The sequence below is a fragment of the Pinus tabuliformis genome, chromosome 2_2, assembly GCF_031772625.1.
Source record: "Pinus tabuliformis cultivar Carrire ecotype Pingquan chromosome 2_2, CPIR1, whole genome shotgun sequence".
NCBI lineage: Eukaryota > Viridiplantae > Streptophyta > Pinopsida > Pinales > Pinaceae > Pinus > Pinus tabuliformis.
Window position 1 is genome coordinate 967,344,079 of NC_142300.1, and position 288,358 is coordinate 967,632,436.

At 39.6% G+C, this 288,358-nt stretch overlaps 1 protein-coding gene across 1 annotated transcript; it reads left to right on the forward strand.

The window, feature by feature from the left end:
* Nucleotides 1–4,295: 4,295 nt before the first annotated feature.
* LOC149196452 (phosphoglucan, water dikinase, chloroplastic-like) lies at nucleotides 4,296–220,315 on the forward strand. Its single transcript, XM_089405564.1, has 4 exons — nucleotides 4,296–4,780; nucleotides 81,211–81,283; nucleotides 118,429–118,583; nucleotides 219,471–220,315. The coding sequence occupies exons 1-4, from the start codon at nucleotides 4,586–4,588 to the stop codon at nucleotides 219,960–219,962; spliced, it is 915 nt and encodes a 304-aa protein (XP_089261690.1). The 5' UTR covers nucleotides 4,296–4,585; the 3' UTR covers nucleotides 219,963–220,315.
* The last annotated feature ends 68,043 nt before the right edge of the window (nucleotides 220,316–288,358 follow it).

Here is a 288,358-nt window from a genome sequence, read left to right on the forward strand (position 1 = left end):
CTCATAGGACGACAAACACTTAAAACAAGCATAATCTTCTGAGGAGGAATCCGAGGGAGGAGAGGACATATGGCTGAAAGAATACCAGAGTAGCTTGAGCCTATTGGATAGATTGACCAGAAACAACCACCCTAAATTCGTTGTAAGCAACAAATTACCAACATGAGCATAACAAGTAATCCAAAAGTATGCATCCAAATTACTCGTAGTAAAATATCTTGGCCAATGCCCAGTGCACAAATGTAATCCCAAATAAACTTTACACTTTTCCTTAATAGTCGACTTCCACAAATATACATAAGGAAAGTGTTTGAAAAAGAAACTCAAGCCCTCAAAATATAAACCAATTGACTCAAACTTTCCCTTGTGCTGACTGAAGCAAGTTTCCCACACAAAGAAATTAGAATTACCTTTGAGCCAAAGAGCAGAAGCTGGATTTAGACCAATGAGCTCGAGAATCCTTGGGTTAGCCAGGGAATCTTGCGAGCCTAAAAGCCCCTTACGCGAGACAACCCACAAACAAAAATGTCAAACCCACAACAATGAAAGAACCAGGGCCCTGAGAAGAATCTCCTCACAGTGCCTTTTAAAGATATCCTAATTAGGCGCCACAATTGGATTCTCAGACATAAACCAACATCAATTCTCCACCCATCAAAGAGGTAAGCGGATTCCCAAGGCTAATTCCTTGATGAATGATTCAAGAGGAGGGATTAACATCCATTTAAGCTCATTGCACCTATCATACTGCACGAATTACATCGTTTTCCCATTAATGTCGCCTGTGTGACCTCCAAGAGTATGCATCATACTTCTGCGTTGAAGGCGATTCCAAAGAGTTGGAAGAGGATCTATGTAGGTCCAATCATGCAAGGAGATATAATAACCACCTACATGGCGGAGAAATTCATTTGTTTCCACGTTCTTTAATTTTTCGAGGGAAGACCATGTTGAAGAATCTAGGGTAATGTGGATAATGAGATTCTTCTTCATTGATAACTATTTGTGATGTATCTAACTTTACTTCTTAGCATAATATTCACTTGTTATTATTATTAGAGTGTCTCTTCTTAGTTCATCAAATAACTACCAAAAACAAAGAGACAAGAACACATGATGTCGGCTTTCTGCTAGGGCAAAAACCTCTCACTCTTTGAGAGGAAAACCCACACAAAATTCTTCTTATAGAGATTCCAATTGACGAATACTAAGACCATGACCCTTGACCTATCAAGCCACTCCAAGAACAAGGCACCAATCCTCTTCTTTGTCACTTCTGAGATCATCTTCATTACTGCTGTTATACAGAGGTCAACTTTATGCATCACAGAGGTCATTAAAGTTGCATCATTGTTGTACCTTCATTTGCACTTCTTTATTGAGATCGTTACTGCACCTTGAGATCACCATTGTGCCTTTTCTGATATCACTGTCATAATAACAAGATCTATATTGAGATATGTATATATGGGAGCTGCACTGAGATAGTGATCTTGTAGTTATGCCTTCCTCATGACTGTGTTTATATGATTATGTTGAGACAAAGAGTATTCATGTAGGCTCACCGAGATCCTTATCCTTATCATTATACTGAGAGTGTATCTTCAGAACAAGTGTTCCGAGATTGTGTGCACTACTATGGGATCATTGTGATCCTTCTTCATCACAATTAGACCAAGAGAATATTACCTAGAGGTCACCGAGACAGTGACTGTGTTTTTGTCATGATTGTGTTCAGTATTTTGGGACTATGATCATGAGGAGTCCAAGACACAGAGATACAGACCACTGTAATTTCCTGCACTGAGACCTTGTAATCATCACCGATAATGTACCTTACTGTAACTCCGAAGTTACAGAGGAATCCGATGCGAAGTTCAACCAGGTATTTATAGTGGTTATGCCTCCATAAATAAGCCGACATGAGTGTGAACTGTTGTGTCACTTCATTTGAGCCGACATGACTATTCTTTATATCGTTTTGCTGGCCGACTTGACTGTTCTCTTCATCGTTTAGCTTGTTGCCTTCTTCAAGAAGATTGTGCTTGTCTTGGAGGGCTGATCTAGACTCTAGGTTGAGTCATATACATGAATGCTCAAGAAGAGCTCTTCATGACTTTGGCTCTTTAATAATAAATCCTAAGGCTCTCAATGGGAGCCATCTATAAAATAAACCTCTTGCTCATAAAACCATGCAACAAGGCATAATGATAAATTCATTTTCTTAAGAATCATAATTACAATGTCATGAAGACCAAACCTAGTTATACTTTCTTCAACAGACCAAAGCAACTACCTTTCATGAATTATGTGGGAAGAAAGGACAGTGACACAAAAAATGACATGAAGTCTAATGATGAGAGGGAGTTGGGAAAAGACAAATGAGAGGGGAGCTGAACGAGGAAGGAAAAGAAGGGTGAAGGAAGAAAGGGGGAAGGGAGAAGGGGGGGAGGGGAAGGGAAGCAGAGGAGGGGTAGCTTAAGGGAGAAGCGGTAAGGGTCGGAAAAGGAGGAAGACCAAGGGGGTGAAAAGGGGGAGGAGGAAAAAAGGAAAGAGGGAGGCAATACCCAAACTTCAAACTAGCACATCAAAATCAGGAGGGGAGAAAAACAGAGCCTAACCCAAGAATTCATAAAAACTTAGGGAATAGGATGAGATCTAACAATTTCATCAATGACCATCATACCTTCGTCCAATGTGCAAGTTTTGTTTACCTCCAAATTTGCTTCAACATTATTTATCCTAAGAATACGATACACTTCTTTTGAATGAAAAGACTTTGCCAAACCTCTGATTCTATGAAGGATTTGAGATAGAGAGTTTTCAATAGGGGAACCTTCTTTTAAAAGATACAGAACAATGACTAGAGAATCTCCAAGGATGATAATACCAATTATCCCTTTTTCCTTAATGATATATAAGCCTTGAAATAAACCATACATTTCTGCTTGATTGTTAGTCTTCTTTCCCAAGCCCCATGCAAACTTCATTGAGATTGATTAAAATCCCTCCCCCTCTTGCCACCCCTAAAATGTAAATATATTTTAATTTCATATCTATAAATATTTATACATCAAATCTAAATGTAAATAAATTTTTATTTATAAAAAATAAAATTTAAAATGCTTAATAGTTTTTTTTAAAAATACTTCTCAAAATATAATACGTAAGAATAACAATGTTAATATGTTACCTTACTTTCTTTTAAAATTGAATATATAATTAATAAAAAACCTATATTCTTAACTATTAAACTTACTCAAATTATATAAAATACTTATATTCTCTTATCAATCTTATAGTTTATTTTAAAAGCTATTTCTTTTAAATAATTGTAATTTAGTTTAAAACCTATTTATTTTAAATCATTATAATAAATTAACACTTCACATTCAGGCATGATAAGAAATAGTAAATCATTAAATTAAATTTTAATAAATTTCGCTAACATATCTTTTTTGTTTGTTTATCAAGTTGTTGAGATTATAGCTACAAGCTTGATCTTTGGCTTGAGAAACAACAACCTAGGGGCATCTAAGCTGTCAAAATCACTCGGGGATAACACCCACCCTAGGCCACATCAACCTTTAACACGACTAGATTTTTACCCACAAAATTTTAAACCAATGACCCTTACATCACAAAACCAATGACCCTTACATCACAAAGTAACTTAACAATACACCTATAACCACCCAATAAACATGTATCTCACTCTTCTAACCAATTAATAAAAGATCCTTTCACCCCAAACCCTTGAAAAATATTAACATTTCATTTATCAACATTAATGAATATATAAAAAAAGACATTTCATTTGTCAGCCTTTATAATTAATAATTATATCAGATCTTCTCATGTCGTTAACTTTATCCTTATCTCTATTAATTATAATTTCGAAATTTTAAAAATCCAACGCAAATGAACAATGCCACATCATCTTGTTATTTAGATGCATATAGACGTTGTATGTATACAAAATGAACAATGCCACGTCACTCGAATGGATATAGACCACGAAATGGGCAATGCCACGTCACTTGAATGTATATAAAAGACGAAATGAACAATGCCACATCATTTGAACGTATACACACCATGGATGATAGCATAGCTCTGAAGCCTGTCTTGACTGTATATACAACATCAAGCTCTTTGGACCGACATAGACGACGTGCCGCAATTTACGAGACTTCCAGAATACCACCTTGTAAGTTGCAGGCGGTCGCCATCTCACATTGCATGCCGCTTTCACGGGTTGAATAACAAAGCCCTTGACATATATATATAATATATAGATACGACCACATACTGGACTATTTTCAACCTCGATACACACTTCCTTCAACTCTGACAAACAGCAACCATACACACTTTAATCCATTTTCATAAAGACCCTCCCACCTCAAAAGCAATTATAGCAGGCCTTGCCTCTGTAAAATATAATCTGAATGCTGTATAAGTAAAAGCACCCCATTTTCTCTGAGCTCTTCAAGTGTTGATGCATCGCCACAGCTAATCTGCCGATCAAGTTCTGTTTTCCAGGGTTTGAATTTGTAGCGTTCGTTAGATTCAACGAAGGAAGATGCAATCTCTTGCCACATGCGGTGCCCGTTTTACTCAGCCGAATTCCCTTGCCAATGGCCTGGATAAACTTGGAGCGAATAAGAACGGTCTAAACAGCAGGATTTTCGTTAATTTGGCCAAAGATTCGAGATGTCTGCCGTTATGTGTGGCTGAGCGTAGAGGGCCGTCTTCAAGAATCAAGGTTTTTGCTCAGGTATGATCTGTAGTTGCTATAACTTTGTTGAAAAATGAAGATCACTGTGTTATGTGGTATTATTATGTTGGGATTGGGGGTTTGCCAGTTTAGGGTGTTGGGGCAGTAGGAGCTGAACATCTTGGCACGTTGGACCTTGGTTTGTTCATTTTCCCATTAAAGTCCTTTCAGACCTATCTGATCCAGAGGTATTTGGACTTCTTTTCTTAGATTCCGAATTGAGAGTCGAATGATCAAAGATTTGATTAAAATTGCTGGGTTTTAAAAATTTCGGCTTCTATGGTCGAACATCCTAGTTATGAACATTACTAGTTCATTTTGTCTTTGTGTTGGTAACAGTTGTAAAACTAAAGGGGTTTATGGTGGCAATAGCTGCACTAAAAGCTTTGCCATTGCCTAAGAACACTGACATTGTTGAACGTTTTGGTGTCCTGCCTTGTTGGCCCTGATTGACTTGTTTTTTTTTATGTATGTGATGTCTGTAATTTCAAGCTATATTACTATAGTTTTCTCAGTACATTCTACAGCCAGGGATGGGGTCATCTCTGTCTGTGGGTCACTTGTTAAAGGCTAATAAAGTAAATGAACTGTTTTTTTGTGTAAATTTAATAAATTGAGAAGGGAAAAAGCCTAATATTCGATATCTAATCTAAAAAAATTATCCTAAGTTTTAGAAGATAAACTAGAATAGATCCATTTTAAGCTGGTGTCTTTAAGGGGAATTTAAGGGGAAGGAGCTTTGCAGCTAGGTTTAAGGTTTTTTTTTGTATTTGTCTGTTCTCAATGCTAATTAGATCTGGGGTTAAGATGGGGATCTATACTAGTGGTATCTTCATTTGATACGATATTGTTCCACATTAATAGTCACCTTCTTTTCCATGTTCAAATATCATGAAAATATTTTGGTCTGGTTGAGCCGATAGGCTCATTCTACAGCCCAGTATGATGTGTAACTCTGTCCGTCCGTCCGTCATCAAAGTTGAAATTTTGCTCATGTCGGCCAAAATAAAAATTTTAAAAAATCTAAAAATAAAAAAATTAAATAACTATACAAAACATTTAAATAATGTAGGCTTGTAAAAAATTTTGCACGTGAAGAAATGGATCCCTCTCGGCTCATGTTAGATCCATATTTAAGATGGATCTATGCTGGTTACTACTTCTGGTATATTTATTTTTGAAAGTGTACTTCCAGTTTATTTCTATATTTTGGAAAATGTACTTGATTAATTTCAAGCTGGATGCATTTTAGAAAAAAAGATCTCTTGAGTGTTGTGTTTGCTTCTTTTGTGCCTATCAAGTTGTTCATATTATTTCAAACATTTTAGTTGTTATTTGATCGCTGTTGTTTTAGTTTCAAACTCTTGGGTATTGTTTTAGATGGCTGTTGTTGTATTTTTGAATTCTGAGGAATTGTTCATAGTTGGTGCTTCAGTTTCAAATAGGTTTGAACCTAGATTAGAAGTTAGTGGGTGTTTCAGTATAAAAGATCCTTGGAGTCATTTCACTTGCTTATATAATGTAGGTCCTAATCTTGACAGGAGATCTATCCTGCAGGGATAAGAACATTGGTATCTATTGCCATTGGAGATTGGGGTTCTGTGATTTCGTTGTTCATTTCTGTGGATGTTAGTAAGGCTTTCGATACGCTCTTCTGCTAAAGAGGTGTACCCTTTGTTTACTTAATCTGGGTAACAGATTTGGTAGCAAGCATTACTAAACTGTTAAATAGACTCCACTTGGTAACGATGTCTTTTGGATGTGTGTGTGACTGATGCTTTGTCTGTTTCAGCCCTGCTAAACCTTGTCACCTAAACCTTCCAACTTCGTAAAAAATTGTGGTGTACTTTTCTAAGTTTAAATCCGGTTGACCTGCTGAGCTATGTGTACAGAGTTGCATCAGATTTATAGCCTTGTTGGACTCTGGTAGTTTCAAGTAACACGTCTACTTTCTACGGATTCTCATAACCTAGTAATAGAGGTCTGATGTTTTCCATATCTCTTTTTGTTTTTTCAAAGTTTTAGGTGTTGATACCAGTGTTGATAATATAGGTATCGGGAAAATATTGGCGAGGGTCCAAAAAATATCTTATCGGCAATATCGGCGAAAATATCGGCAAATATCGGCAAGCATAAAAAATGCATAATATATAAACTTTTTTCAGATTTTTAAACATATAAAGCAATAACAACATGAAATAAACACATTGACACATAAATATGAAGAAAACACTGATATATATGATGTCAAATAGAAATGATATATCAAAGACGATACCAAATCCTGCTGATCCCTGATAATTGTCCATTCAAGGACTCAAATATGGAGAACCAATACAAAATAACATCACATATATAAAAGTATCTCATCATCATGAGTTACATGTAGCATAACAAATAAAACTAGCAGCGATCTATCTACTGCCCTCTCCCCCTTTTACGGGAAAACATGATGGGCTGTTTGCCAGGCCTGCCCCTAGTAGTAGAAGGCCCTGACCCTGACTCTGCACCTAATGTCAAATAATGAGTGCTAGGCATGGAGCTATGCTCTCCTATATCTATAGCAGATGGTGTTGATGCTGATGCTCCTGCAGTGTCCTCCTCCTCCTGCTCCTCCTCTAAGAGCTGCTGCTCCTCTGACTCCGAGTCCTCCTCTTGCTGCCCCTGCTCTAATGGATCATCTGCCACTGGCTCTAACCATGAAGGTGACTCCTCCAATATGGGCTCCTCAGACTCCACCCTCCACGGAGACAATACATCAATATTGTCTAAGGAAATGGCATCTGGATCCATTGGTGATTCTATTTGCCTCACTCGAAGTCAGATGTTGTAATGCACATACACCAAATCGTTGAGGCGTGCGAACTCCAACCTGTAAGAGTGTCAAAAAAAGTAATGAGTCTTGACTCTTGACTCTTGACACTTGAAGTTGAAGGTCATAAATTAAAAATTAAAAATTACAATAAGTGTAATTGCTCAACTGAAGGCTTGAGTTCAAAGTTATACCTGTTGCGCTTTTTGGCGTGTATTTTCTCAAATACACTCCAATTGCGCTCACACCCTGAAGAGCTACATGTTTGACTCAAGATTCGTATAGCCAATTTTTGCAAATTTGGTGCCCTTGCACCATAGCTTCGCCACCAAATATCTACAACAAAATAATGAAATAAAAAATTCAAAAACTTAAAAGTTAAAACAAAATTAAATTCAAATTTCTAATTTCTAATGAGTGATGACTTGTCACTTACGTGGCATGAAGAGGGCCCTTTCCCTAATGGCATCATCAAAGCCAAATAGGCCAACACAATCCTGATAACACTGTACCTCGCGATTGATTTTGCTACGAAGCTCAAGATCAGGTACCATCCTCTGAATACAGGAATGGAGCCCGTCCATCACCTCGCCATCAAAATCAAAGTTGCATTTGTATGAAAATGCGGGGTTGAGGAAGAGTGCTGCTGCATGAATGGGTCGATGAAGCATCCCTGTCCACCGACTATCGATCACATCCCATAACATCATCTGCCTATCAAGGCCAGCAGAACCCTTGTTTGCATAATAGGAACAAATGGCCTCCTTGGCCCTATCCATGCCCTCATACAAGTAAGGCATTGCAGGCTTCTCTCCATCCACCAATCTAAGAACCTTTACTATAGGTTCGCTAACTGCACATGCTTCTTCTACTCCACGCCAAAATGTCTCAGAGTACACCATTTTTGCAATGGATTTCCCATCAGGTCTCCTGTTGTATCTACAATTACGCCAATCATCAGACACAAACATTTGCTTCAACTCGAACTGACATCGAAGCAAAGATTGAAGAGTAATAAAGGTTGTGGCAAAACGTGTGATGGCAGGACGTCGCAACTCCTTATTTCTAGTGAACCTCCTCATAAGGCTAAGAACAAAAGCATGGTTATAAATAAACTTGGGGATGCTCCTAGCCATATCAACTGCCTCCTTGATGAAGGAGAGTTTCCCCATATCCTCAAGCAACAAATCAAGACAATGCGCTGCACATGGAGTCCAGAACAATGTGGGATGCCTCTCCATAAGCATTCTGCCGGCAGACACATAATTAGCTGCATTGTCTATTATGACTTGCACCACATTCTGCACACCAATCTCCCGAATGAACCCATCTAACAACTCACATATCGTTGCTGCATCTTTGATATGTTCTGATGCATCCAACGATTTAATAAACATGGTACCTTTAGGACAATGTACCAAGAAATTTAGAAGGGTCCTACCCTTCCTATCTGTCCAACCATCAGACATCACTATGCATCCAGTGACTTCCCATGTCTTTTTCAACTCCGCCAATCTAGAGTTGATGTCCTGTTTTTTTGCTTGAAGAATTGGCCCCCGCAACTCCTCATATGTGGCACTTTTGTACCCTGGGCCCACAACAGCAATAGCATCACACATTGGCTGCCAAAATGGATTGGTTTTCGTGATGCTGAGAGGTAAGTCGCTCCAAAAAATACACCTCCCCATGACTCTATCTGCTTCTTGCTTCTCCTTTTTTTTAACAAGCGATTTTATGCCAGGTTGTGCTCCAGCGCCTGTTCGTGGAACAAAAAATGATGACCTCGCACTCACACTAGCAGTAGCATGTGATGGTGTGCCAGTTGTGGAGCCCCTCCCACTAGGGCCACTAGGCCCACTACCCTCAACACCAAAATCAGGAGAAGATATCCCGAAAGATCTACCTGCACGTTCAGCTTTGTTTCTTTCCGCCTCTTCCTTCTTTTTGTCCTTTTCTTCAATTGCCTCAAGAGCTTTTTGTATAAGCTCCGGACTAGAAACTGTACAAAGCCCAACATCATGTCCACTGAGTCTAGCAAGATGGTATTTCAGTCGTGTAATCCCACCTGTCATCTTGTTCCGACACAATTTGCATGTAAGATATGCACGATTTGTCCCACCATCAGGGCTCCCATACTCCCAAAATGGGTCCAAGGCTTTTGGCATATTTGTATTTTGTAGTGGGCTAACTCAAACGGAAACCTAGAGCACCAAAAAAAATTTGGAATTAGTAACTTAATAAGTAATACGAAATTTTCAAATTACAAATAACCACATCATTTTACAAAACAGTTTTAACTTGACTGTTGAATAGAAGTGTAATACAAGTTGACTGTTGAATACTCTTGAACAAAAGAGTATGAACATGTTGTAACGTGAGGTATCCAAATGGCAAATGAAACACATAGCAAATTGGCACGGAATGAGAACAATTTCTTTCAGAATTATGCCAAGCATGGGAAAAATATATAACTGTTATAACTTATAACTTATACCACTGCTGTAGGTGCATAATGCATTATTAGACTTCATAAGTTCATAGCAGTGAGCACAGAGAAAGTTACATCTTTAACCAGCAAGGCAGGGTGCAATCTTTGAAGAAGAAGGCAACACCTTTTGAGCTGATGGAGGGAGGATTTTGATGATTGCATCGATATGGGAGAGAAAAGATGAGGTTTCCAAATTCCAACAGTACTTCTTCAAACTTTGATACTTATCCATGACAACATGTTTTTAGCAGTTGAAAAGGTTCGGATCTTTGAGAATATCATCATCCTTCTCTTCATCTGAGTTTTTGTAAGCGTTATCATTGGCTTCTAAGATCCATCAGGTAGACATTCTTGAAGTATGTTGAAAATAGAAGAAGTCAGGAACTTAGATAATTGTGGGCATTCTATTAAAGTGTATAGGCCTGAAATTTTTGTTCTTCGAGGGTAATCAAATATTTGACGGTTCAATATCCCCATGGGCCAGCATTATAAATTTATACCTATTGAGAGGTTTTAGAGGCGTTTTTCATTCCATTCATAAACTTGACATCACATTACTGATGGTTTATGACATATGTAGTTTGCAAATGGTTTATAACTTTATAATTTAGAGTCTAGACCTGCTGTAGGTGATGATTCCCTACATCTTTTGGGCATAAATGTTGTAGAAGAGGAGGAATATATGCTCATTTATCCCATTCATACTTCTACATTCTTTCCAAAAACTGACATGAGGACATCAAGTTAAGATCATGAGAAACTGTATATTGAATGTTGTTTGCAGAATGGGTAATTGTGAACACTGAAAATATTTTGTAGCCGCACATTAGATGCTTGATTGTTTCTGCAGCCTAGCATATTACACAGCTGCCATCTGTAAATCCTCTATGCTGTCACGCTGTGCATATATATTATATGGTAATGGCAGCATATTTTTGTGACTTGTCTGTTGATTGCTCCTGTCCGGTGGAAGTGGTTCATGTTTGTGGAGAAGAGATTGTTTAGACAGGCAACAAAAACCATATAGGATACAATAAGATGAACAAATATGTCTCTTTTGTTGGAACCGTGATACCACTGCTGTAGGTGGAGAATGGAATTATTGTATTACGGTTTACCTTGACAGTGATCAATATGAAGTTATTTTCTATAAATATGTGTGGTATTGCTCAATGCAAACCCTTGCAATTTGAAATCAAATCAAAAACCAAGCAAAATGATTGTAGGGAACCGGAAGAATGAGAATCGAGTTTGTCTTACTGTTCTTGGCACTTGCAGCTTAGAAATCTTCGTTGTTGGTGGCGTATTGGCGAATATTGGCTTCAAACCCTCCTTGGCAGCAACCACATTCCTTCTCCAGCGCTCAGAAAAAACAAAATGACTTCAAAAAAACCAAAAATCGAATTATATAGGCCGCGCGGAATGATTTCAGGGTCACCGGCGATATTTTAGGTCGTCGCGCGATATTTTCCGAGATATCGCCGAAATATCGTAAATCTCGCGCGATTTTCAAAACTCGAAAATATCGCGATATTTGGTCGGCGATATTTCGGCTCGCCGAAAATATCGCGATATTTCCGAATATTGTCGATATCTCGGCGATATTATCAACACTGCTTTGGAGAATTAGTGGAAGCAGCATGTCTTCAGCTGATCTCATGTATCATCTTCTTAGAGATGATCTATGTTCTTATCTAGATAAGTCAAAGTGTTGACTTCTGTTGTAGACGTACTATCTCTTTCTCTCTCTCTCTCTCTGCTGAACTATTGAAGAACATATAAGAAGAATTGATCAAGGGTTTCCCCACATTGGGGTTTGTCCCTGGATAGCGCCACATCTTGTGTCCTCTTGTCTTGGCTTGTCTTCTGCGATTTATGTTTATGTTCTATCTGCAGTTTACTTTAATGCAGATGTGATTGTTAATCTGGAAAAGATATGGAGCTAACTGTGAAAATTGAAATAAATTGCTCTAAACATAGAACATACCTAAAATTAACATCGTATTAGAGATGAGGTGAAGACAATGCCCAAGCAAGAGTGAAAGAGCAATCACTGAAGACAATTGGGAAAGGACAAAAGGATCAGTGGATTCCTCATCCCTCTTCAAATTCACCAAGGGTGAAGTCGAAGCAAAGAATATTATCAAAATGGCGCAGCGGAATATGGCCTACCTAAAGATCACTTCATTGGAAGACCGGATCTCAGGGTGGAAGGAAAGGCAGATAACTAGTTTGACCATTATGCGAAGGAGTGTCTGAATGGCAGGGACACATCACTTGATGATGATAACAATCATTCCAGGGATATCTTCAATGATCAAAGGAATGACAGGTAATGCAGGTCATCAAGTAAATCGCAGACTCTTCATAGAAAGCAAGGAACCCCAGGTATGAAGAATCAAATGTTGTTTTTGATAAGATAAAGAAGCGTTATCTTGTATTGGCCCTCTTCTTCAGATTCTTTGGGAATCTGGCTTATAGATTGTAGTGCTTCAAGGCACTTGATCGGATAGATGGTGCACTCTCTAATTTGGTAGAGATGGAAACAATCGTGGGATTATACTTGGAGCTGATGCCACATATCCCGGAAAGGGTGTAGGGAATGTTAACTCTCAATTGAATAAGGGTAACTCGATTCATTTACAAAATCTCTTTTATGTACCTGATCGCAAGAAGAACTTGGTGTCCATCTCGGAAATGGAAGTCAAAGGTTTCAGGGTGGCATTCATCGATGGAAAGGTACATGTTAAAAAAAATATAATTTTCAAAGATGCTTTTTCTCATGGGTTTAGGGTTGGCAATTTGTATCAAGTTGCAGGATGGTCCATTGGGGATCATGTTAATTGACATATCACATCTATAACACCGGAGGTCTACCTATGGGGCCCTACCTGATGTGAGTCAAATGGTGATAGGGATGTCTGAATTCAAGTAGAGCATGAAGGTACATGTCTGAGATGTACCGAAGGAAAATCTTATAAGGGGACCATTCCCCTCATGCAGTAGGTCCACAGGTTTGGAACAACCTGAGGAGTTTGAGATTCATGATCGGGAATCTCATGTATACAGGTGGAAGAAAGCCCTCTATGGCTTGAAGCAAAACACCCCGGGCGTAGTATGAGAGGATTGATAGCTGTCTGATGAAGTTGAGATTCACTAGGAGTGAAACCGATCCAAACCATTACCTGAAGGTTGTGGATGATAGACCTCTCATACCGGCACCTTATGAGGACGACCTATTTCTGACAGGTGCAGACCCTCTCATTTGCAGAAATAAGAGGGAGTTGGATTCCGGATGTGGAATGATAAACTGCAAGCCTGTGACTACCTCGAGGATCTTAACTTTCAGAAGTTATATGGTAGTGATGTCGGACCAGATTTGAGAAATGCCTCTGAGTTTCATAAACTCATTCACGTTGATGTTCTTGGTGAACTTCTGTTCGGACATATGTTTTGCAGTTAGCATGGTGAGCTCATATTTGGTTGAGCCTCACTGGATTGGTGCCAAGAATCTTATGAGATATCTTCGGGGCACAATCTCTCATGGATTGAGCTACACTGCCGGAAATATGAAACTGCATGATTATTCGAATGTTGAAATGGGCAGGCAATTTGGAGGATCACTAGAGCACTTCTCAGTGCTCGTTCTCTTTGGGTTCTGCTTCGATATCATGGATGAGTAGGAAGCAGAATCGGTTGCTATAAGCACCGCCGAGACCGAATACATAGCTACGAGTATGATCTCGTGTGAAGCTTCATGGTTGCAGAAGCTCTTAAGTGAGTTGTTTGTACACATGATGAATACAACTGTGATTCTCTGTGACAACCAGAGGGGGGATTCGATTATTGAGGAATCTCGTATTCGATGATTGCTCCAGCAGATAGACATCAAATACTGCCTTATCTGCGATATGGTAAGTCGATGAGCAAGGAGGCTCCATCGCATTGAGACTGATGTACAGGTCGCAGACATTTTGTCAAAGCCCCGAGGAAAGGTCAAATCTGTGACTTTCCCGAATGACTTAGAGTCGTTGAGAGACCTTCTTATAAGGGTCCTGCATGTTGCATGCATTGAGCTTTGGGAGCTCTGGGGGTTTTTGGGGTACTTACTGGAGCAACATACGACCACAGGGCGACTCACCCTCCCCTGGTGGTGCGCTATGAACAGGATGATTAGTTCTTCTGTGGGCCGGGATGATTAGTTCTCCCGTGGCAACTGTGGAACATGATGATTAGTTCTCCTGTGGGCCGGGATGATTAGTTCTCCGTGGCAACTGTGGAACAGGATGATTGGCTCTCCTGTGGGCTAGGATGATTTGTTCTCCGTGGCGACTGTGGAACAGGATGATTAGTTCTCCTGTGGGCTAGGATGATTAGTTCTCTGTGGCATCCACTGACAGGATGATTCGTTCTCCTATGGACAGGATGATTAGTTCTCCTGTCGAGGCATCCTACCCATGCAGTCTGGGACTCATGGGAAGTACCTCTCATCTGATCAATGAGCAGGTAAATGAGGATAGGGACCATAGTAGTACTATCGATGGACGCATCGCTGTATCTACCGTACTCCCTATGCTAGGATGACCTCCATTGATTTGGGATCAGTATGAGTGGTTTGAGACACTCTTGTGACATTGATCTGGGATCAGTATGAGTGGTTTGAGACACTCTCTTGTGACATTGATCTGGGATCAGTATGAGTGGTTTGAGACACTCTCTTGACATTGATCTGGGATCAATAAAATTGACTTCGGGTCAGTAAGAGTGATGTGACACACTCTCTTCAGATGAAACTGACTTCGGGTCAGTAGAGAATGGTATGAGACATTCTCGATCAGTTCTTCTTCTTCATGGTTCAGCAAAGCTCAGTAGATCAAAGCAGAGCAGAGCTCAGCAGATCAGAGCAGTGCACGGCACTGATGGCAGAGATAGTACAGTCGGACATATGGATCAATGGATGGAGTTCTCCCTAATTGAGAGGGAGTGTTAAAATTGGCAACTAGGGCCAAACTCCATGTGGGTCACCTTATTTATGGTAGTTGATATTTTTCTTGGATCCTCTCATCAAGAGGTGTAGGATTGATCTAAAGATCATGCGATTCCGATAAGTATTCATGGAGTTATGAATTTATTTGCGTTATAAGACAATTTGTCAAGGTCGGACAACCACCAAAAAACCTACATATGCTCAATGTTTTAGTATAAATAGAGGTAGCCTTCAAGTCATTTCAACACACTTGGGATCTCTTCCTCTCTCTACTTGTCTTTGGGTTTTAGTAGGAGGAGAGATCCTAAGGAATAACGTTGCCTTGATCTAGAGGGCAGAAAGTCGGAACTGCCAGAAAAGCCGGAAATGTCGGAAAAGCCGGAATTGTCAGAATACCCGGAACTGTCGGAAAAGCTGGAACTGCCAAAAAAGTCGGAACTGCCGAAAAAGCCGGAACTGTCGGAAACGTCGGAACTGTTGGAAAAGACAGAACTGCCGGAAAAGCTGGAACTGTCGGAAAAGTCGGAAAAGCTGGAAATGTCGGAAAAGCCGGAACTACCAAAAAAGCCGGAAAAGTTGGAACTGCCGGAAAAGCCGGAACGGCTGGAACTGCCGGAATTGCTGGGAACTGCCGAAACAGCCGGAGCATCTGTCTCTGAAGGAGAGCAGAATGCAAGGGACAACTAGCATGCAACAACAAGCATGCTAGGGACAACAAGCAAGCAAGGTGCAGCCAACACATAGGTCAGGATGGCAACATGGTGCAACAATGGCACATAATGCAGTACAGTGATGGGTACAATCATGATTAATGAAGCGTGATGAGATGCAGCATAGTGATGATGGGTGCAGCATGGTGCAGTGCGGTGAGGTGCAACATGATGACGGAATGCAGCACAACGATAGGTGAAGGAGTCACCTTGGAGAATTAGTTGAAGCAGCATGTCTTCAACTGTCTCATGTATCATCTTCTTAGAGATGATCTATGCTCTTGTCTAGAGAAGTCAAAGTGTTGACTTCTGTTGTAGATGTAGTCTCTCTCTCTCTCTCTCTGTTGAACTATTGAAGAACATATAAGAAGAATTGATCAAGGGTTTCCTCACATTGGGGTTTGTCCTTGGCTAGCGCCACATCTTGTGTCCTCTTGTCTTGGCTTGTCTGCTGCTATTTATGTTTATGTTCTATCTGCAGTTTACTTTAATGCTGATGTGATTGCTAATCTAGAAAAGATATGGAGCTAATTGTGAAAATTGAAATAAATTGCTCTAAGCATAGAACATACCTAAAATTAACAAGTTGCAACAAGGAGATCAGTCTTATCAGTTCCAGATTGTTGTAGCAAGACCATGGCCTTTGCTACAGGGGGCCCACATAATCAGAAGCAGGAGGATCAGTGTCAGTGGTTGCAGTTAGATTCCAGAGTGAGTTGTAGTCAGATGCTGAGGAGCGCAGAGCAATGTTGACAGTAGAGCAGGAGGCTCAGTGCACAGTCAACAGCAACGTAGATTTCTCAGTGGACAATGCAAAGGCTAGTAGCAGTCAGATGCTCAGGAGACAGTTGCAACACAAAGACACAAATGATTAAGTATTTTGGATGCTTCTCAGTTGCAGTAGCAATAACAACAGTTGAGAGGGAGTTGCAGTGCATATGCAGAGTTGGCAGCAGTACAAGATGTACAATGAAGTGTTAGCAGCAACACAGATGCTGCAGTTTTGGTTCAGCTACAATCAGTGGTAGATGAATCAAAGTTAGCGCAGTAGTTGGTGGATAGTGGCAGGCCACTATAGTTGTCAGACATCAATAGCGTAGTTGGAGGATGTTACAGAATGAGGGTGTTGTGACAATTGTGCAACACTAGTTGGAGTGAACACCTTCCTTGATAAGCGAGAGTGTTAGTTTTTGTCACATTAGAGGGTATTCTAGTCTCAAAACTTTGTGGAGAGGCTAAAACAAAGGAGTTCTCTAGAACCCAGAAATTGTTTCTGGAAATTCCACCTCGAGATGGATCAATTAAATTAATTGACCATAATTAAAAATTTCTCAAGTCTAACTTAGGACAAATGGTTAATTAATAGTAATTTATTGAGAAAGGTGAGATTTTTTGAGAAACTCACACGGATTGACTTGGAGATGATCTCAGCATTTGATTAAGTTTTAATCTTGGCCATTGGAGTCCCAACTGGAGATTATAAGAAGAGGTCGATGGGTAGATGGAAAACACACTAGTTGCAGATAGTTAGTGATCAAGGCAGTTTAATTCAGCAGTAAGATCAAGCCAGTGATCGCGTAGCAGGTGCCAGAGGGGCAGAGAGTGACTTCCAGTTTTGGAGAGTCAACAATAAGAGGCAACATTATTCCATTAGAGGCTACGCAGAGGTTTGCACAGACAACTTAAGAGCGGCAGTTCAATTTGGCTGAGCAGGGTCTTGATTATGTAGTCAGTGGCCAGGAAAGTCTTCGAAAAGGTCGGAGGATTAGTTCTAATAGCAACAACAGGCAAGACGTTAGACTTGGAGGTAGTTCCAAGAAGTGCGAGTTATAGGCAACGCAGAGGCCTGCGCAAGGGTCATGGACGGCTAGAGTTTTTGAGTTGGTTTTTTTGGGATTGCCCATGTAGAGAGAAATTCTCTGTAATAATTTTGCCAGATATCTTGCTGAGGATTGCTAGTGTTTCGACAATTAGATTGTACTCAGATTATTTCGCTGCTACATAATATTAAAAACCCTCACGGCTGCACTGGTTTCCCCACATTGGTTTTTTCTTGGGACATTTGTCCAAAAATAATAGTGATAATTTTTGTGTGCTAGCATTTCTCAGTTTCCAACATTTTTTTATTTCTGCAACATTTATTTTATTTGTGAAGAAATTGCAGTGATTAATTCGATATTAATTAGTAAATTAATAAACTAAATAATTAGTTAAGAGAATTAATTCCAGTCGCTGCATTTCAAGGAATTTTCATATGGTATAAGAGCATATTTAACGACGAGAAGCTCAGAGATGGAAGAGAGAAAATTTCGCTGTTAAGAGGGAGCAGTAGGCCAAAATTTTCAGGGGCTATGCAATGCCTAGTTAGGCAGCGCGAATTGTTGGGCAACGGTTCGATTTTTCAGTTGCAATTGCAAGAAAATTTGATTTGTCTAGAAAAGCGATTCCAGCAGACAGAGGGAGCAACAACTCAATATTTTCGCAAAGTAGATTTCTTTTCTGGGCACAGAGGATTCACACCAGTTTGCTAGCGCAGATTCAATGTTGGGTGGAAGAGAAAGTGCACACACAGAGGGAGCTTCTCTGAGAGGGTTTCTAGTTTTAGAAATCCAAGATTTCTAGTTGCAGAAGGCCGTGCGAGTTTGCCAGACTAGCCAGTTCGTGTGGCTGAGATTATAGTTTGAGTTGCAGTCACTGGAGAAGGACTTCCGGAAGGCCGAGTGAGTAGTTTCAGAGTGCAGCTGAAGGTAGAGCGAGGAAACAGTAGCAGTTCACTACATTCCAAGAGGGAGTGCGAGTAGCAGAATAGACAATTGAGTAGGAGAAAGGAGGAGATTCCTGTTAATTTCCCAATATTTTAGTTTTGTAGATTTTGCAGCTTTGCAGATATGGTTGTACGAGATTGCCAAAGGCCATGACATTTACCCAGAATGCAGATTTGAGTAGCAGATTGACTTCTAGTTGTTGGAGTGAGGTGTCAAAGGAAGTATGAGTTATCTAGTGTGAGTTGAAAAGTGAAGAAAGGTCTTAGTAAGGGACAAGGCTCGATAGGAGATATTGAGGCACCAGATCTAGGAGGAGTGTGAGACTCGAGTGTGCTAGATGGACAGGGTCCAGTGCAGTTGCAACAAGGAGATCAGTCAGATCAGTTCTCGAGTGTTGCATAGGACCATCACCTTTGCTATGGGGGGCCCACAAATTCAGTAGCAGGAGGATCAGTGTCAGTAGTCGTAATCATATTCCAGAGTGATAGTTGCAGACTAGTAGTAGTTAATGATGAGGAGAGCAGAGCAATGTTGACAGCAGAGCAGGAGGCTCAATGCAAAGTCAGCAACAACGCAAGTTTCTTAGTGCATAGTGTAGAGGCTAGTAGTAGTTAGATGCTCAAGAGACAGTTGCAGCACAAAGACACAGATGATTCAATATTTTGGATGCTTCTTAGTTGCAGTAGCAGCAACAATTGTTGAGAGGGAGTTGCGGTGCTTATGTAGAGTTGGCAGCAGTACAAGATGTATAGTGCAGTGTCAGCAGCAGCACAAATGCTGCAGTTTTGGTTCAACTACAGTGAGTGGCAGATGAATCAAAGTTAGCGCAATAGTTGTGGTGGACAGTGGCAGGCAACTATAGTTGTCAGACATCAGTAGCGTGGTTGGAGGATGTTATAGAAACAGGGTGTTGTGACAGTTGTGCAAAACTAGTTGGAGAGAACACCTTCCTGGCTTAGAGGGAGTTTTAGTTTTTGTAGCATTGGATGCTGTTCTAATATCAAAAATTTGTGGAGAGGCTAAAACATAGGAGTTCTCCAAAACCCATAAATTGTTTCTGGAAATTCCACTTAGAGATGGTTCAATTAAATTAATTGACCATAATTAAAAATTTCCTAACTTAGGAAAAATGGTTAATTAATAGTAAGTTATTGAGAAAGGTGAGAATTCTCTAGAAACTCACACGGATCGACTTGGAGATGATCTCAGCCATCGATTAAGTTTTAATCTTGGCCGTTGGAGTCCCAACTGGAGATTATAAGAAGAGGTAGATGGGTAGATGGAGAACACACCAATTGCAGATAGTCAGTGATCAAGGCAGTTCAATTCAGTAGTGAGATCGAGCCAGTGATTGAGTAGCAGGTGTCAAAGGGGCAGAGAAAATGAGTTCGAAAGAATTTTTCCAGTTCAGGAGAGCTGCAGCAAGAGACAACATTATTCCACTAGAGGTTGTGCAGAGGTCTACACAGGCAACTACAGAGTGGCAGTTCAATTTGGCTGAGCAGGGGCTTGATTCAATAGTAAGTGGTATGGAAAGTCTTCCAGAAGGTCGGAGGATCAGTTCCAGTAGCGGCAGTAGGCAGGATGTCAGGCTTGGAGGCAGTTCCAAGAAGTGCGTGTTATAGGCTACACAAAGGCAGCGAAGATGCTTGCACAGGGGTCTTGGATGACTAGATTTTTTGAGTTGGGTTTTGCTGGGATTGCCTATGGAGAGAGAAGATTCTCTCTATTAATTTTGCTAGATATCTTGCCGAGGATTGTCAGTATTTCGGCATCCAGATTGTACTCAAATTATTTCACTGCTACATAATAATAAAAACCCTAACTGTTGCACTAATTTTCCCACATTGGGTTTTTTCGAGGACATTTGTCCAAAAATAACAGTGTCATAATTTTTGTGTGCGCTAGCATTTCTCAATTTTTAGCATTTTTTATTCGCGAAACATTTATTTTATTTGTGAAGAAATTGCAATGTGATTAATTCGATATTAATTAGTAAATTAATAAACTAAATAATCAGTTAGGAGAATTAATTCCAGGTGCTGCATTTCAAGGAATTTTCTCATGGGAAATCAACTGGTTTATATAGATCAATCAACCATGGCAAAGCCATTGCATTATTTGTTAAGGTGTTTTCAGTTAAAGACTCTTGACGATCAAAAAATTCCATTAAGTGAAAGGAGTGCAAACGAAGATGCAATGCAATTTTGTTCCCTAGTCCTAGCTCTAGCTTTCCTACATTGATAAAATAATTTAGTTTTAGGAATGAATATTAAGTCACCTTGGTTAGAAGATCTTGTAGTGTACCTTTTGTTGTGATTGGGTTCAGATGAAGTTCCCTTAGATGGAGTCGCTAGATGAGCTTTTGTAGGCTAGTCATTAAATAAATATCTCATCAAAGTACAAAACAAATAATTGAAAATTTATCAAACGTGGTAGCTTGTAGTATTGCTAATTATTGTTTGAAGTATTTGGTAGGTAATGAGCTTAGGTTGCTGGGATATTCTGACTCTATTTGGGCTGAAAGTGCCGTTGATGAAAAGGAACACCTGAGCCTTTGGCCTGAACACCTGATTCTGAGAACACCTCCGGCGGTGGCAATCCGATCATATAGGGTGGGAACCTTAAATACCCTAAAGGGTGCACTTTATTACAAAGTAAATTTGGCGGATGCTCCCCTCAAGTTGCAAATCTAGCTGCAATGTACTCGACGTCTGCCATACAAGGTGACTTGCTCATTCATTATAACCAAGCCCAAACTCAAACTGAATCTGGGAATCCTTGCAGCTTCACAAGATCCATCATCACAGATGCACAAATGTTCGGTCTCATTCCTAAGGTTTCTTGAACTCTAGTAGAGATTGATTTAGGGGATTGACCTTGATCTATCTTCTTTGATCCTGAAGCCAACAATTCAGATTAGCGCTTTCTATAGAGCTGCTTACTCATATATCTCGAGCATAGAGACTTCTTTAGTGCATTGATCAATGTCCCACCTTCTTGTGAACTTGTGTCCTAGACATATCACAGACCACAAGTAATTGTAAGCTGGCCCCTTATTATCACCATTCTAGATTTTGAGGCCATAACTTTTGGAACAAAAAATAACTTGTTTATGTTGGATTTGAACCCTAATCTAAGGTGCCTCGATCTTTAGCTTTGTTGGCAGACAAAGATCAACTCATTTCCTTGCATAGGATTAAATGTGATCTTCATCTTCCTTGCTTCACCAAAGCTTTGATACCATGTTGAAAAATAGAGTGCAATGTATACAAACACTATATTTGAACTATGGTAATTACTTGTGAATATATGTTATAGTTCTTTTATCTTCATCAAGCAGTCATAATTCATAAATTCAACCAATTCACGATGAAAGGAAAGTAGAGATCCAAGAACAAGCCTTCTTTATCCCAAAATGATGTCTCCACAACAAGCACTAGTCTCCAATAGCCAAAATTCCACAAAAGATCACATCTTCACAAAGTAGGGAAGTACAAATAGCTAGGTCGAGTTCTCTAAGTGAGGCTGAGTTTTCCACAAGTGATGATCAACAAAATGAAAGAGGTGATCCTCTTTATATATAAGGTCTACCTCTTCTAGTTTCTAGCTAAAAGCCTCTCCACAAGTTTGTTTTTTGAGTGAGAAAAAAGTAAAATTGGGTTACAAGCCAACCCACTAGCTTTACAATACAATATGCCAAGATGAGCCCACATGTGTGAGTCATAGATTTAAAAAGGTGATGAAATCATGCCCTTTTTGGTCTCCAAATTCTCTATCAAGGCAAAGTCAAGGCTAAAAATGTCTTCAAGCATCATGATCATCCTCCATTTGAGGAAAATCCCCAAATTATGCATCAAAGCAACTCCAAGGGTCCAAAATCTTGTTGTGGGAGCCACACGTCATCTCAATGGTTATTAAGTGAGCAACAAGGTGCCTTCTCTCTCTAGCATTAAGGCTCCACTAGGTGTAACAAGTCCTCCTAAAACATCTTAAGGATGACCATCCCAATCTAAGAACTGGATCATGGCATGCCCATTAAGTAATGTCAAGGCCAACCTAGGGCAAGCTTGGTCCACTGGTACATCATCAAGAATCCTCTATGCTAGGCAACAAAAACCCAACGTTCTAGCTCCTGGGCGTGCTTTGGGATGTATATCAACTGATCAAGTCATCAAAAGGTCAAATGCTCTGCCAAAAGTGGGCAACGCTACATCTGCTAAGTCATCATGCTCTCTAGAATGCAGTGTATGCTTGGGCATCATGTGGAATGGGGTGCCCTCAAGGGCTCTGCTGCTTTAGACCACTTGGAAAAGCCAACTCAAATTCAAGTGAAAGCAGCCATTCATTAGAGATTAAGACCATAAATGCATCTAAGTGGACCATACTTAAATGTTAAGGGCATATCAATACTTCAAATTAATATAACCGTCAAATATCTAACTAGACCAAGCCTCGTAAAGGTGTTCCCTACCTTTGCAGAGGTGGCTAAGTAGTCAAGCTTCCAACCCCGAAGGGGAGGTAGCAAATCCAAGGTTATGCCTTCAATCAATAGGTGTTGGTGCAAGTGGCAAATGGATGGGAAAGACTTCATGGCCAAGTGCCATGGTCATGGGACCAGCTAATGGGAGTCCACATCTTGCGTGTATAGATGTAATGGAGGGAGTAATCGTGGATGCATGAGTTACCTTGCTCAACTTACTTTTTCCACCCCTTTGGTGCGTCTCTTATTTCTTTTTGATAATGCTTTGTACTTGGTGCATATCTCAAGGATCAAAGATTGCTCTTTATGATATAAAATTCAATTTACCCCTTGAGTGTTAGGTAAACTTGACTTGGGGAAAGAGTCAAAATTGATTGGGTCAATAGTAATGGTTTTGGGCCCATGGTTTTTTGGGTGCCTATGGTAATTTTGCCATGACAATGTTACTTGGGAGCGGGGGCGAAAGCGGGGAGCGGGAGCGAAAACGGGAGCGGGAGTGACATTTTCAAAAGCTCCCGGTTTGGGAGCGAATCCCGGAGCGATTTTTTAAAAATATATAAATTTTTTATATTTTTTTAATTTTTGATACATATATGTCAACAAAAACATGTAGAATGATGAATTAGATATAAAAAACATAAAAAAACATAGACGACTAAAGGCCGCCCCAAATTCACTTATAAGGAGAGGGGGCCCAATATAATATAAGGCCAATAAGCATCAAGGAAGCAGGCTCGACCACCGCCCCCCACCCAATAAGCATCAAGGAAGCAGGCGACTAACTGGCGCGGATTCATTTATAGATCGAGTGTAAGTTCTAGTCCCTATAGCAGTTTCAGGCCGAACAATCCAATGAAGGAGCCGCCTTCCTTCCTTTCTTCGGTGTTTTTTTTTTTCACGTAGAAAAAGTCGTAATTTATATTCATATTGAAATAAATTACATTTTGTAGATGCTTAGAGCATATGCAGATAGCTGTCCATGAATAGGACAAGTACACTCGTAAAAAGAATAAAAAAAGTTACAATTACATCAAAGCCTATACTTTTCTGCCCTTCTTCTTCTCCACCCTACGCCAACCCTGTGAGTCGGAAGGGGGAACAATGATGGCCTGTGAGTATTCCTGCGTGTTCACTGGAGGTTCTTTGTCGGATTCTGATCCTTCTGATCCATGGGTTCTTTTGTTGCCACTAGCTTCCGGCTGTGGCATTTCCTGCTGCCGAACATGGTCCTCCATTTGTGGGTCTGGTGCTTTTTCTTCATGTGTGCCATTCTGTTCCATATTTATATCCGGTTCCTCTTGATTCACTTTATGCTCTGGCTGATTGTCCTCTTCTTCCAGCGGTTCTGTATTCTGCCACCCATTTGGCTTTTTTGGCTGTTTCTTGTTTCCTTTTGTATTCTTTCTGGCCAGTGGGCAAGAATTTTGAAGGTGTCCTGTTTGCCGGCAGCTGCGGCATCTGAATGCTGTGTTTTCATAGTCTAGGGGCTGTATCCACTCAGTGTTATTATAGTTTAATGATATTTGATCAGGCAGCCCCTGACTCAAGTCCACTTCAACGCAAATTCTGGCAAATGTGTAAATCCCTCTGCTATATCTGTCTTCATCAACTTTTAGGAATTTCCCCAAGGAATTCCCAATGGCATATAATACTATGGGGTGCCAGAGATGTAGTGGGAGGTTGTGAAGCCTCACCCAAACAGGCGTTGTTGAGATTTTCATAGTGTTTGGGTCGAATTCAGCAAACCAAGGGGTAACAAAGAGACCTGCACTACCCCAAAACCAAGGCCCCTCATTGATGATGCTGTCCCTTTCTTCCTCTGTGTGGAAGTGTACAATGAAAAAACCTTTTGAACATAGGTATATATTACATTCTGGTGTCCAGCGGGAATGTATCCATTGATGTAAAGCATCTGATTTTGGCCAGAAACCATTAAATCTACATATTACAGCATGTTTTGTGAAGTCAGAGTGTAGTGCAGTTACCTCTGGTATAGTAACTTGGAGCATTGTATGTTCCAGTTTTTGTTCTACTATATGTGGCCCAGGTTGTTCTGGTGGTAACATTGGTTTGTCCTGCATTTTCCCTTTCCCCTTTACTGCATCACGAAAGGAGCCTGGAGTCTTTGAGCCAGATCCGTTGCAGCCACCACGCAGTCTAAGGTTAAGGTATATGGTTGTATCCTGACAGATCCCATATTCCTGTAGAGTAAGATGGTCCTGTAAGCTACGACCTGCACATATCAGGTTCTGGTGTCTTGTGGGTATTCCAAATTGGTTTTGTATTTTGTTTTTTAGCTCTTGTATGTTTGAATTCTTGCTAAGTCGCATGCAACAGTGGCTGCCCCCTGTTTGTTTGATGAAGATCTGGATCCAATCTTTACCCTGGCAGAAATTTTCGGCCTCTTTGTGGCTGAGCTGCGGTAGTTTGAATGTTTTCTGTAAAGAAGAACTTGCTCCCCTGTTTTTTTTATTTTGTCCATCCCATGGGGTTTCCAGGTCTGGCTTATACAGGTCCCTTGGCAATGGCTCCCAGGCAGAGCCCCATGGTATGTAGGTACTCAGATCTGCATCATATATTAACAGAACAACATTCTGATATTCTATGAAATGGGTTTTTCCTTCATACCTTAAATACAATCTGCGTTTTTCCATCCTGAGGGCTCCATTTTTACTGAAGAACGCTCCCTCGCTCAAAACGCTTGTGCCGATCCTAGGGTAATCGACAGTCATCGTCTTCTGGGTGTAACCCATACTTGTCAGATCATGGCAAACAGGGGGATCGATCAGATCTGGGCTGATTTGTGCAGGTGGTTGCAGAGGCGGAAGATCGGCGTGAAATATAGCCCCTACGTGCGCTATCATACCCTGCTGTTTTCGGATAATGGCAGACACGAAAACGCATCTCCTGACCCTCTGTGCAACGGCCGCCCTGACGGCACCCCCGCTGGAAGCTCCATCAACAACAACATCCTGCTCCAGTCTTGCCTTCGATGCTCTTGGTGTGTTTGGGCGTTTCTTGGTAGAATGGTCCCGTAATCCTGGCCTGATACGCACCTCTCCAGCTCCGTCATGGCAGACCAGAGGCCGGACGGCGGCCAATGCCGAGGCAGCGTCGACGGAAGAGCTAGGGTTCATGTTCGAAAACCAGGGTTTTTTCCTTGCTTCCTCAGAGGGCAACAAATGCAAAGAGTTCCCTTTCTTCGGTGTTATATATGAGCATGTGGTAGTTTAGGTTCAGTCAGTTCCTTGCTTTCCTAACGTCAAGCAAGCCCTGCCGGACCTTGCCCGATGCGGACAAGCTACTTCGTTCCTCTCATCGGATGAGCTCCAGCGCTCCGAGACAGGCTTTCGAGAAAGCCCTCTCATTAGCAATCGAGCGTACTAACGTACCCTGACAGACGAATTGGAAGAAGAATTACACCCTCAATTTACAAGTCTCACCGACCGCTCCTGGGTCACGATCTATAACTGGTCTAAATGAATCTGCTTATCCAAGTAGAGGTCGGTAAAAGGCGATCGATGTGGGAGAAAGGATATGGGCTCGTGTAAGCAGAAAACAAAAAATATCTATTCCCATTCAAAATATCCCAGGGTTCCCTGGATTTGGAAGCTATCACTTGGTAGGTTTCCATACCAAGGCTTAATTCTTTTCTAGGGAACTAATATCACACGAATAGGGTAAAAGATCGTTCAAAGGGCCTTTGACGTAAAGAACGAAAACGATCAGAATGCTGGCTACTCAGAAGGCTCTCAAGCACAAGCACGAAAAGCAGCAGCAGCAATGACGATTTCCCGGGTAGTTGCACTAATTAGAAATAAGTCTTATTTCCACTATTCTAATTGTGATCATTGAACCATATCACATTAATCATCTAGAAGTTATAATCTTCATCAACCATGTCCACAAGTTAGTAAAATACATATTGCAACTGCAACATATTGAGTCTCGTGAATCATGATTCATCAAATTCAATCTTAAAGTTTCGACTTCAAGCTTTCAAAATTGAAAATTCAATATATAACATTTATCATCATTGATCACCAAAGTTGTACTTGTAAGCTAAGTTTAACCATTACAAGAAATAATATCTTAGATATTTCTAAGTCCTAACTTCTCACTGTTAACATGAAATGAAATGTTATAAAATGAAACATGAATAATGAAATGAAATGAAACAACTTTAGTCTTTCACGAAGCATCATATTCATAATTCACAATCATTACCAATGAGTTATAATTGCCAACTTCAAACTTCAAATTTTCATTGTCACAGTCATATATTGTTTACAAAAAATATCATTATGATATGAAAGAGTCAAGAGTCAAGAGTCAAGGACTCAAGACTCAACAGTTATGAAAACTAATAGAAACTAGAAAAGACAAGTAAACTGTAAATCTACATGTGGCCCTTGCCATGAGAGTCTCCAGGAGTATAAGCAGGTCGTGGTGGTCTTCTAGGAGTCTCCCGCACAGACCAACGACCAGAACTAGAAGGCACATGCCCTCCACGTGAGGGTGTAGATGGAGGTGGCGACAGCAAAGGAACAAGACTCAGAACTCGAGCACTGCTACTGGATGGTGGAGGTGGAGGTGGCATGGCTGCTGCAGCTGCTTCATCTTCATCCCTTATAAGTTCCTCTTCCAGTTCTTCAAGATGTATAGTGCCATCCTCCAAATTGTCATCCTCTGGGTGATTGTCCCAAATTTTATATGTGGGATCCTCATAAGCCCGATCACAGTAATGACTCAACAACCTCAAGTTGTAGTGCACATAAACCAAGCTTTCTGCTCGGTTTTCATTGAGTCTGTTTCTTTTCACATTATGTATGAAGCTGTAGGTGCTCCAACACCTCTCTGCAGAAGAAGTATTTGCAACCTGTGAAAGAACTTTTTTTGCCAATTTTAGCAGAAGTCCCTGGCTGCCATATGTTTCCCACCATGTGAGAGAATCAAATCTATCTCTGTCTTCCATTGCATGGAAGTTACCAAACAAACCAGTGCCATTGAAGTATTTGCCTATTTCAAGGCGCACAGCTGCACATTCCTCCTTGTCAGGTATCAACTTTTCTAATGCTTGCAAATATCCACTAGTTACCTCTACATCTAAATGGGGTTTGGTCCTAATCCCACCCCCTGGTGCAGGTTGGCCCAACCAAGATGTAGAGTAGTATTTTGGCGTAAGGATATACGCCAAGCAATGTAGTGGAAGATTAAGTCTATTCCACGGTTCACACACACAATCGTGAATCAGTTTGTACAAGTCGGGATCTCTGTTATGAACAATATCTTTTATTGGCCCCAACATGGTATCCATCTTCTCATACACCTCGCCAATCACTGGTTTGTCTGTATCTGCAAACCGAATCATGTGATAAATGGGCTTGGTGAAATCCAATACTTGCCTCACACTTGTCCAAAACTGACCATCAAGAGCAACCTCCTCCACCAATTCAAAACCTCGCATGTCAGCTGCATTTGTAGCCCTTTCCTTTAATACCTGCCAATGTGGACTTGATACCATGCTAGCCAATGACTCTCTTAGCTTCAAAAGGCGCTTGAAGGTGAGGTAATAGCTACCAAATCTGGTCTTCACAATCTTCAACAACTCCAATCTCGAGTGACTGCGGAAAAGGCCATGGGTATTGCTATGATTTGTAATAAATTTTATCATTTGTTTGCCTTTCTTGTACAAATCACCAATCCATTTGTATTGTGCATTTTTGTTCTTGACAACATCATGCATCAGAAGGTTCAATGTGTGAACCAAACATCCAGACCAAAATATGTTGGGGTATTTATCCTCAATAATTGCTCCCGCTGCCTTACAATTAGGAGCATTATTAGTGATGACTTGGATGACATTGTATGGCCCAATACGGTCAATTGTTTCAAGTAATGCTTCTGCAATGTTGATGGCGGTCCTGAACTTGTCTGAGTAATCATGTGCAGTTAGAAAGATGACACCACTAACAGACACAGCAAGAACATTTATCAATGGCTTGCCTTTTACATTTGTCCATCCATCAGATACAATGTACACCCCATGGTCAGTCCAAGAACTTGTCATTCTATTCAAAGAATGTGATATTTTTGCTTTTTCATGATCAAGTCCAACGGTTCTTGCCTTGTCATACCCAGGGCTCTTGTATCCTTTAGGGGCATCATTTATGGCAGAAACCATTTGGTGCCAATAAGGTGAGCGAAGAACATTGAATGGTATCCCACATGCATAGAGAAACCTGTAAACCTTTGAATCCACATCATTCCTACACCCCTCATCAAGGAAATCTGATATGGTTCTACGCTTTAAAGCTGAGGACCCTGTGCCTCCATATCCATTGCCTTGGGAGGATGCTGAAGGAGTTCTTTGTGCTTGTGATTGCGAGCTTGGTTCAAAGAAACCCCTTGATTTTTTAGATTTGTATTGGGCTTCCTCCTCTTTCCTTATGTATTTGGCTCTATCCGCTGCTGACACCACTGGACAAGTTTTGATTCCTATTTGTTTATCTCCATCCCATGGCCTTTTCCCACAGAGGTGTTTTCTGGCATGAGTGTATGAACTTGTATAATTATTGTTGCAATGGGAGCAATGAAATTTAGTGGTTTCACCCCCTCTTCCTGCTTCAGGCCTGTTAACATATTTCCACAATGGGGTTTGGTCTTGTTTAGTTTTTTGAGAGTCATGTTCACCCTCCTCCAGCGCCTCCTCATCGGGGTTTTCATCAAATCCACTTTCTCCAGCTTCTTCATCCCCCTCTTCATTTTGGCCCCTCCGTTTCCTACTCTCCAGCACCATAATAACCATAAAAGGGACCAAGAAGAAGAAAATGCCAAGAAATATAGCCAGGTCCATGATGTTTGATATTTGTAGGCTTCTGAATCTGCAAAATTTAATGGGAATGGGAATGGGAATATGAATGAGAAAATTAATTTAATTTATTTAGATTAATTAATTTAATTTAGATTCATGATTTTTGTACTAAATAAAGTTAATAAACTAAACTAACTAAACTAACTAAACTAAACTAAATTACTACCTAACTAAGGTTTAAAATACTAAATTACTAAGTTACTAACCTCTTTGCAGGCTGGCTCTTTGCTCCTCGCTCCTTTGCTCTTGCTCTCCAGCTAAACTCAACTCATTCAAGTGATAATAAAATGTTTTTTGCCCCAATGTGATTTTAAAACATAATATTATTTATTTATTTTTTGTATATCCGCACGGAACGCTCCCGGCGTCGCTCGAATCGCTCCCGAAGCGAAATTTTAACGCTCGGGAGCGATCGCTCCCTGATCGCTCCCGAACTGTATTTTCCTCTTAGAGTGGACTCTTCCAATTTCAGGGTTAGCTTCAACCAACTCTCCTCCTAATTTAAGCTTTTGATCTAGTTAGCGTTCAACAACAAAATCCAGCACAAGCTTGTCTAACCTTAGTAACCTAGAGCTCTGATACCACTTGATCTGGAATTTATCCAGGACAAAGAATTAAAGGCATTACAGACTCGTGCATGGATGTGCCTATGTTACTTTATGCAATGGATTGATAAGATTGCAAAATACATAGACACTGAGGCAGTTAGAGAAAACATAACAGGCAAACATGTAAACACAACAAGTTTAATAAGGAGTTCACCCAATGCTCCTGGGCTACGTCTCCTGGTCCAGCCTTCAGTGGTGGCCTCTCTATTATGTTTTCAAAGCAGAGTTTCTTTACAACAGTGAGCTCAATTTGAGTCTCACTCAACAAATATGAATCAGTAGGATTTGAGTACACAGACTCTCCTTACTGGTACTTGACCTCTACTGGTCATAGTAGTATGAGCCCAATCTGAAACTCATACATGACAGGCCTATGCCGAGGAGCTCGCTTGAACCTCTCAAGCTTTCTCTGGAGTGCACAGACTCTCTGACTCTCTGGCTTTGTCTGGCTCGATGCTGCCCTTCGGTCAGCTCGGCTTCTTCTCTCTGTTCTTAACTAACTCTCTTTCCTGCTTTTTTGCCCCTCCTCTGTCTCTGTCAGTTCGTGGCTTTAAAGCCAGTCTGCTTTCTGTCAGTTCGTTTCCGCTTCCCGGCGTTCTGGTTTTCCTTCCCTTGTCCGTTCGAACTCCCCTGTTTTGTGTCATCATCACTGTGTAATGCTTCATAGGGAGGTGGCCACCTATTCTGCAACGGGTGAGTGTGTCAGGTTCCTTGGACACATTTGAACGGTCATTATTTCCGTTTGCTCCAAGATTGCCCGCGAAATACGAATCCCTGCCAACGAATCGTCCACGTCGGACTTCAAATCCCATATAATCTTGCTTTATCATCTGTCAAATCCGGTCATTCATTGGGACGTGCCTCCGCCGTTGATCTAGACCCCCCAGATCCTATGGTCATCGTGCATATCGAGCGGATAATTAGCTCGACGGTTACCCGTCCGATGTGAGTGGTTTTCTCTCTCTTCCGTCGGACACGTGTCACTCAGTGTGTGGCATCGGGCGGGGCTTAGCCAAAACTGCTTACCGCCTCAACTCCTTCTGATATCCTGCCGGTTTTGTGGAATCCACGGAACCGAATTTATTACTTTTCCGCATTTCATAGCCATTTCGGGTCCGGGCACTTCGGGGCTTTCCTTCACTGAGGAGGACGCCCTGAAACCACCCTCGTTTCTTGAATTAGCCTTTGGTTTTGCCAATTTGCGCCAGCGTGCGTTACCATGGGCCAACGGTTTGCGCGCTCAACCGAGGGTCCTCGTTGCTCCGCACTGATCACAATTGCAACTGTCATGAGGATTCCTTTTGATAGCTTGATCTTTCTAAGACTTGAATCTGTTTGGCATAATTTGAACGATTTTATGAAAACTTAGAGAGTGTTTAGGATCCAATTCGGATCAGCTAATGAGGAGGGTAAAGTTTATGCTAGACTTCTGCCCATGTGCTAACTTATGTCCTGACCATCTTTTGCATTTTGATTTTCTTTTTCTTTCATTGTGGCCATATTATGCTTTTCCATTATTTTTAGTTGCATCAACCTCCAGGGCAATGTTTTCTGGCCCTACTCAAGGATTCCTGATAAGGGAGTGCCAAATCCCAATGAACCAATGATAGTTGAACTTGAAGAATGGAGATGGTATCAAGGGCTAATGATGTGATATGGAAGGTGTTAAAGTATGGTAAAGGGAGAATGAACATGCTATTTCAATTCAGGGCTTCCAAGTAGTGGCCCTCTTATAACCCTAAAGCCTTAGGGGAGGTCCTTGTAATGTTCCTGATTGGAAATACTACAAAATAACCAATGGGTTTTCAAGTTGTGAGTTCCTTCAGTGAGGGATGTCATCAACAGGTTGTGAGTATGCTATTTAGTTTGTTAGCCTTAAGCATTAATGCACAATGATGTGTTTATGCAACCAAACTTCAAATCATTCATTCTAACAACATATAATATTCAGAAAATGTCATGTACATCTGACATTAATTGCATTACTACAAACTGGTAGCTACCTTCTCATATAATGATAATTCTGATAATGGAGAATACATCATAATGAGCATAATAGAGAAACTTGATATAGGTATAGTGACCTTTCCTCAAGATGGTGGACAACCTCTCATACATTTCTGCTATTGAGGACTTTAGGAAGTCGATCTCTGATTTCTCCTTTATAATCTTTGCCACAACCTAAGAGAAAGGTATAGGAGAGTGTACAACTAGAGGATATATGCACAACAAACCTAAACTAGCTTTGTTGTCCTTAAGAAAGTTGATCTGAGCTAATGAAATGCTACATACAATTAGCAAATGAAGAGAAGGTTTAGTTTGGTACAGGTAGTCGTCTTGTCCTCTTCCCAAAATGTATCCAGCAACAAAATAAGGCCCTCAGCCCCAACCAACAAGAGAACACGACTACCACAACCCAAATCGACCCCAACACAATGGTTACATGTAGCTAGTGACTAGGGAAGAGTTCGAACTCCTCCAATCATGAACTCAACCCCTGTTCAGCTTGATATCTCAGCCTTGAATGTTGGTGTCTCATTGGCAGATATGCAGATCATTCACAAAATGATGAACTCGACTAGGTGAATTGCTAGGGGTGGTTCGTTCCTTCCAATAGTAAGGTTTAGTCTTATATCTTCCAACAAAGCTCAACCTCCCTTGTTGCTACATTTGGCCTATGCACCTGGTTATATTTTTGCCCTCATAAGACTGGTAACACTATCAATTCGACCTATCTTGGTACTCGAACAACCACACAGTCATGAACTCAATTTCCTCTAGCAGAATGATCTCATTTCTCGGAGGGTAAGACACGACCTTCATACAATGACCCTTTATGTCTCTATACCATTGTAAATTTAGTTCTTTCACTACAGGGAACTCCACCCACAAGATAGTAGGGAACTTGGCTTCAAAACCTTCCTCCAGGATCCAATCTTCTAAGTCTTGGGTTCAATCTTCACGACCCTTAGAGACTATGTAATCTTGCAACCCAAATTAGAACCACAATGCTTGAGCTTCCTGCAAACAAATAATTTTCATATGCTGAAGATTCTCTGCAATAGGTGTTAGAAAATCGAAAAGGCAGAAAGATTTTCATATGTTGATAATTACTTGTGATATTATTATGTTCTTATTAACTTCTTTATGTTATTTCTTTATCTTCATCTCATCAAGCAATCATCAAAGCAAAAACATGAAGATTAGGGACACCAAAAGTAGGCACTCAGCCAGGGCTAAAACCCCTTTATAGGGGAAAACCTAGTCAGAACTCTTCCTTCAGTAAATTCAAATTGAGACAGACCAAGACCCTAGACCTAAAGACCTTCTTCCTCCACCAAGTCAACTCTCAAATTGTTCTTCGAACCTTCACAGATCGATTGCAACAATACTGCATCAACACCGCTTCAGTACTGCATCAAAGACAATTTTTTGACCTTATTGCATCAAAATTTCGGCCTAGCTTCAAGACTGCTATTTTGGCCGTCCTACAACTTCAGTTCCTTCGCACGTGTGAGACAAGATAGAGAAAATTTCAACTTCCTTAGCTAAATAATGATCTCCTCCTTCACTAGCCCTTTCCTTCTTCCTTCTTGAATTTCACATTTTTTCTGCTTCCAACTACTACAATTCGAACTTGTTGAGTGTTTGTCCAAATGAGTCGAGCTACTCCAATATATAGTGTCTCTGTGAGGTCGAATTTTGTTGTTGAGGCTGACTTGGTGGAGGAGGCCTAATTGACCTATTTTACATTAAAATAAATTTCTTTCTTTACAAATGAAGTGCAAGAAGGGTCTTTTATATTATGACATGATCAATGACACTTGACATAAACCCTAGAAGCCTACAATGGAGGCTTTGACCTATAAACAATTGACCCAAGCATGAAACCCATGCTTTAATAAGTCAATTTCATTAATAATAAAATTTCTTTTTCTTTCTTTTGACAAATACATTACATCATGACTTAAATACAATAATGAAGATTAACACTAATTACATTCTTCAACACTCCCTCTTAACTAGGGAGGTATTCATAATTACGCATATATAGAGGAACATGGGAAAATTTCAAAGGGACTCAAGCTTTGGCCAACTCTAGGTACCATCAAGCTTTTAAGTTCTACCACCAACCCAGGGATCTAGGTGCGTATCCAAGGTCAGAGCTTCATGACCAACGACACCCTCCCTCTTCGGGATCTAGATATCAACACATAGGATGACCCTATGTCCTCCCAAGCATCTTGCCATTAGATGCTTCATCTCTCCTATAAACTAAACCAGATATATCCATTTGTCCAAGCATGCTTCCAAAGTGTTCAACCTTCTTATGAAGAGATTTACCTATACAAACACAACCCTAATCAGTAATAAACTTTCAAACATATATATACAAGTAAACACAAACCTTCAGGGTCCTCAATCATTTGGATGTTGCTTATGTTATCAACAAGTTATCCATATGCAATTTGTCAGAAATTTTCTTCTTCTTTCATTTCTCTAGCAACACCAAATACATCCTTAAATCTTCTCAAGTCTTTTGTTTGCAACTTCATGAACATTTTATTTGTAGTACTTTTGCTTACTTTAAGGTATTAACTGTCATAATATGCCCTCCATCTCAACTAGGGAGATATACTCTTTCTTTTATCTTAGGGAGATCAACCACTCCCTTGTTATATAACATCGAAGAACCTTCCACGACTTCATCCCATCTTATGGCATCAAGGTCATCTTGATCATAATCATTCATATAACTTCATCATGTTCATTATTATCATACGAACATTTTCATCATCTTGAAGATTATGTACTTGCAAAACTTTAATAGCAAGTACAACCAAAGACAAATATACAGAAGCATGAAGTTAACTATATCAAAGTCATGTTATTACAATGGAAGCATCAAAACATTAGACATCTCATACCTAAACCTAGTTAGGTTCATAATCAACAAGTGACACATTTAGTCTTCAACTTCTAGCTAGGGTTTTGTCAGAAACCCCTGATTTCATCATTGACAATTCAATCAAATTACAATCCAATCATAGTACTATACATCTAGGACTTTAATATTACTTTTAGAATTGTATGGCAAATTTTGTTAGGGTTTGTTGTGAATCCTAGATTTTATCATTAAGGCAAATTTATATCAACAATCGAAAACAATTTCATTATCTCCTAGAATATCAATCTCTACAAGGGTTTTGCTACAAACTCTAGATTTTACAAATCAAAACATGAGGATTAAGTTAGCATAGTCACATATCTCTAGGATTTCATAACCATGCACTATCAAGTTATCAACTCACAACAATAACTACTAGGTAAACCCAATACACAAACGTTAATACATCTAAGTTAGATATACAACAATTTTGACTAGACTACGGTTTCGATCAGACAAACGAATATACACCTAGGGTTTTATTCCCAGGATCTTACTATGATGATGGTTTTGCTTATAACCCGTAAATTACCAAACCCTAAAGATCTAGGGTTTCATTTAGATATTAACAACAAACGCTAAAGAACTAGGGTTTCTATGATAACAATACTAAAACCCTAAACATAGGATTTCTAGACTACATCAACAACCCTAATTAGACTAGCGTTTCATAATCAACATTGGCATACCCTAAGAGGCTAGGGTTTTAGTGAACCCTTAGAGGTTAGGGTTTCACATGAATGATCAAAATGAGAGTATAACGAGGGTAGATTCAATCTAATGATTACACACTCTAACAAGAATCTTTAAAATTCAAAACCCTAGACATAATAATGTCAATAATGTAAAGAAAATTTCAAAAGAGAATGTACATACCTTTTCTATGAATAGAACCTCGCAACAAAACTTGTAGATTAAGACATACCTTGAATTGTTCTTTAACAAACCTTGTAGGGCATCAAATCTTGATGGGCTTCAACATAACTTCTTCCATGCTTCAACTCTACCCCTTGAAGTCTCCTCAATAATCTTGAGCATTTAGTAAGCTTTCCTAACCAAGGAAAATATAAATAAAAGGTTATTAGCATATAATATAAACAAATCTTGATATGAAAGGGAAACCAAACAACAATACACTTATATTTTGGTAAAATGGTGAGGGCTTCCTCTTAATCCAATCTCAAGGGATACCTATAACTCATCAAAATAATTCAAAGATGTTCTAACAAGACATGTTAGACCTACAAACTCTAGAAATCAAAACATAATGGAAAACAATTCAAAACTTAAAATAAAAGACTAAGAGAGATATGTGAGAGAGAGGACTTAGTAGTATAATTTCATGACTTCCGATTCTTCAGTCTCGTTCTTCTTGGGTGGAGCATCATCAGTAACATTTGCTTGATCCCTATCTTTCTTCTTATTCTTTGGATTCTCCAAACGTTGATTTTTGTAGTGACTCATCTTGTAACGATTGTAACATTTAATTTTGGATAGGTGAACTTTCTTCTTTGGTCCTTTGAACTTCTTGAAGGTTCCCTTCTTCTTGTGATGAGCAAAATAGGCATTAGAGGTATTTTCTTCTTCATCTTCCTTCTTTTTAATTACTAATGATATTCAAGCTTCTTCTTGACTGCATGCATTCCACATTAGTTCAAATGTTGGAGTATCCTTCCAACTGTTAAGCCCCGATGCAAAAGCACTCCAAGATATTGGTAGTCCTAGAAGAGTAGTAATTACGAGCTCTTTTTCTCAGACAACTTCATCTATTGTTTAGAGTTCATCTCTGATTCTAGATATCCTTATAAAGTAGGATGATACAGTATCATCTTTTGTCATCTTAATAGTCCTTAATTTATTCTTGAGACTTGCTATTTGACCAATGTTCTAGATGGTGAATAATTTGGAGAGAGCCTTGCGCATTTCTCAAGCGGAATCTATGTTTAACATGTATGGAATTAGGTTGCCCTCAACTACATTTACTATTAGTTTCATAGCCAACATTTCGGTTTCTCTGAACTTTGCTTTCTCTGCTTCATTTGTTTCATTTGTAGGCTTCTTGATTTTTCTTTGAACAAGATCTAAAACTTTGTTCTTTTTTAGGATGAGACCTATCCTCTTTTTCCAGGCCTTGTAGTTGGAGGCTCCTTCAATTTGTTTTCTCCCTTCATTGAGTTTGACATAGTTCCTATAGATAGTAGGCTTATCTCTTTATATGATCCTTTTTCTTTAATGACTTTCCTTTGATCTCCTTTTCCTCAATAGATCTTCAACCTATTTTTTCTTTCTTCTTCACCTTAGCTCTAATACCATGTTAGAAATTCGGAAAGGTAGAAAGATTTTCTTATGTTGATAATTACTTGTGATATTATTATGTTCTTATTAACTTTTTCATGTTCTTTCTTTATCTTCTTCTCATCAAGCAATCATCCAAGAAAAAACATGAAGATCAGGGACACCAGAAGTAGGCACTCAGCCAGCGCGAAAACCGAGTCATAACTCTTCCTTTAGTAAATTCAAATTGAGGCAGACCAAGACCCTGGACACAAAGACCTTCCTCCTCCACCAAGTTAGTTCTCAAACTATTCTTCCAACCTTCAAAGATTGATTGCAACAATACTGCATCAACACTGCTTCAATACTGCATCAATACTGCATCAAATACAAATTTTCGACCTTAGTGCATCAGAATTTCGGTCCAGTGTCAAGACTGCTATTTCGACCCTCCTACAACTTTAGTTTCTTTGCACGTGTGAGACAAGATAGAGAAAATTTCGACTTCCTTAGCTAAATAACAACCTCCTTCTCCTTCACTAGCCCTTTCCTTCTTCCTTCTTGAATTTCACACTTTTTCTGCTTCCAGCTACTGCAATTCGAACTTGTTGAGAGTGTGTGTCCAAATGAGTCGAGTTGCTCCAATATATAGTGAGTCTGTGAGGTCAAATTCCCTTGTTGAAGCCGACTTGGTGGAGGAGGCCTAATTGACCTATTTTACACTAAAATAAATTTTTTCTTGACAAATGAAGCCCAAAAAGAGTCTTTTATATTATGACATGAACAATGAGACTTGACATAAACCCTAGAAACCTGCAATGGAGGCTTTGACCTATGAACAATTGACCCAAGCATGAAACCCATGCTTTAATAATTCAATTTCATTAATAATAAAATTTCTTTTTCTTTCTTTTGACAAATACATTACATCATGACTTAAATACAATTATGAAGACCGACACTAGTTACATTCTTCAACAATAGGCATAGTGGAAGATCTGAAATAATCTTTCCAAATGTTAACTAGGGTGACACTCGAAGTCTACCGAAATTAACTTGAGTTTTGCTTGAAACTCTTGAGGCTTACTTGATCTCTTTTTAATTGTCAATGAGATAGATAGGAATATAATGATTTGCAATTGAGTCCATCCTCCATTTATAATTCTCTATTGAGTCTCCTTCTAGCTTGTACACTTTTCGTTTTCCCTATTATTTTATTGGTGGGGCCCATTTTCCACTAGGAGACTTTTTCTGCCATTTTGAATAAAATAATAATTTACCTAATTTTCAATAAAATATTGTTTTTCTGCCATTCTCGAATAAAATAATGTTTTCCTCCATTCTCCAATAAAATATTATTTGCCGCCATTCTCCATTTAAACAATAATTTATAATTTTCTCCCACAAAATAATATCTCTTTTTTTCTATTTAATATCGCCAAAAATTGGCAAAACTCCTTAACGAATTTTGCACTCACAAAATTTTGGGAACGTTACAATCCCACTGGACTAGAGCTAAAAATTAACCCCCTTGGTAAGTGAGAGAACAAATTTACAGTCAAGATCGGTCAATCATCCAAATCACCCCTTTTTCCATACTAAATGTCCAAAACATTTAGTAAAACCACTCGATTGCAAAATTATCAAAGTACCTGTTGAGTGGTAGCCCACCGTCAGTCAAGAGGAATGGTGGATGGTGAGAGATGTAATGACTGGTCCAGATAGTGGAAGAGCGGACTTATCATCATCATTAAGTCAATGATAATCTGAAACAGTAAATTGCAGAATAGCAATTAGAACACTCGACAAAACAGTGAAATAAGCCTTGTAAATGCACCAAATCAAGTGTAAGATAGCCATTACCAATTAGGAGGTAATTACGGTTATTGTGCCTTGGTATGTGGCTGTAATTGATACTTTATGCCTGCTGTTTTGAACCTGTAGGTCTAACTTTCTGCATATGAATGTAGGACCAGCAAGCTAGGGTTCACTTCAGGACCACCCAAGAATCTAAAAATGTTCATAAAATTTGGCTCTGGGTTGGAGGTGTTAGTACTATGAAATATCTTTCCAATATGCCAACAAGCACCTCAAGAGTCAAAACACTGGGTATTTCAAAAGATATGCAGGTCTGGAAAATACTACTAAGTTTTAGGGTCAAATCTCCACTAGGGTGAAAACCTAGATTTAATTCCGTGCTGATTTTAATCCCTGCAAGCTTAGGATGGATTTTTTGCTTCAAATAATATTAAATGAACTTTAGGAAGCAAGAAAATGAAAGGGGGGGTGATAGATATACCTTTTAAGGGAAAATTCCCCTTGAAAAGAGATTATTTACCTGCAAACCCTTGGCCAAAGCTTGCTTTGAAGAAATAAACCTTTATCTACACACACAAAGCCACCACCGTTTTTTGGCCATTAAGCTAAACAAAGCAAAACCCAGTGGAAAACTAGCCAAAATTTGAGTGATTAAGCATAAGCCAGTAATTATTTGAAATTTGAGAGTTTTGTGATGAATTGAAAATATAGCTTATCTTTGCCACACTAGTTACCTCTTGATGTTGGATTGTGGTCACAATCCTCGCTTAATCAGCCCTTGAATTTATAAAACAATATGTGAATCTGGAGTGCTTGCACTAGTCACCCCCATACTTGTTTGAGACTTTCTTTTGGTACCAAAATTTAACTAGGAGCGTCTCCTTCAATGGAACACCTCTGGCCAATGGATCAACGATGAGACTAGAGAGGTCAAAAATCAGATTTCAAAAAACCTCATCTCAACAAGAAAAAGATGAGGCCCTGTGCCCTAACCCTCTTTCTCCAATTGATTAAGTAGCCCCTCAATGGATCGATCCAATAACTTTGTGTAATTTTAACTATAAATCAAAAAGTTATCTCATGAAGCACATAATCCTTACAAGAAGAAGAGAAATAATAGAATTTCCAATCCACAAATTGAATACAAAGTGTTTGCAACAAAAAACTTTTATTATGGAATTGATGATCTCACATTTTTACAACATGGTTTGCTAAGGGGGAGAGCTCCAAATTTATAGACCAGACTCTCAATAATAACCTTTGTTAGATCCACAATTTTAGGTGACTTGTCATCCACAACATCTTTGGAGTCTAAGTCAAAATTATTTTTGAAATTTTAATGCTTGAACCCTCACAAAAAGAGGTCGGATATCTCACAAAAGGGGGTCATAATCTAGAAATGAGGGCTATTTAGGCCTTTCTAGTGAAATGTTCCACTATGTTTTTGCTTGAATAGTCTTCCAAAAATATTAGATTCCTTCCCTTGCATTGAATGCTTCTCAAAATAGACTAATCATTCCTCCAAAAGGGCAAGACATTCCCCAATAGCTAGCACATGTGGATGCCTCCCTTGCTTGGTGATGACATTTGCAGCAAAATTGATCTTTGACTTACTTTAATGCTTGATTCCTTAATTTGTGATGATTTGTTAATGAAGAAATCCTCTTTTGGTCCATCCTTTGCTTGACTTGACTTGAAATCCTTCACACTTGTCTTTTAGTCCTACTATGTCTCTCTTAATGAAGTCGACTTGGTCCATTTGACTTTGAAATAGATGCTCTCTCCCCTTTCCTTGAAAATTTGTCCTTTGCTTGGAAATTTTTCCTTGCTTGATTTGTTCATTTTCCTTGGTCAAAAGATTCGTTTGAGTGAGTTGGAGGGCTCTCCTAGCTCCACATGTGTGACCATCCCCCTAGAAAAGTAAGCCCCAATTGTAGATTTGCAATGTCCTGATTGCGTGAAAATTTCAACACCTGGGTTTTATAACAAAAAAATTGTAGATCCAAATAGACTGCACATTTGCCTTTGATGAAGGAATGACCTTCAAAATGCCTCTTAGAAGTCCCACGTGCCCCCAAAGGTAGGAAAACCCTCTTTGACCGAGCATATCTTCCTCCTAGATCATCATTTCTGAAAATTTCCAAGGGGTAATGGAAATAGAAATTTTACCGCTTCATTTGATCTCTTCATCGACAGATTCATTTGAGTGAGTTGGAAGGCTCTCCTAGCTCCACACTTGTGACCCACCCAAGTGTAGATCTCCAATGTCCTTGGTTGCTTGAATATTTCAAAACATGGGTTATGGAACAAAAAAATTGTAGATGCGAATAGACTTCTCATTTGCGTCTTTTGACCAAGGTATGACCTTCAAAATGCTTCCTAGAAGTCTCGTTGCTGCAAAATCTAGCAGGCCTTGGAGAGGGAAACCATACAAGGTATAAACTAGACCAAGAAACAACAACAATGGGGTAGTGGCCCACTGTTGCCACAACCAAAACCTCCTTGCTCTTTGTGAAAATTCTATTGCATTTACTGTTTATTATTCTTCTATCCTTGTAGATTATTTGTCTTCTGGAAATTAATTCATGGCAAATGCTGAATAAAACCACAACTGCAATTTCACCAATAATCATAGGAACTGAGAAAATAAGACACATAAAAATTAGACATTGATATTTTTGGACAAAATAGTCTTTAGAAAAACCTTGAAGGGAAAAGAAATTTTGTAGATGAGGGTTTATATTATTTCTTTATTAAATTAAGGATTACATAAACTGCTTGCCTTTCACTGGCAAAGCTCCGACAATTTTTCTCTTCACTATAGCTAACCAAATCGAACTAGGAATTCGAGAATCTCCCTCTGCAAATCAACTCGAACTCTCCTAGGCTATTCACACCTTATCTAGCAACTTGCACTAGCAAACTAGAAAATATGAACTAACCTCCCAGAAACTTGCACTACCTCTGAGAAATCAATCTCGCGAGTAATACTGCCCTAACAACTCGATTAACCACCTCGCATTGCCTCTAGGAAATTGTTTTGGCAACTGGCAACAAAAACGAGCCTTTTGCAACTCACACTGCATAAATTGGCTACTCACACTGCCTAATTTTGCCTAATTCGACCTTTCTCCTACAGAATAATTTGGCGTCCTTGCTCTCAGAAAACTGGAATCACTGTGAAGAATTTCTCTCAATTTCTCCTGCTGAAAACAACATTGTTGGTGTCTCCCACAATATCGTTGTTCCCTTGCTATCACTACAAGTATGCTTGTACTAATGATCACCAAAGGCCTCGTCGATCTCCTCGTATAATCTCTTGTTGATGAATAAACGACCACGATCTAACTCCAATCGACGACTAAAATCAATTTGATTTCCTCAAATCACTTTTCTAGAAATCACTAGAGCAAAATTGATTTGTCTCAGTTAATCCTTGATTAATTAACCCATTTCCTTAAGTTAGACTTAGGAAAATAATTAAAACTAGCTAATTAAATCTAATTAACACATTTCGGATTTAGAAACTTTTTTAGGGTATTGGAGATAATTGATCCATTTATGTTTCTAGTCTCGTAGACACCACTTGAGACTAGAACACCTATTCGAGCTACAAAAGTTAACATTCCCTCTTAGCGAGGAAGATGTTTTCCACAACTCCCAACTTATCCTTGAAGAAAATAAATTTTGCTTTACCCAAGGCCTTCGTTAGAATATTTGCAACCCACTGTATGTGGAAACATACTATAGTCGAACCGATCCACGTTGTACACAGGCCCTGATGAAATGGCATCTGATGTCGATGTATTTGGACCTATCATGAAGCATTGGATTCTCATAAAACTTGATGCAACTCTAATTAATACAGTAGATACTAGTCAACTCCAACCATTGACCAAATAATGTCACTAGCAGCTTCTGAAACCATATAGCCTTACATGTATCCGTGCTTGCTACCACGTATTCTGCTTCTGCAAAACACAATGCCATAAACTTCTTCTTCCTGCTGTACCAGGAGACAACCCTTGATCCAATATTGAAGCAACACCCTGAAGTGCTTTTCTAATCCATTGCACTACCTGCCTAGTCTGTATCTATATACCCCATCCACCCGACACCATCACCTCGAGTAACCTCAACCCATACTCAACTGTACCTCGTAGATGTTGCAGCACATGCTTCGCTGCTGTCCAATGCACCCTCTTTGATTCAACCATGAACTAAGAGTGCTGACAGCAAAGCAAATTTCTGACCTTGTGTTGACTAGATACATGAAAGAGACAATAAGTTGTCTATACAAGGTGGGGTCCACTACTTCCTACTCCGACACATCTATTTTCCTTTAATTGGTAATCATAGGAGTAGACATGGGTCTACAGTCCAACATCCTGGATTTCTTCAAGATCTCCCTTTGACCAAGGAAAATCTCCACATTTATCTACTATAACTCCAGACCTAGAAAATAATGCATCAACACCAAATATTTCATCTCGAACTCTGTTTCCAAGTCCCTCTTACATTCCTCTCTGAGCCATGGTGACCCTGTCAGAAATAGATCATCCACATATAGCACAAGAATGAGAGGCTCACCTCCTACAATCAAATAGTAGAGGTTTGAGTTTGCCTCACTCTTCATGAAGCCCATATGCTGCCAGTAACTGTCAATCTGACCATACCATGCTCTGGGAGCTTGCTTGAGTCTGTATAACGTTCTCTTCAACCTACATACTTGAGTATCCCTCCCATGCGTCTCAAATCCCTCTCGTTATTCGATGTACACTCCTCTTCTATTACTCTGTTCAGAAAAGGTGTATTGACATCCGTTTGATGAATTTGCCATTCCATTTATGCTGCTAGAGAGATCACGACCTTGATGGAAGTGTATCTAGCCACTGGAGTGAAATTTTCCTCATAGTCTATGCCCTCCTTTTGAGCAAATCCCTTGGCCACGAACCTAGCCTTGTACTTCTCCAAATTTCCATCTGTAGCGTGTTTGATTTTGTAGATCCATCGGGAACCAACTGCTACCCTATCTAACAGTCTAGGCACAACCTCCTACACATCATTCAACATGATGGAGTTGTACTCCACCATTGCATCTTGACACACCTGATTTTGTGCAACCTTATGATAACTGGAAGGCTCATTATCAATGAGCCCGCTCATCAATGCCTTATACCCTAGATACCTCTCTGGTGGTCTCTTGTCCCTGGTGCTCGATCTAGGAGCTCCCACAAAATCTTGTGCATCTCTCAACGTCTGAAGCACCTCTTTGTTGCTTCTCCCACTAGTGGTGGGTGGAGCTTCATGCTCCTCATCCGGATTTTGCTTCTCCACTGCTATGAACTCTCCTCTGCACCTGTACTAGACACTGTACTTGTACTAGCGCCCTAAGCCTGAGATCCTTGTTCATCCCTTGGAGCTTCTGCTGGCTCACTTTTATCAACTGCTGGCAACTCACGAGATATCCTGAAGGCTTTCTCCTCCTAGAATTTCACATCCTGTCTCATGATAATCTTCCTGCTACTTGGAATTTTGATCTTGTATGCTTTGGATGTTTCGTTGTAGCCAGCGAAATATCTCTTCTCTGCAGTCAAATCTAACTTGGTGCGCTTATCATCTGGAATGTGACAATATGCTATGCTGCCAAAAATCTTGAAGTGTTCGACTTCTGGCTTTTTTCCTATAAATGCCTCCTTGGATGCCATCTTGCCCAATTCCTTATGAGGGATCTTATTCTAAATGTATATTGTTGTACTACATGCCTTTACCCAAAGAAATCTAGGCATGTCCTGGTCATATAGCATTGCTCTCGCTGCTCCAACTATTGTCTCTCTTCCTTTTAGCGACCCCATTTTGCTGTGGGTTGTATGGAGCTATCCACTTTGTCTTAATGCCCTCCTTCACACAAAACACCTTGAAGGCTTTCTCTATGTACTCACCCCCATTATCTGTCTGAAGAACCTTTATCTTCCTCCCTGTCATGTTCTCCACAAGAGCCTTAAACTCTTGGAAGCGATTGAAGTCTTCATCCTTTGTCTTCAAGAAGTATATCCAGGTCTTCTTGGAGAAGTCATTAATGAAAGTCACGAAATACTCATAACCCCTGAGATATTTCGTAGACAATGGGCCACATATATCAGAATATATCAGGTCCAACACACCCTTGGCTCTACTGTCACTCCTTGGAAACATTGCTTTTGCAAACTTCCGCAAGCACGCACCCCCTACACACATCATCATGTTCTGTGCTAATTTCTAAAACTCCTATCATGGTCTTCTTACCCACCACTTGTGGGTGACACCCAAAGGAGAATTTTTTCTCCTAGATTGTCTTTAGCCGACAACCATCAATCCCTTGTAGCCACCAGATAGCTCGATGTGCCATCATCTCCGCCACCTAAACTAGCCATTATGTACCCTCGCCTATCGGTTATGATCGTATGTTTGAAGGTGGGCCTTCCAACCCTAAAGGTATGGCTTTCGTTATGTAGTTGGGTATTTTGACTTACTTATCATGGAAATTGCTGGCATGGATTAGTGGGGGATTAAGCGGAAAGAATGGGCTTGGTTTGTACTCTTGTCCTTTTGTCCAACTTGGTGGTTAACCTTGTATTCTAGTCCCGTGAGATCTCCTTTATTGGCTACTAGCTTTAAGAGTGACACTACATGGGAAATACTGATTTTGGTTGTGGTCCCGCTTCTCGACACCACATACATCACTCCCCTTCGCTCATTATAACCCGTTTCCACATATTTCCTATCTAGTTCCATATTTATCCATTGGGTCCACAAGGAGTTAGCCTCCCCTTCCCCTTGTCCACACTTTTGGTCAGGCCTGGAACGATGCCCCGAAGGTTGATGCAGCTAAAAAAAGAAAGTAAAAAGCATAATTTGACCACTCTCAACAGGAAATGTACCATAAAATGCAAAAGATGGACGAGACATACAAATTTAGCACATGGGCAAAAGCCAGCATGAGCTTTACCCATTACCATTATGGCCATCACCTTGGTTCCTAGGGAGCTTGTATTGGCCCCTTGGATTATTAAGGAACCTATGGTTGTCCCAACCCCTGGTGGGTGATGAACTACCTAGCCCTAAGGGGGTGTTCATAGCTATATCATTCACATCATGCTCTCATCTCCTGGAGCCCTGAGTAGTTATAAAAGAAAAAACAAAAGGCATATGAAGAAGGGTGGAAAAACAAAGGTTAGGGTAACTCATGTACCATGATTGCTCCCTCCTACATTCATACACCCAAGTGTGGGATTCCCTTGTGAAAATTTGCTACAATAATTGATTTATTTCTCCTACTTATTTATGATAAGTTATTTATCAATACTTCAGTGAATACTAAAATAAATTCAGTTGCATACTTCACAAACTAGAATTGAAAATTAAACGTCAAGAGAAACATCAACGTATGAACAATCACATTGACACACTTGTTTTTGGACAATCGTCCCCGGAAAAACCCAACGTGGAAAACCGACGCAGGAAATCTGAGGATTCTTATTATTGGCAGTAAATATTTGAGTACAATCTAGGATGCTCATCTAGTAATCCTTTACAGAGAAAATATTGGCAGAAAATCTGAGTGAGTTTTATCTCACTTCACTTGGCAGAATTCCAGCACAAGTCTAGCTAACCTCGACTATTTCTGCGCTGGCTCTGCGTCAGCCCTACGTCACCTTCTCTGCCCTCTGCGTCAGCTATCCCGACAGTTTCGACAGTTTCCGGCAGTTTTCGCAGTTCCTGGCAGTTCCGACAGTTCCCGTGACAGGTAGCTTTTCTGCTTTGCACTGGCCCTTCTAGCTCTGCGTCAGGACTGTGTGGGCCTAGACTGGCCCAACGTCAACTCTCCCGGCTACTGCACCGCCTCTTTGCAAGCTCTCGCCGCCTCTTTGTTCTGTATTTTCCAGAAAGTCCCTCTCGGATTCTCTCTGTCCCTCAGCTGCAAGATCTCCCCAATCGATTTTCCTCCTGAGAACTTCTCTCCTTAGAAAATCAATTTCCTCAATTTCTATGTATGTTTCCAAATGAACCCCAAGCCTCCATTTTATACTTTTCCTGTTGAGTCTTCAACGACCGTGATTAAGTCTCTAATCAACGGCTAAAATTAAAACATGACTTGATCCGTCTTCTAGATCCTTCTCACCCTTATTTTGATTAATACCCATTAATATTTTAATTTCCCTATGTTTAGACTTAAAAACTCCATTAAAAATATTAATTATTTTAATAAAATACAATTCGGGGGGGGGGATTTCACCAAACGGTTTCTGGGTTCTTTAGAACTCATGTGCCTTAGACTCTCCACCAATTTTCAAGGCTAGAACACTTCAGATGCTACCAAAAACTAGCACTCCCTCTTAGCGAGGAAAGTGCTCTAGCAACAATGTCCACTTTCATGCTGCTTTGTTTTTGAAGCATCTCCTTTTTCCACTGCTGCTGCAACCAACACTGTGCTATTGCTGCTACTGTATTGCTGCCCATGACACTGCCATTACTACTACTGCATCTGTACTACAACTCCCTTTCAAACGCTGCATCATTCTATTGAAAGGGGATTTTCCAACATAACCATCTGATCCCGAAATTGAACAAACTTGGCTCTTCCTAGAGCCTTGGTGAGTATGTTTGCCATCTGATTTCCTGTGGGAGTGTACTCCAACTGTACTGATCCACGCCGAACACAGTGTCTGATAAAGTGACACCGAATATCGATGTGTTTGGAGCGATCATGAAATACTGGATTTTCAAAGAGCTTGATACAAGTTTGATTATCACAGAAGATCCTTGTCGCTTCCATCCTTCTCTTGAATAGATTTACAAGCAATTTCCTGAGCCACATAGCTTCACATGTTGCTTTGCTAGCTGCCATATACTCAGCTTCAGTAGAGCTCAGAGCTACAGACTTTTGCTTCTTACTGCACCAGGAGGTCATCCCAGATCCAATACCGAAGCAATACCTAGTGGTACTTTTCCTGTCTACTAAACTTCTTGCCCAATCTGCATCAGTGAATCCACTCAATTCGGTATCATTGCCCTTGGTGTACCTTAATCCAAAATTTACTGTTCCACGCACATACCTGAGAATGTGCTTTGCTACTGCCCAGTGCGCCCTTTTTGGTTCCACAATGAACTGACTAAGGGTGTTGTCAGCATAACACAAGTCTGGCCTGGTGTTGACCAGACACATAAGTGATCCAATGAGTTGTCTGTATAAGGTGGGGTCCACTTCCTTGTCTCCCAAAGCATCTATTTTCTTCCAATTGGTAATCATAGGTGCAACGATAGGTCGATAATCCTGCATTCTAAATCTTTTCAGAATTTCTGATGCATATCTTCCTTGGCCAAGGAAGATCTCACCATCTTGTTGCCAAACTTCCAATCCCAGAAAATAGTGCATTAGCCCCAAATCCTTCATATCAAACTCAACTTCCAGGTTCTTCTTACAATCCTCTATGAGTCTGGATGATCATGTCAAAAATAGATCATCCACATACAATGCCAGAATCAACGACTCCCCTTCTACCAGCAGATAATAAAGATTGGGATCGGTATCGCTCTTGATGAATCCCAACTACTATAAGTAGCTGTCAATTCGACCATATCAAGCTATGGGTACTTGTTTTAGCCCGTACAAGGCTTTCTTCAACCTACACACATGAGTTCTCTTTTCATGTGTTTCAAAACCTTTTGGCTATTTGATATATACATCTTCTTCTATCACCCCATTCAAGAACATTGTCTTGACATCCATTTGGTGAATCTCCCATCCCATCTGTGCTGCAAGGGATATAATGGATCTGATAGAGGTATATCAAGCTACTGGGGCAAAGGTTTCCTCATAGTCTATTCCTTCCTTTTGCAACAAACCTAGCCTTGTACTTATCTACGTTGCCATTTGCAACATACTTGATCTTGTAGATCCATCTAGAACCTACAATTGATCTGTTCTCTGGTCTTGGTACAATTTCCCAAACATCATTTGTCATGATAGAACTGTACTCTTATACCATGGCATCCACCCATATCTGGTGTTGTACGACTTCTTGAAAACTAGAGGGTTCTTCAACTTGAGCTACCAATGCTTGGTACATGTTAGGTTGTCTACATTGTCTTTTCTCGGCTCTAGGAGCTCCAACGAATTCCTCTGCGTCCCTCAGAGTTTGTCGTACTTGTTGGCTAGTTCTTCCACTGATGGTGGGAAGTTCCATTTGTTCCTCTTCCTGTACCTGCAGTGACACTCCTGGCTCCTCTTCTCTTGAGGAGATGCTAGCACTGGTTACCGTGCTTGAACCAAATGCTTGTCTTCCTCCCAGATTTGATCCCTGTTGCTGGACTAGAGGAGCACCCTCCTCTTGTTCTTCAAATGGCATCTCACGAGATTTCCTGAAGGCTCTATCTTCCATGAACTTCGCATCCCGCCTTACTACAATCTTTCTACTGCTCGAAATGTAGATCCGATACGCCTTTGAAGTCTCGCTGTAACCTACTAGATACCCAACTTCGATAGTCTGCTCTAACTTGCTCTGCTTCTCTTTTGGAATATGGCAATAAGCTACACTTTCAAATATCCTGAGGTGACTTACTTCTGGCTTCTTTCTCGTGAAAACTCCCTTTGGTGTCTTCTTTCCTAAAGCCCTGTGAGGAGTCCTGTTCTGAATGTGTACAACTGTGCTGCATGCTTCTGCCCATAAAAACTTGGGTAGATTCTGATCATATAACATCACCTTTGCTGCTCCAATAATAGTTTTGTTCTTTCTTTTTGCAGCTCCATTCTGTTCTGGATTATAGGGTGTTGTCCATTCTCTTCGGATCCCTTCTCTTGCATAGAAATTAGTGAAGTTCTTATCTGTGTATTCTTTGCCATTGTCTGAGCGCAATATGTTGATCTTCCTTCCTGTCAGGTATTCCACTAAAGCCTTAAATTCTTTAAACCGATCAAAGACCTCATCCTTGGTTCTCAAAAAGTAGATCCAAGTTTTCCTGGAATGGTCATCTATGAAAGTGTTGAGCTCTACAACAACCCCCCATTTCATATCATTATTATTCACAAAACTATCATATGAAATGGGTCCCTTTAGATTTTGATTGGTATCAATATTCTATTATTCAAAAGGGTTCGAAAACCAAATGAAAACATTATAAAAAACCTTTTTGAAAAACCCATTTATGCAAATAAATCAATCTTTTATTATTTCGATAAAGCGATCGCAAGATCGCATATCGCAATGACATAAGGAGCATGAGTAAATGGCACATTGGTTTCTGCCGATGCGATATCGCTATCGGCTATCGGCAATACTGTATGCACATTCTTAAAAGCGCCCCCAGGTCATTCCCCCGATGCGATGTGATATCGCTATCGGCAATCGGCGATATACTATCCATGTCTCATGTAATGCCAATACTCCCGATGCGATGCGATATCGCTATTGGCGATCGGGGTTTCAAGAAGTGTCAATATAAGAGGTTAAGCTTTCCCCGATGGCCGATTGCGATAAAGTGCAGATTTCAAAAAAGTCGTTAAAATGGAGGGATATCACGATCAATTCATATTAAAAGCTTGATCTGTCCAACAATGATTCACCTGCGCTCAACCGCCAAAACATCTACAGCACGCTTAAATGAATCATTCGGCCGATTAATGATATAATGGGCATTTAAGGATTGGCAGGTTTTAAACGGCCATTTAATGTAATTGTAAGTCCTAAAATCTTCCCATGGATTGTATCCACGCCCATTTTAAAAGTTAATCTCTTACCACGCATCGGTCGATATATCTCATCACATTGAAGTTTTCATTGCCAGTTCTCTGTGTTACGTTCATTTTCGCTTCTGTGCAGAATTCATTCAAAGAAGAAAACTCAAGCAAAATGGGGAAGAAATCTAAGAAGACCATAGGCGCTTCCGTTGCGCTAGCCACAGGACAAGCTGTCACTAATCCTTCAAACAAAAAGAAAGGATTGATCTCGGATACTACATGTTCTGGTCTCGGCAGAACTACTTGGAAAAGTACCTACAACTTGATTGAAGTCGAAGAACCTAATGTGACAACGGTACAAGCTACTGCAGATTCAACTCGTAAATTTGATGGTACTCTTAAGGACTTAGCTGACTCCTTCCTTCACCGGATAGCAGCTAGGGAAAAAATTCTCCCATATACAGATGTAGTGCGGTGGGCAATTGAGGAAATCCCAATCCTGGATAGAACCTTTAGCACTAGAGACGGGAGAATTTTCGGGTCGTTCAAAACTGATGATCTAAGGCAAATGTATCATTTGCCTGAGCCAGAGAAGACATACAATAAGGCGTTCCTGGAAAAATTCCGAAACGAGAACGAAGTTGAATCCGAACCCATCCGGGATTGGAGACAAAATCCGGCAAAGCACAAACATGAATCTTACGGTAAGTACTCGGTTGATTCCTTGGCTTCTCCTTATTGCTACGCTGGAATAATGATGTGTAGATTGTGGGGATTGCACGACTCTTCTAATTTCACTATAGAAATGGTTCCCTTAATGGAAGCAGCATGCAACAGTATAATAATGGATTGGGCCACTATTCTCTCAGATAAACTAGCCAAAGCTGTTCTTGAGTTTAGGAATAAGACTCGCATCTCTGAAAGGATAGTTCCCCCATTCTATTACAGTGCCTATATTTTAGATACCTTGTGTTTTAATTCTGAATTTCCCGTGCTCGGCTGGAGGTGGACGCCACAAGATCCCACGCCTATTCACATATACCATCAGAAATTATGGAAATCCTCTTATAAGCACCATTTGTAGCAAGTCTGCAATGGCTTTATGTTGCTTATTTATTATTCTATTTTTGATAAACCCATTCCCAAGATTTCCTACCAAGCTGGGATTGATTTAACAGCAGTAGGGAGCTGGTTTGGGGAGGAGAAGTTCACTTATATAAGAGTTTTCGGAAGCCAAGCTGAACCTCATGTCCTCCCTTTATACATACCAGATAAACTGCTGGCAAGGGAAATCTCTTACCAGATTATCGCTGAGAGTGTTACACAGACTCTCAAGAAAAATAAGAAGCAGGGCTGGCCCTCTTTTCCTTTGAGATGCGGTGTCTATACCTTGCATGATCTCAAACATGCAGAAAAGGAAGCTACAAAGATTAAATCATTAACTCTAGCAACTCTTCCAAATAGGCAATTTGATCCAAACAAAGTTGCCTATAATGCACTAGAACAGGCCAAATTGTCAAAATTTGATCATAAAGAAGATATGTTTGACGACTTGTTCTCTTCAGCTGAGTCAATAATGCAGGTTAAAACATTGGCCAAAATGAAATATCATGATGAAGGGTTGTCTGAATTTAACAGACTTAGAGAACAGAGGTTGCAAACTCTGCCTCTAGATCTATTAGCGACAACCCCAGCGACATCGTCAAGCGAGCCTGATCGGCAACAGCCAAAGGAACCTCCAGTTACAACAAAAGAACAAGAGAAGCCACAGGAGGAAAATCAGAAGAAAGAGCATGAAAATCAGCAGAAGAGAGAACAAGAAAAAGTGCGGGAGGAGACCCAAACTGAAAAGGAAAAACAGACCACCACTGATGTCAATGTGGATACTCATATCGATCCTAAATTGCTCCAGGAATGGAAGCAATTTGATTCCATTATCAGTGGTCTGGAATGTTCAAAGGACACTGACACTTCAAAGGCAACAGACACACAGGAAACCACTTCATCACAGGTTCTAAGTGGAACCAGCGGCCCACCCATTTCTAAAGAGGTAGAGATAATACCAAAGGACCCCTCCGACCAAATCATTTTGCAGGTAGAAGAGATTCCTCCCCTGGATGTCTTCTACAGCCCAAGGCATAAAGCTGTAGTTAAACGACAAAGGAAAAGAAGAAGGACTGATCAACCTCCCCTTTTCCCAGAACAGACAGTCACGGGCAATGTGGTTTGGAAGGAGGAATTTGACCCCTCCGATGACCTAACAAAACTGTCACAATATGCCGGAGCTTATTCGGCAGCGACAATAGATAAGGCATCGGAGGTAAGCCTTTTACTGAAAACAAAGGATCAGGAGATTTTCTTGTTACAGGCACAGTTGACTGAAGCAAAGCAGAAAGCGGAGCAGGCAGAGCAACAATTGTTGATGCAGCAGCAATTAAACAGTCAACTAACTCAACAATTGCAAGCAGAAAAACAAAGGATTGACCACAACGCAATCCAAAAGCAGAAAGAATTGTCGGAGGCCTTAGCGCAATTGAAGACAGCGAATGAGAAAATGCTGAAATCAAAAGATGAACAAATCGCTCAGCTATCAGCACAGATTGAAAAGACAAAGGGCGTTCCACAAGTAGCTGAATTCAGAGCAGAAGCACTACAGATAAATACTGCATTACTAGCCCAAATTAAGCTTCTATGTCAACAAATCGCCCAAGCAGAGCCACTGTGCGAATTAGCGGCATCCATAAGTAATAAAGTTGACAAGGCAAGGACTGAATTGGATCAAGCTGAAGAAACGATAGCTGCATTTCTCGACTGGCAAGATTCTGATCAAGGACAAGCGGCAAATTTACCAAGGATCTTAGAGTCACATAAAGATATACTCTTTACAGAATGGCAGTCCCAGCTGATGAAAGCAGAGAGGGCAGTTTCAAGATGCAAATCAACTTCGAGCAATTTAGTTGAATTAGTCAATAACACTCTCTACTTATCAAACATGATCTCCCAATGCACACCAAGAAAATTAACAACAATGAAAACATTGGAGCAATCATGTTACCCCGATCTAGAGGAAAATGGGAGATTAATTGCTGGGATTAACAGTTTAACCTGGGACACCTATTGGTTCTTCTTGGTAAAGCCGCACACACAGAGAGCCGCCCTCAAGTGCCTTACGGATGCAATCGGGTATATTATCCCCGATATTCAGGATGCCACCTATGCCGCCCAGCTCAGTTCTCGCCTCAACAAACCACCTGAAGTGGAGCCGATGCTTGCGATAAGTCAGCTTAGATTTAAAGGCAAACAACCTACTTGATGATTCATGCCGCCGACTGCCAGATTGCTGAAGAAAATAGGATCAAAATCAATTGATACCAATTAAGTAGGATTTCTGTTTTATAGATAGTTAGATTAATTAAGTATTTATAGACCCTTTCATTGTTTTGGAAAGGGTCGTAAAGTTTTGTACCTGACTTAAAGACTGAAGTTGCACTATTGTGCTTCAGCCATATTCTTTTATGAAACTGGACCAGTTATTCTAAATTTGACAAGGAAGCTTTTATGCAATTGTGCACTATTGTCTGTGTTTGAAAGTGTTTCTGCGTTGAAGGAAGAATCTCAAGTAGCGATTGATATTGGGAGTGTCTAGCAGCTCATATGGTACTTTTATCTATGTCTGAATTCATTCTTTTCATATGAATTGTTATTTGATTATCTTTGCTATTATCGAATATATGTATGTGCTTTAACAACAGTTCTGTATTTCTTCCACTATTGGATGTTTATGGTGTGCTTTTCTTTTAATCATATATGTGTTGATGATATAAATGACAAGTGTAGTAATATTGCTTTAATCGCTTTGCTTAACTATTTAAGCAAAGTAATCTTTAAATGAATTAATGTCCATGTCTGTTAGATGGAGTCATTTATATGCCTGTCCATAGACATAGATCATCAAGCGCTACACTTCAAAGTACAATAGTTCCCGGGATAAGTAATAGTTCTTTTATTTTGCTGATAGATTTAGCTATTTGCCTATCATTAGATTAGTCAATCAATTATCCATTCATCCCGTTTATTCATTGCTGGGAAACTGGTCCCATTATCCCCAGTCGGAGCCACCATTCCAAACGGAAAAGGAGCTGTACTAAGGTCCGGACCGGGTGGTTATCCCCCAATGTTGTTGCAGCGATTTTCGAGGCATCAACATTTTTGGCGCTAGAAGGAGGGCCATCAACTGTGAATGGCAAGCAAACCCAAATCTGCAAGCCATTCTAAGAGTAATTCTCCCTCCGTATCCCCTCGACTTCCCAATTGCATGCTGGTTCTCCAGTATCCAAACAAGAAGAAGAGGAATCAACTACCACTGCTCAAACCCATCATACTCCAGAACAATTAAGTCTTGAATCTCCTGAAGTCCAGTCTCTTATCCACAAACTTCAGAGCTTCTCGATTTCACCACAGAAATCTGAGGTATCACAAAGCAGTGCGACTTCGCAGTTCAATTTACCTCACCCTCTCACCAGACTTCAGAGCGAAAAGCTCGGTATTGAACCCACTGAGTTCCCTTTACCCAAAAGGAAAAAGGCAAAGAAATATACTGAAGGATCTGACAGTGAAGAGCTTTCATCCACATCCTCCATTTCATCTTCCCCTCTGCAAAGTCAACCATCCACTCCCCCATTACATATTGTTGTTCATCAGGGATTAGGAGCTTTAACATCCTAGCCTGCTCACTCCTCAACATTATTTCCTTCTCAGACATTTGGAATTCCAACAGTAGTATCAACCACTACTGCTATTACAATGGCAGATCCATGGACCAGGCCTGGTGCAGTCAACATGCCTGCACCATTGCATGCATTACCAGATGCTCCTGAAAAATGGCTACCCAAGTTTAACCCAGATGATGGGACCCAGGCTGAGGAACATATTAATAATTTCATGTTGGCAGTCAACTTGAAAGGAGTAACAGAACAAGATGTTGTTGTTAGACTTTTCCCTTACACCTTGCAAGGATCAGCAGGATCCTGGTATTTTTCTTTACCCTCTGGTTCCATTACCAGTTGGAACACTTGCCAAGAGCAGTTTCTTACCAAATATGGAGATGATAGGTCCTTGGCTACGCTAATAAACGATCTCTCCAATCTTAGGATAGAGCATAGGAAACCAATTAAGGAATTTAATGCTCGATTCAATAAACTCTTGAATAAAATCCCGACGGCCTCCAAACCAAGTGAACAAATTCGAAGCGAATGGTATATAACCGCCCTACCTGCCAATATAGCCATTTTTGTAGATAGGGCTGGGAAACCTACCTTAGCCGAAAACATGAGAGAAGCACTTGCTGTGGAGAAACGTATCAATGCTCTAGAAAAGAAAGCTGCTCTGGAAGACAGAAAAGCCAAAAAAGTCTCTTTTAAAGATGACTCAAGGAAGAAAACCCCAAAAGACCCATATGACATGGAGGGTTTGCAAAAAGTCCTAAAAACTTTGTCAAATGAAATGGTTGAAATAAAAAAACAGGTAGCCGAAACCTCAACCAAAAGACCCTTTAGGACTTATAAGAAAACCGAATCAAAGCCACCGAATGTCATATCTAATGCAGATTCAGAGCAAGAAGAGGAAGATGAAACAATCTCACCAATTGATGCTGAAGAAGAAGTAGTTGAATGTCATGGAATGTGGGATTTTATACTCCCCAACTCCGATACTGATAATGAAGAAGAAGCGTTCCCGGTCACTACTAGGAGTAAAAGTACTTCCGAACCTGTTCAGGCAACGTCAAAGAAAAGGAGTGCAGGTGCTGCTACAACAAAGGAAAAAATACCTGCAAAGAAATCACCTGCAGCAGTCCCCCAAGACCAACCTTCAACTTCTAATACTCCTTCAACATCTAAAACGTTAGTGGTATCCGATTCAATGGAGTACAATATTGTTGATGACATGAAGAAAACTAAAGCAAACATTACTATGTTTGAACTTAGTAAATTAAAACATCAGCAGAAATTGCTTCTCAAAGAATTGAATGCTGTTCCTTCTTCACCTCTTCCCAGTGCTAAAGCTGCTAATGATTCAGGGCAACCTCCTCCCGGTATGGTTGAAGCCACCGATGCGGTTCTGATTGGAGATAGATCAAACTCTCATACTCCACCTTTCCTTCTAACCTATGAGATCTATAACAGAAACCTGCACAACTGTTTGATTGACTCAGGGGCATCTTCTAACATAATGCCAGCTTCAGTTTGTTCCAAACTGAACATTGAACCCCAGAAGTCTGCTATTCATATTGTACAGTTGGACAGGACCAAAGTACAGGTTGTGGGAGAGATTAATTCCGTAACTATCAGGTTATCTGCCGATCCCAGAGTAGTACAAAGGATTGATATCCTAATAGCCGATATACCTGAATTTTACGGTTTAATCTTGAGTAGGGACTGGTCTGAAAAACTACATGGTTATATTTCTACTGATTGGTCACATATGTGGCTTCCCTATAAGGGTAAGCCAAATCAAATAAGGATTGATCGAGAAAAACATATGACCCATACAGTTACTGAATTTGAGCAAGAAAACCAACCGGTAGCATTTAATAACAACATTTTGGGGAATTATTCATCTGAGTCATTCTTTGGCAACATTACTGCCTAGCCATCCCCTTTCTCAGTGAACCATTTTACATCTCAGATTGAGAATTTTTCACAAACAGATAGGTCTAGATGTTTCAATGGTACTGAGAAAACTGTAAATAAAATTGTTAATACTTCTTTATTTTGGTCTTTATATTTCGATGGGTCCAAATCTAGTGAGGGCTCAGGAGCAGGATGTATTTTGGTTAGCCCACAAGGAGAAAAAACAATGCTGTCTTGTAGGCTGGAATTTGAATGCACTAACAATACAGCCGAGTATGAAGCCTTAGTCCAAGGACTGTATAAAGCAATCGGCCTTAAAGTGCAATATTTAAAAGTATTCGGCGATTCTGAAATTATTATCAAACAGGTGAGAAATACAATTCATTGTCTTTCAAATCATCTTAAACATTATCAATCGCTAGTACAAGAACTCACTTCACACTTTTCGGCATTCAATATTTTCTCCATCCCCAGGTCTCAAAACTCGGCAGTCGACCTACTAGCCAATGTAGCTTCCAAGCTCCTACCTTCTGAAGACTACAGCCCAGATAGATTTTCAGTAGAATTGCTTTTTAGGCCATCAATTCCTGACAATGTCACTAATTGGAGAGTATTCAACCATGATGAGGATATTTTACAATTCTTAACTTCTGAAAAGTCCTATGATAATCAAATTATTGAAGAAAATGAGCATGACTTTCAAATGGGAGAAACACCTCAGGAAAATTCAATCCCCAAGCCTGTGGTAAAGTTGGAGGATCTTTATGATATTAAAGACAGGTTTAAACCTGTGACTAATACAAAGCTCCAAAGTTCTACCCTAAGGTTTGAGTTGATAAATCTTGGCACTGAGCAAACTCCTCAAAACATTAATTTAGGATTAGGACTTTCCTTAGAGGAGAAAGAGGCATTCATTAAACTGTTAAGGAAAAATAAACAGGTTTTTGCTTGGAAATATGATGATTTGAAGACATATGATACATCTATTATCCAGCATACCATTCCAGTGCTTCCCGATCAGAAACCAATTCAGCAGAAGTTAAGAAAAATACATCCAATCTTAGAGAGTCAAATAAAAACTGAACTTAACAAACTCTTGAAAGCCAAGATTATTTTTCCAGTCAGACACTCAAACTGGGTCTCCAATATGGTGCCAGTCAGAAAGAAAAATGGCGACATTCGGATTTGTATTGATTTCAGAAATTTGAACAAAGCGAGCTTAAAAGACAATTTCCCATTACCTACCATGGAGCAAATACTCCAATCAGTAGCAGGCTCTGAATTAATGTCCTTTCTAGACGGTTTCTCAGGATATAACCAAGTTTTGGTCCATCCTGATGACCAGCTTAAAACCACATTCAGAACAAAATGGGGAACATATGCATATCAGAAAATGCCTTTCAGACTTATTAATGCAGGAGCGACATTCCAAAGAGCAATGGATACAACTTTTAAAGGGATGATTAATAGAACAGTAGTCGTCTATCTAGATGATATTACTGTATTCTCTAAAGAGAGGTCCAATCATTTGCATGACCTAAATCAAATCTTTCAACGCTGCAAAAGATATGGTATTTCTCTTAACCCTAAAAAATCTTTCTTTGCTCTTGACCAAGGAAAGCTCTTAGGCTTTATTGTGTCTAAAGATGGCATTTATATTGATCCTGATCGGATCAAAGAAATCTCTGAAATCCCTTTCCCACATAATAAGAAATCCATGTAGTCATTTTTAGGCCAAATCAATTTTGTTAAAAGATTTGTTCCAGATTTTTCTCAAATTATTTTGCCACTTCAAACTATGATCAAGAAAAATTCAGTCTTTAAGTGGGGATCAGCAGAAAAAGAAGCGTTTGATTTAATCAAGCAATCAATAATCAATGCCCCAGCCTTAAATACTCCCAATTTTTCTAATCATTTTACATTATACACTATCGCATCCACTTCCTCTTACGCAACAGTATTCACGCAGCTCAACGATCACAATTTGGAAGCACCCATTTCATTTTTTAGTTCAAATCTTCAGGGTGCTGAATTGAATTACTCCGAAGTAGAAAAACAAGCCTTTGCTGTATTTAAAGCAGTCAAACATTATAGACCCTTCCTTTTGAAAACCCACACAAAAGTTATAGTTCCTTTCCCTGCAGTTAGGCAACTATTAATCCAAAGAGAACTGGGTGAAAAAAGGGCAAACTGGGTCACAACACTTCAAGAATATGACCTAGAAATTAAGCCAGCAAAGATTGTTAGGGGCCAAGGTTTTTGCAGGTTATTGGCAGGAGCATCCAACATACCAGAACCAGGTGATACAGATCAAACCGAAGAAATCAACCAGATAAGTGTTACTGATTCTGAGTCTCAATATGCAGATTTAATCTTTTATTTGAAAAATGGTTATGCACCTCCTAACCTGTCTTACAAAAACAAAAGGGCCATTAGGTTAAAAGCGAAAAATTTTACGATTATTGATGATGTGCTTTTTAGGCAGAATTATGATTCAATCTTATTAAGATGCCTTGAGAAACCTGAAGCACAAAAGGTTTTGCAGGAGTTACATGATGGACCAGCAGGAGGACATTTTGGAGCTGACACAACAGCTCACAAAATTATTCATGCTGGATACTATTGGCCCACTCTGTTTAGAGATGCCCATGAGTATGTAAGGAAATGCCGCAATTGTCAAACTTCTAGTGGAAGACAACGAAAACCAGCTTTCCCATTGCAACCAGTCAACATTGAACAACCATTTGAGCAATGGGGATTGGACATCATTGGGGAAATTACTCCACCTTCTTCCAAACAGCATAAGTATATCCTTACTGCTACAGATTATTTTACTAAGTGGGTTGAAGCAATTCCTTTGAAGACAGCAGATTCTGAAGCAATCATTGAATTCATAGATCAATTCATCATTACCAGGTTTGGTGTCCCAAATGCTCTTGTTTTTGATAATGCATCTTAATTTTCAGGCAATGCTATGTTTGATTTCTCTATTAAAAGAGGATTTAAATTGAAATATTCTGCTAATTACTATCCCCAGGGTAATGGTTTAGCAGAGTCTACCAATAAAAATCTGATCAAAATCATTAAGCGAACTATCGAACAGAATCATAAAAACTGGCACAAATCCTTAATGTTTGCATTATGGGCTGATAGGATAACACAGAAAGCTTCTATAGGATCTTCTCCGTTCAACCTTGTGTATGGAAAAGAAGCAGTACTACCCACAAATCTTGTTCTTCCTTCTTTAGCCTTAGTTCAATTCATTGAGGAAAGTCCTTCTTCTTCTATTCAGCTTAGACATGATCAAATTCTAAAATTAGAAGAGGAAAGAGAAAAAGCCAGGGTTATTCATGCCAAACATCAGCAAATCATCAAGACAGCTTTTGATTCAGTCTCATCCGGTTCAAAACAATTTCAAGTCGGTGATTTGGTTCTGAAATGGGACAAAGCCCATGAAGACAAGGGAAAACACACCAAGTTCCAAAAGATGTGGCTTGGACCATTTCAGATCTGTGAGAAGATAGGCCATTCGACCTTCATATTGCAAGATTTATCAGGTTTGAGAGATTCTCTCCCTGTTAATGGCCTTATCTTGAAGAAATTTTTTAATTGAGGAGGTAACCCCTTCTCCTTTTTAGTTTAATAGAGTTTTGTAGTTTGTAGGATTTTTTAGAAAATAATGTTGTAAGGTATCCTCCATTGACCTTTGCTGTGTTTGAAAACTTGATCCACAGAAGTAATATGATATTTGCTTTTAAAATAATAGAAGTCTTAACCGAAAGGGATAATTTCTAGGAAACTGGGTATCATTGTATTCTGAAACCACACTTCAAGTTTTGTGAAATCCTCTCAAAATTTAGAAGTATTGTAAATCATTTTCTGTTTTCAAATTGGTCACAAAAGGTTATCAATATCAAGATAGAAGCTAATCCAACTTCAACATCTTCAACTCTTACCCTGTCATCCATCTACTCTTAAGGAGAAAATTGTCCATCCCATTCACCAAAGTTTATGATTATTCAGAGTGTAATTCTAAAATTTTTTGATATAAAAGATAAGAGGTCTTATTACAAGCCTGCTTACCATGATCATAGGGAAATAGTTTAACCGACATTACCAATACTGCAAACCATAACAGGGTAATGGCTTAACAATAATAAGACAAGGGGTCTCATCACGAGCCAGCTTGTTCAGTTAGATTACTACCAGTGAATGGCATTGTCAATAGCTGGCTACCAAACCAGGACAATGGCTTTTTATCTTATCAATAACAGAAAAAGGAAAAGAAATACAAAATATGAAAACATGTTTTGAATTCATTCTGTTAATCACACTCTTAGTTGGATGGGACAATGAACAATAACATGGTTAAAAGGTATCCCTGTCGAAACTATGAACGTTTGCTGGCAGCAGAGGCTCTACCTATGATAGATGAGTTCACTATAAATGCTGAGTTGGAAAGGTTTTCTGTCTTATCATTATAAACCAATAGAGGCCTATTTAAAACTTAGAATGTATCTATTTTCTTAAAAAGAGAGGAAATTAGCAAAAATAGTTTCATTTTACTCGGAATACATATATACCTAGTTATATTAGAATTTTCCCCTTTGATTAGAACTCTATTTTGAAAAAGTTTAAGTATTTCTATACTTTTCAGAGAGAACTGTTTCTTCCAGCGAATCGCCAATTGTTGTGCTCTACAACAACCCCCCATTTCATATCATTATTATTCACAAAACTATCATATGAAATGGGTCCCTTTAGATTTTGATTGGTATCAATATTGTATTATTCAAAAGGGTTCAAAAACCAAATGAAAACATTATAAAAAACCTTTTTGAAAAACCCATTTATGCAAATAAATCAATCTTTTATCATTTTGATAAAGCGATCGCAAGATCGCATATCGCAATGACATAAGGAGCATAAGTAAATGGCACATTGGTTTCCGCCGATGTGATATCGCTATCGGCAATACTGTATGCACATTCTTAAAAGCGCCCCCAGGTCATTCCCCCGATGCGATGCGATATCGTTATCGGCAATCGGCGATATACTATCCATGTCTCATGTAATGCCAATACTCCCGATGTGATGCGATATCGCTATCGGCGATCGGGGTTTCAAGAAGTGTCAATATAAGAGGTTAAGCTTTCCCCGATGGCCGATTGCGATAAAGCGCAGATTTCAAAAAAGCCGTTAAAATGGAGGGATATCACGATCAATTCATATTAAAAGCTTGATCTGTCCAACAATGATTCACCTGCGCTCAACCGCCAAAACATCTACAGCACGCTTAAATGAATCATTCGGCCGATTAATGATATAATGGGCATTTAAGGATTGGCAGGTTTTAAACGGCCATTTAATGTAATTGTAAGTCCTAAAATCTTCCCATGGATTGTATCCGCGCCCATTTTAAAAGTTAATCTCTTACCACGCATCGGTCAATATATCTCATCACATTGAAGTTTTCATTGCCAGTTCTCTGTGTTACGTTCATTTTCGCTTCTGTGCAGAATTCATTCAAAGAAGAAAACTCAAGCAAAATGGGGAAGAAATCTAAGAAGACCACAGGCGCTTCCGTTGCACCAGCCACAGGACAAGCTGTCATTGATCCTTCAAACAAAAAGAAAGGATTGATCTCGGATACTACATGTTCTGGTCTCGGTAGAACTACTTGGCAAAGTACCTACAACTTGATTGAAGTCGAAGAACCTAAAGTGACAACGGTACAAGCTACTGCAGATTCAACTCGTAAATCTGATGGTACTCTTAAGGACTTAGCTGACTCCTTCCTTCACCGGATAGCAGCTAGGGAACAAATTCTCCCATATACAGATGTAGTGCGGTGGGCAATTGAGGAAATCCCAATCCTGGATAGAACCTTCAGCACCAGAGACGGGAGAATTTTCGGGTCGTTCAAAGCTGATGATCTAAGGCAAATGTATCATTTGCCTGAGCCAGAGAAGACATACAATAAGGCGTTCCTGGAAAAATTCCGAAACGAGAACGAAGTTGAATCCGAACCCATCCGGGATTGGAGACAAAATCCGGCAAAGCACAAACATGAATATTCCGGTAAGTACTCGGTTGATTCCTTGGCTTCTCCTTATTGCTACGCTGGAATAATGATGTGTAGATTGTGGGGATTGCACGACTCTTCTAATTTCACTATAGAAATGGTTCCCTTAATGGAAGCAGCATGCAACAGTATAATAATGGATTGGGCCACTATTCTCTCAGATAAACTAGCCAAAGCTGTTCTTGAGTTTAGGAATAAGACTCGCATCTCTGAAAGGATAATTCCCCCATTCTATTACAGTGCCTATATTTTAGATACCTTGTGTTTTAATTCTGAATTTCCCGTGCTCGGCTGGAGGTGGACGCCACAAGACCCCACGCCTATTCACATATACCATCAGAAATTATGGAAATCCTCTTATAAGCACCATTTGTACCAAGTCTGCAATGGCTTTATGTTGCCTATTTATTATTCTATTTTTGATAAACCCATTCCCAAGATTTCGTACCAAGCTGGGATTGATTTAACAGCAGTAGGGAGCTGGTTTGGGGAGGAGAAGTTCACTTATATAAGAGTTTTCGGAAGCCAAGCCGAACCTCATGTCCTCCCTTTATACATACCTGATAAACTGCTGGCAAGGGAAATCTCTTACCAGATTATCGCTGAGAGTGTTACACAGACTCTCAAGAAAAATAAGAAGCAGGGCTGGCCCTCTTTTCCTTTGAGATGCGGTGTCTATACCTTGCATGATCTCAAACATGCAGAAAAGGAAGCTACAAAGATTAAATCATTAACTCTAGCAACTCTTCCAAATAGGCAATTTGATCCAAACAAAGTTGCCTATAATGCACTAGAACAGGCCAAATTGTCAAAATTTGATCATAAAGAAGATATGTTTGACAACCTGTTCTCTTCAGCTGAGTCAATAATGCAGGTTAAAACATTGGCCAAAATGAAATATCATGATGAAGGGTTGACTGAATTTAACAGACTTAGAGAACAGAGGTTGCAAGCTCTGCCTCTAGATCTATTAGCGACAACCCCAGCGACATCGTCAAGCGAGCCTGATCGGCAACAGCCAAAGGAACCTCCAGTTACAACAAAAGAACAAGAGAAGCCACAGGAGGAAAATCAGAAGAAAGAGCATGAAAATCAGCAGAAGAGAGAACAAGAAAAAGTGCGGGAGGAGACCCAAACTGAAAAGGAAAAACAGACCACCACTGATGTCAATGTGGATACTCATATCGATCCTAAATTGCTCCAGGAATGGAAGCAATTTGATTCCATTATCAGTGGTCTGGAATGTTCAAAGGACACTGACACTTCAAAGGCAACAGACACACAGGAAACCACTTCATCACAGGTTCTAAGTGGAACCAGCGGCCCACCCATTTCTAAAGAGGTAGAGATAATACCAAAGGACCCCTCCGACCAAATCATTTTGCAGGTAGAAGAGATTCCTCCCCTGGATGTCTTCTACAGCCCAAGGCATAAAGCTGTAGTTAAACGACAAAGGAAAAGAAGAAGTTAAACGACAAAGGAAAAGAAGAAGGACTGATCAACCTCCCCTTTTCCCAGAACAGACAGTCACAGGCAATGTGGTTTGGAAGGAGGAATTTGACCCCTCCGATGACCTAACAAAACTGTCACAATATGCCGGAGCTTATTCGGCAGCGACAATAGTTAAGGCATCGGAGGTAAGCCTTTTACAAAAAACAAAGGATCAGGAGATTTTCTTGTTACAGGCACAGTTGACTGAAGCAAAGCAGAAAGCGGAGCAGGCAGAGTAGCAATTGTTGATGCAGCAACAATTAAACAATCAACTAACTCAACAATTGCAAGCAGAAAAACAAAGGATTGACCACAGCGCAATCCAAAAGCAGAAAGAATTGTCGGAGGCCTTAGCGCAATTGAAGACAGCGAATGAGAAAATGCTGAAATCAAAAGATGAACAAATCGCTCAGCTATCAGCACAGATTGAAAAGACAAAGGGCGTTCCACAAGTAGCTGAATTCAGAGCAGAAGCACTACAGATAAATACTGCATTACTAGCCCAAATTAAGCTTCTATGTCAACAAATCGCCCAAGCTGAGCCACTGCGAATTAGCGGCATCCATAAGTAATAAAGTTGACAAGGCAAGGACTGAATTGGATCAAGCTGAAGAAACGATAACTGCATTTCTCGACTGGCAAGATTCTGATCAAGGACAAGCGGCAAATTTACCAAGGATCTTAGAGTCACATAAAGATATACTCTTTACAGAATGGCAGTCCCTGCTGATGAAAGCAGAGAGGGCAGTTTCAAGATGCAAATCAACTTCGAGCAATTTAGTTGAATTAGTCAATAACACTCTCTACTTATCAAACATGATCTCCCAATGCACACCAGGAAAATTAACAACAATGAAAACATTGGAGCAATTATGTTACCCCGATCTAGAGGAAAAGGGGAGATTAATTGCTGGGATTAACAGTTTAACCTGGGACACCTATTGGTTCTTCTTGGTAAAGCTGCACACACAGAGAGCCGCCCTCAAGTGCCTTACGGATGCAATCGGGTATATTATCCCCGATATTCAGGATGCCACCTATGCCGCCCAGCTCAGTTCTCGCCTCAACAAACCACCTGAAGTGGAGCCGATGCTTGCGATAAGTCAGCTTAGATTTAAAGGCAAACAGCCTACTTGATGATTCATGCCGCCGACTACCAGATTGCTGAAGAAAATAGGATCAAAATCAATTGATACCAATTAAGTAGGATTTCTGTTTTATAGATAGTTAGATTAATTAAGTATTTATAGACCCTTTCATTGTTTTGGAAAGGGTCGTAAAGTTTTGTACCTGACTTAAAGACTGAAGTTGCACTATTGTGCTTCAGCCATATTCTGTTATGAAACTGGACCAGTTATTCTAAATTTGACAAGGAAGCTTTTATGCAATTGTGCACTATTGTCTGTGTTTGAAAGTGTTTCTGCGTTGAAGGAAGAATCTCAAGTAGCGATTGATATTGGGAGTGTCTAGCAGCTCATATGGTACTTTTATCTATGTCTGAATTCATTCTTTTCATATGAATTGTTATTTGATTATCTTTGCTATTGTCGAATATATGTATGTGCTTTAACAACAGTTCTGTATTTCTTCCACTATTGGATGTTTATGGTGTGCTTTTCTTTTAATCATATATGTGTCGATGATATAAATGACAAGTGTAGTAATATTGCTTTAATCGCTTTGCTTAACTATTTAAGCAAAGTAATCTTTAAATGAATTAATGTGCATGTCTGTTAGATGGAGTCGTTTGTATGCCTGTCCATAGACATAGATCATCAAGCGCTACACTTCAAAGTACAATAGTTCCCGGGATAAGTAATAGTTCTTTTATTTTGCTGATAGATTTAGCTATTCGCCTATCATTAGATTAGTCAATCAATTATCCATTCATCCCGTTTATTCATTGCTGGGAAACTGGTCCCATTATCCCCAGTCGGAGCCATCATTCCAAACGGAAAAGGAGCTGTACTAAGGTCCGGACCGGGTGGTTATCCCCCAATGTTGTTGCAGCGATTTTCGAGGCATCAACAGAAGGTAAGAAAATACTCAGCGCCATTGATTGCCCTTGTAGACATCGGACCGCAAATGTCGGAGTGTATTAACCCCAATACACTCTTAGCTCTATTATTGCTGCTGGAATATGCTGCTTTGGTGTACTTATCTAGCATGCAGCCTCTGCATGTATCATCATGCTTGGTAGTAAGCACTGGAACCCCCGTAACAGTTTCCTTGAGCATTCGTAACGCCCCATGATGTAAGTGCCCCATCCTCCTATGCCACAGTTCATTTAATTCTTTTTCTCCATCGACATTACTGCTTATCAGTGCCATAGAAGACTTGAGTTGCAACTTGTATATTCTGTTGCTTCGAGTTCCAATCTGGACCCTCTTTTTCCACCTTGGATGCTTGACATATACTCTATTACCAATGAAGTATACATCATATCCCTTATCTTGTAATTGAGAGACGGAAAAAAATATACTAGAAGAAAATAGATGCTTCGGGAGACAAGGAAGTGGAAGCGAGGGAGAAAAAGGGATATGATATATACTGGGGTGCACTTTGTCCTGTTACCCATTGTGATTTGAAAGTTCATATGTTCCTCCTGATAGCTCGAGAAATATTCTCGTTCTCCAGTCATATGAGCTAAAGCCCCGTTATTAATGTACTAGTCCTCCACTGATGCAGAACTTGATAGGGAAGCAAATTCCTCTTCCAGTGTGGAAGCTAATTTGGAAATATTCTGATCCCTCTTGTTCTCCATGCCCTTTTTCTTTGCTTCCATCTTGCCTGAACCTTGCTCTGATACCATGTGAAAATTTGTTGCAATAATTGATTTATTTCTCCTACTTATTTATGATAAGTTATTTACCAATACTTCAGTAAATACCAAAATAAATTCAGTTGCAGACTTCACAAACTAGAATTGAAAATTAAATGGCAAGAGAAACATCAACATATGAACAATCACATTGACACACTTGTTTTTGGACAATCGTCCCCGAAAAAACCCAATGTGGGAAAACCGGTGCAACAGATATGAGGATTCTTATTATTGGCAGTAAATATCTGAATACAATCTAGGATGCTCATCTAGCAATCCTTTACAGGGAAAATATTGGCGGAAAATCTGAGCGATTTCTACCTCAGTTCACTTGTCATAATTCCGGCTGATCCAGCACAAGATTGGCTAACCCCGACTATTTCTGCACTGGCTCTACGTCACCTTCTCTGCCCTCTGCGTCAACTCTCTCGGGTGTTCCGACAGTTCCCGGCAGTTCCGGCAGTTCAGCTGTTCCAAAAATTCTGGCAATCCCTGCGACAGGGAGCTTTTCTGCTCTACGCTGGTCCTTCTGGCTTTGCGTCAGGACTGTATGGGCCTAGACTGGCCCAACGTCAGCGATCCTGGCTATTGCGCTGCCTCTCTGCAAGCTCTCTCCGCCTCTCTTTTCTGTATTTTCTGGAAAGTCCTTCTCCCAGATTCTCTCTGCCCCTCAGCTGCAAGATCTCCCCAATCAATTTTCCTCCTGAGAACTTCTCATTTCAGAAAATCAGTTTCCTCAATCTCTCTGTGTGTTTTCAAATGAACCCCGTGCCTCCATTTGATACTTTTCCTGTTGACTCCTCAACGGCCGAGATTAAATCTTTAATCAACTGCTAAGTTTAAAACATGACTTGATCCGCCTTCTAGATCATTCTCACCCATATTTTGATTAATACCCATTAATATTTTAATTTCCCTAAGTTTAGACTTAGGAACTCCATTAAAAATATTAATTATTTTAATAAAATACAATTCGGGTGGAATTTCACCAAACGGTTTCTGGGTTCTTTAGAACTCATGTGCCTTAGCCTCTCCACCAATTTTCAAGGCTAGATCACTTCCGATGCTACCAAAAACTAACATCCCTTATCATAGCTACCCTTGTACCATGGTATGTGGCTTGGAGCTTTCCCATGATGCCCCACTCATTCCATCATTATATCACATGACACTTGCCATATGACGTATGTACCATGGAACTGTCACTCCGCTAGAGGTTGAAACCACCTAATAGGGTCCCTGTTTAACCTCCTTCTTGAACCTGGGGACACCTGTACATTCTAAAGCTCATTATGGAAGGGCATGCCATTATGAAGTGTCCACTTGGTTCCATGATTTGTAAGCTCATTTGCTTAATTGCACTAATGAATTGTTGTATTAGAAGGTGAGGAGACACATTGGACCTTATATAGGATTGTAGGTTGGTATTCATCTTGGAATTTAGTCTCCCTATATGGGGTCCAAACCCTCCAAAGGGTCATATTGACATTTGTAGGGTGTGCGTAGAGAGCCATGGGCCTCTACTATAACAGAGAGAAAATAGCCATGCCATGGGATCATTCAGCACAATTCATTGCTCGCTTGTGTCTGGCTTATTTGATGATGATGATTTACCTGGACCACTTTGCCCAGCCGGCTACGCACTTGCACCACACACTTGGCAGTTGATTCAAGGCCTAGATGGGGTCTTGTCTCACCATGGGAGACAAGGGAGGGATTGCATCATTGTTCTAGCTCTTGCGAATGGGATACATGCTTGTTCAATTCAGTTGGAGACCCATGAGGATGCTTTTGTGCCCCACAACCACTTGGGAGCACCACAAGTCATTTGCTTGGAGGTCAAGGGGCCACCCCCTTCATCACTATTATTGGAGCCCTCTTACTCATCTTGGCACATGAGGGACTTCATTTGGCCTTCCAACGACCCTTCTAGTTATCTTTCTATCATTTCAGCCCTCTTAAGAGGCTAATTAGTCTTACTATGGAGCGATTTGGTGGGTTTGTCACCAAAAGTATTGTTAGTTTGCACTTTATTTTATTATAGGAGCATCATTAGGCTAAATTAGGCTATTCAAACCCTTTAAAGGATTGTATAAATATAAGAGAGGTGTTCTATCTCGTTCATCATCAATTGGATTTGACCTCTTTGGAGAAAAGAGCTCAAACCTACAGTTGTTGGATGAATTGGAGATTATTTGATGCATTTTGATGTTTGGATAATTGTTATCTTGCCTTGGAGCTTCATTTTTGCAAGTCTAATGGATGGATATACTTCTTTTGTCATGTAAGTGCTATTTCATGCGAAATTTTTGATGCTTAATGTCTAATGTATGAAACACTATGTCTTGATTTTACTTGTGCCCTAATATTGATGCGAATTCACATGTGATCTTGGTCGTTGCATATGTTACTCATCTTGGCAATAAGAAGTGAATGTTCCTAGGGGTGGGTTATGAAACTTTGACCTTGAAACTCCATTAAATTTGCATATTGAAATGTAAATCCTTGTTGTGACCTTGTAGCTGCTTCTCTAGGGCATGTGAAGTTGCAATAAGGCTCCTTGGAAGAGCGAAAATCTTAAATCAAAGTCACTTTGACTCCATTCTCCACAATTAGCTAGGCACTAATCTCAAGTCCTTGGGGATCACCATAAATTTTCCTTCTTTCCACAATTTTTTCTACCTTAACCCTAGATGATCAAGCTAGGGCATCTAACGAATTTCATTAGAGCCATCATCTTGTTCAGCGAGTTGGCTTGGAACTACGGTGGGGTGTCCTCCACCTGCCCTCCAAATTTGAAGTCAATCCCACAGTCGGTTTGTGAGATACACCAAGCCTTAGCTCCAAAACTGTTTGGTTCTTGGTCCTACTAGGTTAGAGCCTTCAAAGGGATCTATTTTGATAGAAAAATCAAAGGAAGTTCACTTAGTGTTGATCCTTTTTTCTCCCTCGCTTGGCCTATACCTTTGGTTTGAAGATTCACCCGAAACCCTAGGCTTAGCTTGGGCCCTCTTGGCTTCTTTGTGTTCCCATATCTCCATCATTCCTTATCTCACAAGGCCACTTTGAAACCTTGCATATAAAGGGATCTTAGGTCTAGGACATCCCTCATTAAGGAATATCTCTAATCCCTGGGTCTAAGCTTTCCTTGAGCCTTTCTTAGAGAGCCCTTCACCTTGCTTCTAAAGCAAGAAAGCCCTTGTTTGAGTCTCTCTTGTGAATGGGCCCTAGAAATCACTACCTATCATATCATTGATTCATCATTCCTAGTGATTTCCTTATACTGAGACACCTCCCATCGGTGAAAGTCCGTAAAGAGTAGGGGACATCAATTGAGGTGATAGTGGGTCCTTGTCCCATTGTTGCCACTTGATCTAGTAGTAGTCACTTTAAAACCCCTCCTAGGACCCCTGCTAAATTGAGCGGTAACAAGTCTCCTTGAGTAATTTTAGTTCTCCATGATGGATATATCCCATCCTTCTATGCCATAATTTTCCCATTTCTCTGCGAATATTGCTGCTCACTAGTGGCTTTAGAGTGTCCAATTGCAACCTGTATAACTTGTTGCTTCTCACCCCAATTTGTTTCACTGACTTCTAATATTGGTGCTTTATTTACACCTTTGGCCCTCCAAAGTAGACATAATATCCCTTATCATGAAGCATTGAAACTGAAATTAGGTTCATTCCTAAACTTGGCATATGAAACACACCTGTAACATGAGTGCTACTGCTTGATTCCCGCTATAAGGTAATTGTCCCTCTCCCAACTGGAGTGCACTTGGAATTATTTCCCATATGAATCTAGAAGCCCATCTCCTCTTCCAGGTAACTGCAGCAGTGTTCTCTAACCCTCGTCATGTGACTTGGCGCTCCATTGTCAATATACTAGACACCTGTGGAGGTAGAGCTAGAGAGGCAACCTATGAAAGTAAACTCATCTTCTAGTCTTGAAGTTAGCTTGTCAATATTTGTTGAAGCTACTGTTTGTTGCTTCCCTTTCTTCTTGTCACCCTTCTTCCTGTTCGGATATTGACTGACATAGTGTCCTTGCTAATTGCATCCAAAACACTTGATCTTACTGAAGTACTTTTTCTTTTTCTCTCCCATGGACCCTTTGCTAGAGCACTTCTTGGCCTTGTCCTTTCCTACTAGAGTCACGTTCACATCATCCTCATGTTTCTGGATTTTACTGCTATCACTGACAATACTTGGTATAAGTTTCTCCTGAGTGAAATTGCTCCACAAACGATAGCAACTCGGTAGTGTATCTTGTCCATTGATCACATGAATGAATACATCCCATTGCTTTGAGAACACATATAAGGCCATTCTCATGAGCTCATCATCAGTTAATTGATCTCCGACAACTGCCAACTCGTTTTTGACAATTCAAACTCTGGTGAGATAACTAACATTTTTGCCCTTATTCATCCAGGTATTTCTCAACTCTCTATGAGAATCAACTCCCTATTAATGGTAGCATCTTGGAACAATTTTAGAATGGCATCCCACATCTTCGTTGTATCCAAATCCGCGATATGTGGAACAATATGATCCTTAACCCTGTCAAGAATTATTCTTCTCACCTTGTCATCATCCTTCTTGTACGCTATGAGCTGTGTTGGATTTGTTGGTACAACTACAATATTGGTCGCATATTCTTTGAGACCATTCTCTTCCAGCAACAAAGAAATTCTGGCTTTCCTGACACCAAAGTTAAAAGCTCCATCCAATCTATCCTGAAGCCATTTATGAAAACCCTCGGAAAATAAACGAAACCCAAATAAATTTGAAGAAGTTCAAAGAGGGTTTTATAAACCCTCGATTTCTCTTCCTGTGCCTTGCGCTTAACCTATTTTGTCCTCAAATCTGCGCTTCATTGAGTTGCTCTGATACCTTGTGAAAATTCTATTGTAGTTACTGGTTATTACTTTCTATCTTTGCAGCGTATTTGTCTTATGGAAATTAATTCACGACAAATACTGAATAAAAACAGAAGTACGATTTCACTAAAAATTAATTGCAGGAACTAAGAAAATAACACACATAAAAATTGGTCACCAATATTTTTGGACAAAAGAGTCTCTGGAAAAACCTCGAAGTGAAAACCAATTATGTAAATGAGGGTATATATTATTTCTTTAGCAAATCAAGGATTACATACATTGCTTGCCTTTCATTGGCAAAACTCCGACAATTTATCTCTTCACTATAAATGACCAAATTGAACTGGGTAATCAAGAATGTCCCTTTGCAAATCAACTCAGCCTCTCATAGGCTATTCATACATCCTCCAACAACTCGCAGTGGCAAACTGGAAAATATGAACTGATCTCCCAGAGGCTTGCATTGCCTTTGAGAAATCAATCTCATGAGTAATACTGCCTCCAACAACTTGACTAACCAACTCGCATTCCTTCTAGGAAATTGTTCTAGCAACTGGCAACAAAAATGAGCCTCTCACAACTTGCATTGGATAAATTGGCTACTCACACATCCTAATTCGACCTTCCTCCTGTAGAATAATTCAGCCTCCTCCTTGCTCTTGGAAAATTAGAATCACTGTGAAGAATTTCTCCAGAAATTCTCTTCTCAATTTCTCCTATTGAAAACCCTACTACTGGTGTCTCTCACACTATCACTGTGCCCTTGCTATCACTGCACATCTATTTGTTCGAATGATCTCCAAAGGTCCCATCAATCTCTTATATTCTCTCGTTGACGAATCAACAACCATGATCTAACTCCAATTGATGGTTAAGATCAATTTGACTTCCTCAAATCACTTTTCTAGAAGTCTCTAGAGCAAGCTTGATTTGTCTCAATTAATTAACACATTTCCCTATGTCAGACTTAGGAGAATAATTAAATTGACTAATTAAATCTAATTAAGACACTTCACTTAGAAACTTTTTTTTTTGGGTATTGGAGATAATTAATCCATTTGTGTTCCTAGCTTCATAGACATCACTTGAGACTAGAACACTTGTTCGAGCTACAAAAATTAACACTCTTTAAGGATTTTCACCGATGGGAGGAGTCCTGATAGGAAAGAGATCACTTATAATACGTACTCTAGGGTTAATGTGTGAAGTGATCTCACTAGGAAGTCTTCTAGAAAGGCACAATTTAGGTTCAAGGTTTCACAAGGAAGCAATCCACTTTCTATGAAGATACCTAAAAATAAGGGCACAAGACCTAGAGTTTGATTGATTTGACGAGTGTTGGAGTAACTCAAAGTCAAGGCAAGGAGAAAATGTTTCTTACAATGTATGTTAGCTGAGCCAAGACTCATGAAACCTTAAAGAAAGTCTTAAGTTGAGGGAATAAAAACTACGGTTTCCCTCTTAGGGCAAGAGAATTAATGGATGAAATTGGAGTGGATGTCCACCAACTTGATAGGTTTGTGGCAAATCCTATCCTCTTGATGTTTAGGCTCTCCAAACACCAAAATTTTTCCTCCCTAGAAATTCACACCAAGCCCTAGTTCTCTTCTCTAGCCTTGAAAGGATTGAAATTTAGAGAGAGAAAAGATGGATAAAGGATGAGATTGATCACCAAGTTTGATTAGTGCTTTGTTCATTGGGAGAATGGAGTTTAGGATGATTTAGGTTAGCTAAACTTGTTTTCAAGGAGGCCAAAATTTGATGCCCTAGCAAGCAAATTTCAAGCATTTACCCACTCAATGAAAAATGGATTTTTATGGGAGAGCTTCAATGAGTTCACCACTAGGACTATTCATTACATGTTATACATAAGTAATGTATGCAATATTCATCTAGATAGTAATCCAATTAATCTTCAACAAATCAGGGCACAATTTTACCATGACCTAGAATCAATAATTCCGTACATTAGACATATAAAAATAGATATTCAATAATAAAGAGCAATTACAATACAACATATAAGAATTCCTTTCATTATCCAAATAATAGCTCCAAGAAATATCTAAGAATAAGCTCCAAATGTCAAAATGCATCCAATAGATCCAAGTTGTCCACAAGAGAACAAGTGTGATTCCTCTAAAGAGGTCGAATTCCTCAATGAGGTTGAATATCCAAGAGATGATGATGATGGGAGATCACAAATGAATGATCTCCAATATATGCATGTGCTAATGTCTAAATATGCCTAAAAGCCCCTCAAATAATAAAATAATGGGCAAAAACTAGTCAAGGGCACAGACCAACCTTGTATCCAATGTAAAACATAATAAAATCTCCAACAAGAGGGCCAAATGCCAATGTCATGTTGTCGTAAGCGCTTCTAGGGCATGTGTTGAGCTCCTCTAGTGCCAAGGCATGTGTAGAGGGCTCCTAAAATCAAGGTCTAGGGGTTGGCTCCTAGATCTCTCTACAAATCATCTTATAGCCCCCATATGTGGGTTTGAGGCACAAAATTGAGTCTCATGGGTCTTCAAGTGATATATAGTCTGATTTTGCTCCAACGTTGAGGGCACTGAAGATGGTGCCAACCCTCCCATGTCTTAAGGTATGAAACAAACCTCATTTGGGCCATGGATCAACCGCGACACCATATAATTACTGCTAAGTCATCTAGGGGCATACTGGGCCAGTGGTATCATCCCATGAATAATAAAGCAAATGCAAGAACATTGTGGGTGGTGAAAGTGCCCATGTCTATGAATGATGCTCTATAACTATCCCGAGTCCCATGGCTCTCAACACATTACCTGTGGGTGTCAATATGTCCCCCTAGAGGACTTGGACCCCGATTAAGTTGCCTAGACCTATAGATGGAACCGCTTGCTAGTTACACACAATATCTAGTGTTGCAACATTCACTATTAGGTACGTTAATCATTATTGCATCTAAGTGAACCAAGCTTGAAAGAAATGGGAAAAATAACACTTCATATGAGGTTTCTCTTCCAAAATTGGGGCTTTAGTCATGTAATAGTGTTACCTCCCTAGGTAGGAGTGGTTAATAGACGATCCTTTTAGGTGTTCTCAACCCCCAAAGGGAAGTGACGTGTCATTGGTCCACCCTTCAATCGATAGGTTCCATGTGAATAATGATGGAACAGAGGGGAAAGGACTCCATGGCCAAGTGCCATGGTCAAAGGGATTAACTATGATGGAATACCTCATCCTGGGTGTATAGATGTGAGGAGGGAGCAATCGTGGATGCATGAGTTACCTCAACCTTTGTTTTTCCATCCCTCTATATTGCCTTTTATTTTTTCTTGATTTTTCCTTGTATTACTGCTCGTAGCTTGAGGAATGAGAGCTTGCTTTTATGATGTATAGCAATTATTACCCCCTTTGGGGTGGGGCAGTTCATCGCCCATTAGGGGTTGGGACATGCAAGGGTTCCTTGTCTTCTATGAGATAGGGCAACATTGACCCAGAAATCGGGTGATGGCCATATGATAGAGGTAGAGCTCATGCTTGGCTTTTGCCCATGTGCTAATTTGTAAGTCTCGACTATCTTTTGCATTTTGATTTTTGTTTTTCTTATGGCCATCATATGCTCTTTCTTTTTCTTTTAGCTGCATCAACCTCCCAGGGTGTACTTCTAGGCCCTACCCGGGTATAGGGATGTGTGGATGCCAAATCCTAATGAACCAATGGTCAATTGACCCGAAGAAGGGAGGTGAAATAGGGGCTCAGAATATAAGATGGAAAGTGGTAAGTATGGAATAGGGATCGATGGGGCTACACTATCTCAATCTTGGCTTTCTAATTAGTGCCCCTTCCTTAATCCATGTGCCATTAGGGGAGTTTCCATTGGACTAGGATTGAAAATTATCCCCCTATTTAAGGTGAGGGAACAAGAGTACAGCTAACACCCTTCTTTCTTCCAAGTTACTCCATAATTCATGTCAAAATGACCAAATACAAACAAGCATAATCACCCCATTGCATAATATGATTATAGTACCTTTTGATCAGAAATCCACCTTCCAACATATGCCCTTGACAAATGGGCGAGGAAACATATGATTGATGCAGGTGGCAGAGATGGATGGCACGTCACATCAGCTATAAGGTGGCTCTCAACGATTGCGAACTAGAAGAGATGAATAGGAAAAAAAGTTTCTCCTAGGGGTCACCCATTTTTGGTGGGTAACAATTCCCATTTGCCCCGAAAATAGGACAATCCTCTTTGACTGAGCATATCTTCTTCTTGGATCACCATTTCTGAAACATTCCAAGGGTAATGGAAGTCAAAATTTTGCTGCTTTATCTGATGACATTTTCCCTTGGGAACTTGTGCATTGGGATCTGCAAACTACATTGGGAACCATAAATTTGTTGGAAAATGAGAGACTACCATGTTCAAGAATTGTGACATGATGAATACACCAAGGCCAAGGTATGCTATACATACTCAATAAGACAACTAAGTGGGGAAAAGGTAGGTGCATCAGGATCTAATGCAAGGGAAGAGTACAATAAGCAATCACCTTTATCACTAAGTGGTCCCATAAATCATGAGGCCTAACACATCCACCTCTAGGATGTCTGCATACCACTCTAGGACATAAGGATGTCCATCAAAGCAGGGAGTTACTGATCACTTCGGGGAAGTCAGCAGTGCCATGAAACCAAGCACCATGTAAATGAAGCTAAGAAGACCAGCCATGACCATCCAAACGCCAGGGATCTAAGACAGTCTCACATAAAGATCATCCCTCACAGCTTTTACAATGTTTTAGACTTGCATTCCTCAGGGTTACAATGGTGATGCCAAGAAATGAATCTGTGCATATATGTAACCTTGCTGAAAGAGGGTTAACACCTTCAATAGGTGACTTTCTCACGTACTGGGAATGACCATTACTGTAACACCACTAAACAAGCTTCAATATCCACTCACTAGATCAACTAAGGTTTCATGTTTACATGTCAAGGCATAGATCTGCTCCAGTCATCAAAGCCTACACACGTTTCCCACTGAAACACCTTGACAACTCTCTTTCCTTCGAGGTTTTTGTCTCCATGCATGGCCTTCTAGAACCATTTAGATACAGTATTCTGATACCATGTTAATTTTTTCAGTGCATGGTAACATTCCAAGTCTGATTTCCAAACCTACCTACTTTGAAAAACAGAAAACTCAAACCTCTATCAAAACTGCACTTTGATTTTTATTAGGAACTGAAATATGTCAAATTGAAGAAAGTAGCAGCATGTACACATATCTGAAGCTCAAAGTGCAGCACTATTTATTAGTCTTGAAAAGAGGAAATACATGGAAAGTTTCAAACTCTATCCTTCACCCATTGCTTTCTACACTGAAAAACTGAATGAATAGAACCTATACCCCTGTCCACTCTATATATGAGGAGGTACATGAATCTGGACATGGGCACAACAGTGCCTTAACTGAAATGAATTTAAATCTTAAATGCTGGATCTATTAAGCCTTGGGATTAGTGCCCTCAACCTACATGAAGAAGTGTTCTTATGAAGTCTCACCTGGTAGAGGAGAATGCAAATATGTATGCATCCATCTGTCTATTATTGGGATCTGCATCCCATTTATCCTTGGAAACTTTCCACATCCAAAATGCCTTAACTAATTGTGCATGCCATTATGCACAATTACTAATTAAAGCAAACTCAGAAATAGAATTGAACTGCTAAATATAAGATAACGTGTAAACTGGAACTGAACTGATGATGGCACATGAGTGCTTTGGCATGCATGCTCTCTCTCTCTCTCCCCCCTCGATAAATGCCCCTCCCTCTGATTTACTGCTGTACAGATCTGCTGAAGGAGGGTGTACTGTTGCTTATGTCATTAAGGCAGCTGTATGGACTACTGAAAGGAATCTCTCTTGGAGTAGCCTTTGTTGAAGTTTCTAAGTTTACTTAGTTTAGAAACCCTTCATGCACTTTTTCTGATTTATTCCTACCTACTTGTTATTTTTCTTTAAAAGTTATTTACAAAGTAAATACTGAAAATAAACACAAGTGCATGCTCAACATATTACAGATCAACGACTATAAGAAACAAGAACAAACACACCACATGACACCATTATTTTTGGACCAATGTCCCCGGAAAAACCCAATGCAGGAAAACTGGTGAAGCTATCTGAGGGTTTTCTTATTAAGCAATATTAGAGTACAATATGGGTGCCGAAACTAGCCTACCCAACAGAGAATTTCCTTAGCAGCTAAACCTCATAGTTTGAGAGAAATCTCATGGCTGAAACCTGGGAACATCCTTTCAGCAACGCCTCAACACAAAACTGCTCTGCAACCCCAACGTCTCCCCAATTTGGACTGCGTCAGCCCCTCTCTGTCTCACGCTGGCCCTGCATCAGCCTTTCTTGGCCTGCGTCAACCCCACAAGGCCCTGCGTCAGCTTTCTAGGCCTCTGCGTCAGACATGTTGGCCTCTCTGGTGCTCTGCGCAACACTTGGCTGCCTCTGCGTGAGCCCTTGCTGGCTCTGCATCACTCTCCTTGGCTACTGTGCTACTCTCTCGGCACAATCTCTGCCTTCTCTGTACTCAATGCCCCTCAGCTGCTCTCCCGATCACTGATTCTATTTCTCTTAGCAAACCCCGCTCTAGAGAATAGAATCACTGATCACTCTGGTGTCTCTTCCAAGTGACCCTTAAGCCTCCTCTTATACTTTTCCTGTTGACATATCAACGGCTGAGATTAAGTCTCTAATCAATGGCTAAGATTAGAACTGGCTTGATCCATGTTTTTTGGACCACTCTAACACAGATTCATATTAATACACATTAATATTTTATATTCTCTAAGTTTAGACTTAGGGACTCCATTAAAATTATTAATTATTTTAATATCTCATGATCTGTTTAGAATCTGCCCAAACCCTTTTTGAGTTTTGGAGATCTCAAGTGCTCCAACCTCCCCACCAAATTTCGTGGCTAGAGAACATCCGATGCTACCCCAAATCAACAGCCTTCTATGCAAGCACCCAGATCTTAATTGCTTGCTGCTTCCATTAATGGTGCTCCTGCAACTGTACCGTTTTGCCAAACTGTTCTCTGCACCCAGGTCTTGAAGAACTCATTCCAAGGTTCAACATTTAACAAGACAATCTTGGCTTTTTATTTTTCATTTTCTTTTTATATTAGTGTTGAACAGGGGTTCAAAATATTGTGTTTCCTATTTTTTGATATAGACAATTCATTAATATTTATAGAAATTCTTAATCGAATGCTGTCATAGAAACAAAATACAGCAATGTCAATATAAGAAGCAACCTACTTTTCATAATTGTCTGAAAGTAATAGTGTCAAGGAAGTTGGTGAGTGTTCTGATTTTTGGTAAAAATACAACTTAACTGAAAATTTTCTGTTGACTACGGGAAACCTCATTTTGCATTCAACCTGGCACAATTGTCAAATGTGCTGGGATAGATATCTAAGCATATATGTTTTCTATCTTATTTGTAAATAATATATGGTACTTTCATTTCCTTTATTAGTTTCCCTTGCAGAACTTGTATCAAACTCTTTTGATGCCTTGCTGTTCAAATTGCAGTGTCGGCTTCTTTGTTAGCTCATATCCCCCAAGAAGCAATCTACTTTTCATAATTGTCTAAAAGTAATAGTGTGGAAGTTCGTAAGTGTTCTGATTTTTAGTAAAAATACAACTTGAAAATTTCTGATGACTATGGGAAGCTTCATTTTGCATTCAACGTGGCACAGTTGTCAAATATGTTGGAATAGATGTCTAAGCATATATGTTTGCTATCTTATTTGTAAACTACATCTGGTACTTCCATTTTCTTTATTAGTTTCCCTTGCAGAACTTGTATCAAACTCTTTTGATGCCTTGCTGTTCAAATTATAGTGCCGCCTTCTCTGTTAGCTCAGATCCCTTCAAGATCAGTATACCTATTTACAAGGTCCCAATTTATCCAGTTATTCCTTGACAGGATCTTTTTTGCAATGTACAGGACAAAACAAGCTCAGAAGATGGACGTGAAATTGGCATACAAGGTGATTCAGTGAGTCTACATATAGATCAAGGTTTGTGCTGTTTATCTCAGTTGTATTTCTTTTCCATGTTAAATTTATGATTATCGCAACTAGGAGTGCTATAAAATTACAATCTGTGATTCACATTGCAAGTATGTTGGAAAGTGAACATGTTACATTCTCTCTTTTTTGCAAGGAAAAAAATCAATATCTTTTTTAGTATAAAAAAATAAAATTTCAGATGACCACTTTTAAGCCCTTTACATGACATTCATATGTCCAATTCATTATCATCTAAAACTGTAATTTGATCCTGTTCAGTTACATCAGTGCCTCTTAAGAAAAATGACATTTAGAAAAGTGCATTCATCTTTCAGCCAAAGATCAGTGCAAGTCTATCCTTGTAACAAAACTGAGATAGAAATTGTAATGGCTACAGTTAGGTCCATGGCTCATGATTATATTTTGTAGCATGTCCATTCTGGATTACTGGAATAATCCAGCTTCCTCGTTCCAGCCCAACTCAAGCTTTTGAGAGCCCATCTGAAATCCTGTTCCTGTCCCTGTAAATATGAAACAAAGCTTTAATATAAGAAAGATGTCAGTAAATTGAGAACTTCATCATACAAGGGTTGTAATGTAAAATTCCTATGAGTAATTTCTTTGTGCATTCATTGGATAACTAGCTTTGAGTCTCCAAAAATTTGTACTTGGATTACACAATGTTCATGTGAAATTTCAGAACCAACTTTAAAACCATCAATTCACAAAAGTTGTTAGTTCTTTGACCAATTCCAGCTTTAGAAGTGTTATCGCTCAGATTCTCCCTAGAGAAAAAGTCCCAACATCACCAAGGGAGAACCTAAAGGAACTATCAGGCAAGCCACCCACTATCACCTCGACAGCCTTGCTCCTCACTTCTAAGTTTAGGCATGTTTTCCTATCCAAAGGGGGGATTCCTTACATTTGTTTGATTCTAAGCTTATCATGCAGTATTAACAGAAGTATTATGTAGCTTAGATGTTGACCTCTTATTAAGATTATGGTATGATTGCTACCTTATTTGAAAGTTTTTGTTACTATGATCGTTAACCAGTTATTATCTACAAATTTATGAAGAGTACAAAGAATATCAACCCCATAACTAAATCAAGTGCACATTCATCAAGATAAAAGAAATATTTCATGGACATGTAATCCAATCCCACAATCACTAAGTAAATATTTGCATCAATTAATACAAGTTGACATTTAGGATTTTTTGAGTAAGAAATGGCAGTAGGATGGGTGTGCCTAGTGCTATAGCCCTTAGATATACCAATAAGAGGTCTATACAAGAGAATAATCTTCACAAATGCTGTTTTCACTGCTGCACTAAACAGTCGTGGACGAATGGTTGGTTTTGGGATTGACATAGGGGGACTTTTGATATACTCGAGGTACGTAGAAGTGATGTCCATGTTCAATCCTATCTAATGTGATACTACTCAAATGGGTATCAACAGAGGTAACCTGAACCTCCAACAAGGTGAGGTTTAAGCTCAATCAGTAGCCTCTTTAAGTCTCAGGGTTTTCTTGTGTATGATTCCCACTTCGCAGTTTCACTCACTTAATAGCAGATCCTACTGTTACTTAGAAATGTCGAAACACATCTCTAGCCTAAATTTCTAAGGAGATTTCTCACTCAAGTAATTACATTGATGTTAAGAGCAATGATCTTTGCTTTAACCAAAATATACATCACCATTCATTCCATATTGAAAGGAAAATTACTTGAAGATAAATAAGAAACTATAATAACCCATATTGAGTTCTCGATGAAATATGATTATTAGCATGCATACGAGGCATACGTCATATGTTAGCTACATACATATGCATCACATGTATTGCACTAGTATACATATTAGTTTGATAACATGAAATGTCCAAGTGTACAAAAAATGAATTAATTATTAAATGCATTAATTAATATTCTAATTATGAAATAATACAATAAAAATATGTTAAAAATAATTTGATTAATATTATTTAATTTAACTAATAAATTATTATTATTATAATTGAAAAGATATGTCAACATGTGTTTGAAGAACTCTTGAAGACCCTCTTTGTTAATACATTTAATTAGAAGAAAAAGGGGAACCGACTTAGGTAGCCCTTTTCATTAATATATTTAATTAAATGAAGACCCTCTTTGTTAATACATTTAATTAGAAGAAAAAGGGGAACCGACTTAGGTAGCCCTTTTCATTAATATATTTAATTAAAAGAAGAAGGGGAATTGACTCAAGTAATATTGTATAAATAGTTTTTGATAAGGTCGAGGGTGATTGGACCATAGGAAGGTGGGCTTTCTTTAGAGGGAAGCAACCTTCCCTATAAAACAACATCCAAAATGGTTTAAGCGGGGGAGCTTTTTCATGGTAAAACAACATCCAAAATGGTTTAAGCGGGGGAGCTTTTTCATGGAAATTTGGATAGGAGGGTGGGCAAATTGAGAATTTGGGAGAGAGAGACTCTATGAATTGGGGGAAGATTGAGGGGCGAGCCTTGGGGTTCAGATTTTTTATTATAGACCTACAAGATTTGGGTTCTGTTCTTGGAGTTTTGGGCACGGGGGCTAGAAGACTTCAATCTTGAAGTCTTCTAGGTCTAGGAGTTAGAGAAGTTGGTCTCAGATTGGTTGGGAGGAATTAGAGGTTTGGAAGCCAGAGCTTAGGACTTGGGTTCACCCACGGATTGATGTCATCTGAGAATCGACATCAATTGCGAGAAACCAAGTATGTGGAGATGTTTAATTTGGTATATTTAGTAATGAACTTGATTGTGAATGAAATCTGCTTGATATAAACTAAAAGCTTAGTAATAGGTCTTACAAAAACAACCATTCAAAATGACTACTCCAATTAAATGGACTAATTGTTACATCATCCAAATGAGTGTAAATCAAGTTAAAACATCTCATCAAATGAAAGGTACTTGTTGCAAATTTTCCAAATAATTATTGTGTACTACAAAATTTGTCCAAATGGCTAGTGTATTTAACGGTGTTCCTGATAATGGTTAAAATAGCGTTATTGATTTAAGTACCAACCTAGATCCACCTTAACTCCAGATCTACCATGTGGCTGGAGGGATCAAATCTCTTGAGATGCAAAACCCCTTTAGAGTGAAAAGAGATTTGACCCCTCTCGACACTTGGTAAATCTAGAGTTAAGATGGATTAAGCTGGTTTAATTATTAATATTATTAATTTTATGTTTTACGTGATGTTTTATTCATCATTATAATTATATATTTTTTTCTATTTAATTTATTTTTATTTTGATGTAATTTCACTTATTCTAAATATTAAACAGGCCATTAGGCCAGTACAACATCTGTGGGGGAGAGTCCTCACAGTAACTTCAAGTGTAAATTTGTGTTTGGTGTTTTGCACCATTCTTCAAGATATAAATCATTCATGAAAATGCCCAAATGCTAAATGATTCAATACATTCCCCAGGTGACCCATCGAAAGAATATAGCTCATGGCCCAGATCAATAAATTCCTAAGATTGCAGAGTAGTGCCAATGAAATTCAATTTTATGGTTTTGACTTCTGTTACAATGAAATCAACAAATGTGGATTTATAGCATGTTCAAATATTGGACAGATAACACAATTAATTGCAATCGCCATATTTCATTCAACAGAGGACTGTTCTCATTCAGATTTCTGTTATTGTTTAAGGGATCAAATTATTCCTCAATTAATCTGTAACCGGAGAATTTGTCCCTGAATTTTTTTTGGTTTGCTTGTCTAATCCAATAATAATTAAAAAAAACCCCAAAGATTCTGCCATTTGAATCAATGCGAGGAAAATGCAGATTACAGCCATGAATTATTATCAAATCTATGCATTTTGTTTCTCTGTATATTCATTCACATTGGCAATCATGTTTAGAAGAAAGGAAAATTCTGGCACCTGAAAGTACCTGTGCCGTCCTTGTTTGGTCCGAGAAACATTCAATGGGTGTCAAATAATGTCGCAGAGGTTTTATTTATGTAACTGGGCCTTGGTACAGAATGAATCTGGCTGTTCTAGTGCCACGGGTCTGACAAAATATTAAGTTGCTACGGTTTGCGACGGGTCAGCTCCAAATGGCTTCGCTCTTAAGAAACGGACTGAGAATCCACCTTGAGAAAAAAAAATGATAGATCGAGAGGAGGTGCTGCACTGAGAACAGATTCGAATCCCATGGCTGTGTGGTGTCTTTTAGCATGCAGTGGCCGGGTGGTTCGGATTGTGACCTCGGCTCTTTACTGATTCATAGTCGTTCTCTAATCCTTTGCACAGGGTATCAATCATTGGGTGAAGAAAAAATATTTGAGGCTCGAATTCTCGGGTGAAAAGGGCTCATGGATTTCGCTGTGCGGGCTGGTGTTCTATTGCCTGCGGCATATGATGGAGGAAGCCTTCGATAGTTTAATGAGTCGGGCTTTCAACGGTTGCCCTTCATATATATATATGTATATATATTTATTTATTTATTTATTGAAATTTTATAAAGAGGCTTACCTTAAAACCCCCAATCTTCGATTCTCTCGTTTTTTTAATGTTATGTTTTTTATTTATTTATTTTTTAAATTCTAATCTAAACTTTAAGTGTATTAAAGAAAAAAATGAATTCTACTTATATATATATATATATATATATAAAACTTATGACTAGGTAAATTTAAATCCACGACTAAATTTGAAATAAATTCCATTTTCTATATGTATAATGAAACAAATAAAAATAAATAAATAAAAAGGATTTAATTGAACCTTAAACAAAATGTAGGGGGCTGCAACCCCCAAGGTCTTAATAGAGCCCAACTGCAGGTCCAGGATGCTGCTAAGAGCTATCAAGCAGCTGTCCCCACCAATTCCCATAGTGAAATACATAGTTTAGAGACCCGAGCTGTCTAAGAAAGACATATCTTCTCAGATTCTGAAATCCTAGAATCTGTAGCCACATGGATTCCTGACCCAAGGAACACCCGGGGATGAAGGAAGCATTAGTTTGGAGCCTTAACACTATATTGGAAGATGAAGACTCTGCTGGGCAGAATCTTGATGGATAAACAAGCTGAGAGATACAACATTTTTGTCAGATTGGAGGATGTGAAAAGATATCAATGTAACTAGAACTGTCACCTAGACAGGATTGAAGAGCAGATAGCTCACATTGAGTTTCCTTTCTAGTGCAAACCTAATTCTCATGCCCCTCCAAATTCAAGTGCTAGAGGCACAGCTCCGGACATGTCTTCAGATACTTGAGTTTACGTGTTTAGTTTTTTTTGTTTGTTTTTACAATGAACATATAGATAGTTTAGTTATGCTTGTAATGTTGATACTCCTTGAATTTTGGGCCAATTATTCCATAATTAGGTGGTCAAATATCTGGTTTTCTGCTAGGCAAACTGAGACCACCTACTCAGGGTCAAACATGTTGATGATCCATGACAAATGTACTTGTTTCTCTTGATTTTCTAAGGTAATACAACTTAAACTTACAAAAAAAGGTCTTAAACAAAATGTAAAATTCCTAAAGTACAAAAAAAAAAATTTAAATGGTCGGGAAACATTTTGCATACCTAATTCGAAAATGTTTGATGAAAATCCCTTGTTGAGATCGTCATTCTTGCCCTCGCAATTTATTTCTTAAAATGTTGGTGATGCAAATTTCTTCCACGCAAGCATATGGAAGAAAAATTAGCAACTTGACACAACGCATAAAAAATACTACCTTCCAAGGGGGTTAAATCCAAAAATAGTAACTTAATCAGATCAATGAAGTTGTTGCATAAATAAAACCTAAATATTGAGAAGAAAATCACTATATTCTTCTCAAGTACTTAAAATGATCCTATCTAAGGAACAAACATGAAAATTTAAAAAAAATTACCCTTTAGTGTCGTCGTGCCAACCAAACCACTCGAAAGAAACAAAATTCTTGCAATATTTCGATATAAGGGAAAACTAAGAAAGGAAAAACAAAGACAATTATCGGATCACTAGCAAACAAAATTTTATTATTTCCCCAAATCTGTCGAATGAAGTAGAGTACCTTCCTTTTATAGGACAAGAAGGTCTCTAATTCATCAATTACAATTCCACATGCTTCCAAATACCATGGGAGAATATAAGTGGTTTCCCAACTAATGTTTGTCCACTTTGATGAGTAGTTTCAAAAAGAAAAAAGTGGAGAAACTGTTTTATCTTTTTTTTTTTAATATCAATTTAAGTAATAAATTGGTCAAAGCACTTTTGAAACTTTTAGAAATCTAATAATTGAAGCTAGTTGTGTTCATTTGACCAACTAGTCAATTTTACATGAAGTATTTCTCCAAATAAAAACATGGACAAAGATTTTTTGTTTATGTATGTGCTAGCCAAGCTTTGTACATTAGAAATAATTCTCCAAATAATCTTAATGTAGACCATTGGAGATGATGAAGCACCATGTAGTTATTCGTGTTGGTTGATAAGATCGTCAATGCTTAGTTCCCAACCCTTAGTAACACATCCAACTTCAACGAGTAGTTAGATATTAACATAGATAAGATAAATTAACACAAATAACTTAGCCAACGTTACCAAATTACACAAAAACTAACAAGGGGGACAATCTTAACCCCGTTACACATGTCTTTGGGCTAAAGCTTAAGGTATTTCCCAAGTCCTCTATTTTTGTTTTTTTCCATTTGTTATAATTATGACTAGAGGAACTGACCACTGGGCTGGTTTCATACTCACGTGATACGGGGTCAGTTCTGACCGCCACCACTAGAACCTCTAGGTGTCTATGCATGCCCCTTTCGCAAACATGTGTAAGTCGGGGGGATTTGAACCTCAAATCTCTTGGTACATAACGCTTCATTTAAACAATGTTTGCTGATTGAGCTGCCCCCCGGGGCTCAAGTCCTTTAAGTTAAAGTAGATGGATGATGTTATTAGTGTTTATGAAAGGCGATGTAAGGATAACACATGGATTTCTTCCAAATTCTTAGATAATGTTAAGGGTGTAATTCTGGTCTAACAAGCCAATTAAATTGTGGGTAGGAGTCTTCTTTCCTTTGAAAAGCTTTGTGAGGGGATTTTTTACTACTTCGACCTACACACTTCGCCCTCCTAATTTCTTTGATTTGTTTTTTTTGAAGTCCTTTTTCTTAGATAAGCATTTTGCTCATAGGACTTTGAAGAGGGGGGGCATGATGAAATAATTTCTTTTCTTTAGTGTATTTTGCTCTTCTCCGCTTTAGCCTTTTATTTGGATTGATTTGACTTTTTGAGGCTTGCATTTTTCTGTTTCTTCATGACCCTTTTCTAGATGATCTTTGGTAAGTTAACCATAGGTTAGGGAAATCTTTGTTTTATGGATGGGATGGAAAGTGAACGAGTATTTAACGAAAAATATTAAGTATGGAAGGGATATGTCCACGCTACCCACCCTGATTTCCCAGTAGTACCTAGTGGTCTAGTTGAAGGCAGATTTATTTAGAAGTAATTATGTCCTTGACGTTTAGAAATAGTAACAAGGTAAGATCTTTACTAAGTTAAAAGTAATAAAACATCCATGTAATGCTAACATCTACACATGTTAAAATCTTAGCATAATTTCTAGGTGAGGAAGTTAAGTAATGACACAATGCCCACCAATAACTGATGCAACATGAGATGTCATCTAGCACATTTGAGACCAAGGGAATGGGAAGTGATACACCATTTGCATGTGAATGACTGATGAGCATAGGAACACAATTGATGAATAATAGCATGTGTAGGCTGATAAGCAAAAATCTTGTCTAGGCAGAAACAAATCACACCCTATTGAGTGTGTCTCTAGGGGAGTTGCCTAAAGGGAAACAAGATGAAATATTGTGGTTTGAAGATTAGGTTAGTATGTCTCCTCAATCTTCCTTAGAGGGGTTCCCTTATGAGATACCATTAAAACAAAACCATGGAATATCCTTATTTATAATCACTTCCCCTTACATAAGGGAGAGATTTTTCTTGCACTTTTGGGTATGCATTTAAAATATTAAACGACTTGACAATGCATTTGAGAGGAAGTGTCTCTTGGTCCTCAAATTGATAGCACCATCTTGGCCCTATAAAATTCCTTGTGGGAGCCTTGTTGTGTAAACTTAGCCACTTAAAGATCTTTTTTTATTTATTTATCTTTTTTTAATTGGGCATTTTGGTTTCTAGATAATTTTTCAACACTAGATTTGTTGGTCTTCTCACCCTTCTTCTGCTAGTGCTTTGTAGCCTATTACAGGAACATAAGCTTCAACTAGATTCAATGACCATATTAGTTGATCCTCTTCTTCTTCTTTGAGCCTAATATAGTTGCCTATTAGGAGATCTGCATATCATTTCTATTCTTGTGCATACTTATTCCCCAAACCAATTTCTTCCCATCATAATCACTGCTGGTGCTAAGTAGTGGACCTTACCGAATTTGTAACCTGTCTAAGATTAAAATAACCTTCATTTCTCAACTCTTGAATCATCTGAAAGGGAAGTTTGTGCATATTGTTGCTCCCTACCTAGGGGTTGATCCAAGTTTGCACTTTATCCCCTTTTATGATTTTCCAAATCAACTAGTTGCCAACCAGATGGAAAGCATAGATAACATCTTTCCAGATTATTGAGGCTGTTGGAATTTCTAAGTCTGACACGTTAGAAACCCTTCATGCACTTTACTGATTTATTCCTACCTACTTGTTCTGTTAATTAACAAGTTATTTACCATGTAAATACTGGAAATAAATACAAGTACATGCTCAACACATTACAGATCATCAACTGAAGGAAATAGAAACAAGCACACAAGTGACACCGTTTTTTTTGGACTAATGTCCCCGAAAAAACCCAATGCGGGAAAACCGGTGCAGCTATCTGAGGGTTTGATTTATTAAGCAGTTTTAGAATACAATCTAGGTGCCAAATCCAGCTCACCCAACAGAGAAAAATCTCGGCAATAGTACCTCTCTACTCGGAAGCAGATATTCTGGCTAAAACCCTGGATAAACACTCCGGCAGCTCCACAGCTCCAATCTGCCCACGAAACCCCAGTGTCAGCCTTTCTCTATCCTAGCGTTAGCCCAACGTCACTCCGGCTTGGCCTGTATCAGCCTCTGGAGGCACTGCGTCATCCCTCTGGCCCTCTGTGTCACCCACGCTAGACCTCTGAGGCACTGCGCAGCTCCTGGTTGCCTTTGCGTGAGCCCTGGTTGGCTTTGCGTGAACCCTTGGCTGCTTTTGCATCCCTCTCTTCGGCTACTGCGCTGATCCTCCTGGTGCTATCTCTGCCTCTCTGCTTCTGTATTCACTGCCCCTCAGCTGCAACTCTGATCACTCTCTCAACTTTCTTAGCAAACCCAGCCCCAGAAAGTCGAAATCTTGATCTCTTGGTGTGTTCTCAAAGTGACCCTCAAGCCTCCTCTTATACTTTTCTCGTTGACAAATCAACGGCTGAGATTAAGTCCCTAATCAACGACTAAGATTAGATCTGGCAGCTGGCTTGATCCATGACTTTTGGACCATTCTAACATAGTTTTATATTAATTCACATTAATATTTTATTTTCTCTAAGTTTAGACTTACGGACTCCATTAAAAATATTAATTATTTTAATATCTCCCAAACCGTTTAGAATCTACCCAAACCCTTTCTGGGTATTGAGATCTCATGTGCCTTAGCCTCTCCACCAATTTTCGTGGCTAGATCACATTCGATGCTACCCCAAATCAATGAAGGCATTATTTTGTTGTTTGAGGGGATTTTTTATCTAATCCTCCACTAAACTAGGGGCTATTTATTTAGGTCTTACTACTTGAAACTACAAACTAGTGCGGAAGTGATTCAGGAGAGCGGAGCGATGGATGCGTCTCACGGCATTAGGGTTTCCACAGTCAGCGCCGCCGCAGCTCTTGAAGGTCTGCCCTGCTCACGAACGGCCAGAAGCCTGAACGCTGGCCACTCTATGCTTGAATCTTCCCTCTCGCCTTGGGACGGATTCGCTAAGGGAAAGGATTCAAACGTTTCAAGATACAGCAAGAAGAGCTCGCCGTGCTACCCTTTCTTCTGGGCGCAGATCGAATCCCTCAAGGCGGCACCAGCCTTTAATCCAGAGGTTCTCAATATAAAACAACCGATCCTCACCCAGACCTGTCTTGATGCGCTCCCCTCTGCGAACGCATTGCACAAGCCTGGCAGATCCGTTTGCATCTATGGAAAACAGAGACGCATGGTGGCCATGCCCCATTTTAGCAAGGAAAGGATCCGATCTCATGAGCCAGGGTTGATTTCAAATGACAGGGTCGAAGATCAAGTTTGTGGAGGGAATATGGACCTGGATCCGCGATGTTCAAGGATTTCTCTGCTCTCGGCTGCGCAGATCTGGTCTTCTTTCACCCTGACGCAACGCTTTTACAGAGGATCCACAGATCCCTTTACGGCAGATCCGAGTTGGGGTAAAAAATATTTCAGGCAGAAGACTTCTGCTCCCCTGCAGCCCCCCCTGTGTCAAGAGGCGGAAGACTCAAAAGACTCAGGCCCCAAGCTGCTCCAGAAATCTTCTGAAGATTCCTCTGCCCCCTTTCAGATTCAAATAACACAGATCTCTGGCAAAACCGTCATGCAATGGGTAAACCCTACAGATCTGGTTCAGAATCTCAAAGCAAACCTGGAGCACAGGCTTGGGATCCCCTCAGCCCTTCAAAGACTTATCTTCCAAGGTAAACAGCTCGAAGATCCTCTTCCTCTCTCTTCTTACAGTATAAAGAGCAATAGCTCTCTAGTGTTTTCCTTTCGTTTGAGAGGAGGAGCAGCAGGGCAATCCTCTTCTGCTCCTCCAAACTCCTACAAAGCTGCAGTTCGCCCTGAGAAGCCCGCAACCCCGGAACCTCCCAAACCCAAGCCTTTTATGGTTGACAAATTGGAGGAAGTTCCCTCTGTTGAGATCTCTTACCCTGATCTTGAAGACGACACCCAAAAATTTGCTGAAAGGGCCATCATCTGCAGATTCAATGGGCTCTGGCCGCGCTCAAAGGATCTGTATGACTGGATCAAGGACAACTGGACTGACCGCTGCAAGGTTTACTTCTGTGCAAAGGGATACTTCATAGTACTGTTCGATGACCTCGAGCACTGCTACAATGCCCTTGACGAAGGCCCTTGGTTCATGGGTTCAGCTGGCCTCTTCCTAACTCCATGGTTTCCAGACTTTGACCCAGCTTCAGCAGTCATCACTAAAGCCCCTGTATGGATCAGACTTCCAAATCTCCCAGTTCACCTGTGGCGCACAGAAGTATACAGGGAAATAGGCAATGCCTTGGGTTGCTTTTTAATAGGAGATTACAAGAGAGAGCGGCAGGGTCTCTATACATACGCCAGAGTTTGTGTGGAGCTTGATTTAAGCAAGGGACTGCCGGAGTACATCAATCTCAAGATCAAGGACTTTGTCTGGACCCAGTTTCTAGAGTACGAAAACACTGCCTTCCGATGCCGCCATTGTCACCTAACAGGGCACCTGCATAGCTCCTGCCCATCGCTGACAGCAAGCACGAAAAAGAGCTTCTTCGCACATTCCAAGCCCAAGCGTTGGGCTCCCTGTCCACCGCCGCCAGCTGGTAGCTCAAGCTCCCCAAGTATGGAAAAGGAGGAAAGCGAGTCAGAACCAGATCAGACGCCTCAGCCGATGGACCCGCCCTCGGAAAATATGGAGCACACCCATGTCTCAGCAAGCTCCCAGAAACGTCCCCATGAGACTTCATCCTCTGAATCAGAGAAGGAGTCCCCGAAGATAGAGAACTCCAGTCTTCAAGTAGTTCTAGCCCACTCGCACCATGATGGCTGGACAAAAGTCAACAAAAAGAAAGGGAAAAAACATTGTGGTGTAGTTACTGTCCCGCTGGGGTAATAGCATGATAGCTAGTCTCTGCTCTCGAATCTTCTGATGTAGCTCTAGATTGTATCTTTCCTCCGAGGCCGAGATTGATGAATCCATCATTTCCGGTCTGTCGGTTTTTTGCTTTTCCTGTAGCTCTGAGATTGTATCTTTCATCCGGAACCGAGGTTGATGAATCCATCATTTCCGGTCTGCCGGTATTTTGCTATTCCTGACTGTACTATATTTTACTTAATAGATTTAGTCTTTACCGATAAAAAAAAGAAACTACAAACTAGTGCCTTGAAATAATTACCATATATTTTCTGCAGTAAGAGCCTTTGAAAAGAGAAAGGGACTTTTGAGGCCCCATCCTCTAATGGCTTTTGGTAATGCCAACTTTTTTTCAAGGGGCTAGCAACAATCCCTTCTTTTTTGGTCCCTAGGCTAGATAAATTTATAGCAGATTTTCTGAACAGTTTTCAAAACACCTTTTGGGACCTAGGCAAGTGAAATTTAGTAGACTAGAATCGCTTCCAAAATTGCTTTTACAAAAACCAAACAACCTCTTTTGGACAACCATCTATTGCAGCATGTGTTTATTTTTGTCTCCACCCTTGCTATCAGCTATTGTCGATCACTTTTTTTTATATATATTGATTTGGCTTCAAAAAGAAACCTAGATATTTTAGACCATGTTCTAGATCAATTATCTTATAGGGAAGAAGTTGAGTAATAAAGTTTTTTTCTTGCTCATATATCCTCCAAAAGGTCATAATTTAGTGCTCAGAAATAATCCCACAGTAGCCATTTATGATCAAAGTTTCGAGTCTATAGCAAGGCTCATGATCAGGACAATAGAGATTGTCCTGATGATGAGTCTTGTTATAGACTCGAAACGTCGTCTCATAAATGGCTACTGTGGGATTAGTTCCAAGCACTAAACAATCTCAATATGCTCTCCACATAAATCTTTAAAAAATCAGGGTTATAATTGTTTTTTCCATATTAATGACAATCCCAGTTGTTTTCTTGATGCCCTTGAATTTCTTAGTGACCTCTTTTGTTGCCTTCCCAAAAAATCAAAATATCATCTATCAATAGTAAATGTGTGATGTTGCATGATAGACCAATAGGAACCCCCTTTTTTCCTTTTTGCTTCTTTAAGTAGCCTGCTTAATCCGTCATCTATTAGAAAGAAAGAGAAGGGGGGATAGGGGACATTCTTGTCTGAGCCGCCTCCTTGATCTTAAAAGAGGGGTTGTTTCTTCATTTAATAATACAACAAACGATATTTAGGAGATGCAATTCATTATTTAGACAACAAACCGATGGAAAAAGCCTAAATGGATTAGAATTAGTCTAATGTAAAGCTAACTTACCTTGCTATAAGCTTGGGATAAGTCCACTTTCATCATCATTGATTTTTTATTTCTAACTTTGATTGAATGTAAGCATTCTTGGGCAACCCCAATTGCCTCATGAATTTGCCTTCCCTCTAAGAACCCAAACTGTTTTCTAGAGATTTGATTTGAGTAAACACTTTTCAATCTCCTAGCAATTGCCTTTGAGATAATTTTGGATATGCAATTGCATAATGAGACAGGTTGAAACCTCTTAAAGCTTATAGGATTATCTTCTTTTGGAATCAATGCTTGGAAAGTTGTATTGAAGGCTTCTAATGTTTTTCCTTGAGTTCTTGTTATCTCCACCACTCTTCATGTATCTTCCTCTATAAGATCATAACAACCTAAGAAATATTTCATAGATAGTCCATCAAGTCTATGAACTTTGTCCTTTTTGAAAGATTTGCAAATTTTGATACAATCTTGTTAATTTCTAACCCCAACCATGGGCACTTTATTAACCTAGTAAATTCCTTGTAAAATAATTATTACTACAGATATACTAAATAAAAAGCATTGTTGAGATTTTAACACGTAAATAAAAGATGAATAGGGGAAGCAAAAATGACAACAATATTATACATACGCAGACATAGATTTCCGCCCTTCAAATTTGTTGTTTTATTAATTTAATCTTCAATATACAAGGACTCTCTCCCTGGGAAAATCACCATCCGAAGAAAAATGCGTCTTTCTTCCGCCTCCGCTGCTCTTACTGCCCCTTGGATGCGAGGGTTGCATTCTCTTCCTCCTCCTTGGGTTTCGACCCACTGCTGCTGCTTCCGTCAATTTTACACTTGACCAAGTCCCTCCTCAGCTCCTCTAGCTTAAGAGCTGCCCACATTTCATCCCAGTTTGGCAAAGTCACCCTGCCCATGATGGTCTGGACAAAGACTTGCCACTCCTCATATACTGAATTTAGGGCTAGTCTTACCATCTCAGAACCTTGAGGTGTTGACCCCACAACTGCCAGCTCGTCTCAGGTCTCCTGATGTTTAGAGGAACAGATCAATGTGTTCCCCCTTCTGCATTTGCATAGATCTCATCTTCTTCTCCAAGTACATCTTCTGCAACTTGGAAGATCCCTGATATAGCGTCGACAAAGCATCCCACATCTCCTTCGCAGTGTTTCTGCTAGCAGTGTGACAGACTACATCATCCTTCACTCTGTCGATGATCATTCTTTTGGTCTTCGCCATTTCTACCTTGTACGTCTTGAGTGGATCTGGATCCACGGGCTCAGCTACGACGTTGTCGACGTAGACTTTGAGAAAATGCTCATCTAGAAGGCATGACATCCTTGCCTTCTAGATCAAATAGTTGGATGCCCCATCCAATCTATCCTGATCTCTCAGTCCATTGGCTGCCATCTTTGCCAATCGAAATGTCGAATGACCTCCTCTCTCTTGCTGCTGCTCAACAAATGAGAATTCGAATTCCCTCTCTAGGAATTCTCTGAGGAAGAAATTTCCTCAAGTGTCTCTATGAAAATTTCTGAATCTAACACATCAGAAACCCCAACTGCAATACTTGGTTTATTATCTCCTACTTGTTATTTACATTAACAAGTTACTTAATCATATAAACATCGAAATAAACACAATTGTAGCCTTCACAAATATACAGATCAACAACTGAAATAAACTGAGACAACACAAGGGACACCATTATTTTTGGACAATCGTCCCCACAAAAACCCAATGCGGGAAACCGGTGCAACAGATAAGGGTTTTATTATTATGTAGATTTTTGAATACAACTAGGGTGCCAGAAATGGCTCACCCTTCAGAGATCATCCTTGGCAGAAGTACCTTTCTTCCGGAGACAGAGATTCCGGCTAATCAGCAACCGAATGATTGGCCCCATAGTAACTTCCACTATTCCTTGTGAAAATAGAAATTCTATTACCGCAACCACTGATTTATTTCACCTACTTATTATTCCCAATAAGTTATTTACGGAATTTCTTTAGGTAATATTAAAATAAATTCTACTGCAGATATCACATCATTATACAAAAATAAACATATGCACAAGAATCAATCACATCAACACAGTTATTTTTGGACAATTGTCCCCGGAAAAACCCAATGCGGGAAAACCGGTGCAGCAGAGGAGGGATTTTATTGATCTTCAACAGTAATCACTTTTACAAAAAAATTTACATAGACACTGGGAGAAAACACCTGAGAATTTTCTCCAAGACTTTCTGACACCCTGGAGAGTTTCCTTTCTCTACTGCGTCAACCTTGCGTGGCTCTGCGTAGCTCTGGTCCCTCTCTGCGTCATCCCTGCATCTCCCTTTGCGCTGTCTCTCAGAGTCCCTACATCACTCTTCTGAGCTTCCCAAACTGCTGCTAGTCCCCCTCTTCCTCCACCCTGCAACTCTTCCTCTGAAATCGATCTCCTCTTTGAGAATCGATTTTCCTTGAGATATTGAGTATTTGCTGGTGTGTCTCCAAATGACCCTCAAGTCTTCTCTTATACTTTTCATGTTCATGAATCAAGGCTGAGATTAAGTCTCTAATCAATGGCTAAGATTAAAACAGACTTGATCCTCGTCTTTTAGAAGCTTCTCATCCTTATCTTTATTAATACCCATTAATATTTTTATTTTCCTAAGTTAGACTTAGGAACCCATTAAAAATATTAATTATTTTAATAACTCCTCATCCGGATGGAATTTCTCAAAACGATTTCTGGATCTTGGAGATCTCATGTGCTTTAGCCTTTCCACCAATTTTCATGGCTAAAGCACATCCAGTGCTACCACAAATCAACACTCCCTCTTAGCGAGGAATGTGCTCTAGTAATGTTCCACCACTGAACATCACACTGATCCTTCCGCACCGGTACCTGTGCTGATGCTTGGCTTGCTGCCCAACATCCACTGCACTGTGCTTCCTGTACTGTTGCCCATGGCTCTGCCACTGCCACTGCTACATTTGTACCGCAACTCCCTCTCAACATGCTGCCCATAACACTACCACTGCTAACTGTTGCACTACAACTTCTGATACTTATCCATTTTTGTTATTGAAATGGGTTCTTTTCCATCCCCATCTTCTCTCTGAAATAAACGAACTTTGTTCTTCTTAGGGCCTTGGTGAGAATGTCTGCCACCTATTCGCTTGTAGGAGTGTAGCTCAACCATACAACTCCTCTTTGGACACAGTCTCTGACAAAGTGACACCTGATATCAATGTGCTTTGACCGATCATGAAACACTAGATTTTTAGAGAGCTTGATGCAACTTTGATTATCAATCATGATCCTAGTCGCATCCATCCTTCTATTGAATAGGTTCACAAGAAACTTTTTGAGCCATATGGCTTTGCACGAAGCTGTGCTCGTGGCCATATATTCTGCTTCAGTTGAGCTCAGAGCTACGGATTTATGTTTCCTACTGCACCAGGAGGTCATCCCTGATCCAATGTTGAAACAATACCAAGTGGTACTTTTCTGATCTATTGAACTTCCAGCCTAATCTGCATTAGTGAACCCACTGAGCCTGATGTCATTGCCTCTGGTGTACAATAGTTCATGCTCGACTGTTCCTTGTATATACCTGAGAACATGTTTGGCTGCTGCCCAATGCGCCCTTTTAGGTTCTACCATGAACTGACTGAGGGTGTTGACAGCGTAACAAATGTCTGGCCTGGTATTGACCAGATACATCAGGGATCCTATGAGCTACCTGTATAAGGTGGGATCAACATCTTTGTCTTCTGATGCATCAATCTTCTTCCAGTTGGTTATCATTGGAGTAGCCATAGGCCTATAGTCTTGCATCCTAAATCTCTTCAAGATTTCTGTAGCATATCTCCCTTGTCCAAGGAAGATCTCACCCTTTTGTTGCCAAACTTCCAACCCCAGGAAATAGTGCATCTGTCCCAAATCTTTCATGTCAAATTCTGTGGGTAGATTCTTCTTGCAGTCCTTGATGAGCCTAGATGATCCTGTCAGGAAGAGATCATCCACATATAATACTAAGACTAGAGGCTTATTCTCTACAACCAGATAGTAGAGATTGGGATCTGCATTACTCTTGATGAATCCCATCTTCTGCAAGTAGCCATCAATTCGACCATACCAAGCTCTAGGTGCCTGTTTGAGCCCATACAAGGCTTTCTTCAATCTACATACATGAGATCCTTCACGCTGTTCAATGTATACTTCCTCTTCTATTACCCCGTTCAAGAATGTCGTCTTGACATCCATCTGATGAATCTCCCACCCCATCTGTGCTGTAAGAGATATCATGGTCCTAATAGATGTATACCTGGCTACTGGGGCGAAGGTCTCTTTGTAGTCTCAATGGGACTGCAATTATCTTATATCCCGCTTGAGTATAGATATCCCCACATTCACTGCACATGTATTCACTGTATTGCTCTTTCTCTACACTCTTTTCAGCTTGAGATGCTACCTGAGCTAACATGTATAGATTGAGTTCCTTTTTATAGGCTTCCCTAGCCATTGCTAACTCTTTCTGATAGGCCTTAATTTCTGATTTTAAGAACTCATTTTCTTCCTGTAGGGAGGCTAGAGTAACCGGGGCTTCTATAGTTGCAGATTCCAATGGAGAAGAGAATTGTTGTTCAGCATTAACTTCATCATTTGCGTCCTCAACAGGTGGTTCTTGTGTATCACCTGTTGGGTCAGTTTGTGTATCAGTCTCACCTAGGGCATCTTCTTCTTGCTCCCCAACAGGTGGTTCTTGTGTGGCACCTGTTGGGTCAGTGGCTGGTTCTTGTGTAACAGCCACATGCAGGTCATCTTCTTTTTGCTCCCCAACAGGTGGTTCTTGTGTGGCACCTGTTGGGTCAGTGGCTAGTTCTTGTGTAACAGCCACATGCAGGTCGTCTTCTTTTTGCTCCCCAACAGGTGGTTCTTGTGTGGCACCTGTTGGGTCAGTGGCTGGTTCTTGTGTAACAGCCACATGTCCTATATCGTCTTGGATGTCTAGTTTGAATGTATCGGCAGCTGGTTCTTGTGGAGCAGCTGCCTCTGTTGAGAAAAATGATGTCACAAAATCATGAACACTCTGTATTTCGGCATCTGAGGGTGAAGGAGGTGAAGGTTCAGGGCTATGCGGGATACGGGGATTTAAAATGATAGGAGGGACATTTGGGATAATGGCCTCAGTTGCTGCAAACAACCTTGTTCGTTGCCGAGGTAGGGAACCAGGAGAGACAGTAGTTTTCCTCTTGCGAGGACTTTTACTCAAGGTAGGGGAATCATCAGAAATAGTAGCTTCCTTAACTGAGGCCCTGGTTCTTCTTTTTAGTGGGGTTGCAGCTTTCTGTTGCTTTTTCCTCTTAAGGAAAGTGATGAGGGTATCCTCGTCTGAATCATCGGTAGGGATATGAACTATGGGGGTGGATGGTTCGGCTTCATCAGGGGGTGAGGACTGCTGCAGATTTTCAGTGCTCAATTGGGGTGTTTCTGCTGCTGGTTGCTGAGTTTCAGCAGCTTGCTGGGAATTTTCTTCATTTTGCTGAGGATTTTCCTCAGCTTGCTGGGGAGGGTTATTGAGGGGAGGTGGATTGTGCAGGGCGAAGCCTCTATTTATTAGTAGTTGGACCAAACTACTAATAAATAGAGGAGAGGCAGAGGAGTTGGTGCCTTGCGTTCACAGTATAGTGTGCCATATTTTTTAGACATCCGAGGAGATAATAGGGCATATTTACTAGACGACCATACCGCGTGAGGCAGAGGAGTTGGTGCCTTGCGTTCATAGTATAGTGTGCCATATTTTTTAGACATCCGAGGAGATAATAGGGCATATTTACTAGACGACCATACCGCAAATGATTTAATAAAACAAAGTCGTGTTGGTAGACTACCTGATAACGGCCCTCGCAAGTGAAGTAATGCTTGACGAATTCTGCAACCTTTGGCCATGGTGGTGGTAGTGATCGAAGCGCAACACCCCTGCCTTTGGCTTCCACTTGCTCCCCAGGTAACAGGAAATCTTGTTGTGCATTGAGAATAAGATGCTTCTTGCTGAACCAGCGAATACCATTGGTTAGAAGCCCCGAAACTTGTGCTATGTCTTCTTCTGTTACTGGCATTCTCACCCCTTGGACAGTAGAGTACCCCTCCCTCAAATTGCATGCAAATTCCAGAACCTGTTGTAAATCAAAATCCGGAAGTCTTCTGAAATAGTCCACCCATCCTGCTTGTAAGAAGATTTGGTATGCGTCTGGGTAAAGTTCCAGTAATGTCGTCGAGCCCAGTTCATGTCTAACAGCATCTCCTCCCATAGTTACTGTTTTAGGCAGAATACAAAGTGCAGAGCCGAGTTGCCGAGGTCGAAACAGAGCAGAACATTGCAAAATGAAATTATGACGTGATAAGGTATAAACGAGGTGGATTAGACACAACCGCGAGGAATAGAGATGGCGGTGATCGGCGTGTTATGTAATGATTACAATATTTCGGTAATCCCCCCCCAACTGCGGCTGAATGATATGGTTGGCAGTACGATGCTTTTAGCGGTCATGTCAACTATCTCCTCATTAACTACAATTTAATATTCACACATAACATGCATACCTTTACAATTACCTTTGGTTGTTGCGCCGAAAAGTGTTATCTCGTCCTTAATAGGTCAATGATCATTATAGAAAGGGTTTGTAAGGTGTGAGGGTTTTTATACACGAGGTTTTTATTATTCACGAGAGGCAGTAGTGAAGGGATATTATTAACAGGATAAATGGCTGATTCCTTTGAATAAAGAATGATATGTTTCTATTGAAGTAATAGTTCATTCTCGGGAGCAAAAATGGGGACATTTAGGAAAATGGAAAAGATTGGTGTTTAAGCAGTGGGATTTGGTGTTTCGACACTAGAAAATGCTGTTTCGGCAACTGGAAATGGTGTTTCAGCAACGGGAAATGGTGGAGGGAATGAATTATGATCTGGAATGACATGGCAATGCTTTCCAATCTACAGATTAATTCTTCCTATATTGGAATTTTTCTTTTCAGCCACCATCCAAAGCTAAGATCTGCAAAATAATTAATTGTAACATGGCAACCCTTGACAGGGATTATTAGTTAAGAAATCTAATCTAAAAATAAATACATAAACAGGAAATTAAGTGCATTGAGGGATAGCCGGTTCCCCCAAAAAGGCATAGTGTATGTCTGTCATGCAAGTAGCTTTGAAATCCTCTTTAGAAATAGGCTGTTTATACAAACGAAGTCGATACCCATTTACTAATAATGGTGTTCTAGAATCATCAATCGTTAGGAGTCTGACTGTTCCATTTGGAAAAACAGTATCTACTTCATAAGGTCCTAGCCACCTTGTTCTTAATTTACCCTGAAAATTTTCAAAACGGGAGTCATACAGTAAGGCCCAATTACCTTTTTGGAACTACTTGTGCTTAATAGTTTTGTCATGCCACCTGGTTCTTTGCTGTTGTATCATGGTTGTTTGATGGATGGCATCCAACCTCTTTTCATCCAATTCCTGAAGCTGCTGCAACCTAGCTGTCTGTGCATCAGTCAAGTCAAGGTTAACAGCTAAAGCAGTCCTTAAGGTTTTGATTTCAAATTCCACAGGAAAAAAAGCACTTTTACCATAAACTAATTCATAAGGTGAAAAACCCGTAGTGTTCCTCCAATTAGTTCTGTAAGCCCATAATGCTTCAGGCAACCTTTGAAACCAGTCCCTTCTATTCTCCTTGACTGTCTTTGTTAAAATGGCTTCTATGACTTTATTTTTACTTTCCACTTGCCCATTTGCCCGGGGGTGATAAGGTGTAGTCATTTTATGCTTAATGTGATATTTCTAGAGTGTATCTTTGAAGCCATGAGAATTAAAAGGAGGTCCTCCATCTGTAACTAGCTCTCTAGGCAAACCAAACCTAACAAAGATTTCTTGAAATAGAAAAGTTAACACTAATTCTTCATTAGCTTTGATGAGTGCCTTAGCTTCTACCCATTTAGTCATATAATCTGTGCAAACCAGTATATAAACTCTTTGATTGGATGGAGGATTGATGGGACCTATAAAATCTAGTGCCCATCTTTCAAAAGGTTCAAGTATTACCTGGGGGTTAAGTGGCATTTCATCCCTGTGATTAGGCTGGCCCATTCTTTGACAGCTATCGCAGGCCCTAACATATTTCTTTGCGTCCTTGAAAAGTGAGGGCCAATAGTAACCCATTCTAAGAACTTTATGTGCTGTTCTCTTATCCGCAAAATGCCCTCCACAAGGGCCATCGTGGCAAGCCTTCAATATATCATAAACTTCATCTTCTCTGATGCATCTTCGAATTTCCTGATCGAGTCCTGTGTGAAAAAGACACCCACTTATCCAGCTGTACCTAGCACTTTGCTGAACGATCTTTCTTTTCTCTCTGTGCGATAGGTGTGACGGTAGTTTCCCTGCAACTAAGTAATTGGCAATGTCTGCATACCAAGGTGAGTGAGCAGATACTACAAATAAATATTCATCAGGAAAAGAATCATCCACTGAGATGTTTTCATCAGTTTTTAACCGAGAAAGAAAATCAGCAACTACATTTTCTTTACCTGGTCGATCTACAATTGTGATATCAAATTCTTGTAATAATAATAACCATCTGGTAACTCGAGCATTTGTAACTGATTTGTTCATTAAATATTTAATGGCCGAGTGATCAGTATGCACAAAAGTAGTATAACCAGTAATATAATGTCGAAACTTATTAATAGCATAAATGACTGCTAAGAATTCTTTCTCGGTGACTGTATAATTAAGTTCAGCAGGGGTCATATTTTTACTAATAAAATAGATAGCATAGGGAAGATTGTTTTCTTCTTGACCCAAGACAGCTCCAATTGCAGTATCTGAAGCATCAGAGGATATATGAAAGGGGAGTGCCCAGTCAGGTCCTCTTAAAATGGGAGCTGTAGACAATTGATGTTTAAGTTCATTAAATGCTTTTTGACAACCATCAGTCCACTTAAATTCAACATTTTCATAAGTAACACAAACAAAGGAGAAGCTATTTTAGAAAAATCCTTGATAAATCTTCTATAATATCCAGCATGTCCTAAAAAACTTCTTACATCAGTTTGTGTTTTAGGGATAGGCAGAGTCTGAATTACTTGTACTTTAGCTGGATCAACTTGAATTCCTAGGAATGAGATGAAGTGTCCCAATACAATACCTTGATTCATCATCATATGGCATTTTTCAGTACTTAAGGCAAGATGTGCTTCTATACATCGTTTAAGTACTTTTTCAAGGTTTTGTAAAGCATCTTCAAAAATCACACCATAAGGAGTAAAGTCATCCATAAATATTTCTAAAGAATCATTAAGCATATCAGAAAAAATTCCTATCACCGCTCTTTGAAATGTTGCTGGGGCATTACATAGTCCAAATGGAAGAACTCTATAGGCAAAAGTCCCCCATGGACTAGTAAAAGTGGTCTTGTCCTGATCTTGGGGTGCAATCTTGATCTGATTATATCCACTAAATCCATCCAAAAAGGAAAAGAATCTCTTACCTGCCAAATTATCTAGTACCTGATCAATAAATGGTAAGGGAAAATGATCTTTCTGAGTAGCCTTATTTAGAGCTTTGTAATCCACACACACTCTCCATTTCCCATTTTTCTTAGGTACTATTACTAATGGTGAAACCCATTCACTATCAGATATAGGATATATAAATCCTGCATTCAACAATTTTTGAAGTTCTTCCTTCACAATTTCCCTTAAATTGGGATTCATTCGTCGTTGGGGTTGACAGACTGGGCGGGATCCCTCTTTAATATAAATACGATGAGTACATAATTCAGAAGAAATTCCTTTCATATCTGTGTAATCCCATGCGAATGCTTGTTTATTCTCGTGGAGTAACTTCATTAACTGTTGTGTTTCAACATCTGTTAGGTTAGGGTTTATATTTAATGTTTTGCCAGGCTCGATTTCGACTGTTATACTTTTGGAGGAGGTGTCAGCTGATGTCTGAGATAAGTTTTCAGTTTTAAGATTTTGCTGTGATTCAGATTCCAAGATTGTAGTCAAGTGATCATGTATTTCAGAGTTAACCGAAGAAGGTTCAGAAATAAAGCTACTAATTAATTCATCTTCGGTTGAATCCTTAAAAGTTAGGGCTTGTCCGACAGTCAAGATGGGTTGGGTCTCATCGTCCTCATAATCTAACCACACAGAGTTATCATTATTAATCATAGGTGTAGCATGAGGGTACAGAGTAAGCTGTTTGGTTTCACATCCATTAGAAATTGTCATTGATCCTGACCTACAGCTGATGAAGGCATCTGTTGTAGCTAGCCAAGGTCTTCCTAAAATCAATGGATGACCCCCCAACTTTGTTTTGGTCTGTAATACCACAAAATCAGCTGGGTAGTTCCAAGATTCGACTGAAATTATCAGGTCTTCAATGACTCCTTCGTGTTTGATTGTGGAGCGGTCAGCTAGCTCTAGAATGGTTGGGGTTTCCCTAATTACATCCTTTAACTGTAATAACTGTGCAGTTTCAAGTTCTACTAGAACTCTAGAAACAAAAGTTTTTCCCACCTGTACTGTGACCGTAGGATGACCAGGGTCACCATATTTCACAGGAGGGTTTTTTTCTGACATTAGAGCAGCTAGATCACCCATCACATGAACTGTGAGGGGGTCCTTAGCTTTTCTTCCAGGTTTCTTAATACAAATATCTCTAACAGTTCTAGCATAAATTGGTACATCTCTCAGTGCTTGTAAGAGTGGAATTTTAAAATATAAATTCTGCAACTCTCCTAAAAGATTAAAAGCAGGTGGCTCAAGTGTTTTTGTAAGAGCCAAACATTCAGGGAATGGTGGCTCTGCTGCTTCAGCAGTGTTTTTAGAGGATGTTTCAGTTATTTCAGCATTGTTATTAGAGGATGATCCAACTGTTTCAGCATTGTTATTAGAGGATGATCCAACTGTTTCAGCATTAGATGACTTTTCTTTTCCGATTTCTTCTTTATCAGAATCGGAAGTAATGTCATCAATAATGGGTTCAACTATTCTTCCAGAGCATAAATGAATGTCATTACATTGCATAGGGGAAACTAGTTGGTTTTGAACATCAATTACCTGCAGAGCTTTATTATTATTTGGGTTGGGGTTAGGTTGTACAGGCAGCTGGGGTCTCATTGTCTGATTATTTGGTGGAGCATTTGATGGTAAGGAGAGAGATTGCTGATACTGAGGTAATTGGTTTGGAAATGGGATCTGTGGAGCTGTCCAATTTGGGTTCCATTGATTAAAATAGGTTTGCTGTAGAGCCCAGGGATTCCACATCGTAGGATCAACAAAAGGAGGGTTCGGTTGCTGCATGGGTGGGAAATTCATTTGATTAAAGTGTGGGTACTGCATTTGATTGAAGGGTGGGTAATTTGTTTGAAAAGGAGGATGATTATTCCAACGATTAAACGACATGTTAGAATTCGTACCTTGTCCTCGTGGTTGTCATTGCATTCTCTGTGTGAGGAGGTACACTGCTTCAGCTTTTTCTTCAGTTGGCTGCAGTGCTGCTTTTATTCCTGGCAAAGAAGGGTATTGTTGAGTCTCATGGTCCTTTTCATAGATAGTGCAGATTGGTACCTTGTCCAGGGGGCATTCCCTTAGTGGGTGTTTTTCCCTGCATTTAGAGCAGAAAATAGCCAGAGCAGCTTCTGCTTCTGCCTGCTTCTTTTTAACCTGCAAGGTATCAATTTGTGAAGCAAAAGAGCTTAACATTTCAGTTTTAAATTCTTCAAGTAAGTTACCTATTTCGGCCCGTGTTGCTCCTCCACTTGCTGATTTCTGGACTCTTGAGTATGTACTATCTTTGCTCTTTGGTCTGCTTGCTGCTCCTCTCGAACATCTTTTACAGAGATTGATAATTTCATCATAGGATTCCTTAGATATGTCTCCTTTTCCAAGCATATTCAACATATCTAAGCAATCATCTCGTACCCCTTTTAGCAATATTGACTTGAGAATATCCTTACTCATATCAGGATGATCAGATCGCTGTAAGTTATATTGTAGCCTTTCCACGAAGTCCTCCAGACTTTCGTCCTCCTTCTGAGTCATCTTGAATAATTCCTCCTTCCTTTCTCTTGTTCGACAATAATCTTGGTATTTAGCCAAAAATTTCTCCTTCATCTGGTCCCATGTTGTAATCACATGAGCTCCCAAGCTCATGAACCATCTTAATGCGTTCCCTTTTAATGTAGCTGGAAACAACTTCAATTTCTGAGCAGCATTAACATAGTCATAGCTTCTACACAATATATCAAATTCAAAAAGAAATTCATCAGGATCTTCTGTGGATAACCCATGGAAATTGGGTAATGCTGAAAGTGGGATATTCTTCATAGGAGTTGCTCCTCTGGGGAGATCTCCAATAGGGAATTCCAGGGTGGAGAGAGAATTTTCTCCCCTTCCTTCTATTCTACGACCTCCACCGAAAAGTCCTTCATTGTTATCCTCCATTGGTTGTTTTCCTGATGCGCTTGCCCGGTCTTCGGAGTTTTCTATTGGAATTTCAATGTCCTGCACTGGTTCCTCCACCTTAATTTCCTCTATTGGTTCTTCTACTGGTCGTTCGTCTTCTTCCACCGGTTCCTCAGTATATTCTGATGGTTCTATAACCCTCTCTGGTCCCACTACTTCCTCTATCTGATAGTCTGTCTTGGAAGAGTGTTGGGTCTGTGGCCTTCGAGAGCTTAACCTTTGGGATGTCTCAGCTTTTGAAATAATATCATCAATAAAAGTTTTTCTTCCTCCTCCTTTGCCTTTGCCGCCTGAATGGTTAACCTTCTTGCGTCCTCTCATGCATCCTGCATCTCTAAAAGAAAATTGTTAATACTCTTAAAATCTTCAGTCGCCTTCCCCGGCAACGGCGCCAAAATGTTGGTCACTTTAATTGTTTATTAATAAAACAGTTGAGTGCCACATAAATTATCAACCCGGGAAAGTCTGATTATTCCAAAGGTGACTACGTACTGTATGTACTCAATCTTAATAGTATTAAAAGCTGTAGTATAAACAGTCTACTATCTATTAAATCCCTACTCTGTGTTATAGCAGTTACAGCCTATTGCAGGAATGAAGTAAGAACAAATAACTTAAAGAAAACAAATCTGCAAAAGGAAGTGATGGCTATCCTGCAACAAAGGATCATTGTTTCCTCTTTCTCTGTATATCCCTCTAAGTAGATGTCTCCTCTTTATAGAGGAGACATCTATTACAAAAGATTTTCATTATACATTCTGGTTCAACCCTTTGTATCAAAAATAGAAAAGTCAGTTCTTGTTAACAGAATATTGTTACAGTCGTGTGGATTATGATCATTACGACCAATATAGTAATCAGTCAGACTCCTTTGCCGATGCAGATTTGTTACACAAATCTCAACTATTCCTCGAAGTTCGCATGCTGTTCTTGCTGTTTCAGCTTCGAGGTTCATGCTGTTTCAGCTTCACGGTTTGCGCTGTTTCCGCTGTTTCAGCAACTGCAAAATGTAGTCCTGCCAGTTGGCAGTTTCAACAATTGTTCAACAATTTAATCAACTTTCAAGGATCAATTATAAAGATAGCATGATTACGTGTTGAATAATTAAACATATAGCAATGAGGAGAGTTACTCTATACCTTTTGGAGTGATTAAGCCAAAACACTAGCAAAGGCTTTCAACTAAGGGTTGAAGAGGGTAATATAATGACAAAATATACGGTCAAAAATAGCCAATATGGGAACCTAACAGTGTGCAATTCCATTTTTTTTTTTTTTAATTGTTTCCCTCGAGTTAGTAATTCTTACAAAGATATAAGTGATCTTTGTACCATAACGAATCATTTTTCCAACTAAATGTATCAGATGTATTGGGGTCTTGCTGTAACTTTTGAATGAATGTCCACACCTCTTCGTCATTCTTCCATTCATCCCTTGCTTCAGTTATCCAATCAGGTTGGATAATAGAAATGCCACAAAGCAATGCTTCCTCATCCTCATCCTTTCTTGAGAGTGCATCTGCAACAACATTTTGCTTCTCTTTTTTGGTCGATGATTTCAAAGTCATAACCTAACATCTTTGTGACCCATTTTAGCTGCTCTTCTGAAGATAATCTTTGTTCCAAAAGGTATTTAAGACTATCATGATTTGTTTTTACCTTGAAGTGTCTTCCCATTAGGTAAGATCGCCATTGCTTTAGTGCATGTAGTATTGCCAACATTTCCTTTTCATAAATAGGTTTGTGTAAATAATTTCCTTTGAGTGGACGATTTTCAAAAGCAATGGGTATTCATTCTAGCATTAAAACAACACCAATTCCATTTCCTAAAGCATCACATTCCACAGTAAAGGTTTTTGTGAAATTTGGCGTAGCTAAGACCGGTGCTTGGCACATTGCCTCTTTAAGATGTTCAAAGGCTTTTGTTGCTTCTAGAGTCCAAGAAAATGTATCTTTCTTCAGTAATGTTGTTAGAGGTGCTGCTATTCTCCCATAATTCTTAACAAACTTGCGATAATACCTTGGCAACCCGAGAAATCCTCGTAGATGCTTTATGGATGTGGGGATTTTCCATTCCTTAATGGCTTTAATTTTGCTAGGGTCTACCTCAACACCTTCATGAGATATAATATGACCCAAATATTCCACCTCTTGTACTCCAAAGAAACATTTGGAGGTTTTTACATATAATTGTTTCTCCTCCAATAGTTTGAGAATTCTATCAACATGTTGAATATGGTCTTTCCAAGACTCGCTGTAGATTAGTATATCATCAAAAAATACTAACACAAATTTTCTAAGGAAGGGTTTGAAAATTGAATTCATCAAACCTTGAAATCTAAAAGGTGCATTGGTAAGGCCAAAAGGCATGACCAAAAATTCATAATGACCCTCATGAGTTCTAAATGCTGTTTTCAGAATGCCTTCAATATTCATTCTGATTTGATGATATCCTGTACGAAGGTCCAACTTGGTGAAGTATATTGCTCCATGCAATTCATTCAATAATTCATCAATGACAAGAATGGGAAATTTATCTTTAATAGTGAGTTTTTTGAGCTCCCTATAATCCAGACACATGTGCCATGATCCATCCTTCTTGTGCACCAATAGCACTGGAGCATTTCTGCAATCATACCAATTTCACTCTTTTGGGCATAGAGATATCTGTAAGGCCTGATGTTTGGAGGAACACTTCCTGGAATCAAATGAATAGAATGATCATGATCACGAATAGGTGGGAGGTGTTTGGGAGTCTCAAATAGCTTGGAATGATTGTCCAAGAATTTTTGGAGATCTGGAGAAATAGATGATTTCGATATGGGAACCTCTAGCGAACATAATTGTGCAATTACGCCACATTGTTCTTTTTTTAGAAGTTTTTTCATGCCATTAGAGCTAGTTATCTTCCCTGGTTTCCCTGCGATACCCCTTAATTTAACTTCCTTTCCTTCTGAAAAAATTTCAAGAAAAGTTGTTGAAAATTAAAAGGTATCGTACCCAAAGATTGTAGCCATTGGATTCCTAGTACAACATCAACACCACCCATTGGAATGGAAAACATTGGACTATTCAACACATATTCTCCCATGGATAGATTGATATTATGGCACTTTCTAGAGAAATTTATGGTTCCTCCATCTGCAACCATCACTTGACACTCTGGTGCTGGATATAGGAAACAATTTAATTCCTTCACTATCTTACAATGAATAAAATTATGGGTACTACTCGAATCAATCAACACTATTACCTTTTTCTTTTTGATATGTCCTATCTTGATAGTTTGAGGAGTGGTAATTCCGACCAATGCATTACAAGATATGGTCGGATTCATTTCTTCTTTCTCTAGGGTTTGTTCCTGGTGTGCATCCTCTTCTTTTGATGTTTCTTGTTCCTTTTCTTCTTCCTCTTTACAATCTATGTAAAATAATTTCTTCTCAACACACTTATGACCTTTAATGTATTTGCTATCACAACTGTAACAAAGCCCTTTTGCCCTCTTTTCTTCTAATTGTTGTGATGTCAACCTTGTAAGTTGTGGAAGGCTAGGGGCAACAACATTTCCATCTTTATAGTTGTGATTGGTAGGCTTCCTTGTTGCCATAATTTTGTTTTTAATTTTTCTTGCCAACCTGAATGCCTTCCCCAATGAATCAAGTTCCCAAAGGCGAACCTCATGTTGGATGCTATCCTTTAAAGTCCCTATAAACACATCAATCCTATGCTCCTTTGGAATATTTTTTTTTACCCTTATATTTAATTTTTGGAAGTTATCAATGTGCTCCACCATTGAACCCTTTTGTTTGAGATTTATCAATTGGCTAAAAAAGGTGTTGCTTTTTGTATCCTCATAATGTGGTATTATTTCTTTCGTAAAAATTGTCCAAGTGACAATTTGTTTACAAGAGCAAAGCCATCGATACCGTACAAACTGATTGGGTTCCAAATATAAAGTCGCAATGCGCACCTTTTGTGTGTTTTGCACATTATGGAGATTGAAATATTGCTCCATCTGTAGTATCCGTGTTACGGGATCCTTGCCATCAAACTTCCTCATATCGATCTTTGGAACATGGTGGGTCTTCAATCCAACGTTAGAGTCTATGAAATCATGATTAACATTTCTTTTGTTCTAATTATGAGTTTCCTCTACTACCTTTTCGCCATTAGGAAGCATTTCTTGTAGCAACTTTGCCAAACCTCATTTCAAACCTTCCATGTCTTTCTTCAAATATTCAATTTTTACTTCTAAACCATCCATCTTAGCTTCCGCGCCTTTTTTAAACCATCCATTTTAGCTTTTGTTACTCTTTGTGACAGTGAAATTTGTTGCACTTGGTCTCGTAATTTTGATATATCATGTTGCATTTCTGCCTCTTCTTCATGAGTCATGCTAAAGCTTTCAGGTTGCTTACTAGGTGTTTCCATTTTCTTTCTTCGGGGCATCAATTAATGATAATTATGCTTCACTATTCCCTTTGAATTACTTCAAACTATTTTTTCAAACCAAATTTATGCAAATTTTTAAAAAGACTACACTCCTTTTTTTTCGCTTTGTAGGAGCTTTATATTGAATATGTTGTATCTCTGTAATTTCGGATCTCCAAGGTCTGAAATTTCGTCCTGAGGTAGCCCTTTGAGTTCTCTTTCCAACCCCGCAAGTTTGATCAAGATTGAATTCTCCAAGAAAGAGTTATTCCAAAGCTCCCACGATGACCTGATTATAGACTAGTTCAGTAGAGAGAACTTGTATGAAGTGCCAGGTGTCATTGTTTCAACCTTCGGACCTGGAAACGTTACATAGAACACTACAGTCCATCTTCTTTCTGTAACTTTCTACGAAATTTCAATCTGATGCTCAGAGAGAAAATTATGACGATTTTCCCCAGGTCACCTGTTTGAGATATAATTCGGAGCCTGCAAAAACCCAAACTTCCTTGGATCATATCTCCAAAAATATAGCCTGACAAGATCTGAAATTCGTACCGTGGTTCATCACGATTTCAGCTCAAATGGGTTTTAATTTCAGCGTTTGAAACATCGTAGAAAAAAAGTTATAGCGAAAATGCCACGATGGCCTGTTTGAAGCGGTGAAACCCTAGAATCCAAAGCTTTGATACCAAATGTTATGCAACCAGATCACAAAATAGAAGAAAAGATAGATCAACGACTTCAAAATCAGCCTCTTCGAGAGGGAAACCTCCTTTACATTACACAAATGAACAATTCTTGGATGATACAAATGACAAGAACTCTTTTCTATATATAGGAGTCTAAGGGGTCACAATATAATCAGAGCCGACAAAAAAATAATAATGTAAGGGCACAACAATAACAATAGTGGGCTTCTATGGGGCACAATAATAACAATATGGGGACAACATGGGCACAATAATAACAATAAGGGGCTACAATGACAATAATAATAAGGGGATACTCTAGTATTATAGGGACCTAACACCATAAGCCCTTAGAGGGATGCAGCTAAGGAAGAGGAGGAAAGAGGGCCAAGGGAGGAGCGCCGAAAAGAGGAGAGGCTTGCGCAGGCCTAGGAGGGGCTAACGACCAACTGAGGAGGGCTGAAAAGATGATGCATAGGGCAAGGAGGGTTGATGAAGGCCAAGAGAGAGAGACATTGGGCATGGAGGAGGTAGATTTGGTCTTGGAAAAGCCAAAAACTGAAAATCCTTGCTCTAAATTTTTTTTTATGCTTCAGCTCTTTGATTTTCTGAAAATTTTGCTGTGGGAAACCTGCAAAAAATTTCAAGAGACTAGATCTTACCCTCAAGGGCCTAGATCTAGCTCTTCTTCCACTTAACTCCTTGATCTAACTTGCAAAAATGAAAATAGAAACACCCAAACCCCAAATATATACAAAATAAATCTAAAACCCCAACCCAAGTTAGAAAAATAAATTACAATTACAATTTACAATTTAATTTACAAAATATACATGGGTTTTTAAATCGATTTTGAGAAAATATTTTTTTCAATATTTTCCGCTTGAAAGAATGGCTAAAATACTTAAGAAAAATTAATGATTCACTATAACCCAAGCGAAGATTAAATCCACCATATAAAAACTAGAGATCCAGGCAACAATGATTCTTGCCTAAGTTTGTGAACTTGGAAGCCAAGGATTGAAATACCTACAAAGACTGTGTATTTATCTCAAAAAATAATTTGTTAGATTACATGGAGAATCAAACCACCTAAGATTAGCCCAAAACTATCAATAGTATGATTTTATCTCCATCTAATGAAAAAACAGATCTTACCAATATTCAACACAACATAGAGATGCCCGTAGTCAGCACATACCACAAATCAATAAGCAAGAACACCTTGAATTGCACCCCAAAGTCTTTTATTATGATAGAAAAAATAGTTCCCAGCGGGACAATAGTTTACACAATGCTTCAACAACAATTCTAGCCAGAGATCAAGATGACTAGAGACTCAAATGACAATAATTTATAGATAAATCCTCCAAATGGAAAAATAACGGCTAGTTTCTGTGATCCTTATCAAAATAATCTTGATCGTTGATAAAAATTCAAAATCTTTTAATCTTGGCCCTTGATTTTGATGCAGGAGCATCCAGACTTAGCCAACATTGTGATTGTATGTTCACATGTTGACGTTGTGGCTAATAAGAGATGAATTTCATTAACCTGAGTGGTTAAATTCAATTCTTAGTAGAGAGGGTTGGATCTCTCAAATTTGTCTTTATATTCAATTATTGTAATAATTAGAATCTTGTATTTTTTTTAGAATAGGAGATAAGTTGTTAGTATATGTGTGTATCGGAGCTTGAGAATAGGGATTTAATTGTTAGATTGATAAAAATAGAGATTGAGTTGCCAATGCAGTTAGGATAGGATTTGATTCATAAAAGAGGAAAGAATGTAATGACAGAGAAATTAGATTAGATGATCGAGAATAGAGTGAGTAAGCGAGAGGTGTGACAGAGATAGGGTTTGAGATTGAAACAGAGGTCAGACAAACTGTTGTAATTGAGTCGAGAGGGCCAAGACTCTGTAATTTCTATATTATTGGATAATTGATTGAGTGTGATGTTGCGTGTTATTCCTGGTGTGAAATTCTCTTGAATCTGTGTATCGGCGTTCTGGACGCTAATCGGGTATTTTTCTCTGTTTAACACTTTATTTATAAATCACAGTCGATTAGTGTTAAGAGTTAATATTGAGCTTAAGCACTAAATTTTTCCTTAAGCGTCTTTATTAAAATTGTGAATTAAGCACGTGGGTAGTATTCGGAAAGTGGTAAGCGGTATCTCGCGCGCCCTAAAGGTTGGAAATGGTATTCCTAAATTTCACGCGATTAGCCTAAGTGGGTGACACGTAGCATAGGAAAACCACTTTTCTCGCCCGCTCTTGACTCGATACGATCGAGCAAGAATCCACGCGAGATTGCGTGACAGCCGTTCGATTGGACGGGTCACATCGACGGTGGAGATCGTCCAGGTTAGTTGGTGAGCGGACGACGCGATATCTATTGGATCTGGAGAAGTGAGATCAACGACGTGGATTGAAGCGCTTGATAAAAGGAGAAGTCAACGAGGGACCGAAAATGATTGGTTAGATAAGCGGGACCCTCAGGGGGAAAATCCACATACATAATCTATTTGCGCGGAGTTGATTGGTTACAAAGTTAACCAGTAGTCTAATTCCAAATTACGACTCCATTTTCATCAACCTCGTGTGTCAGATTTCTTATTTTAGTGGAATTTTTAAATTTTTCATTTAATTCTATTTTAATTAGCTCAAAATTAATTATTTAGAGCTAATTTATTAAAAAATTTGACTTTGACTTAACCACCAAGGTCCAAGGGTCCAAATTTTCTTTAAAAGAACAATATTCCCTTGGTGGAGGACATTTAAAAATTGATTCGTTCAAGACCCACAAATTTTTCCATTTGGAGAATTTATTTTCGTAGACAATTTAATTTTGACTCTAATTAATTAATTTTCTGGCTTAGGATTTATTTTATTTTGTCAGAAAAATTAATTAATTTACACATGAGGGGATTAATTATTTTTCCGACCCTCTAATACTTATGATTTTTTCATTTAAAGATTGAAAAATGGAACAAACATTCGTCTTAGACCCTCAAGACGCATAACCCATCTGCGACTCAATATGATCTAGTAAACCAAGTGATTTGTAATAAAATAATTTAGCTAATTAGCTTAAAGTTTTTCCAAACCACTTTTACATCAGACTCAATTAAAACACTAGGACTCACCTAATAATTTGACAGTAAATTTCACCTTAGCTTTGGGGTTTAAGATGGAGGGAAAAAACTCTTCTGATTAGCCGTGTCGAAAAACATAGGTAATCAATGAGGTTAAAAAACCTCCTAGGATGGAATTCGTTATCAAATTATAGGCTGACCTAGGTTGTTACATAGACTCATGGTTTTACTAAGATCATTTACAATATATAATTTGCAGAATGGGATGACTACGACACACAAATTGCTGATATGTGATCTGATCCTTGTTGAAAAAGTTGACAATTTGAGTGCAACAACACCAACATAGATAAGATAAATTAATCACAAGTAACTTAGACAATGTTACCAATTTATTAAAAAAACTAACCAAGGGGACAACCTTACCTTTGTTACATGTGTCTTTGGGCTAAAACACTAAGTATTTCCGAAGTCTTCAAGTTCAAGTAGGTGGATGACATTATTATTTTTTATGAAGGGGGTGACAAGGATAACATATGGATCAACTTCCAAACTCATGTTGAGGGTATAATTCTGGCCCAAATAGCTGATTAAACTGTGGCTAGGAATCTTCTTAATTTTCAAAGCCGTGAGAGATGGAGCTTTTGCTACTTCAACCTACACACACTTCCTCTTCGTTTATTTTTATATTTTTATTTCCATTTGATTTTTCTAAGTCCTCTTTCTTTGGACTTTTGAAAGGGGAAGCGTGGGGGCGGAGAGCATCATGAAGTAGTTTTTCTTCTTGACTTTATTTTTCTCTGCATCTCTTTAGCTCTTTATTTGGCTTAATTTGATGAAAGGCGTTTAATAGAAAGTGTTAAGTCTAAAAAGGAGGGTGGGGAGCATCATGAAGTGTTTTTCTTCTTGAGTTTATTTTGCTCTTCATCTTTTTAGCTCATTATTTGGCTTGATTTGATGGAAGGTGTTTAATATAAAGTGTTAATTCTAAAAAGGATATGTTCACGCTACCCAACTTGATTCCCTCGTAGTACCTAGTGGTTTGGCTTATTGGCACACTTATCCAAAAATAATTATGTTCTAGTGGTTAGAAGTAGTAACATGGTACATTCTTACTAAGTTAAAACTGATAAAGAATCCCTCTAATGCCGACATCCATACAACAAGATGAAATCTTGGCATCATTTTCAGATGAGTAGGGTAAAACAATGAAACCATACCAACCTCTAATCAAAGCAGCATGAAACATCATCTAGCATATTTGATATCAGGAGGATGGGAAATGATACACCACTGTGAATGACCGATGAACACAAGAATGTAACTGATGAGTGGAATAGTAGGTCCAGGCTGATAAGAAAATCTCATCCAAGCAACAACAAATCACATCAACTGAGTATGTCTCCATGGGAGTTTCCTGAAGGGCAACAGGCCACAAAGGGTGTACAGTGCACCAGAACAGTTAGGTATTGCTATAATTTTTCCTTGTTTTCTCAGTGGGCTATTTTCCTAGTTTGGGAGCCATTGTACGGTTGGAGTAATTTTAATGAACAGTTGATATTTAAAGGGTATAAATTTTGACATTGTTCTATTAGGTGATTTGTGTGAAGCTTTCTTTGGAAAACACAAAAAAATAGTGAATAATATTGTTAAGTTTTCCTTGTATTTCTTACTGTGACCTTCAATCCAATGGGCATGGACGGAAAGACAGGCAAATTGGTGAGGCAAGTGCTACTGTAATTCAGGGAATTGCACATCAAATTCATTCGCAATATTGGCTTGATTCGTAAGATATGTATGGAGCATTTTGAGTTAGTTGATAAATTGGTAAGCATAAACTAAAGAGTGTTGCATGACCAGGAGCTAGTAGTTGGAATGAAAGTATTCGTCTTGTTAGCTTAAGCCTAGCTTGGTGATGGTAGTTCATACTACATAGAGATCTTCAAACCTTATGAGGCAAGCATTCATTAGTACAGTTGTTTTCTTGCCTCATATTGTGACTTTGTGCTAATTCCTATCAGTAAGCTCTGTACTTGTGGTCTTCATAAACAAATGAAAATACTTACTGATCTTTTTGAGAAACTTGAATGCATTCACACAGATTAATTTGCAAGGCAGAAAACAAGTTACTGCTCCAAGGCATTCTTTTGTCTTCTGAAATACAACAGACTTGGAGTTTAAGTACACTTGTTCCCAGGCTTTGTAATTATTTTGTATTCCTGTCAGATTTCTCTCCACTCAGGAAATGGAATCACAGCTGCTCAAGTTTTTGATTCATGCTTCTGCTGAAAATAATAGAGAGCAGTTTATAGCAATACTCTGGGAAAAGAAGAAAGGTGAAAACTTAATTGCCACCATAACTTGCAATGCTGGTCAGTTGAAGTATGGGCTTTTTATCAAAACTATGCTTATGGATTTAAGGTAAAGAGCGGCAACCATTTAAGCTTCAGAAATGTTTATTTCAGTAGGTGGCAATTAGACTCTTGAAAGGGTATTTAAAAAAATGTTTAGCTACTCGCTACCTATTGTTTCAAACTTGAATGAATTTGATAATATTCCGTTTTTCCCTTCACAGTAAGAAAAGGAAAATAGTCCTATCATTCTTCTTTGAGAAATAATATACAGGATAAATTGTAACTTTGTAACACATTATCCCACAAGCAAATTAAACGTCATTGATTTCTCAAACCTTAAGTTTTCAGATTAAATTAACAAACAAATCAGGGTGTTTGGTTGGATCCCTTCAGAATAATTGAAACGAAAGGTTACCTTGTTTTTCAACAGGAAGTAATATTTATTGTATTTGTTCTCTCATCTGAGTCATTGGCAATGAATCCTTTAAACTGACTTGCCTATTTGAGCATATATAATTTATGAAAGATGCATATTTATAATGAGTAAATGAGATCTAAAATCCATGGACATTCTTTCTCCCGAAGATAATCCTAGAGAAAGAATCAGAAGATTGAGAATTATGAAACCTGAATGCAGCTATCCTAGTATAGTGAACTGTGTAATATCATGTATAATGAAATGGATCTTCCAATGGGCTTCTTATCTCATATACTTCTACACTATATTTGGATTTGTAATCAGAGGTACATGATGCTGTTATAAAAAAAATTGAATCTGTCTTTGTGCAGGTCCTGCAGTTACAGTAAAATTTGTCCTTAAACAAAAATGCAAATTTGGCCAGCAATTTCATGTTGTTGGGGATGCCCCACAGTTTGGATCATGGAACCCAAAGACAGCTGTTCCTCTTCAGTGGTCTGAAGGAGACATATGGACAACAGAAGTGGTAAGAATGTGTGTTTGTGTCCCACATAGCTATGAGTGAAAAAAAGTTTTTGAATGTAGTTTGCTTGATGACTGTGAATCTTTCATACGTGGCATAGGTGAGTGCCTTCATCAATTCCTTCATGTTTGATCTATTGTAACTGAATTTTGCAAGCCTCTAGAAATTTCTTCATTCCTAGCAAGATTGGTCAATTCATAAGTAGATACCAGAAAGTTGTTTACTGTGATTTTATGTTAGAATGGGCTAATGGGACAGCTAGTACTAAAGAAAGTACATTATTAATGTTTTAATGTGCTGCGGTGTTACACCTTAAGGCTCAAGTAGTCGTGGAGAAAAAATAGGCATTAAATAAAGAGTATAGCATGTGAAAATTCCAAAACCCGGAATCCCTACTGCAGCAAACTGATGTTACTTCTCCTACTTGTTAATGCATACAAGTTATTCGTTGTGTTCTATGGTAAATATCGAAGTAAATACAACTACAGCATTCACTATTTTAAAAATAATATGCCGAAACAAGAAACTGAACAAGAAAGAGATAAGACACACATCTACACAGTTATTTTTGGACAAATGTCCCCGGAAAAATCGAATGCGGGAAAACTGGTGCAACAACTCTAAGGGTTTTATTATTATGCAGTAGTAATTTCTGAATACAACTTCTGGATGCCTTCCCAACAATCCAGTTACAGAGAATATCACTGATAGAGAGATTTGTGAGACTGTCTCACACTATCACTGGAAGTCTTGGCTGATCCAGTCCTTGAATGAACAACCCCTGGCTGCCTCTATGCAGTGTCTGCGTCAACCCAATGTCACACTGTCTAGGATCTGCATCACTCTTCCCGGCTGATCGATTTGCCTCTGAGATTCAGACTTCTGCTCTCCCGGTCTCACACCTCGACTTCCAGCTACAAAAATCGAACCCTCCAACAAATTTTGAACTTCCTAATGGCTTTTGCGCTGCCTCTGCATCAGCCTATGTTGCCTCTGCCTGGGCCTATGTAGCTCTGCGTTAGCCTCTTCTGGCTCGGCACTGCCTCTCCCGAATCTCTCTCTGCCTCCTCTGCTAAGTATCCCCGGATCAGGAGAAATCTCCAACCGGAACTATCCCTGCCCCTCACTGCAAAAGCTCACTTCGAATTTCTCACCGACCGCTGCTCTACTTCAGAAATTCGATCCTCTGAACTCTCTGTGTGTGTTCTCCAAGTGCCCATCAAGCCTTCTCTTATAATCCTCTCGTTGATCAATCAACGAACCAGATTAGATTCTAGTCAATGGCTAGGCTCATATTGACTTTATCTTTGCCTTCTTCTAGAAGTTTCACCCATAGTTTAGGTCATAGTTTTAAAATTCGGCCGATTCGAAACGGAAACGACCGAGTTGATCCGTTTCATTGCCCAAAAATGTGACTCGGTGGAGGAAACGGTTCAGTAGGCCAAGTCAGCCATGACTCGGCCGAGTCATTCAATGACTTGACTGAGTCATGGCTGACTCGGCCAACTCGGCCGTTTCTGTATTGACTCGGCCGAGTCATAACCAGTGGCCTGTAACCCCATCAAAACAGCGATTTGACATTTTTTTAATGACATTTTGAAGTGTTCGCTGATTGGTTTGAACTCCAATGTGTTTTATGAATTAGTTAAATGTTATTTGGGGTCCATTTCCCCCTCCCAAACCCTATTTAACACACTCAAATGCTCTCTACTATTGATATGCTATTCAAATTTCAAGGTAATGTTAAATTCTTAAAGTAAAAGTGACATTCTCCTTAATCTTCATTTTCATCCTTTTACTTAAATTTTTAACATTACCATGAAATGACTCAGGATGTTTGAGAGTGGTTTCGGCCTCATTGGATTTCATATGGAGAAAGTAGAATTTTAGATTTCATTCAAAATCCAGCAGACTTATCAGTTTTTCAGGATTTCAGGATTGGAGGATTGCTATGTTTCCATTGAATTTTGTCATGTATTAGGGTATGGAACTCGTATTTAATCAAGAGCACCAATCCCTCTATGTACCTTGATGTTAGTGACATTGGTTGTCGAACTCCTCTGGGATTCGCTCCCAAACCAGGAGCTTCTGAAAATGTCGCTCCCGCTCCCGTTCTCGCTTCTGCTCCCAAGTAACACAAAGAAGAGAAACCGTTTGGATCAAAAACGGTTAAATGATCTAGTTTATGTCCAATACAACCTCTGGCTCAAACGAAACCATTTGTTGAACAAAAGACCTGATTCAGATCCCATTGTGTTGGAAGACATTGATCCAACATCAGATTGGGTAGTGGAGAGTCGTCCAACAGAGTTTGATCCTGATGAGGATCTTGATTTAGATTTAGATATTGAGACATCAGTTGAACTTGAACATGCTGTTCAGTTGAATGCAGATCCCAATCCACCAGCCTCAGTCTCACAGCCAGCAAGGACTCCAGTTGTAGGTGCTTCCTCTGCTCAGCGACGACAGAAGCGCAACCGCATATCTACTCTATCTCAGCTTGCATCTGCTGCAGTTGCACAGCCTGCTAGTGGTACCACTTCTACAGCTGCAGTTGGAGATGATGATGATGAGGAGGAGCCATGGGGACCCCTATCTGACTCTGATGATGATCCAGAGATTGATCGACATGATCTTGGCTCCTCTGGCAGTAGCTACTAGCCAATAGCTGTAGTATTAGTACTGGAGTCTGGTCACAGTTTACTTTTGTTGTAGAGGCCATTTCTAGCCTCCTTGGTTATGTGTTTTTTGTTTTGAGTCTTTGATGATGTATGACAGTTGACTATGTATTGCCATTGGGTACCATTTTGATATAATGGATTGGTTCATGAGCCTACTTTGATCATATGTTGTCTTCCATCTATATTATAATGCTGTGTGTTCGGAAACATGAATGAAAATCTTTAAAATTATGTTTTTTTATAAAAAAAATAAATGTTTAATGTATTTTTTACAACGACCGAGTCATTGAAATCGAGCCGGCCGAGTCATTACCGTTTCGGAGTCGGAGTCGGAGTCGATCCTCGGCCAAGTCGGAGTCGGAGTCGGAGTTTTAAAACTATGGTTTAGATTAATATCCTTTAATTATTTTAATTTCCTAAGTTTAGACTTAGGGTCCCATTAAAAATAATTAATTATTTTAATAAAACTGTCTCCGGTTGGAATTTCCCAAAACAATTTCTGGGTATTGGAGAATACATGTGTCTAAACCTCCTTGCAAAATTTGAGACTTAGAGCACATCCGATGCTACAAAAAATCAACACTACCTCTTAGCGAGGAATGTGCTCTAGCAATGCAAGCTGCTGAAGCATCACTTTGTTCTGTAACACCTCCTTCCGCGTTGCTGATGTTTGACATCCCGTCCACCAACTACTGCGCAAATGTTGCATTCGTATTGTTGCTGACCCTGCTGTTGTCAACGCTGCATCTGTACTACAACTCCCTCTTAATTCTGTATCCGTGCTGCTGCTAATGCTGCCATTGCCAACTGCATCTGCACTGCATCCGTCTCCAACTGCTGTTGTTATTGCATCAGCAAAGCATCCTAAATTACTGAATTGGTGTTCAATATGATGCATCTTGTTGCTGGAGTCTGATTGTTGCTAGTCACTACACTGACCCTTTGCGCTGCTGTTGGCCTCTGCTTTGTGCTATCTGCATTGCTCAGTCTTTGGTGCTACTAGCCTCTGCAATTGTCACTCCAACACTCCTCTGCACCAACTAACACTGGTCCATCCTTCTACTTCTGATCTAGGCTCTCGTAGTAAGTAATTGATCTGAGAGGTGGACTCCTCAAGGATCTTACCCATCTGCAGTCCTTTCGAACTACAACTCTAAATCAGCCTACCTCCCTTTTGGAGTTATCTCGGCTATCATGGCAAACTCATCCTCCTTGATCTTCGTGACTGCAACCTTCGGATCATGCTTCTCATCTTTGTCCTTCTTCCTAAGAGGACACTGTGTTGTGTAGTGACCGAATTCAACACACCTGAATCATTTAATCTTCGAGACGTCCTTCTTTTTTCTTCGCTGCTCCTGCTGCCCCTTGGATGCGAGGGCTGCATTCTCTTTCTCCTCCTTAGGCTTCGATCCACTGCTGCTGTTTCTGTCAAGCTTACACTTGACCAAGTCCCTCCTCAGCTCCTCTTGTTTAAAAGCTTCCCACATCTCATCCCAGTTTGGCAAAGTCGGTTTGCCCAAGATGCTCTGGACAAAGACTTGCTACTCAGATACTAAATTTAGGGTCAGTCTTACCATATCAGAACCTTGAGGTGTTGACCCCACAACTACAAATTCTTCTTGGGTCTCCTGAGGCTTCATGAGGAACGAATCAATGCGTTCCCCCTTCTACATTTGCGTAGATCTCATCTTCTGCTCCAAGTACATCTTTCACTGCTCGAAAGATCCTTGATACAACGTTGACAATGCATCCCACATCTCTTTGGCAGTATTTCTGCCAGCTATGTGACAGATTATATGATCCTTCACTCTGTTGAGGATCATTCTTTTTGTCTTCGCCATTTCTCCCTTGTACTTCTTGAGCTAATTTGGATCTGTGGGCTCAATACCACGTTGTCGACATAGATTTTGAGAAAATGCTCATCCAGAAGGCATGACATCCCTGCCTTCCAGATCACATAGTTGGATGTCCCATTCATCCTATCCTAATCTCTCATTCCACTAGCTTCCATCTTTGCCAATTGAAAAAGTCGAATGACCTTCTCTGTCCTCTGTGCTGCTGCTGGGCTAGCCTACACACTCCCTATTGGAGTTAGTAGATTTGTTGCCCCTTGCTGCTGCTCAACAATTGAGAATTCGAATTCCTTGGCTAGGAATTCTCTAAGGAAGAAATTCCCTCAACCATGTCTCTCTCTTCCCTCTGACGTCTTTCTGCCTAGCAACTACCTGCAGAAAACTGTGTCCCACTAGAAAACCCCCCTTTGCTGAAGCTTCTGCTGTGCTGCCCCCTTTGTCGTTGACTGATTTCGATCTGGAAATCTTACCTCTCTGTCAACTCACTCAGAGAGAGATTTACCACGAAAATCTAGCCTTCTAGCTTGAATTGCACAAATCTATGGGGATTCGAATCGCTGCCTCTGCAGGAATTTCAAATTCCCTTCTTCCTTCAGCGCTAGATCTTCCGGCTCTGCTCTTCTTGCTTCACATGCATCTCTGATACCATGTGAAAATTCAAAACCTGGAATTCCTACTGCAGCAAACCGATGTTACTTCTCCTACTTGTTAATCCATACAAGTTATTTATTGTGTTCTACAGTAAATATCGAAGTAAATACAACTGCATCATTCACTATTTTAAAAATAATATGCCGAAACAAGAAACTAAACAAGAAAGAGATACAATACACATCTACACAATTATTTTTGGACAAATGTGCCCGGAAAAACCTAATGCAGGAAAGCCGGTGCAACAGCTCTGAGGGTTTTATTATCATGCAGTAGTAATTTATGAATACAACTTCTGGATGCCTTCTTGACAATCCAGTTACAGAGAATATCACTGACAGAGAGCTTTGTGAGACTACCTCACACTATCACTGAAAGTCCTGGCTGAACCAGCCCTTGAATAAACAACCCCTCGTTGCCTCTATGTTGCATCTGCGCAATGTCTGCGTCAGCCCAGCATCACACTGTCTAGGATTTGCGTCACTCTTCCCCGCTGATCGATTTGCCTCTGAGATTCAGACTTCTACTCATCTGGTTTCACACCCCAACTTTTAGCTACAGAAATTGAACGTTCCAACAAATTTCAGACTCCCTCAAGGCTTCTGCGCTACCTCTGCGTGGGCGTGCGTAGGTTTTCGTCAATCTCTTCTGGCTCAGCGCTGCCTCTCCCGGATCTCTCTCTACCTCCTCTGATGAGTATTCCCGGATCAAGAGAAATTCCCAATCGGAACTATCCTTGCCCCTCACTGCAAAAACTCACTTCGAATTTCTCACGGGCAGCTGCTCTGCTTTAGAAATTCGATCTTCTGAACTCTCTCTATGTGTTCTCCAAGTGCCCATCAAGCCTTCTCTTATAATCCTCTCGTTGATCAATCAACGACCTAGATTAGATTCTAATCAATGGCTGGGATCATATTGACTTGATCTCTGCCTTGTTCTAGAAGTTTCACCCACAATTTAGATTAATACCCTTTAATTATTTTAATTTCATAAGTTTAGACTTAGGGTCCCATTAAAAATAATTAATTATTTTAATAAAGCTGCCTCTGGGTGGAATTTCCCAAAACGATTTCTGGGTATTGGAGAATAAATGTGTCTAAGCCTCCCTGCAAAATTTGAGACTTAGAGCACATCCGATGCTACTAGAAATCAACATAGCATTTAGGAGGTAAGTAATGATAGTTGTTTCCTTTGAAGATCATTAAATATAGTTGAAAATAACTCTTCAGACTTGAAAGTATAGTAGAAACAAGGGGTGTAAAAGAAGAAAAAACATTGATTAAATATCTTTGACCATCATCATTTCATGTGAACATTTCTTTTCCTAATACTTCAAAATAAAGGTTTTACATTGATATCAATCAAAGTTCATGTCCGATACATAAAATTTTGTCCATATTCAAACCAAAATCGAGCCTTGGGGCATTTATATTTTTAGTAGATATATCTTTACTGTCTCTGAAACTAGCCTTAATCAAAACTGAGTCCCCACTAGAACAGTCCAGACTCCATACTACTGCACTATTAAACAGACTAAGGCAAGGAAACTTGGCTCAAGAAAGCACTGCTCGAACACAGGCGAATTCCAATGATCAGGTTCCTTTGTTGGATGGGACAGGGACCTGATGCAAGGAATCATGTAAAGCATCATCCCCTGAGATAGAAGCTCTGTAATGCATACCCTGGTTCTCCTGCATGAAGATAACCATGCTTTTCAATTCCTTGATGCCTAATGCTTGAGAATCCATCGTCCTTGAAATGGTTGTTTGTGCCTCAACATTTAGACATGCCAATTCCTTCTTGGTAGCTCCAGTATCTTGGCGCCAAGAGTGGGTGGAACCACGTCCAAAGCTCAGCAACTCTAAAGCTAGCTCTTGAGTAAAGGAATATTACATTTGTCCTTCTACTACCTTCCACACCTTGGGTCCTTGACCATCACCAAATTGTCCAACTTCTTACCTTTATTAACACATTGTATACTACCTAGAAGAACAACCTCTTTCCAAAAAATGTTAAATATGACTCTTGATGATGAATGATTAAGTGTTTCCTTCATTAAAAAACATTTTGCTATGGATCAAAAGGGGATTTCATCCTTAGGGATATCCTCCAAACCGTCCAGCATTCCCACATTCTCAGTATTAATCAGATTTGTTTCCTCCTTAGCCCTCAGATGAACCAGTGTTCCAAGGGGACACGTCCCCCAGGGTGGGGGATGCGCCTCGACGCTCCCCCACGCTCCGGGGATGGGGAAACTCTTGGGGAAACATTTCCCCCACGTCCCCTTTTTGGGGAAACTCAGGGAAACTCCGGGGGGCCGTTTTTCCGGTGATGAAACATGACTCCTTTGCATGGGGGACGGGGGGATGCAAGGGGGACGCCGGGGGGACACAAGGGGGATAGGGGGACGCGAGGGGAATGCCAGGGTTAAAAAAATTATTAGACAAAAAATTAAAAACAAAAAAAAGAAACTATATTAAAACTTAAAATTTGTCAAAACTTGAATTAAAAAAATAAAATAAATTAAAAAATATTATATTAAAATTTAAAACTTAAAAAAAATTAAAAACAATAACAAAAAAAAAGTATATTAAAACTTAAAACTTACTATTTATTAATATTATATAGTATTTTTTGAGAAATTTACTAGTATTTCATTGCTCAGTGATTTCTATGTTTACTTTTAGTTTAGTATTCTATGGCTATTTTAGACTTCAACATAATGTCATTGTCATTGTCATATGCTGAATTTACTTTTTATCGTTTTTGAAAAGTTGATGTGCATTGCATAATTTCAATTGTCAAATGATGAATTTATTAATTTAATTTAGATGTACCTTGCATCATGCCAAATGATGAATTTAGATGGAACATTACATAATGTCAAATGATGGATTCAATTTAGTAATTTACCTTTAGATTTACAATGCAAAAATGTCAAATGATCATTGATAATCCATAAATGATAATAGTCTAATATGTCATGATGATTATATTTAGTTTTTAGATGTACAGTTCATAATTATTAAGATTTTTTATTTAGTTATTGACATATTTTTGGGATTTTATTTTATTTTTGATTTTTATATATTAAAATTTTAATAAATTTTAATTTTATAATTTTATGACTTTGACGTCTCCCCGTTTCCCCAAAAATTCCCAAAATTTTGGGGTTGCTTATATACGTCCCCCCTGTGCGTATCCCCCTCCTGCGTTTCCCCATCTCGGAAACTAGGTGGAACATTGAGATGAACCCCTTCTTTGAAAACCAATCAACAACCCTGTTACGAGATGTTTTGCAATGATTGAAGGAAATGGAGGGGAAGGAGTATTTTATCTCTAGGGCGTTTTCCATGAAGGTGTTAAACTTCCAGTTCAATGAAGAACCATTAATTATACCTTTAATGGCTATAGCTAAATTCCCGTCCAGATGGTGAATGATATTGATTTCCATAAAGATCTTCAGGTTTTCGTGGTCATAGCTTCACCTAAGCAATGTTACTTCATTACATTCCTAGGTCCAATGCATAAGAAAAGATAAGATAATTATATTAATTTTTTACGGATGACCACAAAAATAGGTCAATGGGACTGAAGAGTACAACTGGTACAAATACAATGTGGGAGTGCAAGCACAACTCCTAGAAATGCAGAAAACAATATAAAGAAACCGACATAAGTATAACATCAAATTATATATATATAGCCATGAAGAAGGACTGTTCCCGCACAATCTAGTAGTCCTTGTGAATGGCGTTCATGAGGTGAGGGCTAGACCCTATAGCAATAATGAGGAGATATTGCCACTGTCACCTCAACAATTCTCCTCTTGCTCTTTAGTGGAATTTCAACAAAAGGGAGGCTTCCTTGTATTCTCCTATAAAGGTAATATAAGTACAAGGCTCAAGGTGATGTAAATAGGCTAGGTAAAGATACCCTATGTTGGACAAGGCTCAGTGCTTTTTGATAAGGGAGCAATATATCATATACCTAGACTAGATAAAGACTAGACTAGATAAAGACTACTATAAGCTAGGGCTTCTTGATATGCAATGATAAATGAATAGTAGACCTATAGAAGTTCAAGAAAGGGTTCACTTGAAGATTGGATCAACAAAGCAATAGGGCAATCCCTCAAATAGGCTTCAAGTTGAAGCTCAACTAAGGTTAGGGTTTCCAAGGCACAAAATTGATTAAGAGAAGATGGTGTTATCCCTTTGAACAGGAAATTTAACAACATAAAAGGTAGATTTTGCTTTAATAAGGTATGGGAAGATAAACCTTAGGTTATTATCCTCTAACATATATCCACAAAACCTAAAACTATTTGGCCCTAGGAAAAATCCCTAGCAACATCCCTTAAAAAGCCTAGGAAATATTAAGAAAAGAAAATATTTTCATTGTGGAGATTTTTTATCAACACAAATTTTACCAGTGCCTAATCCTACTTGGATGATGGAGTCCTAGGGAAAAATCTAAAGGAAAGAGACAATTCATTGGAGCAAGGGAGGGGGGGGCGGGAATCTATTTTCCACTTTATAAAACACTAACTATCTTTTTCGTGAGGGGAGACATTAAGTAGAGATACACACTAGGGGTTCTTTTATAAATTTCAAGGACTAAGCATTTGTCATGAAAAATTTAACCAAAATTTCAAACAAGTAATATGATTCTAGCCATGGATCATAAAGAAACCCTAGCATTAATTCATTTACATGCAAAATAGTGAAAAATTATCAATAAACTTACAATGTCTTCAAAGAAAAAACCTTCTTTCAGTGCTAAAAGCCATCTCTTATTATGAACATGAATTGGAATAATACAAATAATAAATAATATAAATAATAATTATGAAAGGGCATGTCTCAAAAAGACATGACTACTTACAAAAGGGTACTCCTGCCTAATATTTATATGGTGCCCATTATTGTATTCAATCATATCACTTGTATTCAAACATTTTATATATATTAGCCCATAGGGTACAAGTAAGTTGGCGATCACCGTGATATGAAGTATTATGTAAACAATGAGATTCAAGGTTCAACTCCTTGTTCGCTGAGGCAAAAAAAAAAAAAAAATTATATATATTATTTGTCCTATGATGGATATTCTCATATTCCAGATATACTAAATGTAATTGTGCAATAACGAACCTTGTTTGTGTCATTTGGTATGAGAGCTTTGTTGTATGATCCAACCATTGGCCACATAAAATTTCTGGGGTCTCCCTATTCTCCAAGTCCTTGATGCACATTTAGGCTTTTGGCCACTCTTATTCTTCTACTTAGGAAAAAAAGAAGAAGTAAAAAGTTAAAGTTCTCCAAAATATTCTAGTGTTGTGGGAAAAGCATTCGCGTATATATATACCTTGCAAAAAGGTGCATGTGAAAGTAAAAAGGAAATTTTTCCAAATATCTTTAAAACTACAAAAAAATGAAGAGTAGATAAAATAATCTTGATTCTTCATTAATTGCTATTGGTGGTTTACAAGCTCATGGCTCTGGCAACCCATGGTATTTGCAAGGTAAAGAAAAACAAAAGAAATACAATATCTCTTTATGTGAATGATAAGTTTTATTTTTTTACATGGAGGAAATCATCCAAGGAGTTAGTGTGTATGGGGATATATGTTTAAAAGTGAAGGATATATATATATATATATATATATATCAACGAAAAGTTTTGAAGGCGTGTTTGAAGTTATACATATAAAGGTCATGTTGTCGCTCAAATTGTACACATGATTGCGACATCGCTCAAGGCGGGCGCTGTCACTCTGATCCCTACTCTCTCTGTTTAAGTTGTCTCTTAAATGTAGGCTAAGGGGGGTAGTCCCTATGGATGAGATGATGAACGATTTGTTGGGAGCCAACAAGTCAAGGAGACACAACTTGGTTGAAATTCAGAGGCAAGTATGATTATTAAGCACAATTTGGTTAGATTCCTTAAGATTATAAGTTATGGATCAGTGCCTTTAAAATAAATTACTTGCACAGGGTGAATTAAAATTCCAAGTTACTGGATGAATAGTTGTTGCGGGATGCAAATTCTATCCTAGATGAAATGCAAGACCTAAATATAAGTGAGATGCAAGCTCTTGGTAGATTTCAATTAGATGCCCTATATAAGTGAATCCTTCTTCTCAATTCTTCTGGAACTAGTCTCGAACACAAGTTGTAGAGAGAAGCCCAAAGGAAGGAGGCTATGACCTCATTAACGATACCTCCCGTGGGGTTTTAACGACCTAGGTGCTTCCGTTCTTGCCCACAAGAGAACTCCAAGGTCATCTATGTTAACTGCGAATGAGGGTCTAGAGTCCTCAAGTTGTTTGAAGAAGGTGGTCCTATCTTTTTACAACCAAGCTTATTCTCGGACGTAGATTTTAGGGATGCAATTTTAAGCTTAGAATGAAGATTTAAGATATGAGTGATTGCTTCAATGAGATTATTAAAAGATCAGATCACTTGAAATCAAAGATGCTATTCAACAAAAAATGACAAGAGCAATTAAATGAAGCACTTAGTGAACAATTAAGAGATTATCCCAATGAAGCAAGGTAAATAATTCCAATGAAACCCAATTAACAATTCCATTTACTTCAAGAAATTATTAGAGCTTATCAATGTGTCAATAAGATCTTATTTAATTTTTCTTATGATAATGTGATTTAACAATTAGGCACAAGAAGCTTTTATCATTTAGATCATAAACCAATGAAGCATAATAGATAATCTTAAACACAATATTAACAAGCACAATATGGGACTGCTAACAATGATTTCTTTTACAAAGCTAATGCAATTACCAAAATGATATGCCAAGAATGCAAAGATGACAACGCAAGGATGCAAATGGTTGGTATGCAAAAGAGAGTAGCTAAGATATGATATGCAAAATGCATTTGACACTTTAACAATGAGAGAGATACTCTAATGCCAATGCAATGCTTTGCAATGGTGCAAGAAGAGATGTAAGAAATGCAATGGAAGGCTATTATCAAGATTCAAGAAACCAATGTAATTTGAGATATTCAAGGGCTCCTTTTACACTATATCACTGTTATAAATCACCCTGTTGCACCTATTTTGTCACAATTTCTAGGAAGTAGTTGTACAATTTTTTTTGAAGTTCAAAATCATCAACCAACTATCTGTTATGTCATTGTAAACCCAAATTCTACAAGCTGTAATGTAAATGATGCTAATACGACCATGTATGTAACAACCTAGGTAAGCCTGTGATTTTGGTGACAAATTTCATCCTAGGAGATTTTTTAACCTCACTGATTATGTGTGTTTCTAAATACGGCTAATCGGAAGAGTTTTTTTCCCTCTAGCTTAAACTCTATAACGAATGGGTATTCCTACTTTGAGAATTGAATTTTATAAAATTTTATGTAAAAAAATATTTTAGTGCATGGTCCTTCATACTTATTAGACACATGGCTAAAATATTTGAGGGTGGAAAATTAATTGATCCCCTCATGAGTCGATTAATTAATTATTCTTGCAAAAAGTAAAATTAAATTCTAAGCCAGAAAATTAATTAATTTAGAGTCAAAAAATAAATTTTAAAAGATATTTTTTCTCAAAGTGGAAATGACCAAAAAATTCGTGGGTCAAAAATAAATTATTTTTTGGAGGCCCCCCCACCAAGGCAAAAATGTTATGTCATTGTAAACCCAAATTCTGGAAGTTGTAATGTAAATGATGCTAGTACGACCATGTATGTAACAACCTAGGTAAGCCTGTGATTTTGGTGACAAAATTCATCCTAAGAGGTTTTTTAACCTCACTGATTACGTGTGTTTCTAAACACGACTAATCAGAAGAGTCTTTTTCCCTTTAGCTTAAACCCTATAACGAATGGGTATCCCACTTTGAGAGTTGAATCTGTAAAATTTTATGTAAAAAATATTTTAGTGCATGGTCCTTCATACTTAGACACCATGACTAAAATATTTGAGGGTGAAAAATTAATTGATCCTCTCATGAGTCAATTAATTAATTTTTCTGGCAAAAAGTAAAATTAAATCTTAAGCCAGAAAATTAATTAATTTAGAATCAAAAAATAAATTTTAAATAAATTAATTTCTCCAAGTGGAAAATGACAAAAAAATTCGTGGGTCAAAAATAAGTTATTTTTTAGAGGTCCCCCACCAAGGCAAAAATGGATTTTTTTAAGAAAAATTAAGCCCTTAGACCTTGGTATTTAAGTAAAATTTTTGAGGAAATGAATCAAAAAAATTAATTTTTGGATTAATAAAAAATGGGCTTTATGAGAAATTTGAAATTTCCTCAAAAATAAATATTTTCGACAGTATAGATTAAAATATGATCAAATATTTATCAACGTCGAGATTATTTTGATGGGGATCAAACCAACTAGCTGTTATTTTCCACTTGGAGGATTTATCTATAAATTAGAAGTCATTTGCTTTTCAAGTCATGATGAAAGCTCTGAATTTAGTCTATGTAATTTTCTTTGTTCCACGGGGATGCGTCTCTCAGGGTCGGGTGCATGCACCCCTCGTGCCCCACGCACCCGGGAAGGGGAGTCTATTGAGGGTGCGTTTCCCCACACACTCTTTTGGGAGTCTTGGTGAGACGCAAGGGGGTGTGTTTCCCCAGTGTGGGGGACGAGACTCCCCAAAAAGGGTGTGTTTGGGCATCCCCTCTCAAAACTTCAGTGTCTAGTATATAGTTTATAATAACATACTAGTATGTTTTGCTTTTAGCTTAGATTCTAGAATGATGAATGATGAATTTAATTTTTAAATCAATGTAGATTGTAGAATGATGAATGATATGGATCAATGTATTTGAATATTTCATTATTGATTCTCATGGCATGGATAAATAATGAGTATGTCATATGAATACTATATGTATCAAAATGAATGATCATGATGGATCAATGTATGTCATTATTTAATTCAATTATGAATTTAAATTTTATGTGTGGATCAAATTTCAATTTTCAATGTATTGGTATCCATATTACTATTAGTTTATTTAATATTTATGCTTTCATTATTGAACAATGAATATGAACTTACACTTATATATATATACCTCAACACCCCCCTGACCCCCCGAAATTTCTCTAAAATTTGAGGGTACTCCCACACATCCCCCTTGTGCGTCTCCCTGCACCAGAGTCTTGGTGAAACATTGGTAATTTTGTAATGCTGGTTTTGTTCCATTGATATGTTGGGAACGTTTGAAATACCGTAATAAAAGACTTTGGGGTTCAGTTTATGGTGTTGTTCGAATGATCTGTGATATGTGTTGTGTATATGTTTTTTTATATTGTGCTTAAATTTTTAAAGTTTGTTTATTCATTAAATGGTGATAAGAATATTCTATTGATAGATTTTGGGGTCTATCTTAGGTGATCTGATTCACCATATGTCTAACAAGATTTCTTGAAGAAAATATATAGAGTTTGCAAGTTCCCCGACCCTTGAGCTTCAAGTTCAAAGATTTTGGAGGAGAGCCGACCTTGTTTGGGCTTCAAGCATTTTATATGGTTTTCTTATTTCACTAAGGCTATGGGTAACACCATAAATTTCGAAACACATCAGATCTATTATTATTCATCATTTAAAAAAATTATTTCTCAAAATAATTTTATCTTCACAAGCATTGTACATTTGTATATATTTGTAAATATTCTTTGCTAACTCTTTGTTTCTGGTATATATTTTGCTTCTGGTTTTTTTTAAGTTTTCCTTGCAGGTCTAAGAGTTGAAGGGCTGGGGTTTAGAATTATCTGCGAAAAGAACTCCTTTCCTATTTCAAAAAAAAAAAATTAAAAAAAAAAATCAAACACATTGTTTTGAACCAAATCCTTCCTTGGCCCCACGGTTAAGGGATTTTTGAGCATATATAAAAAAGAAAAGAAAAGTTAATAGCTGTATGGTCTAAAGCCTCAATCCCTGAAGGAAGAAAGGTTTTAAGGGATTTTTGAGCATATATAAAAAAGAAAAGAAAAGTTAATAGCTGTATGGTCTAAAGCCTCAATCCCTGAAGGAAGAAAGGTTTTAAGGGATTTTTGAGCATATATAAAAAAGAAAAGAAAAGTTAATAGCTGTATGGTCTAAGCCACAATCCTTGAAGGAAGAAGGGTTTTCTTTATTTTTTTTTTAAAAGACTTTTCTTTCAAGGCCGAGGGCCTGTGGAAGCTGTTACATATCTTAGGTAAATTTTTAACCTTGACGTTTTGTTTGACGTTTTGTTGCAGCAGTTCGAAATTGTTCATTCAAAGGACAATGAATTTGTTTGAGGGGTTGGCATAAGGGTTTGAAATCAACGAATTTTCTTGCAGCTGGATGAACCTATTCACATAATTTAACAGTTTGACTTGTTATTTGATATTTATCTGAAGCTGCCGCAGGCCTGGGAGACCCTTTCCTTCTTAGCCGCTAGCAATCTGGGGCTTCATCCTTTCGATTTCATTTTCGAGCTTTCTTCCTTTTGCAGGGGGTTTCATCATAGATCGTTGGCATAACACTAAATTTTCAAGGGTTTGGTTCATTGTGTGTTTTCACTTCAGAAACTTTCCTTCTCCTAGCTGCAAGCCTCTTTAGGGCGTGATCTTTTCACTGAATTTTTATCTCAGCTAACCCTTCGTTTTGCAGAGAAAACCTATATTGTGAAGGGGATTTCATCAAATTTTTTTTGGGGAAGGGGTCCAACGTTTGAGAACTTGATTTAATTTCTGAAATTTGTTGGGGGAGGCCGATACTCCTCTCTGATGGCTTGAATGACCTGCAGATAACCGAGACTCTCTGAAAGCCATTTTGTTGAAGTCGTTTTCAAAATATTCTTACCGCAAGATTTGGAGGGTCGTGAGTATTTTTCTGGGCTTATCTCGTCAGCCATAAGCAAAATGCCATGAGCGACAACCTGCAAACACCCTAGCGAAATTTATACGTACGATTTAATACTATGAGGCTTGGGTTTTGGTAATGTCTTGTTTAAACGGCGGCCTTTTAATATATTCAACTAATGCTCTAGGTTTAACTTCAGGCATAAATTTTAAATTTGATCTTTGATTTAGATTTTAATTAAAATTAACTCAATTTCAAATATAATTTAAGTAAATTAAACTTTCCACATAATTTAAAATTTTTAATTAATTAATTAACTGAAAAATCTACTCACCTTACCGTTAATCTTCCAATTACTCATTAATTTGTCTAAATTTAACTTTAAATTACCGAATTAATCTAATAATTCAACTTAAGTAATTAGGAAACTAATTTCGAAGTTGTTGATTTAATTAATTTAAACTTTAAAAGTAAATTAAATTAATTAATTTAACTTGATCAATGAATTAACCTTAGCTTAATTTTTGATGTAATCAATAATTCAAATCCTTAATTTTGAATTAATTAATTTAACTTCAGTTAAAATCTAATTAACTCATTAAGGTAATTATCTCATTAAGGTATTGACAATCTTATTTTAGTGAGAGGGATCTTTGATGTTGGTTCTAAGAAATATTATAGTACCTTATTTGTTCATCTCAGGTTCAAGTTGATAAAGAGCCTAATCAGTGTCGATGTAATAATGTATCTTTTTTTGAAGCATTGGAATAATATTGTCTCTCTCATTGGGATAAGCTAACTAATCACTGATATTTTGCGCTTGCATTCTAGGATTAACCTTGCACTAATTAACTTACCTCGAAGCATAAACTTGGTTGATAGAGAATAGGGCCACCTTTCTCAATTTAGCTTAAAGAATTTAGTCCCTCTTTAGTGGTTAACATAGTGACTTTGTAGTCGTCAGAGCTACAGTCTCTGTAGCATCGGAGGCATCGGGTGGTTGGAACATAGGGGGAGGTATCGTTAATCAAGCCTTTGCTTGCTTTTTGTTGGCTTCCATCCCATAACCTACTCTAAAGACTAATTCCAACACAGTGAAGAGGAAGGTCACACTTAGAATTTTTGTAAAATGTAACTAGGTTTGGTTTTCATAATGACATGTAATTTTGACTTTTGTAAATGTTGTAATGAAGAAAATAAAATTATTATTGTAAGCCTTGTTTCATGGGTTTCATGAGCAAGTGATTTTATTTTAGATGGCTCTCATTGAGAGCCTTAGCATTTATTATTAGAGTCATAGAATTAATTTCATGTATGAAGAGCTCTTCTTGAGCATGCATATGAGTCAACAAAGGTGTCTAGAAGCCCTCCAACGACAAGCACTAGTTCCACTCCTCATGACAGCCTTGAAATGAATAAGGATCTCATGTCGGCTCACTATATAAAGACACATCCCTTCATACACTCAAGTCAGATTATTTATGATGGGCAACCACTATATATAGGCACCAAGGTACTTTGCATTTCCTCAGTTCAGGAATTCAGATCATCCTCTGAATTCGGATGGGTAATAACAAGAAGACAGTTCGGATCCCTAGAACATAAACTAATTTGGATGGAAGGAGTAGCGAGAAAAGATGATAATGGAACAACGAAAAAGTCTAAGGGCTAGTTACAAGTGCAGTGATTCAGATATCTCTCTTTGATGTTCAAATAGGGCTATAGTCATCTCTAAATTCGGATGGGCAGAGGTAGAATGAGGTTCAGATATATCTCAGTGTTATTCGGATGGGCAATGGCAAGATCTCTGTGGAAACTACAAAAAGGAGCTGTCTCATAGTCAAGGGAATTTGGATCCCTCTTGAGATTCAGATTATAGAGAAGGGAGCGCAATTCAAATGGGTCAACAAGGAGTGATGAAGGGACAACGAAATTTTGGAGCTATTGTTCAATGTTGTATCAATGTGTTTTAGTGTTGCTGCAAAGGTCACATTTTGGTGACACTACATTGACATGTCTCGGTGCCATCTTTAGTGCATCTACAACTCATTGAGGAGATGATCTCAGTGCTAAGTAGGTCGAAGAGGAAGAGGAATCAAGAAGAAGAAAAGAGCAAAGAACTAGTGTCTTGGTCTTGGAGTGGCTTATAGGTCAAGGGTCTTGGTCTTGGTATTCATCAATTGGAATCTCTATAAGAAGAATTTGTGCAGGTTTTCCTCTCAAAGAGTGAGAGGTTTTGGCCCTGACAGAGAGCCAACATTTTGTGTTCTTGTCTCTTTTGTTTTGGTAACTATTTGATGAAGTAAAATAACATACACTAATAATAAGAGAAGATTGTGATAATAAGGAAAAAGTAAAAAGTACCTCACAAATAGTTATCATCGTCTAAAGAATCTCACCCTAACCTAAATGCCCTAGATTCTTCAACATGGTATCAGAGCTAAGGTGCTGAAGTCAAAGGAAGGGCATAAAAGAGACACTCAAGGATCAAAGCAAGTTGAAGGTTATCAAAGAAAAGGATCAAGATCTACATCAAAAATTGAAGAATCAGTCTACAACAACAATCTACAACAACAAAGGCTTTTGTCCCTGTAATCAAGAAACAATCTACAACAACAAGACAATTTAGTACTATAGTGAGACTGGTTTGGATCCTTATCTAAAAGATTCTCGGGTAATTTCATGATAATAATCTCGGTGCTATGCTGTTGGGATCTCGGTGTCCATATAATACTAAGTAATAGATCTCGGTACTATAAGGTGATGATCATAGCAAGTGACATCGATGCTCTATGGTTCTACACGATGCTGCAACTTCAATAGAATGCTACAAGGTTCCATAGCCCACTTGTGTGATAGCAATACAATGCCATCTCAAGCAAATCAACAATTTGTTAATCATAAAGTATCTTGAAGGGAAGAAGGCAAGCCTCCTATCATTACTACAAGGATCTCATCCGGAGGAAGCATCAATGCATCTGCTTCAACCATTTTCAACATAATCAAGGTAAAGATTTCATCTTCACTTGCCAAGTATATTTCATTCTATAATCAAGTTTGGTTAAATGACTTCGTGTTTGCAAGGAGATTTATAAATTGGTTGGGTCATTGAAATTCCTTGCATAAGAAAGGAGGATAGATATAGTCCCTGAAAGAGAAGTCATTGATATCTATGGAAAAATCTCTAAAGGTCAAGCATTGTTTGAATGCATGGAAAAGGATCAAGGGACTCATAGGATTCTTATGAAATCAATCAAAGGTCCTCTCGTCCCTATGTAGCAGAGGAGACATCAAAGAGACATATCAAATGTTAGAAGATATATTCTCTGAAAATGTAGTGAAGAAGGTCATATCACTTAGACTTGGTCTACACAATATTGAAAGTATCAAAGAATGAAGGGATATCTTTATAAGATCTCAATTGGGAGATCTGGGAGAGATGATAAGAAGATACTCATCATTGTTCTTAAATGCACTCAAGTTACCTCATTCGACAACTTGTGGTCTCTATGTTATATAGAAAAAGACAAGTTGAGGGCAAAAGCGTAGAAGGATAAAGGACTCAAACATTTGCAGAAAGGAAAGGGAAGTTTGGTCCTCAAACAACAAAGAACAATATAGATAAGATTCAATGTTGTGGAAAGAAAGGTCATATCATCGCAAAGATGGAGGAAGCTAAAGAAAAGGGCCAAGGAAAGAGGGAGTAACAGATTTCTACTATGATTGAGATGGTATCCCTCACAAAAGGGTCTTATCATAAGCTCCTAAATCTTTTGTTATAGATATGACCATGGTAAATCATAAGATGCATTGTGGCATTGTGGAAGCATTAAACACAACAGCTTGTAACATCACCATGGGAATCATGAGGGACAGAAGGAACAAAATCCATGATAGTCAAACATGAATGATATAGCTCTTGGGAACCTCATTAGACATTGAAGGAAAGGATGAAGTCATCTAGGACGAGGCTCATCATACATCAAGTCATCATACATCAAGTCAAAAAGGGAAACATCTACTGAATAAGAATATGTGAGATAGAATTCTCATTGAAGGATTCACCAATCGAGAAAGGAAGCAAGTGTTTCATCAGAAACTCCAACTTGTGGAGTTCTTGGGATGATGGTATGATGACATGAGAAATGAAGCAGATCAAGGGGTTGAAGATATTTTCAATCAAGGAAGTTGTTGAAAGAAGCCGAGATGACCTAAAGGTAAAATGAGGTATGTATGCTTGTATTTAATATTATAAAGTCATGTCGTATGGTTGCAGGTAACATGGATTACTACTTCTATCTTGAGAAGCATGATCAAGGGAAAAATGATCTCCTCCTTAGAAAGGATGCAGGAAGGCATAAGCCACACTAGATGAAATCAACATAATATGTCCTCATATGAAGTAAGAGGTGGTTGACTAAAATTAAGGAACTATGATTGGAAGCTCCTGGGAATGGAATGTGTAAGAAAGGAAGAGATCGTGAGATATGAAACCATGATGCGATCAACATCCAAAAGACCAAGAAGATTTGACTAGGAAATCTCCCAAAAGATATGAAGACTCTGATGGAAGTTTGAAAAAGATGGAGACCCTTGACAATGGATATCTTTGGGAGATGTGTCAATGTGTATGCAGGATGCTGATACCTACAGGAAGATGTCATGATGAAGAGCCATCTCGTAAGGTACTGTTTGATTTAATATTATGTTTTGATTTCTTGAATAATATCTGGATGAGTTCATGTAGGGCTACTGGAACAAGAGTTGTAAGTGCAAGTACAACTAGCATTCATGTGGTGGATGGAAATTCTTGAAAGAAACATGATGAGAAAGAAGTAGCCATATGACGAAGGTTCCAGATATGTATCAAGAAGGCCACTTTCCATGAAGAAAGGAATGACATGATGAACCAAGAAGGAAAGTGATGGATGGCTAATACCCTACAAGGAAGAAGCTTGATTGAATTCCATGACATCAAGAAAGGAAATTGATCAAGCAACTGAAGGACCCACAAAGAAGTTTCGGCACCCAGATTGTACTCTAATATTGCTTAATAAGAAAACCCTTAGATAGCTGCACCAGTTTTCTTGCATTGGGTTTTTACGGGGACATCAGTCCAAAAATAATGGTGTCATATGGTGTGTTTGTTCTTGTTTCTTTTAATCGCTGATCTGTAATATGTTGAGCATGCATTAGTGTTTATTTTCAGTATTTACATTGTAAATAACTTGTTAAGGAAAATAAGAAGTAGGTAGGAATAAATCAGATAAAGTGCATGGAGGGTTTCTAACTAAGTAAACTTAGAAACTTCAACATGGTACCAAAGCGTGATTGAAAATCATAGGAGGACTAAAGGACATCAGCTGAGCGGAGAAATAGCAACAGAAAACAGTGGTCCTGAGGTGACAGAAGCTGTTTTTAGCAGAGTAGAAGCCAAGGAGTGTGATCACAGTAGCAGGATTGGCTGAGTAGATAGAGACAGATGCGGATGGAGCAGTAGAGAGAGCTACAGTGTAGGAGTCTCGAGACAGTGCGAGGCTAGCAGGTTGCAGTAATGCGAGAGGCACAGGAGTGTTTCACCAGTGCAGGATGGCACAGAGAGGTGTGCAACGGTGCGAGATGAAGGGAGTTGTTGGAGCAGCGTAGAGTTCAGAGAGGGAGCACTTGTCAGCGACAGAGGGAGCTTCAGCATCAGTGGATGTCTCTAGCCCAACAAGGAGGTCAAATTGGGAGATCAGTTACTTACTTCTCAGTAACTGAGTCGCAGTGCAACAGTGGGCAGCACGATGCAACATAATGAGAGGAGGTGCAGTGCAGATGCAATGTTGGTAGAAAGGACCAACAGCACAGATGTAGAGGGAGCTGTTGTACAGATGCAACAGTGGCAGTAGTAGAGTCATGGGCAGCAATGCAGAGGATGTTGGGTAGGGAGGCTTAACATCAACACAGGGACCGATGATTAGGGTGATACGCAGTGAGGAGTATTGTTAGAGCACAGTTCTCGCTAAGAGGGAGTGTTGATTTGGGGTTAGCATCGGATGTGCTCTAGCCATGAAATTTGGTGGAGAGGTTGGCGCATATGAGGTCTCCAATACCCAGAAAGGGTTTGGGAAGATTCTAAACAGTTCAGGAGATATTAAAATAATTAATATTTTTAATGGAGTCCCTAAGTCTAAACTTAGGGAAAATAAAATATTAATGTGTATTAATATGAAACTATGTTAGAATGGTCCAAAAGACATGGATCGAGTCAGATCTAATCTTAGCCATTGATTAGGGACTTAATCTCGGCCGTTGATATGTTAACAAGAAAAGTATAAGAGGAGGCTTGAGGGTCACTTGAAGAGTACACCAGAGTGATCAGTCATTCTATTCTCTAGAGCGGGGTTTGCTAAGAGAGATAGAATCAGTGATTGGGAGAGAAGCTAAGGGGTATTCAGTACAGAGAGACAGAGAGGCTGAGATAGTGTCGGGATAGCAGTAGAGCAGCCAGAGAGAGACACAAGAGCAGCCAGTGCTCACTCAGGGCCACGCAGAGGCAGCTAAGTGCTGCACAGAGTACCAGAGGGGCCAGCGTAGCTGATGCAGAGGCTCAGAGAGCTGACGCAGGGCCACCACTAGGCTAGGAGATGCTGATGCATTCCAGATTGGGCAGACGTTGGGGTTTTTGGGGCAGATTGGTGCTGAGTAGGTTGCGGAAGGATTATCCGGGGTTTCAGCCAGTAGATTTGTCAGAAACTGAGAGGTATTACTGCGAAGGAAATTCTCTGTTGGGTAGACTAGTTTCAGCACCCAAATTGTACTTTGATATTGCTTAATAAGAAAACCCTTAGATAGTTGCACCGGTTTTTCCGCATTGGGTTTTTCCGGGGACATTAGTCCAAAAATAATGGTGTCATATGGTGTGTTTGTTCTTGTTTCTTTTAGTTGCCGATTTGTAATATGTTGAGCATGCACTAATGTTTATTTTCAGTATTTATATTGTAAATAACTCGTTAAGGAAAATAACAAGTAGGTAGGAATAAATTAGATAAAGTACATGGAGGGTTTCTAACTAAGTAAACTTAGAAACTTCAACAATCCTCAGTCTCTTCATCAAGCCAACTCAAATCAGGGGATTGCCTCCTCAGCCTGCAAGCCCTGTGGCTGAGTTTCTTAGCCACAATAACCAAAAAAATTTGCAATCTTAAAAAAATTTTGAAAAAAAAAAAAAAAAAATTTGAACACAAAAAATTTAAATAAATTTATATGGAAAACATTCAAACAAGGTTCATGAAGCCCAATTGAAGCTAGTTCTAATTTGATGAAACCTCCTTTAGCCTCCTGCAAGAGCTCCTTCACCGTGCAATGGAGTCACTCAACACTCATAGTATTAGCCAAACACTCAAATGACAAGTGAATGACAAATGGAAGGGAGAGAGGTGCTTATAAAGCATTTTCTTCTCTCCAATTTCCCTTTCTCTTTGACTCCATCTCTCCCAAAGGATAAGACACTAATCCTTCCATAGGTGATCACTTTTAAAGAATATTTCTGTCACCTTTCCTCTTTCTAGGCGAGCCTCCATAGGTCACCTAGGGCATCACTTTTCTCCCATTGTAGCCATCAAAAAAATTTGATCTCTTGTCCATAACTATGCTAGGGTTTTCTCTAGAGGCCCTCCAAATTTCATGAAATTCCGACGGCGGGATCTTGAGATAAAACAAGCCCTAGCTCAAGGACTGTTTCTTGCTCTACTTTGCCCTTGGCTAGTGTCCTCATTTGGATCATTGCATTCAATTGTCCAAAGAAAATTTGTCCTTTGATCGTCTTCTCTTCCATAATTAGGTCAAGCCCCTCCTTGGTTGATCAACTCCATATTCTTGACCTAGTTTTGGGTCCACTTGGCTCTGTGCGGTCTTGCAACTTTGTAACTCCAATTCCACAAGGATTACATAGAAGCCTCTTATCCATAAGGGCCCTTGGGTCTAGGAAGCCCCCTGTTAAGGCATATCCTGAAACCTATGCGTAAGAATCCTCTTAGCCCTTCTTAGAGAGCCCATCGCCTTGTTGAAGTAAGCGAGTTGTCTAATTGAGCCTCTTTTGTGAATAGGCCTTAGGAATCACTCTCTATCCATTCATAGATCCATCCTTTTTAGTGATTCCCCCTATACTCGGTCTCCTCCCATCGGTGAAAGTCCGTAAAGAGCAGGGAGTCTTAATTGAGGTGGTAGTGGGCTATCGCTCCATTGTTGCCCCTTGACCTAGTAGTTTCTCTATAGGATCCCCTCCTAGGACCCCTACTAGTTTGAGCGGTAACAGGGCCCTTTCAGGATCCAAAGCGAGATTAAACAAACTACCAAGATTTCTTCTAATATATGCTATTGTGAACAGATGAATAAGTGGAGTTGCCTCCTAAACAGGAAACTACCCGAAATGCCTAGGTGCTAGAAAATGTTGTGATAGTGAGGATGAAAAAGATGCTGAGGTGCCGAAAACAAGAAACTTATCCCCGATAATGGCGCCATAAAATGTGCCGATTGACGGATCAAAGGCATGAGATGAAAAGAAGAGATGTCGTGAAAACTAAGGACCACAAGATTAGTTCCTGACAACGATGCCAAATAATGGTGTCACTCAAATTGTACACAGGATTGCGACGACACTTAGGGCAAGGGCCGTCACTCTGATTCCTGCTCTCTCCATTTAAGTTATCTCCTAAATGCACGTTAAGGGGGGTAGTCCCTATGGATGAGTTGATGAACAACTTGTTGGGAGCCAACAAGTCAAGGACACACAACTGATTGGCCTAGTAACTTGATTGAAATTAAGAGGCAAGAATGGTTATTAAGCACAATTTGATTAAATTCCTTAAGATTATAAGTTAGAAACCTATGCCTTTAAAATTAATTACTTGCACAATGTGAATTAAAATTCCAAGTTACTGGATGAACAGTTGCCATAGGATGCAATTTCTATATTAGACGAAATGCAGGACCTAAATCTATGTGAGATGCAAGCTCTTGGTAGATTTTAATTAGATGCCCTATCTAAGTGAATCCTTCTTCTCAATTCTTTTGGAACTAGTCTCGAACGCAAGTTATAGAGAGAAGCCCAAAGGAAGGAGGCTATGGCTTTGTTGTCGCTCAGATTGTACAGGAACGCTGCCATAACGACCCAGGGCGGGAGTTGTCACTTTAATCACTGCCCACTGTTGATTTGGGGTAGCATCGAATGTGCTCTAGCCACAAAATTTGGTGGAGAGGTTGGGGCACATGAGATCTCCAATACCCAGAAAGGGTTTGGGCAGATTCTAAACAGAGCAGGAGATATTAAAATAATTAATATTTTTAATGGAGTCTCTAAGTCTAAACTTAGGGAAAATAAAATATTAATGTGTATTAATATGAATCTATGTTAGAATGGTCCAAAAGACATGGATAAAGTCAGATCTAATCTTAGCCTTTGATTAGGAACTTAATCTCGGCCGTTGAGATGTCAACAGGAAAAGTATAAGAGGAGGTTTGAGGGTCACTTGGAGAATACACCAAAGTGATTAGTCATTCTATTCTCTAGAGCGGGGTTTGCTAAGAGAGATAGAATTAGTGATCGGGAGTTGCAGCTAAGGGGCATTGAGTATAGAGAGACAGAGAGGCAGAGATAGTGTTGGGAGAGCAGCATAGCAGCCCGAGAGAGTGACGTAGAGCCAGCCAGGGCTCACGCAGGGCCACGCAGAGGCAGTCGGGAGCTGCACAAAGTCTCAGAGAGGCCAGCGTTGTTGACGCAGAGGGCTAGAGGGCTGACACAGGGCCTCCTAAGGCTGACGCAGACCCATACGGGGTGACGTAGGGCCACTGCTAGGCAGCGAGGCGCTGACGCAGTCCAGAGAGAGGCTGATGCTGGGGTTTCTAGGGCAGATTGGTGCTGATGAGCTGCCGGAAGGATTATCCGGGGTTTTAGCCAGTAGATTTGTCAGAAACTGAGAGGTATTACTGCCAAGGAAATTCTTTGTTGGGTAGGCCAGTTTCATTACGCAGATTGTACTATGATATTGCTTAATAAGAAAACCCTCAGATCCTGCACCGATTTTCCCACATTGGGATTTTCTAGGGATATTGGCCCAAAATAATGGTGTCATATGGTGTGATTGTTTTTGTTTCCTTTAGTTGTTGATCTGTAATATGTTGAGCATGCACTAGTGTTTATTTTTAGTATTTACATTGTAAATAACTTGTTAAGTAAAATAACAAGTAGGTAGGAATAAATAAGATAAAGTGCATGGAGGGTTTCTAACTAAGTAAACTTAGAAACTTCAACATGGTATCAGAGCGCGATTGCAGATCACAGGAGGATTAAGGACATCAGCCGAGTGAAGCAATAGCAGCAGAAAACAATTGCCCTGAGGTAACAAAAGCTGTTTCTAGCAGAGCAACAACAAGGGAAGGGTGACGCAGTGCCTGCGTCATCAAGGGTGAGCCGGGAAGAGGCAGCGCAGAGGCTAAGGAAGGCAAATGGAGCCTCATGTAGAGCCACGCAGAAGCTGGGAGGGTTGACACAGTTGGCTGAGGAGGCCGGGTTGCTGTGCCAAGATTGTGTAGAGCCTAGGAGCTCTTACCTTCATGTTATTGGGGTTTAGAAGGCTGTGGGAATATTGCAAAGTGGAGTTGGTGAGGTATTGTAGTCAGAACAGCACCCGACAGAGCAAGGCCAAGAGGAGGGAGTTGCTATCGAGGGTTTGTAGCCGAAGAACCCTGATCAATGGTGCGGTTGCACAAGACGATTAGAGTAGGGGGCATCTCGATAGCGAAAAAATGATTTCCAGGAGAGAAATCGGGACTCAGAGGGAGTCTAGAAGAGAACTTCCAGACGGGAAGTAGAGACCTGGAGGAGTCGAACACAGAACTTCCAGGAGGGAAGTAGAAGAGCATCATGGCACTACATCGAGTAAGAGATCAGCATAGATTGAACGGAGCATCGAGCTTCGCAGTCTGGAAGGCCAGAATCTTATCCGTACTTGACAGAAATCGTGTCAAGCACTTTGCGTTGAAGGTAATAGCTATCCCATTCGACCCCAATGATAACGACAAGTACGAGGAGGCAATGGTGAGGGCCAAGAGCATCATCCTTGATGGGGTCAAGGATCATGTAGTACCGCACATTGCCGAGAAGGAAACGACATATGAGATGTGGGAGGCTCTTAAGAAATTGTACCAACATACTTCTGTGCAAAGAAGAATGTTACTTCAGAATCAGTTGAGGTCATATTAGATGAAGAAGGGAGAACCGATTGACACCTTCCTCGGAGGACTGAATGAGATCTGAGATCAGTTGACTGCTATAGAAGCCACAGCGGATTAGGAGTTGATGGTGAGGACAACCCTGAATGCTATCTCAGAAGACTGGGAGGTATTTGTCCAAAGTATACTGGGCAGTGGGACTCTCCCACCTTGGGACGAAATGTGGGCGGCTCTTCGCCAGGAAGAGATCAGACGACAATTGAAGACGGGTAGTAGCAACAAGGGGATCAAAGTCAAGTAGGAGGAGGAAGATGTTGCCCTAGCATCTAAGGGAAAGCAGGGAAAGAGGAAGAAGAAGGATCTCTCCAAGATTAAGTGCTTCCACTGTGGGGAGTTGGGTCATTATGTGACCAAGTGTCCAAGGAAGAAGAGTAAGGGAGAGTTTTCCGAGACTAAGGCAACACCAACACAGGTAGAGAAGGAAGTTTTGACAGACGATGATTGTGCCATGAGTGCACACGCACCACTTGAGTGAAAGTGGGGAGACATCGAGCTGTAGTCATATGAACTACAGGCAATGAGGGGCAGGATCCTTGAGGCACCCAACCTCTTGGATTAGACCTTGCTACGGGAGCCCCAAAGAGGAGTAGCAGGACTAGCTAAGTCGGGTAGAGATGGATGCGGATGGAGCGGCAGAGAGACCTACAGTGCAGGAGTCTTGAGACAGCGCGAGGCTAGCAGGCTGCAGCAATGCGAGAGGCACAAGAGTGTTGTACCAGTGTGTGACGTCATAGAGAGGTATGCAACGGTGTGAGATGTAGGAGAGTTGTTGCAGCACCACAAAGGTCAGAGAGGGAGCACTTGTCAGCGACAGAGGGAGCTTCAGCATCAGTGGGTGTCTCTAACCCAACAAGGAGGTCAGTTGGGAGATCAATTACTTCTCAGTAACTGAGTTGCAGTGTAGCAGTGGGCGGCACGATGCAACATGATGAGAGGAGATGTGGTGCGGATGCAGTTCTGGGAGAAAGGACCAGCAATAGCACATATGTAGAGGGAGTTGTTGTACAGATGCAGTAGTGGCAGTGGAAGAACCATGGGCAGCAGTACAAAAGGCAACATTGCAGAGGATGTTGGGCAAGAAGACCTAGCATCAACACAGGTACCGATGCCGGATGATCAGAGTAGTACTCAGTGAGGAGTATTGCTAGAGCGCAGTCCTTACTAAGAGGGAGTGTTGATTTGGGGTAGCATCGGATGTGCTCTAGCCACGAAATTTGGTGAAGAGGTTGGGGCACATGAGATCTCCAATACCCACAAAGGGTTTGGGCAGATTTTAAACAGATCAGGAGATATTAAAATAATTAATATTTTTAATGGAGTCCCTAAGTCTAAACTTAGAAAAAATAAAATATTAATGTGCATTAATATGAATCTGTGTTAGAATGGTCCAAAAGACATGGATCAAGCCAGATCTAATCTTAACCATTGATTAGGGACTTAATCTCAGCCGTTGAGATGTTAACAAGGAAAGCGTAAGAGGAGGCTTGAGGGTCACTTAGAGAATACACCAGAGTGATGAGTCATTCTATTCTCTAGAGCGGGGTTTGCTAAGAGAGATAGAATAGTGATCGGGAGTTGCGGCGGAGGGGCATTGAGTACAGAGAGACAGATAGACAGAGATAGTGCTGGGAGAGCAGCGTAGTAGCTGGGGAGAGTGACGCAGAGCCAGCCAGCGCTCATGCAGGGCCACACAGAGGAAACCGGGAGCTGCGCAAAACCTCAGAGAGGCCAGCATTGCTGACGCAGAGGGCCAGAGGGCTGACACAACGCCTTCTAAGGTTGACATAGACCCATACAGGGTGACGTAGGGCCACTGCTGGGCAGAGAGGGGCTAACGCAGTCCAGAGAGAGGCTGATGCCGTGGTTTCTAGGGCAGATTGGTGCTGAGGAGCTGCCGGAAGGATTATCCGGGGCCTTAGCCAGGAGATTTGTTAGAAACTGAGAGGTATTACTACTAAGGAAATTCTTTGTTGGGTAGGCCAGTTTCGGCACCCAGATTGTACTATGATATTGTTTAATAAGAAAACCCTCAGATAGCTGCACCAGTTTTCCCACATTGGGCTTTTCCGGGGACATTGGTCCAAAAATAATGGTGTCATATGGTGTGATTGTTTTTGTTTCCTTTAGTTGTTGATCTCTAATATGTTGAGCATGCACTAGCGTTTATTTTCAATATTTACATTGTAAGTAACTTGTTAAGTAAAATAACAAGTAGGTAGGAATAAATCAGATAAAGTGCATGGAGGGTTTCTAACTAAGTAAACTTAGAAACCTCAACACCCACTCCGTTCTAGCTGTCTCCCAACAACAGACTATGGGGGTTAGTCTTTATGGAGGATGAGAATGTAAGACTTGTTGGCAACTAACAAGTCTGAGAGACACTATTGAATTGTTTAGCCACTTGGTTGATTTTAGCAAGTTATGAGATTAGATTAGATTGTTTCAATGAGACCAATGTCTTATGGAGTCAACTAATATCTTTATATCGATTAAATACCAAATGACTGGATGAAAATCGATGCTTGCAAGATGCTTAGCTATCCTATATGAGATGCAAATCCTACATCTAGGTGAAATGCAAGATCTTGGTTTATTTTAGTTAATTTCCTAGCTAGTGTTGATTTGGGGTAGCATCAGATGTGCCCTAGGCTTCAAATTTTGCAGGGAGGTTTGGGCACATGTATTCCAAAGAACCCAGAAAGCGTTTTGGGAAATTCCACTCAGAAACAATTTTATTAAAATAATTAATTATTTTTAATGGTACCTGAAGTGTAAATTTAGGAAATTAAAAATATTAATGGGTATTAATCTATTTGTGGGTGTAACTTCTAGAAGAAGACGAGGATCAAGCTAAAATGATCTTATTCATTGATTAGCTTTTAATCTGCGCTATTGAATGTCAAGAAGATTATTTATGGGAGCTTTAGGGTCAATTGGATAACACACTGAGAGATCAAGAGATCGAATTTCTGAAGTGAGAAGTTCCAAGGATGGAATTTTGATAGAGTAGATTTCTTGCAGTTGAGGGGCGGGGATAGCATCCAGAGAGAGATTTTCTCAGCTGGAGAATCATTAGTAGACAGAGGCAGAGAGTGATCAAACAACTCTCACGCAGAGGCTGACGCAGGGCCACAAAGGGTGATGCAGAGGTAGTGCAGAGGGTGAGAGAGAGTTCGAAATTTTGATGGGTAGAGTCAGTTTTAGAAGTCGGGAGCTGGGTTGTGAGACCGGGAGGCTGAGAGCAGTGACTCCAGGTAGCAAATCAATCAACTGGCTGGGTGACGTAGTGTCTAGAGGGGTTCACACAAGCACTGTGTGAGGACTATGCAAAGACAACGTAGGGCCTGCCCGAGGCACCTCATCCAGTGTTTAGATCAACCGAGATTTTTGTCAGTGATTGTGTGAAGTAATCTCAAAAATATTTCTGCCAATATTTCTCTCTCTATAACTGAATAACCCTTGAGGCATTCAAAGATGTATTCAGAATTTTCTACTGCATAATAATAATAAACCCTCAGAGCTGCTGCACCGGTTTTCCTGCATTAGGTTTCTCCAGGGACATTTGTCCAAAAATAATGGTGTCAATTGTGTTGTATTTTTTTTCTTACTCAACCTTTTGTTTCTGCATATAATTCAATTAAGTGAAGGCTGCAGTAGTATTTACTTCGATATTTACCATAGCACACAGTAAATAACTTGTATGAATTAACAAGTAGGAGAAGTAAAATCAGTTTGCTGCAGTAGGAATTCCGGTTGAGGAATTTTCACATAGTATCAGAGCTGCATATGAAGCAAGAAGAGCAGAGCCGGTAGATCTAGCGCTGAGTAGGAGAGGAAGATCGAAAAGCTGCAGGAGGCAGCAGTTCGAAACCCCAGAGGGTTTGCGCAATTCTTAGTCGGAGGGCTGAAAGCTCGAGGCAGTCTCTCTCCGAGTGAGTCGACGGAGAGGACTTCCAGTTCAAATTTTCGTCGGGGTAGAGGGAGCAACGCTGAAGCCTCAACCTGAGGAGAGATGGTGGGACACAAATTTTTTTGCAAGTAGTCTGTTGGGCAGAAGATAATCTGAAGAGAGAAGAGAATCACGATTGAGGGAATTTCTTCCTTAGAGAATTCCTAGCCAAGGAATTCAAATTCTCTATACCTGAGCAACAACAAGGGGCAGTGGTTTTACTAGCTTCAATGAGGATTGCATAGGCTAGCCCAACAACAACACAGAGGAGAGAGGTCATTCGACTTTCTATTTTTGGCAGATATGGCAACTAGTGGCTTGAGGGATTAGGACAGGTTGGACGAAGCATCCAACTATGCCATCTGGAAGGCTAAAATGCCGTTCCTTCTAGATGAACATACCCTCAAGACATACGTTGATAGCATGGTGGCAGAACTTGCACACACATATCCGCTAAAGAAGTACAAGGCAAAGATGGCGAAGGCCAAGAGGATGATCTTTGATGGAGTCAAGGATCACATGGTGTGTCACGTTGCTAGCAGAGGGACTACTAAGGAAATGTGGGATGCCTTCGCCATGTTATATAAGGGATCTTCTGAGCAGCAGAAGATGTACTTGGAGTAGAAATTGAGATTTGCTCAGATGCAGAAGGGGGAACGTGTGGATCCATTCCTCACAAAGCTGAAGGAAACTCGTGATGAGTTGTCTGTTGCAGGGCATACACCTGAAGGTTTAGAGTTGGTTAGACTGGCCCTCAATTTTGTCTCAGATGAGTGGCAAGTCTTTGTCCAGAGTATCCTAGGCAGAGCAGCCTTGCCGAATTGGGATGAGATGTGGGTAGCTCTAAAACAAGAGGAGATGAGGAGAAACTTAGTCAAGGTCAAACCTTGCGGAAGCAGCAGCAGCAGTGGGTTGAAGCCCAAGGAGGAGGAGGATAATGCAACCCTTGCATCGAAGGGACAATAGGCGCAGCGGAGACCTAAGAAGGACGTCTCTAAGATCAAGTGTTTCAGGTGTGGTGAGATAGGTCACTACGCTACTCAATGTCCTCTCAAGAAGAAGGACAAGGATGAGAAACACAATCCAAAGACTGCGCCCGTGAAGATCAAAGAGGAGTTCGCCGTGACAGCCGAGATACCTCCAGGAGGGAGGTGGGCTGATTTGGAGCTATAGTTCGAAAGAGCTACAAATGGGCAGGATCTTTGAGGAGTCCACCTCTTGGATCAATACCTTGCTATGAGAGCCCAGTTTTGTGGTAGCATAATGGACTAGTGTCGAATGGTGCCAAGGAGTGTCAGAGAGAATTGCAATAGCTAGGAGCGCCAGAGTCTGAGCAGTGCAGAGTAGAGTTGGCAGCAGTGCAGATGGCACAACGTAGAGGTCAACAGTAACGTTGTATATTCAGAGGGTCAGTGCAGAGACTAGCAGCAGTCAGGTTCCAGTATTCACGTGGTATCATACTGTACACAGTTAGTTCAGTAATTTTGGATATTTTTCCATTGCTGATAGAATAGCAACAACAATTTGCAGTGCAGTAGCAGTGTTAGTAGTAGCACAGATTCAACACTTGAGAGGGAGCTGTAGTACAGATGCAATGTCGACAATGGCAGTGTCAGCAACAACGCAGTAGTTGGTCGGCAACATGTTAGACATCAACAACGCAAATGACGATGCTTTAGAGTCAGAGCAGTATGCAACAACGTATATTGCTAGAGCACATTCCTTGCTAAGAGGGAGTGTTGATTTGGGGTAGCATAGGATGTGCTCTAGGCCTCAAATTTTGCAGGGAGGCTTGGTCACATGTATTCCAAAGAACCCAGAAAGTGTTTTGAGAAATTCCACCCAAAAATGGTATTATTAAAATAATTAATTATTTTTAATGGTACCTGTTGACCACTATGTGTCAACTACCCATAGTAGTACACCCATTTTTTCACAAAAGGGATAGTGCTTGATCGATATGTCCGTGCCATTCGACTGTCATCATCAGCCCGATCATGTTATGTTGTAAACCCAGTCTACATGATTAAATTGTAAATAATCTTAGCAGATCTGTGTCATGTATGTATTTGCCTTGGTAAACCTAGTCTTCTAGTGATGATCTACGTTCTGGAAGGTTTTTTGTCTCATCGATCCATGATCGACAGAGTTTTCCTTCAGCCTAACCCCAAAGCCGGAATGGATTTTGTCATTAGAATCTTAGGGGAATCCTAGTGTGATAAGTCAAGTCTATGTAAGTAATTTGGAAATAATCTTAACTATTTGGTTAGGTTACTACAAATTGCTTGATCTGCTAGATTATATTTGTGTCGCAGCACTGGGTGGTCTATGAGGGTCTATGTCAAATGGGTTTTCCCCCTTTGAGATGTAAAAATGTAAAAAATCATGATGTAAAGTGTCTTGAGGGTTAGAAAATGTTTTATCCCCTCATAAGTCTTAGGTCCTAGGTGGTTTTTCCAAAGGCTAAGTTCGAGGGTCCAATAAAAGAGATTTCGATGGATGAGATTAAAAGAGATTTTGATCCTCATCGATGGTCGAGATCACTTTGACATGGATCACTCGAACTAGCCGTTGGGAAATTTTCCTTTAAATAGGGTGTCAGGGGTCATTTGAGATCATTCGATCTGTGAGTCTTGTGCTAAAGAAAGCTCTCTTGTAGTCATTTTTTCATGTGCAATAAAGAAAGACTTTGGGGTTGAAATCTTGCTGGTGTTACTCTTCCGGAAATGCTGTAAGATGTTTTATTTTTGTGCATGATTTTTAATTTCAACCATTGATGATAGCTTTATGAAGAGTGATTTTAAACACAGGTATCTTGTTTAGTTGCTAGGATTTGAATGGTAGTTAATTTTCTGAATATGATGGCAGGTATCTCCATTAGATTTGGATTTTAGTATCGTTTTCTTCCTCTTTGTTAATGGTTGAAGTAAGCTGTGCAGGAAAATTTAGATTTCGAAGAACAACAGGTGTTTGGGGAAGTTTTCGGCTAAACCAACCAACTCTCGAAAAGGGCATTTTCTGAAGAGCCCAGCTAGTTTTGATCCTGGGCTTATCATTTGAATTTTTCTTGTGAATGCATGAAGGGCTTTTTGAAGCATCTCATAGTAAATTTAAAATTCTGAAAATATTTCTGTGGCATACTGACAAATCTAGCTATTTAAGAGCCTGCAACCTGTGAATATTGTAATTTTTTAGCTAGGGTTTTTAAGGTTTCATTATTATTTTGTTTCTAGGCATTTTGCTTCTATCATTGCAGGTACAAATTTTGAAAATTCTTCATGGTTTCCATCAGGCAAATCTGAAGCAGGAAGGATGTAAAGGTTTTTTTTTTTTTTTTAGTTTCTGGAATACCGATTTGTTACCTCCGGTTTTAGTTTCTCTGCTGCCCAAGGTAGATTTTTTTTTTATTTGTTTATGTTGTCGAGATCTGCATATCCTTCCGCTGCCCAGAACCGCACCCCTGTTAGCAACTATCACTCCATGCATCCCTGTCTACACTTTTGTTGCCCATCCGCTACCATTTGCGTGCACCTACCCAACCTGCGCAGCGAGTATACACACACCTGCATTCATTTCCTTGTATCCGTCCTTGCTATTTATGTACATCCCTTCCCTCATGCAGCCATCCACACCCTCGTCCTCCAGCCCGCTAGTAGCTCCTTAAATTTGCGTCCAATCTGCCTACACACTGCCCAAATTTGCGTGATCCCAATCCCTTTCCACATTTTCCATTTCCATCAATGTGTTTACCTCCTTGCAATAGCCGCAAATGCTCAATCCGCAGCCTCATTCGCTCCGTTCCCTCACGGAGCTCCTTTCAATCCATGGCCGTCCAAACGCAGTTTTGTGACTTCACTCTACTTCTCTAGCCATCTCCACGCAGTCTCAATGTAAGCCTGCGGCCTCCAGCGTGCTACCTACCCTCATCTCCCTCGAATCCCTGCTCCTTGTGGTGCTTACCCTATGATGTCCATCAAACCTTCAACTCTGTGCTACTCAACTGCTAGCCGCTGCCTTTCCTTTGCTGCTCCACTCACCCTCGCTGCTGCTCAAAACCCCTCCGTCGTCCAAACATGCAAATCACATACGATAAACAAAGCATTTGATTTTTTTTATTCGATATTGTGAGTTAGGGATAGCATAATCACTTGATTTCATTTAAATTCGACTTAGGTTAGAATAGATTTTGACTTTATTTTGTTTTATTTTTTTATTTAGTTTTGTTTTATGAATTCATAAAAAAAATTAAAAAAATAAAGGTTAGGTTTTTATGATCTCTATTCAGTAGAGTTTGGTTTCCCTCTTTTGATTTTGATTTATAGTTAGGTAGCTTATAAAAAAAAAAAAACTAAAAGTTAGATTTTTACTTAGGTTTAGATTTGAATTTTGTTCATTTAGGATTTAGATTTTATATAATTTTATTTTTGTCATATATATATATATGGTCAGGTGTTAGTTTTATTTTTGATTTCATTTAGTTTAGGATTTAGTCTAGGGTTTTAGATAGATTTTAAATTTTTAGGTTTATAAATTTAGTTTTGTTAAATAAACCATTTAAAATATATAAAAAATAAAATAATATAAAAAAATATATAAAATAAAATTTCCTTTCCGATTTATTTTGGTCACATTTAATGTTACTTGGCATATCAAGAAATTCACGTAAGGAATAATTAGGCTGTCAAGTTTAAATTTTCCTCTTGGTGTTTTTTTTGCGCTATAGTTAAATGTGTTTAAATGTTTATATCTAGAGATTAACTATTTGAAACTGCTTAGCTTTTAAATTTCATGGTTATTTAAAGCATTTGATCTTTTGAAATTTAATTGCTAAAGCTTTGTGCATCTTTTGAATATCTTGCATCTGGTGAAATTAATCATTGCTTGGATTATATAATGCTCGTCACATGTTGGAAATTTTGTAAATATTTTCAAGCAATTGTTAAATTACTTCATAAGCAGCAGCAACTAATTCATTACTTGGTTTTCATTGACTCCATAAGGCACTGGTCTTAAGCATTTAAAGATCTAATCAAATTCTAAAATCAATCAAGTGTTTGTTTTCCCCTGCTGTGTCTCCTAACTCAGCTGGTTCCCCGTTGGTCCTCTTTTATCCCATAAGGTCTACCCCCCTTAGCTTGTTATAGGGAGATGGATTAAACGGAGAGATTGGGGATCAGGGTGACAACCCCCGGTCTGAGCATTGTTGTGCTGCCTAGACAATCTGTGCGACAACATTTTTTGGCGCCGTTGCCGGGGAAATTTTATTCTCGGCGTTTCAACGACATTTCCTCATTCATCTTCTCATTTGTCATCATTCATTTGAGCCGGCAAAGTCAACATTTTTTGGCATCATCTCATCTTTTCTGCCATTCATTAGCTTGTCAAACGGGCAACATTCTTTGGCGTCATTTGATCTTTTCATTGCCTTATCTTTCGTCATATCGTTTAATTGTACCTTCAGCACCTACTATTCAGTTCGTTTCTTGTTTGGGTGGCAACTCCATTTCTTTTCATTTATTTTTCCTAGACAAGAAGCCTCCCTCATATCTGCTTGTTTGTTGCTTTTTGGATCCTATAGTTAGATTCATGTTCAAGTGGCGACTCCACTTCTTTCATCTCTTAATTTTCTTGAGCAAAGATCTCTTTCTATCATGCATTTGGCCCTCATTATTCATCATAGATTATTCGTTTACCCCATGTCATTTTACTGATTTTCTCCATGATATTCCGGAAGTGGCCATTTCTAAATTACCTTTGTTCTTGGGTGGTGATTTAGTCGCTGTTAGAAGGCATTTATGGAGTTTTATCGTATAACGTTCGTATATTGTAGATCTCCTCAGTATGATCATGAAAATGTCAAAGTGCGCCTATTTGTCCTTTCTTTAGAGGGTGATGCTTTGAATTGGTTTAATAATTGTCCTGAAGACTCTTTCACTTCTTTACAAGACATTATCAATGCTTTTAAAGATAGATTTGGTTATCAAGATAGCTCGCCTTGTGCCCCTAAAAATGTGCAACAGAATGAAAGTAATCTTATGAAGGGTCCGGCTGTTGATGAAAGACTTCAAGACAATTCTTCATATTAGAATGTGCCATCCACCTGTACCATTGCAGATCAAATCCATGATAGTGGAAAAGTAGGGACGAATTGTAAAATCAGTGTCGACAATGAAAGGGAAAATCAAAAGCAAATTATAGAAGAACTAATGCGGCTGGTAAAAAATATGGAGATCAATCAAGAAAAATTTGTAACTAATTACGCCAATGATATGAGAAATTTATGCACCCACCTGGAAAAACATGATAAGGAGATGGAAATCATGAAAATTAAACACTCTGATCACGTAACTGACATGCAAAGTTAGCATGCTAAGGAAATTGAGACCATGAAAGCTAATCATGACAGGGAAATTAATTTTATGCAAAGCAAGTTATCGAGCTTAGAGGAAAATATGGCGATCATGGAACTCAATCATTCAAATCAAGTGACTGTCATGGAAGCAAGTTATGAGGAAGAAATAAGTGCTATTCATAACAAGTTGTCAACTATGGATGATGAAATGACCATCATGAGATTCGATTATAATTATCAGTTGGCTACCATTCAAGCAAATCATAAGAAGGAGATAAACTCTATGCAACATTGCTTGATGATCATAAAGACAAAGGACGACAAAGTAATAAAAGATATGGAAGCTAGTCAGATATGTCTTCAGAATAAGTTATTGACCATGGAGGAAGACCATGCCAGGGAAATCAATACTATGAAGGTTGAACACTCTGGGCAGATGGATGCCATAACGATACAGGTATAGAAATTTCAGCATCAGTCAGAGGATGAAAGGAACAAGGAGATGCCAATAGATTAGAAGCCTCATTATCTGCTGCAACAAGCTCCATCTTATTATGAGGTCCTTTGTTCCATTGAAAAGTGGCTCATTGAAGTTGACCTGGATAAAAGGGAAATTAATAATCAGGTTGATGCTCACATGGTTAATCCACAAGTCATAGAAGATCAAGTTATAACTCATGACACCTGTGAAACTGATCCATCATCCTTGATAGAGCAGATGCAAAATGAAGAAAGACATGTCATGCATATCTTACATACTTCGTCTCAGAGTTTTGAAGCAAAATGTTCCACATCATCAGTGATACAACCTGCCACGAAGAAAAAGCGCAAGAGAAAGAGAATGAGAAAAAGATTTGATGCATCAGATGGCCGCGAGAAACTTGATTTTCGGATAGGAAAAATTCCTACCGTATGCAGAATTGGACATGGCACATCCGATAAGCAGCCGACAGATTTTCCTGAAAGCAGGGAAATGCTCAGTATACACTATATTGAACACATTTGATGCCATGGAGCATCCTCTGTATTTCTAACCCTACTTGTTTTTTCAACATTTTCAATTATGTTTTAGGATTAGATTTACTTTTCATGTTACTAGATAATAAATGAAGAGCTTATATCTTTCCTGTGCTTAATGTTGTATGATGATTTTTGGATGGACGCTACTTATGTTTTGTTGTGTGTTGCGTGGATGCAGATTCTAGATTCTCACATTCCTACAATGCAGCAGCGTGTCCCCAAGTAGTGCCAGATGTTGACCACTACGTGTCAACTACCCATAGCAATACACCCCCTTTTTCGCAAAACGGATAGCACTTGATCGATATGCTGTGCCATTCGACTGTCATCATCAGCCTGATCATGTAACGTTGTAAACCTAGTTTGTATGTGTAAATTGTAAATAATCTTAGCAGATCTGTGTCATGTATGTATTTGCCTAGGTAAACGTAATCTTCTAGTGATGATCTACGTTCTAGAAGGTTTTTTGTCTCACCGATTCATGATCGGCAGAGTTTTCCTTCATCGTAACCCCAAAGCTTGAATGGATTTTGTCATTAGAATCTTAGGGGAATCCTAGTGTGCTAGGTCGAGTCTATATAAAAGTAATTTGGAAATAATCCTAACTATTTGGTTAGGTTATTACAAATTGCTTGATCTGCTAGCTTATATTTGTGTCGTAGAACTGGGTGGTCTATGAGGGTCTATATCAAATGGGTTTTCCCCCCTTGAGATGTAAAAATGTAAAAAATCATGATGTAAAGTGTCTTGAGGGTTAGAAAATGTTTTATCCCCTCATAAGTCTTAGGTCCTAGGTGATTTTTCCAAAGGCTAAGTTCGAGGGTCCAAAAAAAATAAAAAATAAAAAATAAATAATTTTTTTCAAAGTTTTGAGGAAATAAATTCAAAATTTTAATTTTTAATATATTAAAATGCATTTAAAATTTCGATGGATGAGATTAAAAGAGATTTTGATCCTCATCGACGGTCGAGATCACTTTGACATGGATCACTCGAACTAGCCGTTGGGAAATTTTCCTTTAAATAGGGTGTCAAGGGTCATTTGAGATCATTCGATCTGTGAGTCTTGTGATAAAGAAAGCTCTCTTGTAGTCATTTTTTCATGTGCAATAAAGAAACACTTTGGTGTTGAAATCTTGCTGGTGTTACTCTTCTGGAAATGCTGTAAGATGTTTTATTTCTGTGCATGATTTTTAATTTCAGCCATTGATGATAGCTCTATGAAGAGTGATTTTAAACACAGGTATCTTGTTTAGTCGCCAGGGTTTGAATGGTAGTTAAATTTCTGAATATGATGGCAGGTATCTCCATTAGATTTGGATTTTAGTATCGTTTTCTCCCTCTTTGTTAATGGTTGAAGTAAGCTGTGCAGGAAAACCTAGATTTCGAAGATCAACGAGCATTTGAGGAAGTTCTCGGCTGAACCAGCCAACTCCTGAAAAGGGCATTTTCTGAAGAGCCCAACTAGTTTTGATCCTGGGCTTATCATTTGAATTTTTCTTGTGAATGCATGAAGGGTTTTTTGAAGCATCTCATAGTAAATTTAAAATTCTGAAAATATTTCTGTGGCATACTGACAAATCTGGCTATTTAAGAGTCTGCAGCCTGTGAATATTGTAATTTTTTAGCTAGGGCTTTTAAGGTTTCATTATTATTTTGTTTCTGGGCATTTTGCTTCTATGATTGTAGGTACAGATTTTGAAAATTCTTTAGAGTTTCCACCAGGAAAATCTGAAGCAGGAAGGATTTAAAGTTTTTTTTTTTTTAGTTTTTGGACTACCGGTCTGTTACCTCCGGTTTCAGTTTCTCTGTTGCCCAAGGTCGATTTTTTTTTGGTTTTGTTGTTCTTCTATATGCTGTCCAGATCTGCATATCTTTCCGTTGTTCCTACGCTGCCCAGAACCGCACCCTTGTCAGCAACTATCACTCCACGCATCCCTGTCTACGCTTTTGTTGCTCATCCGCTGCCATTTGCATGCACCTACCCAACCTGTGTAGCCAGTATACACATACCTGCATTCATTTCCTTGTATCTGTCCTCGCTGTTTATGTGCATCCCTTCCCTCACGCAGCCAGTGTTGTGACTTCACTTTGCTTCTCCAGCCATCTCCACACAGTCTCAATGTAAGCCTGCGGCCTCCAATGTGTTGCCTACCCTCATTTCCCTCGGATCCTTGCTCCTCGCGCTGCTTATCCTATGCCGTCCATCAAACCTTCAACTCCACGCTGCTCAACTGCTAGCCGCTGCCTTTCCTTTGTTGCTCCACTCACCCTCGCTGCTACTCAAAACCCCTCCATCGTCCAAACCTGCAAATCACATACAATAAACAAAGCATTTGATTTTTTTATTCGATATTGTGAGTTAGGGTTAGCATACTCATTTGATTTCATTTAAATTCGACTTAGGTTAGAATAGATTTCGACCTTTTTTATTATTATTTTATTTAGTTTTGTTTTATGAATTCATAATTAAAAAATAAAAAAATAAAGGTTAGGTTTTATGATCTCTATTTAGTAGAGTTTGGTTCCCCTCTTTTGATTTTGATTTATAGTTAGGTTAGCTTATAAAAAAAAATCTAAAAGTTAGATTTTCACTTAGGTTTAGATTTGAATTTTATTCATTTAGGATTTAGATTTTATAGAATTTCATTTTTGTTATATATATAGAATTTCATTTTTGTTATATATATATATATATATTTGTGCATCTTTTGAATATCTTGCATCTGGTGAAATTAATCATTGCTTGGATTATATAATACTCGTTACATGTTGGAAATTTTGTAAATATTTTCAAGCAATCGTTAAATTACTTCATAAGCAGCAGCAAGTAATTCATTACTTGGTTTTCATTGACTCCATAAGGCACTGGTCTTGAGCATTTAAAGATCTAATCAAATTCTAAAATCGATCGAGTGTTTGTTTCCCCCTGCTGTGTCTCCCAACCCAGCTGGTTCCCAGTTGGTCCTCTTTTATCTCATAGGGTCTACCCCCCTTAGCCTGCTATAGGGAGGCGGCTTAAACGGAGAGATCGGGGATCAGGGTGACAACCCCCAGTCTGAGCGTTGTTGCACTGCCTAGACAATCTGTGTGACAACAGTACCCTAAGTCTAAACTTAGGAAATTAAAAATATTAATGGGTATTAATCTAATTGTGGGTGTAACTTCTAGAAGAAGACAAAGATCAAGCTAAAATGATCTTAGCCATTGATTAGCTTTTAATCTGGGCCGTTGAATGTCAACGAGAAGATTATTTAAGGGAGCTTGAGGGTCATTTGGAAAACACACTGAGAGATCAAGAGATCAAATTTCTGAAGTGAGAAGTTCTCAAGAGGGAATTCTAATCGAGTAGATTTCTTACAGTTGAGGGGCAGGGATAGCATCTGGATAGAGAGAGAGAGAGATTTTCTTAGTCGGAGAATCATCAACAGAGAGAGGTAGAGAGTGATCCAACAACTCTCACGCAGAAGCTGAGTAGGGCCACGTAGAGGCAACACAAAGGGTGAGAGAGATTTTGCAATTTTGCTGGGCAAAGTCAGTTTCAGAAGCTGGGCGCTGGGGTGTGAGACCGGGAGGCTGAGAGCACTGACTTTAGATAGCAAATCGATCAGCTGGCTGGGTGATGTAATGTCTAGAGGGATTGACGCAGGGATTGCGTGAGGACTACGTAGAGGCAGCGTAGGGCCTGCCAGAGGCACCTCATCCGGGATTTTTCTCAGTGATTGTGTGAGGTAATCTCACGAATATTTCTGCCAGTATTTCTTTCTCTATAATTGAATAACCCTTGAGGTATTCAGAGATGTATTCATAATTCACTACTGCTTAATAACAATAAACCGTCAAAGCTGCTGCAATGGTTTTCTCGCATTGGGTTTCTCCAGGGACATTTGTCAAAAAATAACGGTGTCAATTGTGTTGTATTTTCTTCTTGCTCAGTCTCTTGTTTCCTTATATAATTTAATTAAGTGAAAGTTGCAGTGTTATTTTCTTCGATATTTACCGTAGCACACAGTAGATAATTTATATGTATTAACAAGTAGGAGAAGTAACATTAGTTTGTTGTAGGAGGAATTCCGGTTGAGGAATTTTCACAGCTAGATGAATCCCTTAATCCTTTAGCTATTTTGAGCCTAGTCTCTACGGTAGGTTGTAGAGAGAAGTCAAGGTGAAGCAAGCAAAGGTTTGGTTAACGATACCTCCCCTTGAAATCTAACCACCCGGTGTCTTGGAGTTAAGTTAATTAATGTAGGACTAGACCTAAGATACAAATGCAAGATGATTGAGTGCCCTTGAGTTAAGATTGCTTATGATCTTAAGTACTCAGTGGATCTTTAATTATGACAAAAAAGTACTTAATTGACGAATGAATGACAATCTTGATCACAAGATAAAGTGCTCAATTTTAAGAGTGCCCAAAAAGGTGTATCTAATGTGACCAAGAGATAATAGCCCAACTACTAAACTAGGAACAAGATCAATGCTCTTTATGCCAAATTTGTCAAAATGTCAAAAGATAGAATTCACATTCACAATAAATATTCAATTTAACCATGAGCAATAAATCCAATGACAATAATAGCTAAATGATTAGAGCACTTGTCCATGATATTACTTAGAACAATTAACCAAGGTTCTTTAGAGAATACAAGGATGAAATGATGCCAACAGATAATTGCTCAAGATATTAACAATTTAGATGGTTACCGCAATGCCAATTTAGATGTTAAACAATTAGGCTTCCAATATCCTTAAACAATATTAACCATTCAAAATGATGCTCAACTCTTGAGATTCTTTGTGCTTGTATGAGTGAGTTACTTAGTGCCAAATCATAAATTTAAATTACGAAACTCACAAGGAAACAATGTGTTAGTATTCTTACTAGAAAGCAATGCATAACTTAAGCAATTGTCAAATCACTTGACAATTCAATATAAAAAGTGTAAACAATCCTTTCCACAATGAGCTCCGCTTATCAATAGAGCATGAACCAATGTTAGGAACCTTATGCAACTTATGTTCAATTTCTATGACATCAGTAAGTTAATTTCAATTAGGGCACTTTAGAATGCAAATAATGAACTGCATATGATTGCAAAAATGCAAAGGAGGCATCCCAATACTAAACCACTTGCCAACACAAACAATGATGCAAGGAAATGAGAGATAGATGCTATATGAGCTTAAGATCTTTCTCCAATATCACTATTATGTATGATCAAACCTTATTATGCTTCTCAAATCAACATGACAGTCATCAAATTTTCATGAATTATGCTAAATAGTGAATTCCCAATTGATGCAAGTGACTTATTAATATGTTAGGTAACTTGTGTATTAGATTAATGTCATTTAGATGAATTTTTTACCATTTTTATGCAAATGATCAAGTCTGCTAGTGAAACAGAGATAAGAATGAGGGTTCGAGGAGACAAACAAATAGACCTCTAGGCCTAGAAGATGACCAACTTGGTTGCCTAAAATTTCTCAAATGGGAGGACCACCTGCAAACACAAATATTAGCACCAAAAACTATGCAAACACCAAATGTTAGAGGAAAAAATCAATGATAACCCAAACAATGATTGAAATGAGGTAAGGATGGCTAGATGAGGGCTAAAAGAGGGGACACTATGGCTAGAGAGTGCAACGACTAGGAGAGGAGGCCTAATAGGCTTTCCACAAGGGGAGAGGAGGCCTTAAGGCCTACGCCACTGGAGAAAGACGCAGCGACAAGGGAAGGAGGCTCACGGAGGGCAGGAGGAGGCCTTTAAGGCCTACGGTCAGGGCAATGAAGCCCTAGAAAGGCAACCGCAAAATTAGATAGGTATGTGGCTAAGGGGAAGAGGCCCTTAGGGGTTGCGAGTAGGGCTTAGCAACCCTTGAAGGTTGACGACAGGGGAAACAAGGGCCGCGACAAAGGCTAGAGGGCCTATCTAGGCCAACGGCTCACCAAGAAAGGGAGAGAAGGCCATGACTAGTGTTAGGAGGGCTAATGCTAGGCCTTGGAGGCTTAAATTTTTTTTGAACCCTTGCAAAAATCAAATTTTGTTTCAAATCTTCAAAATCGTCAGAAAACACCACAAAATCTTCCTTGAGGGCTAGCAGCTTCATTCTCTTACTTGAGTGTTGAGCTTGGAGGGTAGCCGGAGGCTAGATATTGCCTTCCTAGGCCTAGATTTGTCTCAAAAAACCTAAACAATTTCTTCCAAAAGGGCTAAACGTCTCACTTGGGTGAGAGAAACCCTCATAACACCCTTCTACAAAGTTTGAATTTTGCTTGATAATTCACCTGCACAATTTGAAATAAAATTTCCCAAAACCCCAATATATACAAAATTTGAAAAACCCCAATCGTTGCAAAACAAGGGTTAGAAATAATTTACAAAATTATTATACAAAAACTATTTACAAAATATTTACAAATATACAATGCTTGTAAAATAAAAAATTGAGATTTTTTTTTGAATAATGATAGTGGATCAATGTATTTTTTGAAAGTTAGAATATTGGTCACACTTTTTTGCGAAGTTAGAATATCATATAAAAATTCCTAGAGCCCAAAAAAAGTCTGCTACGTCCCACAGTCTGTGGACTTGGAGCCCAAGGGCTATTGTACCTGCAAATCTCTATAATTTTTCTCAAACCAAATCGTTAAATCATATGATGAATCAAATCATCTAAGATAAAACCAAATTTTACCAATAGAATGCTCTTATCATCGACAAATGAAATAACAATGAAGCACAATGTAGGAGTAGCACATAGCTAGCACTTACCACAGATCAATGGAAGATGAACACCATGAACTGAACCCCAACGTCTTTCTATTATGCAATTAAAATGTTCCCATTAGAGCATTAGCTCAAAACCAACATTACAAATCTTACATTATCCAAAGAATATCCCAGCCCAAAATTTTCATTCTGACTTGAGAAGCAAAAATGGCTTCTATCTATAGATAAATCCTCGAACTGGAAAATAATGGCTAGTTGGCTTGATCCCCGTCAAAATAATCTCGACCGTTGATAAAAAGGTGATCATCTTTTAATCTCTGTCGTCGGAAATATTTATTTTTGAGGAAAATTTCGAATTTCACTTAAAACCCATTTTTAGTTAATCTAAAAATTAATATTTTAGATTAATTTCGTTAAAATTTTGACTTTGAATTAACCACCAAGGTCCAAGGGCTTAATTTTTCTTAAAATATCCATTTTTGCCTTGGTGGGGGACCTCCAAAATTTGACTTTTATTTGACCCACGAATTTTTCACTTAGAGAAATTTTAATTTCTCTATAATTAATTTTTTACTCTAAATTAATTAATTTTCTAGCTTAGGATTTAATTTTAGTTTTGCTAGAAAAATTAATTAATTGACACAAGAGGGGAGTAATATTTTTCCCACCTTCAAATACTTTAGCCATGGTGTTTAAATATGAGAGACCATGCACTAAAATATTTTTACATAAGATATTACAAATATTTCAACCCTCAAAGGGGGAGTACACCTTTACATATAGACCCTCATGACATTACCCAATTCCGCGACACAATATGATCTAGCATAGACCAAGTGATCTGTAATAAAATAATTTAGCCAAATAGCTTAAATTATTCCCAAACCATTTTTACAAAGACTCGATATAACACTAGGACTCACCTAAAACCTTGTCAATGAATTCCACCCTAGCTTTGGGGTTTAAGCTGGAGGAAAAACTTTGCCGATTATCCGTGTTTAGAAATACACATAATTCGGTGAGGTTAAAAAACCTCATAGGATGAAATTCATCGCCAAAATTAAAGGCTTACCTAGGTGTTGTTACAAAATCAAACGGTCATACTAACATCATTTACATTACAACTTGCAGAATCTGGGTTTACAATGATACAACTTGTAGTTTGTTGATGATTATTATCTTTGAAAAATTTTGTACACTGCTTCCTTGGACTTGTGACAAAATGGGTACAACAAGCCTCATTAACGATACCTCCCGTGGGGTTCTAACCACCTAAGTGCCTTTGTTTCTACAAGGGATTGCTTGCAAGAGAACTGCAAGGTCACCTATGTTAACTGCGAATGAGGGTCTAGTGTCAAATTGTTTGAAGAAGGTGGTCCTATTTTCTTACAACCATGCTTATCGCGGAGGTATATTTTAGGAATGCACTTCTAAGACTAGAATGAAGATGCAAGATACGAGTGATTGCTTCAATGAGATTATTAAAAGATCATGTTAAAATTTGGGTACCAGAGGACAAGTGGTTCCCTAAGGCTTTGATCTTTAGCCTAGGGAAAAGTGTCCAAATTTATTTTTTGCTTTTCTCGTAAAGTGACTTTATAAGTGGTAAAGTCAATTTAATTTAAAAGTGACTTTATAAGTGGTAAAGTTACATTCTAATTTAAAAGTGACTTTATAAGTGGTAAAGTTACATTCTAATTTAAAGGCGACTTTATTAAAGTGAATGAAGAATTAGAAAGTGAAAAAGTGAATATGGAAATAAAAGGCTAAGTGGGTCTTTATTTAAGTGGGTGACTTAAAAAAATAAAAAGTGAGCATTAAATGCACATTTATTTTCATCCCTAGATCTAAATGAATTTCAACCATTAGATCTTAGGGTAACCCAAAAGGTCATTTAGAGAATAAAAGGAGAAGAGAAGAGGAAAAGTTCATTCATTCTTTCATGAGCATTTGAGAGAAAGAGAAGAGAGAGCAAAGAGAAAATTTCTAAGCAGTGAGGAAGTGAAGGAGAGCAGCAAGAAGACATTTTGGCGAATCTGGGCAGTAGCATTTATTGGCACGCATCCCAAGGAAAAACCATACAGCAAGAGAAAGACAGAAATCGAGGAAGAAGGACAAGAAGTTTTGGGCACATTTTTCGAGGTTGGACGTATAGCATTTAATGTTGTTTTATTGCTGTAAAAATTTCTGTTTTGGCTATTTGTTGATTGGCACGATTTTCGAGGCAGAGTTCAAGCACGGAAATCGAGATAAGTTGTAATTTGTGGTTGCTGGAATTTTTACTGTGTATTTCAGTTTCTTTGTAAAAGCATTTTCAGAAATAAAGAAGAGCTTTCAAACTAGTTTTCCCCAAGAGTTGTAGGGGGTATTTCCAGGGTCACATTGATAAAAAATCACTGTGTTATTTTTTGTGTGGGGCTGTCATAATTTTGTTGTGCTTTATTTCTGCAATTTCAGCAGTTGTAAAATCTCTAAATTTGTGTTTTTAGAAAAATATTATCATTTCCAGATTTTAGAATTTTTATCGTGCTTGGATTTAAAACTAAATGCATGGAATGATAAGGAAAACTGATAACCGGAGTGGGGGTTGAAATTTCTTCAGATCAAATCATTGGAAATCAAAGAAGATGACAAGAGCAATTGAATGAAGTACTTAGTGAATAATTAACAGATTATCCCAATGAAGCAAGATAAATAATTCCAATGAAACACAATTAGCAATTCCAATTACCTCAAGAAATTATTAGAGCTTATCAATGTGTCAATAAGATCTTATTTAATTTTTCTTATGATAATGCGATTTAACAATTAGGCACAAGAACCTTTTATCATTTAGATCATAATCCAGCGAAGCATAATAGATAATCTTAATCACAATATTGACAAGCACAATAAGAGATTGCTAACAGTGATTTCTTTAACAAATCTAATGTAATTACCAAAATAGGATGCAAATGGTTGGTATGCAAAAGAGAGTAGCTAAGATATGCTATGCAAAATGCAATTAGCACTTTAACAATGAGAGAGATACTCTAATGCCAAGGCAATGCTTTGCAATGGTAGAAGAAGAGATGTAAGAAATGCAATGGAAGGCTATTATCAAGACACCAATGTAATTTGAGATATTCAAGAGCTCCTTTTACACTATATCACTGTTATAGATCAACCCACAAATTTATGCAATATCAATCCCACAATTCAGTTAAATGCATTCACCATTCCAATGACAAGACCTTAAGCAATTATGAAATGACTTTTAGGCATGCGGGGCTTATTAGAATTGAATCTTAGGCACTTATTTCAAATCTGATCAGACCTCTTTAACAATGATATCAATCCAATATTTCAATTGCAAATGAAATAAAACAATGACAAATTTGCTCTTAAGTTTATTAGTGAATTACTTTAGGATCTTAAGGTTGCTTAGATTAGTTTTAGGACCTTTTCTTAATGATAATGTGTCACCACTTATGCCACTTATCCCACTATTGTTAACACTTCAGATCTGATGCAAATTTTGACAGTGAAAAGAGAAGGATGAGGATAAGAGGAACAAACCCTTAGGCCTAGTGGCCTATGCCAAGTTTGGAGATAAGAGAGAAATCACTCCTCCAATGCCTGCACTCACAAAATGTTAGCTTGAAACACAAAGAGCAGACCCTTTGGACCATTGCAACCACAAATTATTAGCCCAAATACATATGCAAATAATGGATCAGACTTGTAGAGAACTAGCTAACAAGACTAGGGCATAAAGTTTTGATGTCTTAGCCTTGTAACCCTTCAAAACACCTGCAACACCAATGGATTAGCCTTAGAACAAATATGTATGATGAATTTAGCCCTCCAAGGGTTGCGGCTAGGCCTAGGAAGCCCAATGAGGCTTGCAGCCTAGTAGGAAAGAGGCTCTAGGCCTCACGACTAGGGCTTTTAGCCCTCCTTATGCTAGTGGCTAGGCCTCCAAGGGCTAGAATGATGAAGCAAATGAATTTTTGGCCCTCGAAACCCTTCCTCAATGGATAATGAGCGTGCAAAACCAAGATTAGCCCACAAGTTGACAAAAATACAATGAGAAAACACTATAAACCCTTACCCAAAATCACTTTAAGCCTGCAAAACATATGGTTAGTCCTTGAAATCACTTGCAAACCAATTTTTAAAGTCTCCAAAGGTTGTGGCTAAGGCTTCAAGGCCTAATTAGGCCTGCAACTAGGGCTTATGGGCTTAATTGAGGTTGTGACTAGCGTAAAATGGCCCTTTAAGGTTGCACCCAAGGCCTAGAGGCCTCAAAACCCTTGCGGTCACCACTTCCAATCAAGATGTGTCAATTTTAAGCCCAAAAATGACCTCCAACACCAAGGAACCACTTGCAAAATTAATTTAGAAGACAAATACTCAAGAAAATCCCTGTTGTAGCAGCAGAAAAGCCCTCTAGGGCTAGTGACTTCCTCTTCTAGGCTATGCATTGCAAAAATAAAACTTGGGTCTTGTAGCTTGAGGTTTCTATACCCCAAATCAACCCTTCTTGGCTGAATTACTTCTTCCTTCAGGCTGGACGACTCCTTCCAAGGTTGAAAACACTCTCAAACCCTAGCCGTCTAGGCTAGGTGATGACTAGGATCTTCACACTTTGAAAATTTGATTCTTTATCACTTGCAAGATAAATAAATATAGCCCAAGACACAAGATCTAGATATTTCTAAAATAAAACTCAAAATTATTATTTACAAATAATTTACAAAATATTTTACAAATTATTTACAATATTCTACAATGAAATTTTAGGTCTAATTAGCAAATAAATCTTTTTAGTCCAAGTAGATTTTGAAAAATAATTTGATGGAAATAATTTTGAATTTGATATACAAACCCAAACTCTACACAATAGATCGTTAGATAAGCTCAAAGTCCAAACAAGGTGTGGACACCTCAAAGTCCATGAACTTGGGCTTTCCCCAAGGGCTGAATCACCTGAAATGATCACTACACACTCGAAAGATAGATTATTAGCTTCATAGGGGTTCGATTCACACAAATAGGCTAGAGATCTAGAGATACATGCTAGATTTACCAGCTTCTAAGTGTTTACTGTAGTCCACAACCTAAAGCAAGATACCTGTGCTAATAGATAGTCCAACCACTAGCTGTGAAACAATAACCTTTAGTAATAACATAAAATTAGAGCATTAAACCCATTCAACACATACCGTGGATCATTAAGCGAGAGACACCTTGAATTGTAACACCAAAGACTTTTTATTAATGCAAAAATTCCAGCAGAGTTTAGCTAAATACAAAAGATTTTCAACACCGTTGAAGTTACAATGAGGAGCTTGAGAGCTTCCTTATATAGAAAAAATGAGAGGGAATAACCCCTCCAAGTGGAAATAACGGCTAGTTGCATCGATCCATGGCTTGATCCTGCAAGAAAAATTTCGATCCCTTGATTAGCTGGCACAAATCTCCAAAACAATTTCCACCTTCCTTTGTTCACTGTGCTGGAAGGGTCAAACTTTGACTTTTGGACCATGGAGGACCTCCAAAAAATAGAATTTTTCATTAGTTGTGCAAAATAATTATTTGCTTGGCCCAAGAGTTCGATTTGTTGGAGAAAATAATCTTTTGGGTCCAACGAATTTCTAGATTGGGTCCTTCTGCCTTGGAAATGATGCATTTTATTTTGACTTGAATTTTTCCTTTGAAAATAGCCTCAAATAGTTTTTTGATGATTTTTTCACTTGGAGGATTATTAATTTACCCTTCATTTTATTTTTAGACAATTTCTGGCTAATTTAATTTTTATTTTGCCATAAATTAAAATTAAAAGACTCGAGGGGAATAATTTTTTTCCACCCTCTAAGTGTATCTAAGAAAATATTTTGGTAATGATGTTCTAATTATGAGGAATTGTTCACCAAAATATTCCTAGATAACACTTTTACATCAAGATATTACAAATTCAACCCTTAGAAGAGTAAAATACATATAAACACAAACTCTTCAGACTTCACCAAATTCTGTGACAAGACACATGATCTAGTATGAAAAATACATAGACTCAATTAACACTGAGACTCACCTAAGACCTCGTCAGTGAGCTCCACCCTAACTTTTGGGTATATCAAGGAGAAAAACTCTGCCAATTATTTCTGTTTATAAATACAAATAATATGGTGAGGTTAAAAAACTCCCCATAGTGAAACCCTTTGAGAAGAATCATAAGCTTCCCTAGGTGTTGTTACATGGCTTAATAGTCATACTATAATCATTTTTACAGTAACTTGCAGAATTTGGGATTACAGTGATGATATTGACACAAAAATTTTGTTCAACTGTTGTAAACTAAAATTGTTCCCACCAAAAATAATAATTATATAAGCCTTAAATTTGATAACCAATTGGTGATTCCTGTGTCAAATATAATTGAAAAATTAGACCACTGGGACATACAACAATATTACATAACCGATTTATGATTAAACATTGGGGATTATACATTTATATCACAATTCTCTGTTAGACTTCTATGGAGTAATCAGGGTGACATTACTTTGGGTTCACCTTGGATGGAATCACTAGAGTCCATTTTTTTCCAAAGGAAAAATCGTAATTTTATTAATGAAAACAAAATTACATTTTGCAGATGCTGAAACACATTACATCAAGTAGTCAAAAGACTGTTGATCAGAGGTTCATGAAAAACAAACTAATGTACAAATATGCAGACTAATGTACATGAAGGGGAGAGTCATGTTTTTCTCCCCTTCTTCTTTTCAACCTTGCGCCACTCCCCTTGAGTCGGCATCGAAGATACGAGTGCAAGTGAGTTGAACGCATTAGGTTGGGGATTGTCCTTATCTGAATCTGAATTGTCTGGTGTATGCAGTCGTTTTGCTCCACTGGAGTCCTTTGCCTCAGGCATCTTTTCCGGCTGTGATTCCATAGGATCTTGTGGAGTTTTCTCGTGTGCTTCTAGTTCTTTGTCTGCTTGGTTATTCTCATTGGGTATGGGGTCTTCCACAGCCACTTCCTCCTCCTCATCAGAGTCGTGGGGGGGGAATTGCCAACCCTTGGGTTGTTTCCCTGTTTTCTTTTTTCTTCATGTCCCTTTTTAGCTTTTGGGCATGTGTTTTGTAGATGTCCTGTTTTCCTACAAATTCTGCATCTAAAAGCTGTGTTTTCATAGTACATTATCTGTGTCCAGCTCCGTTGTTGGTGTTTCAGCAACATGCGATCCGGTAGTCCTTTGCTAAGATCTACTTCCACACAAATACGAGCGAAAGTATATACTCTTTCCTCCAGTCTTTGTGTGTCCATTTTGATATATCGCCCAATGGAGTTGCCGATACCAGCTAGGACCTGTTGATCCCAAAAATGTAATGGTAGATTATGCAGCCGAACCCAAACTGGCATCCTTGAAACAACCATAGTATTAGCATCAAAATCCGGAAACCAAGGTGTGATGAAAAGGCTTGTGGATCCCCATAACCATGGTCCTTCTTGTAGTATAATGTCCCTTGCCTCAGCTGAATGGAATTTGACAATGAAAAACCCTTTTGAGCATAGGTGTATTTCACAGTGTATAGTCCAGTTTGTGAAAATCCAATGGAAAAGCTCATTAGGTTTTGGCCAAAAACAGTTGAATCAACAGATTATGGCTTGTGATTCAAAAGTATTGTAGTGGATATCTATTTCTGGTATATCTATGTTTAATTCTGGGATGTCATTCAGTTGTTCCACAATATAGGGACTGGGTTCAGTTCGAGCTTGCTTTGCTGTTGCTGTAGGTGTGTTTTTTCCTTGTAGGATATTCTTGAAAGAAAGTCCTACATTTTTGTGCTTTTGTTGTCTTTCGTTGTTTTTTGTTGTACTACTTCCAATTCCTCCTCTTGAATATTTTGTTTTACTAGAGGCCGCAACTCCACCTCGCAGCCTCAGGTTGAGTGCTATGGTGGACACTAACATAATGTTGTAGTCTTTCAGGAGTCTAGAGTCCTATAGTTCTCTGCCCTCAAATATCAAAAGTTGAAATCCGATAGGATATCCAATATGTTGGGAGATGAGATGCTTAAGATGCAATACATTATCAGTTGCGAGAACCCAAAGCAGAAAAGACGATCCCGAAGGGGTTTTAATAATAACTTGAAATCGATTATAGTTTACCAAATGTGGGGAATCTGTGTTCGCTTCAGATTTGCATTGTTGTGCTTCTCCATGTACTTTGTTTTGTAGAATGTTGTGTGGATGCAAGACAAGAGAAAACCCCATGATCACCAGATTCTCCAGGTGCTCTGTTTCAGTCAATGGAGATCGTGTGTATGTGTCATGATCCAGAGATAGGAGTAGTTTGGCTGTTACCTCAGTGTCCAGCAGGGCCAGCGTTGCAGAATGTAAAGCCCCATCTACAACAGTGCGCAGTCTTGCTTGCATAGAAACCCTTTCCACCATTCCACTGTCGGCAAGTTGATGATACAGAGGATTTGGGCAAATAGGAGGGTTTTTGATCTCATACACTCCAACCATTGTAGATCTGCTATGGCCGCGCAGTAGCAAACTGTAAAGGAGCGATAGATCCGCAAATGCCCACTCTGCCGTCGCCATCCCACGTTGCTCAGGACCATTCTTCCGGAACCACAACTCATTTGCGTTGTTGGCTCTTACCAGAGTGCTAGTCATGGATTCCTGTACACCTGCCTCAGGTTGTATCTGGTATTCTACTATCCAGAGTATTTGCCGCCGACCCATCATAGACAGTAGTGCATATGCCCATCTGGAGGGAAAAAACCACCAGGGTTCAATCTCGGCATACTTGTGATCCTCTTTCCCTTTAGCCCTAAGCCTGTTCCTTGCCTCTACTCCTGCACCGGTGCCTACGTGTGAAACCCTAGCACTCTCACTCGCCATCACCTCCCTCGCTATGTAAACCTGGGCAGCTTCATTGGTGGCAGTTCTGGTCCACACGGTAGTTTTTTCTTGTCTAGCTCTCACACTAGCCACAACACCACAAAAATCTTCAACCGTCCTGTAGGTATAGACGGAACGAAGGGAGCTGCCCCATGCTGCGGACCTCGATTCCTTGGAAGGGTTGTCGAACCAGAAAGTCCATGCGTTCTCCAATACATGCTTCTTCCCGCCAATAGGCCTCTCTATCAGAGTAGCTTCACGTTCTGGGGTTCTTCATGCGTCATTCTTCTGTTCCAACTTGGTCTAGCTAATATATTTTTTTATTTTTGTTGTTCTCTAGAGTCCATCTTAAATACAAGGAAGAAATTTTTGACATTTTCCTATAAGAAGAAGAAAATAACACTATGGGATGTCACATTGGAGCCAGATTTGATAACACTAGAAGACATAAAAGATATCTCAAAACTAGTTCTTCACAAAAACCAACAATCAATACAAAATATGCAAAAAGAAGTTGAGAAAATTATCGCAGAAAAAAATAAAGAAATGTATCGCCTCAAAGATCATAGTTAAAAATTAGTTACACAGGTAAGAAGCTTAACAAGGAAAAGAAGTCATTGGAAAACAAAGTACAACAATTTATCGATAAGGAAGTATCAAAATCTTCAGATGTGGAAATTCAAGCTGAAGAAAAGGGAACAAATACATACTTTGTTTCTCACAACTTAGTCCAATCCAAATCTAATGGAAGTAAAGACATATTTGGTGTTGTAGTTCAAAGTTGACAAACAATAGAATTTCCAACAGAAATTTAGTAATCAAACCAACAACATTAAAATGCTAGAAGTGCATTAAAAGAAAATTAGGACCCAAGAACTCCTTATCGATATCCAAATCTTAAGAGCAAGCATCTCAACCAATCAATGAATCCATATCACTGAAGACAAAAACCATTGATTTACATTATGAAGAATATCATTGTAAGCACAATTAAGTCTTACGATAACAATTCATATTTGAAGCCTATAAGCACAAGTTTCCACAAAAGATTGATTTGGGATGGTTAGATGATTTCATAGTGCGATGATCTTGTACGACAGTTAGAAATTCATATTGTCTTGCATCATCGAAAATTACAGTTCCAAGAATTGGAAAAGTTGCGATGACATTACAAGACAAAGAAAAAGATATCAAACCTTTTCATCCATACATTTTGAGGACAAAGCATATTTCTAAAAGAGAAGACAATGTTATGAACATGAATATGGAACAATACAAACAATAAACAATATAAATAATAATAATTAATAATTATGAAAGGACATTTCTCAAAAAGACATGACTACCAAAGGGCACTCCCACCTAATATTTATATGGGGCCCATCATTGTATTCAATTATATCACTTGTACTCAAACATTTTATATATATTATTTATCTGATGATGGATATCTCATATTCTAGATATTCTATATACAATTGTGTGATAATGAACCTTGTTCGTATCATCTTTGATACAAAGGCCATTCTCCAATAGAAAATGCTCCATAAAAATCACATCTCTACAAGTGGCGAAAAAGACAAGGCTAATTTGTGCCCTAGAAGAGAGGGTTGAAATCTCAAGTGTGATTATGAATGAAAAGAGTGAAAGGATCCTATATTTATATGCATTAAAAGAAAATTAGGACCCAAGAACTCCTTATCGATATCCAAATCTTAAGAGCAAACATCTCAACCAATCAATGAATCCATATCACTAAAGACAAAAACCATTGATTTACATTATGAAGAATATCATTGTAAGCACAATTAAGTCTTACGATAACAATTCATATTTGAAGCCTATAAGCACAAGTTTCCACAAAAGATTGATTTGGGATGGTTAGATGATTTCATAGTGCGATGATCTTGTACGACAGTTAGAAATTCATATTGTCTTGCATCATCGAAAATTACAGTTCCAAGAATTGGAAAAGTTGCGATGACATTACAAGACAAAGAAAAAGATATCAAACCTTTTCATCCATACATTTTGAGGACAAAGCATATTTCTAAAAGAGAAGACAATGTTATGAACATGAATATGGAACAATACAAACAATAAACAATATAAATAATAATAATTAATAATTATGAAAGGACATTTCTCAAAAAGACATGACTACAAAAGGGCACTCCCACCTAATATTTATATGGGGCCCATCATTGTATTCAATTATATCACTTGTACTCAAACATTTTATATATATTATTTATCTGATGATGGATATCTCATATTCTAGATATTCTATATATAATTGTGTGATAATGAACCTTGTTCGTATCATCTTTGATACAAAGGCCATTCTCCAATAGAAAATGCTCCATAAAAATCACATCTCTACAAGTGGCGAAAAAGACAAGGCTAATTTGTGCCCTAGAAGAGAGGGTTGAAATCTCAAGTGTGATTATGAATGAAAAGAGTGAAAGGATCCTATATTTATATGAGGTATGTTGCACTCAAATTGCCAAAGTTCGAAGGAAGCGGAAGTACCAATTTTTTCAACAAAGATCGGATCACATATCAGCAGTGCATGTGTCATGGTTATCCCATTATGCCAGTTATGTAATGTAAATGTTCTTAGTAAAACCTTGAGTCTATGTAACAACTGAGGTAAACCTATAATTTTGATGATGAATTCCATACTAGGAGGTTTTTCAACAGCGTTGGTTACCTGTGTTTCTAGACACGGCTAACCAGAAGAGTTTTTTCCCTCCATCTTAAACCCCAAAGCTAGGGTGAAATTTATTGTCGAATTATTAAGTGAGTCCTAGTGTTTTTAGTTGAGTCTGATGTAAAAGTAATTTGGGAATAATTTAAGCTAGTTGGCTTAATTATTTAATTACAAATCACTTGGTTTACTAGGTCATATTGTGTCGCAGATGGGTTGTGTGTCTTGAGGGTCTAACCCAAATGTGTATTCCCTCTTTGAGTCTTGTAAATGAAAAATCTTATGTATTAGAGGGTTGGAAAAATAATTAAATCTCCGCATGTGTAAATTAATTAATTTTTTTCTGGCAAAATAAAAATAAATCCTAAACCAAAAAATTATTTAATTAAAGCCAAAATTAAATTGTCTTGGGAAAATAAATGATCCAAATGGAAAAATTCGTGGGTCTTTAAAGAGTCAATTTTCAAAGGTCCTCCACCAAAGAAATATTGTATATTTCAAGAAAATTTGGACCTTTGGACATTGGTGGTTGAGTCAAAGTCAAATTTTTGAGGAAATTAGGTCAAAATAATTAATTTTGAACTAATTAAAATGAAATTAAATAATAAATTTGTAACTTCCTCAAAAATAAAAAATCAAGGGCCAAGATCAAAAGATCTTGAAGTGTTTATCAACAACCAAGATTATTTTGACAAGGATCAAAGAAACTAGCTATTATTTTTCCATTTGGAGGATTTATCTATAAATTAGAGTGTCATTTGAATCTCTAATGTTTTGATCTCTGGCTAGAATATTGTTGTTGAAGCATTTTTGTAAACTATTGCCCTGCTGGGAACTATTTTTCTGCTATAATAAAAGACTTTGGGGTGCAACTCGAGGTATTCTTGTTCATTGATCTGTTGTATGTATTGACTATGGGTTTCCTATCTTGTGCTTTATGTGATTATTTTGAGATAATACATAGTGTTTGCAGGAACTCAATCATTGGTCTCCAAGTTCATAGACTATGGGCAAGGATCATTTTGCTTGGATCCTTAGTTTTTATATGGTGGATTAAATCTTCACTAAGGCTATAGTGAGCATAAATTTTCTGAAGCATTTCTAGTCATTCTTCAAAGGAAAAAGAACTCCATAAAAATAGTTTTCTCAAAAAATTAAAATGTTCAAAACCTTTGTATATATGTAAATCTTGTAAATAATTTTCTAGATCTAACTTGTAAATTATTTTTTCTGACTTTAGTTTTAGGGATTTTTAGAATTTTGTATATATTTGGGGTTTGGGTGTTGTATTTTTTATTTTTTGGAGATTGGATAAAGGGATCAAGTGAAGGAAGAGCTAGATCTAGGCCCTTGAGGGTAAGATATAGCCTCTTGAAGATTTTGTAGGGCTACACATCGAAGATTTTTCAGAAAAATTCAGATCCAAGGAAGATTTTTTTTTTTCAGGACAAGGGTTTCACTTTTCCAAGCTTCGTGGGCCCAGATCCAACTCCTATAGGGCCAACGTCCTCCCTATTTGGCCTACGTCAGCCTCAAAGGCCCTGCATCATCTTTTCTAAGCCCTCTAGGGCAAGCTGTAGCCCCTAGAGGTCTCGACCTCCCTTCCTAGCCCAATGGTAGTGCTTTAGGGCCTTAAAAGGCCGAGTCATGGGCCCTAGGCCACACGACTGCCCTCCTCTTGCCTAAATGGTTGCCCTTTAGGTAAGCCACCTTGTTTTTTGGCCCTAATTTGCCTGTTAAACCCCAACGTTAAGCCTTTCTGGGCTTTCCTCCAATGTTGCATTTTTCCAACCTCCTCTTGCCTTTTCTGCCCCCGATCTATCATCCTAGCCTCTCTATCCCCCAATGCTGGAAACGCTTGCCTCTTCCTTCGCCTAGCGTTGTCTTTTCTTAGCCATTTTCTGCCCTAGTATGCCCTAAACTTAGATTTGAAGTTTTGAGACTGAATACTTGGTGGTTTTGCAGGTTTTGAAGCTCAAAAATTCTATTTTTGAGGTGGCAACTTGATCCCAAAGTTTCAAATTTTTTTTACCAAAGGATCTTCAATGCCTTGGGCCTAGGTTTTGACCTTTAAACCCTAAGTTTTACTTCCGTTTTATTTCAGCAACTAAATCAGTAAGAATGAAACCCTAAAATCATATGCTACATGGTCAAAATTGTTTAGATTTGCGACATTTTCATTTTTATGAATTTTGGCCACTTGGGCATTTCAGATCTAGCCTAGATATAGCTTTTAAGTTTGCCGGAATTCACTGCATAACTGAAAAATGCAGTTCTGAATATTTCTGAACCATACACTTAAGAAGGGTCAAAAATTTCAAATTTTCAGTTTCTGGCAAAATTTTACTATTTTTTGGCATTTTGGGCATTGTCTTTAACATTGCTAGTTGGCTGATCTGTAATTTATTTACTGCTGTAATAAACATATCAGATCTGAAATTTTCTGAGTCATACCCTCTAAAGGCCTTAAAAATTGATTTTTTTTCAAGTTTTTACTATTTTTGGGCATTTTGGGTGTTGGTATTTATATCAACTGCTTGCTGATCTGTTGGTTAATCTACTGCTGTAACAAATATTTTAGATCTGAAAATTTACTTAAGATTCAAGAATACATGTTAAGAAGGCTAACATATCTGATTTTTTAGTTAATCAAGATTACTTGGCACTTGGAAAATGTTTTGTAGCATTGGAAAAGCATAAGAATTATTGATTTAGCATTTCCTTACTGCTGTCATAACATTAATGACTGCTGAATTTTCCGAAGTGATACTACTGATTTGACTATTGGGATCTAACAACTGTGTGGTTTGCTCTAAGTGTTACAAAAAATTTCTAAATTTTGCACTAAAAGCACTACAACATCTAACCCTTTTCTCGTTGGTGATCTAAAGTGGTTTTGAGCGTTGGCATTACTGTGATTGGCATCTTGATTGATAAGTGGATAAGTTGGTTTAATCGGTTAAACATCTTGTGGGAATTTCTTGAAGATTGCACTCGTATCTTTCAACATCTATTTTGCTTAATATTGTTAAGTACTCTTGCTTTAAGACAAATTCACAATAAGGAGTTAAGTAACACAAACAATCTTAACCCAAGATAATCTAACTCTTAATCTCTTGCACTAGTATACTAGTTCTAAATTGCATTAACAGTTTACCTCCTAGCATAAGCTAGGTTGATAGAAATATAGGACAACCGTTCTCATTTAGCTTGAGGGGCCTCGACAACTCTTTGGTAGTTAACACGGTGACCTTGCAGTTGTCAGAGCGACAATCTCTACAGTGCCAGAGGCATCAAGTAATAGGAACCTAACAAAAGGTATCATTAATCAGGGCTTAGACTGCTTCCTGTTAGCTTCCTTCCACAACTTACCTTGGAGCCTAGCTTCAAAATAGTTTAGGGAAGGTTACATTAGACTAAGCATATAATCTAAAGCTAACCAAGATCCTTGCACTTCACGTAGATCTTAGGACTTGCATTTCATATAGGTTCGTCAAGCATTTAAGCAATGGTGTCCATCCAAGCACTTAGTTTCAATTTATAATAAGCAAGAATTGTGACTCCATTAAGGCACTAGTCACATTAGTTGAAAATCTAATTTAATCAATAAATCTTCTCTAATTTAACCAAGTGTCTAGGCCACTCATTCGTGTCTCCCAGGCAAGTTAGTTCCCAACTTGTCTTCCTTCACTTCATCTCATAGGGACTACCCCCCATAGCCTGTTTTTGGGAGACATCTAGAACGAAGTGGATGAGGATCAGAGTGACAACTCTCGCCCTGAGCGATTGTCGTAGGTGCATGTTCAATCCGGGTGACAACAATGTCCATCCCTTCATTTTTGCATAATAATATTAGCCTACAAGCCCCTACATAGGTTTGATTTTGAGTGTTTGACAAGACAAGGGGTTACAAGCCAACCCCATAGCTCAAAACAATAAAACATTGCCAGAAAATCCTACATGTGTGTGTCGATATCCTCAATAAGCATGACACCATGCCTTTTTTTGGGTCGTAAATGCTAATGAAGTGCATGTGATGGGCTAGTGAGATGTCCCATCATCATAATCAACTCCAAGTCTTGAGGAGATACCTCTAGAAGTGCCTCAAAATGTCGCCATGTGTCAAAATCATGCTCTGGGTACCCTACGTCACCCTCTAAAGGGCTAGATAGGGTACGTGGCATCATCTCTGTTCAATGTTGAGGCTCCAAGTGTGATTGCAAGCCCTCCCTTGTCATCCTGGGGATGACCATCATCATTTGGACTCTGAATCAAGCAATGCCCATCAACACAGTGTCAAGGTCAGTCCACGGAAATGTTGGGTTCGATGGGTACAACATCAAGAAAATCCAACACCAAGCAAGAGGTGTTCAACGTTTGAGCATCATGGCGTGCTCTAAGGTGTCAATCATCAGGTAGAATCATTAAAGTGTCCAATGCTTTGGAGAGGAAACACTACATCTACAAGGTCATCACTGCCAACGTTTTTAAAATTGGTCGGTTCAACGTGGACTCATCTTGGTTAACTGGTCGGAACCACCTTTCAGTATGAATCGGCCCTTAACTCGGTTTGGGGACTAGTCTAGTACCAAACTGACTGAGTTGGATCCCGACTCGGCCAGTTTGGTACCGAACCGATTGAACCCGACTTGAACCAGACCAACGTGGCCGCGACAAAAAACGCTCCTCGATGTGAGCGCAATTGGTTTGTCTTTGAGAGGATTCACATGAAGATGAGAAACTGTTTAGGACAAAAACTGTTAAATGATCTAGTCTTCATCCAATATAACCTCTGGCTAAGATGCAACCAATTGCTGAACAAAAGACCTGATACAGATCCCATTGTGTTGGAAGATATTGATCCCACCTCAGATTGGGTAGTGGAGACTCAACCAACAAAGTTTGACCCTGATGAGGATATTGATCTTGATGTTGATATGGACTTGGATGCATTAGGGACTGATCAGTTAGATGCAGATCCACTAGTACCAGCCCCAAGTCCTCCAGCTGTAGGCACTTCCTCTACTCAGCTGCGACGCAAGCACATAGCTCGTCTATCTCAGCATGCAGCTAGTGCTAGTGCTACTACTTCTACAGTTGCAGTTGGAGATCTTGATGAAGAGGAAGAGGAGCCATGGGTTTCCTCGTCTGACTCTGATTCAGAGTTCGAGCCAGATGATGTTACCATGTCTAGCAGTAGTGATCATTGATGATTGATGATTGATCATGTTGATCAATGAGATAGTATTATGTATTAGTGACTTGTAGTCTTGCAGTTGTATTGTTTTGTTGTAAAGGCCATTTAGAGCCTCCTTGGTTATGTGTTTTTGTTCTAATCTCATATATTGCATGTATTGGATAGTGCATTGGGTGCCATTTTGATATAATAGATATATTCACGAGCATACTTTGATCATATGTTGTCTTCTCTCTATTACTCTAATGCTTTGAGTTTGGAAACATGAATGAAAATCTTAAAAAACATGTTTTTTTTGTTAAAAATTAAATATTTAATTTACTTTTTACAAAGAGCGAGTTATTGGAATCAACTCATTTGAATCGATTCCAAGTCAGAGTTGACCCTCGACCGGTTCCAAGTCTGAGTCCAAGTTTTAAAACATTGATCATTGCTCTTTGGAAAATGTAAAATGGCCTTGGCATGCTATGTAGTGGAGAGATATAATGTTCCCTAAAATGCCTCTGCTATTGTGTGAAAACACATCTGCCAAAACCATTTCAAGATCAAGTGAAAGCCACCAATCATTAAGGACAATGACCATAAATGCATTGTAGTGGAACTTACTTAATTGTTAAGGGCATAATAGCACTTCAAACTGAGATCACCTTCAAATATCTAACTAGACCAAGTCCCATAAAAGTGTACCCTACTCGTGTTAGGGATAGCTAGATGGTCAACCCTATTAGGTGCTTCTAGCCCCTAAAGGGAGTTGACATGTCCTAAGTCAACCCTTCAATCTACAAGTGCGTGTGATAATGGTGGCAATGGAGGGGAAGGACTTCAAGGGAAGGTGCCATGGTCATGGGACAAACTGATGGAGGTCCATCATCCTGAGTTTGTAGATGTGAGGAGGGAGCAATTATGGAGGCATGAGTTACCCCTTTGGTGCACCTTTTACTTCTTTTTTGATAATTCTTTGATTGGGAGCATAGCTTGGGTGTCCAAGCTTGCTTTTAATGATTTAGCATTTATTTACCCCTTAATGATGAGTCAATTTCTTGCTCATTAAGGTTGGAACATCCAAGCTTGCTTTTAATGATTTAGCATTTATTTACCCCTTAATGATGAGGCAATTTCTCGCTCATTAAAGTTGGAACATGCAAGGATTCTTTTATTATGTAAAGGAGCATTGAGTGCTTAGGAACTCAGTGATGGCTAATGAGGGGGGTAGAGCTTATGTTAGGGTTTTTCCCACATGCTAGTTAATGTCTCGACCATATTTTGCATCATATCTTTCTTTTTCTTTCATTGTGGCCATCCTATGCCTTTACATTTTTTTAGCTACATCAACCTCTAGGGAAAAGTTTCTGGCCCAGACTCAAGGATGAGGATATGAGGGTGCCAATCCTAATGAACCAATGATCACGAGCCCAAAGAATGGAGATGAAATCTAGGAAATGGTGGAAAATGGTAATTATGGACATGGTACTACAATCCAAGTTTCCTAAATAGTGCCCCTCCTATAGCTCCAAGGCCTTAAAGGAGGTCCCATTGGACTAGGGTCAAAAACTAACCTCCCTAGTAATGTGGGAGAATAGGTTTACAGTCAAGATCGGTCAATCATCCAAATCACTCGTTAATCAATGTAGAATGCCCAAAACATTAAGTAAAAGCACATCATTGCAAGATGGTTAAAGTACTTATCGAATGGTGACCCGCCTTCGTTCAAGAGGAATGTTGGACGGTGTGAGGTGTTTGAGCAGTGCAAATGGTGGAGGAACATGACATATCATCATGTACTGAGAAACGTAGGGTTGCTGATTCGCTGATTGTCCAAAGAAGGAGAAAAGAATCCTCCTATGGGGTTACCAATTTTTTGGTGGGTAAAACAGGCATGATGTTACAAAACTCTAAGTGAGTTTGGACAACTCAAGAACCTGTTGAGAGAGAGAGAGAGGGATTAGATGATGAGGCCAATGATGTCAAGGTCTCATGGGTTTGACGACCGAGGGTGAGGTGGGGTGAACACAGTGTTGGCTCGCTATCAAAGTCATGCAGAACCATCATGGGGTCTAGCTATATTATTTAGGGAGGAAAGTAAGAGAGGGATACTCCTTGCATCCAAGGTTGAAAGAAGGAAACTCCGAATGGATCTCCAATTGCTCCTCTGGGTCTAGGAGGTATTTTGATGGGCGAGAGGCACTCTACTCTAAATATGTCTTGAGCTAATCTCTCTAACACTCTGAGACCATGTGGCGTAATGTGTGAACTGATACTGCTGAATCAATCTCAATAATATTGATTGGCCTCCCAAGGGGGGGAGGCTAAAGAGAAGAAACTCAGGGTCTCACCATTATGCTATTTGGCGAACTCTAGAAATATGCCCATGGTTCATTGCTTCGATCCGATGAATCAACAAGGAAGTATGAGGTGATCGATTTGATCATCCCAAGGTGGGGCCTGGCTTGCAAGAGTTGAGATCTATGACAAAAGATCTCCTTGATGAAGAGGGCTAAGCATCTTTGGTCCTGGCATTAGAAGAAAGTAGAGAGGGAGCCCCTTGAGTCCCTATAGAGGCAGTGGTAGCATCCTTCGATCTCATACTATAGCCTAAGGTAGTGAATTGTCTTGGAGAAGATATTTTTGCTTGGAGGGATTTTCTCTTGGATTGATGAAGTGATGCTATCGTGAATTGCGATATCTTATTGTGAGTATGTTCTTCCATTTTGAAAAGTTGTAGAATTGGGTATCTATGAAGTTTTCTTGATATATTGAATATTTTATGGCTCTAGCATCTCCCAAAATTTGTCACCAAGTATCCATGAAAGAAACTTAGTATATCATTCCTTGATCTTAAATTTCAATTGATTGAAAGTTGCTAGGGTTAGATTGAGAGGTTTTCTTTATCTTAACTCTCTCTAGTCATGGTATTCCACCTTTGACCTTGCCCTTTTTGACCCCTATATATGCAAGATTGATAAAGACACCATTGCTTTGTATGTCAATATTTAAAAAAATAAAATCTTTTTCAATTTTTTATGTAAACTAGTGTTAAGTTACAACAAAATCTGCTTTAAATAGCATAACATACCTTAAATATCATAATCATAGGGTTAGGCTTTGTACCTTCTAGACTGTAAAAGGAAAAATATTATTTTTTATGCATCTTTAGGCACCTTTTTAGGGCTTACATCTAGGGTCTAGGCGTTTTCAACTATTGAAATTTGTTGTAATATTTTCGTTGTTTATTCATTAAATAGGCCCTGATTATTTATTTTTTTATCATTAGTTATATGCTAAGTCACTTGACACGAGGACACGAGACACGAAAATATGAATATACAACACGTGACAAGACAACCCCACTGAACGGGACACAGAGAACACATTATATATTATATTTAAAAAATATAAAAAAATAGTGAATTACACAATTAATAAAATATACAAGACATTTAGATGATGATGATACAAATTCAATACACAACTAATGCATATAACCAAAATAACATTGAGTGCAAATGCAATCCATCTTTGAACCGAAAATACAACATAAAAGATGCCCTAAATTCCCTATGTAATCCCAAGAAAAGCATGCTACAACAAATAACTAGTACTATATATCATCAAAATCATTCCCTATATTGGGATCCTCATCATCAACATCACCCTCTATGCATTAAAATAACATAGAAAAAGTTTAACATGTCAAATCGAGATTTTATTTTGAGTGATCGGTGCAATTTTACTGTGGTCATGATAGAGGAGTTCAACAATCAATGCCACCAACATCAAGATACATAGAGGGCTTGGTCATCTTAATTAAATGCTAGTTCCATGATGATTTTTGGTAGCATTGGATGTGTTATAGCCATGAAAATTGGTGGAGAGGCTAAGGCACATGAGATCTCCATGACCTAGAAATTGTTTGGAGAAATTCCACTCGGATGGAGAGATATTAAAATAATTAATATTTTTAATGAGACTCTAAGTCTAAACTTAGGAAAATTAAAATATTAATGTGTATTAATACAATATGGGTTAGAAAGTTCTAAATCTAATCTTAGCCATTGGTTAGGGACTTAATCTCGGCCGTTGATTCGTCAACAGGAAAAGTATAAGAGGAGGCTTGAGGTTTAGTTGGAGAGATACACCAAGTTGATCAGTCAATTCGATTTTCTGGGGTACGGTTTGCTGAGAAATCGAGTTAGTGATTTGTTGTAGCGAGGGGCAATTCGGCAGAAGGCCGAGAATACATAGCAGAGAGGCAGAGATAGTGCCGGAGAGACAGCGTAGACGCAACCTGGGTTGACGCAAAGGCAACCAGAGCTGATGCAGAGGTTTGGAGGGCCAACGTTGGTGACGCAGGAGGCCGAGAAACTGACGCAGACAGACGCAGAGGTTGGCAGAGTTGATGCTGGGCAGAAAGCGCTGTGTCGTGATGTTTTTGTGTGGCAAACTGAGAGCTGAGAGGTAGATGCAGAGCCATAGAGGGTGACGCAGTTCCAAAGAGAAGCTTGGAGCAGCTTTCGCTGTCCAACTAAGGAACAATCGAAGTCACTGTGGGAATCATCATCCGGTCGCTGATCAATCGGAATATCTGTCTCTAGAGCAAGGTATCTTTGCCAAGGAAAATCTTTGAAGGTTGGGCCATTTCTGGCACCCTATTTGTATTCAAAAAACTGCATAATAATAAAACCCTCATATCTGCTGCACCGGTTTTCCCACATTAGGTTTTTCCAGGGATGATTTCCCAAAAATAACGGTGTCCCTTGTGTTGTCTTAGTTTATTTTAGTTGTTGATCTGTATAGTTGTGGAGGTTTCTATTGTGTTTATTTCAATGCTTATATGATTAAATAACTTGTTAATGTAAAGAACAAGTAGGAGATAATAAACCAGAAATAGCAGTAGGGATTTCTGATGTGTTAAATTCAGAAATTTTCACATGGTATTGGAGCGATTGCAGATCACAGGAGGACAAAAGACACCAGCTGAAATCTGAAAATTTGTAGCAGAAGCAACTGTCCCCAGAGACAACGTTGTTCCATAGCAGAAGCAGCAAGAGAAGTGACGCAGACCCTGCGTCATCATTTCGAGCCAAGGGAAGGTTCAACGCAGAGGCAGAGAGAGGCAGAAAAGGCTCACAAAGAGCCATGTCATCCTGTTCAGCGAGGTAGGACTGATGCAGTTGGCCGGAGGAGTAGATTCTGCCTTTACCGGGATTGCGCAGAGCTTGAAAGGCCCAGTTTCTTTAGTTGTCGGGGCTAAGGGAGCTGTGTAGATTGTGAGTTGAGGAGTTGGTGGGACGCTGTTTTTGTCTGTGCAGAACAGTGTCTAAGGAGACAGAACCAAGGTAGAGGGAAGCACTACCTCAATGGATTTCTAGCCAAGAAATCCAGATCTGAGTTGCAGCAGCAAAGGGGGATTGGAGAGGAGTGATTCGACAGTTGGCCGATTTCTAGGAGGGAAGTTGAGACTTAGAGGAAGTCTAGAAGAGGAGCAGAGATGGCAGTGAATGGATTAAGGGATCAGGACAGATTGGACGAGGCTTCCAATTTTGTCATCTGGAAGGCTAGGATCTTGACAATCCTGTATAAACATCGCATCAAGGACTATGCCTTAAAAACCGTAGCTATCCCAATTGACCCAGCTGCTAATGAGAAGTATGAGAAGGCCGAGGCAAAGGTGAAATGCATGATCCTTGATGGGGTCAATTCATACCACTATTACTGAGAAGAACACAACAAGGGAGATGTGGGAGGCCCTGACCACCTTATACTAGGGCTCTTCCATGTAGCGGAAGATGCTGTTGGAGAATCAATTGAGGTCATATCAGATGCAGAAAGGAGAGGCGATAGATCACTTCCTCCTCAGGTTACAAGAAATTCGCGACCAGCTTAGTTCCATGGGGTCTACACTAGATCCATAGTTTATGGTCACGACTGCTCTGAATGTAATCCCCGAGGACTGGGAGACGTTTGTCCAAAGCATCATGGGCAGAGCAACTCTCCCTTGTTGGGAGGAGATGTGGGAAACTCTTTGACAGGAAGAGATCAGGAGGTTGACCAAAGTGAGGAGTAGTGGTAAGGGAGTTCGAGTCAAGAAAGAGGAGGAGGATGATGCAGCTCTAGCATGTGCGGGACAGTAAGGGGTTCAGAAGAGGAAGAAGAAGGACATCTCCAAGGTCAAGTGCTTCAACTATGGGGAGTTGGGACATTATTCATCTCAGTGCCCTAGGAAGAAAGACAAGGGAGAAGCTTCCGATTCAAAGGCAACTCAACTCCAACTAAGGCGGAGAAAGAGGTCGAGACTGATGATGATTTTGCCATGAGTGCTCATGCGCCTCTAGAGAAGAGGTGGGGAGACATTGAGTTGGTAGTCAAGAGGACTACATACTAGGGGCAGGATCCTTGAGGTTCCCAAACTCTTGGATCACATCCGACTACGGGAGCCCTTAACTGGTGGAGCGACAAGGTAGTGCTAGAGTGTAGAAGTCTGTAGCAGCGCAGCAGAGGCTACAACAGTGTGAGAGGCACATAGGTGTTTGCAGCAGCGCAGTGGCAGCTGAGGATAGCAGCAGAGGTAGCTTCAACATCACGAGGCTTCCAGACTGAACGGGATGTCAGTATTTGGGTGAAGTCAGTTACTTACTTATCGGTAACTTAGTTGCAGTGTAGCAGTTAGCAGTGGTAGTGCTATGGGCAACGTGATGCAGCATGTTGAGAGGGAGTTGCAGTATAGATGTAGCAGTGGTAGTGGTAGTGTCATGGGCAGCAGTACTGGAAGCAGCAATGTAGGGGATGTGAGGCAGCAGGCCAAGCATCAGCACATGTACTGATGCAGAAGATTAGTGTGATGTTTCTATGGTGAAACATTACTAGAGCACATTCCTCGCTAAGAGGGAGTGTTGATTTTTGGTAGCATCGGATGTGCTCTAGCCATGAAAATTGGTGGAGAGGCTAAGGCACATGAGATATCCAAGACCTAGAAATCGTTTGGAGAAATTCCACCCAGATGGAGAGATAATAAAATAATTAATATTTTTAATGAGATCCTAAGTCTAAACTTAGGAAAATTAAAATAATAATGTGTATTAATATAATATGGGTGAGAAAGTTCTAAATAACGAGGATCAAGCCAAATCTAATCTTAGCTGTTGATTAGGGACTTAATCTCGGCTGTTGAATCATCAACATAAAAAGTATAAGAGGAGGCTTGAGGGTTAGTTGGAGAGATACACCAATTTGATCAGTCAATTCGATTTTTTGGGGCAGGTTTACTGAGAAATCAAGTTAGTGATCTGTTGCAGCGAGGGGCAGCTTGGCAGAAGGCTGAGAATACATAGTAGAGAGACAGAGATAGTGTCAAAGAGATAGCGCAAAGGCAACCTGGGCTGACGTAGAGGTAGCCAAAGCTGACGCAAAGGTTTGGAGGGCCCGAGGCCGAGAAATTGACGCAGTCAGATGCAGAGGCTGGCAGAGCTGACGTTGGGCAGAAAGAGTTGCACTGTGGTGTTTTTGTGGGGCAGACTGAGCGCTGAGAGGTAGACGTAGAGCCATAGAGGGTGACACAATTCCAGAGAGAAGCTTGGAGCAGCTTTCGTTTTTCAGTTGAGGAACAATGGAAGTGACTGTGGGAATCATCATCTGGTTGGTGATCAGCTGAAATATTTGTCTCCAGAGCAAGGTATCTCTGCCAAGGAAAATCTCTGAAGGGTGAGCCATTATTGGCATCCTAGTTGTATTCAAAAAACTACATAATAATAAAACCCTCATATCTGTTGCACCAGTTTTCCCGCATTGGGTTTTTCTGGGGACGATTGTCCAAAAATAATGGTGCCCCTTGTGTTGTCTCAATTTATTTCAGTTGTTGATCTGTATATTTGTGAAGGTTGCTATTGTGTTTATTTCGATGTTTATATGATTAAATAACTTGTTAATGTAAAGAACAAGTAGGAGATAATAAACCAGAAATAGCAGTAGGGATTTCTGATGTGTTAAATTCAGAAATTTTCACATTCCATACCCTCATACATGACAAAGTGCAATGGAAATGTTGTAATCCCCCCAATCCGGAAATCTTGAAAACAATTAATCTTGTTGGATTTTGAGTGGGATCTAAAATTCTACTTTCTCCATATGAAATCCGATGAGGTTGAAACCACTTTCAAACATCCCGAGTCATTTTGTGGTAAGGTTAAAATTTAAGTACAAGGATGTTCCTTTTACTTTTAGAATTTAACATTACACATTACCATTGATAGCATTAGTAGGGCTTGGACAAATCCACTTCCCAACACATAGAATCCCTTCTAACATTGCTTCATTGCCCTTAGCTACACTTCAGAACCTTTGAGAGCTCCAAAATTGTGACTAAATTGCGTGAAAATGAGACAATAAATAAATTTCAGGATGTTTTTTTCGCAGGATGTCTGTCCAAATTTCAGGACACCAGTAGGGCTCATGTCGGACATGTGTCAAGCTTGAATTGTGTCGAACATGCAAGATTCATGACACGTGAGGGGGGTGTGTGTCCGGTGACTTAGGTTATATGTTGTTTTTCTATTGTTGTCATAAATTTTACATGTTGTAAATTGTCTTTATTAGAAACCCTAACTTATAACAGTAGTCATTAAATTAAAGGTAGCATGTGTTTAGAATATCTTTGAGCATATCTAGGATCATCTTGACCCTCTAGACATAGCCATAGGTTCTTTGAACTTGTTTCTTCATCTCACCGGGAACTCAGTTTTAGACAATTTGGTAAATGCCTTCTTACCAGCATATAGCTTAATTATTATAAATTGAAACTCAAGAACCAGCCATATGCATCCCATCCAGATTCCAAACACATGGCATAATTATGATGAGTTTATAATTGTGGCAAATGCATAATGTGAACTGTATCCAACTTAACAAAACACTTTCTCTTTCCAATTTTTGATGAAAATGGTACAGAATAAAGTTCTCAGAACAAGACACAAATCTATACAGGCTTTGTAGCAAGGTTAGAAATGAACATCTACCTGCTACTATGTTGCACCTTCTGCAACTGAGTACTTAAATCCTCAGTTGTGGCCAACAGAGCATGTCTCAGTTCCAAATGGGATCGGAAGCCCCATCACACTCTCGTAACATCATAATCAAGACCTGAAATATGCTGAACTTGATGAGGGATTTCTTCAAGTCTTACTAATGTTTGCTGCCTCTCCCTACACTGCAATACTTTCTTCTCCTTAATGAGGACGGGATAAAGTTGTGTTAATTGCATTCTCACTCTAGACCATCTATATTGGTGATCTCCTCCATGCTGTTTCTCGGCATGATATTGGAGTCAGTTTGACTACCCTGCTTGGTATTATTCATCTATATTTAAAATGCCCGTCCACCACCTAGTTCATCTTCCCTTACCAAATGTCCTTTACATATGCAAAGTATATATTTTTTTTGAAACTTTTGCTTTTATTTTTTGTTCTCATCTTCATGAATATGGATTATCACAACAAACTGATTTGTTTACATTTAAGTTTCACATCTTGAAGGCATTTTCTGGTGCTTCGCAAATTCCCTCAATTGTAGGACATTAAGGCTTTCTGTTTCTCAGCAACTATACTTCAGACGTAATCTTCTGTCAACCAAAAATATTGCTGTTGATGATCCATCTAATGGTTTAGATCTGGTTTTCTGGGCTAGTTGGTCCAAAAAACTAGAAGAGATGAGAACAAACAGATGGAAGAGATTTAACTGTTCATATATTTATTTTTAAACTCAATATTCTTGTTTTCCATATTTAGTTTGTTTCCACCTAATAATTCAGATTCTTCTTTCTGATCTGCAAATATGAGTTAAAGGTTTGTGACCTGTCAAGATCGTCAAGAGACATTCATTTAATTTAATCCATGATACCTCCAAATTGTTGGAAACAATGAGAGGGGTAGGTGAATCAGTGTTTCACGTTTTCTTACAATTTAGTATCACAGAACATTAACCAATCATATCATATCAAAAGTACACAAGATATGTATTAACAATTTATTTATATCTTGAAAGGAAGCTACAACTTCCAGCTTTGCCAGCTACAACCCGTGGTTTACCAGCTCCCACTGGAAGGAAGCGACAACCTTTTGAAGGAAGCTACAACTTCCTTGCCTAGCAACACCTTGCCACCCTTAATAACAAAAGATAGAATAAAAACATTTGGGCTCCTGTACCAGGGATGGCGACCCACTTACAAATACTGTTGTCTCTGTCAATGCCTGCTTAAATCATATATTATATACAATGGTGCTCAAATTTGGCCTCAAACATGAACAAGTAACCTTCAGGGTGTTCTTACACAAAGATTCAACAATTAAACAAGAATAAGGATCTGCTTCATACCTTAGAAAGGAGTCATACCATAGAAAGGGATGAACATAAACTTTTGCCTTCTGTTGCCACTGATTTCCCTTCAGCTGTCACTAATAACACATCAAACTTAGCCTCATAAGTGCCTTGAATTTGACCTCATATTCTGCCCCAATCCTGCTTCTTAAACATCCCTAATATTCTTCAAGATGTACCTCAGGAGGGCCAAAGTATGCCAGAAAGGGGCCGAAAATGACCTCAGACAATGCCTTTAAACTTGCCTCAGATAGGTCCAAATTAGGATTTTGAACTGGCTTAGAAAGGGACCAAAAATTATGCCTTAGGAGCAGCCAATGTACAGCCTAGAAATGGTTTCAGGTTCAGCCTTGGAGCTGTCTCAGAGAGGGCCGAAACAGGCCTCAGAAAAGGGTTGAAACAAGCTTCAGACAACCTCAGAAACTGGCCTTGGGAGGGGGCCAAATTTCGGCCTCAGAAGCAACCAAAATTCCTCAAATAAGGCCCTCAAAACAGGCCTAAAATCTGCCTTAGAATGATGACCTCTGTCCAGCAAAAAACCACCATAGAAAGATATAAGAATTAAACCCAAAATTCCCCTTAGAAAACTCGGCCTACTCTGATTTGCATGACTACACAGTCCTAGAAATATCAGACGAAGTCACAAGATAAAGTTTGATGAATTGTAATATTGGAGGTTTGACGAATACCCTATATATACAAAATAAAGGGGCATGAAAGGGGGCTGACTTGCCCTTAAAGAAAGGAGTTGACCTGTCCCATAAATTCAAATTTTCTTGAGAAGCCAACTTGTATTTGCAACATTACACATCATGCTTTTGAGGGCAGACTTTAATCCTTCTTTGGAAGCTGCTTTGACAAGGTATATTTCTCATTTTGAGGGCTGATTGATCAATGGTTTTTAATAGCCATGACCCATATAGTTCCATCAAACTTCAATATGTTTTTCATTTAATTTATATGCCAAAAATATTGGACCAAAAACATCATTCATTTTGGGGCACCATGACCACAAATTCAGGGATTCAACTTTGAGAAGGCATATCTCCTCAACTATGAGTAGTTACTGTTGGAGAATCTAGTAGAGCAGCTATTTCAACAATTCTCCTTATCCTTAATAATTTCTTGTGAACTTTAGTTATCTTCTTATTGCTCTTTATTAGATCTTTTTATCAAACAATTATCAAGAGCATAAACAATAAAGACAATAGACACGAGAAGTAGGCTCCAAGCCAGGGCAAAACCTCTGCAAGGGGAGAACTCAGAAAGAATCTCTTCTCTTCTTATAGAATTAGTTCAAATGGGAAATCCAAAACCCCAAGACCAAAGCCAAGACCTCCTCCAAGTACCAAGTCAGCCCTCCAAAAGATCTTCTCCAGGCAAGACAAGGTCTACAAAAGTGAATGAAAGTCAACTCTTTCAAAGTCTGCTCCAATCCTTGTTTCGGCCTTTTATTTCAGACCTACAACTTTGGCCCCTAGTAGACAGTAGAAACCCTTGCTTTCTTGCACGTGTCAACCTTCCAAGAGATCCTTCCTCAAACAAGTCAAGGTCTTCAAAGTCAATGAGAGTCAAATCTTCTTCAAGGTATGCTCTAGTCAAGGTTTCGGCCTCCAATGTAGGTCTGCAACTTTGGCCTGCCACTCTCAGCCCTGCAACTCTGACAGAAACCCTAATCTTTGCACATGTGAGAGAATAAGACTAAAAAAAATCAGATTTTTGTTTCTTGTTTAGACTTCCTCTTGCCTCCTTGTTCTTCGCTCTTGTTTTCCTTTTTCTTTTCTTGAGATGAAACTGCAAAAGTGTGTCCAAATTAATCAAACTTACTGCCTTAATTTAGCCTTCTCATGAGATTGAATTACCTCAAATTGGGTTGACTTCCTTTGGCGGGGCCAACTTCCTCTTGGAGGTCCAATTTGACTTTCTAGACTAAAAAATAATATCTTTTACATGTTACAACTTGCCCAATAGGGTCTTATACAAATGATAAAGACTCTTTTGACTCAAGAAAAATATTCTTTCGACTTGAAAAACCCTAAGAGCATGAAATGCATGCTTGACCTAGTTGACCAATACAAATGGAGCATGAAACCCATGCTTGAAAATAATATTTTCTTTCTTTTTTTGCTTGTAACATAAGATATAGACATGAGTACAATGACAATTATGAAGACCGAAACTAGTTACAATTTCCAACACTCCCTCTTAACTAGGGAGGTATTCATAATTGTATAACTAGTACAAGGATATTCTCAAATTGAAGAGTTCTCATAAGAAGAGTCATATTGATAAAACATTTTAAAGCTTCAACATCATAACCAACATTGTCAACATAGTAAGGCCTTAACTTGACACGTTCTATTTATATCATAACATAACGTTGGGAGGCTTTACGTGAAATACCCGATTCCTACTACAACAAACTGATAATATTTCTCTTACTTGTTAAATTGAACAAGTTACTTGCAGTTTTCTACGTAAAATACTGAAATACATACACCACAACCTACACAAAATAAAATACTACGGAAACTAAATACTGCACTGGAGAGAAATAAACACACACATATACACAGTTATTTTTGGACAATGTCCTCGGAAAAACCCAATGTGGGAAAATCGGTGCAGCAGCTGAGGGTTTTAATTATTATGCAGTAGTAAATCTGAGTACAAATCGTTGGATGCCTAAACTGGCTATCCGATACAAAGAAATGCTAGCAAAGAATTAGTGAGAAAAATCTCACACTGATTCGGGAGATTAGACACTGATCAAGGGTTGGATGGCTGGCCCCACATTGTCTCTATGCAGCTTCTGCGTCAATCCTACGCAACTCCGTGTCACACTTGCTAGGCTCTGTGTCACCTCCTCTTCTGATCTCCTACTGTTTGGAAATTCGACCCTCTGGCTCTTTGGTCTCACACCCCAACTTTTGGCACTAGATCTCAACTCTCCCAGTTGAATTTCGAACTCCCTCTGAAGCTTTGCACTGCCTCTGCATGGCACTGTGTTGCCTCTCTGAACTGCTCTATGCCTTCTCTGCCTTGCACTCTCCGAATTTGGAAAACTCTCCTCTAGACTACTATCCTTGCCCCTCACTGCAAGAAGATCACTCGATCTCACTCTGACAACTCAACGCTGCTACTCTTGAGAAATTCGATCTCTGATCTCTCATTCGATATGTTCTCCAAGTGCCCATCGAACTCCTTCTTATAATCTCTCGTTGGAGCTCCAATGGCCAAGATTAAAACATAATTGACGGCTAAGATTAACTGGGAAGATCCTCATCTTCTTCTAGAAGATTCACACCTGATTTAATTAATACCCTTTAACTAGCAAGATTTCCTAAGTTTAGACTTAGGGAACCATTTAAAAAAGTTAATTATTTTAATTAAAGCATTTCTAGGTGGAATTTTTCCAAACGATTTCTGGGTATTGGAGAATGCATGTGTCTTAGCCTCTCTACAAAGTTTCAAGGCTAGAGTACTCCAATGCTACAGAAATAAACACTCCCTCTTAGAGAAGAATGTGCTCTAGTGTTGCAACCCACTAAAGCATCACTCTGTCTTTGCACCATCTCTTGTTGTGTCGTTGATGTCTGGCTCTGTAGCCCACCAACTACTGTACAACTTTGATATGAGATGTATCTGTGCTGCTGTTGGCCTTGCATAATTGCTGACAACACTGCATCTGCACTGCAACCCTCTCCATTTGCTGTTGCTGCAATCTGCAACATCTGCAACGGAAAAGCATCTAAAATATTGAACCAATTGTGGTTAGTATGATACATCTGTCGTCCGAGTTCTGATTGCTGCTAGCCTCTACGTTGTCATTGAAGCCTCTAAGCTGTTGTTGACTTTGCACTGTGCCAATTGATTGCTGCCAACTCTGCTATGCGCTGCTCAGTCCCTGACTTGCTACTAGCTACTGCATCTGCCACTCTGGCACTCGACTGCACCATCTGTCACTGGTCCATCCTGCTACTGCATGTCTTTGGCTCCCGTGGCAAGGTACTGATTCATGAGGTGGACCTCCTCAAGAATCCTGCCCATCCTGTAGCTCTCTGGGGCTACATCTTCATATTGCCCCACCTCACCCTTGGAGGCATCTCAATAATCATGGAAAATTCTTCCTCTAGTCTAGAGGACAACCTATTTATCTCTGCGGGGATGCAGCTTGTTGATCCTGCTTCTCCTCCTTGTCCTTCTTTCTAAGAGGACACTGAGTGTTGTAGTGGCCCAACTCGCCACACCTGAAGCACTTGATCTTCGAAATGTCCTTCTTTCTTCTGTGCTGCTCCTGCTACCCCTTTGATGCAAGGACCACGTCCACCTCTTCCTTCATTGCTTTCACCCCATTGCTACTAGTGCCACTGATGGTGGCCTTCACCAGATCATGCCTCATTTCCTCCTGCTGCAGATCGGCCCATACACGTTCCTAATCTGGCAGTTTCTCTCTGCCTAGGATGCTCTAGATGAAGATTTGCCAATCTTTAGAAATGCTATTCAGCGCTAATCATTCAAACTCTAAGGGTTGGGGTGTTGATCCTACTAAAGCCAGCTGGTCTCGGGCATCCTGAAGCCTTGTAAGGAAGGTGTCCATGCGCTCCCCTTTCTGCATCCTCGTGCATCTCAACTTCTCCTCTTAAGTAATCTTCTGCTGCTTGGAAGATCCTTCGTATAGCGTAGCTAAGGCTACCCACATTTGCCTAGCAGTATCCTTGTTGGCTATATGGGATACTACATGATCTGCAACATCTGCAACGGAAAAGCATCCAAAATACTGAACCAATTGTGGTCAGTATGATGCATCTGTCGTCCGAGTTCTGGTTGCTGCTAGCCTCTACGTTGTCACTGAAGCCTCTATGCTATTGTTGACTCTGCACTGTGCCAATTGCACTCCTGCCAACTCTGCTCTGCGCTGCTTAGTCTCTGACTTGCTACTAGCTACTGCATCTGCCACTTTGGCACTTGACTGCACCATCTGCCACTGGTCCATCCTGCTAATGCATGTCTTGGGCTCTCGTCGCAAGGTACTGATTCATGAGTTGGACCTCCTCAAGAATCCTGTCCATCATGTAGCTCTCTGGGGCTACATCTACAGATCACCCACCTCACCCCTGGAGGCATCTCAGTAATCATGGAAAATTCTTCCTCCAGTCTAGAGGACAACTTGTTTATCTCTGCAGGGATGCAGCTTGCTGATCCTACTTCTCCTCCTTGTCCTTCTTTCTGCATCCTAGTGCATCTCGGCTATTAGTGCTACTAGTGCCACTAATGGTGGCCTTCACCAGATCATGCCTCATTTCCTCCTACTACAGATCGGCCCATACACGTTCCTAATCTGGCAGTTTCTCTCTGCTTAGGATTCTCTGGACGAAGGTTTACCAATCTTCAGAAATGCTATTCAGCGCTAATCATACAAACTTTGAGGGTTGGGGTGTTGATCCTACTGAAGCCAGCTAGTCTTGGGCATCCTGAAGCCTTGTAAGGAAGGTGTCCATGCGCTCCCCTTTCTGCATCCTCGTGCATCTCAGCTTCTCCTCTTAAGTACATCTTCTGTTGTTTGGAAGATCCTTCGTATAGCGTAGCTACCCACATCTGCCTAGCAGTATCCTTGTCAGCTATATGGGATACTACATGATCTCGAACCCCGTCGAGAATGATCCGCTTAGTCTTCGCCATCTCAGCCTTGTACTTCTTGAGCGGATCTGCATTGGCAGGTACACCGTACAACTACCACACTACTGACATAAGTTTTGAGATCATGCTCCATTTAGAAGGTAGGAAATTCTAGCCTTCCAGATCACATAGTTGGAGGCTTCGTCCAACCGATCTTGATCTCTCAACCCAGCTGATGCCATCTTTCTGAAAAAGTTGAACTGCTTCCTCTTCACTTTTGCGTAGCTGCTGGCCAACTATTCGCACTCTCTTCTGGAGTGAGAAATCCCACACACAGCTACTGCTGCTCTACTAAGAAAATTTGAACTTCTTGGCCAGAAGTCCTCTTAGGAAGAAATTCCCTCAGTATGTGCTAGTCTCTGCTTCTGACGCTATTCTGCTAGCAACTGCTGCAAAATAATTGTGTCCCCGCTGAAGATCTGCTCTGCAAGGAAACTGTGCTGCTCCCTTCTGCCTCTGGAAAGCTTCGATTTGGAGAATCGAATTTCTCTGTCGGCTCACTTAGAGAAATAGATCTCAAAACTACGATCTCCTTGGCCCAAGGTCTGCGCTGCCTCTGGTGTTTCGAAATTCTGCCTACGTAGTGTTTTCGAACTCCCTCTTCCATCTGCAACTGAGCTCTTCTGCTTATGATCTGTGCTCTGATACCATGTGAAAAATCGGTTACCCGATTCCTACTGCAGCAAACTGATAATATTTCTCCTACTTGTTAAATTACGTGAACAAGTTACTTGCAGTTTTCTATAGAAAATAATGAAATACATACATTGCAACCTACACAAAATAAAATACTTAGGAAACTAAATAGTGCACTAGAGAGAAATAAACACACACATATACATAGTTGTTTTTGGACAATGTCCCCGGAAAAACCCAATGTGGGAAAATCGGTGCAGCAGCTGAGGGTTTTAATTATTATGTAGTAGTAAATATGAGTACAAATCGTTGGATGCCCAAACTGGCTATCTGATACAGAGAAATGCTGACAGAGAGTTAGTGAGAAAAATCTCGCACTGACTCAAGAGATCCGACACTGATCAGGGACTGGTTGGCTGGCCCCACGCTGTCTCTGCGCAATTTCTGCGTCAATCCTACACAACTTTGCGTCACACTTGCTGGGCTTTGCATCACCTCCTCTTCTAATCTCCTACTGTTTGGAAATTCGACCCTCTGGCCCTCTGGTCTCACACCTCGACTTCTGGCACTAGATCTCGACTCTTCCAACTGAATTTCAAACTCCCTCTGAAGCTCTGCATGGCACTGCGCTGCCTCTCTGAATTTCTCTATGGCTTCTCTGCCTTGCACTCTCTGGATCTGAAAAAATCTCCTCCGGACTACTATCCCTGCCCCTCACTGCAAGAAGATCACTCGATCTCATTCCAGCAACTCAATGCTGCTACTCTTGAGAAATTCGATCTCTGATCTCTCATTCGATATGTTCTCCAAGTGCCCATTGAACTCCTTATAATATCTCGTTGGAGCTCCAATGGCCAAGATTAAAACATAATCGATGGCTAAGATTAACTAGGAGTTGATCATTGTCTTCTTCTAGAAGATTCACACCTGATTTAATTAATACCCTTTAATTAACCAGATTTCCTAAGTTTACACTTAGGGAACCATTTAAAAAAGTTAAGTATTTTAATTAAATAATCTCTAGGTGGAATTTTCCCAAACAATTTCTAGGGATTGGAGAATGCATGTGTCTTGGCCTCTCTACAAAGTTTAAAGGCTAAAGTACATTTGATGCTACTGAAATCAACACTCTTATCTTGGATACTTGTCCAATCCTCAAAGAGTGTCGGTCCACTTCCTATCTTGGATTCTTTATCCTCAAGGAATATCAATCTTAGATGCTTATTCAATCCTCCATTCTTCCTCCTAGTGCCTTCACTAAGACATATGTCTCGTAGTCATAGTCTAGTGCTTGGCATAGAGAGAATATGATGTCCAACATCACTCTCTCTTAGTTAGAGAGGAGATCCTCATTCCCTCTTGATTAGGAAATAGATCCTTGCTTCCTTTTAAACAATTGAGGAGACTTTTTACTCCCTCTCAAGCAAAGAGGAGAATTCTTACTTCCTTTCAATTGGGAAGTCACAAGCTCTTTAGCTCGTCTTCATAAATACATCAGCGACTAGTTCTTCATGGATGTCTTCAAGTAGTAGTTGCATGGCTCCTCCTTTTTCTTTTGTATCTCATCATATTGAGCTTCTATCCTCCTGGATGTTATTTAGCCATCCTCTTTCCTTTAATTTTCTGATAGGGTTCAGGGCATCAACTTTTCATATCACTTTCCTCTAGTCATCATCATTAAAGACATTATATTGAGCCCACCAAAGTATAGCTAATCATAGCTTCCTCTAAACATGAAAGTGATTTTCATTGTTATCAAAACATGAACATTAGGTTATCTTCTTGTACTGCTACCTTTCAATCCCAAGATGGTGTAAACATCTTGACCATATAATCCTCCAAAGATTACCAAAGCCAACCACTCAATCCATATGTTCTTTGAATTGAGTTTAAAACCAGTAGTTGTACTTGTCTCAACTTTCATTTTTGCAACATTCTTCCAAGTAGCAAGACTATATACCAACCAGGTAACCGATGCCAAGAACATCAATATCATAATTACCTCATTATGATGGCCTTTCATCTAAATATCAGATTATGCTTGTTTCCTTTGAGATCAACATCTTTTCGTATGGTCTTTCTCCATATTGTACAAGAATCCTTCTCCAAGCATTCAATTTTAATCAAGGTGCCCATGGAATAAACAACAAGCTACAATATGTTCCTTAGAGTCGTCATTATCAACTTTCTATCTTTCATCAGGAGACCATATTTGATGTTGATTTATGCCATTCTTTTTTGCGAGAGTCTTAATCTTTAGTTATTCCAAGGCATACCAAACTTCTTCTTCCAAGCATTGAATAACCACATGAAAGACTTATGAAGCACATTCTTATAACGAACTGTTTTTACAAGATTCTTGTAGATATGAACTCTACCTTCTAGAGAAGAGTTACTTAAAAACATAGATACCTTTGCTTCCATACAACCATTTAGACATCTTTTGAATGAACTTGCTTTCATCCTTATCGAAGATAAGTTTCCTTCATAAGAGGAGAAAGACTTCAATTCTGCCTTTCAAACTGCCACTCGACCATCTACATACCTTCATCCTTCAAGACTATTGTTTCCATACTAGATGGAATATATACTAGTCATAATGCTTCTTCCAAGAACCTTCCTAAATGATGGTTCTTATTGGAGGATCTTGATGATCCTTCTTTGCAAGATGACTACCTCTAACATTATGTTAGAAAATGCTTGGATGAACTATAATGTGCAATATGGTCCCAATCTTCTCATTCTTATAAGCTAGATGATTTCTTCCAAAGCAATTTGATCATGTAGACTCTAATTCCTCTACTATCATATGCTTCTTTCTATGATGCCATGCTTTACAAAAAACAAGACTCTTTTAAAGAATGTAACAATGCATTCTACTTTCTATTTTCTAATAAAAGAAAGACAAATTGCAAATGAACCTGATAGAGATGGAGCTTCCTTCAATAGTAAAGATCCTTGGGATCTTCTCCTTTCGGCTTCTTCTCAGGTTCTCCCTTTTCTTCAGCTATGTGAGCTTCACTCCTTTCCTTCCTTTTGTTGTTTTTCTTGTTTGGACAATCCCTCTTAAAATGTCCATACTCATTTCATCCAAAGCATTATATCTTGGACATATCTTGTTTTCCTTTGGACTTTCCAAACTTCCCTTTCTTCTTCTTATTGGATTTTACAATAAAGGTTTGAGACTTCTTATTTGATTCGATGTCATCCTTTGCCTTCAATCTTGTTTTTTCCAAGACACAGTGAGCCCATAATTCATCAAAGGAAGTAGTGTCGTTTCTTAAGTAGACACTAGTTGCAAAATTGCTCCATTCTAGTGGCAAAGCATTTAGTACACAAGTCATCTCTGAATCGGAGATGACTTCCCCAAGCCCTTGCATTTGGTTCTATAATTGTGAGATCTTCATGAGATATGTGGCCATATCTTCATTCTTTGATATCCTTGTTCTATATAGTTGATTCCTCAAGGATATTTTCTGCCCTGATGTACTTATAGAGTACAATTTCACCAACTTATCATACATAGCTTTAGATATACTCAAGTTAGCAACAAATGGAATGACACAATCCTTTATGGATTCAACAATAATCTTTTGTGTCCTCACTTCTCCCTTTTTGTATTTTGCTAACTCTTGAGTCTTCTCTTTGTTTGGTACAATAACTTCACCAAGAACATATTCCATGACTTCATTTTCCGTGAGCACCAAATCAATCCTCTTCTTCCATGCTAGGAAGTTTGTTGATCCAACGAGCTGCAAAATGCTGTCATTTGATCTATGGATTGATACATGAAAGACAATATGGTACTTACTTGTCAACCAAGTGTCCTTCTTCTAGATGTCCTGAACTATCTTGATGTTTTCAAGACTTTCAAAGAGATTTCAAAGATGTATTTCAACAAAGAGCCTTCAAGAGAGATAGTATCCTTCTTCCTGCAATGAGAGCTTGATCCTTCTTAAGGTGATGAGGTCTTCAATGAAAGCTTGATGTAGTAATCTTCCTTGTAGATCAATAGGTCTTCTTCTTCTTTCCTTGTGTCCTTTTGCAAATGATTCCCCTTGACAAGCAACCCTTCTTATGCCAACAAGATGATCTTGAAGCTGCCTTCCCTTTCTTCACCTTAGCTTTGAAACCTTGTTAGAGAATCTAGTAGGGCAGTTATTTAAACAATTCTCCTTATTTTTAATAATTGCTTGTTAACTTTAGTTATCTTCTTATTGTTCTTTAATAGATCTTTTCATCAAAAAATTATCAAGAGCATAAACAATAAAGACAATAGACACAAGAAGTAGGCTTCAAGCTAGGGCAAGACCTCTCCAAGGGGAAAACCCAGAAAGAATCTCCTCTTTTTATAGAATCAGTTCAAATGAGAAATCCAAGACCCCAAGACCAAAGCCAAGACCTCCTCCAAGTACCAAGTCATCCCTCCAAAAGATTTCCAAGCAAGACAAGGTCTACAAAAGTTAATGAAAGTCAACTCTTTGAAAGTCTGCTTCAATCCTTGTTTTGGCGTTCTATTTCAGATTTGCAACTTTGGACCCTAGTAGACAGCAGGAACCCTAGCTTTCTTACACGTGTCAACCTTCCAAGAGATCCTTCCTCAAACAAGTTAAGGTCTTCAAAGAAAACGAGAGTCAAATCTTTTTCAATGTCTGCTCTAGTCAAGGTTTTGGCCTCCAAAATAGGTCTATAACTTCGGTCTGCAACTCTCAGTGTTGCAACTCTGACAGAAACCCTAATCTTCACACGTGTGAGAGAATATGGCTTAAAAAAATCATATTTTTGTTTCTTGTTTAGACTTCCTCGTGCCTCCTTGTTCTTCACTCTTGTTTTCCTTCCTTTTTTTGCTTGAGATTGAACTATAGAAGTTTGTCCAAATGAATCGAACTAACTTCCTATATATAGCCTTTTCATGAGGTCGAATTACCTCAAACTGGGTCGACTTCCTTTGGTAGGGTTGACTTGCTCTAGTAGGGCCAACTTGGTCTTGGAGGTCCAATTTGACTTTTTGGAGTCAAAATTAATATCTTTTGCATGTTACGACTTGCCCAATAGGGTCTTATACAAATGATAGAGACTCTTTTGACTCAAGAAAAATATTCTTTTGACTTGACAAACCCTAGGAGTATGAAATGCATACTTGACCTTGTTAACCAATACAAATGGAGCATGAAACCCATGCTTGAAAATAATATTTTTCTTTCTTCTTTTGGTTGTAACATAAGATATACATAATGACATGAGTACGATGACAATTATGAAGATCGAAACTAGTTACATTTTCCAACAGTTACTAACTTGGCGTGCCACCTACCGTTAGAAACAAAGTGAAGAGTACTGCTAATCTAGAGTGGTCTTGCATCCAAATTCATTGACTTATGCATCATATTACTAGTCCACTCACCCTTTGACATCAATGACAATTTCTTCCAATGATCTCCCCCTTTATAACTGATGTCAACACTTATGCTCCGTTGTGATTATGCTTGTGAAAATTTTGAAAACCGGATTCCTACTGCAACAACTAGAAATTATTCTCCTAATTGTTAATTTTATTTAACAATTTCGGCAAACACTGAATAAATCACACAACAACCTTCACAAATAAAATACTGCGGAAAAATAATGCGCTGGAAACTGCGAAATGCTAGCACATGCACATAAAAATAACACAATTATTTTTGGACAAAAGTCCTCGGAAAAACCCAACTTGGGAAAACCAATAGAACAACTAAGGGTTTTATTATTATGCAACAGTGAGAAAACCTAAATTCAACTAAATGCCAAAATCTGACAATCTTACAGAGAAAAAATCTAGTGAGGAATTTTCCTCACCCCACAGGCAAACTCCTGGCACGACTGGCCTTCAGAAATTCAGCCCTCTGACCCTCTGTGTCAGCCTTTGCGCTGCTCTTCGCAGCCTGCTAGATGTCTAGCCTCAGACTGATCTTTGATGAAGTCGTTTTGCCTTATGTTGACTGGAAAGATGCTTTTTCGACACTCTGGGACTCCTTCCCAGCCTCTGGAACTAAAGACATCTCTTCCTCTCAGCAAATTGATTTTGCCTCTAGAAGCTGCTACGCTGCCCCAACGTTAGCCTCTTTGTGGCTCTTCTGTGTCTCTGCAAATGCACTCTCTGGATCTAGAATGCCTCCTCTAGCCTCACTGTCTCTGCCCCTCTCACTACTTCGATCTCTAGCTCTCTCTTCGGCAACTGACTATTGCTACTCTAGAAATCGATCTGCCAAGAAATCGAACTGCTGAAGTACCTTCACCATCACCACATCAACCTCCTCTTATAATCCTCTGTTGGAGCACCAATGACCAAGATTAAAACATAATCGATGGCTAGGATCATCTCTGGTTCGATCCATGTGAGTTTCTAGATGATTCTCACTTTGACTTAGTTAATACTTACTAATTAATTAACCATATTCCATAAATTTAGACTTAGGAAATATTTAAAAAATGGTTAATAATCTAATTAAGTCATTTCTGGTAGAATTTCCAGAAAAGATTTATGGGTTTTGGAGATATCATGTATTCAGCCTCTCCACCAAATTTCATGGCTAGAACACATTTGATGGTACAAAAACTAACAGTCCTTTTTAGCGAGGAATGTGTTCTAGTGTTGCACATTCTGCCACAACACCTTGTCTCTACATCATCTCCTGTCACACTACTGATGTCTTGTTGTTTTTGCCCGCCAACCACTGTGCAACTCTGATATACGCTGCATCTATGCTGCTACTGACACTGGCATACTGCTGCCAACACTACATCTGCACTGCAACTCCCTCTCAGCTATTGTTGCTGCAACTGCAACATCTGCAACTGAAAAACATCCAAAATACTGAATCAATTGTGTTAAGTATGATGCATCTGTCTCCCGAGTCTCTAACTGCTACTAGCTACTGCATTGTCCACTGAAGACTCTGCGTTGCGGCTCACTCTGCACTGTGCCAACTGCATTGCTGCCAACTCTGCACTGCGCTCCCCAGTGGCTGACTGCTACTAGTCTCTGCAATTGTCACTCAGTACTGACTGCATCAACTGCCACTGATCCATCATGCTACTGAATACTGTGGGCCCCCGTAGCCATGTAATGATCCATGAGGTGAACTCCTCAAGGACCCTGCCCAACTGTGGTGCTCTGAGGCTATAACACCAAATCTCCCCACCTCACTCCTGGGGATATATTAGCAAACATGGCGAAGTCTTCCTCTAGCCTGGAGGAATTCCTCTCGATCTCTGCTGAAGCTGCCTGCTAGTCCTACTTCTCCTCATCCTTGTTCCTAAGAAGACATTGGGTACCGTAATGACCGAGCTCACCACACCTGAAGCACTTGACCTTTGACAAGTCCTTCTTTTTCCTTTGCTCCCTCTGTCCTTGACTAGGACCCTTAGATGCAAGGGCCACATTCTCCTCCTCCACCTGCTTCTGTTCGCTGTTGCTGCCATTAATGGAGGTCTTTAGAAGAGTGCGACTCAATTCCTCCTTCTGCAAGTCAGCCCACATCCTGTCCCACTCTGGTAACTTGTCTCTGCCCAATATGCTTTGGACAAAGACCTGCCAGTCCTCGGAGACACTATTGAGTGCCAATCTCACTAGCTCTGTAGGTTGAGGCGCTGCCCCAATAGCTGACAACTGGTCCCAAACCTCCTGAATCCTGGTGAGGAAGGGGTCTATGTCTTCCTCCTCCTGCATCCAGATGAACTTCAACTTCTCCTCGAGGTACATCTTTCGCTTCTCGGAAGTACCCTGATATAACGTGGCAAGAGCATCCCACATCTGCTTGGCAGTATCTTTGCCAGCTATATGCGAGACTATATGATCCTGAACTCCATCTAGGATCAACTGCTTCACCCGTTCCATCTCCTTTTTGTACTCTTTCAGCTGATCTGCATCCTGGGGAACTACCACCACTGCATCAATATAGGCTTTCAGGCCATATTCATCTAGAAGGGAGGACATCCTTTCCTTCCAGATGATGTAGTTGGAAGCTCCTTCCAACCTATCCTGATCACAAAGCCCAACAGTGGCAATCTCAACGAACCGTCAAAAACTTCCTTTTTCCTTCTTCTCGGCTGTTGCTCTGCTATTCACACTCACTTTTGGAGTGAGAAGATCTGCTCACGACAACTGCTAATCTGCAAGGACAATCAAACTTCTTGAGACTATAAGTTCCCTGAGGAAAATTTTCCCTTTGTGTGCACTCCTCTTTTCCACCTCGATGTTGGCTCTGCTCTAGGGAATTGCTACAAAAACCATTGCGCCCAGCTAGAGATCTGCTCAACAAAAAAACGGAGCTGCTCCCTCTGCCGTTGGAATCACTTGATCAGGTAGGATCGAATTTTTTTGTCCCTCACTCAGAAAAAATCGAACCTCCACAAGTAACTTGACCTCCTGGAAAATTGACTGCGTTGCCCTTGGGAATTTCGGCCTGTTGCCCAAAATGAACAACGAAATTTCTTCTCTTTTCACCTCTGAGCACTCCGGCTAATCAACTGCGCTCTGATACCATGTGAAAATTCCGAAAACCAGAATCATATTGCAGCAACTGGAAATTATTCTCCTAATTGTTTATTTTATTTAACAAATTATTTGTTGCAATGTTTTAAGACTCCGACTCCGACTCCGACTCAGCCGAGGATTGACTCCGACTCCGACTCCGACTCAGCCGAGGATTGACTCCGACTCCGACTCCGAAACGGTAATGACTCGGCCGGCTCGATTTCAGTGACTCGGCCGTTGTAAAAAATACATTAAATATTTTTTTTTTTTATAAAAAAACATAATTTTAAAGATTTTAAACATAATTTTAGAGATTTTCATTCATGTTTCCAAACACACCTACAACTGGAGTCCTTGCTGGCTGTGAGACTGAGGATGGTGGATTGGGATCTGCGTTCAACTGAACATCATGTTCAAGTTCAATTGATGTCTCGATATCTAAATCTAAATCAAGATCCTCATCTAGATCAAACTCTGCTGGACGACTCTCCACTACCCAATCTCATGTTGGATCAATGTCTTCCAACACAATGGGATCTGAATCAGGTCTTTTGTTCAGCAAATGGTTTCGTCTGAGCCGGAGGTTGTATTGGACATAAACTAGATCATTTAACCGTTTTTGATCCAAACGGTTTCTCTTCTTTGTGTTACTTGGGAGCAGGAGCGAAAATGGGAGAGGGAGCGACATTTTCAGAAGCTCTTGGTTTGGGAGCGAATCCCAGAGGAGTTCGACAACCAATGTCACTAACATCAAGGTACATAGAGGGATTGGTGCTCTTGATTAAATAAGAGTTCCATACCCTAATACATGACAAAATTCAATGGAAACATTGCAATCCTCCAATCCTGAAATCCTGAAAAACTGATAAGTCTGCTGGATTTTGAATGAAATCTAAAATTCTACTTTCTCCATATGAAATCCAATGAGGCCGAAACCACTCTCAAACATCCTGAGTCATTTCATGGTAATGTTAAAAATTTAAGTAAAAGAATGAAAATGAAGATTAAGGAGAATGTCACTTTTAAGAATTTAACATTACCATGAAATTTGAATAGCATATCAATAGTAGAGAGCATTTGAGTGTGTTAAATAGGGTTTGGGAGGGGGAATGGACCCCAAATGACATTTAGCAAATTCATATAACACCTTGGAGTCCAAACCAATCAGAAATCACCTTAAAAATCCATTAAAAAAATATTAAATTGCTGTTTAACGTGTTCTGGGCCGGCTTTTTGTGACTCAGCCGAGTCATAACAAAAACGGCCGAGTTGGCCGAGTCAGCCATGACTCGGCCGAGTCAGCCAAACGTACTGTTTCAAAGGCCGAGTCATGGCTGAGGGTATCGGCTCGGATCAACTCGGCCGTTTCGGTATCGAAACGGCCGTTTTTTAAAACAATGATTTGTTGTTTGCTACAACAAATTCTGAATAAATCACATTGCAACCTTCACAAATGAAATACCGCAGAAAAATAATGCGCTGGAAATTGAGAAATGCTAGCACACATAAAAATAACACAATTATTTTTGGACAAAAGTCCCCGGGAAAACCGGTGCCGCAGCTGAGGGTTTTATTATTATGCAGCAGTGAGAAAATCTAAGTACCATTGGATGTCGAAATCTGGCAATCCTACAGAGAAAAATATTGGCAAAAATCTATTGAGGAATTTTCCTCAAACTCCTGGCATGACTTGCCCTCAGAAATTCGGCCCTCAGACGCTCTGTGTCAGCCTCCACACTGCTCTGTGTAGCCTATTGGATGTCTAGCCTCAAACTAGTCTCTGATGAAGTTGTTCTGACTTCTACTGACTGGGAATATGCTTCTTGGGCACTCTAGGACTCCTTCCCTACCTCTGGAACTGAAGACATCTCTTCCTCTCAGCAAATTGATCTTGCCTCTAGAGGTTGTTGTGCTGCCCCAACATCAACCTCTCTGTGGCTTTTCTGCCTCTCTGCAAACCTATCTGAAATGCCTCTTCCAACCTCACTATCTCTGCCCCTCTCTCACTGCTTCGATCTCTAGCTCTCTCTCCGCCACCTAACTGTTGCTACTCTGGAAATTGATCTGCCAAGAAATCGAATTGCTGAAGTACCTTCTCCATCACCACATTGACCTCCTCTTATAATGCTCTATTGGAGCACAAACTTTTGATTTTTGGTAGCATCGGATGTGTTCTAGCCATAAAATTTGGTGGAAAGTCTAAGGCACATGAGATCTCCAAGACCCAAAAATTGTTTGGAAAAATTCCACCCGGATGAAGAGATATTAAAATAATTAATATTTTTAATGAGTCATTAAGTCTAAACTTAGGAAAATTAAAATTTTAATGTGTTTTAATATAAAATGGGTAAGAAAGTTCGAAGTGACAAGGATCACGCCAGTTTTAATCTTAGCCGTTGACTAGAAACCCTTCATGCACTTTATCTGATTTATTCCTACCTACTTGTTATTTTTCCTTAACAAGTTATTTACAAAGTAAATACTGAAAATAAACACCAGTGCATGCTCAACATATTATAGATCAACAACTAAAAGAAACAAGAACAAACACACAACATGACACCATTATTTTTGGACCATTGTCATTGGAAAAATCCAATGTGGGAAAATCGGTGCAGCTATCTGAGGGTTTTCTTATTAAGCAATATCAGAGTACGATCTGGGTGCCGAAACTGGCCTACCCAACAGAGAATTTCCTTAGTAGCTTACCTCACAGTTTGAGAGAAATCTCCTGGCTAAAACCCCAAAAAATCCTTCCGGCAGCTCCTCAGCACAAAACTGCTTTGCAACCCCAGCGTCTGCTCAATCTAGACTGCGTCAACCCCTCTCTGTCTCACGCTGGCCCTGCGTCAGCTTGCTAGGCCTCTGCGTCAGACATGCTGCTGGCCTCTCTGGTGCTCTGCGTTAGTGCTTGCTGGATCTGCGTCACTCTCCTTGGCTGCTGCGCTGCTCTCCCGACACAATCTTTGCCTTCTCTGTTTCTCTGTGCTCAATGCCCCTTAGCTGCTGTCCCGATCACTAATTCTATCTCTCTTAGCAAACCCCGCTCTAGAGAATAGAATGACTGATCATCTAGTGTCCCCTCCAAGTGACCCTCAAGCCACCTCTTATACTTTTCATGTTGACATCTCAACGACCGAGGTTATTTCCCTAATCAATGGCTAAGATTAGATCTGGCTTGATCCATGTCTTTTGGACCATTCTAACACAGATTCATAATAATACACATGAATATTTTATTTTCCCTAAGTTTAAACTTAGGGATTCCATTAAAAATATTAATTATTTTAATATCTCCTGATCTGTTTAGAATCTGCCCAAAACCATTTCTGGGTATTGGAGATCTTATGTGCCCCAACCTCTCCACCAAATTTCGTGGCTAGAGCACATCCGATGCTACCCCAAATCAACACTCCCTCTTAGCGAGAATTGTGCTCTAGCAATACTCCTAATTGAGTATTACTCTGATCATCCGGCATCAGTACCTGTGCTGATGCTAGGCCTTCCTGCCCAACATCCTCTGCATTGCTGCCACCTGTACTGTTGCCCATGGTTCTGCCACTGCCACTGCTGCATCTGTACAACGGCTCCCTCTACATCCATGCTGCTGTTGGTCCTTTCTCCTAGCACTACATCCACACTACACCTCCTCTCATCATGTTGCATCGTGCTGCCCACTGCTGCACTGCAACTCAGTTACTGAGAAGTAAGTAACTGATCTCCCAATTAACCTCCCTATTGGGCTAGAAACACCCTTTGATGCTGAAGCTCTCTCTGCCGCTGACAAGTGCTTCCTCTCTCTAACCTTTGCGCTGCTGCAACAACTCCTTGCATCTCGCACCACTGCACACCTCTTTGTGCCTTCCTGCAATGGTGCAACACTCCTGTGCCTCTTGAAATGCTGCAGCCTGCTAGCTCTACACTGTCTCGGGACTCCTGCATTGTAGCTCTCTCTGCCGCTCCATCCGCATTCGTCTCTACCCACTTAGCCAGTCCTGTTACTCCTCGTCGGGACTCCCATAGCAAGGTCTAATTCAAGAGGCTGGGTACCTCAAGGATTCTAACCCTCATCGCCTGTAGTCCGTCTAACTACAGCTCGATGTCTCCCCACTTCTGCTCAAGTGGCGTGTGTGCACTCTTGACACAGTCATCGTTTGTCAAAACTTCCTTTTCTGCCCGTGTTGGCGCTGCCTTGGTCTCGAAAGACTCTCCCTTACTCTTCTTCTTTGGACATTGGATCGCATAATGACCCATCTCCCCACAGTGGAAGCACTTGATCTTGGAGAGATCTTTCTTCTTCGGCTTCTCCTACTTTCCCTTAGATGCTAGGGCCACATCCTCCTCCTCCTGTTTGACCTTGATCCCTTTGCTGCTGCTACCTGTCTTCGACTGCCGTCTGATCTCTTCCTGGCGAAGAGCTGCCCACATCTCGTCCGAAGGTGAGAGAGTCCCCCTGCCCAGGATACTTTGGACAAACACTTCCCAATCTTCTGAGATAGCATTCAGGATTGTCCTCACCATAAGTTCCTGATCCGGTGTCGCTCCTATAGTAGTCAACTGGTCTTGGATCTCATTTAGTCCTCCGAGGAAGGAGTCAATAGATTGACCTTCTTCATTTGATACGACCTCATCTAGTTCTCGAGTAGCATTCTTCTTTGCACAGAAGTATGCTAGTACAGGTTCTTGAGAGCCTTCCACATCTCAACTGTCGTTTCCTTCTCGGCTAGATGTGGTACCACATGATCCTTGACCCCATCAAGGATAATGCACTTGGCCCTCACCATCGCCTCTTCGTACTTGTCGTTATCATTGGGGTCGACTGGGATATCTATAACCTTCAGGGAAAAGTTCTTGACACAATTCTTGTCAAGCACTGATAAGATTTTGGCCTTCCAGACTGCGAGTTCGATGCTCCGTCCAGTCTATCCTGGTCTCTTACCTCGTGAAGTGCCATGATGCTCCTCTACTTCCCTCCTGGAAGTTCTCTGTTCGACTCCTCTGAGTCTCTACTTCCCATTTGAAGTTCTTCGTTCGACTCCTCTGAGTCTCTACTTCCCATCTAAAGTTCTCTTCTAGACTCCGTTTGAGTCCCGATTTCCCACGTGGAAACCCTTCTGTCGCTTGTCGAGATGCCCCCTACTCTGATTGTCTTGTGCAATTGCACTGCTGATCCAGGTTCCTCAGCTAGAAACCCTCGGTAACAACTCCTCTGGCCCTACTCTGTCAGGTACTGTTCTAACTACAATACCTCACCAACTCCACTCTGCAATATTTCTGCAGCCTTCTAGACCCCAACAACTGCCTCTCTGTGAACTGCGTCAGCCCCTCTTTGCCTCACGTTGCCTTTGAGTCACCCTGGATGGGTCTACGTCAGCCCTGGGATGCCCTGCGTCAACCCTCTGGCCCTCTGCGTCAGCAATGCTGGCCTCATTGAGGCTCTGCGCAGTTCCCGACTTCTTCTGTGTGGCTCTAGCTGGCTCTGCGTCACACTCCCTTGGCTTCTGCGCTGCTAGAAACAACTTCTGTCACCTCGGGACAACTGTTTTTTGCTGCTATTGCTTCGCTTGGCTGATGTTTTTTAGTCCTCTTGTGATCTGCAATCACCCTCTGATACCATGTTGAAGTTTCTAATTTTACTTAATTTAGAAACCCTTCATGCACTTTATCTGATTTATTCCTACCTACTTGTTATTTTTCCTTAACAAGTTATTTACAAAGTAAATACTGAAAATAAACACCAGTGCATGCTCAACATATTACAGATCAGCAACTAAAAGAAACAAGAACAGACACACCACATGACACCATTATTTTTGGACCAATGTCCCCGAAAAAACCCAATGTGGGAAAACTGGTGCAACTATCTGAGGGTTTTCTTATTAAGCAATATCAAAGTACAATCTGGGTGTCGAACTGGCCTACCCAACAGAGAATTTCCTTAGCAGTTATACCTCACAATTTGAGAGAAATCTCCTGGCTGAAACCCCTGAAAATCCTTCCGGTAGCTCCTCAGCACAAAACTGCTCTGCAACCCCAGCGTCTGCCCAATCTGGATTGCGTCAGCCCCTCTCTATCTCATGCTGGCCCTGTGTCAGCCTTAGGAGGCCGTGCGTCATCTTTTTGGGCCTCTATGTCAGACACGCTGGCCTCTCTGGTGCTCTGTGCAACACTTGGCTGCCTCTACGTGGCCCTGCGTGAGCCCTTGCTAGCTCTGCGTCACTCTCCTTGGCTGCTGCATTGCTCTCCTGGCACAATCTCTGCCTTCTCTGTTTCTCTGTACTTAATGCCCCCTTAGTTGCTCTCTCGATCATTGATTCTATCTCTCTTAGCAAACCTCGTTCTAGAGAATAAAATGACTGATCATCTGGTGTCCCCTCCAAGTGACCCTCAAGCCTCCTCTTATACTTTTCCTTTTGACATCTGAACGGCCGAGGTTAAGTCCCTAATCAACAGCTAAGATTAGATCTGGCTTGATCCATGTCTTTTGGACCATTCTAACACAGATTCATATTAATGCACATTAATATTTTATTTTCCCTAAGTTTAAACTTAGGGACTCCATTTAAAATATTAATTATTTTAATGTCTCCTAATCTGTTTAGAATTTTCCCAAACTCTTTCTGGGTATTGGAGATCTTATGCGCCCCAACCTCTCCACCAAATTTCGTGGCTAGAGCACATCTGATGCTACCCAAAATCAATATCAACAGGAAAAGTATAAGTGGAGGCTTGAGGGTTAGTTGGAGACACACCAAGAGAGATCAAGAATTCGATTTTCTGGGGTTGGGTTTGCTGAGGAAATCGAGTTAGAGATCAATTCTAGTGAGGGGCAGTTCAACAAGGGATTTCAATCCAAGGTTGAAGAATACATAACAGAGAGGTAGTGAAGTGTCAGGAGGGACACTTCAGGTTGAAGAAGGGTTGACGCAAAGGCCTAAGGAGCCAGTGTAGAGGACGTAGAGAGCTGTAGAGGCTGACGCAGAGGACACAAAGGGCTTCAGAGGCAGCGCTGGGAGATTCCGTGGGGTAGACTGGGAGCTGATCAACAGATCCTGAGCCGAGAGAGGGTGATGCAGTTCCAGAGAGGGTGACATATTTCTAGAGTAGTGCTTGGAGCAGCGTTCGTTGTCTAGCACAAGAATAATCAAAGTCACTGTGGGGTTGATCATCCTGTTGCTGATTTGTCGGAATATTTGTCTCCAAAGAGAGGTACTACTGCCAAGGATATTCTCTGAAGGGTGAGCCATTTATGGCACCCTAGTTGTATTCAGAAATCTGCTTAATAATAAAACGCTCTATATGTTGCACCAGTTTTCCCGAATTGGGTTTTTCCAGGGATGATTGTCCAAAAATAATGGTGTCCCTTGTGTGATTGTCTCAGTTTATTTCAGTGCATGATCTGTATATCTGTGAAGGCTGCATTTGTGTTTACTTCAATGTTTATGCAATTAAATAACTTGTTAACGTAAAGAACAAGTAGGAGATAGTAAACTAGACATTGCAGTAGGGGTTTCTGATGTGTTAGATTTAGGAATTTTCACACCAACGGCCAAGATTAAAACATAATTGATGGCTAGGATCATCTCTAGATCGATCTGTGTGAGTTTCTAGATGATTCTCACCTTGACTTAATTAATACTGATTAATTAACCATATTCCCTAAGTTTAGACTAGGGAAATATTTAAAAACTGGTTAATAATCTAATTAAGTCATTTCTAGGCGGAATTTCCAGAAACGATTTCTGGGTTTTGGAGATCTCATGTATTCTAGCCTCTCCATCAAATTTCGTGGCTAGAACACATCTGATGCTACAAAAACTAACAATGCTCCCCTTATCTTCATACTTCGCTTCCTTTCTATCCCCCTTTGACATCAATGGCTTTGGGTGAGTTGTTTCTCTGGGGCTGCTCCCCTTGAACATATGGCACACAACATGATTTTTGTCTTCTTATCCTTCCCTTCTTTGTTATCCCTACAACTCTTTTGCTTGGTTGTAATTTTCTTTCGCTCTACTTGGTCTAGGATGTATATGTTGTTTGGTCTTCTTATAGCTATTGCAATTTGCAACCAATCTTCTTAAGTTCTTTTTTTTGTTTCTGATTTAGTATTTCTGGGAATCAAATAGGAGATTATACACCCTTGATCACACATTTTGCTGACAATAAGAAGACTGTGCTTCAAATCCTCAACAAAAAGATAATTTACTGCTTTTACATGTTTACATTCAAGATTTATTACACCTTTTCCAAGTATGTTGATGGAGGACTTATTTCCAAACGCAACACCATCGCTTTTTCTTTTTAAGCCGACAAATTTGTTTTGATCTCCTGTCATATGTGTCAAGCATCCACTGTCTATGTACCATTCATCTTCTTTATCTTCAATGATCAATGCTAGATTGCAATCTTCCTTCTTTCTCTTTTCCCATTTCATAGCTGGCTTCTTTGTTTTAATGATTGGAGCATTTTCTTTCATAAGCCTGCAATCTTTTGCCTTGTGACCAAGATTATTGCATTCGTAGCATTCAATGTTTTGATTCAGCAGTGGTTCAAAATTCCAAATGGATTGAAATTTCTGTTGGTAGATCCATGAACATATCCTGATCTAAGGTCATTTCCTGCAAATCCATAATTATTCATGCGTCTTGCATAATTGCATTTTGTATTGATTTTACAATGAATTGCTTTATGCCTAAAATTTCCGCAAGAGTAATAATGACCAAGAAAAATATTTTCATACCTGGGAAAGTAAGATGATCTTTTGAAGTTGTTCTACCTTGGAGGTGGTTCAATCCATTGTTGATATTCTTTATGATGGATGTTCCTAGGAATATCAACAGAGCTTCTTGAAGTATCCTCTTTGCTTGAAGATGCACCTGTATATCCAAGCCCTGTTTTGTCGCCTGGTGATCTTTGACAACTGAGAATGTTATCTAACACTTAGAGCTATTCAAGTTCTTATTGAGCTTCTCAATTTCGACTTTCAATTACACAACTTCCCTTTTAAGCTTCTCACAATCTTCTTCTTTCTTCATTATCTGAATCTTCATTACTTCTTCAACTCTACTTTCTTCTTCAAGTTGGACTTTTAAGGAGACAATTTCTTCATCACGTTTTTCAAGTAGGCTTTTCAATTCTCTATTTTTTATTATGAGCTTGCCATTTTCTTTTTCATTATTCTTCAGTTTTTCTTTAATATTTTCATCTTCTTGTTCAGTTTTTGAATCATTTTTGAGTTCCCAGAAAGAATCTATTCTCATGTTTGGTTCTTTTGTTTCTTCATTTGAATCAATGACCCTTTTGTCAGAACTGTCATGATCATTATGTTGAGTTTCTTGAATTATGAAGAGAACTGCTCTTCCATCCCTTTCTTTTGTATCACCGTCATCTGAAGAACCGTTGTCTTCTTTAGAATAAAGATTCTTCTTGTGGAAGTTTTTCTTTTCCCCAAACGAACATCTCTTAGCATAATGACCTATTCTGCCACAATTGAAACATTTAAAAGGTAACTTACCTTTGTGTTTTCCGGTTCCCCTTTTGAGCTTTCTGATGAAATTTGCTTCTACATCTAATTCATTGCTTGGAGTTCCCTATACCTTGAGTCCTTTGTTTCTTGTCTTCTTCGTGGCTTTAAAACATGCTTCTTTATTTGACTTTCCATCTTCTGTATCTATTCTCATTAGGTATGTTGTAAAGGTGCTATGTAATTCTTCCATTGTCATCTTGGTCAAGTTCTTGGTTTCTTCTATGGTAGATACCTTGGCATTGTATCTCAAAGGAAGTGATCTCAGTACCTTTTGTACTATCAAAGGATCTTTGATTTCTTCTCCTAATCCTATAATGGAGTTGACAACTTCTTTGACTTTGAGTAAATAGGTTGCAATATCTTTTTTTTATCCATTTTCATATTTTCAAATTGAGCTCTATATCATTGGAGTTTAACCTGTGTGAATTTATCATCACCTTCATAAAGAGTTTTAAGTTTATCCTAAATCTCTTTCGCTGTGGTGCATGTCATCACCTTGGTCTTAATGGTTCTTGAAAATCCACCTGTGATGGCATGAAGTGCTTTTGAATTACAACTAAACTACTTCTCATCAGGATCAGTTGGAGGAGTCTTAGGGGCTTTGTAGCCATTAATAATGGAGAGCCAAACATCCACTCCCAAAGCCTTCAAGTAGTTTTTCATGCAATTGCTTCATAATGGATAATCATTTCCATCAAATACCTAAATTGTTCTTGAAGAGATGTCTTCCATTTGATCCATATTTGATCACAATCTTCCCTCCAATGATTATACTGTTTGAGGATAACCAACTTTGATACCAATTGTTGGAAATACTGAGCATTAACCAATAATATCACATCAAAAATACACAAGATCTGTATTAACCCCTGGTTTACCAACTCCCACTGGAAGGGCCCGACAACCTCTTGAAGGAAGCTACAACTTCCTTGCCTAGCACCACCCTGCCTCCCTTAATAACAAAAGATAGATAAGAATATTTGGGCTCCCATACCAGGGATATTGACCCCTTACAAATACTGCTATCTCTGTCAATCCATGCTCAAATCATAGATTATACACTGTGGTGCTCATAACTGGCCTCAAACATGAACAGGTAACCTTCAGGTTTGTTCTTACACAAGGATTCAACAATTAAACAAGAATAAGACTCTATGTCATACCTTAGAAAGGAGTCAAACGATAGAAAGAGATGAGCATCAACTTTTGCCTTCTGTTGCCACTGATTTCCCTTCTGCTGTCACTAATAACACATGAAACTAAGCCTCATAAGTGCCTTGAATTTGATCTCGTATCCTGCCTCAAGCCTGCTTCTTAAATAGCCCTAAATAATCCTTAGGACGTGCCTCAGGAGGGCCGAAGTATGCCACAAATTTGCAGTGTTCCACGGGGACTCCCCCCCCCAAGGGTCTAGTTTCCTAGCTCCCTCGCGCTTCGGGAACTTGGGGACGAGAAGGGGTCATTTCCCCACGCTCCCAAGAAGCAGGGTACGCAGGGGGATGTGCTAGGGGGTCGTTTCCGAAAAGGGGGTTGTGAGGGGTCAAGGGGGGACATGGGGGGTCGAGGGGGGACGTGGGGGGTCGAGGGGCCCGATTTTTTAAAATAAACTTTTGTTTATAATTAAAATTTAACATTAGTTTTAATAGTTTAGGGTTTCAATTCGTTTTTTTGTAAATTTAATATTCGCTTTGGCCCCTCACACCATTCGCAAGACGTTCCTAGTTCCTTTGCAGCAGAGAGGAATTGGTCCACATATAGCTTCATCCACTCTATCAAGAGGAACAACCTTACCTCTAAAAGAGCGGAGAAGTTAGTTGCCGTGCACAGTGCCCTATGTCTTGAGCATAGGAAGACACTTGAGTATTTGAAGGGACCAACAACATGATGGGATGTTGATCCAGAGGATGATGCATAGGTAGATATGGAGGAGAGACTTGATGAGAGACAGATGGGGTTGGTTGGTGTGCCACTTAGCATGTTTGAGAATGCTAGTGATTCAGATTCAGATGGTGATATGGTTGATCCTGATTTATTCATGCAACAGCGGGATGCAGAGATTAGAAGGGCATTACCTTGAGGCTTGAGCAAAATTATGCTCGTTTATCTTTTGATATGTTGATGCTATTATGTTATTCCGACTTCATAAAATTTTGACTCTTGATGCATGATGTATCAGACTTGACTTTTATAATTTTATGTCAATATTCATTGTTTAGTATTCAATGTTCATAGTAGGAAGTGGAACATCAATATGGTTTAAACTTTAATCATAATGTATGATTTTTGATTATAAATTAGAATTTTAAATTTATATGATATTAGATAATGATATTCATATCAATGATCATGCTTTGCAGCTTTTCAATTGCAGCTTTTCAATTCAAACCCAATTGTCATAGTGGACTCAATTTATAAATTATATTTTATATTTATAAGTTTTTAAGACCCTGACGTCCCCCCACGTTTCCTAAAAATTGGTGGGGAGATTTTGCATAGGCTGCTCCCGTGTATCCTCGCTCCCTCGCCCCCTCGTCCCAGAACATTGGTGGAACATTGCAAATTTGCCTCTTATCAGATGGTTGAACTGTCTCAGAAAGGGGCCAAAAAAGACCTCAGACAATGCCTTTAACCCTGCCTCAGATAGGTCTCAATTAGGGTTTTGAACAGGCTTAGAAAGAGACCAAAAATTATGCCTCAGGAACAGCCAATATACAGCCCAGAAATGGCTTCAGGTTCAGCCTTGGAGCTGTCTCAGAGGGGGCCGAAAAAGGCCATAAAAAAGGGACGAAACAGGCTTCAGACAGCCTTAGAAACTGGCCTCAGGAGGGGTCTGAAATTTGGCCTTGGAAGCAACTGAAATTCCTCAAAGAAGGTCCTCAGAACAAGCCTAAAAATTGCCTCAGAATGCTGACCTCTGTCCAGTGAAAAACCACCATAGAAAGATATAAGAATTAAACCCAAAATTCCCCTTAGAAAACTCGGCCTACTCCTCTGATTTGCTTGATTACACAGGCCTCAGAAATATCAGATGAAATCACAAGATAAAATTTGATGAATTGTAATTTTGGAGGGTAGCTGAATGCCCTATATCTACAAAATAAAGGGGCATTAATGGGGGCCAACTTGCCCTTAAAGCAAGGAGCCGACCTACCCCATAAATTCAAATTTTCTTGAGAAGCCGACTTTTATTTGCAACACTATACATCATGCTTTTGAGGGATGACTTTAATCCTTCTTTGGAAGCCAATTTGACAAGGAATATTTCTTATTTTTGAGGGCTGATTGATTGGTGATTTGTAATAGCCATGACCCATATATTTCCGTCAAACTCCAATATATTTTTCATTTAATTTTTATGCCAAAAATATTGAACCAAAAACATCATTCATTTTGGGGCACCATGACCACAGATTCAGGACTTCAACTTTGAGAAGGCATGTCTCCTCAACCTCGAGGAATTACATGTCATGCCACCTACTGTTAGAAATAGCATGAAGAGCACTACCAATCTCGAGTGGTCTTCCATCCAAATTCACTGACTTGTGCATGCATATCTCCAAACATGTGCATCATATTACTAGCCCATTCACCCTTTTGACATCAATGACAATATCTTCCAATACCAAATAGGCACATATCCCATGACTGAGAACCCCTGTTTTCTGTCATTGCAATTTAAAGTGTGAACCCTCATGGAGGGTGTTGAATACCAAATTTACAAAAACCTGAGTCACTGAGTTGTCCCGAGTCCAGTTACACAATTAGACATCACCAAGTAGTGGCATCCTCAAAATTAAACCAGATTCCATCTTTATAGCCTGATTGTGTCCATCTGACATTTATTTTCTTGCTACATGCCAATGGCTCTTACCCCTTTTGACCAGCAAAAAATTCATGGCAATTGTCTTGCGGTATGGCTTAGTTAGACCTGGTAATGTTTATCATCATACTTTTCCGTTTATTATGGGATGGCACAAGTATAATCTGATGGTGTGTGCCTGCAGGATGTTCCTGTTGGAAAACAGATTGAGTACAAGTTCATACTAGTTGGTAAACTTGGAGAAGTTTTATGGCAACCTGGTCCAAACCGAGCATTTGAGACATCAGGATCTGTGGCATCAGTGGAAGTTTCTTCAGAATGGGAATTGGATGAGAAGATAGCATCTGAGGTTGGCAATGAGAAGGAAGTTTATGAGGCTACAGAAATGGAGGAAACAGGGCAAGGGATTGGAAATGATAATTCGGCTGCAGCATTGGTAGAAGAAATTTTATCAAATGTTGTTTCTGGTGTAGATGCAGGACAAGGAATTTTTTCAAATGTTGTTTCTGGTGTAGATGCAGGACAAACAGTCAACGTGAGTTCTGATCCACCGAATGGGGTCTTGGGTTCTTCTCCTAAGGAAACAGAAGACAATACCCAAAGGCAGGGCTCTGCCATAGACTTGTCTGGGCCACCAGAAGAACCAGGTTTTAGAACTGAAAGAAATGAAGAGTGAGAACCAGCTTCAACTACTGAAGCGTTATAATGTGTAAAATTTATGGGCAAATCTTTATCCAAACTTCAAAGAATAGCATAGTATGATCACAAATGACCCATGGGACAGTTTTTTGGCATTTAGAACTTTATAGTTCTTTATTTTATTGGTTTGTAAGCCATTTCAGCATTTTTGCACATACAAGATATGCATACATACTGTGTAGAAAGTTGTGCTAAAGAGGCAGCATATGAAGCCTTGGTCAAGACTCAAAATTATCTGAGTGAAATATAGATTGAGTGTTATGTATTGGATGAAAATGTAATCAAAATTATCTGAGACTGAAATCTAGAATTGAAGTGTTATTTGTTGGATGAACCTGTAATATTCAATTTCTCTTGTACGGTAATATGCCATTCCTGCTACCTATAATGGCACTTGAACAAATGGATGGATGACTGTTTTTCCATACCTGCAAACAAGTTAGTGAGGAAAGCTGTGCTAAAAGAAGGAAGCTTAGGGAGCTTTAGTGAAAATAATCTAAAACTAAAGTAAATATTGGGAGTGTCATGGTACAGAGTGAACATGTAATGCCATTAGCTGCTACCTATAATGGCACTTGAACAAATGGATGAATGGCTGTTTTTCCATACCTGCAAACAAGTTAGTGAGGAATGTTGTGCTAAAAGGAGGGAGCTTTAGTGAAAATCATCTCAAAATAAAGTAAAGATCGCAAGTGTCATTGTACAGAATGAACATGTAAATGTGTAATCCCTTTGTGAAGCATGTAATATGCCATATCCTGCCAAGTATAATCGTGTTTGAACACTTAGATGCATGACTATTTTCCATACCTGCAAAACAAGCTCTGTATAGGTGAATTGAGCAGCTCCAATACATGGCAGGTTAGTCTATTCGAAAATTTTGAAAGGACTCATCCCTGTGATTTTCATGTGGCCGTCTTTCTAATGTGTAAAGTTTATATGAATAAATGTGTGAGATGGAAATCTAATTATAACCCTTTCTTGTAGCTTTGTTCTTGCAATATAAACTATTTTAGATTGAATAGACAGAATAGAATGCAGTGACACTTACCATGAGTAAGCTTATATGGATAGTACACTGCAGTCATTGATACCTTTTATGAATTAGCAGTTGTAATTTTCCTTAGCAAGTTATTTGTCATAGTTCATGCAAATTGTTTTGATGCACCAAAAAAGTTAATAGTTGTTGGTTTAAGACTTTGAAGGGTTTATATCGCAATCCCCACCAGATACTTCCCGTCATAAATTTAAGAGTACAGTAAATCCCATAATTTTTTTGATCTAATGTGATAGAAAAGGACTAATGGTTGGTTATCAGGTTGAACTGATAGCATCTGTGACCTTAAAGTGAGCGCAATGCAAAAAGAAATTGTCAGGCGTGGATAGGAAGGAGATTAAATGTGTTAGGAAAAGGTGAATGGTCGGTTAACAGGTTGAGCTAACGGTGTGTTTGACCATAAAGCTAGCGCAATGCAAAAAAGAAATTGGCATTTTTGGATTTGAAAATCAAACAGATTTTAATAAGTATATTTTCTCTCAAAGGTGACAAACACAATATGGTCCCGAAGCCAGCTAATTATAATGGCAAATCAGTAGTGGATGGCATGGGAGATGAGCTTAGTAATCTTGTATGGGCAAGCTTGTGTATTCTCTACGAGGGAAGAATAGGTGAAATCATTGAAATTATATTACCCATGCAAACTTTTCTCCAGTTACTCTCTATAACTTTAAGCTTCCAACGCAGTGAAGTTATCATAACTATGCAGAGGAAGAATATTTTACCCGGGGCAAACTGTGCTGATTTTCTGGATAGCAGTGGGACCTCAAAAGTTTTCTTAGCTGGGTTATTGGCATCAATTATTTTTATTGAGCTTCAGTCACATGAGTAATATGGTCAGAGACGAGAAACTGAGATATGGAACTCAAGGACAGGAAAATGATTTATCTTTTTATTCTCGCGATAGCTCATATTTGTTGACAGAAAATTACCTCTCAAAAGTTTGTGAAACACATGCTACAGCAAAGAGAGAATCAAAACAAGATTGATTCCAAAATAATCTCGACAAGGTGGAAACCTCCCATTCTTGAGCTAAAACTACGTTTTGTTCACCTATTACAGCTCTGGAACAGAGCTCAATGCAACATCTAACTGTTGAATGGACAGGAGTCTTAGTTGGAGTTTATGTATCATATTTGCATGTGTGAATGAGATGGATCTGACATAAGAACAGCTTTAACATTCTGAGATCTAGCGGTTCTCTCATCAGTAGAGCTGTAACTGTTATAACAGCTCTGGCTTGTAACGGGTCTGTCATAAGAGCTGTAATTGTTGTAACTGTTGGAAGAGCTGTTGATTCCACCTGAACTTGTGCAGGTATAGCTGCTGATTCCAGATTCTTAAATTACATCTGAGTGTAGTATATCTTGAGAAATCAAAGCTAGTAAAATTAGGGTTAGATTTCTCTTTCTTGATAATTACTTGTGAGTTATGTTGGTTTCTTTTATTTATTTGTTATATTATCTTTCATCAAGCATTTACCAAATTATGTGTATGAAGACCACAAAAACACAAGACACAAAATGTAGGCACTTTGCCAGGGGAAAACCCAGTGAGATCTCTTCCTTCAATAGTTTTCTTGAGACTCTTCAACCTAAGCACAGACCTCTTCCAACGACCAAGTCAACCTCCTCTTCCAGCAACTTCGACCTAGAATTTCGACCTTGAAGCAACAACACTTCGACCCAGCAAATGGCAGCAGCAACAACTTCGTCTTGACAAGGACTTCGATCTCCTAAGGGAAACCACACGAGAGAGAGAGAGATAGCCCAAAATTTTGATCTTGACTTCTTCCTTCTTCTCCAAACTCGCACTTCTTTTAGCCTTCTTTCCTATTGAGCACTTTTCCAGCTCTTTCTTCTGGATATCAAACTTGTGTGAGAGTGAGTGAGTGCTCCAAATGAATTCGATCTGCTTGTATATATAGGCTTTAGGTGAGGTTGAATTGCCATGTTTGAGGCTGACTTGATCTCCTTGAGGCCGACCTGGTGTGGAGGTGTCAAATACCTAATTTGACTCGATAATAAAAAAAATTACATGATTCAAAAGCCAAGAAGGGTCTTATAAAATGTACAATGACTCTAATGATTCAATATAAATCCTAGGAGTCCACAATGGGGACGTTGACTAGTAAATGATGACCCAAGCGTTAAACCCATGCTTTAACAAGTCATTGTAATAATAATAAAAAAATTCATTTTCATTCTTTTAACAAGTACATTACATAATGACTCAAATACATTTATGAAGACCGAACTTACTTACATTTTTAACACTCCCTCTTAACTAGAGAGGTATTCATAACAACATATATAAGTACAAGGAAGATCTCAAAACATATGAACTATGAAGAGTTTAGGCACCGCAATGCCATGGACTAGATTCTTGACCAGAGCAATCTATCAAAGGTCCTCCAACAGTTTAGGACTCACAATGCAATGGATTAGATTCTTGACCAGGGAAATCTATCCAAGTGGGGCTAAGATGGACTAAAAATTTCAGCCTCTCTAGGTACCATAAGGCTTACTAACCATCAACCCAGGGATCTAGGTGCGTATCTGAGGTTAGAGCTCTATGATCAACGTCACCCTCCCTACTTCAGGATCCAGACATCAACACGAAGTGCTGGCCAGATGTCCTCCCAAGCAATGTGTCTTACATACAAAGCCTCAACACTCCCGATTATTCCAATCGGAAACAAATCCTCCCCGATCAAACAGATCGGTAACAAATCTCTCTTGTGTAACCAACATGATATCAAACCTATGAGAGATTTACCTGTATAAACACAACCCCAATTAGTAACAAACTTTCAAATGTACATAAGTAAACACAAACCTCCGGAGTCTTGCAGACAACTTGATGTTGCTTCTCAATTTTATCACAGTAGGACTTTCAAACAAATCTTGATAGAAGATTCCTCAATTATACACCTTCCTTTCCTATTTCACATGTAGTAACATATTCTACAATCAGATCCCGCTTGCCTTATCTCAGTGGCTCTTCAAAATGCATTCTCTAATTTTCTTCTTTCAAGGTGTCCATCATGACTATGATATGCCTTCCCTCTTAACTAGGGAAATTTATTTTATCCAGGCTCCCTCTCAACTTTAGGGAAATCGACTTCTTATGACATTGGAGAATCTTTCATGGCTTCCATCCTTCTTATTAGAGTTTTCATGACCATTATCATTCATATAACTTTCTTCATCATGCTTATCATATCAAGTTTATTTACGAACATCTGCATCATCTTCAAGATTATGTACCTGCACAACTTAAATAGCAAGTACAACCAAATCTATAGAAACATGAAGTTAACCATATCAGAGTCATATAATAATGGAAGCATTCGACATTAGACATCAAATACGCAAACTTAGTTAGGTTCACAAACAAGAGACACACTTTTCAACTTCTTGCTAGGGTGTTTGTCATAAACCCTAGACTTTATCATAAGACTTTGAGTACCTTAATCAAGATAACAAACTTCATTATAACTAAGGCTTTAATATTTCTTCCAGAGGTATGACATACTCTACTACAAAATATTGCAAACCCTAGAAGCAATTCAAACAAATATAGTTCTATAATGCATCTTACAACTTTAGAATTCATATGTTAGACTTCCACTAGGATTTAGTGCAAGATCCTAGATTTTACACATGAGCCATTAAGCTTCAACAATCAAAACCAATCACAGCTCAAATTCAGATTTCAACAATCTTTCATAAATCTCAGATTATCACACTTGTTATCACATATTAGAGAATTAAACTTTTACTTAGGTGTAGTTACAAAACCTTAGAATTCACAAACATTATCATCCTTCGACTAGGGCTTAGTTCCAAACCCTAGGACTTATGACCATCAACAATTAGGTCAACACATATATCTAGGATTCCATCATCATGCACAAGCATATCATAACATGTGTTAGTCAAACCCAATGACTCAAATATCAATATATTAAAGAATAGACATATGACAATCTTGATTAGACTAGGGTTTCAATTGGACAAACACACACATACCTAGGATTTCATTCCTAGGAAATTTTCTAAAATAAGGGTCTTGCTTATACATCCTACCAAACCTTGATGATCTAGGGTTTCACACATTATCATCAATATACCCTCAAGTTAGGCTTTTTACAAAGAACATTTTACAAGAATAATCAAAGATATGAGGATGGTAGATTTATCTAAAGATTAATCATTCGATCAAGAATATTTATGATTTAGAAGAGCTAGACACAACAATGTTAGTAATGTAGAATAAATTTCCAAAACTAATGAATATACCTTTATCATGAAGAGAACAATGTTTGTGGTTTAGGGCATACCTTTGTTTCTTAACAAACCTTGTAATTCCAATGCTTTGTCTTGTGAGGTATTCTTTATAATTCTTGAGCATTTAGCAAGCCTTTCTTAAAGGAAAATATAGAAGAAATGTTATTAGCATCTTCATACAAATACATCTTAGATAAGGAAAAAAAAATATAAAAAGACAACACAAGGAGTGAGATACTTATCTTTGGAAAATGGTGAGGGCTCCCTTTCAATCCAATCCCGAGGGATGCAAGGGATAGAGTCCCTAAGAGTTTCTAGAAAATAGGTCTTTGATTTCATATCCTTCCATCTTGTTCTTCTTTGGTGAAACTTCTTGATTTCTCTATAGACTTCTTCACTTTTCTTTTTACTAGATCCAAGACTTTATTCTTTTTGAGGATGAGATTTATCCTCTTCTTCCAAGCATTGCAATTGGATGCTCCTTGTAATTTGTTCTCTCCTTTTTTAGACATTGTCCTTGAAGATAATAAGATTCTTTCCTTATAAGGTCTCCTTATATGATCCTTTGATCAACTTCTTGAGGTTCCTTAGATTCCTTTCTCCAACTTCAATGATGTTGATCCGGGGCCTCTAATGACATAGATTTTGTTGTCTCCCAATTCCACTGCATGAGAATATGGTTCCTTTGATAGAGTGTGAAGTTGTTTATTCTTCCCTGTCATATGCCTTGATTCTCCACTGTCAATAATCCATGCATTATCATCATTAACTGAACCTGTAAGTGTAGCTAAGAACCCTTGACTTTTGACCTTGTTGAATAAGTAGTAGAAGATCTTCTTGATCCAACTTCCTCCAGTATTGAATCCCATTCTCATATAACTTATCATAGAGGGAGTACCCATTTCCTTTGAGCAAACGAAGTGATCTTCAATCCTCTTTGACCATAGCTCTAATACCATGTTGAGAAATCAAAGCTAGTAGAATTAGGGTTAGATTTCTCTGTCTTGGTAATTACTTGTGAATTATGTTGGCTTCTTTTACTTATTTGTTATATTATCTTTCATCAAGCAATTACCAAATTATGTGTGTATGAAGATAAAAAAAAACATAAGACACACCATGTAGGCTCTCTACCAAGGCAAAACCCTTATCTAGGGGAAAACCCAGTGAAAATCTCTTCCTTCAATAGTTTTCTTCAAACTCTTCAACCTAGACACATGTCTCCTCCAACCACCAAGTCAGCCTCCTCTTCCAGCGACTTCGACCTAGAATTTCGACCTTGAAGCAACAACACTTTGACCCAACAAATGGTAGCAGCAACAACTTTGTCTTGACAAGAAGGACTTCGATCTCCTAGAGGAACCCACACGAGAGAGAGAGAGAGAGCCCAAAATTCCGATCTTGCCTTCTTCTTCTTTCTTCTCCAAACCCACACTTCTTTTAGCCTTCTTTCCTACTTCGCACTTTTCCAACTCTTTCTTCTAGATATCGAACTTGTGTGAGAGTGAGTGAGTGCTCCAAATGAATTTGATGTTCTTGTATATATAGGCTTGAGGTGAGGTCGAATTACCTTGTTTAAGGCCAACTTGGTGTGGAGATGTCAAATACCTAATTTGACTCCATAATAAATCTGTTTACATAATTCAAAAGCCCAAGAAGGGTTTTATAAAATGTACAATGACTCTAATGACTCAATATAAATCCTAGAAGTCCACAATGGGGATTTTGACTAATAAAATATGACCCAAGCATGAAACCCATGCTTTAATAAGTCATTGTAATAATAATAGTAATTTTATTTGTCATTCTTTTGACAAGTACATTACATAATGACTCAAATACATTTATGAAGACCGAGCCTAGTTACACCCTTCAATAGTATAAGTACATGTATTCTAATAATATACATTGTTGGAGAGACTGCATGCATTTTATCCCTGTGTACTGTAAAAACGAAAGAAATTTTTTACAAAGAAATAAATTGGAGGGCCTTTTCTGCCTCTAAAATTCTTACTTTTGGGTTTAGTCTCTTAAAGGTTGTGTTCTTACTTATTAATTTTGTTGTGCACTCTATATTTTCTTGGTGATTAGAAGATTAGAAGATACAAATTCCATAATTCAATGGTCGCTTCTTATAATTCTTTGCACAATTTTTTCATTTATAACAACGTCCATGTTAGGAGATGCTCAAGATATAGAAGATGAGAATTACAACAATTCAATCGTTTGATCCTCAAAATATAGACACTTCAAAGTACACAATGGAAAATCCTGAAAACTATTTAGGGGTCTATTGGGTGTAGAAAACCTTTTTCAATCTAGTGACATAATTTTGATTAAATTAAGCATAAAAGAGAGATCTAGATTGACTTTTTCAACCAATCTAACACTTATAAATTATAAATTATAAATGAGAATGTGTTAGGAAAAGTGGTTCCTTGTATTTATTTTATTTTTATTTTTTAACATTAATGACCCAATGACTCTGTGAAAGTTGAGATGTCCTATATTGACCGCAAATGGAGCTGAGATGTCCCATATTAACCACAGAGGAAGTGAAAACTCCCTAGGGCCGCCTACTTCTTGAGCCTAATCAATACAGGCTAAGCATGTCAATTTGGGGAATCAAACATCGGTGGTGAGGGAGTTAACAACCCACCTCAACCACTTGATCTACCCTTATGTGACAAGTGTGTACTTGTATTTAATATCTATCTCTTCTAAAGGATGGAAAACAAGTTAGGAGTGCCAGGACTTCATATCAAAATTCATTGTGAATATGCCAAATCTTTTAATGATTTTGTTGTGCCTTTTCCTCCCAATCTAAGGGTTTCTACTGGTAAATCTCGTGTTATGATGCGATTCTTTTTTAGTTATTCTTGTTTTAGGAATGATATTATGTTAATGGAAACTTATCAATAGTAAATTGTAGAATGTGACATGAATATGTTAAACAAGGTTAATTGAAGGTTGGGTTTGTTTACCCTAATAGGGTCCAATTAGCAATGATTAGAAAGCTATAGCAGTTTGACTAGCGCTGCTATTTGGTCATTTATGTTTTGAGGCTTTTTCCATTTTGAGTATCAGATTAGTAACAAGTTTATTTTCTATTGCACTATCAATATAAATAAAACCTTTAAATATGAGTAAATCATGTTATTTCGTCAATTATGTTTCGAGGGTTTTCCATCTTCATTACCAAATGAGTAACTATTTCCTTTGTCATCGCATTAACAATATAAAAAATAAACTTTTAATTTTGCCCAAGATAATATTGGTATGGACCAATTTTTGAACACCGTTTAACACACCATTTCTTATTGATATAAGATTAGATGTTAATATGTAATGCAACCTACTTAAACTTTACAAGGGAATTGGTCATCGTTATACTGGATCCCTTGACCAAAAGGGGCCAACATAGGGAGTTATATACCCAAGGGGTTACACGACAAATTTTCCTTTGTTAATTTGAATATTATGAAGGGTTATTATGGTAAGCCCTTGTAGATGTTATTTAGGAATGTCAATATTATTTCAAGTTTGGAATTGTCATGAATAACTAGTCCCTATAAATAAGAATAATGTTTACAGGGGTAGATATGAGAGATTTGAAGGCCAAGACTAGAGCTCCTATTAATGGATTATGCAAATAATCTTCATTTATATAAATGAGAATGGTTATAACTTTCCTATAAATTATATAATTTATGGGGTAAACACACACAAATGGACGAGTACATCAATACAATATTGATAACAATGATAACAAGGCAACTACACTCTTGTAATATAGTTTTGTAACATGTAAAGGGTAATTGTGTTTAAATGTTGCATTTTTTTGTAAAGATATTGCAATCAATTTTTTCTACATGAACATACTAAGTTTTTCCAGAGGACCAAAAACTGTATTCCATTCTTCCATCTTCAACTTCTAACTTGAATACTACCAAGGGTTATTTTGGCAAGGTCTTGCCCATGTTATTTAGTAATGTGAATATTATATTTGGTTTAGAATTATCATGGCTAGCTACTCCCCATAAATAATAAATAATGTTTATAGGGGTAGAAATGAGAAATTTTAAGGCTAAGACTCGATCTACTAGTAATATTTTGTCAAGATAGACATTGTTTACACTATATATTTGCAAGAAACATATTTCATCAATAAATATTGTTTTCAATGATTTCAAAGACAGGGATACTACATATGTCCAAGATAAAGATTGGAAAATGAAGATTGTTGGAAATATTGTTTTGGGACTTTTGATACCCAGTTTGGATACCCTATATTTGAAGGTCATTTTTTATAATATTAGGTATGTTCTATGCTTAGAGCAATTTATTTCAATTTTCACATTTAGCTTCATATCCTTTCCAGATTAACAATCACATTAGCATTAAAGTAAATTGTAGATAGAACATAAATATAAATCACAGAAGACAAGCCAAGACAAGAGGACACAAGATGTGGCGCTAGCCAGGGACAAACCCCAATCTGGGGAAACCCTTGATCAATTCTTCTTTTATGTTCTTCAAAGTTCAGCAAAGAGAGAGATAGAGTACAATAATTTGAAGTCAATACTTGAATTTCCAAATATGAGATTAGACATCAGAGATCTTCACCATGAAGATGAGATAATGAATTTGCAAATCTGATACCAAGGACTAAAGATATGCAACAGATGAACATCTTAGTCAATTACCTAGATTACGGAAGCTTTCCTTCCATAAGACTCTCCTTCCTTTGCTGCTTCATTGATCATGTCAAGGCTGCTAATCTGGTATGTAGCAAGGACTGGTGCATTTCATGGTAGGCCTGGTCATTGGTTAGGGCACAAACATACCTCATAGTTCACCTAATTACTACGGCTAGTCTTCATACAATCCTCCAATGATACGCTGCCTTATAGTGCTGCTTTCCTTCTGAATGCAACTATTAAAAAGGGCCTCCAACTACTGCCTATGACCTGCGGCCTAGCCCAGCAGTGGACTGAGATTTAGGTCTCCTCAATCAGTTCTTAAGCAACCAGACTTAGGCTTCTCTTTATAGTGGATACTTTTGTCCAACAAAATGAGATCAAGAAACATGCCCAACATAGTCCACATTGTCATCTACAACAATATGGATTTATCATTCATCATGACAGCAACTTGGTGAATGCAATTAGGTTGCGTATTAGACCTCCTTCAGGATTGCAACTAAGTCTTCTTATGACGGCTGTTAGGACTGCCTTTGACCAGCGGATTATGTCTCCTCCTATAGCTACGTATTAGAGTCAAGTTCCTGCATCATAGGATCATTCTCTAGCTGTGAATTAGGGCTCAATGGACTGCAGATTTAGGGTACCTTAGTACAACGTATAAGGGCCTCTTTGGACAGTATATAAGGGCTCTTTAGAACTGTAGATTTAGGCCTTCATATACTATTGGTTCAGGCCTTTCCAATTGCAACTTAGATAACCCTTTAGGACTGTGGCTAGGTCTCTTTTAGGGTTTTCTTTGACAGCGTTCAAGCCTCCCCTCACTGTGTTATGGAAGCCTCCTTGACTGCGTAGATTAGGGTTGTTGATTGACCTGCGACTAGGGCACTTGGGCTCCTATCAGACTGCGGCTATGTCTTCTTTGACTGCAGCTAGGGTATGGCTAGATCAGCCTTTAGAACAACGTATTCCTCTAGATATATCCATCCATAAAACCCAAACAAGTGGAGAGAGATCACAAGAGATGTGGGTCAAATGTCTTCAAGTCCTCTTCTATTTATACTAAAATGTAGATGATGAATAGACATGACTATTGGGCTTTTGAACCTACTCAAGATGCTAGTCGACTTGACAATTTGATTTATAACACAAATAAATTCATATCTTCATGAATACTTATCGGAATCGGATGATCTTTAGATCAGTCCTACACCTCTCAATGAGAGGGATCCAATAGAAATATCAGCTGCCATAAATAGGATGACCCACATGGAGTTTGGCCTTAGTTTCCAATTTTAACATTCCCTCTCAACTAGGGAGAACTCCATCCACTGATCCATATGTCCAACTGTACTATCTCTGCCATCAATGCCCTGCACTTCTCAGCTCACCTCTGCTGGCTCTGCTCAGCTCTGTTGGCTCTGCTAAGCTCTGCTGAACGATGAAGAAGAAGAATTAATTGAGAATGTGTCATACCATTCTCCACTGACCCGAAGTCAGTCTCAAGGTGTGTACCACTGATCCCAGACCAGTCCTCAACCGACCTGAAGTCAGTGTCATAGTATGTACCACTCTCATTGGTCCTAGACCAATCCTCTACTTACTCGAAGTCAATCTCAGAGTATGTACCACTGGTCCCAGACCAGTCCTCTACTGACCCGAAGTCAGTGTCATAGTGGGTACAACTCCTACAACTGGTCCCGGACCAATATCATTGATCCCAGATCAATGAAAGTCATCCTAGCATAGGGAGTACGGTATATACAACGATGCATCCATCGGTACTACTATGGTCCCTATCCTCATTTCCCTGCTCATTGATCAGATGAGAGGTACTTCCCATGAGTCCTGGACTGCATGGGTAGGATGCCTCGACATGAGAACTAATCATCTTGTCCACAGGAGAGCGAATCGTCCTATCCCACAATTGCCATGGGAGAACTAATCATCCCGGCCCACAAGAGAACGAATCATCCTGTTCATAGCGCACCACCAAGGGAGGGTGAGTTGCCCTGTGGTCGTATGTTGCTCCAGTAAGTACCCCAAGCTCTCAAGAGCTCCCAGAGCTCAATGCATGCAACATGCAGGACCCTTATAAGAAGGTCTCTCAACAACTCAAAGTCGTTCGAGAAAATCACAAATTTGACCTTTCCCGGGGCTTTGAAAAAATGTCTGCAACCTGTACATCAGTCTCAGTGTGATGGATCCTCCTTTCTCATCGACTTACCATATCCCAGATATGTCAGTATCTGATGTCTATCTGCTGGAGCAATCATCGAATACGGGATTCCTCGAATCCTACCTCTGTTTGTCACAGAGAATCACAGTGGTATTCATCATATGTACAAACAACACACTGAAGAGCTTCCTCAACCAGGCAGCTTCATACGAGATCATACTCGTATTTATAATGACCGACTTCTACTTCCTGCTCATCCATGATATCGAAGAAGAATCCAAAGAGAACTAGCACTGAGAAGTGCTCTAATGTTCCTCCACACTGCCTGCCCAGTCAGTGTTCAAATAATCATGCAGTTTCATTTTTCTAGTAGTGTATCTCAATCCATGAGAGATTGTGCCCCAAAGATATCTCAGAAGATTCTTGGCACCAATCCAGTGAGGTTCAACCAAATATGAGCTCACCGTGCTATCTAAAAAACATATGTCCGGACGGAAGTTCACTAAGAACATCAACGCAAATGAGTTTATGAAACTCAGAGGCATTTCCCAAATCTGGTTCGACATCATCACAATACAACTTCTAAAAGTTAAGATCCTAGAGGTAGTCATGGGCTTGCAGTTCACCATTCCACATCCGGGATCCAACTCCCTCTTACTTCTGCAAGTGAGAGGGTTTGCACTTGTCAGAAATAGGTCGTCCTCATAAGGTGCTAGTATGAAAAGTCTATCATCCACAACCTTCGAGTAATGGTTTGGATCGGTTTCACTCCTAGTGAATCTTAGCTTCATCTGACCACTATCAATCTTCTCATACTACACCCGGGGAGTTTTGCTTCAAGCTATAGAGGGCTTTCTTCCACCTGCATACGTGAGATTCCTGATCATCAATCTCAAACCCCTCGAGTTGTTCCAACCCTGAGGACCTGCTACATGAGGGAAATGGTCCCCTTGTAAGATTTTCCTTTCGTACATCTCAGACATGTACTTTCATACTCTTTTTGAATTCAGGCATCCCTGTCACCATCTGACTCACAGACCTTCGGTGCTATGTGTCAATGGACATGGTCCCCAGTGGACTTCCTACAACTTGATACAACCCTGAACTCAAAAACATCTTTGAAAATTCGATTTTCAAATACTTACCTTTCCATTGATGAGTGCCACCCTGAAACCTTTGACTTCCATCGCTGAAATGGACACCAGGTTCATAAAAAATATTTTGTAAATGAATCGAGTTACCCTCATTCAATTGAGGGATAACATTCCCTACACCCTTTCTGGGATAGGTGGCATCGGCTCCAAGTATAATCCCATGTTTGTTTCCATCTCTACCAAATTAGAGAGTGTACCCATCTCTCCGATGAAGTGTCTTGAAGCGCTACAATCAATAATCCAGATTCCCAAAAAATCTGAAGGAGAGGACCAATACAAGATAACACTTCTTTATCTTATCATAAACAATATTTGATTCTTCATACCTAGGGTTCCTTGCTTTCTTTAAAGAGTCGACCATTTCTCCTTGATGAACTGTATTACCTGTCATTCTTTTGATCATTGAAGATGTCCCTGGAATGATTGTTATCATCATCAAGTGACGTGTCTGTGCCATTCAGACACTCCTTCGCATAATGGCCGAACTAGTTATCTACCTTTTCTTCCACCCTGAGATCTAGTCTTCCCAATGAAGTGATCTTTAGGTAGGCCATATTCCGCTGCGCCACTCTGATAATATTCTCTGCTTCGACTTCTCCCTTGGTGAATTTGAAGAGGGATAAGGAACCCATTGATCCTTTTGTCCTATCCCAATTGTCTTTGGTGATTGCTCTTTTACTCTTGCTTAGGGATTGTCTTCACCTCAGCTCCGATAACATGATAATTTTAGGTATGTTCTATGCTTAGAGCAATTTATTTCAATTTTCACAGTTAGCTTCATATCCTTTCCAGATTAGCAATCACATCAACATTAAATTAAGCTACAGATAGAACATAAATATAAATTGCAGAAGACAAGCCAAGACAACAGGACACAAGATGTGGCGCTAGCCAGGGACAAACCCCAATGTGGGGAAACCCTTGATCAATTCTTCTTTTATGTTCTTCAAAGTTCAGCAGAGATAGAGAGATAGAGTACAATAATTTGAAGTCAATACTTGACTTGCCAAATAGGAGATTAGACATAAGAGATCTTCACCATGAAGATGACACAATGAATTTGCAAATTTGATACCAAGGACTGAAGATATGCAATAGATGAACAACTTAGTCAATTACCTAGATTACGGAAGCTTTCCTTCCATAAGACTCTCCTTCCTTTGCTACTTCACTGATCATGTCAAGGCTGCTAATCCAGTATGTAGCAAGGACTAGTGCATTTCATGGCAGGCCTGGTCATTGGTTAGGGCACAAACATACCTCACAATTCACCTGATTACTATGGCTAGCCTTCATACAATCCCCCAATGATACGCTGCCTTATAGTATTGCTTTCCTTCTGAACGCAGCTATTAAAAAGGACCTCCAACTACTGGAGCAGTGGATGAGATTTAGCTCTCCTCAATCAGCTCTTAAGCAACCAGACTTAGGCTCCTCTTTACAGCGGATACTTTTGTCCAGCAAAATGAGATCAAGAAACATGCCCAACACAGTCCACGTTGTCATCTACAACAATATGGATTTATCATTCATCATGACAGCGACTTGGTGAATGCAGTTAGGATGCGTATTAGACCTCCTTCAGGATTGCAACTAAGTCTTCTTCTGATGACTGTTACGACCGCCTTTGACCAGCGGATTATGTCTCCTCCTGTAGCTACATATTAGAGTCAAGTTACTGTGTAATAGGATCATTCTCTAGCTGTGAATTAGGGCTCAATAGACTGCAAATTTAGGGTACCTTAGTACAACGTATAAGGGCCTCTTTGGACAGTGTATAAGGACTCTTTAGAACTGCGGATTTAGGCCTTCACATATTGCTGGTTCAGGCCTTTCCAACTGCAGCTTAGATAACCCTTTAGGACTGCGGCTAGGTCTCTTTTAGGGTTTTCTTTGACAGCATTCAAGCCTCCCCTCACTACATTATGGAAGCCTCCTTGACTGCGTAGATTAGGGCTACTGATTGACCTGCGGCTAGGGTAGTTGGGCTCCTATCAGATTGCGGCTATGCCTTCTTGACTGTAGCTAGGGTATGGCTAGATCAGCCTCTAGAACAACGTATTCCTCTGGATCTCTCCATCCACAAAACCCAAACAAGTGGAGAGAGATCACAAGAGATGTGTGTCAAATGTGTTGTTGGGAAAAGTATCCATTCAGAATGCCCCTATCCCACTCTAAGGTGTGATAGTGCCTTAGCAATAAACAAGGAAAACTACTTGAGTATTATTCTTTATGAAATGTAAATGAGGAGAAAGGATGCAACTAACCTGTGTCTTCCGCTAGTTTGTTGATCCAATCGCTCCTCTCTTCAATAGCTCCCAGCTCCCAGCTCCCTTACCGGCCCAGCTTCACCGAATTCCTGCAAGATCACAAGAGAGAGAAACTACACGAAGATATAGATATACATTCATAAAAAGCTCAAGATCAGATTAAGCTAAACATGCAAATATAACAAAACATCATTGATATACAACATGTAGGAGAAACTCAAATAGTTTATTGATAGAATAAGAAAGTCCAAGAGGAGATACAACCAAGTGAGTTCCGATCCAGCATCTACCTCCCAGCAAAGGAATCCCTTCCTCTCCTCCAACAAAGCATAAATCACCCAATGTGCTAATCTCAATCTCAAACCAACAACAATTCTCTGCAAAGTACAAAATTCCAGCCTCTGGATCTCTGGGATGAGGGATCCATATATAGATGTAAGCAGAGAGGATGAGTCAGCTTATGTTTTGACTTGTGGCTTCTCTCTGTTAGTTCTTGCTTCCACTTGGAGACTGAGAGCCTCTTACTCATCACTTGGTCGAATTCAGTGAGGCAAGTGTCATTGGAGAAGATTCTGGAAGCTTCCATAGTCTTTCCACCTCGTTGAATGACTCTGCCACTTGTCCTTTCTCGCTCAACACACCTGGGTAGTGCATTCAAGTGCGTTGCAACGCACCTAGACAGTGTACTGGGGTGCTTTGCAATGCAGGCAGCTAGTGGAGCACTTGAATTGATCCTGAATTGACTGTTTCTGAGCGGTTTTTGGTGGAGAACTTCTGGGAGAAGCTGTCATTGGTTGACCTTGTTCCTTTAGGAGCTGTAACAACATCTTTAGGGACTTTGGATCCCTTGGATTATGGACATTTCATGCTCAACGCTGTAAGGCACAAAAATGTCTATAACAGTTGCCCCCTAAAGTATGAGGCCGTTTATCGGGTGAAATGCTTTATTAGGAGGATCCGAAGTTCATTCAATGCTGGGAGGAGACCTGTAATAAGATACAATACAATACATTATTTTTCACACTGTTTTCATGATCTAGCTGAGGCGGGCATTCCCATGCTCAGCTTTATAAATTCATTTTTATGTACATAGGACAGACAATCGTCTGATGGTAGGCTGATGATTCTGATGAAATCATCATCCTTTTGGTAGGATGACTATCTGTTCTGCAGTGCTGTACATGTCAATGTCTTTATTTTTCCTGAATATATATTGCAGCCCGGATGGATGAAACTAGATCCGGGGTCTTCAATCTCGTCCGATCTTCACTCGAAGTATAAGTCGATCCATGTGAGAAATGTTTTGAAGTCGAACATGGAAAGACATCGCTTGATTACCAGTCAATGATGTAAACTGTTAACAAGCGCGAGAGGAATCACCGATAATGATAATGACCCTCAAGGTACTGCAGTACAATTCACGTGGTGTGAATAAAGGACTTGGCGTCGAACACCATGCAAAATCTTTCGGTCGAAGGTCATTGATGTATACCTGTCGCCGGAAGTGAGAAACTTGCCATTGAGGCATGCAAGCTTCAAAGTACTAAAGGGGTTGTTCCTAGATCAACTTCTTGGATAATGAGCTGATGTCGACAAGAAGTGATCCGTCAAAGGAGGGCCTTGATGTATCCCACATCAGTGACACGGAACGGAGCAAATGATTTTGATGGAGGTGAAAACGATCTGATGATATATGGTTCAGGGTGGCGGTCATGAAAGAATGAAGTATAATGTATGGTAGTGGATGGGACACGGTTGACTTCTCTGGATGACTTCTTTTGAACATATCGGCGACACTTATGTGATGGATCGGTAGCATTTACCCCAAAGGTGGATGGTATGGCGAGACCATGGTGATGTGACCGGTGAATGAAGCAACCCAACCCGACTCAGGCACGGAGTGGAAGTGTCATGTTCAAGAGCGACTTGCTACCAATAAAAGTTCTTTGAGTTTCTTCCCAATTTTTCCCCAGTCATTGCTGACCAGTACCTCTTTATTTTTGTCAAGCTTGAGGAGGATAACATATGCTTGTTCTATAATTTGCCCTTTGGGCAAACCCATCGCTATGTTTTAATGAACCTAGCGATAGTGAAACTCGTTCTCGTCTAAAGACAAGTTTGTCGCTATTAATCCTTTTAACGAGTCTAACGACAAAGATAACTCGGTCCTTTTCATTTTTAGAGAGTCTGAAAAGGTACATAAAATTAACTCCGAAAAGTCCTTTTTCGTCATCTAATCCCTTAAGTCTGAAAAAGTATAAAACAATACAGAAGGGATGAATTTTCGATAGTTTTAACGAGCTGAACAAAACAAGCGCTCGATCTTTTTGTGCAATAATCCCTCAGGTCCAAAAATATTAAAATATAGAGGAGGGATAGCTCTTCCGGTCGCTTTAACGAGTTGGAAGGCCAAAACTCGGCAATCTTTTCATATTTTACGAGTCAGATGAAAAGAGCTTAAAGAAGACTCGTCTTTTGAGGAACGCGTGATAAAATGGGTAGCAGCTGATTCCAGGTAAGGGTTGGAATTTTCCAAGCATGGCAGTGTCACAAGGATGGCTAGTGAAATCACTCTTCGCAGCTGTTCCTCAAAATGGGTAAACAATCATATGGAGGTGAATGATCGGCCAATGGAAAAGTGGAGGTGACGGTGCAAACACGACCACAACTTTAATGGCTGATAATGTTACATTCACGGTGGTTATTTATTGGAGGATAGTTCATTTTTTAACGAGCTTAAACGCGGATTGAAACACTTGCTCGATCTTATGTTTATTTTTTAACGAGCATGAACTATGTGCTAAAACTGCTCGATAACTTGGTCTTGTTTTGATTTTTTACCATAAATAGCTTCGCTTTTCAAAGATAGTACTGTTCTTTCAATTGCTTCATCAAAATAGTTAGAAATGGACAACATTTGCTTGAAAATGAGATTAAAACGCTAATATTTTACTTTGAACTACGTAAAAAGCAATTAAAAAGTGTTTTTACCTCTCATTTTACCATTTCATTTGAACTTGGTTTGTTGGAGCTTTGGAGGTGCCTCTTCCCCCTTGATTTTCATCAGCTGATTTCAGGAGATTCTGTGGACGATTCTCAGCGCCGTCTGGACCAGGTAGGAGCTAAACCTGAGCTCTTTCCTTTCATGGTTTCTTTTCTGCATTCTGTGCTTCAGTCCCTGCTTTTCTGAGCCCCTGGGGTTTGATGGGAGCGTTCTGCCATCAACGCACCCTAGGCATGTCGAAACCTGCGGTGATTGTGGGTCACCATGAAGGTGACTTGACATTCAACGCACCCATAACACCTGTGTAGGTGCGTTGGGCGCAGAAAGGAAAGATGTAGCACAGTTTTTAATGGAATTTTTCCCTGTTTCTCATCAAAACCAGGATCTAATCTCCTCTCTTGTTTGTTTTTGCAGAGATATTGGAGCAAAATGACCCTTACATGGCGAGAACGAGAACATGAAGAAGGGGACATGATTTCCCTACATGATCCTGTTACAGTGAACGCGCTGCGGAACTGTGGTTTGCTGAAGTTCTTTCGCATCTCTAGCATGAGACAGCAGATCAACCTACTGCAGTATTTGCTCGATGCTTGGGATCCTATCAACCAAGTTTTCCAGATTAGGGGCAAATCCATCCCCTTGACTGCAGTAGATATTTATTTCTTGACTGGCTTGTCGCGGCGGGGTGCCCCCATTTCTTTGTCCAGTTCGGCCCGAGGGAGTGACTCTGTGAGAGATTATGTCCGCCAGTATTGCAGGGAAGGATCTCAGCCGAGTAAAGACGGCAAGATCATCATCCGAGACGTCACTGACAGGTCCCTCAGGTCTATCCTGTTCACTTTTGGTAGGATGGCCGGGAGTGCATCTCTTCATGTAGCCAACAGGTCCTATATGCAGTATGCCTTGGAATGTCTCCAACCGAAAATATTCAACTGGTGTGATGCAGTACTTGTGATGAAAAGTCAGTTGACCAAGATAAAGGACGGGAAGTTGAAGAACTTTGGGTTCGGTTCTATTTTGACCGCCTTTGCCTTGGAGAAGATACCACTGATGCAGCCGCAGTACATTGCACTCGACATACCTCCTCCTACTGAACCACGTATGCAGAGATGGGTTGACCATATGTCTAGGCATGCTGGTCAGTCTCAGATTTCATTTTCCGATACCTTCTTCAGGTGGTTTGATCGGCAGGAGATGGCTTATGCCGAGTATCCATATGCTGGCATGGATTTTCGGGGTGATCCGGATTTAGTACTACCGGATGGCGAGCAGTGGGGCGCTATTGGTAAAATCTTTGACCATATCACTGTTTACTGTTCTTATTTATAATGTCCTTGTGCTTTATTCTATCAAGACTTTTAATCAAACTCTTGTGTTCATGCAGATGTTGGTCCTGTTCGTCCAGTAGTCCGTCTGAGAGTGCCGGCCGCTGCCCCAGCAGGAGAGGCTGCCGGGAGGGTTATCCTTCGTGACCTTGATGTGGCTGAGACTCTCACAGCTGTGCAAGAGCAGGTTGAGAGCCTTACTCTCGGTATTCCCGATGTGAGGATCGACGAGCTACCTTTGCAGTTACAGCGACATACTACTGGTGTGCCTAGACGATGGACTCGTCTCTTACGCATGATTGCACAGGCTGTGACTTGCTATCACGAGCATCATTAGACTAGGGTGCCCCCTAGCATTTTGAGTTTTTTGGGTCATGTGACCGATTTTGTCTTGGTTACAGAACATTATATGTAAACCGTAAACAGCTATATATATATTTTGATTTTTGGGTTTTATTCTGGTTGAGCTATATGATCCACATGTAAAACATTGATGATGTGTTTCTTTTTATAAATGTCGCAAATGTCTATCTAACACATAGTTTGCTAATGAGTCGGTTAATGTGTTTAAGTTTCTGGAAATATGTTGGTATTGAATAAAATCAAATTGTCTTTCCAAAATCTTAACTCTTAGGAACATGCGATAAATAGCTGGATTTCAGACGGAATATATACCATTGAGTTGTAGTATTACGAGTTGTGAGTCTAGCCTGACGATTAGTTGGCGTATACCATGGGTGATGGCATCAGAGAGAAGTTCTATCAACGCGCTATACTCAGCGATGTTATTTGTTGATTGACCGATACATACACCTCTGAAACTTACCAACTCGCCGCTTGGATCAAAAATGGCCCAGGCTGCGGAGGACAGGTTCCGCGAACTACGACTCGCTCCGTCGGCATATCCAACACATGTCTCCAAAAGGTTTGACATCTGTAATAAATGTAAAAAGGTGGATTAATCAACCAAAACGAACACTTTAGCGAAAACAAAATACAACAAAAGCATGTTGGTTACTATTTAAGCATAGTAACGCTTGAGGTACAACCCATTACGAGGTTGCGCTAGTGGAATTCCGTCATAATCCATTAACTCGTAGGCTCCTTTTGCTAACACTCGTTTAACAATATAGGGGCCCATCCATAAAGAATTAAATTTACCTGCTCCCAATTTATCGGATTCTTGGTCGTAAAGCAAGACCAAGTCACCCTCTGAGAAGACACGGGGTTTGACATTTTTGTCGAACTGCGCCTTGACTCGTTTCTTATGGGCTTCGTTAGCCAAAGCGGCATCACGACGGGTTTCATCCAATTGGATTAATTCCAAGAAACGGGCCTTCTTCTTCTGAAGTTCCGGGGAGGAGATCGATTGCGAGTTTAAGAGACGAGATTTCACACTGGACTGGTAAGACTGCTTCCAGGCCATATACCAGTTGGAAGGGTGTGAACCCGGTTGCATTTCTTACCGATGTTCGGTAAGCCCACAAGGCTGAGTACAGGATTAGGTGCCACCTTCTTTTGTGAACTCCGATCATCCTTTGTAACATACGCTTCAGGACCTTGTTGATCGCTTCAACTTGTCCGTTGGCTTGCGGATAATACGGAGTAGAGCTGTCGTGAGACAATCCTAGCTTGGCAGCTAATTCAAGCATCATGTGATTGCAGAAATGCGATCCATGATCTGTGACTATAGCCTGTGGTACGCCGAATCTGGCGACTACATGATTGAAAAAGAAAAGGGCAGTTGTTTCACCAGTGTTATCTAATGTAGGCATCGCCTCGGCCCATTTGGTAAAATAGTTAACTGCGACTATGATATACCCATGCCCCCCGATCGAGGTGTGATAGTGCCTTAGCAACAAACAAGGAAAACTACTTGAGTATTCTTCTTTATGAAATGTAAATGAGGAGAAAGGATGCAACTAACCTGTGTCTTCCGCTAGTTTGTTGATCCAATTGCTCCTCTCTTCAATAGCTCCCAGCTCCCTGCTCTCTTACCGGCCCAGCTTCACCGAATTCCTGCAAGATCACAAGAGAGAGAAACTACACGAAGATATAGATATACATTCATAAAAAGCTCAAGATCAGATTAAGCTAAACATGCAAATATAACAAAACATCATTGATATACAGCATGTAGGAGAAACTCAAATAGTTTATTGATAGAATAAGAAAGTCCAAGAGGAGATACAACCAAGTGAGTTCTGATCCAGCATCTACCTCCCAGCAAAGGAATCCCTTCCTCTCCTCCAACAAAGCATAAATCACCCAATGTGCTAATCTCAATCTCAAACCAACAACAATTCTCTGCAAAGTACAAAATTCCAGCCTCTGGATCTCTGGGATGAGGGATCCATATATAGATGTAAGCAGAGAGGATGAGTCAGCTTATGTTTTGACTTGTGGCTTCTCTCTGTCAGTTCTTGCTTCCACTTGGAGACTGAGAGCCTCTTACTCATCACTTGGTCGAATTCAGTGAGGCAAGTGTCATTGGAGAAGATTCTGGAAGCTTCCATGGTCTTTCCACCTCGTTGAATGACTCTGCCACTTGTCCTTTCTCGCTCAACGCACCTGGGTAGTGCATTCAAGTGCGTTGCAACACACCTAGACAGTGTACTGGGGTGCTTTGCAACGCAGGCAGCTAGTGGAGCACTTGAATTGATCCTGAATTGACTGTTTCTGAGCGGTTTTTGGTGGAGAACTTCTTGGAGAAGCTGTCATTGGTTGACCTTGTTCCTTTAGGAGCTGTAACAACATCTTTAGGGACTTTGGATCCCTTGGGTTATGGACATTTCATGCTCAAAGCTGTAAGGCACAAAAATGTCTATAACAAAATGTCTTCAAGTCCTCTTCTATTTATACTAAAACATAGATGATGAATAAACATGACTATTGGGCTTTTGAGCCTACTCAAGACGCTGGCCAACTTGATAATTTGATTTATAGCACAAATAAATTCATATCTTCATAAATACTTATTGGAATCAGATGATATTTAGATCAGTTCTAAACCTCTCAATGAGAGGGATCCAATAAAAATATCAGCTGCCATAAATAAGATGACCCACATGGAGTTTGGCAATTTTTCTCCAAGTGCATAACTCAAATGGGATCATAGCATATATAGTTGGATATCCTATTCCAAGGCCTTTCCAGCGGTATATGACACCCCCTCTAACTCCATAGAAATGAGGAGCTATGAAATATTTTTCCAAGATAGCCTAACCAAAGTACAAGTAGACCGACCCAACTAGTTTTACAAGTTAGCGCCATAAGTAAACTCACAAACACTATAAATAAATGGCATATGAGTTCATTTGAACATAATCCAAGAAAGAAGAGATATGATGTTGCAAAAGGAGCTGAGGAATAATTTTTAGGGTGATTCTTGGACTCTAAAGGTGGAAGCAAAAATGTGATGTATGGAGTGAACAAGTCATCCTAGCATTTTCAATATATATATATATATATATATATATATATATATATATATATATCTTATCTGGAATGTTTCAGATCGTGAAACTTGGAGGCATTAGAGAGAAGATCTTCATGTACCTATGGCTAAAATTTCATACCTATATTTGTTATAATTTCGGAGACATGGTTTGAGGAAGTTAGGCTTCCTAAATGCTCATAAAATTTACTTCAAATTGGTCAACTTTAGTATTTTCGCTATAACTTTTTTTTTGTGATGTTTTAGATTGTGAAATATGGAAGATACAGAGGAGAGATCTCAAGGTATAATTTTCAGACGTTGTTTCACTATAATTTCGAAGATCCGATATGAGGAAGTTAGTGTTCTTGAATGTTCCTAAAACATGCTTCAAATAGGTCAACTTGGAATTTTTGATATAACATTTCTTTTTGAGATGTTTCAGACTATGAACTATAGAGGAGAAAGAGAGGAGATCTCAATACACATTGGTAGAAAATTAAGACCTTGTTTCACTGTGATTTCAGAGATATGATTTAAGGGAGTTAGTGTTCCTACATGCTTTTGAAACATGCTTCAAATAGGTCAACTTAGAAATTTTGTTGGAACATTCTTTCTAAGATGTTTTATAATGTGAAATATGGAGGAGACAGAGAAGAGATCTCTAGGTATCTATGGTAGAAGTTTCAGCATTAGATTTATAGAATTAAATACATGGCATGTTATGCAAGTTCATTCTTGGGAAGAATCCAAAAGAAACAAGTTTTGGGAGAGGTAGAGTTGGTGAAGGAAGAAGCAACGATCAGACTTGGTGAAAGAATAAGCAACTAACAAACATTATGAAGAATCAAGTAGACTCAGTGATGTTGTAGTGTACCTAAGGGGGATAATATGGGGTACAAAGGGAGGTACCCAAGGGAATAATGTAATAATGGGATGGGCCAAGTAATAAATAAGGTGGTTAACCCATATCATGTAAGGGACCACAAGTAGTTAGTAATAATGTAATGGGCCCATGGTATTAGATAGATGGTATTGAGGAACCATGGTATTGACCCATGGTATTGTATGTATGAGGCCTATATAGAGGCTAGAGATTCCCCATTGAGAGATGTGAAGGATTATTGTATGAACAGGCATATGGCTTGTGGAGTGTTCTCCTTTCTTAAGGAGTGATTGTATGGTGTTGCCCTACCTTAAGGGTTTGATATCAATAAAGTGAAGCATTTCTATCTATTTCTATCTTATTATTTCTGGGTATATTTGCATTATCTTATATTTTTGGATCAGATCTATAACAAGTGGTATTAGAGCTATAACATATGTAGGTTGGTTCTTACGAGTATTTGCAACAATGGGGATTGGCGTCTCTTATAGGTTAGTGCCTACAAATTGATGTAATATTAGGTTGGTGCCTACAATACATTTCATTTAAAGAAGTTTTTTGGTTTTCTCCCATAAGGGTTTCCACGTATATCATGTGTTACTTATTCAATTTATGATATTGATGTTTTATGATGTTTGATTGGCTTTAAATAAGTAAAAAATTTCATTATACTGATTCATCCCCCATCTCAATATAGTTGTGAACCCAACAATTGGTTTTAGAGTAGGTTTCCTCAGAAGCAATTTAACCACTCGGAGCAAGATCTCAATGGAACCATGACTAGTAAGGATGGATTTTACACAAACATAACTCCATTATTAGATGGATCAAATTATACTTTCTGGAAGGAAAAAATAAGATATTGTCTAATGACCCTTGGCTTTGATAGTTTGCAATCTATATTGGATGGAAGGAAGGTCGATAAGCATAATGCAGAAGCCATGAATGGCATATTGAGTTGGTTATCAAAATCAGATTCTGATAAGGTGATTCATTGTGAAACAACAAAAGAAATGTTGGATACATTTCAAAGCATCTATGAGGGTGATGAAATTCACACTACATATGAAATGTAGATAAAAAGTTTAACTCAAAAGGAAGTAGCCTCCAAATATTCAAAGAAGATAGGAGAGTTCAAAGCTTGTGATTACTCTAGCAATGTATCAGACGGAAAAGAAATGCAATCTGTCTCAAGAGGAACTAGAAAAGGAAAAGCCATGAACGATCAAGTCATTGATCATCAAAATGAAGATTCGAACTTAGAGGAAGAAGTTGAATTTGAAGTAGATGCAAAAGAAGTGAAACCCATAAAAATAATATTTGGAAAAAAAAAGTAAGGTATTATTCTGTTGTAATTGTAGCGAAATAGGTCATCTTGCTTCTAGATGCCACATATAATTTTTGAAAATAATAATGATAAATAAGAACATGAAGATGAGAGAAAATATTATGAGTATAAAAAGGAAAGATGTGGCTTATTAGAAAAAAGTAATGGATATACATCTAATAATGAAAAAAAGGAATTCCTACTCATGACCATGGAGGCTCAATACACCGAGTAAGAGAAATCGAATTCAAAGGAAGAAAATTTTGATAGGAAGGTAAATTTTGAGGGAGAACTTATCAATGCCTTGAAAGAAACAAAAAGACTTAGAAGAAAGAATAAAGAGTTGAAGTATCCATCACAGAAATATGAAAAGAAAGATCATGATTCTAATGAAGCATCAATTTTCCTCCTAAAGATAGAACTAGAAGATGCTAAGAAAATAGAGGATACACTAACAAGTCAGTTGAAAGAAAAGGAAAGAAATTGTGAGAATCTAGAAACAAAGATTGTATCCTCAAGAAAGGATCTAAAGAAGGAAAGTTCTCAGTTGAATCTGAACTTAAAATTTGTAAAAGGAACTAAATCATTAGATCAAATTCTTAGTTTCCAAAGATCCCTTATTAAAACAAGTCTTGGATATCATGAAATTTCCAAGGGAGAATCAAGATCAATGTCATCACAAGAGAAATGCAAAAAAGAAACTTGAAAGCTATGTTAATTTTCTCAAAAGATATATCAATGAAAATAACAATAGGAAAGAAGGAAAGGACCAACAAATATTTAATCCTTAAATGAAAGAAATAAACACCATGAAAGGAAGTAAATACCAACGAAGACCTAGGAATGGATTCAGGAGAACAATTTACCTAAGAAGGCATTTTACTTCCATGTATCAAAATCTCTTTTATGGCTATTGCTTCTCATGTAATCGTTTTGTTCATAAGGAAATAGATCGCAGAGCATATGTAAGAAATGACTATATGAAGAACAAGAGTGGGGGATCATATAAGATCTTAAGGATGGTTGTGTAAGCAAAAATCCTAGAAACTTTATTAAGAATGATGCTAAAATTTACAAAAAAAATTCCCCTTATTATATCATGTTGAATTTTTCAAGTGAAATAATTTTAGGCACAGATCTCAAGATTATAGAACCAGTGCATTAAGGCCTCTAAATAAAACCAAAGAAGAATATGTTGTAAAAAATGGAAATCAAAGAACAAAGGTATGGATAAGGAAGCAAGAGAAGCAAGAATAATGTGCTCTAGCTCTATGTTCAAAACAAAAGTAGAAATGGTACATAGATAGTGGATGTTCAAGGAATATGATAGGAGATAAAATTAAATTTCCCTCTAAAAGAAGTCAAAAGGGGCAGCAAAACCTTAGGAAATAATGATTCAAGAAGGATAACTGGAAAATGCACAATCAATGTTGATGAAGGAAGGAGAAAAACTCAAAATGTTCTATTGGTTGAAGGTCTAAAGCACAATCTACTAAGTGTAAGTCATGTTGGGTGTGGAGGTTGATTATCTTCCTAATTGTTCAGAGGTTTTTTTTTCAATCGCGTTGGATCCTTGTTCCTAACGCGGTGGCAACTTCGCCCCATTTAATCATCATTAGGGGGGCCCAAGGGGATGTTGTAAATAATACTGAGAGGGGGGGGGGGGTGAATCAGTATTATCACATTAATAAAACTTTTTCATTTCCATAATCAGATTCATATATGCTACTTCCACAACTTCTTATGATTAAGTTAATTGATCTTCAATGAGTGCATTAGAACATTATCAATCATATTATCAGATAACAGATGCAGTAATAGAGAATAAATCATCACACATAAGGCACACACATGAACACCATGATATAAGGTGGAAACCCAATGCGGGAGAAAAACCACCTGCTGCAAGTCATCTCAATCTTCTTCTTAATAAGAAAATCCTTTTACAATATTTGTATTGGTGCAGTCTTATACCAGTACGGGAGCTACAACCCCCTTTGCTCTTGTACTAGCCGATCCATTTACTAGTACGCAGGCTGCTACCTGCTACAATGCTCCAAATATCTCCCTTAGCTTTTGTACTAGCTTAGATACTAGTACATAGGCGCTAGCCTACAATCTTCTCTCCTCCAGGTACCACGTTTCATCAATTTTCAGACTGGATACACTGAAGCACAACACATAATCTGAAAGGCCACTTTTCATCCAATTTTCATACTGGACCCAACAACAACATTGAAGCTCATAATCAAACAACCTTCTGAATCACCCAATCACCAGATCCATACATATACAATGATATTATGAGAGTTATCAACCAGATCTAGTACATAAAGATAAGTCATTAATCATGCTGTTATCTGAACTCAATACCAGTAACCAAACATCAGTTATGCACCAAAAACCCTGCAGAATAGTCAAAGGCAGTTAAAACAAATTTTAAGGAGGGATCGCAACTTCATTGGTATAGATCTGCGGATATCTGTACTACCTCCGCACCTGCGCCTTCTGTGGCGCCGCGACCACCGCACCTGCGCCTTCTGTGGCGCCTCCGCACTGCGCCTTCTGTGGCGCCTCCGCACTGCGCCTTCTGTGGCGTCTCCGCACTGCGCCTTCTGTGGCGCCTCTGTGGTGTCTCCGCACTGCGCCTTCTGTGGCGCCTCCGCACTGCGCCTTCTGTGGCGCCTCTGTGGCGTCTCCGCACTGCGCCTTCTGTGGCGCCTCCGCACTGCGCCTTCTATGGCGCCTCTGTGGCGTCTCCGCACTACGCCTTCTGTGGCGCCTCCGCACTTCCGCAGCTATAGCGCTCGAGAGATCACCCTTCACAGATTCGCTTTCAACTTCACTTTCATAGATCAAACTTTCAAAACAATAACCCAATATTTCAGATCTTAAGATATTCAATTGCAAGGATGAATTAGCCAAGTGATCTCCTTTGCTTTATATAGGCAAGCTTCTTTCTAAAATCATGGATCAATACCATAGATAACCAATACAAGGGGCCCAAAAACATGGGGCTCAATAATACCAAGGACTAACCACCATGGACCAAAGGTAAGTTCTCCAACATATACACACTTTTGACGAGGTACCATGGTCCAAAACCATAGGTTCAAATACCAAGGACTAACTACCATGGACCAAAGGTAAGTTCTCCAACATGAAAGTGCGTGAACTTTTTCTCTAAATGAAATAAACTTTTCTCTACATGAAATAAACTTTTCTCTGCATAAAAGTGCGTGAACTTTTCTCTACATGAAATAAAATTTTCTCTGCATATAAGTGCGTGAACTTTTCTCTACATAGAATAAGCTTTTCTCTGCATATAAGTGCGTGAACTTTTCTGCACTATAATTTATCATCTGAGATGAGTGGGTTGCCATCAAGTACAACATATGTATCATAAAGCCATACCAGAATCATAATGCCAACAGGGGAAGCGAAAACAACTTTTATGAGGCCCCTCCCCTGGCGAGGGTTCGAGGACAGTGCCCCCAAAGCTAAAAATAGATGAAAAATTGCCTTGTAAAATATTGTAATTTCATGTTCAATCTGGGTCGTTCATTAGGCAGATGATTTGATGGTAGAAGTTATGTTAACTTAGGGTTTTTTTCCCTAGAAGGCAACCCTCATTTTATATGAGGGAAATACTGTGATTGTGTATGATTATTCTGGGTGAGAGAGAGAGGAGGAGGTTGTGTGAGAGCGAAGAGGATATTGCAGCAGATTTGTTGTAGGTTGTATCTCTTCATTTTTTTGGATAATATAAAAGGAAGGATTGTATGTTTCTTCGTGGATGTAGCCCAAATTTGGTGAACCATGTATATTTGTGTCTCTCTTGTTTTATGTGTTTCTATATTTCTAACAAGTCAAAGGTTGATCAAGGGTATAATCTCACATTCCATTCTAAAGGATGTGAAATAGTAAACCATGTTTAGGAAGATTGATATCAAATGCAATAAGGTCTTCAAAAAATGTATATGTCATCAATGAAATTAAAAGAAGAAATAAAAATTGTTCTATGGGAGTACTATCCCTAATAGCTCATGAGTAAAAGATAAATATAAGTGAGAGATTGTAGCACCTCAGGCCACATTGAGAAGATGGGAACTTTTGAGAGTGAGATGCAGGAGAAGGATGATGAAATGAAAAGTTTGCAGGATATGAATTAGTAGTTGAAAGTGAAGTGAATGGTGAAATTCAATTAGAAAGAAAAGAAAAAGCAGGAGAGTTGCAAATAAGGAGAAGCATTAGTTCAAGGGAGTAATAAAAGGAATTTCAATTACATGGACAATAGTGCCAAGAGCATAGCTACAAAGGAGGAAATGTTGCATGTAGGGATATATAGACACAAACTTGATAGGGGGATCCTAGTTGCACACAAAGGAGAAGTAAGCAATCACAGGAAGTAATTATTTTGTGCTTACATCTCAAGGGAAAAAATTGCAACCGGATGTAAAAACAACTCTTTCCCATTGATGTCAAAGGGGCAGAATATGTAGCCATTAGAAAAGATAGTAGACATGGGGACTAGTTACAGTTACTAAGAGAAGTTCCAAATAGAGGAATAGTTTCACTCACTAAGAGAAGTTGAAAATTGAGGAATGGGTTGTAGAAAAGAGAAGGAAAAGTTCAAGGGGAGTATCTTTTTGCCATTGCTGCCAAAGGGGGAGAAGTTGCAGGTACAAGGGAAATTGTACATAGGGGAAGTTCTACAATGTTATTACATAATTGACTAAGGGTTTCCATCAATGACAAAGTGGAATATAGTTGGAAATATTTTTGGCATTGATGTCAAAGACAGGGGAGACTACATATGTCCAACATAAATACTTGAAATTGAATATTGTTGGAAATATTGTTTTTAGACTTTTGAAACCCAGTTTGGATACCCAATATTTCAAGGCCATTTTACTCCAATTACATAGCTCAAATGGGATCATAGGATATACTATTGGAAATCCTATTATGAAATCTTTCCAACTATATATGGAATCCCCTCTAACTCCATAGGAATGAGGAGATATGAAATATTTCGTCAATATGACCTAACCAATGTACAAGCAGGCCAACCCAGCTAGTTTTACAAGTTAGCCCCACCAGTGAATGTAAAAAAACTATATATAAAGGGAATGATAATGCATTTGAACACAATCAAAGCAAGAGATATGAGGTTGCAAGAATATATAAGGAATAATTTTTGGGGTGATTCTTAGAATCTAAAGGCAGAAGCAAAAACGTGATGTATGGGGTGAACGAATCATCTTAGAATATTTTCTATAACTTTTTTTTTAGAATGTTTTAGACCACGAAACTTGGAGATGCCATAGAGAATATTTTCATGTACCTCTGGTTACAATTTCTTACCTTGAATTCCTACAATTTCAGAGATATTTTCTATGAATTTTAGGCCTCCTAAATGCTCTTGGAATCTTCTTCAAATAGGCCAACTTGGTATTTTCAGTATGACAATTCTTTTGGTACGTTTTGGAACGTGAAACTTGGAGGATACAAATAGAATAAATTCATGTAACTGTGATTAAAATTTTAGACCTCGATTCACTATAATTTTAGAGATATGGTCTGAGGAAGTTAGGCTTCCTTAATGCTAATAAAATCTACTTCAAACATGTCAGCTTTGGTATTTTTGTAATAACTTTATTTATGTGATGTTTTAGATTGTGAAATATGGAAGAGACGGAGAAGAGATCTGAAGGTACTTAAAGTATAAATTTCAAACCCTTTTTCCCTATTATTTTGAAGATATGATTTGAGGAATTTAATGTTTTTGAATACAACCAAAACATGCTTCAAATAGGTCAACTTGGAATTTACGATATAATTTTCTTTCCGTGATGTTTTATACTATGAAATATGGAGGAGATAGAGAAGATATTTCAGTACCTTTTTTTTTTTCAGAGGGAAAAAACACAACATCCTTTATATAATAATAGGAGTTTCATATAACTTTGGAGAATAAATTTCTCTATCAGATAGCATATCATTTAAGAACAATACTACTACTTCTGGCACTACACATTCCTAAAATACATTTGCAAAATGAACCAGATTGTGCTCTTTGTGCTTACAGTCCGAGGAAATCAAAATTGACATCGAACAAAGGGGAAAAAGGAACAACAACAAATGGTTGGCAAAGGGTCAAAAACCATGCATAGGAGGCATCTAAATTAGATTTGGAACCAACCCTCCTCATAGGCAGAGCCATTAAGTAGAGATTAAAAAACATCCTTCCAGGAAAAAATGAAACCCAACATTTGGACAGGGCATTTGCCACCCTGTTTTGTTCACGGCACACATGAACAAAAGATATATCATCAAAAGAAAGAGTGAGCTGAAGGATGTTCTCCATCTAGTGATGAAGGAGGGGGATCTCAAGGGAGTTCTTTCCCTGCACCCACTCAATAATCGATTTTGAGTCCCCAACAATCTTGATAGATTCAATGGCGAGTCATTTTTCACACTGTAGGATCCCCCATAGTGCAACAATGTCAGCCTAGAAATTTGTCCCCTCTCCCCCATGCCAATAGATTCGGTATTCATGATCAAGGCATAGTTTGATGAGTGCTCTGCATCAACACCTGCCTTTGTTCGAGGCACCATCAAAGAATCCTAATGGATAGGAGACTCCCAAATCCTTGAAATTTAAAGGGCATTGGGGGGTCTTGGGCACCCAAGGTCCAATCTCCAGAAAGTGGCCAACAATTTTAAGACTAGTGGAGTGTGCATTAGGAAATTTGCCCTCGAACACAATTGGTTCTCTGGATTACCCAGAACACATATAGTGGGACAATTTTGAAGGGTCTATGTTTCGTAGGCCAATATTTGAGACATGAAATAATGGATGACCATTCCCTAGCCACCATAATTTGCATCATGTTAGCAACCCTCCCCCAAATTTAAATGGAGAAAGGGAACTTCGAGAACAAGTGTGTGCAGTCTTCAAAGGCAACACCGCACAAAAGGCATACACCCGGGCCAATTAGTACCCTTCTCATAAAATTTTCCCAGGTGAGTATGGGTTGAAGAGGGTCAACCAAGAAAATGATTTAAGTTTCAGGGGAGCTTCCCACTTCCACATCGGGATAGTCCAATCCTCGAATTGGATAGTTTGATGGGCGCTAGAGATGTAATGATAGAATTATTTGACAAAAATAGTTCCCCTCACATTCCTCCCACCCCATGCAAGGATATCAAACTTGTTTAATATGGTGATCCCTGCTTCACACAATTTGTGTCTGTAAGTTTCCCACTTAAGCTCAAAGTCAACAGGGAGTCTCAAATCCCACAAATATAGCCAAGTCTGATAAGATGAATCAAATAGGTCTTGGTTCAGCAAGTCAGCGAGATAATGAGCACCCAAATGATTTAAATAGGAGATGATTTGGGGAGAGCGGCAATGGTCCCCATTGAATCCCTTTATTGTGTCCATCCCTATGAGGATTTTTTTGTCATCTCCAAGTTGTCAGCACAGGTTTCCACATAGCCAAATATTTTTCGACATCAAACTTCTCCAGATATGTGATTTTCTTCCATAGTTAGGAGCTCCAACAACAATCCATTTATCTAAGCTTAGATGCATAAGACACTTCCCCTGTACAATATCTTTCCAGATGCTCAAGGAATTGAAATCCTTCCAGAGATTCCTAGATAGTAGGGCCAAATTAAATCTCTTAGTGTCTCTTATTCCCCATCCACCCATCTCAATGGGATTTGTGAGAGACTCAAGCCTGCAGAGATGGAATTTTTTGTTATTCCCAACACCAAACTAGAGGAATTTAGCAATAATACCATCTATTTTTGTTATGACAGTAGAGGGAATCATAAATAAATGCATCTAGAAGAAAGAAATCCCTTGTAATACTATTTTGATCATTATCACTCTACCTCCTAGGGTAAGCCATATGTGGTCCCACAAGGATAATTTATTCTGAACTTTATTGATCAACCAATTCCAGTCTTGTATGCGGTAGTTGCATGGCTTAAGGAAGCATCCCAAATGCTTGAACCTTAAGGAAAAAAAAGTGGATTTGATGCCAAAGAGAGATGCGGCTTGTTGGATAATATATAATTTTTTCTTAACCTAGATGATTTTAGATTTTTTCTTATTTATATTGAGGCTTGAGGCCCTACCAAATCTATTAAAGATATGATAGAAAGTATCCCATCTCAGCAGATTCGAAACACAGGACATCATCCACAAACATGAGATGGTTGGTTGAAGTGTTAATAGTAACCATGCACTTTGTTATGGAACCAACTTATTTCACTTCTTTGATTCTCTGCTAAGGGAATCCATGACTAAGATGAATAGGAGGGGAAAAAGAGACCATCCCTGTCTTAGCCCCCTAGAGATTTTGAAGAAGTATGTAGGATATCCATTGATTAAGACCGCCATGGAAGCATAAGTCACACAATCCATAATCCATTTTACCTGTTTGTGAGGAAAACCAATTTTGAGGAGGATCAATCGGAGGAAATCCCAGTCCACCCAATCATAAGACTTCAACAAATCTATTGTCATAAGGCAGGCCATTAGGTTGTGCACTTTTATGGAGTGGATACTTTGTTGTACAATTTCCACTGCATCTTGAATTCTCCTATCAGGCAGGAAGCCTAATTGCTTTGGACAGATATGTGGGGAAATAACCATTTTTTACTCTATTAGCTACCAACTTAGAAATGAATCTATAAATAGATTTGCAAAAAGAAATTAGTCTAAAATCAGAAAATCATAAAGACAATTTTTTTTGGGTTATGAGTAAGGAATGTGGCATTAACAACCCCTGATATGTAGCCAGAACAATGAGATTTTTCCACCATTTGAAGGAGCACAATACCTATGGTGTAAATTTTAGACCTTGTTTCACCATAATCTCGAAGATATCATCTAAGGGAGTTAATGTTCCTAAATGTTCTTGAAACATGCTTCAAACAAGTGTTAGGGTCCAACCCTAACCCCTTATTTATGTAATAATCCCAAGGGGCCTAGTCAGAGTCATAGTAGTTAGTTGAGTCAATAAAGCCCGTAGGAGATTATCCACATTAATAATAATTGTAGGTGGTTGACCTGCATTACAAAAAAGGGACCACAATTTATTATAAACGAACCATAGTTAATAAATAAAGTAGTTAACCTGTGTTATGCAAGGGACCACTAGTAGTTAGGGTTTTAGATGTCATTAAGCTATAAATAGTCTTAGATAGTAAGGGGAGAATCATCAAATATTATTGTAATTGAGCTTTTCTCTGTTGGAGGTTTCCCCCTTGAAGAGGCAAGTGAACATTGTATTATGCTTATGAATAATAAAAATATCTTTGCAGGTTGTCTCATTTGGTGTGACATTTCTGTGTTTCAAGCTATATTGTTTCGTATTTTTGGTATTTAATTTTTCTCGCAGGTCTAGTGCATAACAAGCAGTATCAGAGCACTTTCTAGGGCTAGTTGTGCCTCCAATTTCCACAGAATTTTTTTTAGGTTATAGACACGTTTCGACGTCTTTAAACCATGGGATTTGTCGTTGGGCACATAAACCTATGGATTTGAGGAGGCATGCACACAGGAACTACAATAGGTGGTCACGCTTGTTGGACTCCCTTGTAACCCCTGTGGGTACCCCTTCGAGTAATAATGCATTAGACATGACCGTGCACAGACTGCACTTCCACGTACCCTTGGGTATATTGAAATCCCCTAGGCTACCCTGAAACCTAACCTTAGAGTTGTCAGACGTCTTGTTTCTACAGTACACTAATAACAACACTTGAGGATATTACTCGCATGTACAATAGGGTAGTCGAGTAGTAGGGTTAAGGGTATAGCCCATCCTCCTTAGTTAGCACCCTAAAAGATTGGGTCGAGTACTATTGTTGGACCTGTGTGTAGATTGAAATTTGTAGCACCTGACACTCCTTTGAGACCATAGTTCCCTCAACTATCTGAAGATCGCCCCCTACCTTTTCTTCTATATCAGATCCTGTTGTTGGGGTTTGATTGTGGTTGTCCTGATCAGATCTAGTGGTTGGGGTTATATCGGTGCCATATAGATTAGATTCAACAATTTGGGTTTTCATAGCGCAGATCAGACTCTTTATGCAGTGAGGGTTTTGGCTACCATATTCCAGATAAGATTGTCGCAACAAATTCTGCAGTACCAATACCTTGGGGTTTCTATTACTATAGTCTAGGCCCGATTTCGCATGATATTTGGAAATATCAAGCTTCGTAGAATTTGGGCACTACATTATTGATCAGCTGGGAGTAAAACTCCTTTCATAGTAAAAAAAGAAGGTTTGTGGCCATCTCGGGATGCTTGCAAGAGACCTAGCCCATAATATTTAGGATGACGAGTTGGTTGCAGTGGCACCATTCACTTGTAATCCCCCATTTTTCAGGTGGTCCCAAATTTTTCTTGACGCGGCTTCAAGTGACCCACGTCACTATAATCTTGAGCTTTCCCTCTTTCCAAGCATACTACTCTTAAGTAAGCTCAAAATTTGACTGGGGCTAGTGTATGCTCAGTACCAGGTCTCAAGTTATGGCTGCGGAAAGGGATGCCGAGAAGGTCGAAAACCTCAAGAAAAAATTCAATGATTTCTAAGAGACCATTACCTCCTATCTTGCACAAGTATTGACTGCCATAAAGATGCCTTGTGAACCCATGATGGAAGAACATAGTGTTGATGCACACATAGAAGGAGAATCTAGCCGTCACATTCATTTCCATGGAGATCACCAATCTTCGAGTCACCAGAGACCCAAGTTGGACATGCACAAGTTTGATGGCTCTAACCCCGCAGTATGGGTGGCACAGATGGAACAATATTTATTCCTTAGTAATATTTGGGAGGATGGAACTAAACTACATGTGGGAGCCCTTTACATGGACCAAGAGAGATGGCAATGGTGGCAGTGGCATCAAAAATGTTATCCAGGGAGGCCAACTTAGAGCATGTTCTCAAAATCCATCTGTGACCACTTTGATCAGGAATCTCACTTTTTGGGTCGTCTTACTAAGCTCAGGAAAATAGGTACAGACAGGGACTACATTGAAACTTTTGAATAATTGGCCACAAGAACTGACAGACTAGGAGACGAATTTTACTTGGAATGTTTCATCAGTGGCCTAAAGGAAGTCATCCAAGCCCATGTCTGAATGCATCACCCAACTATTTGGTTGGATGAATGTCGCAAAACCTTAGATGTATAAGTTGCCTTAAATTCCCAATCCAATCATCCAAATTTTGTCGCAAAGGCACATCCCACCTAGGCTATGGGCCCCACCCAAACACTTAAGGTTCAAAAGGCGTCGCCAATAAAAACGACCAAAAGAAGGAAACAATGACTCTACTACTATTGTGATAACAAGTACTCCTTAGGACATAAATTCAAGGAACCAAAATCCTTTCAAATTGATGCTACTGAAAACAACTCAGTCAATGAAGCTCCATCCACTAATGTGCCTGAGGAAGAAGTGGGTGAACCCCAAACTGGCCCAGGAAATGATCTCACAACAATGCTAGATGACCCAATTATATCACTACATTCCTTGGCTGGAATTTCTTCACCCCAGACTCTCAAAATTGAGGTTTTATTAAGCATCAGCCAATAGTGGTGTTGATTGATAGTGGCAACACTCATAAATTTGTCCATAAGAGAGTAGCAGAACCAATTGATTGTTTTGTATGGGCGATATGTAATTTCCAAGTCCTTATCGCTAATGAGGGGATCATGAAATGTGAAGGATGTTGTGAAAATATTAAGCTTCAGATGGGGGATTATCACCTCAAAACCCACATGTTTTCCATTGAAATGGGTGGTTGTGGCATTTCCCTTGGTGCTGAATGGCTTCTCACATTGGGCCCTATCGCAATGGATTTCCAAGAGTTATATATGAGCTTTAAGCAGAATACTCACACACATACATTGTGGGGACTCTAGGTAGGTTCTCCTACTATCATCAGCTCACATCAAATGGAGACGATTTTAAAAAAGGACCATCATGGAGTAGTAGCCCAATTTAATACCATCCAGAACATTGAATCCACTCCTCCTCATATTTATCCTGATATGAAACAGTTATTAGATCGCCACCAACACGTTTTTGACAAACCTAAGGAGATCCAACCCTCTAGGGGTGAAGATGATCATATCATCCCTTTGGTCCTGGGTGCCTAGCCACCAAATTTCTGCCCATATAGATATCATTTTGCACAAAAGAATGGAATTGAAAAAATCATCAAGGAACTCCTTGAAGCTGGTGTTATTCGTCTCAACACCAACACTTATTCACCTCTAGTGGTCATGGTTCTAAAGAAAGATGAATAATGGCAAATGTGTCCTGACTTTGGGGCCCTTAACAAGCTCACTATCAAGGATGAATTTCCTATTCTAGCAGTTGATGATCTTCTTGATGAACTGCAGGGAGCAAATTTTTTTACTAAGCTAGACCTCCACTTGGGCTATCGCCAAATATGCATGAAGGAAGTTGACATTCCCAAGACAGCCTTCCAAACTCATGAAGGCCATTATGAATTCCAGGTCATGCCATTTGGTCTCTGTAATGCTCCATCCACTTTTCAGAGCCTCATGAACCACTTTCTGAAACCATATCTCAAAATATTATCCTGGTCTTTTTTTATGACATTCTCATCTACAACATAACATGGGACAAACACCTTTAGCATGTTGACTATATATTGCAATTTCTCCAAGATCATGAATTATTTGTTAAATTATCCAAGTGATCCTTTGACATGGAAGAAGTAGAGTATTTGGGACACATTTTGGGTCGTGATGTAGTGAGGGTTGATTCGAAAAAGATTCAGGTAATGCAATACTAGCCCCAACCAAAAATCTTGAAGATTTTGCGGGGATTCTTGGGTCCCACAAGTTACTATTGCAAAGTTTTCCGCAATTATGGACATATTTCTGGACCCCGAACCAATCTTCTCAAGAAAAAATCATTTCTCTGCACTGACGCAGCTTAACAGGTCTTCTTGGTTCTCAAACAGGCCATGTAATCCATTCCAATATTAGCCTTTCTAGACTTCAACAAATCTTTTATGATTGAATGTGATGCTTCAGGTATGTGAATTAGTGCAGTATTAATGCAGGAAGGTAGATCATTGGTTTTCACTAGTCAAAAAATCAGTGACAAACATTTGGGTCAATCTACATATGAGAAAGAAATGATGGCCATCTTACATGTAGTAGACACTTGGAATCCATACTTATTGGGGCGACGTTTCCTAATCTGCATTGACCATCATAGCCTAAAATATTTTCTAGAGCAGTGTCTATCATCGCCACAACAAAATAAAGTGCTTGCAAAAATGTTGGCATATTATTATGAGATAACTTACAAGAAGGGGCGTGACAATGTAGTGCCTTATGCCTTATTGCTCCAATTTGAGGATGAGGGCACCCTTCTATCACTCTCTCTACCCATACCAGATTGGATTGAAGATGAACACCGTGAATGGTTATCCCACCCCTCTCTGTCCCAACTCATTAATAACTTAAGAGCATATCATAATGCCTCAGAAGACTACTGTTGGAAGGATGACATTCTTCGCTACAAGGATCGGGTAGTGCTATCCCCAACCTCCACCCTAAAAAACTACATCTTGGAAGATTTTCACTCCTCTCCGGTTGCAGGACATTCAGGTTTTCATAAGAGTTAGGCATGAGCATGCCACTCTTTCTTTTGGACCGACATGAAGAATAAAATTCTTACTTTTGTAGATGAATGTGATGTATGCAAGCACAATAAAAGGGAAATGGCCAAGCTACCAGGAATCTTACAACCATTGCCACTCCCTGATTTCATATGAGCATATGTTTCCATGGATTTCATTACAAGTCTTCAAAAGTCCGGAAACAAGTCAATCATCATGGTGGTTGTTGAAGGAATTTCCAAATATGTTCACTTTTGCACTCTACTACACCCGTTTACCCCAACATTGGTGGCTTAAGTTTTCATGGATCAAATATTCAAACTACATGGCATGATGACTTCCATTGTGTCTAATCAAGACCCCGCTTTCACCAGCAAATTTTGGCAAGGACTTTTCAAGCTCTATGGCACGCAACTCCAACTAATTATAGATTATCATCCCCAAACAGATGGTCAAATAAAAGCAGCCAACAAATGTTTGGAGACTTATCTGTGGTGGTTGACTTCAGAAAATAACCATCAATGTGTACATTGGTTGTCTTTAACTGAATGGTGGTATAATACTAACTATCATGAAGCCACCAATATGACGCCATATGCAATGTATGGAAAACTCCCACCTTCACTAGCTTCTTATATCCTCAGATGTTCCAAAGTACGGGAAGTTGATCAACTCCTACATAATTATGTCGCCATGATCGCTCATCTCAAAGATAATCTAAATCAAGCTAAGAACAAAATGAATCAACAGGTTGACCAACATCATTCTGAGCGGTCATCTCAAGTAGGTGACCAGGTGTTCTTGCGACTCCAACCATATAAGGAGACCTTCTGATTATTAGATGAAATATCAAAGTGCAAAGTTACAATAGTGAGACACTAGCTCCAATAGTGGAACATTAAGTCACTTTTTGCTTCTCCAAAGAATGATCTTCTCTTATATGCCAAGCTTGAAAGCCAAGGCTATCTCTCCAAAGTCTATGACTCCAAAATCCCCTTTCTTGAGTTATGAGGTTTATTTTATAACAAGAGGGATGACCTTTCATATCCCCTATGACTATTGAGTTACCCTCATGACTCTTGGACTCTCAAATGACTTTGAACTTCCATAACACTCTTTGGTCCACATGTGACCTTTGATATTCCACATGTGACTCTTGGACTTCCACAAATTTACATTTTTTCATTTTCCTTTTAATAATACATAATTACATTCCACATCATGTGGCAAGACAAATTGACACTTATGACATTGTGATGACACTTGTACAAGCCATGGCTTGGTAATGAGGACATGGAAATGTATGATGATGTGGCAATGTCAAGTTTCTCTCCTTATTGTTGTATCTTGCATTCTTGATGATAGTTCTATTTGTACTTCATCTTCACCATCCAAAGGGTCTTGGATCAATGTTGGAACCTTCTAAGTCATCATGAACTGTCACCGTTCTGTCATGGTCCAAGATCTATTCATGTCTTCACGATAATTATTCTTCGTGGTTCTTCTCTGCAAATGGATCTTTGTTTCTTCTCCTTGAAATCTTCCTTGAGAATCACCTTGCCTTGTTAGGGAGGTACACCTACCAATGAAGTTCACACATGAAAAGGTAAAATTACTCCGAAAAATCATCTATCCTACCCTTACTTTTCTCATGGAGGAAGTTGATTGTGATGGGCTTGTTTAGGAGCAGAGAGGGAGAGGCTTGTTGAGGATTGTGTAGTTAAGCTCATCAGTGGCTAAGGGAAGGCACCATGTGGAAAACGCCTTCACACATACATCTAGCATGCACGTAAGTAAAGGTCAAGGTAGGCCCAGTAAGAGAGCAGTAGCTACTGATACTCGCCCCAAGCAAGTGTTATTGAAGCCTTTTTGTATAGAAGACCGTCCAAAAGCTCCTCCCTCTATTGGAAGCCCTTACTGGACAACACTATAAGTTGAACTAGAATTGTGCCATGCGCTATAAGGAGGGCTCTTCAGGGTCCAACGTAGTGGACAAGTGCAAGAGACTGTGTGATGAGCACGTTGACTGAAACTACGCAGTGCACAAAGTTGAAGGGGGAGGAGACAATGATAGCAAAGTTGAACTTCACAATGACTGTGAGGTGGTATCACTATGGACTAGAACTGCACATTGCACAGTGTAGGAGAGACCATACAAGTTTTTGTGCAATGGGGAAGTCTTGTGGATAGGGGTTGATGGCTTATTGACTAAGACTACGCAATGCGTTGTGAAGGAAGGGAAAACTTAGTGTACTACGCATTTATCTTCAACATTGATCCAAGAAAGGTTGCATTGTCCACTAGAACTGCAACATGCACTAGGGAGTCAAGTGGAACAAGGCATGACACATTGAGGGGTTCTAGTAAGCAGAGAATGCAAGGCTAGGCAGTACAACTGCGACATGCGTAGTGCTTGAGTCATGTAGAAAATAGTATCAAACTATGCCATGCACAAAAGAGTCTCACTAGAAGAGGATATTGTGTAGTCGGCTAAGACAAGTAGCAGAAAGTTAAGTCTCCTAGTTAGGAAGGTATTCACTAAAGTGAAGGAAGGAGGGCCTTTACATTGCGCAATTTGATTTTGCAAGGCGATGAAGGAGGTCCTTGTTGTCAGCTAGAAGTCCTCCATGTGTTATGCAAGGCAGAAGTGATAAAAGCGCAATGCAGTGAGTTAGTACGAGAAACAAGGTTTAAGTGACCATGCTTTGAATTTTCTCAATGTGTAATCATAGGAGATGACCTTAAGAAAGACTCAGTGCACAAGTCTCGGAGGAATAGATTTTATCAATGAGTTTCATGAATAAGTTGTGCTCATCACTTGGTAAGAGGGTTAATGCCTTCATATCTTGCACTGGGCAGGAGGACCAAGAAGATCTCTAGAATGACTAAGTGTGGGACCAATAAGTAAGAGAGGGAAAATCATCTAAAAAAGATTCAAACATAGATCACACACATGAATTCCATCAATACAAGCCAAGGGAATGTAAAGGACTCATGATTAGAAATGACATTGAAGCAACAAAACTTATAGCTTGTTGACTTAAACATAAAAATACAAGAGGTATTTGTAATAATAATTTATTATATATATATAATGTACAAGTGATGATTGAATGTTACAATGAGGGTCTACATATATACCTAGGCAGGTGTCCCTTGATGACTGGGCATGTCTTTTAGACATGCCTTTCACTTAATTTAATGACTATTTACATAATCATTATTTTGATTATTTAATATTTTGATTATTTATTTTTATGTTATTTTATCTAATTTATATTCGTAACATTGCCTTCCTCTTCGCAAAGCTTTGTCCTCAAAGCTTAATCGCTAATAATTTCTTCACTTTGCTCACATCATTTCTGATAATTTTTAATTCTTCAATCATCTCGGCACATATGACTTGTCAGTAATATTCTCTTGGGATTTGTTTTTTATTTAAGATATATATATATATATATATATATATATATATATATATATATATATATATATATATATATATATATCGTTAATTAAATATATAATTTAGTGAATGATATGAATTTTAATTTGTTTCAAAAGTCAGGAGGTGGGTTATGGTTGAATGGCATGACTTTTTGGTGAGAGAAAAAAAATAGCGCGGGACGTGGGTGGCATATAGCATGGTCAGGAGGCATGATATATGGGTGTGGTCGACTTGGTTAAAGTTGCATTGAACCAACATGCAGGGACGAACTTGGACAGTGTTGATGTGGCGTGGTAAGATGGGCGGAGGGCCGCAAAACTAAACAAGATGTCTGGGTTGTCGGGTTGTAGCAGGAAGGTAGATCAAACAATGTAGCAGGGTGGCGGAAGCATAGGGCACAAACAACGCAGTCGGGTGGCTTGGTTGCGGTCGGGTGGATTGGCATGAACGACAGATAAATTTCAGGGCAGCATATAGTGTCGGGACGAATGGTCGAGGATGGGTCACAACACTGTGGAAATGTTTAATTGTTCATCGATGGGACCCCAACGACGGGAGACAAGTGCAAATAGGGATAGTGTGACTACAGATGAAAGCTAATCTTTTTAAAAATGCACTATTCTTCTGCTGTCGAAACAACGGGATAGGTCTCCATTGCCTTGACTATGGTCCATGTTATAAAACCTACAATTGAAATTGTGCCAGTCTTCGATGTATTCAACAACAGTCATCCCTAGTTTCTTCTGGTCTGTGAATTGTTTTATGTCATAATCTGCAACTTGAGCTTGAGAATTGATGAAATTTAGGGAGAAGAATAATCCGGATTTAAAAAGGAACGCAACAAATTACAACTATATCCATAAACATAGAGATGCAGTAGAAATAATACTTCATTTCATTACTGTAAAATATTAAAATATGCTTACAAACAGAAATGGAAATGAACCAGCTAGGGCGATGGTACCTTATCTCTGAGAAGAGATGTAGCGGCTACATGCCTCTGAACTCTGTTAACATGAGGCTCGAAGGCCTATTTATTGTTGAGAAACAATGGAAAACCCTAAAAATCCAAAAACCTAATCCTAGAATATGAAACGCCAAAGTGCGGGCCCCGTTTGGGTAAATTGGTACATCAACTTCCTGGGGTTGTAACTTTGGCATACGATCTCTGTTTGACACGCACAATACCTTGTTAGAAAGATCTATCTGAGGACTACAACTTTGGGAAGAGAAACATTGGTCCATGGACCCTTGTTGCTCCCAGGTTTCCCAAAAAACATTGTTTAGGGCCTCAAAACAGCTCCGGAAGTTCAGGACCCGAAAAACTGCTAAAAATAGTAAATTGTGCTACAATTAAGGAATTTGAAAAACTGAAAGAGATAGCTGTGAGGGTCCAAGTGGGATAAGTGGGTGACCACCAACATCCACCTGGATCATTCCTCCCCCCTTAGGAAGCAATGGTCCCCATTGCGTTGAGTTCCTCCATGAGATGAGGAAACTTCTGTTGAACTTGGTCCGTGGTGAGTTGTTCTACAACCTCTGATGTGTCTAGTAATGATGGGAAGCATGGTCGAGGGCGGTCCACATTGAACACTTGGTGCAACCGAAGGAATGGGGGAATGTTGTGCTCCAAAGCATTGTTTCCCACAACCTTGGTAATGGTGTAAGGACCATATCGGAGTAGTCTGAGCTTCTGATGGGCTCTTCTAAGGCATTCTTTCTACAAATGCAACCAAACTTTATCACCCACTTGAAACTTGTGTGGTACCTGATGTTGATAATGTTGCTGCTTTTACTTGGCATTTTCCATAATGGAGTGGCGATATATCACCCTGTTGGGTAGAGGTTCTCTGGGAGTCAGATCGAATGAATGTTTGACCTGACAGTGCAACGATATCCTTGTGGGTGATGATAAGATGTTCCTGTGTTCTTTCATGACCGTATCCATCTGTTGTTGCTGCTACGTGGAGGAACACTTCGCAAGGGTCATGGATGTGGCGACGATCTTCCCCTTACTTTGGGAGCGAACCAGATAGAAAATGAATTTCCTAGTCTCAGAGATGAGCTTGCTGCATTTCTTAGCAGTGATCAAAGAGGTGGCAGTAGGTGGGGCTACTTCCAATATCCTGTATAATGAATTACCCAAAGAAATAATAACAACACGAGGCCTTGACTCATACACAGAATGTCGCCTCCATAAGTATGGTTGGCCTAATAGTACATCACAAACATCAAGAGGTGCAACATCTCACAATACCTCATTTGTGAAGGGCTTTAGCTGTAGGGAAGGCGACATTACTGGCGGACTTGGAGATCTCGTCCTTGGTGAAGCCACCAAATACATTATGGCTACAGGTGTGGTGTAGTTGATAGGCCCAACCGCTTCACGACCTCTACTGAAATGAGGTTCTTTTGGTTGCCACTGTCGACAATGAATTGCAGTGGCGTACCCTTCACCCACATCTGTGAGTGGAAAAGATGCTCCGCCTCCTCTGGATCTTTGGGATCATCCTTCTGGGCCTTTCCAGTGGCAACAATGGTGTTGGGCTCTACATCAATGATTTTCTTCCATTTTCCATTCCCCTTTTTGGGTTCCGACTCAGGGTCCAAACATGCATTTGATTCAGAAGCCTTCAACTCGACCACTAGCGACTACTTGGTTCGAGACTTACTTGTGTTGTGAATGGGGCTCTTATGGAACTCACACCACTTTCCTGTGTCCTTATTTGACTTTTTGGTGTTGTTCTTTTCTTGTGGCTTCGACAGGTTGTCTTGGGTCACCCTGCCTTGGATTTTTCCTTTGTTCTTCGGTTTCACAGATCCAAAGTCTCTCTTCTTTTGTTTAAACCTCTGGTTGATTTTGACAGCATATCGGTACGCCATGCCTAGCGAGGAGATGTTCAGGAACTCCATATATTCTTGGATGTACCTATGTAGACAGCCGCAGTATTTGAGTACCAAATGCAGCTCAAAATCCTTAATACTCCACTTGTGTGAAGGGTATGAAAAATGTTTGTGAACTCCGACACATCTTGGTCCCTTCCCTGGCACAACATGGTCCACTTTATGTATTTGTCCTCATAGATTTTGACAGGGTATTACTACTCCTTGATGGCATCCCGGAATGAATTCCAAGTGGGTGTAGCAGAAAATAGTGAGCCCGTACTTTCATCCTTCTGCTCGCAATAGGTTTCCCACCAGTCCTTGACATTGGGGGTTGCTTTGAGAAGAGCGAAAATAATCTTTTCCTGACTGGAAAAATCATGAACAGAAAAATACCGTTCTAGCAGATTTAACCATTTATCTATGGCATCTGCATCTATCTCACCCTCAAATATGGAGATTTCAAAGTTAACTTGTACCTTAAAGGGTGTGGCATTTCCAGAGTAGCTGTTGGAAGTCGATGTGTCACCCCCAGGTAGCCGCTGAAGGATTTGGGCAAAGTTTTCCATCATCACGTTCCTTTGTTTCTCAAGGGCCTCTTTGAGGAAGATTTTGATAGGATCTCCTGACCCCTCATCTTTCTTTTCGTCCGCCGTGGGAGGCCATCGAGATTTGCATGGCTGGTCTTGCAAAGGTTTGACCAATTCAAGCCCTAACTCCTTATATCCTGACCTCGTTGGGGACATGCAAATAATAACAGAGAAAAAGAAAACCACTCTGATACCATTGATCTGGATTTAAATAGGAACGCAACAAATTACAGATATATCCATAAGCATAGAGATGCAGCAGAAATAATACTTCATTTCATTACTGTAAAATATTGAAATATGCTTACAAATAGAAATGGAAATGAACCAGTTAGGGCGATGGTAGCTTATCTCTGAGAAGATATGTGGCGGCTACATGCTTCTGAACTCTATTAACATGAGGCTCGAAGGCCTATTTATTGTTCATAAACAATGGAAAACCATAAACATCCAAAAACCTAACCCTAGAAGATGAAACGCCAAACTGTGGGCCCTGTTTGGGTGGATTGGTACATCAACTTCTCGAGGTCGTAACTTTGGCATACGATCTCTGTTTTACGTGCACAATACCTCATTAGAAAGATCTATCCAATGACTACAACTTTGGGAAGAGTAACATTGGTACATAGACCCATGTTTCTTCCAGGTTTCCAAAAAAAAACGTTGTTTAGGGCCTCAAAACGGCTCCGAAGTTCAGGACCCGAAAAACTGCTAAAAATAGTAAATTGTGCTACAATTAATGAAACTGAAGAACTAAAAGAGACACTTGTGGGGGTCCAAGTGGTATAGGTGGGTGGCGACCAACATCCACCTGGATCATTCCTCCCCCCTTAGGAAGCAATGGTCCCCATTGCATTGAGTTCCTCCATGATGAAGAAACTTCTGCTGAACTTGGTTCGTGGTGAGTTGTTATGCAACCTCTGATGTGTCCAATAATGGTGGGAAGCATGGTCGAGGGCGGTCCACATTGAACACTTGGTGCAAGCGAAGGAATCGGCGAATGTTGTGCTCCAAAGAATTGTTTCCCACAACCTTGGTAATGGTGTAAGGACCATATCGGAGTGGTCTGAGCTTCTGATGGGCTCTTGGAGGGCGTTCTTTCTGCAAATGCAACTAGACTTTATCGCCCACTTGAAACTTGTGTGGTACCTGATGTTGATCATGTCATTACTTGTACTTGGCATTTTCCATTATGGAGTGGCGATATATCGCCCCGTTGGGTAGAGGTTCTCTAGGAGTCAGATCAAATGAATGTTTGACCTGACAGTGCAATGGTACCCCTGTGGGTGAGGAGAAGATGTTCCCATGTTCTTTCATGACCGTATCCATCTGTTACTGCTGCTGCGTGGAGGAACCCTTCGCAGGGTTCATGTATGTGGCGACAATCTTCCACTTACTTTGCGAGAGAACCAGATAGAAAATGAATTTCCTAGTCTCGGAGATAAGCTTGTTGCATTTCTTAGCAGAGATCAAAGAGGTGACGATAGGTGGGGCTACCTCCGGTATCCTGTATAATGAATTACCCAAAGAAATAATAACAGCATGAGGCCTTGACTCATACACAACATGTCACCTCCATTAGTATGGTTGGCCTAATAGTACATCACAAACATCAAGAGGTGCAACATCACACAATACCTCATATGTGAAGGGCTTGATGTTGTAGGGAAGGCAACATTGCTGGTGGACTCAGAGATCTTGTCCTTGGTGAAGCCACCTGATACTGTACGGTAGTGGGTGTGGTGTAGTCGATAGGCCCAACCACTTACACAACCTCTACTAAAATGAGGTTCTTTTAGCTGCCACTGTCGACAATGAATTGCAGTGGTGAACCCTTCACCCACATCTGTGATTGGAAAAGATGCTCCCCTTCCTCTGGATCTTCGGGCTCATTCTTCTGGACCTTGGCGGTGGCAACAATGGCGCTGGGCTCTACATCAATGATTTGCTTCCCTTTTTCATTCCCCTTGTCGGGTTCTGACTCAGGGTCGGAACATGCATCTGATTCAAAAGCCTTCAACTCGGCCACCAGCGACTGCTTGGTTCAACACTCACTTGTGTTGTGACTGGGGCTCTTATGGAACTCACACCACTTTCCTGTGTCCTTATTTGAATTTGTGGTGTTTTTCTTTTCTTGTGGCTTCGACGGGTTGTCTTGGGTCACCCTGCCTTGGCTTTGTCCTTTGTTCTTCGGATTCGCAGATCCAAAGTCTCACTTCTTTTGCTTAAACTTTTTCTCGATTTAGACAGCGTATCGGTACACCATGCCAAGCGATGAGATGTTTAGGAACTCCATCTCATCCTGGATGTACCTATGTAGGCAACCGTGGTATTTGAGTACCAAATGCAGCTCAGAATTCTCGATACCCAACTGTGTGCGAAAGGTATGAAAAATGTTTGTGAACTCTGGCACATCTTGGTCCCTTCCCTGCCGCAGCGTGGTCCACTTTATTTATTTTTCCTCATAGCTTTTGACAGGGTAGTAGTGCTCCTCGATGGCATCCCAAAACGAATTCCAAGTGGGTGCAGCTAAAAATAGTGAGCCCGTACTTTCATCCTTCTGCTCGTAGTAGGTTTCCCACCATTCCTTGACGTGGGGTGCTACTTTGAGAAGAGTGAAAATAATCTTTTCCCGACTGGAAAAATCATGAACATAAAAATACCCTTCTAGCAGATTTAACCATTTATCTATGGCATCTACATCTATCTAACCCTCAAATATGGGGATTTCAAAGTTAACTTGTACCTTAAAGGGTGTGGCGTTTCCAGAGTAACTGTTGGAAGCCGATGTATCACCCCTAGGTAGCCACTGAAGGATCTGGGCAAAGTTTTCCATCATCACGTTATTTTGTCGTTCAAGGGCCTCTTTGAGCAAGATTTTGATAGGATCTCCTGATCCATTGTCTTTATTTTCATCCGCCGTGGGAGGTTGTCGGGATTTGCATGGCTGGTCTTGCAAAGCTTCGACCAGTTCAAGCCCTAACTCCTTATATCCCGACCTCGTTCGGGACATGCAAAGAAAAATAGAGAAAAAGAAGACCAATCTAATACCATTGATCCAGATTTAAATAAGAACACAAGAAATTACAGATATAACCATAAACATAGAGATGCAACAGAAATAATACTTCATTTCATTACTATAAAATACTAAAATATGCTTACAAACAAAAATGGAAATGAACCAACTAGGGTGATGGTAGCTTATCTCTCGAAAGAGATGTGGCAGCTACATGCCTCTGAACTCTTTTAACATGAGGCTCAAAGGCCTATTTATTGTTGAGAAACAATGTAAAACCCTAAACATCCAAAAACCTAACCCTAGAAGATGAAACGCCAAACTGTGGGCCCTGTTTGGGTAAATTGGTACATCAACTTCTCGGGGTTGTAACTTTGGCATACGATCTTTGTTTGACACGCACAATACCTCATTAGAAAGATATATTCAAGGACTACAGCTTTGGTAAGAGAAAAATTAGTACATCGACCCATGTTGCTCCCATTTTTCCCAAAAAAAATGTTGTTTAGGGCCTTAAAACGGCTCCGAAGTTTAGGACCCGAAAAACTGCTAAAAATAGTAAATTGTGCTACAATTAAGGAAACTAAAAAACTAAAAGAGATAGTTGTGGGGATCCAAGTGGGATAGGTGGGTGGCCACCAACATCCACTTGGATCATTCCTCCCCCCTTAGGAAGCAATGGTCCTGTTGTGGTCACCAACAACCCCCCCTCTTTGCTCGATATTAGCAATAACATCGAGCAAAGGGGGGACCCTGAAAGAAAAATCCCAAAAATATTTTTTAAATTTTTGTATTTTTCTCCCTAAGGCTTAAATCGCATCGCAAGGGAAGGCTGAAGCATTACCCAAGCGCGGAAAACAAAACTGCGAAAGAGCGATGCGAAATTCATCGCATCGCATGCATCCCAAGCGCTCTCTAAAAAGAAGACCTTCAAGAAATGCCGATCGCCGATATGCGACATCACACATCGCAAACGTCGCACTAGGTGGCATAAGCCATTGAATAAAATCTGCGATCAGCGATCTGTGATGACAGCTATCTGCGATTTGCGATATCGGCGAACCGCGATCTGCGATCTGCGATATGAAAAGACTCATCGCACGAATTCTCTGACATACCCGATAGACCCAAGATTAAGCACGTGCCTTAAAGGAAATTAATGACCGCATGCTTGAGTATCAAGGAATGATTGCATCCCATTTTTCGAAGAGTCAAGTCATGATGAATGTCAGGATTATGCATTCATTAGAGTTTAATGCTTTCATGTCAATCTTTTCATTTCCCTTCTTCTTTGCGTAGACTGCAAGACATGCAACTAATATAAATCTATATGCAGGAAATATCTAAAGGAAAAGGGAAAGCGCCAATCAGACAGTAGAGAGAAGATGCCTCCACAAATGGATGCCGCATGCAGCAAGACCACGGATTCCAGACTATAAGCCAACCGGAACTGATGAAATTAGACTATCCAGGACTCAGAGTCAAAGGCGCACAAAAGCAGCGTGTTCACAAAAGATCCTGAAGCTCAGACTTGGTAAAGCAGAGGAAGAAGCGCATGAGAAGGAAGACGCTCCAGAAAAGCCTGGAACAAAGAGCGGAAACAATTCTCGAAACAGGGGATTGTCCATACAGCGCGACTCCTAACCCACTCAGTCATTCGCACGACCGGAAACCGGAATAGCAACAGCAAAATCAGTTCGAGAAGAACCTGGGTTGTGCTAAGTATACACGCGGCGAATACACCCAGCTAGAGAAAGGTTTTCGAAAATATCTTCTGGTCTATCAAAAGGAAGTGCCAGCTCTTGTTATTTCCACTTTTATCTCTCGAGCGAAAGAAGAAGGCGGCCAACCGACTGTTCCCAGGAAAACATTGCGCTGTTGACAGCACTAAAGAGAATATACAGAAACGGTCAGAAATTAGATTTAAAGTTTTAGAAATAAATTTGCTTTTAGTAAAGGGCGGTCATTTGAAGCCGATTCCCTAATTTCGTGTAATTAAGATTAATTAGTTAGTAGTATTTAACCCTTCTCATGGCATTTGGAGAAGGGTCCGGAAATCTGTCAGAAAACTTGTCCTCAGAACATGCACTTCTGCACCCTCAGAGGAGGTTTTTGATGAATGGATGGATCGAGATTTATTTATGTTTGCATTTTAATGTCTGTTACTGATGTTGCACTTCTGTACTCTTAGCAGATATTAGAACAAGTACGAATAAATCATTATTGCTTGAAGTTTATTAGTGAAATCAGTCATAAATGGTACTTTTATCTCTTGACTAAATTCTGCTAGTATCCCTAAAGTAATACACAGCTGAGTTCTTTATATGTTACTGTATGAATGTCTGTATTACCATTTGGCATTTCTGTATGGTGGGGTCATTTATTTATGCTTGACATATAGAAAACTGATTATGCGATATGCTGTTCACAACTACTCTGCCTAACTTTTTATGCAGAATGGTTTATCTTTATCGATTTATATTCTGATAACAGTTGAATGATCTTTATTACCAGCTGTTGTTTGAAATCTTTCTAGATCGCATAACAAAAGAAAACACCCCGGGTTAGCGTAGACTAGATGTACTGTTTCTCTTCATTAGATTACATTAGCTTAGAGATAGTTTAGCAGTTAAGATTAAGACTAGTTTAGAGAAACCTTTAGATTAATACCATCAAACTCTACACATACACACACACCCTTCACATTGGGAAACTGGTACATTACCCCCAGTCGGACCCGCTACTCCAAACGGGCAAGGAGCCGCCAACCAGGTTCCGGACCGGGTGGGTATCCCCCTTGTTGTCGACCCGACTTCGGGGCCCTCAACATTTCTGGCGCTAGAAGGAGGGCCGAGCTATGAATGGCGCATAATTCAAAATCCAAATACCATTCTGAGAGCAAATCACCCTCACCAACTTCCCCGACTTCCCCGGTACGACTAATCTCGGAACTAGAAGTCGCTCGGACATCCACCGCTGCTATACATACTGATACATCAGACCAACTTATTATCGATCCCCCTGAAGTTCAAAATTTGATCCGTAAACTCCAGGTATTCTCTATTTTTATCCAGAGGTCTGATAAATCTAAAGGCAGCCTGACTTCGCAGTACAATCCTGCTCATCCCCTGACCCGATTGAAGAGTGAAAAGTTTGGCGTCCAGCCAATTGAAATCCCTCTCCCCACTAGGAAAAGAGCAAGGAAAGCACTCCCAGAGTCTGACAGAGAGACTCTTTCATCCACTTCGTCCATTTCAACTCCCTCTCCGCGAAGTCAACCACCCACATCTCCACCTCAAGTCACTCATCCATCTTCCACAACCCTTCCTCCGCAATCGTCGAAGATCATAACATCTCCATCTTCTCAACATCAAAGACCATCTCCTACACTTTTGTTGACTAGCAACTCAGCGATGGCCCAATCTCCATGGAACAATCCTGGGGCGGTTTTAATGCCTCCACCCCTAAGTCCAATACCTGCCCATCCCGAGAAATGGCTACCAAAGTTCAATCCAGAAACAGGAATGCTAGCTGAAGAACATATCAATAACTTCATGCTTTCTGTTAATCTCAACGGAGTTACCAACGAAGATGCCATGGTCCGACTTTTCCCCTATACAATGCAAGGAACAGCCGGGTCATGGTACTTTTCGCTGCCCTCCGGATCTATCACCAGCTGGGACATTTTTCAAAATCAATTTCTCACCAAATTCGGCGATGATAGATTGACAACGACACTGATCAACGATTTATCCAATCTTAAAGCTGAGGATAGGGAACCCATTAAGGATTTTAACTTACGATTCAACAAGATCCTCAACAAAATCCCCGCTGCTTCTCAACCCAGCGAGGAAGTAAGATGTGAGTGGTACATCACGGCCTTACCTTCAAACTTGGCCATCTTTGTAGATAGGGCGAGCAAGACAACCTTAGTCGAAAATTTGGCTGAGGCGTTAGCAGTTGAAAGACGCGTAGTAGCCCTAGAAAAGAGATCTACAATCGAAGAGCGTAAATCTAAGAAAATCTCTTTCAAAGAAGACACCAAGAAGAAGCAAACGAAAGATCCTTTCGACATGGAAGGGCTACAAAAGGTATTAAAGGCCATGTCTAACGAGATGATTGACATAAGAAAACAAGTAGCAGAATCGTCCCCAAGAAAGCCTTTTAGGAATTTCAAAAGAAACCCTCCCATGGAGACGAAGCCACCCAACGTGGTCTCAAATGTGGAATCTGAAGAAGAAGAAGAGGAGAGCACCATCGAAACGCAGACCGACGATGAAGAAGTGGTGGAACTGCAAGGAATGTGGGATTTCATCCTCCCACAAGAGGAAGATCAAGAAGCACTTCCGGTTAGCACACGAAGCAGAAATCAACTTGATCCTCCCCAGAATACCCCAAAACAGAAGGGCGCAAGCCCTGCAGCAAAAGAAAAGGTTGCACCAAAGAAAACAATTGCTAAAACGACCTCATTTAGCCCAGTCCAATCAGAGCAATCACCTCCATCAAAGACACTAATAGTGTCGGATGAAATGGAGTATAACATCATCGATGACATGAAAAAGACTAGGGCTAATATCACTCTGTACGAGTTGAGCAAATTGAAACACCAATAGAAAATCATGATGAAAGAGTTACACGCCGTACCTACTACACCTTTACCTACAGCTGTAGCTTCCCATAATATAGGAAGACCTCCAATCAACACGATCAATAAAATCGATCCAAATGACATCGCTCTGATTGGAGGGAGATCTAGATCTCATACTCCTCCTTTCCTTCTCACTTATGAAATCTTTAACAGAAACGTGCACAACTGCTTGGTCGATTCTGGTGCTTCAACCAATATTCTACCCAAGTCAATATGTGCCAAACTTAATGTTCAACCGCAAAAATCCGCAGTGCGCATAGTTCAACTTGATCGATCGCAAGTCGAAGTGATAGGCGAACTTAATCAAGTGACCATAAGACTGTCGTCTAACCCCAAGGTATGTCAGGTTATCGACATTCTAGTGGCTGACATCCCTGAATTTTATGGTCTGATTCTTAGCAGGGACTAGTCCGAGAAATTCCACGGATACTTTTCAACCGACTGGTCGCACATGTGGTTACCCTTCAATGGGAAACCAAATCAAATAAAGATTGAACGGGAATTGCACCAAAAATACATAGTGACGGATTTGGAAGGAGAGAACGAAGCCATAGCATACAACAACAACATCATAGGCAACTACTCGGTAGACTCTTTCCTCGGAAATTTCAATGCTCACATATCACCATATTTAGAAAATTCAGTTTTGTCCCAAGTTGAAAACTTTTCCTAGACTGATGATTCAAAATGTGTTAGTTTCTTAGATAACCCTGTAAATACTTATTTATTTTGGAAATTATATTTTGATAGCTCTAAATCCAACGAGGGAGCGGGAGCGGGATGCGTTTTGATTAGCCCAGACGGAAATAAGACCATGCTCACATGCAGACTGGAGTTCGATTGCACGAACAACACAGCGGAATACGAAGCCTTGGTGCAAGGCCTATACAAAGCAATCGGCTGCAACGTCAAATATCTTCAAGTCTTTGGAGATTCTGAGATCGTCGTCAAACAGGTATGTAACACCATACACTGCATTTCTAATCATTTAAAGCATTATCAATCTTTAGTACAAGATCTCACTGCACATTTTACAGCGTTCAATATTTCGTCAATCCCGAGACTTCACAATGCAAACACAGACCTGTTAGCTAACGTAGCCTCCAGACTCATCCCCTCCGAAGACTTTAGTCCAGATAGGTTTTCGATAGAATTGATTTTTAAACCATCTATCCCTGACAACATCACCAACTGGAGAGTATTCAACGACGACCCAGACATCGTAAGTTTCCTCACCTCCGAAGGATCCTACTTAAACCAGATAATCGACGAAGACTGTCATGATCACCAGATGCAACAAAATAGCACTGATAATGCTATACCCAAATCGGTGGTCAAACTAGAAGACTTATACGACTTGAAAAGTCGGTTCAAAAGGTCAGCTAACGCCAAACTTTACAGTTCAAATCTGAACTACGAATCAGTGAACCTAGGAACCGATGAGAAGCCGCAAAACGTTAATCTAGGTCAAGGCCTAGCTCCTGAAGAAAAATCAGCATATATCCGTCTTCTACGACAGTACAAAAACGTCTTTGCCTGGAATTATGATGAGCTGAAGACTTACAACACTTCTATCATTCAACACACTATCCCTATGATTGACAACGAGAAACCTGTCCAACAGAAGCTCAGAAAAATCCACCCCAACTTGGAAAATCAGATAAAAATTGAGCTTAATAAATTGTTGAGAGCCAGAATAATCTTCCCGGTCAGACATTCCAAATGGGTATCCAACATGGTACCTGTTAGGAAGAAAAACGGAGATATTAGAATCTGCATCGACTTCCGGAATCTCAACAAACCCTGTCAGAAAGACAATTTTCCCCTCCCACCTATGGAGCAAATATTACAGGCAGTCGCAGGCTCAGAGTTAATGTCTTTCCTGGACGGATTTTCAGGATATAATCAAGTGTTGGTACACCCAGATGATCAGTTAAAAGCCACCTTCCGAACTAAATGGGGTACCTACGTGTATCGGAAAATGCCGTTCGGTCTGATCAACGCCGGCGCCACTTTTCAGAGAGCCATGGACATTGCGTTTAAAGGTTTAGTCAATAAATCGGTAGTGATCTACCTGGATGATATAACTGTATACTCCAAGAACCGAAACGACCACCTCAAAGATTTGAAGCAAATCTTTCAAAGATGTTTAAGGTATGGGATCTCGCTTAACCCGAAGAAATCATTTTTCGCGTTGAGTGAAGGAAAATTGCTAGGATTCATAGTGTCCAAATCTGGCATTCACATTGAACCTGACAGAATCAAAGAAATTTCCGAGATATCCATGCCTCATAACAAAAAGACCATGCAATCTTTCCTAGGATAGATCAATTTTGTGAAAAGATTTGTCCCAGATTTTTCACGTATTATTTCTCCTTTACAAAAAATGATAAAAAAGAATTAAAACTTTAAATGGGGTCTAGACGAGCACGAAGCATTTAACTTAATCAAACAAGCCATCATCAACGCTCCATCTCTAGCAACCCCAAATTTTTCAGAGCCCTTTGTCTTATACACGTTTGCCTCAGAGAATTCTTATGCTGCGATCTTGACTCAAGCGAATCAAGAAAAGGTAGAAGCTCCGATCGCATTCTTTAGCTCAAACTTACAAGGTGCTGAGCTGAAATATTCGGACGTAGAGAAACAGGCATACGCCGTTTTCAAAGCAATCAAATATTTCAGACCTTTCTTGCTAAAGGCCCATACCAAGGTCATAGTACCATTCCCAGCGGTAAGAAACCTCCTAATACAGAAAGATGTGGGCGAAAAGAGAGCGAATTGGATCACCGCCTTGCAAGAATACGACCTGGAGATCAAGCCGGCACACATCGTAAGAGGCCAAGGCTTCTGCAAGATGTTAGCTGGGGCATCGCAAATCCCCGAAAAATCATCTGAAGAGGTACACGCGTATGAGGTAAGCCTAAACGACGCACAATCATTATATGCTGACACCATTTATTTCCTGAAAAACGGGCATGCTCCATTTCACCTGGATCACATCAAGAAGAGAGCCCTGAGATTAAAAGCTAAACAATACCAGCTCGTAAATGATGTCCTGTTTAAAAGGAATTATGATTCTGTGCTTCTTAGATGTCTTGAGAAAACTGAAGCCGAAAAGGTTTTGCAGGAACTCCACGATGGACCAGCAGGTGGACACTATGCTGGAGAAGCCACCGCACACAAAATCTTACGTGCAGGATACTACTGGCCCACGCTGTTCAAAGACTCGTACCATCACGTAAGGAAATGCCAAGTCTGCCAAACTGCTGCAGGAAAACAAAAGAAGTCATCCATGCCACTGCAGCTGGTTAACATCGAACAACCGTTCAGCCAATGGGGCCTGGACATAATAGGTGAGATCGTTCCTCACTCCTCTAAACAACATAGGTATATCCTCACGGCAACTGACTATTTTACTAAATGGGTAGAGGCAGTTCCTCTCAAGGCAGCTAATTCTGAAAACATTATTGAATTCATAGATCAGTTTATCATTACTAGGTTTGGATTGCCAACGGCCTTAATATTTGATAATGCTTCATATTTTTCTGGAAATACCATGATTGAGTTCGCGCTCAAAAGAGGGTTCAAACTGAAGTATTCTGCCAACTACTATCCGCAAGGTAATGGGCTGGCTGAATCAACGAACAAGAACCTAATCAGGATTATCAAAAAGACAGTCGACCAAAACCAAAAGAATTGGCATAAAGTGCTGGTAAACGCCTTATGGGCAGACAGAATTACAAAGAAAGCCTCTATCGGCACTTCTCCCTTTAATTTAGTTTACGGGAGAGAAGCAGTTCTTCCTACTCACTTAGTCATTCCCTCCTTGTCCTTAGTACAATACATTGATGAAGTATCTACTTCTCCCTTACAGCTAAGGCAAATGGAAATAATCAAGCTAGAAGAACAACGAGAACAGGCCAAGAAAACCCATGCTCACCACCAAGCGCTGATAAAATCCTCTTTTGATTCGAACATAATGACCAGAAAAAACTTTCAGATGGGAGATTTAGTTTTGAAATGGGATAAGGCTCACGAAGAAAAGGGCAAACATACGAAATTCCAGAAGCTATGGCTTGGTCCTTTTCAGATCGTAGAGGTCATAGGCCCGTTGACTTTTGTGTTGCAGGACTTGACAGGCAGGAGAGATTCTCTGCCTGTGAATGGACAAATCCTTAAAATGTATTTTCCATAGAAGGTCATCCTTCTATTTTTGTAGGATAATTTTAGTTTTATTTTTTTTTATTTTAGTTTTTATTTCTTATAAATAAGGTTGGTTGTGAATGATCATAAATTATATTCATGAAGAAACATACCATTTCTCTATCAGATTTTGATTTCACTTGTATAAATAGTAAAACTTTTCGGAAAAAATCTGACTTTTATTATTGACAGATAGAGTTAACTTTAGCCTGAATATGATGTTAGTTTCAACTTCACAAAGAAATCTGGGATGAAAGTAACTTTTGGCAAAAAATTGTTTTATGCCAACGCAATGAAAAGTATCATCAATAGAAAAATAATTATTCTCTGCAAAACTGCTGTTCTTAAACTCTATTATTGTCGTCCAGAGCTTTCTTAAGGAAAAACAATGACTTCCTCCCTGTTATGGAAATCGCAGCATCCAGAGAAACAATCCAAGAAAACACTATATCTCAAAGAATGAGAGGTCTCATCACGAGCCGGCTTATCATGATCACAGATATTATAACTTGCTGACTTTGCCACTACTTTCTACCAAAACAGGGCAACGACTCAAGATTGTTGCAATCAAAAGACAAGGGGTTTCATCACGAGCCAGCTTGTTCAGCAAAAGTGTAAATCAAGTGAATGACTGTGTCATAATTTGGCCACCAAACCAAGACACTGTTCTTTAGAGAATAAAAAGTCAAAAAAGAAAGAAAAAGTGTCAAAAGGATTTTTCTCTGGTATGTTGTAAATAACCTTAAACAGGAAAAATGATCATTGTTGGATAACATGGTAACCCTGTCGAGGCTATGGACGCTTGCGGGCAGCAGAGGCTCTACCTACGACAAATGAGCATATTTTACAAAGCCAGTACGCAGAGAAGACCTTATTTTGTCTTTGAAAAGCACTGAGTAATGTCTAGGTGTGAATACAAGAAATAACCCAGAGGGAGCAAACAATCGGAATGAAATAAAAGTTGTGACGAAACATCATTGACGGGATAAGGGGTAATACTCTATCTGTCCATAACAAAATTTAGGCATAAGAAATTTTTTTCTGTTTTGGAAGTGAAAATGCAATAGAACAAGCAGAGATAACTGGTTCTTCACAGTGAATCGCCATTGTTGTGGTCACCAACAACCCCCCCTCTTTGCTCGATATTAGCAATAACATCGAGCAAAGGGGGGACCCTGAAAGAAAAATCCCAAAAATATTTTTTAAATTTTTGTATTTTTCTCCCTAAGGCTTAAATCGCATCGCAAGGGAAGGCTGAAGCATTACCCAAGCGCGGAAAACAAAACTGCGAAAGAGCGATGCGAAATTCATCGCATCGCATGCATCCCAAGCGCTCTCTAAAAAGAAGACCTTCAAGAAATGCCGATCGCCGATATGCGACATCGCACATCGCAAACGTCGCACTAGGCGGCATAAGCCATTGAATAAAATCTGCGATCAGCGATCTGCGATGACAGTGATCTGCGATTTGCGATATCGGCGAACTGCGATCTGCGATATGAAAAGACTCATCGCACGAATTCTCCGACATACTCGATAGACCCAAGATTAAGCGCTCGCCTTAAAGGAAATTAATGACCGCATGCTTGAGTATCAAGGAATGATTGCATCGCATTTTTCGAAGAGTCAAGTCATGATGAATGTCAGGATTATGCATTCATTAGAGTTTAATGCTTTCATGTCAATCTTTTCATTTCCCTTCTTCTTTGCGTAGACTGCAAGACACGCAACTAATATAAATCTATATGCAGGAAATATCTAAAGGAAAAGGGAAAGCGCCAATCAGACAGCAGAGAGAAGATGCCTCCACAAATGGATGCCGCATGCAGCAGGACCGCGGATTCCAGATTATAAGCCAACCGACACTGATGAAATTAGACTATCCAGGACTCAGAGTCAAAGGCGCACAAAAGCAGCGTGTTCACAAAAGATCCTGAAGCTCAGACTTGGTAAAGCAGAGGAAGAAGCGCATGAGAAGGAAGACGCTCCAGAAAAGCCTGGAACAAAGAGCGGAAACAATTCTCGAAACAGGGGATTGTCCATACAGCGCGACTCCTAACCCACTCAGTCATTCGCACGACCGGAAACCGGAATAGCAACAGCAAAATCAGTTTGAGAAGAACCTGGGTTGTGCTAAGTATACACGCGACGAATACACCCAGCTAGAGAAAGGTTTTCGAAAATATCTTCTGGTCTGTCAGAAGGAAGTGCCAGCTCTTGTTATTTCCACTTTTATCTCCCGAGCGAAAGAAGAAGGCGGCCATCCGACTGTTCCCAGGAAAACGTTGCGCTGTTGACAGCACTAAAGAGAATATACAGAAACGGTCAGAAATTAGATTTAAAGTTTTAGAAATAAATTTTCTTTTAGTAAAGGGCGGTCATTTGAAGCCGATTCCCTAATTTCGTGTAATTAAGATTAATTAGTTAGTAGTATTTAACCCTTCTCATGGCATTTGGAGAAGGGTCCGGAAATCTGTCAAAAAACTTGTCCTCAGAACATGCACTTCTGCACCCTCAGAGGAGGTTTTTGATGAATGGATGGATCGAGATTTATTTATGTTTGCATTTTAATGTCTGTTACTGATGTTGCACTTCTGTACTCTTAGCAGATATTAGAACAAGTTCAAATAAATCATTATTGCTTGAAGTTTATTAGTGAAATCAGTCATAAATGGTACTTTTATCTCTTGACTAAATTCTGCTAGTATCCCTAAAGTAATACACAGCTGAGTTCTTTATATGTTACTGTATGAATGTCTGTATTACCATTTGGCACTTCTGTACGGTGGGGTCATTTATTTATGCTTGACATATAGAAAACTGATTATGCGATATGCTGTTCACAACTACTCTGCCTAACTTTTTATGCAGAATGGTTTATCTTTATCGATTTATATTCTGATAACAGTTGAATGATCTTTATTACCAGCTGTTGTTTGAAATCTTTCTAGATCGCATAACAAAAGAAAACACCCCGGGTTAGCGTAGACTAGATGTACTGTTTCTCTTCATTAGATTACATTAGCATAGAGATAGTTTAGCAGTTAAGATTAAGACTAGTTTAGAGAAACCTTTAGATTAATACCATCAAACTCTACACACACACGCACACCCTTCACATTGGGAAACTGGTCCCATTACCCCCAGTCGGACCCGCTACTCCAAACGGGCAAGGAGCCGCCAACCAGGTTCCGGACCGGGTGGGTATCCCCCTTGTTGTCGACCCGACTTCGGGGCCCTCAACAGGTCCCCATTGCGTTGAGTTCCTCCATGATGAGGAAACTTCTGTTGAACTTGGTCCATGGTGAGTTGTTCTGCAACCTCTGATGTGTCCAATAATGGTGGGAAGCATGGTCGAGGGCAGACCACATTGAACACTCGGTGCAAGCGAAGGAATCGGGGAATGTTGTGCTCCAAAGAATTGTTTCCCACAACCTTGGTAATGGTGTAAGGACCATATCGGAGTGGTCTGAGCTTCTGATGGGCTCTTGTAAGGTGTTCTTTCTGCAAATGAAACTAGACTTTATCACCCACTTGAAACTTATGTGGTACCTAATGTTGATCATGTCTCTACTTGTACTTGGAATTTTCCATTATGGAGCGACGATATATCGCCATGTTGGGTAGAGGTTCTCTGGGAGTCAAATCAAATGAATGTTTGACCTGACAGCGCAATGGTACCCTTGTGGGTGAGGAGAAGATGTTCCCATGTTCTTTCATGACTGTATCCATCTGCTACTACTACTGCGTGGAGGAACCCTTCGTAGGGGTCACGGATGTGGCGATGATCTTCCCCTTACTTTGGGAGAGAACCAGACAGAAAATGAATTTCCTAGTCTCGGAGATGAGCTTGCTGCATTTCTTAACAGTGATCAAAGAGGTGACGGTAGGTGGGGCTACCTCCGGTATCCTGTATAATGAATTACCCAAAGAAATAATAACAGCATGAGGCCTTGACTCATACACAGCATGTCGCCTCCATTAGTATGGTTGGCCTAATAGTACATCACAAACATCAAGAGGTGCAACATCACACAATACCTCATATGTGAAGGGCTTGATGTTGTAGGGAAGGAAACACTGCTGGCGGACTCGGAGATCTCGTCCTTGGTGAAGCCACTCGATACTATACAGATGTGGGTGTGGTGTAGTCGGTAGGCCCAACCGATTCACGACCTCTACTCAAATGAGGTTCTTTTGGCTTCCACTGTCGACAATAAATTGCAGCGGTGAACCCTTCACCCACATCTGTGAGTGGAAAAGACGCTCCCCCTCCTCTGGATCTTCGGGCTCATTTTTCTGGACCTTAGCGGTGGAAACAATGGCACTGGGCTCTACATCAATGATTCACTTCCCTTTGTCATTTCCCTTGTCGGGTTCTAACTCAGGGTCGGAACATGCATCTGATTCAAAAGCCTTCAACTCGGCTACCAGCGACTACTTGGTTCGACACTCACTTGTGTTGTGAGTGGGGCTCTTATGGAACTCACACCACTTTCCTGTGTCCTTCTTTGACTTTGTGGTGTTGTTCTTTTCTTGTGGCTTCGATGGGTTGTCTTGGGTCACCCTGCCTTGGCTTTGTTCTTTTTTCTTTAGATTCGCAGATCCAAAGTCTCACTTCTTTTGTTTAAACTTTTTCTCGATTTAGACAGCGTATCGGTACGCCATGTCGAGTAAGGAGATGTTTAGGAACTCCATCTTGTCCTGGATGTACCTGTGTGGGCAGCCGCGATATTTGAGTACCAAATGCAGCTCACAATTCTTGATACCCAACTGTGTGCAAAGGGTATGAAAAATGTTTGTGAACTACGACACATCTTGGTCCCTTCCCTACCGTAGTGTGGTAGACTTTATGTATTTGTCCTCATAGCTTTTGACAGGGTAGTAGTGCTCTTTGATGGCATCCCAGAATGAATTCCAAGTGGATGTAGCTGAAAATAGTGAACCCGTACCTTCATCCTTCTGCTAGTAGTAGGTTTCCCACAAGTCCTTGACGTGGGGGGCTGCTTTGAGAAGAGTGAAAATAATCTTTCCCCGACTGGAAAAATCATGAACAGAAAAATACCCTTCTAGCATATTTAACCATTTACCTATGGCATCTACATCTATCTGACCCTCGAATATGGGGATTTCAAAGTTAACTTGTACCTTAAAGGGTGTGGCATTTCCAAAGTAGCCGTTGGAAGTCGATGCATCACCCCTGGGTAGCCGTTGAAGGATCTGGGCAAAGTTTTCCATCATCGCGTTCCTTTGTCGCTCGAGGGCCTCTTCGAGCAAGATTTTGATAGGATCTCCTACCCCCTCGTCTTTCTTTTCATCTGCCATGGGAGGCCGTCGGGATTTGCGAAGCTAGTCTTCCAAAGGTTTGACCGGTTTAAGCCCTAAATCGTTATATCCTGACCTCATTGTGTACATGCAAAGAAAAACAAAGAAAAAACAGACCGCTATGATACGACTGATCTGGATTTAAACAGGAACACAACAAATTACAGATATAACCATAAACATAGATATGCAACATAAATCTTTGAGAAGAGATTCAGTGGTTACATGCCTCTAAACTGTGTTACAATGAGGCTCGAAGGTTTATTTATTGTTGAGAAACAATGGAAAACCCTAAACATCCAAAAACCTAACCCTAGAAGATGAAACGCCAAAGTGTGGGCCCCGTTTGGGTAAATTGGTACATCAACTTCCGGGGGTTGTAACTTTGGCATACAATCTCTGTTTGACGTGCACAATACCTCGCTAGAAAGATCTATCCGAGGACTACATCTTTATGAAGAGGAACATCAATACATTGAACCATTTTTCTCCCATTTTTCCCAAAAAAACGTCATTTAGGGCCTCAAAACAACTCTAGAAATTCAGGACTCGAAAAAACTGCTAAAAATAGTAAATTGTGCTATAATTAAGGAAACTGAAAAACTGAAAGAGACAGTTGTGGAGGTCCGAGTGGGATAGGTAGGTGACCACCAACATCCACCTGGATCATTCCTCCCCCCTTAAGAAGCAATGGTCCCCATTGCGCTGAGTTCCTTTATGAGATGAGGAAACTTCTGTTGAACTTGGTCCGTGGTGAGCTGTTCTACAACCTCTGATGTGTCCAGTAATGGTGAGAAGCATGGTCGAGGGCGGTCCACATTGAAAACTCAGTGCAAGCGAAGAAATGGGGGAATATTGTGCTCCAGAGAATTGTTTCCCACAACCTTGGTAATGGTGTAAGGACCATATCAGAGCGGTCTGAGCTTTTGATGGGCTCTTGTAAGGCATTCTTTCTGCAAATGCAGCCAAACTTTATTGCCGACTTGATGCTTGTGTGGTACCTGATGTTGATCATGTGGCTGCTTGTACTTGGCAATTTCCATTATGGAGCGGCGATATATCGCCCCGTTTGGTAGAGGTTCTCTTAGAGTCAGATCGAATGAATGTTTGACCTAACAGTGCAATGGTACCCCTGTGGGTGAGGAGAAGATGTTCCTATGTTCTTTCATGACTGTATCCATCTATTGCTGCTACTACGTGGAGGAACCCTTCACATGGGTCATGGATGTGGCGATGATCTTCCCCTTACTTTGGGAGCGAATCAGAAGCCTTCAGCTCGGCCACCAGCGACTGCTTGGTTTGACACTCACTTGTGTTGTGAATGGGGCTTTTATGGAACTCACACCACTTTCTTGTGTCCTTCTTTGACTTTGTGGTGTTGTTATTTTCTTGCGGCTTCGACGGGTTGTCTTGGGTCACCCCACCTTGGCTTTGTCTTTTGTTCTTCGGATTCGCATATCCAAAGTCTCACTTCTTTTGTTTAAACTTTTGCTAGATTTAGACAGCGTATCAGTATGCCATTCCGAGCGAGGAGATGTTCAAGAACTCCATCTCATCCTGGATGTACCTGTGTAAGTAGCCGTGACATTTGAGTACCAAATGCAGCTCAGAATCCTTGATACCCAACTTTGTGCGAAGGGTATGAAAAATGTTTATGAACTCTAACACATCTTGGTCCCTTCCCTGACGTAGTGTGGTCCACTTTATGTATTTGTCCTAATAGCTTTTGACAGGGTAGTACTGCTCCTTGATGTCATCCCGGGACGAATTCCAAGGAGTGCAGTTGAAAATAGTGAGCCCGTACTTTCATCCTTCTGCTCACAATAGGTTTTCCACCAGTCTTTGACGTGGGGGGCTGCTTTAAGAAGAGTGAAAATAATCTTTCCCCAACTGGAAAAATCATGAACAGAAAAATACCATTCTAGCATATTTAACAATTTATCTACAACATTTGCATCTATCTGACCCTCGAATATGGGGATTTCAAAGTTAACTTGTACCTTAAAGGGTGTGGCATTTCCAGAGTAGCTGTTGGAAGTCGATGCGTTGCCCTTGGGTAGCCACTGAAGGATCTGGGTAAATTTTTCCATCATCGCATTCCTTTGTTGCTCGAGGGCCTCTTCGAGCAAGATTTTGATAGGATCTCCTACCCCCTCATCTTTATTTTCGTCTTCCATGGGAGGCCGTTGGGATTTTCAAGGCTAGTCTTGCAAAGGTTCGACCAGTTCAATCCATACTCCTTATATCCTGACCTCGTTGGGGACATGCAAAGAAAAACAGAGAAAAAACAGACCGCTATGATACCACTGATCTGGATTTAAACAGGAACGCAAAAATTACAAATATAACAATAAACATAGAGATGCAGCAGAAATAATACTTCATTTCATCACTGTAAAATACTGAAATATGCTTACAAACAGAAATGGAAATGAACCAGCTAGGGCAATGGTAGCTTATCTCTTAGAAGAGATGTGGTGGCTACATGCCTCTGAACTGTGTTACAATGAGGCTTGAAGGCCTGTTTATTGTTGAGAAACAATAGAAAACCTTAAAAATCCAAAAACCTAACCCTAGAAGATGAAACACCAAACTGTGGGCCCCGTTTGGGTAAATTGGTACATCAACTTCCCCGGGTCGTAACTTTGGCGTACAATCTCTATTTGATGCATACAATACTTTGTTAGAAATATCTATTCGAGGACTACAACTTTAGGAAGAGAAACATCGGCCCATGGACCCATGTTGCTCCTAGTTTTCCCAAAAAATGTCGTTTAAGGCCTCAAAATGGCTTTGGAAGTTTAGGACCCAATAAAACTGCTAAAAATAGTAAATTGTGATACAATTAAGGAAACTGAAAAATTGAAAGAGACAGTTGTGGGGGTCCAAGTGGAATAGGTGGGTAGCACCAACATCCACCTGGATCATTCCTTCGAACTTAAACATGAACACAACAAATCATAGATATAACCCTAAATACAAAGATGCAGCAGAAATAATACTTCATTTCATTAATATCAAATATTAAAATATGCTTACAAACATAATGGAAATAAACTAGCTCAGGCGATGGTAGTTTATCTCTGAGAAGAAATGTGGCAGCTACATGTCTTTGAACTATGTTACAATGAGGCTCGAAGGCCTATTTATTATTGAGAAACAATGGAGAACCCTAAACATCCAAAAACCTAACCTAGGAGATGAAGCGCCAAAACTACAGGCCCTATTTGGGTAAATTGGTACATCAACTTCCCGGGGTCGTAACTTTGGCATATGATTTTCGTTTGATGCGCACAATACCTATTTAGAAATATCTATTTGAGGACTACAACTTTTGCATGTAAAACATCAATCAATATATCCATTTTTCCATGGTTTTCCCAAAAAATGTTGTTTAGGACCTCAAAACGGCTCCGGAAGTTCAGGGCCCGAAAAACTGCCAAAAATAGTAAACTATGCTACAATTAAGGAAACTAAAAAACTGAAAGAGACAGTGGTGGGGGTCCAAGTGGAATAGGTGGGTGGCCACCAACATCCACCTGGATAAGTCCTCCCCCCTTAGGAATCAATGGTCCCCATTACGTTGAGTGCCTCCATGAGATGGGGAAACCCCTGCTGGACTTGGTCCTTGGTGAGTCACTTGCCTTGGTGCAGGAATTGGCCAACTTTGGCAAAACAATATAGTTGTATTTGTTACTAGCGAGTGTTCTTGACCTTTGTGTACATGATCTGATCCGTTGTGGCCTGTTCCATTCATTATGGTTTTAGCTCTGTTAGTGTGAGTTGTTCTACAATGTCGGATGTGTCCAGTAATGGTGGAAAGTATGGCTGAAGGCAATCTACATCGAACACTGGGTGCAGACCAAGGAACATCGGAATGTTGAGCTCGAAGGAAATGTCCCTTATAGCCTTGGTGATGGTGTATGACCATATCAGAGTGGGTGAAGCTTGCGATGGGGTCTAGCGAGGCACTCCTTTTGCAAATGTAGCCAAACTTTGTCACCTACCTGGAACTTGTCCGACACCTGATGTTGATCATGACATTGCTTATACTTAGAATTAGCTCTGTCCAATATATCATGGACCCGCTGACGAATGTGTTGAATGTGCTCAATGAATTTGTTAGCCCTGTCAACTTTGGACTGGACATGAGCCGAATTTACCTAAGTAGCTGCGAATGGTATGACCACATCAATGGGACATAATGGCTGAAATCCTAGCCCTACCTGAAAGGGGTTGTGGCCTGTTGAGCTGTGGAGAGCTCTTTTGTAGTTGTGCTAGACATAGGGGAGGTTTTCATCCCATGTGCGTGGATGCTTCGAGTTGTACATGTGCATAATGTGTATGATCATCTTGTTGACGACCTCTATTTGGCCATCAGTTTGGGGATGGAAAGTCATGGACTTAATGAGTTTGGTATCTAGCATCGACCAGAGACTTGACCAAAATGCACTTAAGAATCTGTTGTCTCGATTTGAGACAATGGACTATGGGATCCCAAAGTGTACCCACACTCACTCAAAGAAGAGCTTAACAGTGGCCTCTGTTGTGATACCCTTCTTGTAGGTTTCCATAATGGACATCGTAAAGAATACGTCGACGACCACGAAAACGCAGTCATTACTGTGCTTAGTAGAAGGAAGGCTCAACATGTAATCCATGGAGATGGATTCCCAAGGTCAAATAGGAGTAGGTAAAGGAGTATATAGGCCTTGCTTCTTGATGGTTGGTTTGGCAATGGTGCAGGCAGTGTAGGATTTAATGTACCTCCCAACATGTTGACGAAGGTTCGGCCAATAAAAATACTTCTACAGTACTGCCACTATTTTCTCTACTCCAAAATGTCTAGCGACCTAACTGTAGTGCACCTCCCAAATCGTCTTGGCACGCTCGCTTGAAGGAATAGAGATGTGTCCCAGGTGGCAT

Coding starts and splice junctions, on each gene's coding strand:
- LOC149196452 (XM_089405564.1), top strand. CDS start 4,586: ATGCAATCTCTTGCCACATGCGGTGCCCGTTTTACTCAGCCGAATTCC. Junction 81,284..118,428: donor GAGTCTACATATAGATCAAG/GTTTGTGCTGTT, acceptor GTCTTTGTGCAG/GTCCTGCAGTTACAGTAAAA. Junction 118,584..219,470: donor ACATATGGACAACAGAAGTG/GTAAGAATGTGT, acceptor GTGTGCCTGCAG/GATGTTCCTGTTGGAAAACA.